The sequence below is a fragment of the Polypterus senegalus genome, chromosome 17 (assembly GCF_016835505.1).
Source record: "Polypterus senegalus isolate Bchr_013 chromosome 17, ASM1683550v1, whole genome shotgun sequence".
NCBI lineage: Eukaryota > Metazoa > Chordata > Cladistia > Polypteriformes > Polypteridae > Polypterus > Polypterus senegalus.
In genome coordinates this window covers 10169802-10382906 of record NC_053170.1, presented here as the reverse complement: position 1 = coordinate 10382906, position 213105 = coordinate 10169802, and the positions used below count along the sequence as shown (strand labels likewise).

General features: G+C 42.4%; 2 protein-coding genes and 1 long non-coding RNA gene across 6 annotated transcripts; 2 read left to right on the top strand and 1 right to left on the bottom strand.

The window, feature by feature from the left end:
- The first annotated feature begins 3412 nt into the window (after positions 1–3412).
- Positions 3413–77680, top strand: atp6v0a1a (ATPase H+ transporting V0 subunit a1a). 4 transcript variants are annotated; one of them, XM_039740115.1, is made up of 22 exons: positions 3413–3514; positions 15355–15515; positions 15623–15701; positions 20049–20146; positions 22450–22578; positions 37437–37519; positions 43397–43523; positions 44989–45071; positions 46472–46565; positions 48763–48975; positions 54041–54191; positions 54796–54935; positions 55320–55486; positions 57360–57450; positions 57585–57703; positions 58546–58762; positions 59607–59714; positions 59832–59939; positions 66828–66845; positions 72627–72744; positions 73989–74160; positions 76391–77680. In XM_039740115.1, exons 2-22 carry the CDS (start codon positions 15399–15401, stop codon positions 76482–76484), a joined length of 2526 nt encoding a protein of 841 aa, XP_039596049.1. In that variant the 5' UTR covers positions 3413–3514; positions 15355–15398; the 3' UTR covers positions 76485–77680. The 4 variants fall into 4 exon arrangements, with proteins under 4 accessions (XP_039596049.1, XP_039596047.1, XP_039596050.1 ...); XM_039740113.1 differs by having other exon boundaries at positions 37413–37519; XM_039740116.1 differs by lacking the exon at positions 66828–66845.
- Positions 77681–83670: 5990 nt separating this feature from the next.
- Positions 83671–96050, top strand: LOC120517678. The gene is made up of 3 exons (XR_005631083.1): positions 83671–84166; positions 84490–84640; positions 96007–96050. It is a non-coding gene; the product is annotated as an uncharacterized LOC120517678 (long non-coding RNA).
- Positions 96051–115052: 19002 nt separating this feature from the next.
- On the bottom strand, positions 115053–137336 carry stk17al (serine/threonine kinase 17a like). The gene is made up of 7 exons (XM_039739919.1): positions 136758–137336; positions 126130–126342; positions 123513–123657; positions 120720–120846; positions 120559–120607; positions 117288–117467; positions 115053–116697 (listed from the first exon to the last, which is right to left on the bottom strand). Exons 1-7 carry the CDS (start codon positions 136868–136870, stop codon positions 116457–116459), a joined length of 1068 nt encoding a protein of 355 aa, XP_039595853.1. The 5' UTR covers positions 136871–137336; the 3' UTR covers positions 115053–116456.
- Between the last annotated feature and the right edge of the window lie 75769 nt (positions 137337–213105).

The window sequence follows — 213105 nt, the reverse complement described above, 5'->3', positions numbered from 1 at the left end:
ACGTCCAGGCAGGGCCAATTTGAAATGGCTAGTTAACCTAATCTGCATGCTTTTGAAGATGTGGGTGGAAAAGGAACACACAGACGCTGAGCAAATGAGCTGACATCACACAGAAAACATCCAGATGAAGGATTCAAACCCAAGGTCCTTGGACTGTGAAGAAACTAATAATAATAATAATAATAATAATGATTATGATATTTGCTTCTTTTTTAAAAATTACACACACACAGACATAATTCCAAAAATGATACTTTTGGACTCAAGGAGGTCAGAAACGTCTCGACTCATCAAAATCTTAACATCGAATCTTCGGACAATTACAATACTTTCCCTATACTTTGTATACGAGGAAGTAAAAAGATATTCTGCTTTGGCCATTTTTGAACTTTAGGAAAGAAATATTTTTTTAGGGAATACCAGTACCTTGCAACTCAAGGAAAGACAACTGACTTGATTTATTGAACAAAATAATGGGCTTCATCTGTGCTAAAGGTTTCTCTAATAACCAATTAGCATTTAAACATGATGATTATGGACAAGCTAAAAGACTTCACCACTACAACACTGGAGTAATGTCTACTGAAAATAGGGCTTTGTAGTTATATGTGAATAATCAGTCATTTCGAGCAGTAATAGCCACTAGAAATATTAGTAAGGTATATATCTTTTAATCAGCTTGATGTTACCTTGATAAAAAGTATCAGTTTCTATCAAAAACATGCAAATTTCTGGGTAGTTTCAAACTTTTGTCCCTCATGTATGTTACTGAATTATGGCTTTCCGAGTATACTAGTGAGTTGTTTTGAAACCCGTGGACTGTGCAGGTATTAAGAGAAAGGAACCCATCACACAGAACATCCCAGTTTAAGAATTTATACTCACCGAAAGCAACGTGCTAGTGCCCAAAATTACAACGATTTTTTGTCAATGGGATAAACGATACCTGAATCGCTGGTTATTCATTTCTGTGTCATACTTCGTATATGCATGTAGTGGCTGAGCTATGGTTTCAATTTTCACAAAATCATTAATTTCTTCAAAAGCGTATTCTAATCGTGCACTAAGTACCTCACTGAATTATAGAAGACGTTAACGTACAGTCATGGCCAAAGGTTTTGAGAATGACACAAGTCTTGGTTTTCACAAAATTTGCTGCATCAGCGTTTTTAGATCTTTTAGTCAGATGTTTCTATGGTGTACTGAAGTATAGAATTACAAGCATTTCAAAGGCTTTTATTGATAATGACATTCAGTTTATGCACAGAGTCAAAATTTGCAGTGTTGGCCCGTCTTTCTTTTTCAAGACCTCTGCAATTCGCCCTGGTAAGCTGTCAATCAACTTCTGGGCACAATCCTGACTGATGGCAGCACATTCTTGCAGAATCAATGCTTAGAGTTTGTCAGAATTGGTGGGTTTTTCTTTGTCCACCCGCCTCTTCACCACAAATTCTCAATGGGATTTAAGGTCCGGGGAGTTTCCTGGCCAAGGACCAAAAATTACGATGTTTTGTTTGCCTTATGGCCCAGTGCTCCAACATGTTGGTCACAAAACTGTTCTTGGATGGTTGGGAGAAGTTGGTCTCGGAGGATATTTTGTTCCCATTCTTTATTCTTGTGTATGTTACGCTATATTATATTCAGGTTCTAAAACTAAGCAAACTAAGGTAAATTTACCATTAACATTAACTCAAAGGATTTAACTCTTACAACATCAATACATGTAATGAGTAATAGCACTGTGTACAGAAACCAGTTCTGAATTGGGCACCAATTATATATCTTATTCTGTGTATGTGTCATATCCATTCATTCTTTAAATCTATTTAATCCATTAAAGGGTCTCAGGGAGCCAGAGCACGTCCCTGTGGGACTGGTTGCAGAAATTAAGCCAACATTGAATGGCACACTAGTTTGTCACAGGGTATGTTCAGACACACCCGCACTTACTCACACCTCGTCTGAGTAATAGCACTGCGTACAAAAACCAGTTCTGAATTGGGCACCAATTACATATCTTATGCTGTGTATGTGTCATATTCATCCATTCTTTGAATCTATTTAATCCATTAAAGGGTCTCAGGGAGCCAGAGCACGTCCCTGTGGGACTGGTTGCAGAAATTAAGCCAACATTGAATGGCACACTAGTTTGTTACAAGGTATGTTCAGACACACTCGCACTTACTCACACCTCGCCAATTCAGAGTCCCCATCTAACTAAACATTCATGTCTTTAAGATGTGGTAGCAAACTAGAACCCTTTTTGACATGAACTGAAAGGTGATCCAAGCCCCAGGTCCTTAGAGTTGTGAGGCAGCAGCACTAACCATCCTGTCACTGCCTATATAGATACATACTGTATAATGTGTGCATGTGAATATAGCATACAGTATACACACCCATCCATCTTCCATCACCACTTATCCAGGGAAGCAGGGACCTATCACAGCAAGCATTAGGCACCAGGCAGACGCAATCCTTGGTCTATCACAGGGTGAACACACACAGACACACCCTTGGGCCAATATAGCATCGCCAATCCACCTATACTGCATGTCTATGGACTGTGAGAAGGAGACATTTTTTGTTCTTAGGCAAAATTGTGAGTGAGGCCACTCCCTTGGCTGAGAAGCAACACCCCATATAAATGGTCTCAGGATGCTTTACTGTTGGTATGACCCAGGACTGATAGTAGCACTCACCTTTTCTTTTTTCTGGATGCCCCAAACAATTGGAAAGAGGATCCATCAGAGAAAATGACTTTCCTCCAGCACTCCTCAGCAGTCCAATCCCTGTACCTTTTGCAGAACATCAGTCTGTCCATGATGTTTTTCTTGGCTTATTTGCTGCCCTTCTTGACACCCACCAGGCCAACCTCCAAAAGGGTTCACCTCACTCCTACCTGCCTGCTGCCATTCCTGAGCAAGCTCTGCACTGGTGGTGTCCCGATCCCGCAGCTGAGTCCTGGCGCTTGCTGGACTTTCTTGGGCGCCCTGAAGCCTTCTTCACAACAATTGAACCCCTCCATTCTAACTCAGTCAGCATGACAGAGTGATCTCCGTCCTTGTCCTCGCCGACACTCTCACCTTTGTTAACGTGAGGATCACTGAAATGACGTCAGTAGGTCCTTTTGTGGCAGGGCTGACATGCAGTGGAAATGGGATTTTTGGGATTAAGTTCATCTTCAAGGCAATTAATTGTAATTCATCTGATCACTCATCAGAACATTCTGGAGTCGATGCAAATTGCCATCATAAAAACGGAGGCAGCAAACATTGTGAAAATTAATATTTGTGTAATTCTGAAATCTTTGGGCCACGTCTGTAATTTGCCCCGTCATCTCATATTGGCCAAACCGGCGCTGAGATTATTTTTTTTTTGCAGGTTTGTAAAGGCGAGAAGGCGGGCAGCCGAACGTCACGAGACCCGGGCTTGTGACTCGCCCTCGCGCCTCCTACGTCACTGAATGGGGTGGAGCGAGCGGCCGATATTTCCTGGAGACTGAGCCGAGCAGGTAGGATGATGGCAGTTTATTTATTATTGTTTTTTTTTTTAATATTGCAAAAAACTGAATGTTATTTTCGATATTGTTGTGATTGTACGAGCTTGAAGGAGGGATGTTGCTTGGAAATGAATGGATAAGTTGTGTGTATGCATTGTAAGGGGGGAAGAGGAACGAAAGGCGGCCCATAGGTCACTCAGTGCTTGATGATAAAACTCATAATAATATTTGCGTAACATGACTATGACTTATTTTGGATAAATTGGGCCTCGTTTTGACGCTAATATCGTCTTGTGATGAAGGCGAGTGCTCTTTGCTCGCCTAAGGCCCTCGTTGGTAATGCGCAGCTGCTGGGCACCCTGGTCAGCGCAAAAGATGTCCGCCAGTCGCTGTCACAAGCCACTGGCTCTGACCGCAGGTCGGTGACTATCTCGGAGATGAAATCTTTCGCCCAGTTTTGCAGATATAAAGCAGTTAGACTTTAATGAAATGAGAGATAAAATTGGAAGTGGGGTCGGCTATCAGTTATATCATACGAGCGGGTGTGTCGACGTAAATGATGCATCTTAATCACATTTCACATATTACTGTGAACTTCCCCTCCTCCTATTTTAATTATATACGTGTGAAATAAATTCGGCCAGCTCCTTTCTAGCCTAATCCGTTGACGGTTACGACAGCAGACGGATCACGATACGAACTCCTCCCAGCACACGAATTTCTGTTTTTATGTTCATGATTGTGTTTTTTTAAGGCTTGAAATTACCTGTGAAACTTTACATCTAAATTTATTCCTAGTCTGTATGGTCAGTTTGAACATGATCCCCGTTTATCAAGTGTTGCCATACACATGACAAGACAAGCTTATAACTAAAACATTACAAATATGTGTACCTTCATTGTCATCCCTCGTTTATGTTTTTGTTTTGCTTTTTGCAGTAGTCTTTTTACATACACAATTAAGTAACAAGCTTCCTGGATTGATGACAAAGTGTCAATTTTTGACATGGTTCAATATGACTTGTACATACAGTAGAACATAAGAAATGTGACAAACAATACATTACAATACAATTTATTTTTGTTTAGCCCAAAATCACACAAGGAGTGTCGCAATGGGCATTGACAGGCCTTGCCTTGTGACAGCCCACCCCCAGCCTTGACTCTCCAAGAAGACAAGGGAAAACTCCTAAAAAAAACCTTTGTAGGCAAAAAATGGAAGAAACCTTGGGAAAGGCAGTTCAAAGAGAGACCCCCTTTCCATGAAGGCTGGGTATGCAGTGGGTGTCAAAAAAAGGGGGGTAAATACAATACACAGAACAGAACACAAGAAATCCTCAATACAGTTGTGAAATAGAAATAGTAGATGATATCACATAATACAATTTGGATTTGTTCAGAGTCCTGGAGACCTCAGCCATCAAGCTGCCTTCCCCTATTGGCCGATCCAAGCTGAGTTGGTTCTGTGCCAGCCAATTGGATGAAATGACCCTTCTACCCGATGATTCCTGCGATCCTCCATCAGAGATGACTTTACCTTAGGCAGGCAAAACAACTTGGCAGGTGGGCAGTGGCACCAAGAGCCACATATAGTACTGAGAAGAGAATCAAGAATAGGTGAGGGCTAGTAACAAATTCAAACTATCATATTACTTATGTTTTAGTGCTAATGACTAACAGCAGAGATGTAGTATAGTATGCACAGTTAATCAGCAGCTTTAGTCAGGGTGTGCTAACCTGAAGTTGTGAGTCTTCAGCCTGGACTTGAAAACTGAGACCGAAGGGGCATCTGTTATATTAGCAGGCAGACCACTCCACAATTTAGGGGTCCTGTCACTAAAGGCACAACCCCCCACTGTTATTTTATGAATGCGTGGGATCATAAGCAGACTGGCATCTTAAGATGTTAATGTTCTTCAGGATCTGTAAGTCATGATAGGTTCAGATAAGTAAGCTGGATCTCGGCCTTTTAAGGCTTTAAATGTTAAAAGGAAGATTTTGAAGTCTGCCCTAAACTTAACTGGTACTCACTGTAAGGATTTAAGAACTGGAGTTACGTGTTTGTATTTTCTTGTTCCTGTAATAATTCTTGCAGCAGCATTTTGGATTAACTGAAGCTGTATAAAGCACAATTTGAACATCCAGTGAACACCACATTTCAGTAGTCAATCCTACTAGAAATAAATGCATACTGTACATTCATTTCTCAGAATCTCGCTTATTTAGAAAATGCTTTAATTTCCCAACATTTTTTTAAATGGAAGAAACATGATTTAGACGAATTTGTAATGTGCACGTTAAATAACATGCTAGAATCAAGGATAACTCCTAGTTTGCGGGCTGATTCATCAAAATGAATGGTAATTACAAGTTAAGAGATGACAATATATTGTAGTGATCTGCGTCATTCCCTCCAATAATTAAGATCTGTGTTTTATCAGTGTTTAAAGACAAGTAGTTCTCATCCATCCAGTCCTTTAATTCATTAACACAACTAATTAAAGACAACATCAGAGAAAGTTCATTTGGTCTAGAAGAAAGGTATAACTGGGTGTCATCTACGTACGAGTGAAAATTAACATGATGTTTGCTAAAGATAGATCCCAGTGGAAGCATGTAAAGCATGGGTGTCGAACTCCAGGCCTGGAGGGTCACAGTGGCTGCGGGTTTTCATTCTAACCATCTTCTTAATTAGTGACCAGTTTTTGCTGCTAATTATCTTCTTTAGCCTTCATTTTAATTAACTTGACTCAGACCCCTTAGTATTTTTTTTTCCTTAATTAGCAGCCAAGTAATAGTGAGACACAAAACAAGCTGCCACATGACCAGCTCAGTTGTGCCCATCACACGATATTTGAAAATAAAGAAAGGTGAAGGTCTTGGTAAGGGTAATCTCTCAGGTTACCAAAACATTTTGATGGTGGTCTTAGAAAAAACAAAAAAATCAACAGTTCTGGAAATGTCTGATGTGGCAGAATGAGAGCAGCAACAGGCCATGGAATTAAATAATGGCTTTAATTAACAGCAAGAATCAGCTTCTCATTAAGAAACTGGTTGGAGTGAAATTGGCTGGAGTTTAAAGCCCCAATTTAGCTGGTCATTTGTTGGCCAGTGTTTCACTTCTCATTTCTATTTGGCTGTCATTTAATGAAGAAAGGAATAAATTCAAAGACCTGAATCCTTAAAAAAGGGCTATTAAAATGAAGGGAAAACAAATTTAATTAGCAGTGGAATCTGGTCACTGATTAGGAAAAGGGTTAGAATGGAAACCTGCAGCCACTGCGGTCCTCCAGGCCCAGAGTTCGACACCCCTGATGTAAAGTGAAAACAGTAAAGGTCCCAATACTGAGCCTTGCAGGACACCAAATTTAATTAACTTCTGTGTATAATGATGGAGTACTGTCAGTATATTTCTGTACATACTGGAATCAATTTGATAAACAAGAACTAAACCAGGCTAGGACACTGCCAGTACGCCCAGTGGAGTTTCCTTCATTAGAGGATATCAGAATGTCGTTTACAACGTGTGTTAGTGCCGTTTCTGTACTATGACCAGTGCGGGAGCCAGACTAGAATTTCTCAAGTAAATTATGATGCATAAGGTGTGACTGAAGTTGGTTGGTGACTTCTTTTTCATGTATTTTAGAGAGAGAGAAAGGGTAAATTTGAAATGGGTCTATAATTATTAAGTACACGTGGGTCAGGGTCTGAGGAGACCAATCAGTCCACCGAGCCTGTTTATTTAGCTCATAGCTAAACTGTCCAAACGTCTTATCCGGGACCTTCTTAAAGGTTGTCAAGGTTTCTGCTTCAACTCCACATCTCGATAGTTTGTTCCTGAGTCCCACAATTCTTTGTGTAAAGAAGTGTTTCCTGGCTTCAGGTTTAAATGCATTTTCCCGTAATTTCCACTGATGTCCTCAAGTACGAAATGAGGTAATGAAAACTCAAAATTCAAAATTAGGGGTGTACACACTTTTGCTGCCAGCGGTTTAGACAGTAATGGCTGTGCGTTGAGTTATTTTGAGGGGACAGCAGATTTACACTGTTACACAAGCTGTACACGGACTACTTTACATTGTGTTAAAGTGTCACATCTTCAGTGTTGTCCCATGAAAAGATATCATAAAATATTTAAAAAAATGGGAGGGGTGTACTCACTTTTGTGAGATACTGTACTGTATATATAATATAAAGTAATAAAAAATGGTGTAATGTATATTTTAGCAAAGAAGTAAACAATAATAGGAAACAGTTTGGTGCACCACAGGTTACTCTGTTTAATGGCCCATGTTGAAAATGCAAAACAAATGCAAAAGAATTTAAAGTGCACCACTTTTCTCATCATTTTGGGTTTAAGAAGCAGAGGAAGTGGAAGGTGCAGAGCTGGTGGTGCTCTGGTAGGAAGTGATGTCAGTAGTCTTCTGATGAGTTCTCCTCCATTATAAAGCTAATGGATCCATAATCTTCCCAGAGTGTGTGACAAGATATATACTCTTTTTTGTAATCATGATTTTTTTCACCAAGTTCTTGTAAATTTGCTATATAAACAAATATTGATGGAATGGTGTGGTGAAAGTGTACTATATGTTGTTATAGATAGATAGATAGTGTCGTAGACGGCTGGGGAGGTGACCCGGCCAGGGCGCCCAGGAGGACCGGAGGAGGGTTTGCGCCTTTTTCAGACCATGTTGGGGTGACCACGGGTTGGAAGCCTGGAAGCTCGACCCTGTAGGGGTCTGTGGTCGCCGCCAGGGGGCGCCCCACTGCCTTCGGAGCCCTGGACCTCAGAACTTCCGCCACAACCGGACGTGGTGGGGGGGAAGAGGAGCGGGGACACCCGGAGTACTTCCAGGTGTGCAGCCGGCTTGGGAGTGTCGGCGGAGGAGTGTCGGGAAGCACCTGGAGCTTGTCCGGGTGTGGATATAAGGGGACGCCTCCCTCCATTCAATGGCTAGAGTCGGGTGGAAGAGGACAGAGCTTGGAGGAGAGGAGAGGAGTGGAGGCGGATCAGAGAGAAAGGCATAGTGAGAAGGTCTGGGCTTAAGGGGGGATTGGTGCTGCGGCACAGGGTTGGTGCACTTTACTCTATTGTAAATTATATTGTAAGTAAACAAGTGTGGTGATCAACATCATGTCTACCTGTCTGTGTCCGGGATGTACCCCAATAGATACTTTATTAATCCCAATCTCCAGCAGACCCCCGTGACCCTGTATTCGGATTCAACGGGTTAGAAAATGGATGGATGGATGGATGGAAATTCCATATATTATATTATATATATAATATAATAGACATTTAATCAACAGTAGCTGGCATCCCTTTAAATTTGACAGTGCTTTCTGTGGAAAGATATGTTTGGTTGTATTTGGACATGATGGATTTGCTACATCTAAGTTCCAGTGCAGTTTATTGTTATGTGCAGACATTATAAAGAGATTCTTACTGGCATGTCTCAAAAACACTAGTGACAGTAGTATAATGCAAACAACAGATGATGAATACAGCAACATGTATTAAGCACAACATCCATCTATTCATCCATCTTCTTAACCTGCTTAACTAGCAATCATCACAACATCAGATGATATATATAAAATACTAGGCTGACCCGCCTTTTAAGGCGACCGACTTTTAAGTTGACCACTTCTTAAGGCAATTCAATATGTAGATCAATTTGATATTTTATTCAAACTCATTAATTTGGTTATATTGCATTTGAGCGGTATTACTTTAATACTCGTAGTTTCTGTTATTTTTGTGATGAAATTTTAAACTTTTTTTCTATATTGAGGTCACCCTTTTGAACCCCCCTGATATTTACTACGCGGTGAGGCATTTGTACTCCATCAACATTAATTATTTCCAGAGACATAATTTTGTCTATTTTTCCAGTGCATCACGCACAAAAGCAAGGGAACAATGGGAGCAGCAGAACTCCGCTCACATCATGTCGCTTTGTACCGCAAGCTGCAAGTAGTAAGTCTGTGATAAGCTGAATACCACTACGCTTTCCACTCACGGGATGGAAGGACAATCCCGACCGCTTTTATATAGTAAGAAAGAAGAAGAAGATATCGCACAGTCTGAAGCAGAAAATCATCTTTTACTTGGAAAACCGAAACTACAAATCCCATCATGCATTGCAAAATGGACGGGGCGTGAGTGAAACTCCACGCCTGCATAGCACTCACGGGACGGAAGGACACCCGACCGCTTTTATATAGAAGGATATATATATATATATATATATATATATATATATATATATATATATATATATATATATATATTGGTGAACGATAGGGGGCGCCCTCGCTCCCTTGAACCCCTGTCCACGACTCCAGACACCAGGTAAAAGTCCTCAAATCGACTTTATTGTTCTCCCCCAGTGTACAAAGCACACTCTCCTCCACAATACTCATAAATCACAATAAACCACAATAATAAACAAATAAACCAATCCTCCAGCTCCCAGACGCGTTGCCACCCTTCCACCCAGCTCAGCTCGTTGTCTGGGAGTTCCCACACTCCTTTTATACCTCCTGACCCGGAAGTGTTTCTGCCCAATAGTCCACAAGTCCTTTTCCCTTCCGGGTCAGGGTAAATAGTCCCTTTCTTCAACCCAGAAGTCCGTCGCTCTTCCTGTGACGAACCTCCGGGTCACAGGGCACGAAGAAGCCCTCGGTCCTCCCTGCAGCTCCCTCCTGTGGCCCCCACGGCATCCAGCAGGGCTTTGCATAAAACTCCAATGTCCATGATGCCCTGCTGGTCTTCTGGGGACCTCCACGCTGCAAGGAGGGCTCCACCTGGCGGCTTGGGGGTATTGGCCGGGATAAATGGCCGGCCATCCATTACAATATATATATATATATTATAGAAACACTCACTAAGTCTGAGCAGACAAACCCTCTCAATGCATTCCCCCTCCTCAAGTAAAAATAATAAAGGAAAATCTTAACATTTGAAGCCAGTAATGTCTCACTGATCTCATTTAGCACACTGACAAGCATGCAGTTTTAAAGCATTGATGGGTGTGGTACAAAAATGGTACAGACAATATACTAAGCTTTGTATTCTGAAATATTCCCAAACAATCTTTTTTTCTATCATATTTGTATGTTCTGTAAAAGTAAAAACACTGTCTAAATGAAATTAAACAGCAAAATCAATATTAGAGAGGCCATGTTTGTCTTGGCCTTATCTTTCTCTGAAAGTTCTGGAAGGTCTTGTTCTGACCTTCAAGTCACACCCTAGGCTTTCAGAAGTATGTCATGGTACAGGCTGATAATAGGTTTACTTTAAAATTACAGATTATAATTAAGCGCAGTGTTTTTGGTTGGCTGAAAGACTAGTAGGACAACAAATTTGTTAGTCCTGGGAGTCTGTGCTACTCCTTTCAGTAAAGCACATCGGACAGATGTGAAGATGAACAAAATTCTGTTTTGTAGTTAGCCACACACATTGTTGCAGAACTTTAGAATGAACAAGTCTGCTGTTCACAAAACTTGAACTCATTTCTTTAAAACTTACACGTGTCAAGCGGTTTAGTGTTAATGTCTCTTGCTAATGTCTAGTTTATTTATTCTAGTTGCTATCCTTTTGAGATGTATAATTAATGTGTATTTTGGTTAGTGTAAAGAGAGCACACAGGTTGGCTGACATTCTGTCTGGGTGGCTGGATGGCTCTGTCACTACCCGATCTGTGGTGCCTGCCCGATCTGCAAACGCTGTTGAAAGCCTAACTGCTGTGAAGTGTTCATGCATGCATTAAACAGGTTTGGCAGCACCATAAATGTGCGTGCGGATTAGGCTGACAATGGGGACCAGGTAGTGACCCACGCTGGGTGCATGAGACAAATCGGATGGAGACTCATATCGCAAAATAAAAAAACAGTGATTGGGCACAGTCGTAATAGTAAAGTTCTGCGCATGTGTGCGCGGCTCGGGTTGTCTTTGTGCACATGCGTGCACAGATTGGGTAGTGACAGGCTCCTTCCCCATCTGGAAAGATGCAACATCCCTCTGTTTGATCTGTCATGTGCACACCAGCGTGGCTGAATGGGAGTTGTAGTCTCAATGGGAGGCTCTGCTGGTTTTATTGGAAGCAGCCAGGGGAAGTGACAGGAAGGAACATTTTAGAGAAGTTCTGCTTGGCAGAGAAGTGCTTTCTGAGTGCATTGTGGTGGCACAGGAAGTACAGGTAGTCCCCGAGTTACAGATATCCGGCATATGACTTACAAAACGGGCCACAGCTTTTCCTTCATCTGTAAGGGAGACGTGACGCAGGCTCCTCAGTAACTGCCGCTCTGTCATCTCCAGCCTGCGGACGTAGCAAGCAGTGGCTGGAGAGGGTGGTTTCGCTGCTCGCGCAGTGTAGTGTCCCTCGGGCGGCTCCGGTTGATGAATGGGCTGGTTGGGGCCGCACCCCATTCATTCTCAGTGGGCGGTTGGGTGCGCGGCAAGCGCTCATGTGCAGGATGGAGGCTTAATGGGGCGGAAGGTGGTGGTTTGCTGCCCGCCCACCACGCCACCGCAGCCTCTGCTCCTGACTGGATGAAGGCTGGATGGGGCAGAGGGGGGCGTTTCACTGCCCGCCCACCACACAGCCTTGCAGTGTCCCTTGAACAGCTGCCCCATTCATTCTCCATGGGTGGCTGTTGATGCTTCAAGCAGAGACCCGGTTGTGGTTGAACGGAGGCCATTGAGGGTGGGGGGGCAGCATTGTAGTGTGCCTCAGGTGGCTGCCTGTTGAATGGGGGCAGTGGTACGCGATTCACTACCCGCCTTTGGCCACACTGTGTTCGCTTTCGGTGGGTTGACGCTGCAAGCAGCATACTGTATGCAAGTGGAGGTGACTATGTGGTGGGCGGGTGGTGAACTGCCCCTCACCCCCTCCATCCATTCTCAATAGCAAGCCTGCTTGTACTGTTACACACATAGCAGGAAGTTGTCTCTCGTTCAGTACATCAGACGTGTTGATGACGGGTGCCTTCCTGCTGTAATAGCATGTACAGTGCTGTGTAGAAGACCTCATCTTAACCTTTTGTTTTCACCCTTCAACAATGTCTCTGAAACACAAATCTGATACAAGTGCTGGTGATACAGTAAAGAACAGAAAAACCATCACCATGTAAAATAAAGTAGAAATAATAAAAAGGTCAGAGAGAGGTGAAACACCATCATTCATTGGCAGAGCACTTGGTTACAGTCGGTCAACAATAGCATTTATTATAATAATGTACCTGTTCTGACTTACATACAAATTCAACTTAAGAACAAACCGACAGTCTCTATCTCATATGTAACCCGGTGACTTCCTTTACTGATCTAACGGAAGCTGCTCTGTTTCTTCTAGACGAGTCGGAGTTGGGTGTGGAGGAAGAACAAAACTCGCTTAGGAGGAATGTAGGAGAAAAGATTTGTGAACCCTATGAAGAAGACTGTTTAAAGGACTTTCTTTGAATAAAAACATTTGTTTGAACCAGGGACTTATGTGGTTTAGTTGTGTCTGGGGTTTAAAGCTCTGATACGCCCCCTACAGTACACATTAGTCATAATTGTAGTTACATTTTTCTTACTGTAAACTAAAGGACTTCAGTGACTTCCATGCAGCTTTCAATTGGAGATATTATTTATTTCATTTTGACAAGCAAATATTTAAAATTCCAATATGTGTAATTGTACCTGCCAGGACAGTTTTTGGCCCCATGACGTAAACAGGTGTGATAATGGTTGGATTTCAAACCGCTTGTAGAATCAAAGTGGAAGGCCAGCTGTATTTTTGATCTTCTCATTGTTCAGTGGTGCGTCGCTTTTGGTCAGTCCAATTGCTTTTTGTGTATGGAGGAGGCTAACATGAATGTGAAATTCATAAGCAGAGGTAGGGCTTTATGTCAGTTGTGTGAGAAGTCCATGTCATCGCTCTGGTGATTACAGTTTCTGATAGAGTGTTCTATTATACTGCTTATTTTAATTTAGTAAATTCCTTTCCCCAAAGTGACTTACAATGCAGTGGTAAGCGCTGCAATTTGAAGTGCCCTGGCCTCTCCTGCAGATTTAGAGCCAAACTGATAGATAGATAGATACTTTATTCATCCCAAGGGGAAATTCACATACTCCAGCCGCAGCATACTGATACAAAAACAATATTAAATTAAAGAGTAATAAAAATGCAGGTAAAAACAGACAATAACCTTGAATACTGTTTACCCGGGTGGAATTGAAGAGTCGCATAGTGTGGGGGAGGAACGATCGCCTCAGTCTGTCAGTGGAACAGGACGGTGACAGCAGTCTGTCACTGAAGCTGCTCCTCTGTCTGGAGATGATCCTGTTCAGTGGATGCAGTGGATTCTCCATTATTGACAGGAGCCTGCTCAGTGCCCGTCGCTGTGCCATGGATGTCAAACTGTCCAGCTCTGTGCCTACAATAGAGCCTGCCTTCCTCACCAGTTTGTCCAGGTGTGAGGCGTCCCTCTTCTTTATGCTGCCTCCCCAGCACACCACCGCGTAGAAGAGGGCGCTCGCCACAACCGTCTGATAGAACATCTGCAGCATCTTATTGCAGATGTTGAAGGACGCCAGTCTTCTAAGGAAGTATAGTCGGCTCTGTCCTCTTTTGCACAGAGCATCAGTATTGACAGTCCAGTCCAGTTTATCATTCAGCTGCACTCCCAGGTATTTATAGGTCTGCACCCTCTGAACAGTCTCCTCTGATAATCACAGGGTCTAGGAGGGGCCAAGCCTCCTAAAATCCACAACCAGCTCCTTGGTCTTGCTGGTGTTCAGGTGTAGGTGGTTTGAGTCGCACCATTTAACAAAATCCTTGATTAGGTTCCTATACTCCTCCTCCTGCCCACTCCTGATGCAGCCCACGATAGCAGTGTCGATAGCATGTACCCTTAACTATATACCTAGATAACACTTATTTTTGTGAGCAGTGGATGAAATTTGAAACTAATTATTAACATAGTTATTATTTATCCTAAAATTAACTGCTGTATTTGTTTAGATGCTTACTAATTAAACACATTAGATGGATTGGAAAATGGTCGTAGTTTGAGGTGATTTTTAATACAAATAAGAGGATGTCACAGCCTGAAAATGTAAATACAGAGGTATTGCAGTTCTTGTGTTAATAAATACTACCAGTAATTCCCATCACCCAGTAGGTGCTTTTGAAAATGTAGAATTTCCATTACTTACATGGAAAGGTGTAAATTGAAAAGATAAGCCACATTTTTTATTATTAGCAACATGCTGACCACCATTTCGAAGCTGTAAAGCAGATGTTGGGAATTGGAAAAAAAAGAACCAGTGATGTAAACCTACGCGTGCCACTCTGTCTGATTCTTCAGTTTTGCTCATTTATAGTGTTATATTTTTCTGCCATGCCAGATTTCTCTTTGTGAAATTGTACAAAATCAAGTCCTTTCAAGTGTGTGAAAATGTTCAGCTATTAATATTTTTGTTTGATCATAGTAAGTCAAAAATGTAAGCTGTTAGTATTTTTTTCTTTTTAAGGTCATGCAGTAAATTGTTTTTATTATAAAACTTATAGATTGTACAACCAGTATGAAAAACCTATTTTGGCAGGGTGTAAATTCTAAGAAAACGAGAATAAGTTGATTTATAAACTACACTTGAAATATTTTGCCAAAATTCAGTTGTCAATATGCTTCAATTACATTCTCTCTGTTAGGATTAGCAAGCTTCATTGACTGAGCTCCTGTAATTACTGCTTATTGTCAATAACCATTTATTTGCAGTAGTAAATATTTTGATGTTTTTCACCTGGTTGATTTTTTTTTTTTTGACTAATGTTACACCTTTGTCATGTTATATATTGCAGTGCTCAGATTTTGGTAGAGGGCAGCACACATCTTTGGCTTCATCATGGGTGAACTATTTAGAAGCGAGGAGATGACACTGGCACAACTCTTTCTGCAGTCCGAGGCTGCTTACTGTTGTGTCAGCGAGCTTGGGGAGCTGGGAATGGTCCAATTCCGAGATGTAAGTAAACAGAGCTTACTAAATTTCCATTAATTGAATTATGTTCCAGATCAGATTTCAATGGTTGGAGGTCTCACACTAATCTGTGCTTTCCATTTCATTGGTAGCTCAATCCAGATGTAAACGTTTTCCAGCGGAAGTTTGTAAATGAAGTGAGGAGGTGTGAGGAGATGGATCGCAAACTAAGTAAGTCCCCTTTATATATGTATGTGTTTATTTAAAAAAATGATCACTGCCAGAATAAATATTCAAGTTTATTTGAAACTGTTATATAAAACAGGTGACACAGTGTTTTCCTATAGGAGTCGCTACCTCCCTGGCAATACATTCGTTTTGTAATTGCAGCATCTTAAGTAAGCTGAAACTATATAGATATAATATTAAAAGGTAATACCCCTCCCTTAGTGATACGGCAGTAAGAAATCACATAGGAGAAATAACTTAGCTCTCTTTAATGACTGTTTGTGTGGCATAACAGACAGGAAGCCATGACAAGACCTCGTGTAGAGTCTGCTATTTTCGTCTCTGCATTGGAAGGATTTTCAGGATCGGATGACGGTATCTCCCATTTGTCCTTCGGCTTCCAAGGTGTGCCGGGCAAGGTTTTATACCCTTTCTTCATGTGCAGGCCCCCACTTAGGTACAGTAAATCATGCCATTCCAAACAAGGAAAAGAAGATCCAATGTCATGCTGACCGTCACACAGAAATAGTATAATGCCCATTCTTATAGTTGTCTCTTTCTTGTCTTCTAATGCTTGCCTAGCAGTTCTAAATGATGAGCCCCTGTGTGCTAAATCTGGCCTTATGTTAGCTGTACATGTGAGTGGATTTATAAAATATTTTTTGCACAGAGCACAGTGACATATTAAACTTATGTACTTATTACACACAGGGACAAAGGACTAATTTTGTTATCCCAATTAGGGCTACATGTAGGGGCCACAACAACAACATTTATTTCCATAGCACATTTTCATACAAACAATGTAGCACAATGTAGTTTTAAAAATGTCAAAAAGAAAGTTACAAGAAAAGAAAAATAAATAAGAGTAGACAGTAATATTAAATAATAAGTAACAAAGAAATAAATCTAAGCAATCTTAAAAAACAGATAAATATGAAGTAAAAGAGTAGCGTCCTTATATACAACTAGCCGTCCCCCACAGCTGTACCCGCGTAGTAGTGAAACAGGACATACTTTAAAAAGCAAAGACAAGGTACACCTTAAAACGCAGAGGTAAACCAACTCAAATGGAGGCTGGCGCGTGAGTGAAGGAGGCCCTGCCCGGCTCCCCACTCCAGATGTGTCATGCTTCCCTCTCCCCTCAGCCTACAGCCTGTGTCTTGGATTATGTGCGAATATTATCGCTCCTGCAAGCAAACTATGATTCTAAGCGCGATAAGAGAAGTCGCAAAATCAACCAGAATGTTCAAGCAAATTCTAGAAAGAAACCCGATCTAAATCCGTTAAGTAGTTCTCTCATTCACTAGCTAAGCGGAAGTAAGGTACACCCCAAGGCTGGCATGTGAGTGAGGAGGGCCTTGCCCTCCTCCACTCAGCCCATAGTCACTCTCTCAGATTCATGCAAATAAATCGGTACTGCAAGCACTATAATACTTAGTGCGATGAGAGAAGTAGCAAAGTCAACCAGAATGTTCAAGCAAATTAGAGAAAAAAAAAACAATCTAAATCCGTTCAGTAGTTCTCTCGTGAAAAGCGGACAGACAGACGTTGGAGAGAGAGAGATGCTGTAAGTCTCTAAAGATGAGTCCAGTGTTAAGATCAAATGGCCAGGAGGACAGAAAAAACAAACAAAAAAAAAAAAACTCCAATTAGGCTGGAGGAAAAAACAACAAAATCAGCAGGGGTTCCAAGGCCAAAAGACTGCCCAGCTCCCACTGGGCACTAGTAGTGAATATCATAATTTTCTCAGTATAGAATCATTATCTGAGATTTTTCAGGTAAGGAAAACAGACGTTTTAAGATAAAATAGTTATTTCAGGTAACAAAGACAGAAGTTCCATGGTAAATTAGTTGTAATCACTAGCCATGGTGCCGGAGAGTGGCAACCTGTTGCATGCTGACTAGCATATAAGTAGCAGTTTTATTGTACTCTATACATCTGACAATACTGTTAATATAAACCTATAAAACTGTAGAAGTTTGCCATACAAGCTCTTTTGTTTCATTGTATGGTGCCACGTAGTATCCTGTTGAGCGTGTAGCATGGGTGGAAGTTGGCATCTCAACAGTAGAAAATCCTAATTCAAAGACGTCATCCGTCTGTTGAACCCCCTGTATGATGGGTCTGACTGAAAAATACTTCAGTAAAACAGTAGACCATAAAAAGTTCAAATTTACTCAAGAAAGAGGTTACACCTTTCACAGCCATCAAGAGTATCCCAAATGGTACAGATATACAGGGAAATGGAAGGCATGGCGGATCAGGATTACTCAAATGACAACAGGCTAGCCTATTACGTAATATTGTATAGTGGTTACAGTAGATTCCTATGACATGCAGTCCTTTTCAAAATGCACCGAATAAACATCAGAGCTAAGTTGCAGTTTGTATGTAGTGGTTCCCTACACAGTGGCATATGCTGTCTTATTCAAGAATGTTGCCTGAATTTTCTTCATATATGAATCAAGTGTTCAACAGAAACATGATAATCACCACTTCAGATGACCTGGTATAATTTGGTACAATTTAAAGCTGTTCAAAATGCTAAACTAGTCCATGTAAGGTTGGTGATAGTCAGTGGTCGTTGTAATGAAAGTTGTGAATAGAGCCCCTCCTCTGGAAGCATTTGAATCAGTTTTGTGAAGTTGCTACACTGCAAGTGGAAGATGACAAATATCTGTACATGATGAAATCATTCACCCTCCTGTGGTGGTGGTGGTCTTCTTCTGAACCTTCTAGTTTTTTGTTTTCTTATAAATGAGAGAGTCTCATTGCCATCCTTTTCTTGTTATCATGTATGTATGTATGTATGTATGTATGTATGTATGTATGTATGTATGTATGTATGTCTGCACCATTCACTGTTAGGCTCACTGCCCAGCCACTCAAGCAGCAGCAGTTCTGCCTTTTTCAGACTTGCCTCAGTAGTTCATTTCACTGACAAAATTTTCATCTGGTCATTTTTGATGTATAATTGTTGTTTTCAAACCATTTTGAGCACAGCCTGTCCAATTGTGAATTTGAAATGGTAACAATGACGGACAGCCCTGTAGTGGTATTTATGGGTGTGTGTGGTGTGTAAATGTCATCATTTGTATACCTGGCCATGCTGGTTTTCTTGCAAATATGTACACTGCTTCTGAGCGTAACATACTGTATACATGTGTACGTTTGGAAATAAATTATGTATACACATACATCTATAATACCGTTTAAAAGTTTGTAAAGCCCTATTGTTATTTTTAAATGTTATCATTTCTATAATGAAATCTTTCAGTAATGAAAACTTTTATTTTTCTATAATGTGTTTAGAGGAACTAATAGAAAGTGAATTTGGTGCATCACAAATAGTAATTAATAAGGAAAAGTATAAACTTTTTTTCAAAAAACAAAGATGGGCACCTCTTACAGCAGCCACAACAGCACATGAACATTTACTATAGTCTGTACTCATTTGTTTATGAACAGAATCACAAATGGGTTCGTCAGTTTAATGTTGAACAATTTTTTTGTTTGATGTTGATTTACGAGGAGTAGGTAAAGGTTTTGATGGCAATTTATTCTCTCCTCCAAAGGAGCATCTATATTAACTATCTAATATGCTAATGTAATATCTAATAATCTAATAGCAATTTGTAACGTATGTTAAGTGATTAACCTTAAGTTGAAAATGTTAAATATAACCTTATGATCTTAAACAAATGAAATCAGAATAAACTATCCATCCATCCATCCATCCATCCATTATCCAACCCGTTATATCCTAACTGCAGGGTCACGGGGGTCTGCTGGAGCCAATCCCAGCCAACACAGGGCGCAAGACAGGACACAAGCCTCAGGCAGGGCACCAGCCCACCGCAGGGCACACAGACACACACACCAAGCACACACTAGGGACAATTTAGGATCACCAATGCACAGAATAAACTAGCTCATTTATTTTCTAGACTGTCTAGAGTAGTTCTGGAAGCAGAATGGTGACACCTTGTTTAGCACTGCTGCCTAGCAGCTTCAAGAGTCTGAGTTTTATTTCCTGTCACTGCCTACTGACATGCTTTATATCATGCGGTTATTTTATTTACATACCAAAGATTTGCTTAATAGATTCACACATTTATAATATGTACTGTGTATAACTTGAAGAAGAAAAGCTCATGAATAGGATCTTAAGAAAATACAAGTATTATAAAATTATAATCTTCCTTTTGTGGTCAAATTTAAACCCATTCTTTCTTTCTTTCTTTCTTTCTTTTTGTGTAATTATTCTTTCATTTAGAAAACCTCAGAAAATGTTCAAGTTTCTTTTTTCTACATATCTCATTCTCTGCTGTCTTTATCCTTTTAAGGGTTTGTAGAAAAAGAAATTAAAAAAGCTAACATACCCATTATGGATACGGGGGAAAATCCTGATGTTCCTTTGCCAAGAGACATGATTGACTTAGAGGTACGTGATTTGAAGTGAGATTTATTACAAGTTTTCAATTTATGTTTGTGGTGTTTAAATCATTTACCTTACATATGCTAGATTAGGATTAATTTGTCAGAGTAAGATCTTTGGGAATCAGCAGGCATCTCTTTCTTTTAACAGAGATAATCAAGTTTGTTAAAATTGTGCCCTATAGTGTTTATTTCAAGAACGGTTTAGATTTAGTTTCTTTTATGTGTTTTACAATTTTTTATATATTTTTATGCTTTAGTACTCTTCATTTTAAGTGCAATTACTTTTTTATTGAAACAATTTATAACTGTTCAGCATTGTCAGTATACTGTATTTAAGCCCTTCGTTTCTGAATTGGCTCCTTTCTTCACACATTATTGTATTTTTCCCCCTCATGTTTTAAACTGATAGAGATCATGACATGACATGACATTTCATGTGATTAGTAAGGATCAGAAGTACAACTGCATCTCTGATTAGTGTTTCTACAGCATTAAACATGTGCTTGTGATGTATGATGGCAAATAAAAAAGCCAGTTTCTTAGTACTTTGTTGCAGGCGTGATATTATTAGTGAATCCACGTTGAATTAGGTGGAGAGGTGGAATAAAAAGATTATAGCAGCATTCATTAAGCCTATACGGCTAGAGCAGTGGTCTAAAGATGGAGCAAAAGAAAGGTCAGAGGATATCTCATTCACTCCCGATTTAAGGCTTGAGCTCTGTCCATGTCTTGGTGCAAGAAGTCTCAGTGATCAGTTCCTGACTGAGTTTCCATGTGTAACTCAATAATGTAAAAAGAGCCAGTAACTGATATGATCTCTGGTGTCTTGTTTCAGTAAACAAAATCCATTCTTTAAATAAATTGTTAATTGTTTTCTTGGTTATTGTCTTTAGTGAGTACAAATAAATTTTTATTGTAATTGGCTAGAAGATCATTGTAATATTGCCTATAGGTGCTTGTTCTTACACAGAAATCGTGTGACATTGTTGTGCGACTAAAGGCTTGTGAATTAACTGACATGCTTTATTGGAACCATTTTCTTATGTTTATTTTGTGTCTTGCATGTTAAGTTATCATACAGTAATGAACTGCAAAATGGGTGTTTCACTATTGACATTGCAAAACTGAGCATATTTAATTTTGTAGACAAATCAAGAATACAATAAGTAATGAAATGATGAATTGTTTTTAAGTTTTTCAATTGTTAATATTGCTGAATATCCTGGCCGGCCTGTACACTGGTACTGTGAGTGCTGTGCAGAGTGGAGGCAGAACCTCTGTGTTTTTCGCAGTTGATTCAGGGGTTTGTCGGAGGTGTGTTCTGTTCTACTCTGTTCAATGCTTGAATGGACTGGGCATTGGGCAGGGTCATGGGGTCCAGTGGCTGTGGGGCATCTGTTGGTGAAGGGAGATCCAATGATGTTGACTTTGCCGACGATGCTGTGATCTTTGCGGAGTCAATGGAGGCTCTGATTGGGGCTCTCGAGAAACTGAGTGAGGAGTCTGAGTGTCTGGGCTTACGAGTGTTCTGATAAAAACCAACATCCAGGCCTTTAATGACCTCTTGGGCATGACCATCAGCAGTGTGTCTGTCTGCAGAGAGATTGTCAACCTCATCGAAAAAGTTAACTTATCTCTGCAGTGACATTCAAGTGTCTGGTGACTCTTCCTATGAAGTCAGTAGATGGATTGGGAGAGCATGGGGGGTCATGAGGTCGATGGAAAGGGGTATGTGGCACTCCCTATATCTCTGCAAAAAGACGAAGGTCCAAGTCTTTAGAGTCCTGGTGCTTCTTGTCTTGCTGTATGGTTGCAAGACATGGGCGGTATCTAGTGACCTGAGAGGAAGACTGGACTGCTTTGGTATTGTGTGTCTTTTCAGGAGCCATTGGTCTGACTTTGTGTTGCTCATGGAGTTCCAAATGAGGCACATGACCTGCATTGTGAAGGAGCGTCAGTTACGGCGCTACGGCCATGTGGCGTGATTCCCCTGAGGGTGATCCGGCTCGCAGGATCCTCATTGTTGAGGACCCGAGTGGCTGAGCCAGGCCAAGGGAACGCCCACGTAACACCTGGCTGCAGCAGATAGAGGGTCATTTCCAGGAGGTAGGACTGGACAGCAGATGCCTGAGGGGTTGCTAACCAAGATTCCAAGCTATTTCATCATGTGGAGGATGCGGCAACGCGCTATACCAGTTCATGCACCTCAACCTTACCTGACTGAATATTGTATATGTGTATGTTCTTAATGTAATCATTGTCATAAATAGGCATATCACTTTCATGTATATTGCAAAACCTTGACAGGCTACATTTGAGAAGCTGGAAAATGAACTCAAAGAGATCAATACAAACCAAGAGGCACTGAAGAAGAACTTCCTTGAACTGACAGAGTTGAAACACATCCTGAGGAGGACGCAGCAGTTTTTCGATGAGGTCAGGATATCGTTTTTGGGTTTCATGATTCTAGTTATCTCAGCTCAGAAATATGCCCTGCTTAGTTTGTATGTGCTGCTGGTCATTTCAGGAAGCCCCCCAGCACCACCTGCCTATTGGTATTCTTTGTATAAAGTGCATACTACTCATACTTCATAAAGTTCTGACCTTTTTACATTACTGGCACTGTGAAATGAGATGAACTCTGTGTTTTTACATTAAATTCAGCTTTGAAATAGCAATTTAATGTACAAGTAACTGTTCTGTTTGAGTTTACAATTCACATTTAAAGTATTCCAGTGCTGCATGCAAAATATTGTAAATACCTTGCAATACAGTATTTAAGTGCTGGTTGCGTTATTTACAAATATTTATAATGTATGCTGTTATGGCTGTTATTAGCCACTTTTAATTGTATTAGAAGTATGTATTTGTCTCTTAGGAGAAACTAATTGAACGTATGCACTTAAGTTGTTCAAAATATTGTATCTCCACAGTTTCCAAATTTCCTCTTTAAGCTTAAACTTCATTTAGAAATATAGTATAGCATATAGTACACTCTGTTATAATGAGTATACACTGCGATCCCTTGTAAGACTGAGCGCTCTCTTATTCACAGTTGCAATGTAATGTTTGGAAAGGCCAAAACACTACCAGCTAATGTTTTTCAATGTTTTAGCATTCAGGTTTCTTGTGCCCTTTCATTTTATTTTATTCCCTGCTGTGATGTGCATGCATTGTTTTTTCCTGTTTTATCAGGAGTTCTCATCATCTGGTGATCTTGTGGTAGGCTTTTTGCATACATTTTCTTTTGCCACTGTTATTTCATGTGTTGTTTATTTAGTATCTCTGGGTAATTTATGGACATTTTGCATGTATAATACTTGCATTGAAAAGTAACTTTTCCTGGTGAGCAGGAGTTGGTCTCTAGAGTTTCTTCTCCAATACATGATCTGGGTTGCATAGGTCAAGGCCACCTGCCAAACACAGTTATTTATGTCTTTAACATTTTAAATTAAATCTGAAAGGCAGATCGGTGTTAATTGCCTTTGACATCCTAATGTACCTTTAAACGCACTGCACTGTGTGATGTTTGTAGCAGCTTTGCCACTATATCCACTTTTATCTGTGATCATCAAATACACATATTAACCCATTGATAAGTTTTTTATTTTTTTAATCAACTTCTGTACTCTCCAACTACAGATTACTGAATTTATCAATGTGTTATTCTGTTCAGAATCAGAAGAAAATGGCAAATACTTTACTGCTGCCTAAAATATCAATAGAATCCAAGCTGCAAGCAGTTTTCTCTGTTTTCCTTATGTGTATGATATGTATGCATAAGTCAGTCAGTCATTCATTATCCAACCCGCTATATCCTAACACAGGGTCACGGGGAGTCTGCTGGAGCCAATCCCAGCCAACACAGGGTGCAAAGCAGGCACAAATCCCAGGCAGGGCGCCAGCCCACTGCATGTATGCATAAGTGATTTATCTAATTATCATATGTTTCTATCAATAGATACATTTTAATTTATCTATTATCATTTTTACTTTTGTTTGATAAGCTCATTTTAAGTAAACAATACTGATTGTTAAGCAAGACCACAGTGGATTTTTTTTTTCTTCAAATTATGCATTGAAGGAGGCATAATTTCTTCACTGTTAGTTCAGTCTTAGCCAAACATCGTTGCAATGTCAGAATTTGGTACTTGAATTGACATTATTTGCTTTACAGAAGAGGGTCACATGGGCAGCCAGGGCCTATTCCAGCAATTATCAGGTGCAAAGCAGGAACATTCCCTGGACAGGGTGCCAGCCCATTATAGAGTGTATATATATATATATATATATATATATATATATATATATATATATATATATATATATATATATATATATATATATATATATATATATATATATACAGTGGGTACGGAAAGTATTCAGACCCGCTTCAATTTTTCACTTTGTTATATTGCAGCCATTTGCTAAAATCATTTAAATAAATTTTTTTCCTCATTAATGTACACACAGCACCCCATATTGACAGACAAAAAAAAGAAAGTTGTTGCAGATTTATTAAAAAAGAAAAACTGAAATATCACCTGGTCCTAAGTATTCAGACCCTTTGCTCAGTTTTTAGTAGAAGCACCCTTTTGAGCTCATACAGCCATGAGTCTTTTTGGCAAAGATGCAACAAGTTTTTCACACCTGGATTTGGGGATCCTCTGCCATTCCTCCTTGCAGATCCTCTCCAGTTCTGTCAGGTTGGATGGTAAACGTTGGTGGACAGCCATTTTTAGGTCTCTCCAGAGATGCTCCATTGGGTTTAAGTCAGGGCTCTGGCTGGGCCATTCAAGAACAGTCACAGAGTTATTGGGAAGCCACTCCTTCGTTATTTTAGCTGTGTGCTTAGGGTCATTGTCTTGTTGGAAGATAAACCTTCGGCCCAGTCTGAGGTCCTTAGCACTCTGGAGAAGGTTTTTGTCCAGGATATCCCTGTACTTGGCCGCATTCATCTTTCCCTCGATTGCAACCAGTCGTCCTGTCCCTGCAGCTGAAAAACACCTCCACAACATGATGCTGCCACCGCCATGCTTCATTGTGGGGACTATATTGGACAAGTGATGAGCAGTGCCTGGTTGTCTCCACACATACCGAGAATTAGAATTAAGGCCAAAAAGTTCTATCTTGGTCTCATCAGACCAGAGAATCTTATTTCTCACCATCTCAGAGTCCTTCAGGTGTCTTTTAGCAAACTCCATGCGGGCTGTCATGTGTCTTGCACCGAGGAGAGGCTTCCGACAGGCCACTCTGCCATAAAGCCCTGACTGGTGGAGGGCTGCAGTGATGTTTGACTTTCTACAACTTTCTCCCATCTCCTGACTGCATCTCTGGAGCTCAGCCATAGTGATCTTTGGGTTCTTCTTTACCTCTCTCACCAAGGCTCTTCTCCCCCGGTAGCTCAGCTTGGCCGGACGGCCAGCTCTAGGAAGGGTTCTGGTCGTCCCAAACGTCTTCCATTTAAGGATTATGGAGGCCACTGTGCTCTTGGGAACCTTAAGTGCAGCAGAAATTTTTTTGTAACCTTGGCCAGATCTGTGCCTTGCCACAATTGTGTCTCTGAGCTCTTCAGGCAGTTCCTTTGACCTCATGATTCTCATTTGCTCTGACATGCATTGTGAGCTGTAAGGTCTTATATAGACAGGTGTGTGGCTTTCCTAATCAAGTCCAATCAGTATAATCAAACACAGCTGGACTGAAATGAAGGTGATCTCAAGGATGATCAGAAGAAATGGAAAGCACCGGAGTTAAATATATGAGTGACACAGCAAAGGGTCTGAATACTTAGGACCATGTGATATTTCAGTTTTTCTTTTTTAATAAATCTGCAACAATTTAAAAAATTCTTTTTTGTCTGTCAATATGGGGTGCTGTGTGTACATTAATGAGGAAAAAAATTAATTTAAATGATTTCAGCAAATGCCTGCAATATAACAAAGAGTGAAAAATTGAAGGGGGTCTGAATACTTTCCATACCCACTGTATGTATATATATATATATATATACACACACGCACACACACGGGCCAATTTAGCAAAGGCAGTTTACCTAACCTGCATGTATTTGGACTCTGGGAGAAAATCAGAGCACCAGGAGGAAAACATGCAAACTCCATACAAAGAACACCCAGGATGTGATTGCCAGTCGATAACGATTTAAGATTAAAGTGGACCTTTGCAAATAGACAGTTAAACAGAATGAGGCGATGCTTCTGTTTTTACTGTAATCTCCAGAATTCTTCAAAAGTACATTTTTCTCAAAGAGCACAGTGACAAATCTAATCATTCCTCGTTTGGCTATTCTATCTACAGGTGGCTTTGACCTATAAAAAGCACACAAGTTTTTTTTTTAATGGGTTGTGCAGAACAGAAACTGTTGTATTTCATTTTAATCACTTTAACATATACTCGCGCCATGTCTTAGAAGAAGTGGCTAGCTGTGATTTAAAAACAATGTGATCAAAACGGCATCTCATTAACCTCTTCAGTCCCAGCAAAATGAAATGGGTTTTTGGACCATATCTAAGTAGACCTTTTTATATTTTACACAATGAATATTTAAAGTAATATAGCTTAAAAAGCTGAAGGGATGCATGAATAACAGCAAGGGGTTTATTCCCCTTCATTTTGTGTGTAATCCCGCAGTATGAACAGTCTTAAAGCATTTCCATCTCTATGGCTTGGAATTGAAAGTATTTTGTTTAATTCAAAATGAAGTCGAATAATATGAGCCAGGATGCATTTTTTTTCTTACCAGCATTATTTTTTTTTTATTGCTGGTTCTTCCACGTTTAATTTGGTGTTAATTGTTGTCATGGTGCTGAAGGGGTTAAAGCTGGTCATCTTGTTGGTAACTTCACCTTTAACATGACTTTGTTGTAGTCACATGCAACTGTTTTTGAAAATCATTTTTTCTTCAGGGTGGTGGATAAATTGCAGAAAATGATTGTGTTCCTTTGGTAAAATGCTTTGTATTTTCCCTTGGATTCATTATAAAGTAAGCCAAAGTGTTGTATGTTTGAAAAAGCTGATTGGAAAAATAAATGTTCAGCTGTATGAGAAAGATAGCATAATTGCTCGTTATTGGCATGCGGCTTTTCTGCTCCTTTTTTTTTTTTTTTTTTTAAACAGAGGCCTTTTTATTTTTTCTAATTTCTTTTGCTTGTCTGCCCAATTTCTTCTTTCTGTTGCCTTTCCTGGTATATGTTTAGTGAAGTACTCATGTTTGTTAAAGCATACATAACTTGTGATGACCCATCTCTTGTATATATTTCTCTTCTGGTTCATCCTGCTTTCACTTCAAAACCGGTCCCGCCCACACGCAGCTGACACGGCATTTCTCAATTCCTATTTGTCCTCTTCCAAACCCTTCCCCGTGCTGCCTGTGGCCTCCCATACACCTTGCTTATTTACACTGCGACGGTTGTTTCCTAAGCCTTTGTTATTAAATGAACAACAGTATCTTCTCTGTCGACGGGTTTTTGTACAACATCATCTCTATTCCGGGATCCAGCAACTGCTGTCTCCAGCAAAACACCTATTCACAACTTTACAGGAAGTCAGTGAAGTTGAGAGAGGGTAGGTGTGATATGTTCAGTGGATTTAGAGCAGCAGGTTATTATCCTGGCAGCAGAATTTTGAAGAAGTTGTAAGCGATGGATACGTTTTTGTGGGATCCCAGATAGAATAGCATTACAGTAATCTATACGTGAGGTGACTCGGGCATTAACGATACTTCAGTACTGTGTTGCATAAGAACAGGATGAAGTCTAGAAATGTTTCGGAGATCGAAGAAGGCAGTCCGAGAAATATTACTTATATGGGAGGAATTATTTAATAATAATAATAATTATTATTATTATTTAATAATTGCCATTATTAGTGTATAAATGGATATAAATAATTGCATGTAAACGATTCGCCAGAATCTGTTTTATGTAAATAATACTGTTTTAAACATTGCCACTCGCAATAGGGTGGACGCGCTGACATATCGTGTTGACTAGGCAACACAGTGAATGCGGTGTCTGTCTATATATGTCTATGCTCTCGACCGTTGGCATTGGTTTCACTCCTTGCTATTTTCATCATACTGCGACGGTTGTTTTCTAAGCCTTTGTTATAAAATGAAAGACAGTATCTTCTCTGTCGACAGGTTTTCAGCTAGTATCAAATTATTTAGCTAATCATTTTTAAAAAAATATATATTAAATGCAATTCCATTACATTCAAATATACTTTTATTCTCCGGTGTAGCCCTGAAATGGTGTTTTCTTATTTCAATTTATATATAAATATTTTGCCGATTCTCTCAGCAAATGTTCTTTTTGTGCTAATGGTAATTAAGTATTTTACGAAGTTAGAAATGTTTATGTTATTATTCATTAGTGCTTTACTTTTTATAGACTTGTAGATACATTGCAAATTGCTATATGTATACAGTGCATGCCAGTGTGAGGAGGTAAATGCAGCTTAAGCTAACTTCCATAAGATCACACGTTAAAGTAGCAGTGGAGTGTGAAGCTACAATCTAACTCCTAAATCACAGTTTTTCTAAATAGCACCCTGCTTAATCTAAAATCCTTATCTTTGATAGCAGACAGGGGACTGGTATGTAACTGCATTCCACCTTTTCTTTTTGTAATTTGATTAGTTATCCCAGTTTGGATGTGGTGTGTTAGCTGTATACATAGTTTAGACAAATTGTATTATTTAGCTACTAGCTGTACCCCCACGGCTCTGACCATGTAGTAGTTCAACAGGACAGTGAGAAGGACTCCGCGTGATTCCCCACTCTTGACGTCACGCTTCCCTCTCCCCTCGTCCCGCAGCCTCTCTCTTGGATAAGCGCGAATATATCACTGATTCTTAGCATGATGAGAGAAGTTGCAAAATGAACCAGAGTGTTCAAGCAAATTCTAGAACAGTGTTTCCCAGCCTCGATCCTGTGGCCCTACGGTGGCCGCAGGTTTTTGTTCTAACCAGATTCCTAATCAGTGACAACACCTGATTTAATTAGCTGGTATTATTTTTCTCTTAGTCTGCATTCAGAAATGCACAGCAGCATGCTTTTTACATTTATAAGACATTTAGAAATATTTCTGCTTTTGCTCTAGATTTAAATGCTTAACTCTCTTTTGTTGATTTCATTCTATTTTGCCCTTTCTCTGTGCAGTTTTTCCCCTTCATTGTATTAACGACAATTAAAAATGAGCAGAGAACACACGCTGGCAAACAACACTGAATAATCAAAGGCTGCTACTTTAGTGTTAGTAAAAAATGTATTATTTATTATTATTCATATATAACTGCTTGGTACATTTTAATATATATATTATATATATATATTTTTTTACCAAACTTAGTTTTCTAATATCTATATTGTTCCCAAAACACAGAACTTGGGAAATAACTCATCACTTAATTAGCCCAGGAGTCCAATTAAAAACAAAAGCTGGTTGGAACAAAAACCTGCAGCCACAGGGGATCCCCAGGACCGAGTTTGGGAAACACTGTTCTAGAATAAAGCCCGCTCTAAATCCGTTAAGTTTCTGTCGTTCGCTGGCTAAGTGGAGGTAAGATATGCCCCAAGACTGTCATGTGAGTAAGGAGGGCCCCGCTCCCCTCCCGTTGGCCTGCTGCATATCTCTTGGATTTGCGTAAATAAATCGGTACCACAAACAGACTATGATACGTAACGCAATAAGAGAAGTTGCAAAATCAACCGGAATGTTCAAGCAAATTACAGAAAAAGAGATCTAAATCCGTTCAGTGGTTCTCTCGTGAAAAGTAGACAGACAGACATTTGATTTTTATTTATATATATATATGTGGAGATTAATGTTTTTTTTTCCATAGATTAGATTTTTTTAGATTAAAAAAAAAAACACCTCTTAATTGAGTAAGTGTACTCTAGGCAGTGTCTTGTGATTTCACTGAATCCACCTTCCCTCTGCCTGATAACCCTAAGTTATGGCTGCACAATCATTGAGTACTCTTGTTTTTATCATTCAAGACCCATTTCCCAGTTGTTACAAGCCCAACATCTATACTAATAAATGGCAAAGCCCTCACTGACTCACTCACTGACTGACTGACTCATCACTAATTCTCCAACTTCCCGTGTAGGTAGAAGGCTGAAATTTGGTAGGGTTATTCCTTACAGCTTCCTTACAAAAGTTGGGCAGGTTTCATTTCGAAATTCTACGCGTAATGGTCATAACTGGAAGCTGTTTTTATCTATTTACTGTAATGGAGATGAGCTTGAAACCCGTGGGGGCGGAGTTTCGTGTGACATCATCATCATGCCTTCCACGTAATCACGCAGTACGTAGAAAACCAGGAAGAGGCCCAAAAAGCGCTGAAGAAAACATGCATTATATAATTGAGAAGGCAGCGAAACAATAAGAAGCGAGCGAGTGACGTATACAGCCATATTCATGAGTTCTGCTACTTCGGAAACAAAGCACGATGCAAACCTAAACTTTAAATTAAGTTCCTAGACAGGCTGTCGCTGGCGTTTGTAATTTAGTGCCTACCCATATAAGGCCGTCCGTCAGCGGCAATCCAATAGCAAACTGCCACGGGTAAATATTCACGGGTGAAGGACTGTCCTTATGCAAAGGAAAATGAGATGGTCAGGGTGGTGTTTGGCACAAACTCAGCGAAACTGTGAGAGAAAGTTTTAAGTGCCGGGACTTGGTAACATTAGATACAGCCATGGACATAGCACGACATGGCACCAGCACAGCTGGGAAACTTCGATGCATGTACACCGAGCGGCTCACGTGAACTGACGCAGTGCACAGACAAAAAGCAACAGTTCCAAAGAGCGCTGAACAAAAAACGAATTACACAATTGAAAGGGCAGCAAAAAAATATGAAGCGTCTGATACATACAAGCATATTCATAAATGCAGCTACTGTGGAAACAAAGCACACGGTGGAAAAAGTCAATGTCCCGCTAAAGGAAGACAGTGTAAAAAAAAAGTGCATGCAGTGTGTCGGGTCTCAGATAAAGAAGAAGACGAGCTGTTTATTGATGCAGTAAGAAACAAATCGATGAATGAAACCTGTCATCTTTACAACGATTGACAAACACGGAATGTAACTTGAACACAACACATCCTACAAATACGAACCTGATTGAAAGAAATAATGATAATCAAATCCTTGATGACAGCAACACTCAGTAAAACTCACAAAACAATTACTGTATATTGACAGTCATGTTACGTTATTTTAAAATGTTCCCTTTTCTTTTTCGTAGCTTCTTTAACACACTACGTCTCTGCTGCGATACGCGGGTATGTTTATATGTATATATATATACCCCGATCTACATACTCGAATAATGGATACTTTATTCGCCATCAATGATTGTTTTGGTAAAGCCATACTCAGTGTATTCATTAGATGAACGGTAAAAAAGTAAGAGCGAGGGAGGATGACTTATTGAGGCATGCAAGCAAAACCACAATAGCACGCTGGCTTGCTGTACGAAAAATATATCTTTTCAAGTTCTATTTACTCCATATGTGTCAAAGTCAAGGCCCGTAGGCAACATCCGGCCCGGCGTGTAATTATATCCGGCCCGAGATCATTTTATATACTGTATTATTGTTATTAATGGCCCGGGGATATGAAGCACTGGTAACACAATAAACTACAGATCCCATAATGCAGCGCTTCAGCTGCCTTGCCGAACACTTACCGCGTCCCCGCCGTCTCTAAAGTCGTTTACTTACTTTGCGAAGGAAGCAGCTTTTTCAGAGCTTCTGCAATGTTTTATAAACGAACGATATATAAGAAAGTCCTTTTTCCTTGCTTCGCCAACGAAGCAGCCTTTTTATTTAATCCACGGGTTCTCCGCTGTTTCATTGTTCATTTATTACGATTTTTATAGTTATTGTGTAGGTTTTATTTAATCCACGGGTTCTCTTCTGTGTTCACTGCGGTGTCTTCTTTCGTTTACGAGCTTTGCCAAGGAAGCAGCTTTCTCACAGCTTCTGCATTGTTTTAAAAACGAACGACATATAAGAAAGTCCTTTTTCCTTGCTTCACCAACGAAGCAACCTTTTTATTTAATTCACGGGTTCTCTTCTATTTTATTGTTCATTTGTTACGATTGTTACAGTTATTGTGTAGGTTTTATTTAATCCACGGGTTCTCTTCTGTGTTCACTGCGGTGTCTTCTTTCGTTTACGACCTTCGCCAAAGAAGCAGAAACTTACAACCACCGAAACTTTGTAACGGCACAAGACTTCAGGTCACATCTCTACAAAACAACCTAATTGAAGCAACTATATTTACTGGCAGTGCCTCAGGTGACACAGTTTTTATTCCTCGCATCCCCGTTATACCATCTAATCTCCCATTTCAATTCAAACGCGTTCAATTTCCAGTAAGGCTCTGCTTCGCAATGACAATTAATAAGTCTCAGGGACAAACACTACAAAAGGTTGGCATTGATTTGAGGCGGGATTGCTTTTCACATGGCCAACTGTATGTTGCATGCTCAAGAGTGAGCTCAGCACACAGCTTAGTCATATTACAACCAGAGGGCTGAACTGACAACGTGGTATACAGAGAGATCCTTAACAATTAATTTTTTACATATTTTCATTCAGTCTAAAAATGTTTACTTTTTTATTAATAAAAATATTCAGACAGTATTTCACCGCTGCGAAGCGCGGGTATTTTGCTATTTTATAATATATGCAAATGATGAATCTTTAAATTGCATTAATAATTGACGTTTATATTTTTAACATTCCACATTAATTGCAGCTGTTGATATACATAACCTCAAAAGCTGTTGCATTGTTATTCTTGCTAAGAACGACTGTCAGAGTCTTAAATTATATCCCATTCTTTACTCATGTAGCTCACAAGCAAAATCTACTGCCAGTAGCAAAACTTTAACATGTGTCTGTTTTACGTTTAAGCGTTATACACACTCTGAAGAAATAACTAATTTATTCACAAAAATGCTTAAACTTCTTGCATATGAAACACACATGTTCACATTTTTTCTGTTAAACAATATTGAGTTTCTGTGGTTTTCATACTGATCAACAGAAAATGACTCTTAATGCTCAAGTAAAAACAGGTCTCTGCAAAGTTGTCTAAATATTTACAAAAGCAAAACACAAAATAGTTGATCACACAAGTGCCCACCTTTTATAATATGATACAAGTTATCTATGATGCGGGCAAATGGTCTTAAAAGCCACATCATTAGTTAAATGGAGATCACCTGCCTGTAGTCAAGGAGTTTCAGCTGATTGTAGTATAAATACACCTCCATCCGGAAGGTCCAAGTTGTGACGAGTCCGTATTGTGGCCTAACATACATAACAAAGACAAAATAACACTTCAAGAAAAGGTTATGGAAAAACACAAGTCAGAGGATGGATAGAAGAAAATATCAAAGTCACTGAATATCCCTTGGAGTACAGTTAAATCTGTCCAGAAGAATTGGAAAGAGTATGGCCTCCCACCCACAAAAAGACTTGACCAAAGAGACCTATGAGAACTCGGAAAGATTTACAAGCTACAGTGGCTCAGAGTGGAGAGATTGTGCAGACGACAACTGCTTCCCAGGTCCTTTACCAGCCACACCTTTATAGGAGACTGGCAAAGAAAACAAAAACCACTCAGGGTGCCTTAGCTGAAGTTTCCCCAAAGTCAGCTGGAAGATGGCTCTGTGGTCTATAGAGACCAACATTGAGCTTTTTGGTTATCAGACTAAATGCCATTTTTGGTATAAGCCAATCACTGAACATTATCAAAAACACACCATCCTCACCATGAATCACAGCAACAGGCTTCTGGAGATGCTTCTCTGCACCAGGCATTGGAGGGCTTATGAGGATAAAACGAATGCAGCAAAATACAAGGACATCCTGGAGGAAAACCTGATGCAGTCTGCAAGTAAACCTGCACCCTGGGAGTAGATTTGTTTTCCAGCAAAACAGCAACCCCAGGCATAAAGCCAAAGTTACACAGGAATGGCTTTAAAATACCAATGATATCCTGGAGTGGCTGAGTCAGAGTCCATATCTCAATCCAATTGAGAATTTGTGGCTGAACTTCAGAAGGGATTTTCAATCACAATCACCATGACACCTGATAGAGCTGGAGCCATTTTGCAGTAACAGAATGTAGAAAAATGGCTTTGTCCAAGTAAAGCTGATAGAGAGCTGGGCACACAGACTGAAGGCTGTCATGGCTGCCATTTTACTAAATTCTGACTTGAAGGGGGTGAATACTTTGATAAATTACGTTGTGTCTTATATTTGTAATTAATTTAGTCCACTGTGATTTGTTTTCACTTTGACATTACAACAACATTTATTTCTATAACACATTTTCATACAAATGATGTTGCTCAAAGTGCTTCACAAAATGAAAAAAGCAAAGAAAGGAAAAATATAAACATAAAATTAGGCAATACTAATTAACAAAGAATAAAGTAAGGTCCTATGGCCATGTAGGACAGAAAAAAACAAAAAAAAAACTCCAGAGAACTGAAGAAAAAAAAAATCTGCAGATGTTCTGAGGCCACGAGACCACCCAGCCCCCACAGGGCATTCTACCTGACATCAAGGGTTCACGTGGAAGAATTAGACGATGATGGTCATGTGGACCTCTGGTCTTCAGTTCATCAATGTAGGGACTGCACGGTAGTTTGATTAGGTGGTGGTGGCACAGATCAGCACCACAGAAAAAGAACAGCAGAGAAAGTAGGGTTTAGTAGGGATTTCTGAGCCATAAAAAAAAAAGATAATTCAATGCATATACAGAATATCAGGGTTACACTGAAATGAAGCGATGAGAAAGCCATGTTAAAGTAATGTGTTGTTAGCAGTTTTTTAAAGTGCTACACCTTAACTCTTTTAGGGCGGATGTCGACTTTTGTCGACAGGAGGGGTTGAGGGCGAATGTCGACTAAAGTCGACATCCAGGGATAGAGGGCGATAATCAGCTGTTAATGGCGACAAATCTCACTGTCACGTCACAGGCATTCCCTCTGTGCTTGGAAGAATGATAGACTCGTTGACTCGGCAACTAATCCTAGCGTGTGCGTGAGTTGCGAAATGTAAACAATGGCAAGATGGTATCGACATGTGACAATGGAGCGAGGCGAGTGCAGAAAAGAAAACACTCGGCAGACAATGACAATGTTTTGCGCATTATCGCGGAGTCGGACTCTGATTTTTCAGAATCGGATTTTATTGACAGTGACCAGGAGATCAAGCAAGAGAGTGAGAAGCCGGCATCAGCTGATCAAACACCAGCCGATGCCGCGCCAGCAGATCTGCTGCCAGCTGAGCGCTTCGCGCAGCCAATGCATCTACAGCAAGGTTCGCGTGGGATAAATACACAGACATTGATCCGTTGAGAGCCGAGCTGGCTACTGGACTTCACAAGACGGCATGGCTTGCTGTTGGACACGACAGATCACCAGCTGCTGTACTTCAGGCTGCTCTCTCCTGATGCTGCTTTTCAGCTACCGTCAGACGAGATAAACAGGTAGGCAGAGAAATTTTTTCAATCGCGGGCTGCGTTTGCATCGCATTCTCATTTTTCAAAGTGTAAACACACAACAAAAGACGAGATGAAGCGTGCTGTGGTATTACAAATAGAGATGGGACAGAACTGGTGATATAACTTCAGGGAGCATTGGTCCAAACGTGCTTTGTCCCCTGGTGGCTTTGGACAGGTTATGTAGCATGGTGATAGGTACGTGCTGCTGCAAAGTTTTATTCACTTCTGTAATAAACAGAAGCAAATCCCATGGGGTGAGCCGGGCTATAATGCCATGCATAAAGTTCATAAAGTTTCAGAAGATGAAAAGAGGTGACAGAGAGGTAGCCTGGGGAAATTCTATCGGTCACCTATTCCAGATTTTAGGTGCAGAACAGCAGAAGGCCGCCTCACCACTTCTTTTAAGTTTAGCTCCTGGAATTTTAAGCAGACACTCATTTGAAGATCTAAGCTTATGATTTGGGTATTCCAAGCTATTGGATGGAACAAGATTATTTAAGGCTTTGTAAACCATAAACAGTATTTTAAAGTCAATTCTAAATGGCAACGCTTAGACTGGTGTGATGTGCTCGGATTTTCTTTTCCTAGTTAAGATTCTGGCAGCTGTGTTCGGCACCAGTTGCAACCGATTGATGTCTATTTCGAGTGGTCCAGAGAGGAGTGCTTTACAGTAATCTAGTCGACTATAAACAAAAGCGTGAACTCATTTTTCCACATCTTATCTTATAAGGGAGCTAACTTTTGCTGTATTTCTTAAGTGAAAAAATGCTGTCCTAGTAATCTGATTAATATGTAATTTAAAATTTAGGTCAGAGTCAATAATTACCCTAAATTCTTTACCTCTATCTTGACTTTTAAGCATAATGGATCAAGTTTATGTATAGCCATTTTTGCCAATCACTAAGATTTCCGATTTCTCCTTAAAAAGTATTTTCTGTTGATTAATGTCCTACAATTTTAAATCAAATCTACTGATTCAATGTTGTATAACAAGAAAATGAGAAAACTTCCAAGAGGCCTGAATGCTTTTTACAAACACTGTATATATTTTACATATTTTAATTAAGTTAGAATTCTCTTAAACTGTGACTATGAGGTCATTTCGGCAGTTTAGTAGGCATTGACATTTGTTGGCTATTCATTTCATATATGCTTTCTTCTCATAGTTCAGCTGCTCCACCCAACAATGCATCTGTTTTGTCCAGTGACTGCGCTGATTATGTATTTAACTGATAGGATTATGAACCAGTAATAATTTCTGCCTGATTAGTTTGGAGGATTTTCTATTCTCAGTTTTCTTTGTACCAATAGCTCACCAACTCTCCTATAGTTGTGATGGCCACTCTGATCATTTTGACAGAAAAAGTTCTCCCTCCCCTGTTTATCTTAAACCTGTCCTAGGGGCTCAAGGTATTTTAATTTTTAAAAACCAGACAGGAAATTGAACATTAATGGGTGACATCAGAACCCCATAATATCATCAAAAAAATACCAAATAAAGTCCTTTGAAAATTTTTCTCCCAATATCAGAATTGTCTTCCTTCTTCCTGACGCCATGTTCTTTCACGATTTTACCCTTTTTTTCTTTTAACCCCATCTTTTCATTTTCATTATTATTTTCCTTATTTTTACGGCCTCATCTTCCTGGTTCCTTACCTCCACCGCATGCCACTAACTTGCTTCATTAGATATTAATTGGTTTGTGAATTCAGGCTGAATTGCATCATCATCAGCAGATGGCGGATCCTGACTTGCTGGAGGAGTCCTCTTCGCTGCTGGACCCAAGTGAGGTGGGGAGAGGGGCACCACTAAGACTTGGGTAAGTGGCAACTGTGCATGTTAATATATGACTTCTCCAGTGAATTTTAGGTTTAAATTGTAGACCATAATGGGCAGAATCACATATTCAAAATTATTCGTTTCTGATTAGTTAGGCTGTAATGCCTACTGTTTGAAATTTGCATGTTCTTGAATTTCTGCTTGGTTTCATGCACATTAAAATGACAATTGTCTTTGGTAAACTTATTCATTTTAGGGCTCAGAAAAAGGGTGGATCTTTGACTGTTTCACAAATAAAGTAGGTTAAAATGGATACATAGAAGTAGAAATCATCAACAGACTGTTAATTGCCTTTCAGTTATTTAGTTAGTTAATCACAGGGTTGTTGCTGTATTACACCTATTTGTTTCTTAATAAATGACTAGGAACCTGCTAAACTTTTTGGGCCGGGCTGTTCCAGATTCCAGCAAAGCTTTATGTACTTTAAATCATTATAATAGTGCAACTGATAGAAATGGAGGAAAGGGAAGACTGGATTAGATACTCCAGATGTTTTAATTACTTCCTGTCCGGGAACTCTGCAGAACTTTTTTTGGTAAAACGCATGTGAGTAGAAGGATATCTTATATATAAAGCAGACTGTAACAATCTTGCGGTCTTGTATGTATGTTGCCATCCAGTTGACTCTCTGAACATTTCTGGTGTGCTCCGTAAAAGCAACTGACAGTTTTATCATGAAAAAGCCGTAGTATTATTTATTTGTCTTTTAATATTTTTTTTTGTTAACTATATTTTCATCTTGTATTATTCTTATTGTAACAGTGTTGTAGTGGTAATAGAATTAAATCAACCTAATAATAATATTAATTTAATTGACTTTTTTCATCTTCAAAAATTCTGCATGTAAAAACTTATTACTACACCACAAAACAAAAATTAATCTTTAAAAAAACCTTGAAAAAGGCTTCGCTTTTCCCATCGTTTTTACACTACCTTGAACCTATTCCAAAATTATATTTAAGATATGTAAGCAATTTTAATTTTTATCTACCATAAACATCCTATATTTATTTTGTAGCTCTCTTTGTGATTTTTGTTTATTCATTAATGAACGAAATGTCATTTGTTTTGTAGCATTGTAGCTAACGTGTTGGTGTTACGTATATAATAAGTCACTTCACTGAAAAATACAGACATAGTAGTGAGTCTTCATTGTTTGTTAATTTATTTTTATTATTAAAGTTGTGTTTTTTTAATTATATTTTTCACAAACAATTTAAAAAAAAAAGTATTTTCTCTTGGGCAATGCCAGGTATTTCAGCTAGTAAGTAACAAAGTTGTCCTCCTTTGGACAGTAGAATTTCCCACATGAGTGCCTTACTGAAAAGAAAATGTTGTAGAAGTTTCATATGCACAAGTTCTGCTTACTCATCCTTTAGAAACACCACATCTCTAGGATTTTTCTGACAGATTCTATAGCTCACCTTTGAAATTTGACATGCTTAGGATGGATGGCAGTCTTCAAAATGACACATATTACTGTGTTAATGTTAAATTCTGGGGTTTCATTGGTGAAGCTGTGGAAATCAGTCTTGGGAGCAGTGGGGACCTGCAGATGTGTGGAGATCAATACATTTGGTTGGAACATCTCTGTATAGTTGGCATTGAGTCGTAGTGATGTTTAAAATGATGTAGCATCATGTTAGTAGATATTAGAAGATGAAATTCACCCTACTTAAATGAAGGACTTTGCATTCAGATCTGTTTCCTGGTTTGTAATTTAACCAGACGCCAGTTTATTTGATAGCATTGGATGTGATTGAACTAAATGATTGGGCGATTATCAGTGCTGTTGCCTTGCGTGTTTGAACTCCTTGTGTCAAAAACACATATAATTTGATTTTCTTTAAACACATACAAAACATACTTCAATGCCCCACAACCAAGCAGTTTTTCAAAATTCTAAATATATGCTTAGAGAATAAGCCTTCAAATTTTCAGACCAGTATGAAATGACCTTTTAAACTGTTAAGCAAATTTCCTTAATTATGTCATGGAAGCAGCAGGAGCAGCTGTGTTTGATTGAAAAGAAAGTACTCTTTTGTACAGAAACAGATTACATTTGCATGTCTAATTCAGCTTTTAAAAAACATATTCTTTGATCGGCCCACAGAAAACATTTTCATGCACCACTAATCCAGGGATCATATTCTCTTTGCATTTGTGTCGTTGACTGACATGAATGAGCAGGAGAAACTTGGGAGTGAAGTGTTACTATATTGCAACACAAATTGACATTATTTAACAGCTAATGGTGTTTAAAATAGATTATGTTTAACCGGCACCTGTCACAAATGGCCTTAAAATCCCACACTTATGCTTATGAGTACAGATGTCCATACCAGGTAAGCCTAAATCCCATGCATTTTGTTAAAATTATCAGCATAGTGATGAGAATCTGAGGCTCTCTATCAGGAGAGGGGAACCCTTTTTTTTTTTTTGGATGGTGGCCCATATTGTCAATAATTGAAGTAACAACTCATTCAGTGGGCCGCACATGTGTGACTGTGAACCCAGTTAATCTACCACACATGTTAATGGCAAACATTAACTCTGAAAATGTTTGTTTGCTCCAAGAATTGGTTTAACTACAACAACAACAACATTTATTTATATAGCACATTTTCATACAAAAAATGTAGCTCAAAGTGCTTTACATAATAAAGAATAGAAGAATAAAAGACACAGTAAGAAAGTAAAATAAGTCAACATTAATTAACATAGAATACGAGTAAGGTCTGATGGCCAGCTATAACACTTTTTATTAAAAGCTGGACTGCAGAAAACCTTTAATTTTCACTAATTGAATTTGGGTAAAGAAAAGCATTTACACACATTATAATTTGGTTATCATTTGCATTCTTTGCATCTCAATCAAGTAAATGTGTTTTAAAAATAATGTTTGAGTATCAGTATAGTTGCACTGTGAAATTTAATATTGAGGAATTGATTTTTTTTGCTTTTTTAGGTTATTTGTATAGAACATGAAATGCTACACAGTAATCCCTCCTCGATCGTGGGGGTTGCGTTCCAGAACCCCCCGCGATAGATGAAAATCCGCGAAGTAGAAACCATATGTTTGTATGGTTATTTTTATATATTTTAAGCCCTTATAAACTCTCCCACACTGTTAACATTATTAGAGCCCTCTAGGCATGAAATAACACCCTTTAGTCAAAAGTTTAAACTGTGCTCCATGACAAGACAGAGATAACCGTTCTTTCTCACAATTAAAAGAATTCAGATATATCTTCTCTTCAAAGGAATGCGTGTCTGGAGCAGAGAATGTCAGAGAGAGAGAGCGAGAGAAAAGCAAACAATCAAAAAAATCAATACGTGCTTTTGGGATTTTAAGTATGCCGAAGCACCGCGATAAAGCGGCATTTTGTAGAGGAGCGTCCATATCCTCTAGGCAAACAGCCTCTGTGCAAACAGCCCCTCCGTCAGGCGCAGAGAATGTCAGAGAAAGTGAGAGAGAGAGAGAAAAGCAAACAATCAAGCACCGCGTGTTAAACATATCGTATATCATTGAGGAGTTTTAGTTAATATGTAATACATGCTCTGATTGGGTAGCTTCTAAGCCATCCGCCAATAGCATCCCTTGTATGAAATCAACTGGGCAAACAAACTGAGGAAGCATGTACCATAAATTAAAAGACCCATTGTCCACAGAAATCCGCGAACCAGCGAAAAATCCGTGATATATATTTAGATATGCTTACATTTAAAATCCACGATGGAGTGAAACCGCAAAAGTTGAAGCGCGATATAGCGAGGGATCACTGTAATATACTGGGGTGTAGACTTGTTAGAAGCTATCACACTGATGAAAACTGCTTGCTTTAGTGCAAAGTCAATAAAAGTAAAGCACCTTGATAAAGTTTACAGGCTCTATTGGCACTGCCAAGAATGACACAGGACATAGTTATGGCCTGGAGAAAACGTTAAGACAAGAGAGAAATAGCAGTGGCCTTGGCAATTGTAGAAACATAGGTTTTGGTGAAGTGTATGCTGTATATCTGTGGTGTACAATGGGAGGGGCTTTAGCACAAGTGTGTGAGAGAGATAGGCCAGGGTGGAAACACAGAGTACTCTTGTAGGATGCTAGTGGTCAGGTGACTCAGCAGTGGGCAAGGATGACTGTACCTCTCCCCAGGAAGGTTGCGAGAGGGGAGACATCAGAGATGATGAGGTCACACTTTTAACATAAAGAAAATGCATGGGACTGTGCAGGCAGCAATAGATCTGGCCCAATTAGAACAATAGCAGCCTTGTTGTTCTTGAGCAAATGAAAATCCAACCCAGACTCTGAAAGTGACTCAGACTCATTGGCCAGAGCTTTGTCAAATGCAAAGCTATTAGATGGTTGAAGCAAAAACTCAACTATTAAGAGGACAAGAGCCCAACGTCTATAGTGAGAGAGAGTTAGAGTTGAAGTTCAACAGGAGATTGGAAGCAGAGTGATTTAATGTGGTGAGCAAGTGTGTGAGCTGCCCAGTTGAACAGAACAGCATTCATCAGCCATTTACGTTTGACTGCATAGGCAATAAGTAAATGTGGAAGGGGTTCTTTTTATTTGCTGAGCTCCCAGTTCTGTGTGACCCTGCCTGGGGTTGCTTTTTGGCTTAATAAAGAAAAATGTACCTTTTGCTTTCCTTGTAGTTTTCAGGGGGCTGAGATCTATCACAATAGCCTCCTTTCATCACAACTTCACAAGTTCCACCTCACTGTATGCATTATGATAAGAAAGGTTTTAAAGTGTAATGGATTATCTCTGTATGTGGGAGGTGCTTATGAAGTGCACTCAGCCGCTCTGGCTGTCACATACATACAGTATTTGTTAACAATGCTGTCCAGTTGAGAAGAGCAGTTTTTGTTAGTTTACAATTAAACGCAAGGCCCTCAGATAACCTTCATTATTATAGATTTTGGCTACCTGTTGTGATGAGGTGCATTTATAAAAAAAAAGATCTGTTGTTAAAGGCACCTTTATAAGGACCCCTTTAATGATGATAGGCATCATGTTCATATGACATTTTTTTGTAAATACAGTACCATATATATTTTATTATCCAACTGCGGGTAAGTATAACTCCAAGGGTACTCCAGTTTTTTGACTGCTAACCTTCAACATTAGGTCAGTAAAATATTTTTCTGTAGTGTCATATATTGTGCTTTTTTTCATGCGTTTTTCTATTTTTTACTTTGTTTTATACTTTATAAGATTAAAATGTGATTTATGTTTTCTTCTAGCTAATTCTGTTGAGAGTGATATGGTGAAACACTGATTAGCATAGCTACCTGGAGGCACCATCTTCAGTTTGTGTCTTTTCATCCTATCTTCCCATGTGAAGTTTGCATATTCTATTTGTGTTTGCATGGGTTTTCCTCCTATGTCCCCAAAGACATGCTGGTTAGGTAAACTGATGGCTCTAAACGTGGCCCAGTGTGAGCGAGTACGGGTGTGGTGTGGGTGTGTGCCCTGCAATGGTGCTCTGTGCAGCGTTACATGCTGCCTTGCTCCTGGTGTTCCTCATGATAAGCTCTGGCTTCCAACCACACCAGAGACTCTGAATGGTGTTATTTGGGTTTGACAGTTTATCTATGCTTGACATTTCTTGAATATTTTTACTGTTAAAGAAAGAACAAATCAAAACAAGAATTAATTGTACTACAAATCTCAAGTAAAGCTACTAGTAGTGAAGTAAGGTACTAAAACACTGTACATTACTCACTAGAAAGTTTATTCCCTGTGCCTATTGTTGAAACTGTAATATATTGAGGTAATTTGAAGTTTTATTAAAATGCATTTTAATTACCTTAATAATAAAGATCTAAACTGAGCTTTTCTATGTAGCTTTGTAGCTGGTGTAATCAATCGTGAGAGGATCCCAACCTTTGAGAGAATGCTGTGGAGAGTGTGTCGAGGCAATGTTTTCCTGCGGCAAGCTGAAATCGAAGACCCTTTGGAAGACCCAGTCACTGTTAGTGTTAAATTGTATAATTATTCTTGACACTGTTTTTTTGATTGTAAATTTGTGAAAATGTTTTGAACACCTTTTATCTTTATTCATTAATTTTAATTTTTTTTTTGTGTTTTGCATTCAAAAGAGAAATAGGCTTTGGCCTGCTTTTGAACGGCACCATAATTCATCCCTTTTGCAGTCCTATTTTAAGAGATAGTATAGAATGTAAAATATGTGTCTGTTGATTTTGTGATTCTGGTGCCAGTTGCTGTCAATTCTGTGTTCAAAAACAACACACTGTAACCACTTACTGCACTTCCCACACATCCAAGTTAAAAGCTCCATTAAAAGAGAACTTGTAAGCCGTTGTTAGGCACGGAAGGGTCACAGTTGTCCTTTGTATATTCTGTTAGCAACAGTACTCTGTTGTCTGCCCTTTCCTTTTTGCCAAAATAGATGTAATTTGACATGAACGTTCAAAAATGCATATAAAAAAACCATTGTAAACTGACAACCCACTACTGTTTTGTGCTCCACTGTTATTAAAAAGTTCTGAAAATTTGTACTGTGAAATTGTCGTTATGCCATGTTATTTTGTGATGTTAGTTAGTGATTTTTAATTATGTAGAAGACCATGAGGGTTTCAGTTCTTATTGTGTAAGCATTCATGGAGGACCACAGTAGCTGCAGGTTTTTTGGCAAAATTATAATTATAAGTTTAATTATGCTTGTGAGTGAAGTCCTTGGCTAAACCAACTGTTTATTTTTCTATTATAGTTATTGCTTCTTTTGTCTTCTAACATATTCTCATAAAGTTGTTTTGTTTAAATCCCACTCTGGGTTTTAGCCAGTTAGACTTTAATTTTTTTTTCTACAATGTTCTTTCTAAAGCAGCTTTTTCTGATAGTCACACACTGGTGTTTAAGATATGTTTTTAGTAGATGTCAATCACACTGGTGAATGCTGCTCATTTCTGTTGTGCCATTTAGCTAAAAATGGCATGGCTGAAAATGAAAAGAGCATGTGAAAAATGTAATATACTAGTGCTGAGATTTCAGAGTAAGTGAGGATTTATTCTGCTGTCTTTCTGTTAGGTCAGAAAGAAGTTCAAAATTTGGTAGAATTGGGTGCTGAGGCTCAGAGAAGAGTCAGATTGTCACTGACTACTGCAAAAAGCAATCATTATTGCGTTCCCTACTTCCCTGGTTATTTGTGATGTTTGTGTGGTTCTGTGGTTTGCTGAGATTTAAACTCCTGGTTTAGATCAAAGTCTAAGTACAAACAGTAGCTGGCACACAGGTGATTGATTCTGAGTACATTTATAGTTACATATATATGTGACTCTATGAAAGAATTGTAAAAGTAGGAAAATTGTTTGATGATTCAGTTGCTATTAGCACCACAATATTTTTTTATACATGATGAACTGTTTTGTTTTCCTTTTTAAATTGTGACAGTCTATTTCACTTTTGTATTATTTTAGGGAGACCAGGTGCACAAATCCGTTTTTATCATCTTCTTTCAAGGCGATCAGCTGAAGAACAGAGTAAAGAAGATTTGTGAAGGGTAATGATTATAAACTGAAAAATGGTTGGGAGGTTTTTAAAATTTACCAAAGGGCAAGTGACTTGCACTCTTAAATGTCACAGTTTAGGTTATTTGGTGTTAAGAGCAGCACATGTTGTTTAAACTTCTTTATAAATACATATATTAGATTCTAGTTAAGAAGTTTACTCTTTTATTGTCAGTTGGTCATACATAGTGTGCAGGCACCCTAGGGATTATGTATTGCATGTTGTATTTTCTTCTCTCTTAGAGTTTTATGTCTAACAAAGCTTTTGAAAGTATACATTTTAAATTCTCCACACAATGTTGTTGGATGTTGTTGGTGGGTGCCAAAAATCCATCCTTTCATTACTGTGCTCAGTTAATGCAATTTAGAGTTGCAATGGTCAGAACTCATCCTGGCAGAGTTAGGTAGCAGTTCTTCACAGGGCACACTGGCTTAAATACTCTCATTCAGTCACAATGAAGTTAACTATAACTTAAACAAATTGCAAACCAAATTAGCAACCACTTGTAAAGGCAGAAGATGATTTATTACTATATGGGGATATTAAATATACTAAGAATTATTAGGAAAACAAGACTATGCTTTGGAGATCTTGCTTAACTTGCTTGGTGCATTTTTTCAGCCTGTTTGTTACAAATTAACAGTTTGTGCATTTTAAAATAACATTGAAGATTATTTTTTTTAAAATGAAAATGTATGCATTTTAAGCATTTTATCTCATGAATGTTAAACTGCCACTGCCCACCTGCCAAGTGGTTTTGCCAGCCTAAGGTAAAGTCACCTCTGATGGAGGATCACAGGAATCATCAGGTCCAGGGGTCCTTTCATCCGAATGGCTGGCCCAGCGCTATCCCAGTTGTGGAATGGCCAGTTGGAGGAGGCAGCTTGATGGCTGAGGTATCCAGGACTCTAAACAAATCCAAATCATATTATGTGATATCATCTACTGTTAAATTCTGCTCTGTACTTGTAATATTTTTATTTTGCTGTTATACTGTATTGAGGATTACTTGTCTTCTGTTCTGTGTATTGTATTGTATTGACCACCTTCTCTTTGACACCCACTGCACACCCAACCTGCCTGGACAGGGGTCTCTCTCTGAATTGCCTTTCTTAAAGTTTCTTCCATTTTTTTTCCCCTTCAAGGGCTTTTTTATGGGAGTTATTTTTCATAACTTCTTAGAGATTTAAGGCTGGGGGAATGTCAAAAGGCAGGGCCTGTTAAATCCCATTGCGGCACTTCTTGTATGATTATACAAAAATAAATTGTATTGTATTTTCAAGAGGGTATTTTTGTGAACATTTTGAAAGTCAGTCATAACAATAGGCATAATTTGAAACTATTTTGCTTGCAGTAATAATTTTTTTTAAGACTCAGTTCACTTTCTTGTAGGTTTCGTGCATCTCTGTATCCCTGTCCTGAAACTCCACAGGAGAGGAAAGAAATGGCAACAGGGGTTAACACTCGAATTGACGACCTTCAGATGGTAATGATCTTCTGAATTAATCAATTTTAGGTTGAAAACAAAACAATTTAACAGTACTTTAGGCCGAAATGAGAAATGCGTTCCCCTTCATAATTTAAATTCTCTTTACGTATTGCTCAAAACCAGAGAGTCATTGTTGCTTTTTTGCCACAAAGAAACAAAAATACAAGTAGAGTTCATATGTTCACCATCCAACATGGATGAAAGAGTGTACTTTATTGATATGTCATAAAGTTCAAATCAGAAATCCAAAAGTTTGCATCCCTTAAAACATATTGAAAAATAAAGCAGAAGTGAAACTCCAATAATTGGTAGACCCAAGGTTTGCTTCACTTTTTGCTGATGAAGCAAAGTCCTTTCATTTAAGGAAGTGAAAGTTAAAACAACTATTAAAATCAGCTGACTTTCTTTCAGAGATGTTGCATGTATAGCCAGACAGACCATGCCGTTCACAGCGCTGTCAGTCAGTGCTTGTTAGGACGGCAATACTATGAGGAATGGCCTGGATTTGAAACATGCATTCCACTTGTGACAGATGTGATAAGACCACAAAAGCTTCTATGAGAATAGGCCAACCTACTTACACATAGCTCTTCATTCTGTATTTAACCTAACATTTGAGGATATGAAAGTTGCCAAAGTACAATTGTATGCTGTACACATTGATAACTTTCTTTGTGTTCTTGTAGTTTTTCATTGTGAAGACAAACACGTTTATCCCATTTGGCTAAAGCTGGAAACTTTAAACCGGCTTGACGCTATTGAATGCTAAAGTCAGGGGTCTGAAGTGGTGGGCAAGCTATTCACTGATTTCAACCTTACTTCTCCATACTGATACATTTATTTCATAATATTTCCTTTGACTTTCATTTTCTGTCAAAATCAAGACTTTATGCTCAGATCAAAAACCTTCAGGCATCTGTTCTGCTGAAACACAAACCAGACTGAATATAAAAAAAAATATTACATTTCAGGTCACTAAAACAAAAAACTCAAAATCTTAACTTTTCTGTAGGTAAATCAATAAATAGTGTCCTGCATAATAATTTGAAAATAAAACACAACAATAACCCAATGTTTTAGAACATACCAGACCTCCTTATCCAGCTCATTTAAACTTAAATAAAGTGATTAGGTAAATTTATTTAATCTGAGTGGAAGCCATGATGAACACAAGGCTTTTTAGCCATTCTTATCTGTTGTGAACACATGAGCAGTGGTGTGAAAAGATGTTCATTTATTTTACTTGCAAGATAAGTGTCAACCATAATGAATAAGCATGGTAAAGTCTGAAATATGGGCTTGGTTAAACACATACCCAGAATATCAGTATCATATTTCTTCCAAAAATCTATCAAAGTTTAAAGGCAGAAAGTTTCCACATTTATACAGCAAAAAAAAAAATTCTGTAAAACATTTAACAGGCGGTGTATTTAAGACTGGGCAACGGCTGTAAATGATGGCAGAGAAAGTGTAAACAAAGGCAGCTGGCTACAGAGAACAAAATTGGGGCTTAATATCTGAACAGTGAATCACTTTCTGAGAAAGGCCAGCGTAGGCGGCCGTGTTAGCTCTCTGTGTCATGCTGGCAGGATGAGGATTTAGTAAACCTCATAGGAATATCTGGGGGCCCTTCAGGACCTCCTGAGATTATTACCATTGCAAATCCTTATAAAGACCTGAAACATAAAGATAGCACGTTTCTGTCTTACAACTGCATTAAATACGGAATGCCAGTTGAATCCTGATACCATGTCAAGCACTGTAAATTAGACGTATTCAGAACATAATATTCTCAGATCTTCTTAGTCCAGTGCAATGTAAGAACCAGGACAGGGCACCAGTTTACTGGAGGGCACAGTTGCACACAGCCAATTTGGAGTTGCAAATTAACATAACTCACACAGACACAGTTAATGACCATGCGTGGGATTTAAACTCAGAATGTCATATCTATGAGACATCAAGACGTGCCAGTTTGCCTCCCTAAATACATTTATATTCATTTAAAAATATGTCCAGAAATTGAATGGATATATTTGGAACCTGTCGTATAAGTGCTTATTGCCACTTTTGATACAGAAGATTTCATTCAAACATTTGTTTTTCTTAAAATAAACCAAACAAAAATACAGATTTTAAATATTAATTTAATTTTCTTGATGTTCTTTACTAATAGAGCTTTGCTGTCTTCCAGGTTCTAAATCAAACTGAGGACCATCGCCAGAGAGTTCTGCAAGCAGCTGCCAAGACCATAAGGGTGTGGTTTATTAAAGTCCGAAAAATGAAGGCCATCTATCACACACTGAACCTTTGTAATATTGATGTTACTCAAAAGTGTCTCATTGCTGAAGTCTGGTGCCCTGTGTCTGATCTGGATTCGATACAGTTTGCTCTGCGGAGAGGAACTGTAAGTATAATAAAAAGACAGTTTAGAAAAGTGCATGTTGAGACATTGTCTATTTATAAATTGTTTCATGAATACATTCCAATACATTGTTCAGCTGTGAGATTAAAACATGAAACCACAAAAGAAACTTTGTGCTAATTTTACATTTTGAAGCGTGCACCCCTTATGCTCAATGCAAATCTGTGGCAGTTCTTAACAAATGTCTCCTGGTCTTTTTTCTCAGGGCTTTTCTTTTATTTATTTGTAAGTTTGGTTGAGCTGCGTCATATTTATAAGGATGCTAAAAAGAAAAGAGAACCCCAAAGTAGACAAAGGTTTATCAGTGTAAAATGTGGCTTTTGTTTAATTTGCATTTAGAAATTTTTTTCTTCCAACTTTACTTTTATCAGTATTCACTTCAGAGAACTCAGTCAGGTGATGGACTTGAGGCTCTGGGACATTGAAGGGAAATGTTTGCAGAGCATTCCTTTTCTGAAATTCATCCAGTGAGGGTTTAAAATTACAGTTTACAAGGATTAGTCTTTCAGTGTACATATACAGGGCATCGTCTAGCTTTTTCTATAATGCACCCCACCCACAAACTGATTTCTTTCAAATAAAATGAAATTATAAAAGCTAACTCTGATAAAGTGGGAAGTAAGGACAAACATTGACGGCTGACTTCTACTTCGGGGATTCACATGAATTGCCACTTATTTCTGAGCTCTGTTTACTTTCATTAGGAAGTTAAATTACTCATCATGATTCAAAATTCCCCTTGCTATAGTAGATTGGCACTAATATTTTATTAAATCAAACTGAAGATTAAAAAGATTGGTCCTACTTTATAAAAACATTTCTTTCATATGAAGTGAATTGCTAAATAACACTACTGTGTAACAGCTGAACCTCAATTATCTTGACTGAAGCCTGCAATTTTTAAGACAAGTGGCATTGGTGTGTTGTCACTGTACGAGAGGTGGGTTGTCTTTATAGTTTTCAATGTCGTTTTTAGTAAAAATTATTAACAATATACATTGTTCAGTTTTTTCAGCCAGAGACACCACATTAGACCTCACCGATGTGAAGTAAATACTGTGGTGAGCTGTGGAATGATAACAAGAATAACTACGCACTCCAGCAAGTAGTGCAGGTGTGCAAATAAATCACACTTAACAGTGTGCCAAGCAAGTGGCAAAAAGAACATTAATTAGCCATACACATATAAGCTTGAAAAAATGTGTGACTTTTTCAACCTGTGCCAACATTCCAGCATTCCCAAGCAGCAGCACCATTCTTGTTTTTGGTGTCTTAAAACACAAAATCTTCAGAGAAATAATTGAGCCCAATACTTTTGTTAGAAATAAAAGTTAAATACTGTAGAATAGAAAACCAAAATGATATGACGACATACATAAAACAACAATATTACAGTTCTTGTTTTGTGTAACTCTACAGTTGTACACTCAACACAAAATTGTTGAATTTCCGGCAAAATCTTAACAAATGCAAAAACAAATCTCTCTATTATAAAAAAAATCTTGGAAGGAGACGAGACGTGATTTTCTCAGAGAGACACTTTCACGTCCTGCGGGACGAGTGTTTGTGCTAAGAGATTTAATCATGCCCGGGGCCGGAAATAAAACAAAGAGTAGATGACAAAGTAGAACATCGTAAAGAATTCAAAAACGTCGGCACGGTACACATGCAGAGCAGGTTAAAGCAGTCTCAATAATAGGGTAGTAAAGATCGCATTAGCGCAAACAAACAGAAGATATTACTCAATAAAATAATGGAACAGCGAAAAGAAATTGAATATATTGTTCAATTTAAATTTTAAGTTGGAAACTTGTACGTCGTCTAAATGTTTCCATCAGGGAAAAAAAAAAGTAGTGTTTCTTCCCAATGAAGAGGCGTATCTGCGAGAATTAAAAGATTTCAAAAATGTTGGCGTGATACATATGCAAAGCAGGTTAGTTGTTAATGAGAGTACAAAAATTCAGAAGTCTCAAAAAAAGGATAGTAAAGATCGAATTAGCGCAAATAAATGGAAATTATTACTCAGTGAAATAACGGAATGGCGAAAGGAGATCGAATATATTGTTTGGATTTAAACTTTAAGTCGAAGACTTGTAGATCGTCTAATTCGTGTTGCCATCAGGGGAAAAAAAAAGCGAGCAGGGGGCAAAGCCCCCTAATAAATAAATAAGACAATGTGATGCTCAGTTTTGGTCAGAGAAGCCACAGTTCTGACCAATGAGTGTTTAAACCCCTGGGGTGTATTCTGCATGATCCCACTGTTTACACACAATGCACTAAACCCACTTTTCTGATCTGCTGTTTGTATATGACTCCATGGATACCAAATGGAAGAATTCTTCATCCTCTGAAGACTATGACAGCATGTACACCCTTTTCTTTTCTTACACTGTTTTGTGCTTCCTTCTCTTTCATATTGAGTAGCTTTTTTAAACTTGGCCCCTAGTTTTTGGTCAGTACAAAGCACTGCGATGTCCTTACATTGATGGATTAAAGGCCAGAAGTCCACATGACCATCATCATCATCAGATTCTTCCATGAGAACCCAGAATACAATGAGGACTGATTGCGGTCATTTATGTTAGGTAGAATGCCTAGAGGGGGCTGGATGGTCTCGTGGCCTCGGAACCCCTGCAGATTTTATTTTTTCTCCAGCCGTCTGGATTTTTTTTTTTTTTTTTTTCCCTCCTGTCATCCCCGGCCATTGGACCTTACTTTTATTCTATGTTAATTAGTGTTCCCTGATTTTAATTATTTATTTTGTCTTTTTTCTCTTTCTTAATCATGTAAAACACTTTGAGCTACATTGTTTGTATGAAAATGTGCTATATAAATAAATGTTGTTGTTGTAGCATACTCTTCAATCAAGTCTGTATGGTCCATCATTTGGTAATGGTGATAAATACTCTTGGATAGAGTTTTGCACTGTGCTCCTGGTAGTGAAAGGGGAGTTTCCTTTGCCATAATAATAGCAATTAGGCAACTGCTGTGGTGCTATATTGTTCCAGTTATTGCCCCGTTCATTGTTAAATATTTTACTGTTAGGCATATAGCCAACTAAAATTGCTCTATGGCTTCTATACTAAGCTACTTGCAGCATCTGGTTAGCATACAGTAATATACGCCAAACTCCTATTCTCAGCGCCTTTATTTTTTTAAAGCTTTTTAAAGCTTCACCTAACACACGGTCTTAATCATGACATCAACTGGCATGTTGCCCCCATCTGTTTCTCTTAATGCGTTTTGTGGCATTGTTAACAGTGCAGTGCCACAAATAATTTTAGAAAACTTTGTAATAACATAGTACCAATGAGACAGCTTGTCCCAACCAGTCTTTTAGCATCTTTCTCTTACTACTAAATGTGTAGTTTGGTATATTAAGACATATTTAGCATCAAAATGTTCTCAATTTTTCTTGAAATAAATCTTATTTTTAAGCTTAATATAATAAAGATTTATGACAAAGTGAGCGGGGTTTTAAACAAAATGCTCTCTTCTCACTGTTTGTACCTTGAACTTTTAAGACAAAAATGGTGACTGATATTTCAAGAAGGTGCACATTTGTTTTTGGTAGACTTTTATGACAGCATCCTATTGTTTAATAGCTGACTGTTGTGGTGACCAATCATATGTGGTCTCCCCTTGTCTACACTTTCTTTCATAACACATTTTCTGATCGAGATGGACTACTACAGTACACAATTTTATTTGCTGAATCTTCAGGTGGTGGTCCTTAGAAACTAAAGAAAATGTTCTGATTTGGCAGTATAGAGGCTAATTGGACCACATCCATGTCAGCTGTTCGTCTGCATACTTTTTTTCTTTTTGAAATCCAGGCTAGAGTGTGGCATGACTATTTTAGGTAGTGTTTTTTTCCTCTCTCCTTCTCTCTGTCTCGCTCTCTCTCTCTGTCTGTGTGTTAGATTGCTTTTTTTAATTCTGCTTTTCATGATTAATGGTTCTGTTGAAACAGAGTATAGTGGTAAAGTAACATTTGACACATTGACTGGATGTCATCCAGTTTTTGTCCCTTACCGCTGATTTATCAGATACACTTGACACCTACTGGCCTTTTTGAGAGCTTGAGAAATCTCTGCTGTAATGTGAAATAGATGTCCACTTTTGTCTGCTTTCCCAAGTCATTTGGAAATAATATGAGAAATGTACACTTGCCTTTGTATAGGATTTGTGTGGTAATGTAATACTTGGGTGCAGTTTTAATTTCATCATGAGTTATCTAATGTAGCCAGTTACATTACAGTTAAAAACGTATTAATGTGTAGGAGTTCAGTTGTCAAATAAGGAATGTACCCTTTAAGATAATTCTCAGAAAGCAGAATATATGTACAGACTTACAAATATTGTAACAATAAAAAAACTTAATGCAGCATATACCACCTGCATGCAAATTGGCCCAAGCAGCAAAATACCAGTTTTTAATAAAAGCATAAAAAATTTACATTTGTACATTAGAGATTCTTTAACAGATTCCAGACATGGGAAAATGAAATCCTGAATGTTGAAACTGACCCAGTTCAACTATCTTGCTGATGTTGCTGATTTTTTTTAAAAGGGCAGCCTGCAAACGACGCAGCCACCTCTGTGTTTACTATTGAAAGCTTCAGGACAATCCTTCCATTAGTACAAACAAGGCTATACATATAGCACTTTGGTGAGGCAGGACTTTGTGAATTTTGGTATGCAGAGTATTTTTTCATAATCTCTGGCTTTCAGAGATGAAATGTTTAAGCAAACTGTAAGGTAATGACTGTTTTGTGTAACTCGTAAATTATTAAATATTTTTTTATACAAAGATGTATCCATTGATGTTTAATTAAGTGTTTTGTCTCTTTTGCCATTGCGTGTGTTTATTGAATGCCTACGGCCTAAGTGACTTCCTCAGAAACAAGTATTTACAAGCATACATTTTGTTTTCCATTTCTCAAGATTGAACATTCCTTTCCATTGTTGTATGAGTATAACTGGAGAGCTTACCTACTCTTTAACCGGCTCTCTTCCCCCCTCCCTGCCCACCTGATTTTCACAGGAACGCAGTGGCTCTACAGTTCCATCAATTCTGAACCGAATGCAAACCAAACAAACCCCACCAACCTATAACAAGACCAACAAATTTACCTCTGGATTTCAGAATATTGTAGATGCTTATGGCATTGGTACCTACAGAGAGATCAACCCAGGTAAATCCTCTCCATTTCCTTACTGGCCTAATTGTTTATATTCATATTTGGTTTCAGGCCCTCTGTAGCTCCTCTTTAATACAGTTAAGTCTGTTGTGGCATGTATTATTGTATATTGTTCACCAGTTTATTACTTGTGGCAAACACATTCTTTAAATTTGTCCCTGACTATGGAAAAGCTAATGTTGTCATTTTGCAAATGAAAAAATCTCAGAAGGAAACTGATAATATGGCATTTTCAGATTTAAATAAGCCAGGTAACTGGTGAATGCACTATATCTTCTAAGAACACAACACAACTTATCAGTGCTGGAAGAATTTCCATGTTAGATAATATAAAGAATATTCCAAGTCTTGGACCTCTTTGGGGAGTCACAAGATCACTGATAACAAGAATGTGTGTCACAATTTTAAAGCAGACTTAATTAAATTTAGAAAGTGCTAACTTTTAGAACCCAGAAGGATAATAAGTAAAGTTTTTGATCCACCTTTATTAATAAATATATGTTTTAGACATTATTCTCTTGAGAAGGTTGAGGATTTTTGGGATTTTTTTTTTATTCATCAAACATACTAACTGATTTACTTTTTTTTCTTTGCCTAGCACCATACACCATTATCACTTTTCCTTTTCTATTTGCTGTCATGTTTGGGGACTTTGGTCATGGAATTTTGATGACCTGCTTTGCTGTCTATCTGGTTGTGAGGGAGAGTCGCATTCTGTCTCAGAAAAGTGAGAACGAGGTAAGAGAACTATTGATGTGTTGAACAGTCCTGAATGAGCTCTTTTTATTTATATAGGAATCATGTCCTCATTACCAAATGACCAAAATGTTGCACTTGAAGCCACAACATTTTTTAGTAAATTGAACAGTTGATACATAATGTCAAGCAAAGAAAGTAATTTACTGTTTTCTAATCATGGGCAAACTTTGCAATTTATATTTATTGATTTCTTTGTTTTGTTCTTGGAGATTGCTGTTAGCCATCATTTATACTATACTAGTACTATACTGTACTATGAAATACAGATTTTAAGTTCTTTATCAAGATGCATGCTGTATGTAGTTTGGTAGCATAATCTACACTTCATAAAATGAACCATGTTCTTGTTTTTTTTCTCCATAGATATTCAATATGATTTTTAGTGGCCGCTACATTATTCTGCTGATGGGTGCATTCTCTATCTATACGGGGCTTATCTACAACGATTGTTTTTCTAAATCTCTTAACATGTTTGGCTCTGGATGGAGTGTAAGACCTATGTTTAACAAAGGAAACTGGTCATACTGGACGTAAGTAGAGAAGCAGTTAAGTTAATTTCAAAGACAACTTTTACTTTATGCCAAATTTTTGCAGCTGATTCAAAGAAGAATAAATAAAAATGAGCCACATCTAGGTGACACATACAAAATGCTTACACAATTTAGTAAAACTTGTCTAATTTTGTGTTTCAAATTTTTTGGTTAAGAATAGAAAATAGATTACTTAATGAGCTTACTGAGCTGCCTAATTAATTAGCAATAGAAGAACTTATCATATCTCTCTCTCTCTCTCTCTCTCTTTCTCTCTCTATATATATATATATATATATATATATATATATATATATAAATAATATAACATCCAACATCGGTCTGTCTGCTTTTCACGAGAGAAGATCGGGTTTTTTTCTAGAATTTGCTTGAACATTCCGGTTGATTTTGCGACTTTTCTCATTGCGCTAAGTATCATAGTTCACTTGTGGTATCGATTTATTTGTGTGCATCCGAGAGACATGTAGCGGGCTGAGGGGAGGGGGAGGGGGCGGGGCCCTCCTCACTCACGTGCCAGCCTCGGGACGTTCCTTACCTCCACTTAGCTAACGAACGAGAGAACTGCTTAGCAGATTTATATCAGGTTTGTTGCTGTAATTTTCTTGAAGATTCTGGCTGATTTTGCGACTTCTCTCATTGCATTAAGAATGGTAGTTTGGTTGCAGGTGTGATATATTTGTGCTAATCCGAGACAGAGGCTGCGGACCAAGGTGTATGGGAGTGATATCAGGAGTAGACAACCAGGCGGGGCCCTCCTCACTGTCCAGTTTCACTACTACCACGGGGGACGGCTTGTTATATGCTAAGTAAAACTTCAAGGCTGTTTGTAGATTATTTCCACTCTAGATATCAATACTTTTGAACCTGGCAGAATTTTTTATCAGTGGTTTTGTTAGGTTTTTGTAAGGTACCTTTTGTAAGGTATCAAGGACATTAAAAATAATCTTAATGCTGTTTCCCAGAAGATGCATCTTTACAGAATCGATATTCCTTTAGGATAGAAAAACATTAACATCATGTAGATTGAGCTTTTGTCTAGTTTAATTTTCTTTATAGGTAATTGGGGTTTTCAATAATGTGGGTGTAGGTTGTTGCGCAACATTGCCTTTGTTGATCTAATGATAAAAATAATATTTTTTGTAAGTTTAAATATGCTTGTTAAGTGATTTTTGCATTGTGTTTTCTAAAAAATAAAGCCAAAGCGAGGGAGCCTGGGGCAGATCTGCACATACAGTGCACAAAATGTATTATTACTCAAAATACAACACATCTAAGGGTCTTGATGGGTCTTTTTAAACTGCCTGAATCAGACCGTGATACATTTTACTGAAAACAACAAGCGCAAATACAAGTAGGGTTAAGATTACACCAAAGCCAGGAACCAGAACAGAATAACAAATTTATAATGTAAAATTCAAAAGCTGAGTATTTCAGAATGACTTCCATAATATTAGCCTTTTTACGCTTCATTGATGCAGTAATTTACAAAGAAAAGTTTTTGATTTTTTGTTCTGGTGACATTTTTAGTTCTCGATTTCAATCATCTGTTAACATTAAGCCTTTTTAAGAGTATAAAGACAGTAACAAATGATAGTATACTATTCTAATAGTTGTATAATTTTTAAAGATTATTTAATTTGCATAGTTAATAAGATATTTATATATGATTAATAGCTGGTTTATAATGGATATGTAAACAAAAGTGTGCTTTTATTTCTTGACTGCCACTGAGGTGTATTGCCTTACTTAGAAGGCGAACTACTGTTAACGGTTAGAACGTAACACTTTTGCAAATGTGGTCAGCATTTTCATTAAATATGGTTTTATAATTAAAATCTTTTCTCTCTCCCAGGGATGATGTGCTTAGGGATAATAGACTGCTGCAATTGAACCCTGCACTCCCAGGAGTTTTTAATGGGCCATACCCAATAGGAATAGATCCAGTAAGTTAAGAGTTGTGTTGTGTTTATTTATTTATTTATTTTTTGCTTCTTTTCAATGACTTGGTCTAAAAATATTTTTAGTCAAGTACTTTCTGCCTGTTTTTATAATTGCTCCTGTTTTATTTATGTTGCAGATATGGAACATTGCCACCAACAAATTGACATTCCTGAACTCCTTCAAGATGAAAATGTCAATTATCATTGGCATCATTCACATGCTGTTTGGTGTTGCACTCAGTCTCCTCAATCATCTGTAAGAAACTGGAAAATGATTAAAAAAGCATATTTCTAATTTTATTCTACATTGAATGTGTTGCCTGTAACTTTTTAATTTGTGGTAACCTTTATATTTCTTTAAAACCAGTTTGGCACGGATACTTAATATTTCTTCTTGCATTTGGTATTACTGGTATCTTTCACCAGTGAAACTTTGTTCTTATGGGAACATCTGTGTTTGTAGTAGCTAAAATTAGTCTCTTTTCTGCTTTGTGTTGATGAATTAACCAAGCAGAGTTGGGTTCATTTTACCATAATTTATTGTACATATAAATAGAATGACAAAAGATTAGCAGAAGGGGTTGGTGACAGTTGGGAACGGAGAGCTTTCAGCATGGAACTGAGCAGTCATAAACAGCTTTTTCAGCACATAATGACTATTTGTTACTTAGTTGTCTGCCACTGTCAGCATTTTCTTGAAATAATAATTAGATCTGTGGTATTCAAGTCTTCTTTGATTAGCTCCTCATGTGTCACACGCTTGGTTGCAAAAACAACACATATCAGGAAGGCTTTCATCTGTAGTGCAATTGTGAGCAGTGTGGCGCAGTGGTTAATGCTTTGGACTTCAAACCCTAAGGTTGTGGGTTCAAATCCTGCCACTTGACACTGTGTGACCCTGAGCAAGTCACTTCACCCGCCTGTGCTCTGATTGGAAAAAACAAAATTGTAACCAGTTATATCTCAAATATTGTAAGTTGCTTTGGATAAAGGCGTCGGCCAAATCAATAAAAGATAAAGATAAGTAAACGGCATTGCATTAAATTCCAGTTCACAATCAACTACTTGATCGTGTCTTAACATGTTTGTGTCTTTCAGCTATTTTAAGAAGCCCCTGAACATTTATCTTGGCTTCATTCCAGAAATCATCTTTATGTCCTCTTTGTTTGGGTATCTTGTAATTCTTATTTTCTATAAATGGGGTGCCTACAATGCAGCAACATCAAGAGATGCTCCCAGTCTCCTCATTCATTTTATCAACATGTTCCTGTTCAATTACAAAGACAAAAGCATTCAATTGCTTTATTCAGGACAGGTAGGCACAAACCAAGTGTCACTCGGTATTAGGTCACTACTAGTTTTTATTATTAGTTTTAAAATATGATTGGAATCCAAAAGAACAGAATTTCTGATTAAAAAGATAATTTTAATTGCTTCTGATTAAAGACACTTCATACTAGTTGAAATCATTATTTCCCAAAATGTGATTTGCTTAGAAACTATTCCACAAGAAGACACAATCAGTTGTAAGGCATGTAATGAAGTTTGGCTGTTTTTAAATTTCCTCTCTTAGTTGCATAGTTTAAATTAATATATACACAATATGACCTGATTTATTTTGACTTGGGGATTAATGTTTCTTTAAAGCATAGTATAATTGTGCTACTTGACTAGCCTTTGTTTTCCGAAATGTCTGATGGATATGAGACACAAATGTAGTCGTAATATGTTATATTGACTGTGTGTTTATCTGTGTTAATAATAATAATGATTAAGATTATGCTTAGTTGAAATCTTTACTCTTCTGTTGAATTCACGCTGAACTATAATGAGAAGAGTTGACTTTGGTCTCAACCCCCTTTGCTTGCCCAACTCATTTTAAGGGGATTCCACTCACTAGTGTCACCGTCTTTCAGATATTGTATGTATTTTCAGTGCTTTCTAGGAACCATTTTTCCATGGAAGACTTTACAGGGTGCAAGAAACTCCCATATTATGCACATATACACTGAGAAGTGTCATATACAAAGTAACACACAATATACGGCATGATTCGGACATTGAAAATATTACATTTGTTTGTTGTTTGACGTTTGTTTTCATCAACATGAGGATAAATTATGGCAAATTTAATTTTTTTTTGTTTTTTTTACTTTAAGGTTGGTCTGCAATGCTTCCTTGTTGTCATTGCAGTGATCTGCGTCCCTTGGATGTTAGTCATTAAGCCTCTTGTTCTTAGGCAGCAGTACTTGAGGAGAAAGCATTTGGTAAGGCATTTTTCTCTTAACACTTTTGGAAGCTGCTTCCATACCTTTTGTTTTTTCATACCTTATAATCAAATTATAACTCTGTTTTCATTAGGTTTTTTGTTTTTTTTTTAATAGGGAACTCACAACTTTGGTGGAATCCGGGTTGGAAATGGGCCCACTGAAGAAGATGCTGAGATCATTCAACATGATCAGCTCTCCATGCACTCTGAAGATGAGAATGAAGTGAGTGAATAACGCCATGCCATCCAGAGCCACTGCTGCTATTCCTTTCACTGTGTTTTGTAATCTGCTTTCGGCTGCAAGGCTTGTAGGATCGCTGCATGTGCTATTGCATGCATGATTTGTTTACACTTTGTTTTGTTTTTATAATGTCAAGAAAAATACTTTAAGCCTCTGGAAGATAAAATCAAGCTACTCATTACAATTTTACTGGAGAGAATATTTTTTTAATACTAGACCAAGTAGATTTTGGCAGTTTCAACATTTCTATGTAGTTAAGTCTACACATATTCTATCCATTCATTTGAAATCTACTTATCCGATTCTGTCCCATGGACGCAAAGCAGAAATCAATCCTGTATAGGACACCACTTCATTACAGGGTACAAATATGCACACGCCCATAAACACTCAAATGGGTTCAGTTTAAAATTGCCAGTTAACCTAACCAGCACATCTTTAATATGAAGGAGTTTGTCGAGTTTGCTTGGAGAAAAGCCTTTTATAAACATAGGGAGAACATGCAAACTTCAAACAGATGGTCTAAGCATGGATTTAGGCTCAGGACACCTGACCAATGGGGCAGCAGTTGCTATCAGTGTGTCGTTTTGCTACTCAACATACATTCAACTGCAAAAAAATTAAGTGGTAGTGTGCAGTCATTTTACTTTTTAGCACTGTTACTTCTCAGTCTTCAGACCTGGAATTGTACCTTTTCAACATTGATCAGTCTACTTTTTTACATTACAATATTTTATCTATTTAATTGCCATAATGATTATGATTATTCTGTCCTTAAGTAGAGTAAATAATAGAATGCAAACTCAGCTTAACTATGCATTTATTTACTGCTCTGTTTTATTGGGAACATGTGGGTTAGGAGCAGAAAACATGGAGCAGATGAACTTCAAATGAAGCCCTTGATTTAATCAAAAATTGGTCTTTTGCTTGTATGTCTGTTGTCAAAACAGCATTAAAATGCAACCATATGTGTTTTGTGGCTTTAGAGGGCATCACCTGGTTGCATCTTGCAAGCTGCACATTGTTGTTGATTCATCAGTGCACCCCTGTCTTCAGGATCTGCCATGTGTCACGTCACACACCCTGTCTTTGCATGTTTACACTTCTTTCATTTGTGTTTTCCAACTTCACAGTCCCTTGTGTTCAATCACAGATGTCTAGATTGGTTTCAAAAAGATTAATGCATGGATGAACTAAAGCTGGCAAGTGGGATGTAACACTTACTGTACATTGTTCTGTGGAGTAGCGGCTCTGAAATGGGGGTCCTGAGAGACAGTCCAGAGACTTTGAAGGCCTCTCTTCTTGGCTTATTGAAAATACACATTTATTTATTTATTTATTTATAATACATTTCACAGCATTTATTTAGCATAGAGTTTTTACTATACTGCCAAGCATTTAAGTAAACTATTCAGTTTTAGATTTTACAAATACTCATACATATGAAACTTTATAAAATATTAATAAGAATATGTTTTGAAAATGCAGACTTGCACATAAGACCAATCAATCTTTTTTTAAAGTACATTGTATTAAAAATGCATAATGTCTTTATATTAGGAAAAATTCTGAAACACTTCATACACAATTAGAAAGTATCAAGACAGAATAAAATGGCAAATTATTAAAGGCACTCATAATATTTTGGGTTAAATGGAAAGAAATTATATTTGCTCCTTAATTTTATGTAACTAACTATAGGAAAAGCTACATTGTGTGGCTTGTTAATAAATGAATATTATTTTGTATGGAAATTTAAACTGGGAGACTAACCCGTCTATAGGTTTGCTAGATGACACCTGTCAGTCCTTTGTTTAACTACATGAGGTGTCCTTTTTGTACTCGGACAATTTTAATTGTGTGGTACTTGGGCGTCAAACTATTGTTTTGAAATAGTTAACAGGATATCCATTCTGATTTAATCATTGAGTGAAGTTCTTTAAAAGAGTTTTTCACAGTAGCTTTCTTTCAGAGCCCTTGGCTACTAGCTTTTGAGTATATCTAGATTATTTTTAATGACTATTTCTGTTGCAGTTTCTTTTAAGTTAAAAGGGTTAATTACAGAAAAAAAGATTGATCTATTGGGCCATTATATCCTTTGTGCTTTGAAAAGCATGCAGCATAGAGGGACTAAAGCAAGAACCATAAACAGCAATGGAATGGCACTAGTGGTTGGTTGTTTGGTCTCTTTACATAGAGGAATGTTGTCAATAGAGGGACCTTTTCAGATTTCTTTAGAGAAGTTGTAACAGTTTCAAAAAAGAACTGTCAATTTCAGTTTAATACTCGGTCAGGAGAAGGTGATGGTTTAACACTTAAACCAAAGAATAAAGCAACACTCTGCAACCCACTAAAACACTAAATCACTACATTCTCGTATACAAAGTATAGGGAAAGTATTGTAACGTCCAAAGATTCGATGTTGAGATTTTGATGAATCTCAACATTTTAGATCTCCCTGACTTTCTTGTATACAAAGTGTATCGAAAGTATTGGAATCCTCCAAAAATTCCATTTTGAGATTTTAATGAATATCAATGTTTTAGACCTCCCTGAGTTCGAAAATACAATTTTTGGAATTATGTCTGGCGTGCGTGCGTGCGTGCGTGTGTGTGTGTATGTATGTATACACGATAACTAGAGTACGCTTTCACTTAGGTCAACCAAATTTTGCATATAAGTATTAGGTACAAAGTGTAGATTTATTTAAACTTTTGGGCTATTTCCGTTAACCGAAAGTGGTATTTTACCTTTTATTCATGCAGCTGCAGAGTCCAATTTATTCAACTTTACTTTTATTACAGTTGTTCAATATATTATCAACTAGCCGTCCCCAACAGCTCCACCCGCGTAGTAGTGAAACAGGACACTGAGGAGGGCCCTGCCGGCTCCCCACTCCTGACGTCATGCTTCCCCCTCCCCTCAGCCTGCAGCCTCTCTCTTGGATTAGCATCAGCATATCACTCCTGCAAGTGAACTATGATTCTGTGATGAGAGAAGTCGCAAAATAAACCGGAATGTTCAAGCAAATCATAGAAAAAAAACCTGATCTAAATCCGTTGAACTAGTTCTCTAGTGAAAAGCGGACAGACATATAGACAGACAGACGATGGATTTTATATAGAGAGAGATTTGATTCGATTTGTTGTTGATGATTCTTTAATGTACATAATATAAAAATATAGCCATTGTCTTGTGGTTTACTCCTCAAATATTCATCCTCATATCTGAGTATATGAGAAATTTGAGGGGGGAGCACTCCCAATTTTTATTTTTGCACATTTTTTTCTTAAATTGTACTTACAATAGGATAATGTTATACTTTTACTGTTTAAGAGTTTTGACACCACCTTCTATATTTGTATACAGGTAAAAGTCTGCATAAACTAATCTGCTTTGTAGTCTAACCAGTTACATTGCATTAGGCTCCCAGTGTCAAAACTCTAGTTTTGTACAGTATATTTTCATTTTTTAGTTAAGGTGACATGCCATCATACTGTTTATGACAGTTAGTGTTTACTTTATATAATGTCTATCACATTAAGCGCTTCTTCTTGTAGTTTTGACATTTTTTCAAGATTTTAACTATCTCTCAAGTCTGTCCCTTTGGTAGTGAAGAGCTCCTATTGAGTTCCCTCAGAAAAATGACTTCTTCCACAACATCTTACATGGTGGCAGTCATGATTGTCAACACACTTTATTACTGGAATTTCAAGACTCCATTACTTTTGGAACGCTGAAGTCGGGATACACCTAGCAACAGTACTCCATTTGGGGGAACCAGTAGCTTAAAGGCTAGTCTTGGGGACCTTCGTTGTGTCCTGGATTTAAATGATGGTGCACTGAGTAATGCTAAAGAATGATATTCAACATTCTCAGTGTTTAAGCGCGTTTTTTTTTTTTGGCATAACATTGCTGTTGCTGATCTGAATTATTTTACTGTAAATATTATTCTTATTTAGGGCTGTTTGAGCAAATGTCAGAATTTAAAAATGATTTGAATGTATTTTTATAAAAGTCTCATTGGTAAGCAAAGTTGACATATGAATGTAAAAAAAAGGTTTGCTTGTTTTACCTCGCACTTGCTGTGCTCTTGGATCAACAGTTGTACTAAAGGTAGATTTTTTTTTTTTTTTAAATACTTTTCCATAATCCTAAAAGTATCATTCTGCTGCTAAACCCACTTCTGTGCACTCTTAAACCTGAGATCCCTGACTTCCTGCTGTTCATGCTAGAACTGAAGAAGAGGCCTGAGCTGCCTCGAGTTAGCCAATTAAAAGTGTCATTTTGCTTGCCTTGTTATTGCATCCATAATGGCTAACATGGTACATCACCCTACTACTTCATCCATCTCAGCAAGTAAAAGCCGAGCTTTCTTTTCATTAATGACAATGGAAAATAAATAACACAATTCTGATTTTACTTTTATTATTGTAACAAAGTTTAAAGAAAAAAATTTTTAAGGAGCTTTCTCAGTGTCAACAATACTTATTTAACTACATCAGCAGTTTCACTTTTAGTCTGCATATTAGTTGGTTGCTGAGTTGTGACATAATAAGGCATATAAAAAAAATAATAAATTCACCCGTATTGTTTTTTTCTGCAACTATGAAGGGTGATAATGAGAGACTTAGTTTAGTTTAGTCATGTTTGGTATTCCTTGACTGCCTATTCCTACCTTCAGCTACTGAACTGCCATACGGAGCTATCAAGTATCAAGTTGGGTCTCCCACACTTCATCTACTGTCCTGCAGCTGTACATGGCTATGCTTCTTTTCTTTTGCTTAAAAGTTTCTTAACCTTTAAGCTCATCTTTACTGATTTTTTTTTTTTACGTTGCTGTGAATAAAGTTGTCTGCTAAATAGATAGATAGATACTTTATTAATCCCAAAGGGAAATTCACATAATCCAGCAGCAGTATACTGATACAAAAAAAAAAAACAATATTGTTTTAAATAGTAATAAAAATGAAAAAAAAATAAAAAAGCAGACAATAACTTTGAGTAATGTTAGCATTTACTCCCCCGGGTGGAATTGAAGAGTCGCATAGTGTGGGGGAGGAACTCAGTCTGTCAGTGGAGCAGGACAGTGGCAAAAGTCTGTCACTGAAGCTACTCCTCTGTCTGGAGATGATCCTGTTCAGTGGATGCAGTGGATTCTTCATGATTGTCAGGAGTTTGCTTAGTGCCCGTCGCTCTGCCACAGATGTTAAACTGCACAACTTTACTCCTACAATAGAGCCTGCCTTCTTAACAAGTTTGTCCAGACGTGAAGCGTCTTTCATCTTCATGCTGCCTCCCCAGCACTCCACCGCATAGAAGAGGGCACTCGCCACAACCGTCTGGTAGAACATCTGCAGCATCTTATTGCAAATGTTGAAGGATGCCAACCTTCTCAGAAAGTATAGTCGGCTCTGTCCTTTCTTACACAGAGCATCAGTATTGGCAGTCCAGTCCAGTTTATCATCCAGCTGCACTCCCAGGTATTTATAGGTCTGCACCCTCTGCACACAGTTAGTCTCCTCTGATGATCACGGGGTCCATGAGGGGCCTAATGCAATGTAATTGGTTAGACTACAAAGCAGATTAGTTTATGCAGACTTTTACCTGTATACAAATATAGAAGGTGGTGTCAAAACTCTTAAACAGTAAAAGTATAACATTATCCTATTGTAAGTACAATTTAAAAAAATAATGCGCAAAAATAAAAATTGTGAGTGCTCCATTATAAATAATACTTGAACACCAGTTCAAAAGAAAAAAAAACACATGAGAGCTGAAGACTGTCATAATAAAAAAGTACACATCTCACACTTGGTCAAATGCCAGGGAGTGCAAGTGTTTGTTTTAAATAAAATTTAAAGACAGCAGGTGAAGGAGCCTGCCTAACGTGCAATGGCAAATCATTCCAGAGTTCTCTTATTTTTAATAGAAATATTCAAGAATTTACTTTTTTGGCAAATGTGATAGCCCCATTCATGTTGATGGCCTGTAGTATTTTTCACTTCAGTACACCAGACAGTGGCTGCATATCACCTAACTGCTTGTCTGGAGAAGAGAGTAACACTAATGAGGAATTGGCAAATGGTGGGCCAATCTGCACAGTACATGTTTGATCAGTTAGTTGGTTTGCAGTAAAATAATTTCAAAAGTCGGTCAGTTACATTTTTTTGGAAAAGAAGTGTCTTTTTTTTTGGTCTGCTAGGTCAGCTCATAGTCCATTGTAACATATTAAATTAATAATAATATATGAATTACGATCCTGAGCTCTAAACATGAAAATGAGCCTCCATGAGTGTCTTCTGTATATTGTGTGTGCCTGTGGTCAGAAGTGAATACAGTTAGCATAGCCTACTGGTTTAAAGCAATGGAATTAAAAAAAAAAAAAAAAAGTTCTTTTGGCTCTTCACCAATTTACTGTATGGAATCATGTTTTGTTATTTTTCAAATTTACACTTCAAAATAATTTCAATGTAATAAAAATGAGAGTCAAAGAGGAGCTGCTGTTCTGCTGCCAAATGTTTGAGAGCCACTGCTTTCAAGTCTGCTTAGCTGAATGTTCTGTGTGCGCTTTCTGTGAACCCTGGACTTGTCACCCAGACTGTCCGTTTGAGACCCGCTGCTCTGCTCTTATGGCGTACTTGTAAGTCATCTCTGTAAGCTGCATTGTGGCTTTCCATTAGGTACCCATATTTCCTCTTCGTGTTTTTCGTAACGTGGTTGTTCCTTGGAGCCTTTTCAGTTTCTGCTTTGTCAGTTTTGTGTTTATGTTTTTATATATACAATGTATAAACTGTATATATATAATTTCATAACTAACTCATTGCTTCTCTGAACCCGACACTAAATTAAACCTGTATTGTTTTCAAGCCTTCCGATGATGACGTGGTAAGACATTGCATGTTTCTTTGTTTCTGCTCTCCTGTGGTTTGTGGGCTGCCAGCCACACTTTCTTAACTTTTCCAATTACCTCATTAGCCTAACAAGAGTGTGCATTTGTGTTTTTGGTTAACCAGGGTGCTGTGATTTTAAGGGCTTCAGCAGTGGTGACTCAAATGTTTGATCTGTTTCACACAAACTCACCAACTACTAATAGTTGTACTAACTTGTTTTTGGTACCAGCACAATCCTGCTGTTTCATTAAGCAGGTCTAAACAAAAAAATAAATCCTTGAAAAGTGGTAAGATGTCATGTGCTATATATAATGAACCAAAAAAAAAAAAAACAGTATTTAAAAAGACTACAATGAAAAGTAGTGATTTTAAACTGTTAAATGTTGGTGAATGTGTACACTTCAGGTTAATTTTTAATTTTGTGGAATTAGTGTAACCAGTATCAGTGTGACTTAGTCTGACACCAGCCTCATATACATATATATATATATATATATATATATATATATATATATATATATATATACATATATATATATATACAGTAATCCCTCCTTGATCGCAGGGGTTGCATTCCAGAACCCCCCGCGATAGATGAAACCAGTAGAAACCATATGTTTGTATGGTTATTTTTATATATTTTAAGCCCTTATAAACTTTCCCACACTGTTAACATTATTAGAGCCCTCTACACATGAAATAACACCCTTTAGTCAAAAGTTTAAACTGTGCTCCATGACAAGACAGAGATGACAGTTCTTTCTCACAATTACAAGAATGCAAACATATCTTCTCTTCAAAGGAGTGTCTGCATCAGGAGCAGAGAATTTCAGAGAAAGAGAGAGTCGCTCGCAAAGAAAAGCAAACAATCAAAAAATCAATACGTGTGCTTTGACGTTTGCCGAAGCACCACAATAAAGCGGCATTTTTTAGAGGAGCGGCAGTATCTTCTAAGCAAACAGCCCCTCTGCTCACATCTCCTCCGTCAGGCGCAGAGAACCGTCAGAGAGAGAGAGAGAGCGCGCGAGATTAAAGCAAACAATCAAAAAATCAATAAGTGTGCTTTTAAGTATGTGGAAGCACCACGATAAAGCGGCATTTCTTAGAGGAGTGTCCGTATCGTCTAGGCAAACAGCACCTCTGCTCACACCCCCTCCGTCAGGGTGAGAGAGAGGCAGAGACAAGCAAACAATCAAGCACCGCGTGGGAAGCATATCTTATAGCATTGAGGAGTTTTAGTTAATATGTAATACATGCTCTGATTGGGTAGCTTCTAAGCCATCCGCCAATAGCGCCCCTTGTATGAAATTAACTGGGCAAACAAACTAAGGAAGCATGTACCATAAATTAAAAGACCCATTGTCCACAGAAATCTGCGAACCAGCGAAAAATCCGTGATATATATTTAGATATGCTTACATTTAAAATCCGCGATAGAGTGAAGCCGCGAAAGTCGAAGCGCGATATAGCGAGGGATTACTGTATAAGGTTCACTTCGTCCACATAGTAGTGAAACAGGACGGTGAGGAGGGCCCCGCACGGCTCCCCACTCCTGATGTCACGCTTCCCCCTCTCCTCGGCCTGCAAACTCTGTGTCGGATTTCAGCAAATAAATTGCTTCTGCATATGAACTATGATTCTTAGTGTGATGAGAGAAGTCGCAAAATCAACCGGAATGTTAAAGCAAATTATAGAAAAAACCCGATCTAAATCCGTAAAGTTCTCTCATGAAAAGCAGACAGACAGACATTGGATTTTATATATACCTGTATATATATAGAGAGATACACTGTATGTACTCCTGACACATCAGTTCAAGTTATTGAGGAGGACGCTTGATCCTCACTTTTCTGATGGCCATTATTAAAGAAGAGCATTTACTTTTTAGTTTGACTGTTGTTTCCTCCTCACTCATAAGCATAGATCTGTAGGTTCTTTTTTGTGATCCAGGTTTAATTATAAATATATACCAATACAGAGTAATTCAAGTCAACATTGAGTATTAAATATATCAGGACACAGTAATACATGCCCTACAGCACTCATCCAACTCATTAAGCAAACCAATTTAGCTATGGTCTTTAATTTAACTAGTATTTTTTTCAGCAGTTGGAAGTGAAGTTTGCTTCACAACATTGGTCATATAATAATAAAAGCAAACATTGCACAATGAGCTTTAGAAAAGTGCCCTTCATTCATTCTATATATTAATTGTTAAGCACTGTGACAGATAGGGAGCGCTGTCGTCCCCTTGAACCCGTTAGGATCACAGAAGACAGTTAAAAGACCCGCGAGACAAAATAGATTGGCCACGGAGCGTCTCACGGGGACCTTAAACATGAGACATTGTGCCAAGAGATTGACCCGGGACCATCCCGCAATGACATTGCAAGACACGTGCTATTTACAACCAATATCAAATAAGACCATGGGCAGCAAAACACTCAGTCGTGTAAAGGCTGCACACACAGATCCAGGGCTCTCAGCGCATATAAAGCATATAAGGACAATATGTTATCAACGAAACATCGACGACTAAGTGAAGAAGAAGGCAGTGCTCAAAAGCGTTGGAGAGAAAAAAAGAGCAAAAAAGAAAAAGATTAATCTAGGTGCAAATTCAGAAAATAAGGAAAGTAATTATCAGCCCGGAACAAGTGGAATTGGAAAAAAAGCAGGTCCAATCGGGCTCAGAATTAAAAGACAAAGTAGAACTTCATAAAGATGTTCACAAACGTTGGCGCTATACACATGCAGAGCCGGTTAGAGATTATGAATTTGAAAGGCTCAAAAAAAGAAAATGGTGCGATACACATGTGGAGAAAGTTAAAGAATATGAAAGTAGGAAAATTATAAAGTATAAAAAAAAAGAAAGTAAAGATCAAAGTAGCACAAACAAACAGAAATTATTACTCGAAAAAGGGAAAATAATCACCACGGACCAGGTGTCATTGAAAAAAAAGCAGGATAAAGCGAGGCCAGAAATAAAAGACAGAGTAGAAAACAAAGTAAAAAATCATAAAGACGTTAAAAAACACAGGGGCCAAACACATGCAGAGCAGGTTAGAGATCATGAAAACAGTGAATTCAAAACATTCAAAAAAAAATGTGGGCGCAAAACACATGCAGAGCAAGATACAGAATATGAAAGCAGAAAAAAATGAGTCAAAAAAAGAAAAGTGAACATCGCATTAGTGCAAGAAAAGAGAATTTATTACTCAGAGAAATAACGATAAGGCGAACAGAGATCGAATATATGGACATATGTGATATGTCAGAAGTATGTAAATATTGTAAGGCTTTGAAGTTTAAGTCGGAGAATTTCAAAAATGTGGTTTACCTCGCGTGCATTTATTGGTTACTTTGCAAAAAAAATGATTAACTGCTGATCATGAAGATCGTTTTGTCTGTGCTGAAATTCCAAACAGAGAAACCTGTCCTGAATTAGGGTACAAAGTCATTAAACACACGTCTCACTGATCTCATTTAAAAGATTTAGCATATTGGGACTTGAAAGATTCCAAGTATTGTTTTTATAGAAGTTCTGAAATAAAAAGTGAAACTAATGAAATAGCAACAATTCAAAGAAAACCAAAATGTTAAAAGTGTGTATCCGGAAAACCAAACACGGGGGTTGGCGCGCGAAGCCCCCTAGTTTGATGATAAATAATGGAAGTGGAATGCAAAAAAAATAAATAAAACATATATAACACAAGATGAAATGCTATTTTTAAATAAAGATAAATTACAAAATCCATGTAAAATGAAAGAGTTCCTATACTGTGCAATTTATTACACCACATTATGTGCAAATAAATCCCTTCCAGTCTCTAAAAGCAGCACCCATCCATATGTCAGTATTAACAGTTGCAGGCAGCAGTTAAGCTGGGCATATCTTAATTTTGATGTAGCAGTGAGCAGTATAGCCATAATACCTTCACATCATATTATTAAAAACTAGGGGGCTTCACCCCCTGCTCGCTTTGCTCGGCAACACCCTCGCCTGTGCTATGCGCCAGCCACTTCGCGTCTCTGCCACTCACGAATGTGGATCCCACTGTCACCAAAAACAAGTCTTTTAATTCTTGCGGATACGCCTCTTCACTGGGAAGAAACACTGCTTTTCCGTGATGGCAACGTGAATTAGACGATCTACAAGTCTCCGACTTAAAGTTTAAATCCGAACAATATATTCAATCTCTTTTCGCTGTTCCGTTATTTCACCGAGTAATAATTTCTGTTTGTTTGTGATAATGCGATCTTTACTATAATTTTTTTGAGACTTTCGAATTTTAGTACTTTCATTATCTCTAACCTGCTCTGCATGTGTTTCACGCCAACGCTTCTGAATCCTTTGCGACGTTCTACTTCGTCATCTACTCTTTGTCTTTTATTTCCGGCCCCGGGCGTGGTTAAATCTCTTGGCACAAAGTCTTGTCTCGCGGGACTTGAAAGTATCTCTCTGAGAAAGTCTTGTCTTGTCTCGTCCCAGGATTTTTTTATTATAATAGAGAGACAAATATTTCATTAGATGCTGGTCAAATTGCCTGCTATCAAACTTACAAACATGATGAAGCAGGCTTAATCCAATTTAGGGTCACAGAGGATGCTAGAGCCGCCATGGACTCGTCAATCAAGTTGAATCACATGTAATATTCCTAAAGGGATAGGGTCACTTATTACACACAGCTCACTTACAAGTCCATATATAGATACAAGTACACTGACATAAAATCAATTACCCATTGCCTTTTGCACAGATTGTCAGGTTTTTTTTTTTTGATTAGGTGAATTTTACGTTTACATGTGTTTGCTAGTTTTCCGATTTTTACTATACTGGTAAAGTGTTTGCTGTTTTTTTCCTCTAAATCAATTGTGCAAAAACGAATTTCATACAGTATACCAGGTTATCAACCACTCTTCTTTGGATACCTCTGGCTCTGGAGGGAAAGTATCAATAAGTACTTTAAAAGTAGTTGACATGCCATCACAAGGCACAACACTTAAAGCTAATAATATTTAAACATGCAAGGTAACCTTTTTGTCATTTTTGTAAATGCCCCCTACATTAAATTTCTTCACTTTTCTCCGTAGTATCAGTCTGACACGGAAAGAGCAACCCACTAGCTGCACACCTTTGTCACTAAGCTGTTTGTTCCGTCAAATTGGACTACCCAGCAATCCAGAATACTGGGAAATAAAATATTTCTTTCCAACCATAATATAATGGATTAGTTTTATTAAAATAAATATTTCTGACCCCATTTTAAACCATATAGACCATTATTGTGACCTTATCCCATTTCACTCCTCCATTTGGAGAGTGTGAAGTTTCCTGTCCTAGTAGGGTCCTGCTGGATTTCGATTCCAGATATTTGCTAAAGGAATTACGTCATTTCTTGTTTTGAGACGCCCATTTGCTCGTGAGTAGTTCAGATATATTTCAAATAGAAAAAAGATGATGTAAAATGTTGCTTATCTTGAAGCTTTTAATGTACAAATCTGATCAGTCATGTGACACAATTTCTATAAGCACTCAAATAACTATTTTCTTAGCAGTTAATATGGCAAAATATGATAAAGAAAATAGAAGATAACATGTAATTAAATTTAAAATTAACTTTTTTCAGCATGCCTGACACAATTATGGTTGAGATATATCTGCATTTTTATAGAAGAAGGGCATTGCTTAATGAAAGACATTACAATGATACAAAGCAGGGCATCAGATGGCATAGAACTGTCACTCACATCCATCATGATTTGTCTGTTTTTCCAGTTTGATTTTGGTGATACTGTGGTCCATCAGGCTATCCACACAATTGAGTACTGCCTGGGTTGCATCTCCAACACTGCTTCCTACCTTCGCCTCTGGGCGCTTAGCCTGGCTCATGCACGTAAGTTCTGCCCAGAAAGGTTAATTCTGGTACTCCTACCTGATTACTTTTTAAAGGAAAAGTAAGAAAAAGATTGAATCATTTATCTATCTATCTTCATTTATAATATGGATTGTGAAAAATGGGCAGGTGCTCTACAGTTTTGTATATAGTGGGCATCCTGCCACAGCCAGTCCACCTTAAAAGTGCTTCGTTAGCTGGCTTGGTAAAATTCTTGGCTTGTCAGACTTCGATTTTTGCTATTATGATTTGCAGGTCTTGCATGGTCTGCATCTCTGCAGTACAATTCAAGGCTCATAATGGTTTTGCCCAGTGTAATACAATACAAGAAACAATATGAAAGTTTGGGGATTCCACCCTGTATACTGTCAGTTTTGCAAAAGGATAACTAAAGCACATAACATAGACTGAAACATAAGAAAAGTGCTCTGTCTTTATAGTTAAGGAAAAGGAAGAGGTGTGTCTTCGGGGCGGAAGTGATGTCAACAGGGTTATGAAATGCTGCCGGAAGTGGGAGGAAATTTAGGCAGGTCTGTCTTCTGGAGATCTGCAGGAGAGGGAGAAGAGGCTTTAGTACAATGAATTAACCCCATACTCTGTGTTTTACTCACACTTAAGCCCTTAGACTGCTTCCCATGCGCATGTGTGTGACACCAGATAATCTGTAATGAAATGGATTTGGGTCTGTAAAGGTTTGGATTAATCTCACATCTCAGCTTTTACAACTGGTAAACCCACGTCATTTGATTTTGTTAGGGCAAATGGAGAGTAATACAATGGACAAAAATGTAAAGTATTAAAGAGTCCATGCCAAGGTTTGTTGTGTGTAATAAACAATGAGAAGAACTCTGAGGGCAAAGGCTTGATTTATTCTTCCTACCAGCAAACCTGAAAAGTAATTGTACAAGGTTCATCTAAACTGAAGGAAACTAATGCAAAAGTCTTTAAACCTTTTTCAGTTTAAAAAACAGACACTGAGCAAAAACTGACAAACCCATGTTGGCATCACTTTGAAAACCTTTTTCATTTTAATGTTGTATCTGCACAATGAAAAACATTGGACAAATGAGCTTCCTTTGAACTCTGACTTATTAGACATTTTTAAACAAGGTTTAGGTTATTAGTAGCATTAGCTTGGATGATGTTTTTTGTTTTAGACTGTCAAAGTTAGGTAATATTTGCATTGTTAAGGAATGAAGAAAATATTATCATGGCAATATTGATCTTGTCCCCTTTTCTTTCAGAGCTGTCTGAGGTACTGTGGTCCATGGTGATGCACACTGGACTCGCCATTAACAATGCGGCTGGCTTTTTCCTACTCTTCTTTGTTTTTGCATTTTTTGCTACACTCACAGTGGCTATCCTTTTAATCATGGAAGGCTTATCTGCATTTCTGCATGCTCTTCGCTTACACTGGTAAGAATAATAATGGTAAAAGTATCATGGTCACATGTACAGAGGATGATCCATTAGGTCACATATACAAGGTCTGGTTTGTCAGGAAAGGAGTTGCTGTTTTCTTTTTTTTTAAAAAATATACGTTCGTGTTTGTCATATTTTAGTTTTATGGGTTTCACTCATGTTAAGTCATTTCTGTATTCCACATATTACACATGTTTTCATGAAAACTAAGCAATTTCCTTCTCTCAGTGAGGCTGCACTTTGTGCCCAACACCCCACCCCCCCTCGTTCCATTCCAGAGATTCATAGTCACTCCTAAGTGCAAGACACATTCCTCAGAGCTGCACCTTAATAGGAGTGTGTGACCCCGCAACCCTTTGTAGGCTGTTTGTCATTTTATCATTATTTTGCCATTTTTCTGTGCTTTGCACTGACTCCTATAGAACTGAAGTCGTTTCTTTAGGTAAGGCCCATTCCCCTTCTTTACTGCTTTAAATAGTTTTCTTTCTTGGTTTAAACTTTTCTGTTCCTTCAAATCATGTAGTAATCCATCTATCCATCATCCAACCCACTATATCCTAACTACAGGGTCACGGGGGTCTGCTGGAGCAAGGCAGGAAACAAACTCCGGGAAGGGTGCCAGCCCACCGCAGGACGCGCACACACACACACACACACACACACCAAGCACACACTAGGGACAATTTAGAATCGCCAATCCACCTAACCTGCAGGTCTTTGGACTGTGGCAGGAAACCGGAGTACCCGGGGGAAACCCACGCAGACACGGGGAGAACATGCAAACTCCACGCAGGGAGGACCCGGGAAGCAATCCTGGATCTCCTAACTGCGAGGCGGCAGCACTACCCGCTGCGACACCATGCCACCCATGTAGTAATCCTTTTAACAATATTTATATTCATTAAGTAGCTTTTGACACATTCTAAGATTTTGCCTAAACAGTTTACAATGTTAGAGTACCCATAGATACATTTAGCTTTATCAAACAAGTGTCAAGGCATTGGTTCTGATGAATTGATAAATGACAGGGAGTGCATTATTTCATAATCAATCAAAATCAATAATGTTTTGAAGACGCTAGAATTTAAGATCAATCAAAGCAAGTGGCAGACTACTTATGAAACTTCTCAATGGCAGGAATTCCATGAAGAGTATTTCACATACAAAAACATGTTAAGGTATAAAGCTTTGGGAACACTGAAACTATTTGATTAAAAAGTAGTGTATGAAGTTCCTCTTGTTGAAGCATCCTGGGGATTTTGGCTGTCATTCTAAATATAGTCACATATGTCTCTGATATGATCCATGTTTCTGCATGTGTACACATATATGGGTGTAACTACACTGTGTTTGAAGAAGTCATGCTGTTGGAATAGGCCATGGCTTCTTCTTATCCTGTACTAGAAAAATGCATTTAGAACATAGATTAGACACCAACAAAATATAAATTTCAGTTTAAATGTTTCTGCTTCATGCAAAAGAGATGCCAGATGATTTATTGTTTCAGGAGATAATTAGTGTAGGCTTTGGCTGTCAATGCCAAATGAATTATCATTTGAAGACCTTTTTTTGATATCTAGATAAGGAAAAATACTCTTAAATATGATAAAAGTTACATTTCCTCTCTACCGTATGATAATTAAAGTAATTGAACACCTTATGTTTAGAACACATTTAGAACACCTACATTTTTCCAGTTTTTCTTCAAACTGAATTAATTGAAATGGAATGAATGACCTAAAGTGGTAAATTGTAAGCAGTAAACTGCTAGAGGTTTAAATTTAAAGTTTTGGTTAGCAAAAACTGAAAAAAAAGAAAATTTCAGAATATTACAAATAGGCCTTCTTCAGGGATCAACTAATAGGTTACAACATACAGATGTTCTGCAGCAATTAAAGTAAATGAAGCCTTGCAAGTTGAAGCAAACAGATTGCACAAGTGTCCCAACTTCTGTTGATTACTTAAAAACCATCTACTGTATGTTTCTTAAAGCAGTGTTGGAACAGACTGTGTTTCTACACACTATTTGGACGATCTTCCAGTGGTAATGGCAAAACAATGATAAATATTACTAGAGAAACTTAAAAGAGTTGAATAAGAAACAACTTCTTTTCCTTCATTGATTTTAAGGATTTGAAAAATGATTTTGTCTCTTTAGATATTTTATTGAGAACATTTGCTCAAGAAACCCAGCAGCAGATTTATTTTCATTCTCTCTTCACAGGGTGGAATTCCAGAACAAGTTCTACGCTGGTCAAGGTTTCAAGTTTGTACCATTTTCTTTCATGAGCATTCTTGAAGGAAAGTCAGATGACTGAACGTTTCAGCTCCTTGTCGTCTTTATTCTTAATTGAATTGTGTTGTAATGTGATTGTGGACTATAAAGTACCTCTTCAATCTGATGGCACACTTGTGTCAGTCTTGTGCAAATCTTCGACCATTATGTGATACTGTTTTGTCTAACCTTGTTTTAATTTTCAATACACATACTGTATTACTGTAGCCTGACTGAGGATAGTCAAATGTAATACTATAGCGAGGGTTGTCAGTGTAATTTTAAATTTATTTTCACACATGCTTTTATATTTAATATAATTCTGGCAGTCTGCTATACTAATGGGCCTCAGGTCTTGCCCTGAATATTCCAGCTGCTGTTGTCAAGCATAGAGGTGAAGAGTCTGCACACCTTCCTCACTCCACTGCAGGTATCACGGTGAGGCTCACTACAGGCTTTCAAATGACTTTTTAGTTTCTTATTGTAAACATAATGGCATTCCAAATGCTTCTGCATATGCATCCCAGTTTTTTTTGTCATCTCCCCCATCAGACATCGGTCTATTAAACCTGTAAAGAAGCTGTAATTGATTAATAAGAGCTTAGTATTCACAGTCACTGTTTATTATGTACTATTCATGTTTAATTCCTTGAGTAATGTTTAAAAATTCCTGCTCCCATCTAGTAAATACTAAAGGTTTTATCTCACATCTATGTGGTGTAGGATTCTAACATTTGTGAGACATATCACAGACCTGCCAGTTGGAGGGCTTTCCCCACTCGACCCACCACTCCAGACTTGTGTAGGTCAACCCTCTGCTTTTTCAGAATACCCTGTAAGCCATCTGTGCTTCTTTACGGCCTTTGTCTCAAGTGTTCTGCTCCCCGTGACTATTTATAGTGTTGTGGTGCTGAGGCTGCGGCCTTTAAAAGCGAGCTTATCTGGCCTGTATTTCCAAGTTTTAAATGGATACCGTGATCTGCTAACCATCTCTTTTTGGACACCTGAAAAAGAAGCATTCTTTGAAGCGAAAATGAACCCATGTGTTGTATTTAGAAACATATCAAATTTCACCTCAAACTTTACTACTGTGAAGCTGTGCAATATGAGTTTCGATTTGTGAAATGTGTGTAATGATCACTTTGTGACAGATCTTGTTGCATGTTGATGGTAAATACAATATGTAAATCCAGCCTCCTTGGGTGCAAGCAAATAAAACTGAAGAGGACTTAAACTGTTTGAACACTGTCTCTCTGAATGCTATGAGCGTGTGAAGCACTCGGTTAAGTGGTCATTCATTTATGGAGCTCATTGGTGGTGCCTGGTGAAATAAGGTCTCGGCATGAGATCTAAGGAATGTTTTCTTCATGTCTAATTTTTGTTGGTCATTCTTTGCCGTTTGAGAGTGGTTATTATATTATTTTTATCTGCAAGAGGTCTAACATTCATATGTGGACATCCTAAAGCTAATCTAATGACAGTACCATCTTAAGTACTAATAGAAAGCACTCTGGTCTTTTGTACTTTTGCTGCCAATTAAATCATCTTGCAGTTTACTAGCATTTCAGTAATGTCCTTGAATGCATTTGTGTAGGCAGGCAGTGTGAGTAACTATTAAAAGTTCAATGCAGAACTATAAGTACTTATACATGTAGGGACTAATTACATGATATCTTTTAAGGTACTTAATACTATGTAGGCTTATTTAGATAAACAGTACAGACGAACAAATTGTACTCATAGTTGCCATTTTAAATGTGCTTATACTATGTGCCTGCCAACAGGAAGATAAGATGTACTTGTAGCATGGAGAGCAAGCATGTTTTTTCTATTTGTATTACCACACTATTGGTGAAGTGGACTAGTATTGTCAAAACATCACTAAGAACTTGCTGTTGCAGGCCCATAGGGACACATAAAGTATGTTTGTTTCAGTTCCCTCGCCAAGGATGCAAACGTTTTCCTTCATTAAAACACATTTGTTTGATGGTCTTGTGGGGTCCCTCAGTAAACAGGGATGTGCTGATCAATGCTCAACATGTCTTTTAAAAGAGTACAGCATCATATGATCATTATAAATGTGTGGTAAATGGCAGAAGATGTATTTGATTATAATACTTTTTTTTCCAAATTCAGTCATTTTGACCTCCAATAACAGGAAAGCATTGGACCTGAGAAGCACCTTAATTGCTCTCAGTGAACACACACACACACACACACACACACACATATATATATATATATATATATATATATACACACACTAGCAAAAGAGAAGTAGTGTGTTAAAGAAGTTATGAAAAAGAAAAGGAAACATTTTAAAAATAACGTAACATGATTGTCAATGTAATTGTTTTGTGACTGTTATGAGTGTTGCTGTCATGAAGGATTTGATTATCATTATTTCTTTCAATCAGGTTTGTATTTGGAGGATGTGTTGTGTTCAAGTTATATTCTGTGTTTGTCAACCATTGTAAAGATAACAGGTTTCATTCATCGAAGTGATCACTACCCAAATCGGTACTCGTGAATCTAAGATGTTTAACAGGCATTATCGGTATTAAGTTGTGGATTTGCCTGCGAATATTTAGCGGCAGCGTGTCTATGAACGTAATTTAAACTTAAGCTTTACACCTTGCTTTCCTATTGATATGTCTACAAAGGCTTGTTCAGCGTCAGAGGGTTGTTCCTTTACTGATTTACTGCATCAATAAGCAGCTCGTCTTCCTCTTTATCTGAGACATCACACACTGCATGCACGGGTTTACCTTTCCCAGTCCTGCACAGTCAGTTCACGTGAGCCGCTCGGAGTACATGCACTGAAGGTTCTCAGCTGTGCTTGTGCTATCTCGTGCGATCTTGCCATGTCCACAGCTTTATTTAATGTTAGGTAAGACCTGGCACTTAAGTTTCTCTCGCACTTTTGAGATTTTTTTTTTTTTTTCGAGATTTGTGCCAAACACTAGTCTATCTTTGATCTTCATCTTCATTTGCATAAGCACAGTCCTTCACCTGCGAATATTTAGCGGCAGCGTGTCTATTGGATTGCTGCTGACGGACGGCCTTATATGGGCAGGCACTCAATTACGTGGGAGGCGTGATGATGAGGGACGCAACTCCGCCTCCCACGGCGACCAAGCTGCAGGCTATGGATGTATATATGTACGTAAGTAGGTTCCAGTTATGACCGTTACGCATAGAATTTCGAAATGAAACCTGCCTAACTTTTGTAAGTAAGCTATAAGGAATGAGCCTGCCAAATTTCAGCCTTCTACCTACACAGGAAGTTGGAGAATTAGTGATTAGTCAGTGAGTGAGTGAGGGCAATATATACAGTATATATATTAGGGCTGGGCAAGTTAACACGTTATTATCATGTTAACGCAATAATTAATTAATGCCAACAATTATTTTATTGCCTGTTAATGCAGTTTTTGTTATTATTATTATTATGATTTTGAAAGTCTCAGTCTGCTAGCAATTGATAGAGATCAGTGATCTTCTTGTTATGACTTTTTTTCGTATTGTCACTGAATCGAACTCTGATTTGTCAGACTCCGATTTTGATACAAGTGATCTGGAAATGGAGATCGAAAATGAAAATGAGGTACCGGGATCAGCTGATCGGTTCCCAGCTGATCGTGGTGCTGAACACGTTCACGTAGCTGATGCACCGATTGCGATGTACACCTGGGAGGGCAGACACTTATGATAACAGGAGGTACAAACCATATTGTGTCTCACTGCAGTTGCCACCCCCACTGACCTGTCTCACAAAGACAGCCAGGCAGCCATTCCATCCACCGTGCATTCCTGCTGGCCGTCGAGCCGCTGCTGCCGCCGCAAACTGCAAACAGGCCCCGACAACAGGCAGCAACAGATGTTTTATGTTGATTTATGTGTGAAACTATTGCTTTGTGCACTTTTCAGAAAACTGAGTTTTTTTGGAAAAAATATCAGGCCTCAAAGAGTTGCTACTGAACATAAATTGTTTATGCTGCTTCCTTCTGGGTGCCCTATAAAAAGCGGCCAGTCCCCACCATTCTTCAACCACAGTCGGGAGAAAGAAAACAAACCCTTAGACGGACTGGTGGCAAGAAGGGACTGTGTTGTGTGATGATTTGTGCACTGTGCTGTGGGGAGTAGGATGAGACGCTTCTCAATGACAAATAAACGTGTGCTGGGTGGAAAATCTGTCTCCTGCCTGTCTGTGCCCGGGTTGGCTTCCACAATATACATATTTATATATTATGTGTGTGTATATACACTCACCTAAAGGATTATTAGGAACACCATACTAATACGGTGTTTGACCCCCTTTCACCTTCAGAACTGCCTTAATTCCACGTGGCATTGATTCAACAAGGTGCTGAAAGCATTCTTTAGAAATGTTGGCCCATATTGATAGGATAGCATCTTGCAGTTGATGGAGATTTGTGGGATGCACATCCAGGGCACGAAGCTCCCGTTCCACCACATCCCAAAGATGCTCTATTGGGTTGAGATCTGGTGACTGTGGGGGCCATTTTAGTACAGTGAACTCATTGTCATGTTCAAGAAACCAATTTGAAATGATTCGAGCTTTGTGACATGGTGCATTATCCTGCTGGAAGTAGACATCAGAGGATGGGTACATGGTGGTCATGAAGGGATGGACATGGTCAGAAACAATGCTCAGGTAGCCCGTGGCATTTAAACGATGCCCAATTAGCACTAAGGGGCCTAAAGTGTGCCAAGAAAACATCCCCCACACCATTACACCACCACCAACAGCCTGCACAGTGACAACAAGGCATGATGGATCCATGTTCTCATTCTGTTTACGCCAAATTCTGACTCTACCATTTGAATGTCTCAACAGAAATCGAGATTCATCAGACCAGGCAACATTTTTCCAGTCTTCAACTGTCCAATTTTGGTGAGCTTGTGCAAATTGTAGCCTCTTTTTCCTATTTGTAGTGGAGATGAGTGGTACCCGGTGGGGTCTTCTGCTGTTGTAGCCCATCTGCCTCAAGGTTGTGCGTGTTGTGGCTTCACAAATGCTTTGCTGCATACCTTGGTTGTAACGAGTGGTTATTTCAGTCAAAGTTGCTCTTCTATGAGCTTGAATCAGTCGGCCCTTTCATTCTCCTCTGACCTCTAGCATCAACAAGGCATTTTCGCCCACAGGACTGCCGCATACTGGATGTTTTTCCCTTTTCACACCATTCTTTGTAAACCCTAGAAATGGTTGTGCGTGAAAATCCCAGTAACTGAGCAGATTGAAATACTCAGACCAGCCCGTCTGGCACCAACAACCATGCCACGCTCAAAATTGCTTAAATCACCTTTCTTTCCCATTCTGACATTCAGTTTGGAGTTCAGGAGATTGTCTTGACCAGGACTACACCCCTAAATGCATTGAAGCAACTGCCATGTTATTGGTTGATTAGATAATTGCATTAATGAGAAATTGAACAGGTGTTCCTAATAATCCTTTAGGTGAGTGTATATATATATATATATATATGTGTGTAAAATATTCTGGCAAATGGCTGGGGCCCTTACCTGGCCAGGATGCTCCTACAAGGAAAGGACTGGGGTAGAGAATATTTTCAGGACGCTTTCTCCTCCCAGACCATTAGAGGGCAGCCCACTTTGCTTACAGCGGGTCCATGGGTTTGGTGCATGGAAGCTCAACCTTGCTGGGGCCCGTGGCCACCGCCAGGGGGTGCCTGGACATTTACAGGGCCCTGTTTAGCAGCATGTCTGCCACACCAGGACGTGCTGCCGGCCAGAAGAAGGTCGTCGGACACCAGGGGTCCTTCTGGGGGAGCCCTATAAAAGGGGCTAGTCGCCACTACTTAATGGGCTGAATCGGGAGGAAGAAGAGCAAAGCCTGTAAGGAGGACTGGAGGCAAAGGGAGTGTGCTGTGCTTTGGGAAGTGGCGAAAGAGCACTCAGCCTCTTCAAATAAAACATGTGGTTTATTGTGAAACTTGTGTCTTGCCTGTCTTTTTGGGTTAGGGTGGCTGGACGCACCCTGGGCTTTTACAATATAGTAATTTATTATAATAATTTAATATTATAATTTTAAAAATTATAGCTGGAAATCCACAAAGGGAGAAAATCGTGTATCTTGAAATTGTTTTTTTGTGCCTAAGATGATGACTCCTACTATTTGTATATGTGAGTATATACGGCAGATGGACATAGACGTGACGTCAGAGATGGAGTTCTGCAGAGGGAAGAAATGAGAAGGCATTTGAATACAGCGCCATCCCCTGGTCGGGCATGTAATTACCACTACCAACGCCCTTTAGCTGTCTCCCAATCGCATGTGCATGACTGTATGTATTTATAGTGTGTGTGTATGTGTAGGACTTTCTTAGTAACTAGTTCATTTTTTTTTTCTCTTTTCTAAATATAGTCAACATTTTCTAGCTATTGTTTACAATGGAATATAAATGATGAAAAATTTAAAGAAATAAAAGAGATCTAGGCAGTATGGGGTAACTGGATAAGGCACTGTGTCAAGGTTGCCAGTTCAGTTCCTGCCCATTTCCCATGTGACGTTGTGCCAGATCATTTAACCAGACCATGCTCCATCTATACAAAAGTAGAGGATGTAATTTATTTAGCTTTTTGGAATCATTATTGACTCTACAGTAAAGATATAAAAAGTTTGGTTTGGATTTTGTGTACAGTAACATAATACCTGAATGTTGTTTGTTGGTTGGTTTTGATGTGACAGCACTCCTGTTTCCTTAAAGGTGCAGTAGGGTTGCTGTTTTTGTTGTGCGCCTAGTTCATCGAGTAATCGCAATTGATTGAAGGAATTTACCAAGGTGACCACTGCAGTAAAATGCTTGGTAAACATGTAACTTAAAACGAAGGATCTTACTGGCGCTTAGCGTACAATTTGATCTGTAGTTTGTGAAACTGCACACCAGATACGATGTGCCATCTGATGCAGAAATGCAGTTTTTGCTTTGAATCATTGATTTGTCATTCATTCAAGTCCTTGAGTCTTCCCCAGTGATGACTGCAGCCTATGTCGGTGTGTTAAGGGTTAACTGTGACTATAAACCTGCACCAAGGCAGACACCAGTAAAGCTGCACCTTGTGTGACCTCTAGTGGCCGAGAGATGAATCTCATCTGTGCTCCAGTTAAATGGCTTTTGAGAAGTCGAGCAAAATGACACCTTGTAGGACTCACAATATGCAAGCTTTCAAGGCAAGTCAGGCCCCTTCGTCAGGTGAGAAAGAAGGGTCCTGAGCTGCCTTGAAAGCCTATGTATTATAATCTTTTTAGTTAGCCAATAAAAAGTGTCATTTTGCTTGACTTCTCATTGCATCCATAATGGCTGACACGGTTACAGCACCCTAGTGCTACTTAAATGGCAGATCAAATGTATAGTGAAGTTGATGGAGACACAGTACCACTGTTACATGATTTAGGCTTTGTCTACAAAAGTTAAGATTCAACATCTGTACCAGTTGTTGGGCTAATGTCCCATTGTATTGGAAAAACTCATTAAGTTAGCTGACTTAAACACCAGCAGTTGTTTGATATTTGGCTTCCTCCTTAGACAGTAACATCCGTGCAGAAGGATTCCTCATGAATTTCAACCCATCGTAGTGCACATTCAGGCCCACATCCAGACTGAAATGGTGCCAATTAGGAGTCGTCGCTTGACACGTACGCCACAGGGACCTGCAAAACACTGACCTGGATGTGATAAGGTGAGCAAACTCCACACGATGTTCTACTGTATTGTTATCTAAAATACCCTTGTGGTTCTGGGCCACACATACTTCTGTCTCCTTTCCTATCATCTTATGTTCATAAACCTCTGTTTGCGTAATGTGATTTTAATCACCAAATAATTTATGTTGCAATCTGAACATAAGCAGAGAGAGTTTATTTTTTTAAAAGTAGACATGTGTACAACATGAAAAAGAAAAAAAACTATTGAGACCTAAGTGCAGAATAGCAGTATCAGAAGTAATTGTGGAGCAAATGTGACACCTACAAATGGATTCTGTCTTTTTTCTGATCTTATCAGCCTCAATCTAATGAAGCAGCGATGGAGAGTTGGCCGCGAGCCACGTATGGCCAAAATAGGATTGTGACTCTTAGTGACAAAGCCAACACACACAGTGCCAACGCCAGACTCAGGGAGGAAATGAGAACTTCAGAGGAAACCCCAGGAAACTGTAAGTGTAACTAACTGTAGCAACTGTAAATTCTATAAAATTCTGAATTCAACCAGGGTCCAAGGGGCTGGCAGTCTGCTTTATCAATCTGCATTACAGCCTAGCACACAGCTACGTGCGCCTCAGAAGGGCACCAACTTATATGTGAGATGGCAGCCAAGCCCTTAATTCATTTTAATACGAGGTGACAATCAGCCCTGGCCAGGACACATGCACTTCTTCACTGAGTGCCTTGTTCTGATTTTCCTTTGTGTTTGTCCTTGGCAGTGCATTGAGCAGATTAACAGAGAAGCTCTTGATCACCACATCATTTTCATTTTTTCCCCTATTAAAAAAAAACGTGTGCTGTGTAATGAAACTTCTGTCCTGCCTGTCTGTGTCGGGTTAGGGTGGCTGGACACCCCCTGGGCTCCACAATATAAATAGTCTGTATATTATATAAAAAAATCCTGCGATGCAACAAGACTTTTTGTAAGATTTCTTCAAGTCCTGCGAGTCGAGACTTTGGCCGCCCTCCTCTCAACCATATTCAACCACACACACACGGTGCTTTCACCTCTCATTCGTGTGAATGCTTTTGACAGACACGGTTCTTACTTTCTCAGCTCTTATAAATTTTAATGTTTTCTTCACTTTAAGTTCCCAATTAAAGAAGATGTACTATATGCAAATCTTATTGAATAATTTCATCACGAAGGGTCATCAGCAGTAAATATGACTACACGGGCAATCCCAGCACCGAGAAAAGATTAAGTCAAACAAATTAATGGCAATAATGTTGATGCGTTACACGGTAAATTGGTTAAATGCATATCAATAGACTAAGCTGAAACAGTTGGTGGTGACGGTGCGGAAGATGAAAACATCACGTTACAATATATCACGAAGAGTATCTACAGGTGTTAACACCGTCAGGTCTTACAACGCATGAATTACTGTAGAAAGAAGGATGTATCCAAGAAAGGTAATGTAGTACATCTTCAGGGGATAACATTAGACACCAAAGGAGATCTTGAGATGCCATTCGTATTAAAACATTTACAGTTTCCCGTTAGAATAGCTTTTGTAAAGACAATTAACAAATCTCAGAGGCAAACATTCGAAAAGTCGTTTTATTTAATAGAGAGAAAGAAACGAAATTCAATCACGGGCAGTTTTTCGTTGCATTGTCACGATGAAAGTCCAAACACAGAATCAAAATTCAATGCGATATTGACGAGAATGTAATTCAAAAAATATTTTTTACTGAAGTTTTACAGTAAAAATGTGAGTTCAAAAGTTTTTGCGTGTTACTATTAAAGCCAAATAGAACGAAATTGTATTACACAATGAATAACTCTAACGCAACATGAAGCATAATTTACTTTCAAATTATTACATTTTACTATTTTTTAATATTGTTAATTACTCCCTGTGATGTAAAATAGTTTGTAAATTGTACATCCGCACCCCCATGCGTGAGCGTCAGAACTGCAAAGAGGCTGGTGCATAGCACAGGCACCGGGGTTGGCGGGCAAAGCGAGCAGGGAGGCAAAGCCCTCTAGTAATTTATTATAATAATTTAATATTATAATTTTAGAATTTGTAGCAGGAAATCCACAAAGGGAGAAAATGAATCGCATATCCTGAAATAGTTTTTTGTTCCCAAGATGATGACTCCTACTGCGTGTATATGTGTGTATATACGACAGATGGACATGGACGTGACGTCAGAGATGGAGTGGCTGTCAGTCTTCTGCTCTGCAGAGGGAGGAAAAGAGAACACATTCGTATACAATGCCAACCCCTGGTCAGGCGTGTAATTACCATCACCAAAGCCCCTAAGCCAGGGGTGTCGAACTCCAGGCCTGGAGGGCCGCTGTGGCTGCAGGTTTTCATTCTCACCCATTTTCCTAATCGGTGCCCAGTTTTCACTGCTAGTTAACTCCTTTTCCCTTCATTTTCATAGCCCTGTTTGTAAGGATTCAGTCCCTTGATTCTTTTCTTCATTTAAGGACAGCCAAACAGAAATGAGACGTGCAAAGAGCCGACAGATGATCATCAAAACTGGGGTGTCAGACTCCAAACCAATTTCACTCTAACCATTTTCTTCATGAGAAGCCAATTCTTGCCGTTAATTAAACCCGTTATTTAATTCCATGCTTTGTTGCTGCTCTCATTCTTCCACAGTAGACATTCGCAAAACTGTCGATTTTGTGTTTTTATGAGAACACCGGCAAAATGTTTTGGTGAGCTGAGAGCCTTACTGAGACCTTCACCTCTCTTTATTTTTAGATATTGTGTGATGGGCACAGGTGAGCTGGTCATGCGGCGGCTTGTTTTGTGTCTCATTGTTTGGCTGCTAATTAAGGTAAAAGAAACAACTGAGTTTGAGTCAAGCTAATTAAAACTAAGGCAAAAGAAGTTAATTAGCAGAAAAAAACTTGTCACTAATTAAGAAGATGGCTAGAATGAAAACCTGCAGCCACAGTGACCCACCAGGACTTGAGTTCGACACCCCTGTCTCCCAAGCGCATGTGCATGACTATATATAAACTGCTCATAAAAATGAAAGGCACACTTTGAAAACACATCAGATCTCAATGGGAAAAAAATCCTGCTGGCTATCTCTACTGATATGGACTGGTATGGTGATGTGTTAGGAACGAAAGGATGGCACATCGCTTGATGGAAATGAAAATGATCAACCTACAGAGGGCTGAATTCAAAGACACCCCGAAAATCAAAAGGTAAAAATGATCCGACAGGCAGGCATGCAGGCGAGTCCATTTGGCCGAAATTTCATTGCAGCAACTCCAAATCGTACTCAGTAGTTTGTATGGCCACCACCCCCTGCCTATACATGCCTGACAATGTCCTTGGGGGGGCTGGCATGCTGCTAATGAGACGACAGATGGTGTCCTGGGGGATCTCTTTCCAGATCTAGACCAGGGCATCTCTGGGCTCCTGGACAGTCTGAAGTGTCAGATGGACCGAAAACATAATGTCCACCCAGAGGTGTTCTATTGGATTGAGGTCAGGCAAGTGAGCGTGGGGGTCAGTCAATGGGATCAATTCCTTCATCCTCCAGGAACTGCCTGCATACTCTTACCATGTGAGGCCGGGCATTGTCGTGCACCAGGAGGAACCCAGGCATGACTGCACCAGCATAGGGTCTGACAATGGGTCCAAGGATGTCATCGCGATACCTAATGGCAGTCAAGATGCCGTTTTCTAGCCTGTAGAGGTCTGTGCGTCTCTCCATGGATTTGCCTGCCCAGATATACCATCACTGACCCACCACCAAACCGGTCATGCTGAACGATGTCACAGGCAGCATAACGTTCTCCACGGCTTCTCCAGACCCTTTCACGTCTGTCACATGTGCTCAGGGTGAACCTGCTCTCATCTGTGAAAAGCACAGGGCGCTCGCCAGTGGTGGACTTGCCAATTCTGGTATTCTATGGCAAATGCCAATTGAGCTCCACGGTGCCCACTAGAGGACGTCGGGCCCTCAGGCCACCCTCCTGAAGTCTGTTTCTGATTGTTTGGTCAGAGACATTCAAAACAGTGTTGTGCCTGCCTGCTGGAGGTCATTTTGTAGACTCTGCCAGTGCTCATCCTGTTCCTCCTTGCCCAAAGTAGCAGATACCGGTCAGTCCTGCTGATGGGTTAAGGACCTTCTACGAGGGGGCCTGTCCAGCTCTCCTATTGTAACTGTCTGTCTGTCTCCTGGAATCTCCTCCATGCCCTTGAGACTGTGCTGGGAGACAGCGCATACCTTCTGGCAATGGCGCGTGGTATTGATGTGCCATCCTGGAGAAGCTGGACTACGTGTGCCATCTCTGTAAGGTCCAGGTATCGCCTCATGCTCACCAGTAGTGACAATGACCGTAGCCAAATGCAAAACGAGTGAAAAAACAGATGAAGAGGGAAAAACTTCAGTGGCCTCCACCTGTCAAACCATTCATTCCTGTTTTGGGGGTCGTCTCATTGTCACTCCTCAAGTGCACCAAAGCAGCTGAAACTGATGAACAAGCCCCTCTGCTACCTAACTGACCAGATCAATAGCCCACAAGTGTCATTGACTTGATGCTATACTCTCATTAAAAAGGGTTCCTTTAATTCTTTGGAGCAGTTTATATTCATAGTGTGTGTGTGTATATGTGTACGACTTCATTAGTAACTAGTTCATTTTTTTTCTCTCTTTTCTAAATATTGTCACGTTTTCTAGAACTGTATACAATGGAATTTAAATGATCAAAAATATAGAGAACAAAAGGAGAGCTAGGCAGTAAGAGGTAATGGTTAATTCACTGTGTTTCATGATAAAATGGCGTTTTGTAGTTTTCTTCATGGCTGCTAATTCCTGATTGCCTTGGTATTTACCTGCCTATTTTTTTAATCCGCAGTTCTTCCTTCATTACTTATGAGAGAGGAAAAAAAAAATGAACTGTGACCGTGACCTCGGTGCACCTCCACCCTTTTCAGAAATGTGAGCTCTGTGCCAGGGCCCATCCTCAAGGGCTTCAGCAGCTGCAACAATGTCCCCCGATCTCACAATGAAACAGGAATTCCTGTGCTGCTGCTTTCAAAACACAAATTCATATTTTCCTTGGTGGAAATCTGATTAGCGGCGCTCCTTTAGAACACACTTGGACAGACTTCCGAGACACTTGAGCGAGTCGTTTACCTTTATTGTCTGCAGCCTGGGCTTCAAGAACAGCATGGGGGTTTGGTGTACAATACATGGTGTGACTGGTGGACAGCAGACACCCTTGTGGTAAAAACCTGATAGTCCCTTGTGGTATTTGGCGCATTATTGGTGCCGACCTGACACCAGAGGCACGTATGAAAGAAAAACAGAAGTTTATTTTCTTCAGCCGTGGGACACGTCTCCCCCGTGCCTCACTGGCCCTACACAGTCCCACAACAAAATAAGCACCCAAAACACCACACTCTTCTTTTCTTCCACTCCTCTTAGAGCAGCTTCATCCTCCTCCTCCTCCTGATTGGCGCCCCGAGTAGTGGCTGCAGGCTCCCTTTATAGCCCACCCGGAATACTTCAGGTGGTAAATAACCTCAATTAGGCTGCACCTCTGGGTGTAGCTGCATTGCCGCCCACATGGGCTCAGGAAGCCTTGCAGCGTCCCATGGCGGTGGCCACGGAGCCCAACCAGGATGAGCTCCAGTGTTCCATATTACCAGCCCCGATGTAGCCAAGTGTTCCAATGGCTGCTCCCCCGGATCCAGTGTCGAAGGGGCGTCCAGGCCAGGCATGGGCCCCAGCTGTCTGCCACACCCTGTTTATAGCGATTAGCATTCACTGTGGTATAACTACGAAGACATCTGACCCAAGCCTCAGTCACATGATTGATCACATGATTTCCGTCTTGACTCCTGGTCGTGAAGCAACCGCCACCTTCCCAGGCCGTCTGGTTTTTTGGCGTTCTGACCACAAGGGGGGGAGTGTTGTTGCGGGGGTGCAACCTTAGTGAGTGAGGGTGTGATGGTCCGGGTTGGCTCCACGCTCCCTGTTCCTCCCAGGAGCCTGTTGATCCCGCAGTGTCCGTTAGTTGTAACTGAGACGAGCCCGGCAAATGAAGACACATACATACATCCAGACAAGCGGTAGGTGCATAAGTGACATTGAGTTTTTATTTAAAACAAATCAAAGTGTCCAAATAGTGCAGTGTATCAAATTCTTGATAAACAAATTACCCCTAAAATTTGTAAAGTTGGAGGTTAAAAGTCATCCCATAAATATTCCATTAAAAATGAGGTTGAAATTCCCAGCAGCAAGCTGTCCTTGGTGCAGCCCTGTAAAATGGGCGCCTTCCCCGTTTGGATCTTGCAACACGGAGAGACGTCAAACCAACAGGCGCAGACAACTGTTCTCCATTCCTTCTCGTATCCCCACCACCCACGAGCCTCCATTCCTTCGACTCCCGCTGCCATCTCCGCTCCTGTGGGGGGTGGGGGGTCCCACCAGAGTATATTGGATGCTCCTGCACTCTGACTGGTCAGTAGGAGCAAAAACCTAAGCCCTCTCTTGAGCGCCGGCCACACGTTTCATCCCTGGGGCTCCATTCCCGTTTGCCTGCTTCCTCTCTGTGGCACTGGCTCTTTCCGTTCCTGCCCTTCTCTCTCTCTCTCTGTCCTTTTCTTTAACCTCCGATTTCTCTTTCTCTCTTTTCGTCTCTGTTTCCCTTCTCTGCCGTGCAGGCTCCTTTTTTTATTGCCTTCCTATTTGGGCACAGGATTGATGAGCCCCATACTCTGTGCCACCATTGAGGGACCTGACTGATCTGCTCATCTCTGTATTGATCGGCCAGCACCTCAGTTAACTGGGGAGCAAAACACACTCATGCACGCCTGCTCCCAATTGTCGCCTGCACCTTTTTGGGGTGAAATTATTTATTTAAAATTTGCCAGACGCCACAGACCTCTTGTCACAGGGTGTCGTCACAGGGGCTGCGGTTGAAAGAGAAGATACCATTAGTGACAGCGCCACCTCTCATCCTGGAGTGGTATCGCTTACCTAGGTCAGGCCAGGAAGATGACCAGCAGTCATACACGTGTGACAATAGCAATAGCCAGCATTATAAAATAATGCGATAAGACGCAGATAAGAAGGGCACTGTGACAAATAATTAATGAAATGGACTCCATAGCAGGGCTGGCGCCCTGCCCGGGGTTTGTTCCTGCCTTGCGCCCTGTGTTGGCTGGGATTGGCTCCAGAAGACCCCCGTGACCCTGTAGTTAGGATATAGCGGGTTGGTCAATGACTGACTTGACTTTATAGCATATTGATATTATGGGATAGTAGAAAAGCAGGTCAGGTTGGGGAGCATGCACTGGTACAGCACGTTGCCACACCCCCCACTTGATGGAACAGGCTGGGATCCAGGCTGGAAACCACATTCCCCCCAAGGCAGTCCCACCACCAGGAAATGACCCTCTGTCTGCAGCCAGTTGTTACTTGGGTGTCCCCTTGGCCTGATCCAGCCACTTGAGGATCCCCCAGCCGGACCACCCTCGTGGAATCGCGCCACATGGCCGTAGTGCCGTACCTGACGCTCCCTCACAATGCAGGTCATGTGCCTCATTCAGGACTCCATGAGCAACACAAAGTCAAACCAGCGGTCCCCAAGGATTCTCCAAAGAGACACCAAAGGAGTCCAGTCTTCGTCTCAGGTCACTGGATAGCGGCCATGTCTCCTAAACAGGGAGCACCAGGACTCTAAAGACTTGGACCTTTGTTCAGAAGATATCAGGAGCACCACACCCCCCTTTCCAGCGACCTCAAGACCTCCTCATGTTGTCCCAATCCGTCTACTGACTTCACAGGAAGAGTCACCAGAGACATGACTGTCACTGCCGAGGTCGACACTCTCTCTGCAGACACACACACGGCTGATGGCTGTGCCCAAGAGGTCATTAAAGGCCTAGATGTTGGGGACACTCAGACCTCAACTCAGTCTCTTGAGGGCCCCAATCAGAGCCTCCATTAAATATGATATAATAATATGATATAACAAGCCATATGAAGAATTAATGTTTAAACTCACAATACTGAACTATGAATTCAAATATATATATATTGTAATGGACAGCACATGTGGACTGGCATCCCGCCTGGGATTGAATGAGGATTCTAACCCAGCTGGGAGGCCAGTATAATGGAAGGACAGGGGGAGCACATAATGACTGAACGTTTTCTTCCCCAGTACTCCACATGGCAGTATCCCTGGGTTGGGATTCCCACACAGACACCTGCAGGACATGCTGGGATCTGAAGCCCCATGGGACAGCCCGCTGGTAAGTGGGGTCTACTGAGATTCATAGTCCCTACTTTCCAGGACTGCCTGTCGACCCAGAAGTGCTTCCAATGACTGTTCCCTAGCAGTGGAAGGACTCCTGGGGTCTTAGATAAAAGAAGTTGCCCAATCTTAGCCAGGAGAGTCCGAGTTGAATGGAAGTGCATGAAGCTCACCAGGGAGGACTGGAAGGAGCAAAGGAAGCAGAGACCGAAGGATTGTCATGTGTTTGCTTAATGCCTTTCTTGAACGTTTCATACAAGGTAGTCGTGAGGTTAAACCTTTTCTTTTAAACCTGGACTTGTGTCTGTGGTTTGGGATGCTACAACGCCCCCTGGTGGACACAATTTAAAATAAAAAATATCAAGAATGACTGCAAACAATTCCAAATCTGAATTGTGCCATGAAATACCAGGGAGACCTAGAATTGATTAAACAGCCAGCAATCTGAACAACTGGAAGTATTCTCAAACAAACCCTAAAGTCAAGAGCGCTAGGCATTCATGCAAACCCTCAACCCCAGCTCCAACAAAGTCTTTCAACTGAGAGTGTATTGATTTAAACTCTTTACTCTTTGAACCTTTTTATCTTTTAGGTGTCATGAACTGGCACAGCTGCAAAAACACCAGTAGAACCCTGTCAGAATACCCTGACTAGAATCGCAAAGGGCTGAGACAAATCAGGACAAAATAAAAAAGTTTATTTTCATGAAAGCCTGTGCCGGCACAAAGAGTAAATACAGAAAACAAAGGCCCAATAAAGTATTAAAAAAACATCGAAGTTGAGAAAATCGGTGACACGGTCCCAATACGAGAATCCAAGAGGCAAAGTGAAAACAAAGCACGGGGTCGAAAAACTAAAAAACACAAAGCGAAGGAAAAGCACAGTGAGACAAACCCCCCAAAATACCCCAAAAACACACTCCACTCCGGCACCTTCAGTGAACCGCCCTTAAATAGGGTGGAGGGGTGATGGACAGGTGGCCCCACCCCTTGTGGACCCACCCACAAAACACAAGGCACATAACTAAAAGGCCTTCCCCTTTTCCAATATGCAGTTAGCATAATAAATGAAATAAACATTAATTCAAATAAAGTGCCTAAAATAATGAAAAACCAACAAGGAATGACACTTTGAACTCCAGCCAGGGGGAGACATGCTGGCAGACACGTGACATTTGATCATTCGTTTAGAATCCTAGAAATCAAATTGCATGACGTGTTTTATGGAATTAAGTAGCTTGGGAGGGAATTAGGATGAGAAAGGACAACAGCCTGGGAAAGAAGAGACGGATGTTATACTAACGTGTCAGTGGCTCTTCATTGATCATTCATGTGATTATTGTTCATTCTGCATGAAATGAGGCCTTAAAAGTCTGGGATGGCATAAAAGAAGAACAAAAAAAAAAAAAGCGTGGCAGGTGTGTGGCGTAGCGGTTGAGGATTTGGACTTCAAACCCTGAGGTTGGGGGTTCAAATCCCACAACTGACACCCCTGAGCGTCAGTGTTAGTAGTTGACGGATTGGGAGGACATTGGGGTGTCATGAGGTTGCTGGAAAGGTCACTTGCCTGGGCTCCAAAAAGACAGAACCGATTGTATCCTAAATGTTGTAAGTCGCTTTGGATGAAGTCAAATAAGGAAAAAGAACAAAGAACAGGAGGTGAGAAATCAACAAGATAAAGAGCTCAGCGGACTGAACAGAAATGTGAAACGGATGGGCACCCAGACTTGAAGAGACTCGTCTGCCATCATCGGTATTTCAGTGTAAGCAGTTTTCACAATGCGTGAATATTTTCCGAAGCGCATCTCCGCAATTCCCTGAGTCTTTTATAAGGTTGGGGATGTAGAACTTTTCTCTTTTAACAATTATTGCTACATCTGCCAGAATTGCTAAAAAAAATCAGCATTATTGTTTTTTTAGCATTACGCTTCTTCATTTTTCCAATCATAATACGTAACAATCGCTTTGTCAACACAGTCCGTTCCGCCGCGTCTCCTTGGATTTTCCTTCACATTCAGACAGGATGGACTGTTGTGGGAGATTATATGGTCTCTGATCTTCTTACCTCATTCTTGATGGGGAAAAAAAAACATCTGTGAAAGATATTAAACTTTTAAACTAATAGGCGGCACAGGGCCGCGGTGGAAGTGCCTCGCAGTTTAGGAGACCTGCGGTTCACGTCACGGGTCCTCCATGCACTTTAAAAAAAAAATAACGGGTTTTTAATGTCATTTTGTGGTTCGTTCCTGGGATTGTGTGCTTCTATTGCTTGACCGAGCGCCATTTCATTCTGGGACGGGTTCTCTGCATTTGAAGTTGGTTCCTCCTGATATGTGGAAAAAAAAACTGAAATCTTTAATGTATGGCAAGCTACCTATTAGGACACGAGCAGATTATAAAACCCGTGGACTGAGCCCGAGTTACTGTATGCAGTCTCAGGACCCACTGGGATTTCACAGATCTGTTCCCATCAAGCCCTGGTTCTTTACTGTATGGAACCTGTTAGGAATCGAAATAAATAAATAAATAAAGGGTCATTCGGGGGCCTTCATGTGGATCAGTCAAAAAACGGTTATCCCTATGACATCGCTCTGAAGACCCCACTTTATTTTTAAGAGTCTGCACGTTTGCATGTTCTCCCCATGTCTTTGTGGGATTCCTCTCACTGTCCAAAGACATGCAGGTTAACTGAATTTATTAAGCTAAATTGGCCCTGTGTGTGTGTGTGTGTGTGTGTGTGTTCTCCCTGCAATGGACTGGTGCCTTGTCCAGGGTTTGTTCCTGCATGGCACCCTATGCTGTCTGGGAGTGCTCCACCCAAACCAAATATCGCTGGTCTGGATTAAGCAGGTTAAAAGTGATGCGACCATAGAATTAACTGGGTAGTCCTTTTAAAGAGGCCGCAAACCTCAGTTGAAAGGTGCTATATATTATTAAGCGGTGTTTACAGGAGCCACTCATGCTGTTTAGACAATCGGTGCTTTTAAGAATCAATGTCTTCAAAATGTTTAGCATCCATCCTTCTAACGCACTTATCCAGGGCAGGGTGATGGTGGGGGCAGCTGGAGCCTCTTCCAGCAATCATAGGGCGCAAGGCAGGAACATCACCTACATTTACATTACATGTGTTTATTTGGCTGACCCTTTTATCCAAAGCGACTTACAACATTTGAGTTACAACTGGTTACATTTTTTTTGTTCTCCCAATTGGAGCACAGGCCGGTAAAGTGACTTGCTGGGAGGGGTTCACACAGTGTCAGAGGTGGGATTTGAAGCCACAACCTCAGGGTTTGAAGTTCAAAGCCTTAATGACTGCGCCACACTATCTGTCTGGCTCCAGTCCCAGATTAAGACCTTTAGAGGCCCTAAGCACTTAAATGATTTTGGTACCCCCAACCTCTATTATTGTTATTTTATTATTATTTTTTTTATTATTGTATGGATTAGGGGGCTCCGCCCCCTGATTGCTTCGCTCGCCAACCCCCGGGTTTGTTTAACCTGATATACAATTTAAAGAGATTGTTATTTTCATTTCATTCATTTTTTATTTCTTGATATTTGCTAGTAATAAGGCTGTAGTGAATGAGTTGTTCCTCCTCATGGACCCCGTGATCATCAGAGGTGACTGTGTGCAGACCTATAAATACCTGGGAGTGCAGCTGGATGATAAACTGGACTGGACTGCCAATACTGATGGACTGTGTAAGAGAGGACAGAGCCGACTATACTTCCTTAGAAGGCTGGCGTCCTTCAACATCTGCTATAAGATGCTGCAGATGTTCTATCAGATGGGTGTGCTGGGGAGGCAGCATAAAGAAGAGGGACGCCTCACGCCTGGACAAACTGGTGAGGAAGGCAGGCTGTATTGTAGACATGGAGCTGGACAGTCTGACATCTGTGGTAGAGCGACGGGCGCTGAGCAGACTCCTGTCAATCATGGAGAATCCACTGCATCCACTGAACAGGATCATCTCCAGACAGAGGAGCATCTTCAGTGACAGACAGACTGCTGTCACCGTCCTGCTCCACTGACAGACTGAGGAGACCCCACACTATGTGACTCTTCAATTCCACCCCCATGGGGTAAACGTTAACATTATACAAAGTTATTGTCTGTTATACCTGCATTGTTATCACTCTGACATTTAATATTGTTCTTTATCAGTATGCTGCTGCTGGAGTATGTGAATTTCCCCTTGGGATTGATAAAGTATCTATCTATCTATCTATCTATTCTATTCTATGTTAATTAATGTTGACTTATGTTTATTTTTTATTGTGTCTTCTATTTTTCTATTCATTTTGTAAAGCACTTTGAGCTACATTTTTTTGTATGAATATGTGCTATATAAATAAATGTTGATTGATCTATCTATCTATCTATCTATAAGCCAGCTGCTGCTTGTGTTGCGCTGCGTGTTGATCATTTATTTATAAGTCTGTATAGCAGCTGCCCTTTTGTCTCACTTCCTTGTCTCGCGGGACATTAAAGTGTCTCCGATAAATTGTTTGTAAGTAGGGCGTGACATTCAAGTGGTCTCGCGGGACTTCAAAGTGTCTTCCAAGAACATCACGTCTCGACCCAAGATTTTTTTTATTATAGTATAAAAGAGACGTGTATGTAATTTTTTCATTTAATGTGGGAGCTCCTTTTTAGGGCACCTGGTTCAGCTGCACCATTTGCACTTTTGCACCATATAGTCCATGGTAAATCCGGCAGTGGGAAATTTCTGTGGTGCCCCCAACTACCCCCTCCTCCCCCGATGCCCTAAAGACGCGCTTGTTTTACTTAATGGTTAATCCAGCCCTGCTTGGACCGGGCGCCAGTCCATCATCGAGCAAAGGTTTGGCAAACATCGGAAAATAAAATATGAGATGAAAGTTCTGCAACACACAAGGGGGAGGAGCTAAATCGGCCAATCACAATCCGCCCACAACGTTTCAACAATACCGTGACAGGCAGAGTGGCTAGCGTTGCCACAGCACAAGCCCAGAGTACCCGGTTCAGTTACCGTCTCCGTCAGTGTGGCGTTTGTACCGTTTGTGCAAGAAGAACTGGCGATTCAGAAATGTGCCGTCCGAGTGGGTGACATTGTGTCTGCACTGGACTGGCATTGCAACCAAGCTTGGCCAAGGCTGTCTGGATAGGCATCGAGTCGTGGCCCACGCCCCCAAACAATTGTATGAGATTTCTGTGGTGGTCGGGCTGTGACCCTATGCACGCCCTGTGGCGATTTACATCTAAGTGTGATTCAGCCGAGATGAGCATCAGCACCTCCAGATTTGTGCTCCTGGATCTCAACTAGAGTCCCCTCTCAGGGTTGGGGATGAGGAGCTCCCCGAAACGTAGCAGTTTAAATATCTCAGGGTCTTGTTCGCGGGCGGGGGTTGAAGGGAGCGGGAGATTGATGGGCAGATCGGAGCAGCGTCTACAGTCAAGCTGACGTTGAACTGGCCAGTCGTGGCGAACAGGATGCTGATCCGAAAAGCAAAGCTATCTCGATTTACGGGCCAATCTACATTCCTACCTTCATATTGGTCACGCGCTGTGGGTAGTGACCGAGAGGATTAAGATCGCGCATACAAGCGGCTGAAATGAGCTTCCGTCGCAAGGTGCCATGGAGTCAATTCCAAATTAGGACTTTAGGGTCCTTTAAAACAAAGAACTGATGATATTTTAGAAGATTTAAATGGACAGGACTGGCGAGCTCTGTCAGACTGAATGGCCTGTTCTCGTCCAGATTGCTCTCGTATTCTAAAGTGTCTGGGCTCAGTCCGAGAGCCGGGGCTACACCTTCGCATCGAAAGACGCCACCTGAGGTGGTTCGGGCATCTGATTTGGATGCCTCCAGGGCACCTGCCTGGGGATGCGTTTTAGTCCTGCCCAACCGAGAGGAGACCTCTGGCAGACCCAGGTCACGCTGGAGGGATCTTTATATAGGAACAGCCAGGAGATGGCAAGGAAAAGGAACGTGTGGGCAACTTTGCTTAACCCGCTGTCCCCTCGACCCATAAGCGGCAGACCAAAAGATGGATGGGTGGATTTCAGAGAACAGAGTCGTATTTTTTTCGTAAGAATTTAATCCAAACTGCTCAGCCCCATTTAAAACACAGAACTGGTGAACTTGAAAGCGCGACTGCAGTGCCACCTAGTGGACATCCGCCCCAACATTCCCCTCTTAATTATCTCAATCCAGCATTAGTGCTTGTTTAACGAAAAACTTAACGGAGCAGTGACATTTTTTGCAAAAAATGATACTTTTATCTCCACGAATAACTTACTGATATGCCAAACCTGTGGAAGTAGATATTCTTTCTTCTGCAGGAGGACAGAGAGGTATTACACATACAAATTATCTGAAAGACGCTGAAAAGTGAATGTGTTCCGGGTAGGTAAGCACTTCAAGCAGACAAGATTCCTGCCAGTTAAATACGATCTGAGTGGCTGTGTGAGGCTTTCTAATTCAGTTGAGTTGTCGTATGTGGGAGTAACGTCAAAGTGGCTGTAAGTTAGCATTGTGATATAGCAATTCGCCCCCAGCGAGTGCATAAGGTGTCGTTTAAAGTACAAAAGTAGTAAAGTGCCTTCTTATGGGAGCGGCTTTGAAGCCTGGATTGGTTTGATTTTATTCTTTAGAGCCGTCGTAAACGTGTTTGAATACTGTGCAGCATTGTAATCTGCGACAACCATCAGTACCCACACCAAATAACCTCCCGCTTCTCTGGAGGTGGTCGTGCCGTAGTCCTTCAGGGAGAATCTGATCGCACTAACTCTGCCTCACAATAACTGGTATTTTAGTAACATTTTAATTACCCGACAATTTTAAATCCTGCAGCTGACATCAATATTTAAACCCAATTTATGCAGCAAAAGGCCACCGTGAAGTTCAAGGAGTGACCTGCCCTGTCGTGGGCGCCGGTGCGTCAGAGACAACCACACCCAGGTAAGGAGCTGACCAATCAGCGTTCAGGACTGTGGGCTGGCACTATATGGGTGGGTGGAGGTGTGTGTAGTTGTGGCGAGTGCCTGGGGCTGCTACCCAGCCGGGACGCCCCGGAGGAGGGCTTGCGCCTCCTTCAGACCATGATTGGATGACCACCCTGGCTGCTTTGGGGACCACGGGCAGAGAGCTTGGAAGCGCAACCCTGGAGGGGCCCGTGGTCACCGCTAGGGGACACCCCAATGCCTAGAGAGCCCTGGAACTCAGCACTTCCGCCACACCCGGAAGTGCTGGGGAAGAGGAATGGGGACACCCGGAGTGCTTCTGGGTACGCAGACGGCACTTCCGCCACACAGGGGAGTGCCGGCGGAAGAGTGTCGGGAAGCACCTGGAGCTCATCTGGGTGTGGTAAAAAGGGGCCGCCTCCCTCCATTCGATGGCTGGAGTCGGGAGAGGAGAGAGACAGAGGAGTGGAGTGGAGGCCAGGACTTAAAGGGGTGAATGGTGCTGCGGCACTGGGTTTGTGCACGCTGTTGTAAATATTAATTGTAAATAAACGTGTGTGGTGCTAAAAACATCATGTCTACCTGTCTGTGTCCGGGCTGTACCCCACAGTGTGTAGTTGGGGGTTGGCACCAAAATCCAAACACCAGAAAATAACGACAGGAATCACTTGACACATATGAGCATCTCCGTACATACAGTGCCTTCAGAAAGTGTTGAGACCCCTTCACTCTCTGCACACTTTGTGTTGTAAATTTCATTTTTAATGGAGACATTTATCATCAGTCCCCATTCAATTTCCCATAATGACAAAGTGAAAACCTCCATCCAACCCGCTATATCCTAACTACAGGGTCACGGGGGTCTGCTGGAGCCAATCCCAGCCAACACAGGGCGCAAGGCAGGAAATAAACCCTGGGCAGGGCGCACACACACACACACACACACACACACACACATTAGGGACAATGTAGGATCGCCCATCCACCTAACCTGCATGTCTTTGGACTGTGGGAGGAAACCCGCGCAGACACGGGGGAACCCGGGAAGCAAACCCAGGTCTCCTTACTGTGAGGCAGCAGCGCTACCCACTGCGCCACCGTGCCGCCTATGTGAAGACATGTTTCCACAAATGTTTGCAAGTGTATTAAAATTCAAAACGGAAACCTCACAGTCATATCAGTCTGTGGACCCTTAATTCAGTCCTTTGTAAAAGTCCCGTTGGCAGCAATTCCAGCTTCAAATCTCTCCTGGATATGTGGGCAGCTTATCTCCTCCTTTCTGGCAGAGACTTGTCACCTGAGGCCACACCAGCGTTGTCTTGGCTGTATGCTTTGGGTCACTGTTGTGATAAAAAAAAGGGTGAACCATTGCCCCAATCTGAACTGGCGTGCACTCCGGGGCAGGTTTCCTTCGAGGACCTCTCGGTATTTGGCTGGAAATTTTCATTCCCTCAATTCTGACCAGTCCTGCTGTCCTTGAGTAGCCGACTGCAATCTGTCTTTCTCTGCGTTGTATCGAAGACAGTCAAGTCAGAGGCACGCAGGGGCGAAAATAGAAGTTTTTTTTTATTGTTCTTTCCTGAAACAAAAGAGGAAGAAAAGAACACAAACGGCTTCTCCCCAACGCCCCCAACAGCATCCACCGTGCTTTGTCGTGGCGAAAAATTCATCATCAGAAGGCTTTTTACCTAAAAATAAAGGCTATTAGGACTCGAGATAGACAGACAGAGTTTTAAGGCTTTATTGCAATAAATCAACCACACGGACTCAACCCAATTCGGCCGAATGAGATTGAGCCCCGAACATTACAGCAATTGAAGTTTTTATAACAATTTCTTATCATTTTGGCTGCGTTCGATTAGCTCATTCTGCACCTGGCTTCACTGTCCATTATTCCTCTTGGTGTCGGCTCGGCTTATTCTGATTGGTCTAAGACGGGGTGGAAGGCTTCCTCTTCACCATTTTTGGGCTTTACTATGTAATTTCCTATCTTTTCTGACTTCGCTCTAATGAGCTTGTTTGCCCACCTCCTCTGATTCCCTTTTTTCTCCTTACGTTTCCTATTACTGACCCCTTATGGAATGTGTTATCTTTCTATTCTGTTCCCATTTTTCTCTAACTGGCCAAGGCTTCACTTCCATATATGGGTTTTCCTCTCATCGTTTCCTCTCTTAAGCCTTCCAAACTTTTTACAATGGTGACCTGAAGCTTAAGCTTTAATTAAAAAGAAGTATAGCATGTGCTTTCATTTGATCATTGCTTGGCATGCTTGATTTGTCTTAATTTCTACACTAAAGTTAATTGCTAATATATTCTTTTAATATTTTTGCTAATGCCTGCATTTACTAAGATTTTCTCTTCATGCATTAGGTCAGCGTGACCCTGCTTATAGCAAAAGGCTTTCTGCTGATTCAGCAACCCAGCTGCTTTCAGAGGCCTCTTCTCTATCTTCTCCTAGCCTTGAATCACAGGTGTCCTCAAACTCTTATCCTGTCCAAAACTGGTCTCGGTGTATCAATTAGCTGTTCTTTTCTTTACTTTGGAAATTTTAATATAAGCCTATAAAATAATGCAATATACAGTGGTGTGAAAAACTATTTGCCCCCTTCCTGATTTCTTATTCTTTTGCATGTTTGTCACACAAAATGTTTCTGATCATCAAACACATTTAACCGTTAGTCAAATATAACACAAAATGCAGTTTTTAAATGATGGTTTTTATTATTTAGGGAAAAAAAAAATCCCTGTGTGAAAAAGTAATTGCCCCCTGAACCTAATAACTGGTTGGGCCACCCTTAGCAGCAATAACTGCAATCAAGCGTTTGCGATAACTTGCAGTGAGTCTTTACAGCTCTGGAGGAATTTTGGCCCACTCATCTTTGCAGAATTGTTGTAATTCAGCTTTATTTGAGGGTTTTCTAGCATGAACCGCCTTTTTAAGGTCATGCCATAGCATCTCAATTGGATTCAGGTCAGGACTTTGACTAGGCCACTCCAAAGTCTTCATTTTGTTTTTCTTCAGCCATTCAGAGGTGGATTTACTGGTGTGTTTTGGGTCATTGTCCTGTTGCAGCACCCAAGATCGCTTCAGCTTGAGTTGACGAACAGATGGCCGGACATTCTCCTTCAGGACTTTTTGTTAGACAGTAGAATTCATGGTTCCATCTATCACAGCAAGCCTTCCAGGTCCTAAAGCAGCAAAACAACCCCAGACCATCACACTACCACCACCATATTTTACTGTTGGTATGATGTTCTTTTTCTGAAATGCTATGTTCCTTTTACGCCAGATGTAACGGGACATTTGCCTTCCAAAGAGTTCAACTTTTGTCTCATCAGTCCACAAGGTATTTTCCCAAAAGTCTTGGCAATCATTGAGATGTTTCTTAGCAAAATTGAGACGAGCCCTAATGTTCTTTTGCTTAACAGTGGTTTGCGTCTTGGAAATCTGCCATGCAGGCCGTTTTGCCCAGTCTCTTTCTTATGGTGGAGTCGTGAACACTGACCTTAATTGAGGCAAGTGAGGCCTGCAGTTCTTTAGACGTTGTCCTGGGGTCTTTTGTGACCTCTCGGATGAGTCGTCTCTGCGCTCTTGGGGTAATTTTGGTTGGCGGCCACTCCTGGGAAGGTTCACCACTGTTCCATGTTTTTGCCATTTGTGGATAATGGCTCTCACTGTGGTTCGCTGGAGTCCCAAAGCTTTAGAAATGGCTTTATAACCTTTACCAGACTGATAGATCTCAATTACTTCTGTTCTCATTTGTTCCTGAATTTCTTTGGCTCTTGGCATGATGTCTAGCTTTTGAGGTGCTTTTGGTCTACTTCTCTGTGTCAGGCAGCTCCTATTGAAGGGATTTCTTGATTGAAACAGGTGTGGCAGTAATCAGGCCTGGGGGTGGCTACGGAAATTGAACTCAGGTGTGATACACCACAGTTAGGTGATTTTTTAACAAGGGGGCAATTACTTTTTCACTCAGGGCCATGTAGGTTTGGATTTTTTCTCCTAAATAATAAAACCATCATTTAAAACTGCATTTTGTGTTTACTTGTGTTATATTTGACTAATGGTTAAATGTGTTTGATGATCAGAAACATTTTGTGTGACAAACATGCAAAAGAATAAGAAATCAGGAAGGGGGCAAATAGTTTTTCACACCACTGTAACTGATTTTTAGTTAACTGTTTGCTAGACCTATCGTATTTGCTTCAATGTTCTAATTTATGCTTAATCTAATGTTTTATCCATCCATCCATTTTCCAACCCGCTAAATCTGAACACAGGGTTACGTGGGTCTGCTGGAGCCAATCCCAGCCAACACAGGGCACAAGGCAGGAACCAATCCTGAGCAGGGTGCCAACCCACCGCAGGACACACACAAACACACCCACACACCAAGCACACACTAGGGCCAAATGTAATATTTTAGAAGCTTTTAAATTACTTTTTATGACTTTATATGCTAATTTGCTATTCTCTTATGCTAATAAAAAATTTTCCTTCTACAGCTTCTCCTTTCTTTAATAACACAATAAACACATTACATATAACTCTATTTACAAAATATTGTTCAGATTTTCTAGAGAAAACTTTTTACAATATACGTAGCCTCACACAATAAAAAAAATATTTGAACTTTATAATGATATTAGGTGGCTTTGCCCTCTGCTCACTTCGCTCGCCAGCCCTCGTGCCTACAGGCGCCAGCCTCGCTGTGATTCTGCCGCTCGCGTATGTGGATACAGATGTGCAATTTAAACAGATTTTTATTTTTATGGGAATTGTTACCAATGCATCAACGCAACGTAGAACTGCCCGAGATTGAATTTCGTTTCTTTCTCTGTATTAAATAAAACGACTTTTTCGAATGTTTGTCCCTGATTTGTTAATTGTCTTTGCAAAAGCTCTTCTAACGGGAAACTGTAAGCGTTTTAATACGACTGATATATCAAGATCGCCTTTGGGGTGTAATGTTATCCCCTGAAGACGGACCACATTACCTTTCTTGGATACATCCTTCTTTCAACGGTAATTCGTGCGGAGGAAGACCGGACGGTGTTAACAGTTGTAGATATTCAAAGTCTGCCTCACAATAACTGGTATTTTAGTAACATTTTTATTACCGGTTAATTTTAAATCCTGCAGCTGACATCAATATTTAAACCCAATTTATGCAGCAAAAGGCCACCGTGAAGTTCAAGGAGTGACCTGCCCTGTCGTGGGCGCCGGTGCGTCAGAGACAACCACACCCAGGTAAGGAGCTGACCAATCAGCGTTCAGGACTGTGGGCTGGCACTATATGGGCGGGTGGAGGTGTGTGTGTGTGTGTGTGTAGTTGGGGATTGGCACCAAAATCCAATTGTAAGTTAAGATATTGTAAGTTCATGTTTTCATCTTCCGCGCCGCCACCACCAACTGTTTCTACATAATCTATCGATACGCATTTAACCAATTTGCAGTGTAACCGATTGACATTTTTGGAGTAAATTAGTTTGACTTCATCGTTTCTCGGTGCTAGGATTGCCCGTGTACTCATTTCTTCTGTTGCTAACCCTTCGTGATGAAACTCTTCAATAAGATTTGGACATAATATGTCTTCTTTAATTGGGAACTTAAAGTGAGGGAAACATTAAAATGTACAAGAGCTGAGAGTGCAGGAAGTGTGTCCGACAAAAGCATTCACATGAATGAGAGGTGAGAGGGCCGCGGGTGTGGGCCATTGAGAGGAGGGCGGGCCTTGAAAAAAATCTCTCTTCTAAAAACCTTGTGTTGCAGGATTTGTTTTATAGAATAGAGAGATATTCTTAACAAAAAATAAAGCGCAATACTTTTCCAGAAAACAAAAGGGGAAAAAAAGAGAACAGGGCGTCACAGAAAAGGGCTTCTCCCCTATGCCTATCAAATAACAAATCACAATTACAAATGATTGTAAACCTAGTAATACAAAATAAATAAAATAAGATGTAGAATAAACGTTAAAACTCAAAATATATAGTCAACTGAACACAGCACCCAATTACATTTACATGCTTTTAAATATACAAAAACTAAATGTACGAGCTCCGGAAAGATATATGTAACTAAATACACACTCGAACATTTCCAAATAATATACACAAGAAATAAAATCTCTCTATTATAATTTTTAAAAAATCCTAGGATGAGACACGACTTTTTCAGAGAGATGCTTCCATGTCCTGCGAGACGAGACTTTGTGCCAAGAGATTTTACCGGGCCCAGAAATAAAAGACAAAGAGTAGACGACAAAGTAGAACGTCGTGAAGAATTCAAAACGTTTGGTGCGGTACACATGAACAAACAGCAAATTAGAGATAATGGAAGTACTAAAATTGGAAAGTCTCAAAAAAAAAAATGATAGTAAAGATAGCATTAGCACAAACAAACGGAAATTATTACCCGGTGAAATAACGGAACAGCAAAAAGAGATCAAATATATTGTTCGGATTTAAACTTTAAGTTGGAAGCGTGTAGATCGTCTAATTCGTGTTGCCATCATGGAAAAGCAGTGTTTCACTTTGCCTGATAGATAGATAGATAGATAGATAGATAGATAGATAGATAGGAAAGGCACTATATAATACATAGATAGATAGATGTGAAAGGCGATAGATAGATAGATAGATAGATAGATAGATAGATAGGAAAGGCACTATATAATAGATAGATAGATAGATAGATAGAGTTAAAGGCACTATATGATAGACAGACAGATAGATAGATAGATAGATAGATAGATAGATACTTTATTAATCCCAAGGGGAAATTCACATAATCCAGCAGCAGGTATACTGATACAAAAAACTATATTAAATTAAATAGTAATAAAATTGAAAAAAGAAAAACAATTGAAAAAAATTAAAATAAAATTAATGTTCGCATTTACTCCCCCGGGTGGAATTGAAGAGTCGCATAGTGTGAGGGAGGAACGATCTCTTTAGTCTGTCACTGAAGCTACTCCTCTGCCTGGAGATGACGAGGCCTTAGCTGCTTCGAAAGCTTGCATTTGTTATCTATTTAGTTAGCCAATAAAAGTTGTCTTTTCACCCTACTTTCTCCTGTATCAATCTATGGCTAACACGGTACGACACTCTACTGCTACGTTTCTTCCCAATGAAGAGGCGTATCCGCGTGAATGGTGAAAGTGAAATCCAGAGACTCGAAGTGGCTGGCGCCAAGCACTGGCAGGGGTTGGCGAGCAAAGCGAATAGGGGGCTTCGCCCCCAAGTACAATATGATAAAAAATCAGAAGAGGCTTGGGGAGCGCTGGAAACACAACCGACCCCGACAGCATCCACCGGGCTTCTGGCGGCAGAGTAGTGATAGGTCGTTCTTGAAAGATTCGTTCATTTTGAACGAATCTTTAATGTGACTCGGGAAGAACGAGTCGTCTCGTGGGAGTGATTCGTTCAGTCGCGCATGTGCATTTGCACAACTTCCTATAGTTTCTGTATTAGAATTATTGATTCACCTGTTTCGAGTCGTTCGTTCATCACGTGACAGCCCCATAAGCTTAACCTAGTATGCAGTCTGAGCCGGAAAGAGAATTGAACGAAATGACTCGAAAAAAGATTTGTTAATTTTGCTGAACAAGACTCAAAGGTCCGAGTCGGTAAAATGATCTGAACTTCCCATCACTACGGCAGAGGCAAGTCACGTGATGTGTAACACTAATTAACGCCCGTACTGTAACACATTATACGATCGGTATACTACTATTTACAAGAATAATTGATTTTGGGGGAGTTCATTACTAAAACAAAACAAAATTACAAGTGACAGATTACACTTTGCTACACCGGCACCTCCATAACATAATGCTGCCTCCAGCGTGTCTCACTGTACAATCGGTACTAACAGTTGATGAGCCGTCCCCGGTCTTTACCAGACAGTCTGCCCAAAGATTTCAATTTTTTTCTCATCAGACCAAAGATTCTTTCTCTTTATGCTCTCAGAGTCTTTTATTACTCGGAAGTGGCTTTCAGTTTATCCTCTCTACCTTTAAACACCTGATCGAATGAGTGCTGCTAAGACGGTCGTCCTTCTGACAGGTACTCTAATCTCAGCAGATAACTTCTACAGGCTCCGTAGGACAAGCCAACTCCCTGACCATGCCCCCACCAAATCCCTATTTCCCGGTTACTCAGTTTGGGTGGGTGTCCACCTCTAAAAAAGAGCCCTAGTGGTTCCAGACTCGTTCCATTTCACAGTTCTTGAGGTCACTGTGGAGACATAGTACTACAAATTGTTTGATCCCCTTGCCCTGATCCGTGCCCCACTACCATTTGATGGCAGAGAACTACAGACAGTTCCTTGGACCTCTCGATGATCAAGCGGCTGGACGCCGTAAACCGTGAGATCGCAGCCCGCCCCTGATTTTGACGACGAACCCACCTGCGTGCTCTCGTGCGCTCGGCTGAGTTGTCGTTCTCGTCGACTCTTCATAACGCCACTAGATGTCCTCTTTGCTCATTGCGCCGTGTCGCTTCACTGACTCAGGTTATTGTCGTTCCACATAAAGGACCTCAGAGTAAAATGATATTTATTATCTGCTGGGCCACCTGAAATGGCCAGTTAATGGCCGTATTGTTGTGGCATTTAGCGGCTGTTCTGTCAGTGAAGAGCCCGTCTGTCTCTGACCTGTGACTGCCGTTACAATTATCCGGTTCCGTTTGTTCACGTTTGCCACATTTTGTCTTTACTTTTCCGGCTGTTCTCGAACCATGTTCTCTTTTTATGACAGCTGCCCGTCATGCGGTCGCCGACTGTTCTTCCTCTTTGGTTCTTCTCTCTTAGTTGCCTCCTGCTGTTTTGAAGTCTCTCATAGCCGACACACTCTCTTAATAATCCTGGCTGTTTAAAGGCACTTTGTGTTTCTTCCTGCGTTGTGCGGTTCAGTTGCTTGACGAAGCCCCTTTCATTCTATGGAGGGTCCTTTTCATATGAAGTTGCTCCTTTGTGCTTTGAAAACGTCCTAATATGTAGAAAAAGCTCAAGTCTTTCATTTATGTTAGACTCTCTAGCAGGACACCAACAGACTGAGAAAACCTGAACGTAGCAGCCTGTGTGATCGTATGTAGCAGGAGTCCTTTACAAATCCGGCATTTCACAAATCTCTTAACATCTTTTCGTGGTTATTTACTGCGTGGAGTCTGTAAAAGATCTAAAGAAGTATTTTTTCTGGAGCCTTTATAGTGGTTCACAAATCAAAAAATGGCTCCGACATCGCTCTGCAGAGCCACTTTGGACGAGAGCAGGCTGATGTTTGTAAATTCGATTTGGTGGACAGACTCCGTAGTCACGTGCTGTTTCCGTTATTTGGGCCACTCGCTATATTAGGGGGTCCCCAACTCTGGTCCTGGAGGACCACCGTGGCTGTTGGTTTTCATTCTAACGCCTTTTCTTAAGGAGTGACCTGTTTTTGCTGCTAATTAACTTCTTTTCAAGTAATGTTAACGGACTTGCTCTTGAAGACTCCTTAATTGTTTCTTTTTCCGTAATTAGCAGCCAAACAATAATGAGATACAAAATGAGCCAAAATGTGACCAGCAAACTGTGGCCATCACACAATATCTGAAAATAAATAAAGGTGAGGGTCTCAGGAATGTTGATCTGCTCAGAACCCCCAAACATTTTTGCTGCGTTCTTAGAAAAGAGAAAATCAACACTTTTGGAAATGTCTGCTATTGCACAATGAGGGCAGAAACAAGCCACGAAATTAAAGAACGGGTTTAATTACCGTATATACTCGAGGATAAGTTCTCCGCGGATAAGTCGGGCCTTGATTTTACTGTGTACTTTCTGGTGTTTTATAAGTCGAATGTGGAAAACTCACGCTATTGGTCCAAGAGATTATGATATGCTAACGCCCTCCTGAGAGAGTCACCACGGAGCACACGGCCTTTTGTTTCTATGTGGGGGAGGCAATGCGCTGTATCAGCGTGTGCTTCTAACGTCTCTGTCTCTCTCTGTCTCTCTGTCTCTCTCTCTCTCTCTCTCTCTCTGTCTCTCTGTCTCTCTCTTTCTCTCTCTCTCTCTCTCTGTTTCTATCTCTCTCTCTCTCTATTTCTATCTCTCTTTCTCTCTCTGTCTCTCTCTCTCTATTTCTATCTCTCTCTCTCTCTATCTCTCTCTCTCTCTATTTCTCTCTCTCTCTCTCTTTCTATCTCTCTATCTCTCTCTCTCTCTCTCTATTGTGCCACGTGACCACACGGTGATACCCACATTATTCCAAAGTGACGTTTGCACTGATTTGTGTTTTTTGTATCTCACACCCTCATACACCTTTATCGTAAGAACATCCCTTATCTACAATGGAGCGTTCGATCAGAAGGAAATATGAAGCTGGTTTTAAATTAAGAGTCGTTGAAGTAGTTGGGTATGTGAATTTCCCCTTGGGATTAATAAAGTATCTATCTATCTATCTATCTGGTGAAAGAACTTGGAAACTGTGCTGCTGCTGCAACAAAATTCAATGTGTCTGAGAAACTGGTCTGAGATTGAAGGAGGCAAGAAGATGTTAAAAAAAATAATAAGTGTCGCATTTTTGAACAGGCGTATAAGTTGGGGTCTGATTTTATGATCGGTTTTTCAGGTTTTAAGACCCGACTTATACGCGAGTATAAAAGGTAACAACAAGACTCGGCGCCTCATTAAGCAGCTGGTTGGAGTGAAAATGGTTGGAGTTTGAGGCCCTGACTTCGCTGGTCTTCTGTCGGCTCCCTCACTTCACATGTCACTTCTGTTTGGGTGCCATTTAAGGAATGAAACGAAGCAACTCAGAGGAACAAATCTTGAAAAACAAATTAATTAAAATTGATTCAGAAGAAGTTAATTAGCAGCAAAAACAGGTCACTCATTAAGAAAAGGGTGAGAATGAAAACCTGCAGCCCCATAAAAAACCGCACCGTCATATTTCTGGGTTGTATCACCTACAGTACGTTTGGCGGCCGACGGTCCGCGCGAGTTTCATTCATTCCAAGAATCAGAGAAGAGCCGCTTGTGTCGAGGTGGAGGGGCGAACTAGAGAAGGGGCTGCGAACAGACAGCCAGACAGACCAACAGACAGACCGACAGACAGACAGACAGACAGACAGACAGACAGACAGACAGCCAGACAGACAGACAGACAGACAGACAGACAGACCGACCGACCCAAACTCATTTATTATTATTACTCGGTGTTGTATACCGTGTTAGCTGCTATGGATGTCATGAGAAGTCAAGCAAAAGATTACAAAATGCAAGCTTTCAAGGTAATCTTTTTAGTTAGCCAGTTCAAGGTGTTATTTTGCTTGACTTCTCGTTATTATTATTATTATTATTATTGCTGCAATGCGCTTCTTCTTGGAATGAGCCAGGCCTCCATTGCTCGCCTACAGCTGGTGCAAAATGCCGCTGCTCGATTTTTAACTGGCACAAGAAAACAAGAGCACGACACCCCAATCTTGGCTTCCCTTCACTGGCTTCCAGTTCATTTTAGAATCCATTTTAAGATCCTTGTATTTGTTTTTAAAATCCTTTAATGGTTGTGCCCCATTTTATTTGTCGGAACTGCTGCCCCCTTATGTCTCATCTCGCCCGCTCAGGTCAGCAGATCAGATACTTTTATGTGTTCCTAAGACACGATGCAAACTCCGAGGTGATCAGCTTCTTCAGTTGCACATCCAAACCGATTTGCCGTTGTACGTTAGGCAGGCTCCTTCACTCGCTGTCTTTAAATCTTATTTTAAAACGCACACTTTTACTCTCTGGCCTTTAACCCAGTATGGTATGTTGACTATCTGTGTACTTTTTATTATGAATTTCTTCCGCTTTTATTGTTTATGTGTTTCTGTTTCTTTTACCCTTTGGTTTTTGTGTGTCTGATATGTTGGGTTTTATTGTACAGCACTTCGGTCAGCCTTGATGGGGTTTTTAAAGTGCTAAATAAATAAATTATTATTATTAGAAATTTCCCAAGGCGCGCCAGCAGATGGAGACAGCGGGCCTCCAAATTGTGAAGTTGCGCTTATGAAGCCCAGCCGGGGGCGCTGTGCCCCTACTTTTGACTCGACGTCACATGACCCCCGCTTTTCGCTTTGTCTGCCTGCCCAGTGGTGGCGGACATGTGGATGTGGATTTTGGTTGGTACGTCGGGGTCTCGAGTTGCGCCCTTCGTGTTCTCACACCCGCTGGATGCTTTAACTTGTTTTTCCAAATTCAGTTTCCCTGAGCAGGTCATTTCACATTATACGCATACATAAATAGTGCTGATTTTTTAAAGAATACATTGGGATATAACGCTCATAATTGAAAGGCGCTATATAAGTAAATCCACACGGTCACTGGCAGGGTACGCAGTGTGGAAAAATGGAGCCGACTGGACTGGAGCTGACTTACAGGAAGGGAAAAGCGAAACTTGTAAAGCACCCTGCGCTGCGAAAGGCACTGCATATGGAAAAATATAAAGTGAAAGACAAACATTAGAACGTTTTTCTTCACACAGATAACCACAGACACTTGGAATAAGCGACCACGTAGGGTGGTGGACAGTAGGACTTCAGGAACTTTCAAAACTCGACTTGGTAGAGAGGACTGATGAGCTTTGTTGGACTGAATGGCCTGTTGCTCGTCCAGATTGTTCTAATGTTCTAAAAACAGTACGTATATAACATGGATGGTCAGAGTCGGCTTTCAGTGCCGAGTGATTCTTCTCAACTGACCACCACACACTGACTTCCTGTTAGCGAACCTCTGCGGCCCGAGCTGCTGCTGCCGCTCAGCGCTTTCTATGTTGCCTTTCATTGCGTCACTAATCACGTGTTAATCCGAGCTGAGCACTCATTGGCTGTCGGCACGCGCGCGCGCACACACACAGAAACAGAGCCCGCCCCTCTCCAACTAAAGCGGTCTCATTTAGTTTGTGGTGAGTGGCGGACAAGTTGGACGGAATCGTTGGTGTCGCCAAACGACACGACCGCCCAGGATCACGTAAACCCTTGGGATTAATAAAGTATCTATCTATCTATCTATCTAAACGAAATCTCTGACTGAAAGCCGCAGGAACAGTCGCGTGATGTGAGCGGACTCGACCCTGACACGATCAGATCAGCAGTCGTCTCAATTGGTTTAGCCATATTTTAGTAAAACTGCATGCGCTTTGTACATTGTGAGCAGACCACCGGATGACGACATGACATGACATTTACTAGGAGGATTTTTTTCATGAACGCTTTGTGTTTATAAAAATGACTTATGAACACATTTTCTTTGTTTGTCCAGCAGCTCCTAACTCACCAGGATGAGAAGACCCCTAACATGTGATATGCTGTTTGATGTGCCCTGGGGTCGAGTTCTGCAAGACATCATACCTTTGGGGGTCCCCTCGAATTGCAGCCCCCTAGACTTGAAAAATCCCTCTTTTTTATTTTTATACCATATTTTGTTCAAGAAATGACACCCTTATGATAAAGAGTAAACCAACAGGAAACGAGCAGAAGGACCTGAAGTTGGGCAAAGCACAACCAATGACATTGGGGGGGTCCCATTCCCTCCCTCCTCAATGGGATATGAGGGCTTCGGGGGAAAGAAAAACTTGGAAAAAATGGGAATCATTAACACAGGTGTGTGGAGTGTCATTTTATGCTGTTTTGAGGTTGCTGATCCAATTCTTTACTGGGGGTCCTAGCCCCCCTAAGAGCCACTCACAGTGGTTAAAAATGACATATTTCAACCCCGGGCATGTGAGGTATCATTTTGAACAACTTCAAGTCACGGATTATGAATGGGAGGTTAGTTTTGATGCTTTATGGACCCCCATCAGAGGGTGACAAATGACAGATTACTGTGACAGTTAAGAATATTGAGACTTGACACTTGAACTGAAGCGCACACTTTAAGATTTCAAATAACTGACGCAGCTCTTCATGAACTCCCCCATTTAGGGCGCCTTATGCTAATTCAGACTTTTTTAGTATTTCATTTTCATATACTGTAGGTATTCTTATTATATAGTAGCATGCAAAAGTCTGGGACCCCCTGGTTAAAATGGCTGTCACTGCGAATAGGGCATCAAGTTTGAGATGACACATTCCTTTAAGATTTTAATCAAGATAACACTGACGGGTATAAAAATAAATGAAAAGGGTACCCCGATGTGGTCAATACTTAGTAAGACCCCCTTTGGCGAGTATCACATCCTGGAAACACTTTTTGTAGCCAGCTAAGCTTACTTGGGGTCTATTTGTCCTTATAAGAGGCTTCTACTTCTGTGAGATTCTTGGGCCGTCTTGCCTCCTCTGCTCCTTTTTGAGACCACCACTGATTTTCCATGACGTTCAGGTCTGGGGTCTTTGATGGTCGTGGCAGGACCTTCAGCTTGCACCTGTTGAGGTGTCCCATTGTAGATTTTGGAGTGTGTTTTAGGTCATCATCTTGGTGTCGGACCCCCATCATCTTTTTAACTTGGTGGTTTGATGCTTGTCCACCAGAATTTGCTGCCATTTCTTGGACTCCATTCTTTCCTCCACCAAAGACATGTCCCCCTGTGCCACTGGCTGCCACACAAGCCCCCCAAGCACCGCCATGTTTAATCGTCAGAGACGTGTTCTTTTACTGGAATTCGGCCCCCCTTTTATCTCCAAGCCCACCTTTGTACGTTGGGCCCAGTAAGTTCTACTTTGACTCCGTCAGCCCACAGGACTCGTTGCCCAGAACGCGTCAGGCTTGTTGAGATGTCCATTTGCAGAGATCAGGCGCTGAATTTTGTGGCGATGACACAGCAAAGGTTTTCTCCTGCCGACTCCGCCATTAAGGTCTGATTTGTGGAGGTGTCGCTGCACAGTAGAACAGTGGACCACCACTCCAGAGTCGGCTCAGTCTTCCTGAAGGTCTTCTACTGTCAGACGGGGGTCTTTATTTGCCTTTCTAGCAATCCGACGAGCAGTTCTCCCAAAAAGTTTTCTTGGTGTTCCAGACATTCGCTTGACCTCCGCCATCACGACCTGAGGAGACCGCGAGCTGACAACGCTTGGCTCTCTTGTCACCTTCCCCTGTTTGGTGGACGTCAGTTCTTTAATTTGTCAGAGTGCTAGGCAGCTGCTTAGAGGGGCCCCAAAAGTTTGAGGGGTCCGAGAATTTAGACTGCTTTGATATTTGCATCACCAGGGGTCTCCTAATAATGACTGTGAACAAGCCATAATGCTAATGAAGGTCTGAGCCCACCTTGGGAAAAGTCATCTGAGACCTCAAATATCTTGGGGTGCCCAGACTTTTACATGGCACTCCTTTCCTTTGTTCACTGAACAATTGGGCAAAAAAAAAAAAAAAAAAAAGAAAAACGCTAATCTGGCATGAAATGCTGACAAGAAACGCGTCATCTTGAACCCGTGGTGGTCCGGTCATCTTCTGCTCACTTCACAGTAGCAGGCATCTTCAGCAGGGGTGCCCAAACTTTTGCATGTCACTGTAACTAAAACTGACAACTTAATGTCACGGCTCTGTTGTGTTTGCTGTTGTCCACTTTGTCACATTTCTCACCTCCATTCTCCACGTAGACACAAGATTACAAAAACAAACATGGAGTGCCCTTTAAGGTGGTCTCAGAGCTGCAGAGAGTCTGGCACCCAGCCTGCCAACGCAAAACAAGAGATTGGCACAAAATGACAACTCCAGAATAAAAATAAAATTTTATTAACCTTCAGAAACACAGACCAATACAACGGGAGAAGCCCACAACTGCGGCCCTAAAAAGGGGGTCTTTGATTTACATGTCCCTCCCACCAAATGGAGGCAGGATTTTCCATTAGTTCATTACCCCACCCCCCAATTCTAAGCCACTTGCAGCCAGGTGGGCCATTAAAGACTGCAAAAGAGATGGTTAAGACCACCCCAGCATAAGAGGGGACTTTAACCTGGTGGGCCATTAAAGATGGTTAGATACCCTCCTACCAAAAGAGATGATTAAAGACCCCCCCCAGAATAAGAGATGGTTAAAAGAGCCCCCCCAGAATAAGAGATGGTTAAAGAGCCCCCCAGCATAAGAAGGGTTTTTAACGGCCCATCTGGTTAAGGAGCCCCCCCCCACACATAAGAGGGGTCTTTAACCCGGTGGGCCATTAAAGATGGCTAAGGACACCACCCTCCCCTCCACCAAGCATAAAAGGGATGCAAGGGGGGGGGTTGGGACAGCAGACCCCCAAAAGTCCACTCCAGGCCTAATGCCCCCCATCTCTCACACAGAGACTTAATATTTAATTTACAACATGAATATATAAAACATAAAATAGAAAAATAATTCATTTCTTTATTATTATTATTATTATTATTAATAAACAGAATAATTAAAATACATTTGCATAAAACACAATCAGACCTTTGACGTTTTTTCTCCTTTTTCAGTACAAGGTGCTCAGAGTTTGCAGTTGCAGTGCTTCAACGCTTCTGATTTTGCTCCCCCAAACCTCAGCTGTTCGCAAAGCATGAGCAGCAGCAAAAACAGAGGACCCCCCAAACCCCCCCCCCAAAAAAGAAAGAAACAACAAGTCAATCCCCACGAGTCTCTGGTGGCAAGCAAAGTGAGCTGGTACCACAGCAGAGGGGCACAGTGGCACCGGCGTGTCACCACATGACCATGTCAGTCCAAACCGCTTGCGTGCCCTTTTGAAATGTGTGTCACACACCCAAACTGTCATGTGACTCACCGTCCCTGGCATGACTGCCACTTCTTGTGATCATTAAAGTGCACAATAAAAACAAGGAGAGGAACCTAAAAAAAAAGAAAAAAAAGAAAAAAAGAACGGGGGGGGCACCTGGCGGGCATCGGGCGGCTCACAAATTCGCACATCTGAGGATCTGCAGGCTGGGCAGTCCAAAGCCGTCCTCTTCTTGAAAACTGCCGTCCCAAAATTTGACCCCCCCCCATTATGTCCCCAGCTTTAAAAAAATCAAAATGACCGTGCTGACACCAGGGGGAGGCAGTCTCAAGTCCCGGTGGAAATTGTCACCTCGCTGTCACACGACAGAAAATCCCAAGCCAAGTGCAGGCGGGTGGGCGAGGGGGGGCCGCACCGGGTCAGCAGACGAGCTCCTGCTGGATCTCCGGCCGGGCGCTGAATGGCTCCTCAAACGTAAAGCTCTTGCGCACCACCTCAAGGTCGCTCTGGCAGATGGTGTAGGACAGGACGAGCTCCTCAGCCGAGTCGGGGCTCTCGGGGTCCGACTGCCCGGCGTCAGACTCGCTCAGGGGCGTCAGGGCATCGGGGTGGGGGGTCAGCCAGGGGTGCTGTAGGCAGTCTTCAGCTGTGGCCCTTGCCCTGGAAAAGGAAAAGTGGCACAGAATTAGGATAAGCAAGTGGTGTTTGGGGTCTGACAAGATTAACTGTTCGCTAAAAGCAAGCAAGCTTGATGGAGTGCGTGGTGGTCTCCGTTTGCCTGCCAACTTTCTTCTGTCCCGAGTGCAAAGAGGCGAGTCGACATCCTGGCAGAGCCATTGGGCACCAGTTGGCACTTCAGTGACACCACAGAGCAAGAGGGCGACTTTCATCGAGTCAGCATTAGTTAACTGGCACCAGCCATAGAAGGCCCCCCTGTTATGGAAATCAAATGCAAATCCACGAGGAGCAGACAGGCGGAGAACCGGTTTGGCATCGCGTGGAGAGCTCGGCCCGTTTGCATAGCCTTTAAAATTTGGCTGGCGGGGAGCACAATGCAAATCGGAAAGGAAGAGCCCTCACGGCACACAACGACAGAACCGCCCACCGTTCTCCTTGGGATGCATCTGGGAATTCAAGATCACAGACAGACAAAGCCCCCCACATGGGGATAAGCCAGCGGGCTCAGGGGGCGGAGCCAAATTCGCCAGGAAAGCAAAAAAAAAAAAAAAGAAGTGCGAAGAGAGACGTACCTGGGGCTTTTAACCAGGAGAGACTTGATGAAGTCCACGGCCAAGTTGGAGACCCCCTCAAAGACATCCTGCGAGTAGCTGACATTCACCTGGGAAATGTTCAGATACGTCTCCTGCTTGTCGTCTCCGAGAAATGGCGACTCTCCGGTCAGCATGACGTACGTCAGGACCCCGATACTCCTGGCAAAGGACCAAGCAAAAAGAAGAAAAAAAAAAAAAAGTCAACATGGACATGGAGACCACCCTATTGCCCAGAGAGGATAGTGAATCAGGAAGTGCAACAGATTAGCAAGGAGGAAGTGAGGACAGCGATGAAGAGGATGAAGAGGCCGTTGGTCCAGATGAAAAACCTGTGGAGGTGTTGAGGAGAGATGGCAGTGGAGTTTCTAACCTGATGGTTTAATGGGATCTTGGAAAGTGAGAAGATGATGAGGAGTGGAGAAGAAGTGTACTAGTGGGCCGATATTTAAGAATAAGGGGGATGTGCAGGACTGTAGTAACTACAGGGGGATAAAATTGATGAGCCACAGCATGAAGTTATGAGAAAGAGTAGTGGAAGCTCGGCTAAGAAGTGAGGTGATGATTAGTTAGCAGCAGAATGGTTTCATGCCAAGAAAGAGCACCACAGATGTGATGTTAGCACTGAGGGTGTTGATGGAGAAGTAGAGAGAAGGACAGAAGGAGTTGCATCGTGTCTTTGTGGACCTGGAGAAAGAATACGACAGGGGGCCTCGAGAGGAGCTGTGGTATTGTATGAGGAAGTTGGGATTGGCAGAGAAGTATATGAGAGTGGTACAGGATATGAACGAGGGGAGTGTGACCTTGGTGAGGTCTGCGGTAGGAGTGACGGAGGTGGGATTACATCAGGGGTCAGCTTTGTGCCCTTTCTTATTTGCAATGGTGATGGACAGGTTGACAGACGAGATTAGACAGGAGTCCCCATGGACTGTGATGTTTGCTGATGACATTGTGATCTGAAGCGAGAGTAGGGAGCAGGTTGAGGAGACCCTGGAGAGGTGGAGATCTGCTCTAGAGAGGAGAGGAATGAAGGTCAGTAGGAACAGACGTGTGTGAATGAGAGGGAGGTCAGAGGATTGGTGAGGATGTAAAGAGTAGAGTTGGCAAAGGTGGATGAGTTTAAATATTTGAGATCAACAGTACAGAGTAATGGGAGTGTGGAAGAGAAGTGAAGAAGAGTGCAGGCAGGGTGGAGAGGAGTGTCAGGATGGGTATCAGCAAGAGTGAAAGGGAAGTTCTACAGGACGGTAGTGAGACCAGCTGTGTTATATGGGCTGGAGACGGTGGCACAGGAGACAGAGCTGGAGGTGGCAGAGTTAAAGATGTGAAGATTTGCACTGGATGTGACGAGGATGGACAGGATTAGAAATGAGGACATTAGAGGGTCAGCTCAGGTTGCACGGTTGGAAGACAAAGTCAGAGAGGCGAGACTGCGTTAGTTTGGACATGTGCAGAGGAGAGATGTGGAGTATATTGGGAGAAGGATGCTAAGGATAGAGCTGCCAGGTAAGGGGAACAGAGGATGGCCTAAGAGAAGGTTTATGGATGCAGTAAGAGAGGACATGCAGGTGATAGGGGTGACAGAACAAGATGACGAGGACAGGAACATTTGGAAGAAGATAATCTGCTGTGGCGACACCTAATGGGAGCAGCCAAAAGAAGAAGACCACCAGGAGAGTGCTGTAGTAAAAGGAGGAGAAGAAGAGTGGAGACAGTATGTGGTTTGTGATGTTGTGAAAGTAGACTGACATCTAGAGGAGGGAGTTATCTGGGTAACCTTAGAAAGTGACAGAATATTAAAACCACAAATTGGGGGGTCACATTTAAACATGGGCAATGATGTAGTAAAAGAGGTGGACACATGAAGAGGGCATAGCTTTAGTAAAAGTGGTGAAAGAAAGACATGAAGTACCTTAGTTAAACATGGAGGTGACATTCAGAAGCCTTCAGTAGAAGGTGAGGGTGACAATTATACATGGGCTTTGGTTTAGTAAAAGGCGGCAGCAGTGACAGTAGAGGGCAGGGCAGGAATAAAAAAAGGTGGAGACACCAAGAGGGTGGTGCTTAGTAAAATTAGACAGTGACATTTTATAAGATGGTGGCACTTTATTGAACAAGAGGGTGACATCATTAGTAAAAGGAAACACAATGCCAAGTAGTAGTAGTGGCAACAATGGCGGAGCCAAAAAGAGGGTGGCGTTTTAGAAAAAAGGAGGAGACATTTATAAGAGAAGAAACTTAGTAAAACATAGAGGTGACATTTAAACACAGGTTTTGATTTTTAGCAAAAGGTGGCAGCAGTGACTCTAAGAGGGTGGGGCCGAGGTAAAAGTAGGCGGGGACAGTAGAGGGTGGGGGTGGAGTAAACAGACAGTAGAGGGTGGAGCTAGCGTACAATGAGGTGGAGACAGTAGAGGGTGGGGCCAGAGTAAAAGGAGGCCGATACCTAGAGGGCGGGGCTGGAGTAAAATTAGGCGGAGACAGTTGGGCAGTACTTTAGTAAAACCAGGCAGTGACATTTAGAAGTACACACAGTACCTCAGTAATAACACAGGAGTGATATTCATTAGTGTGGTGCTTTAGATAAAGTAGTAGTGATATTATAATTTGGGTTGTAGTTTAATAAAATAAGGCAGTAGCAGTGCCACAAATAGGGTGGAGCTTTAGTAAAAGAGGGTGGTGACAATTAGAAGAGAGTGGCACTTTAGCAAACGAGTGACATTAAGATGGTGGCGCTTCATCAAAATAAGTGAGTTTCTGAGGCTGGTGGTGAATTTCAGAGGACTGAGGTTCCATGTGACCATTAAGAGGGTCTAAGGTTTAGAAGAGGCAGGACCTTAGTAAAAGGGGGGTGCAGCACAGTTACAGTATGGGGGGATTAAAAAAAAAAACAAAAAAAAAAAAAAGACTGGGTAATGTCTTCGAGCAAAAGAAAGTAATGACTTTTAAAAGGTGGTGATGGAGTTGCTAAAGTATCCAAACGTACAAGATGATGATGACGACATCTTAGAGAATTCTGTTTCTGTTCTTTTAATAATAATAAAAAAAAGGTTGTGATGTGTCAAGAGGGACTTTTTAGAGGAGTGGGTGACAACAGAGTGCAGACGAGTGTCTTACTTGATGGTGAAAACTGAAGAGGGAATATCCTAATAAAAACGGTGGTACTGGTAGCAATGATTCAGATTCAGTGGAGTCCAGAGGGGACACTAAAGGGACAGAAGTGACAGAACAGCAATTTGAAGGTGTCACTTACCACATGTCTGTGGCTGTGCTGATCGGATCGTAACTCAGGATTTCAGGAGCTGGAAAGGAGAGATCATCACAACACAACATGAGACCAAGCAGCTGCTGCACTACAGACCACTGAAGCCAAACTGAAGAAGGGGCGGTCAACAGTGGGGGGGCTTTACTCACCTACATATTCTGGCGTTCCCAGAATCTCCCGCACTTCCTTCACATTGTCCACTTGTCTAGACAGGCCAAAGTCCACTATTCGGATATCCCCCAAGGGTCTGCTGCTTGTCAGAAGAATGTTCTGGGGCTATAAGGAGACGAATAAAGAGGAACCCTGATCAGATGGTTCACGCAGAAATAAGACTGGACCACTGAGGGTCAGGCAGATCTGGGTTGGCGCACGATGGTGATGGCAGGTCGAGCTTCACAGGCTAAAAAGGCCCACCGAGTACTCGCGCCAAGTCCAGGGTCAGCGCACAGAGAAACTGCAGACCAACGCTGGCCCATTAAAAGCTTGTGGAGCAGAACAGGCGAGTAGGGGGTCATCGCTAAGGGCCCTGCTGTGAGGCCCAACTCAGCTTTCACAGCACAGCCACGCTTGGCCAAGTCCAGTTCATGAATTGCAAATAGCGTTCAGGGCATCTTGTGACCGTTTATACATTTAAAAAAAAAACAAAAAAGGCAGCTCAACAAATAACAGTGGACCCCTGGAACAAACCAGAACTAAACCAAATTCAGAACCCCCCCCATTCATGGTCATCGGTTGAGGGGGGAGATGAACTGGCCTGGAACTATTAAGAGCAAGGCAGGAATGAGTAGGGGACAGGGCATCAGTCCATTAGGTGGCCACCATCCAAATGACACCATTTAAGAACGTTTAGGGACACGGCATCAATATCTGGTAGGCACTCTTTAAAGTGAGCGATTTAGGCACAATGGAGAGAACATTTGTGCTACTGACTTTGCGGTGAAAAAGAATAAATAAATATAAAAATAAAATCCCATAAGAACAAGAACACCACACAAAGAGTGACCAGCTGGGAGATCTGAAACTGATGTCCTCATGCAGAAGAAAACCTGCAGCCACAGGAGCTCCCTAAAGACTGAAACTAAAGCAATCAGAGCTTTTTCTTTTAGTCCACCAGGGGTCGCTGTCACTATTAGTTATTTGTGAGAAGTTGGGCAGCCTCAGTTTAGGGAGTCAGCGCCTCCTGTGAAGGAGCGGAGGACTAAGACAGAGCACCCCCTGCTGGCTGATAACTCTGTTGTTTTGGATTTCCCACATCTATTGAGACACCCTTTGCACACCCAACCTACCTGGAAGGTGGTTTTTTGGTGTGTGGGGGAAGGGGGTCTCTCTGAATTGCCTCTCTCAAGATTTCGATTTTATTTTTTTCTCCCATCCCCGTATGAGCGGAGTGGTGGCTCTGAGGCTAGGGATCTGCACTGGCAATCGGAAGGTTGCCGGCTCGAATCCCGTAAATGCCAAAAGGGACTCTGCTCTGTTGGGCATTGAGTAAGGCCCTTAACCTCCAATTGCATCCATCCCTGCATGTAGGCCCTCCAACCTGCAGGGAAAAACTTGGGGGTCGTTGGCAGAATTGGTACTCCAGCCACCATAAAAAAAAAACCTCCCAGTGTTCCTCTCCATCTGAACTAGTGTGGTGCTGAGGTGTCACCCGGGGCCTAATTTGGATCCCGAGTTGGTTGGTCATGCGGTGGGTGCGGCCATGCACTGTATCAGTGCCTGCTCCTAACCTCTCTCTTTCTCCAACAAGGGATTTTGTTTTTCCTTGTTAATTCAGGGAGTCAAGGCTGGCTTTGGTGGGGGCCTACTAAAGCCCCCTTGAGACATTCCATCTGTCATTTTTGACTCCACAGTTTATTTATTGTAAACATCCTGTGGGTTTGGCAGGGGATAGGGTTTTAAGTGGTTACCTGACTAAGGCTTGGGGGTCTCACCAAATCGGATTGCCAAGGTACTATTTAAAAAAAAAGGGGTCAGTGAGCTGCTCTCCAGATACTTTAGATCATGGGTCTTCAACTCTGGTCCTGGAGGACCACTGTGGCTGCAGGTTTTCATTCTAACCCTTTTCTTAATCAGTGACCCGTTTTTGCTGCTAATTATCCATCCACCCATCCATTATCCAACCTGCTGTTATCTTCACTACAGGGTCACGGGGTGCTGCTAATTAACTTTTTTATTTATTTGAAGTGATTTGTTCTTGAAGTCTGGCAACCCTTAAATTGTTTCTTTTTCCTTAATTAGCAGCCAAACAATCATGAGACAGCAAAACAGCAAACTATGTCCATCATACAATATCTGAAAATAAAAAAAAAGAGGGTCTCAGGAATGCTGATCTGCTCAGGACCACCAAAACATTTTATCAATGCTCTTGGAAAACAGAAATTCAATAATTTCAGAAATGTCTGCTATTCTATTGCACTATTGAGAGCAGCAACAAGCCATGGAATTAAAAGAAAGAGTTTATTTAACAACAAGACTCGGCGCCTGATTGAGCAATTGGTTGGAGTTTGAGGCCCTGACTTAGGTGGTCTTCTGTTGGCTCACTCACTTCACATTTCATTTCTGTTCGGGTGCCATTGAAGGAAAAAAATGAAGCAATTCAGGGGAACAAATCTTAAGAGAAGTCAATTAAAATGAATTCACAGTAAGTTAATGAGCAGCAAAAACAGGTCACTAATTAAGTAAAGGCGTTAGAATGAAAACCTGCAGCCACTGCTGCCCTCCAGCACCAGAGTTGGGGACCCCCCGCTTTAAAATTCCTTCTGACCAAGAAGTGACCACCACTTCACCTTTTAGGAAAGGCCACTGCCCACCACAGAGTCATAACACCACCAAGAAGGGTGCAGCACCCCCATAAGTAATGAACTCAAGCTGAACTGATCGGACAATCAAAAATAAGCAGCTCAGTGCAACTGAGAGCCTCCGCCTCCATCATCAGCACCCACCTTGAGGTCCAGGTGAACCACGTTGCTCCGGTGCAGGAATGCCACCCCGCTGAGGATCTGCCTGACCAATCGGATGACATCCTTCTCTGTGAAGGCCTCGTCGTTGTCTGCAACGCACTGATTGAAAATCTCACCACCAGCGGCGCTAGAGAGAGAAAAAAAAAAAAAAAGACCACCATGTTTGTTTGTCCTGGTGTATGTTATGAAGTATCGATGCATCAAGCATTCCAAAGGCGCCATATAAAGGCGCACACAATTTCCTCTTTGTGGACCATTACAGCAGTTAGCCTGGACAATTCTAGGGGCTTTTGAACGACTTCGTCCAGGTTTGGACATTCTGGGGTGGGCGTTTGCAGGGGTTTCTTCTTCTTCTTCTTCTCCCACCCTCCCCATCAAGTCGACTGACCACCAGGGGTTAAGCTTACAAGACAATGGCTTGGCATGAAGAGACAAAGTCTAACAGCTCCACCTTGATCCGTACCCTAAAGCCCCCCGACTTGCTCCAACGTCCCCTCTGGAGGTCCCAGTCTGTAACGAGTCCGAGTTGTAATCCTAGTTAAGAGTCCCCAGAGAGTATCTCTACCATACAGGAGCACTAAAAGGATGTCACTGACATAGCCCTGCAGCGGTGACACTGTAAGAAGGTGGCCCCTCCTGGGAGTCACCCCCCCATTTTTTTTTTTTTAATTTTTAAATCCTTCACACTTGCTTGTCCTCCATGCCCACTGTAACTTCAACGTTCCTAACGCAGACTGTATAAAGTTGTCCTCACAACACAAATGACATCGACCTGACGGGTGACGACAGAAGCACATCTTAAATATCAGGAGAAAGGAAGGAAGGAAGAAAAGCACCTGTGCCATCCCCGGAACAGCCACTAGGTGCCCCTATGGGCCACTCCCGGCAATCCCACATACTCAAAAAGTCACCAAGGAGGCCTGGCATCTCCTGTGCTGCATGAAGGACGCCCTTTGGGTCACCAGGAACCAATCCAGGACTCCCAGAGCCTTCTCAGAAGTGACAAGGGACGGGAGTGGGGCCATTAAGAGCAAGAATGCAAGCTGGTGGACAGACCCCACCACAACAGTAAGGCACTCACTCTGCCCCCTTAAAATGGCTGACTAAAACACAACTTACTGGAAAGAGCCAAAACCTGGTAACTTATAGACACCATTTGTCACTGGCACCCATCATGCTCAGTGATGCCCAGACAACTCAGGACATGGCATCTTATAGACAGAGGTGGATGCCACCATTTGTCAGTGGCACCCATCACGCTCAGGGATGCCCAGACAACTCAGGATGTGGCATCTTACAAAGAGCTGGTATGCTCTGCTGATGAATGAGCACAAGACTTTCCTCGATCAAAAACATTATATAAAAAAAAGGCAGTGATGCCCTTCGCCAATGGGCAAGCGGCTGCCTGCCCAGGTGTTTACCTTCAGTTTGTTTTAGTGGCGCAGATGTCACCCCCTGTGCACAGCATGGAGGTTGGTGGACATGCCATACAGACGAGGCCCAGCAGGCTGGGATTGAGAGTCAGCCACGCTAAACCCTGTGCCACCGTGCTAGTGATCAGACAAACGAAGGAGCCTCAGGCGGACCAAAGGCTGCTCCGAAAGTCTCAGACGCGGGTGGAGGACCACAAGGGGAACGTTTTCCCCCAAAGGCGTTTGACCAACACCAACGAGGACGTCATTAAGCATGTCTGGGTAGCCAGTGTGCCATCACATCTCCCCCAAATTGTTTTTTTTTAAATATTTACGGATTCTGCGTCAACCACACGACTCACCGTATGTCACCCAGTGCTCCTCTAAGCCCAGCAGCACACCACCACCTTAGCCCATGAAATTTCACAAAGCCACGAAAACGCACACGAAGGAAGAGGAAACCGTCACTTGAAAAGTCAAAAAATAAATGACAAGGGACAGGGTGGCACTGTCACAGGTGAGCACAGAGACACTTTTTCCTTTTTAAATCCCCTAGATGGTGACACGAGCCGCTCCGCTCGTCAAGATCTCCTTATAAGGTAATGCTGCTGCCGACGCTGTGCAGAGGTGTAAACCGGAAGTCGCGGTGACACAGATGACGCTGTCAGCCTCTGGGGTCTGTGGCCGAGGAGAAGGAAATCAAACCCGGCATCGGTGACACCAGACGTGTTCTCATGCAGCCCGACGAGGAGCAGAGAAAGCCACGCATCCTGCCCAAACTGTGGCACTGGGGTCGTGAAAGGCTCATCAATGGGGGGGGGTCAGAGGGGGCACAGGACAGATGTTTGGTGCTCCTTCCCCACTAAGCAGTAAGAGACCCCCAAAAATCCCACAGAAATGTGTGGTCACAGCTGCCCGAGTAGCCATCGACGAGCACCACACCAACTAACCCGCTGCCTCGGCCCAAAACTTTCTGGTTCCAACTTCAATGTAACCTCAGCCTCAAATGGCTAACTGGTAGAGGTAAAGGGGGGGGGGGGGGCTCTTTAACCCCTTCCAGTGGTCCCTATGCCAATGTGCCACATAGTCCTTTGACAGCTGGCTCAAATCAGGTCAGAGGGATGGCGATGGGGGCCATGGACGGGCAGCAGTTTCAACATCGTACCCTAATCCCACAGGACACTTACTACTCCAACACCAGGATGATTTCAGAGGTGGTCTCGAAGACCTCGTGCAGGGCCACCACATACGGGTTGGACTTGGTCATTTCCAGGATGGCCACCTCATTGATGATGTCCATGCGGCAGTCGACACCCTTGCGCCGTTTGCGCAGAAACTTGGCCGCATGTTCATTCCCGGTGGTCTTGTCCACGCACTTCTTCACCACGGCGAACTTCCCCCTTTAAGAAAGAAGAGAAAAAAAGAAAAAACAATCAAGGAGACTGTCATCACTTGGGCACAAGGGGGCACACAGCATAAAATGGCTTTTGAGCCCTACCAGCACATGGCGATGTTCAAAGGGTACAGTGTAGAAAGGTGGACAACACATGGCACCGTTTATGAGGGTATGGCCAAGGCTGGCGAAACACAGTAGACCATGATGAGGTCAGCAGGTCACGCAATGCCAACCAAATGCCCGGTTACACTATGGCGAAGCTTAGAGTTGTGGGACTCGTGAATGACGTTGCAGGCGTCATGTGACCTAACGACATATTGATTGCGGCCCTCAGTTAGGACCACCTCAGGGCTGGCATCACATTACCCATCTTCATGTCAAACTAATGATGGTGTCCACTGGATCTCGTCATGATGATGATGATGATGATGAAGGACAAGTCAGACTCATATGAACAAATGGAACAAATTTAGAATAGCACCAGGAAACATACGGACCCCCAGTCCTCCAATAAAGGAGGGTCATACGGAACAAAATGAACGTCTCCACTTTGCCAAGACAGGGATTGTTTTTTCCACGTGACCTCCTTCTGCCTTCCTCTTCATCACAGGCGATGATCAACACTCCCACAACCTTTATGAATCTGGAAGACTTACGGCGTGTCCCGGGTGTATGCTTGGTTATCAAGAGAGGGGCTTATGAGGATGGAGCTTTTATTGCCCACCAGTAAGACGTTCGGGAGATAGCTCCACTTTGTCTCTCGCTTTACTCTTCCAAGGATCCGCTCAAAATGGTTCAACTTTCCAGAACATTACAAGGGAGATTTCGATGAAGTCCAACGGTGAGGTAGAGACCCCGGTAGCCAGCGAGGTAACCATGGCACAAGTGCCCAATGGTCAGCGGATGCCACAGCGGTAGGTGGTTGTTCTTCTCATCACATAAATCAGCCTTTGCAATTTGCTCAACACTCAGCAGATGTGGCTGCTCCTCTTTTTCTTTCTGCAATCTCACCTTCTCAACACCTGCAACCCAAGGTTGGTGCCACCCAATTTTTTTTTTTGCTTTGCCAGTGTGTATCCCCTGTGGTGGGCTGGCCCTCTGCCCTGGGTTTGTTCTTGCCTTGCGCCCTGTGCTGGCTGCAGCAGACCCCCATGACCCTGTGTTAGGATATAGCAGGTTGGATAATCACTGACTGACTGTGCGTATCCCACCATAAGATTTCAGTTAAGACGAAGATCAAAGTCCTCACCCCAGTAGCTCGTGAGTCATCACATGACAGGCTGACACAACCCCCTAGTATTGATGTACTTTATTAATCCCAGAGGGGGAAGTGGTCTTTTCGCAGGACTATTCGGAGGTTGGAGTGCAGGGGCAGCCATTGTACAGTACTACCACCCCACCCCCAGCAATTTTCAGGGCTCAACAGATCCCATCTGGTAGTAACGGGATTTGAACCGGAAACCTTCCAGATACCTTGAACATGTATACATGCTAATGAGAAAGGCACTATATAATTAAAATGTATTATTATTCATAAAGACATAAATGCAGAGTATTGATGGCATTTACACAACAAAACCAGATCTGAATCAGATAATAGTATAAAAGCTCAGGACCCACATGAAAGGCTCTTTTTCGAGGAGCTGGGGAGTACCGGTGGGAAGGATTACACTACTGACCCAAATCCTACCTTCGGATACTCCACAATCTCAACGGCCAATCCAAGCCGGCCGCTCTTCTCTTTCACATTGCTGCACCACTTCACAGCAGTCACCTGGAAAGCCGTCAAGATCGCTGGCTTTGGGTTAGGCGGTAGAGCTCACCAAAGGTGAGTGGGACATCAGGCGCATTTGGTGTAACGGGCGTTTCATCCACACTGTAACAGCCTGTGTAGTGGTGGGACAATGCAACACACGGGTCAGTGGGTGGTTCGATGCTTGTACCGGCATCTTCGGAGGACCCTCCTCTAGGTAGACGTTTTGACTGACGGTAGTTTGAAAGCAGTGATGACCCCGATTGTAATGGAATCCAAGGAGGTCTCTTATTTGGACTGTAGGCAGGCTGATGCTGGCTATTCCTGCAAAGCGCCGTTTCTGAACTGCCGAAAGCTGGTTGGTCGCCAGTTGCTGCTGTTCAAAATGAAAGTGGGCTGTGAAGTCATTCGCCGCTCCAACAAGTGGCACTCGAATCATGAAAGGGGACCCTATCCCCCCCAAATGGGAGCGAGTTGGTCACAACACCAAAAGGATCGAGAAACACTGAATGGTCGGCCAGCACAGGGGGCTCCAAGTCCAAACTCTGTAGGGGTCACTTCCAGACAGCGTTACGTGGACAGGGTGGGCAGGTTGTGCTGTACCTGTACACACAGGCACCTGGCATCATTTACACATATTATTGTTTGATAGCTGTGAAAATTAAGAAAGACGACCCTTTTATGGTATGAAACCCCCTCTTTAATGTACATTTGTGGTCTTGAAGGGTCCCGTTTCCAACACGTACCATATGGCGATTCTCGAGGTCAACGCAGTACATGCTGGGTAAAAAAAAAACTGAAAATCCTGTTCCACAGAAGTGGCACTTTAGAAACAGCCACACTTGTCACCAGCATACCCTTTAAAATGGCAATGCCCCCAATTACCTCCCCAACAGGCTGTGGTTATGTCAAGTTCAGTTAAACATAAGCCTGGCACAGAATTTGGGGAGTTTAGAAAGAAAAGGTGGAGTCAGAGGATCAAATACCAGTGCTTGTCCAGGAAGCGTTTTGATTGGTCACCCCACCCCTTTAAATACCAGAAGCCAAAGTTAACAAATGAAAAAAACCAAAACACTTGAAGGGTGAGCTGTCAGATCTGACGAGTATCACAGGGTGTCGCTCGCGTGCACACACACATCTACTCACACATGCGCAGACGCAGGAGAGAGCGCGCACACACACACATACTCACACACGCGCAGACGCAGGAGAGAGCGCGCGCGCGCGCACACACACATACTCACACACGCAGGAGAGAGCGCGCACACACACATACACAGCGGATCAGCTGCTGCACACCACAAGCCACAATGGAAACTGCAGAGCAGATGGCAGGCGCTGGATCGAGTTTAAGTAAAAGTGTGGTGGCAACTCGAGCCGAGTAAACAGCCGTCTGCAGCACTTCCAGTGCGCCAAAAACAGTCAAACCAACCCAAATGTCGGCATGCGGTTCTGGGGGGATTTAAAGGTTGCCGTTAAAAAAGGCACTCCGCTCGCCAGGTACAACACACAGGACACTCGTTTTCAGAGAATTCCTGCCATGCCAAGTTAAGCCGAGCCAGGCCAAGCCGTCTCGGCACATGCTGGGGATCATGCAGGACGTCTGCTTGCCGGACCCGGGGGGCCCAGACACTTTCTGTTAGACTCTTTAGGCGTTTGGATAGGGGTACACACATGTCCACTGGGGGGCACTGGTGATGGAGCTCTAGCACACTGATAACCATCAGGCGAATATCACAGCTGCTTTACCTGCCTACACAACTCACAAAAAAAAAAGAGAAAAAGGGTACCTATCACACAAAATAGAGGCATAAGACCACCTTAAAACATCTGGTGCACACACACAGAGCCACACGCTCCACGATTGACAACCAAAGCCAGGATGTGGCTTGTCTATATATAAAGACACACGCACACACATTAACATTCATGCAAAACGCACCTTGTGACCCGTACAGGACACCCCAGGACCCCAGACAGTCACAGGGTTCAAATGAACCATTTGTAGTAAACAACCCCACCTCAGATTTCCACTGCAATCCCCCACAAACTCAAATCTTCTCCTTTCTTTCCCTCTCTTCTTCGTCCCCTCCACCCAGGTGACCCCTCCAAACCCAGACCCCCACACCAGCCATCTAATCTCACGTAACAGTTTGCCCAATTAGGACAGGATAGCAATGTGTATGTCAGCCCTGGAGCACAACTGGCACCAGAAGAACCCAAACAGAGCTATCCCCCATAATTAAGGTCCCTTACAGCCATCACAAAGTGGAGCCACACTAGCGGAGTACTGTCAGTGATCGGATATTGGGAGAGATAAATAAATCTCTTCATGGATGGCTGTCTCCCTCTGTCCAACCATTAAGGGTTTCTCCTAAATAGGAAAGGGAACAGGAACAACGCCAGACAGCATAGGCAGTCTGCCTGAGCAGCCAGTCAGTAATGGCCTCCCAACCAGGTAAGGGAATGCAACATATACCAGTCACGGCAATGGTCCAGGTAAGGAGTTGCCACCCCATGCCAGCGTCAGTTCAGGTAAGGAGACGCCACCCCATGCCAGCGTCAGTCCATCTATTAAGTCCATCACAGCTTTCATACACACACAGATATACACAGGCATGTGTAGAAATGCAAACCCATCTATCTATCGGTATGTCTCTGTCACACACCATAAGCACTAAGGCCAGCAAACAGACACACACACGTACATAAAGCTTTACAAATACCCAGCTAGATGTGCCCCATTGTGGGTGGGCAGACAGACACCCCCTATACACACACTCATGCATAAAGCTTTACAAATGGGCGGTGATTTGCCCCATTGCGCACGCACACACATTTTTACACAAGTGCACTCGCACAGCATCACAAATTCCATAAATCCACCAGTTTTTGTTTTTTCTCATTCCGCAGTGATGGGACGTCCGGACAAGTCAAGTCCCAGTCAGCCCCAAGGGGAAGGCAGCAGCCATTGAAGACCACAAAGACCTCGGCTGGGTGTCTGCGGAGCTTAAGCAAAGCGACATTTCATTTCATTTCATTCCATTCAGATGAGTGGAGTGGATCTGCGTGTGGAGCTCCTCGCCGAGCGTTGGCACAGCTAGACACAAACGTAACAAACGGCGAATTCCACAAGGAGAACACGCCGAGGACTGGAGGAGGGTCGACAGACAGGAACACAAAGCGACTTGCTGCGCCCGTTCAGTGCCAAGGTGAATGCCAGGTGCCCCACACAGAGGACGGGCACTGAAATGGGTTGGGAGTTCAGAAGGCAGGCAGGGAGACTTTGGGTTAATTAGAATGGTTGGCCTCTGAGGAGGCACATTAGCTTGTGATACTGCGAGACCACCACAGCCAGTTTATGTGAGCTCATGCCAATGGAAACCGTGGAGTTAGGGTGGCGTGGCTCCTGACCATATCTGAGATATGAAGACCAAATAGAATTCCTTGGCCTAGCGAAAAAAAAAAAAAAAAAAAAGAAAAGAAAAAAAGACCACTGAGGGGAGATGTGGATGCGTGTTGTTAAAACTTCTGATTATCATCACCTGAAAACTTGCGAACAGAATGGAGCCCCCCTTTTAAAAGTCTACAACAAGGGAGTGCCCTGTGACGAGAGATTCGAGGGGTCCTTGGCCAACCAGCAGTGGCTTAAGGAGGCACTTGAGGCTTATGAGACGTCACGGCATCCTGAGATGTGACGCCAATCAAAAGAGGGCAACACATCATCAGATGGAAAATTGGGGGGGGTTGTGCTAGTGAAGCTACTTGAATCTGCTTGGCTGTGCCTTACTCTTGCGGAGGTCAAAAAAGACAAGCAGTTCAGACCCCCATCACAACTCATTGTCCAAACTTCAGCCCCCTGACAGTCACACAATGGGCACTTCTAGCCTGCCATAAATCTTTACAAAAAAACGCTCCGGACCACCCAAATCTAACAGTGTGCCACCAACTTCCCCCAGTTCCTCGGATTGATGGCACCCCTCCACACTTCAAATTCTGCTTTGTGCCAAGTAGACATGTTTTTTTTGGGGGAAGAGATTGTGCTCCTGGCACCCACACCAGCACCACAGCATCAGTCCAAAGTGGAGCTCAGCTCATGGCAGCTGCCCTCATGTGGACGATTAGCCCCCCGTTAATACGTTACTTATTACGCCTATGTGACAAATGTCATGCGGCCCTTCAAGAATTCCCATATTTTCAATGGCCACCCCTGCCCCCATCCTGCTGCATGCAGTGTAAACAAAACAAAAGCCCCGACATAATGAGTCCAAATCAAGGAAATGGAGGGCTTGGGCACAAATGGGAACCAGAGGAGCCTGCGGCATTGCGACTGGGCTCGGGGTTATGTGACAGGACCCTCCATCTGCTGCCCTAAGTGGTTTTCTAATACCGGCAGCTGACAGACCCGGTTATGTGGGACAGTAGCGACTGAGGCGCAGTTTCAAACCGATGACCCGATATGAACTGGACATTCGCTGTTTATAACAGGGCATGACAGGCTTATGACGCTCGAGGACTTGTCGGGCTAAGGGGCTCCACCGCAATGTCACATCCCACCCAACCTCCAACTGGCACACCGTTACAAGTATAGCTTCTACTGCCCACAGTACGGTGACAGCAAAGGGGCGCTTCACGTGACAGGCAGATGCACCCATCACCACCCATTAAACCACAAAATCTCCTCCCCGCCCGGGGCCGTCTGGCAGCATTGGCAGCAGACAGTGTGACTCACGTCTTGAGGATCTGGTGGTACAAGATCAGCAGTTTGGATCGGAGGGTGCAGCAGTGGGAGAAGCCGGTGGGATGCCACGTGAGCAGAACAAGCGAGGGTAGACGGGGAAGCGCAAGAAGCAACAGGGAGAAGGGGGGGTATTTGACACGGAGTGCCCAAGAAGAAGAACAAGAAAAATAAAGGGCACAGCCACTCTGGCATACCCGTTACACGACAGACCAGAGGGCAAAGTGGGATGATCAGCCTCGAAGGACGGTCATGGGGTGGACCATGAGCAGAACACGGCAAACTTCAAAACGCATCCCAGGGTACAAAGGCGCTATATATAAAAGTTAGAAGGCAACACAATGCTTCGATGAAACAAATGCAAGGAGGCATTTGTGCACAAGTGGGGGTGTGGAAAAAAGTGGCACCAGGCAAGCGTGACTTTGACACTCGGGCACAGAGTTGACGCCCGGTTCCGCCAGTTGCACCAATGGCTGGCTGCCAGGATTTGGCGAAACAGACAAAGTTAAGCGCCCCCTAGTGGGTGTTTGCCCTTTGCTGAAATACCAGAGTAATCCTTACCGGCTTCAAAAACCTGGAATTACTATAAATCGCCACCCTCGGGCACCATCATTAAACAAGTACCACCTAACGTACCTCAAAATGCAGGAGGAACTCTGGGGAGCAGCGGCAAGAGGATCGGGCATGTAGTGGGAATACAAGGGATGGACTGGTGATGGCCGACACCATGGCACACTGGCGTGCCCAGCTGGTTCAAAACCGCAGAACAGAATCAGCTGCGGTACACTCAAGTCAAGCACTTTGGGCACACGTGTACATTTGTTATGCCATTTGAACTGTGACAATGTTAAATCTGGGCGACTTTCATCAGCATCAAGGGAAATGTAAATATTTTTCTTGGTGGATAGCGAAATCCTCACAAGCGCGTCTCCAGCACAGGAGGGAATGAAACTCTGGAAATGTTAAACTTACTCAACATCGGCACCTCGGAGAGGAAACAGTCGTTGGCTCTGGATTGGTTTCTTCTGTAAAAAGTTATTTTGGTATTTAGTTAAGTTGTGGCGTGCCAATGTTTATATTTTACACTGAGCGACTGGCACAGCAGAATTGATACCAGACCCCAGCCTGAAAGGCCAGGCACACAGTACAAGACCAGCTACCATCCCAGATGTGCACGGACACATGCCAACACCAGTGAATTACAGAAAAATCTGAAAAACAGATTTTTTGAAGTCTGCTCTGGAGGTGGGCATCGACTTTGGGACATCATGCCAGTCTACTACAAAACACACAAATGGCTTCATAAAGCCACTTTATGGCAGTGTTCTTGGGCACCCAGGAGGAGGACTTCCTGAACACACTGTAAGGAACTGAAAGGCAAACATGGATGGCACACTCTTTGTATAGGCACATGCGCCCAGGGCAGATCTCTCCACATGCCACCTTCAAAATTAAACATATACTCACACACACACACAAATGCATTCATCCTCCTTAATAAAAGAACAAGTGTCTGTTTGATTGCAGTGTCTTTGTGATTCCAACAGATGGCATATCACAAACATCCTCTTTAATAAAAAGGACAACTGTCTGTTCAGGTGCAGTGCCTCTGCGATTCCAGCAGATGGCATATCAAACATTAACACTGTTTTTAACGAATCCCATTCCAAACAACTCCAACAGATGGCACATCACAAACGTTAACACTGCTTTTACGTATTCCATACCAAATGGCACAGAGACATATGCATTATATTTGACATTCTAACAGATGGTACATATCCATTTATTTATGTGTTTAGACATTTATTTAGTTAAATAGCTTCTGCAAAAAGCCAAAAATTACCACCTGGGGACAAATAAAATTCTCTCTATGTATCACAAACATCAACACTGCTTTGATGACCCCCATACCATAACAACAAATACTTGTATTACTACGAAGGTTAATGATGCACCATCTGTTGGAATGACAAAAGAAATGTATTTTATTATATTATAAAATGTATTCCAATAGATGGTGAGCTGCACATGTTAACATGGAGGTCTACGTTGATTAGTTAGATTTCAACCCGGATAGCAGATCTAGTGTACTATATAGACAATGCGAACATCTGTTGGTCGGTCACACAATTACACTCGCAAACTAACGGGACCAGAACATTGAACCTTATGACCCAATATGTTCTGCAAATTAAAAACAAAGAAAATGAGATAGCAGAAACCTGGTGGGATCTTTACTGGTGAACAAAATCGTTTTCAAGAGCAATTTGAAGCACAGTCCCCACAAGGCCATCTACGGAAAATCCCCAAGGACACACGCATATTCAGAATTCATTTGTCAACAACGGGCAGAGAGAGAGTTTATGGCCGTTTATTTCTGGACGTCTGTAGCATCTTATTTTGGGACCGTAGGTCTGCGTCTTGTGACCATCCACTCCGCTCCGCGAGTATTTTATTATTTGTTTTGTACATGCAAATTGACCTGGGACAGCGCCAGAATGCCAAGAGTGAGTAAATGGCACACACAACTCTCCCAATTCGGGCCACTACATTAAACTCCACATCTACAATTCCTCCATATTATTTGGGTGTATAATGACATTTCTAAAAAGCCGTGGTACTAATCTGTATGTTTTCATGTCCATGATGAATGGTGATATAGCCAGTAATGGCTTGTACAATAAAAACACATCCAATGCTACCCCAGGACCACCGTAAGGCCACAGAGTGCCCTCCTGAGATCTATGGGTACCACAGATAAACAGAGAGAGAGAGTCGAGTGCAACTTATTGAGGAAGTGGAGGCAAAGGAGAGGAAGATGGCATTGTGAGAAATACAAAGAAATGCGGTTTCCTGCTAGCAACTCTCAAAGCTACCTCAAGAAAATGCACCTTGTGCGTGTCACACTGCCAGTCCTTTTAACAAATAAACTTAGCCATTTAAAAAAGAAAACAAATTGTCTATTAAATAAGCAAATGGCAGCTAACTTGTGCCATCAACACTGGGAAATCAAGAGCTGGTCCCATGCCTGGATAGCACTCTGCACCCATGAGAACTTTGATCATGCTCACGGATCACCAATTTTTTAAAAATGATTTATTTATTTTACCCAAATCAGTAGGAAGCCATTTGTAAAGCACACCTCCAAATGAAAGGCAGCTGGATGCACAACAATCTGTCCAAACGTAGCCCTTTAAACCTCCCAACAATGTAACTGGAGCCCCTCCTTGTGCACGGCAGCTCAGACTGTGAAGGTTGGAGGCTTGTACAGTAAAGACATGGAGAAGGTGGAGGACTTCACTTTCCAGCATAACCGCCAGCCAGATGATCTCATGGACATGTGCCTCACAAGAACGTTCATGCCAAGTTCCCATGACATTAAAAAAAAAAAAAACACACAGCATACCAATTGTCAAGCTGTCATCAGTAAACCCACGGATTGTGTGTTAACATTTACACCACAACACCAGTTAGTGATGGATCTCCAGCAGGCAAGGGTTGATTCCTGCCTTGCACCTGTTGCCGTTAGAACTGGACCCCTTCTACTAGAAACTCTCGAGTGCATAAAAATGTAGCTCAGGAGGCAATTAAAATTACACATAAAAGATATAATGCACATTTTACAACTTTTGTTTGTGCCAGAATGCTAATAACAACAAAATGACAAATCTCTACATTGAACTCCCGTTATATCGATGCATGCCGACATTTCCGAAAGCCACGGCACAACTCGGTTCATGTCCTGCATAAAGGGTGACAGATACGGTAATTGTGTACTTTTTATATAAAGCAAGACTCGAGCGCCTCACAAACCCGGACTAGATTTTTGGGGATCCCCACCACTTACTTCCCAACCCGGCGCATGCGTGTTTCTGCATGCACGACCCGATTCGGCGAAACGGTTCGACATTCCACTTCCACGTACCTGCCCAATTCTTTGCCTGCGACTTCGTAACTGCCGTTAAGGGGTTCCGTTCGGATTCGAGTTTGGATGTCTGACAGCATCCCGTTACGGTGCATCACTGCGGATTCTGGCATTCGAGCTCTTTCACTTTGTAAGCCTTTTAACCAGTGAACCAGCTGAGCTTTGCCGGATTCTCTCCGAAATTTAAAGCGCTCTGGAGTGCGCTATTGGTAGGATTGGAGATGTGAGGATGGCGTTCAAAAAAAAAATGCCAGGTGGTTTGAAGGAAAAGTCCAGCAACTTGACAAAGATGTTGTCCTCTTTGAAACTGATTCGGACGCCTTCCGCCGCGCGCAGACTTCCACGAAGACGCTTCTCGTCGCCGTGCTCGTTTAGCAAAGTTGGTGAAAAATACCCGTTCACTTCGACTACCCAAATGCAACCACGCTTATTGTGTATTTCCAGCACAGGTCCATAAGAAGTAGATAGAATAAAAAAATATATACTAAGTAATTAATAAAACGGAGACGCCGGTGTCCGGTCCACACCGCTGGAGCCGCAGCACTCTCCACCCCACTACACCAACTTCAGCACTCGAAGCCAAATGTGAAGCACGACGGTAAACGTCTACGCTACCTTTAAAGACGTACCGCCTCCTGCGTGACGTCACACGGAAGGATCCAATCGGACAAAGCAAGGGGCTGGTGCTTACTGCGAGGCTGCGGGCGCGCTTGTTTGGCGCTGTTATTGCGCTCCTCCGCAAGACGGACCGTCAAACCTGACTCTTTCTGCCTGGCTATCGTTTTACTGCCGTCTGTCATTGTGAGACGAGTTTGCGGGGTAGGCTCTGCTTCGGTATTGTCACCCGCCCCAAACAACCCCAAATCGCAGCCACCACCAGCAGTTTACAGCGTCGACCTCAACAGGAAAGCGCCAGAAGCGAATCGTTGATTGCTATCCCGCAAGTCAGTTTCTCAAGTAAGGGTAACACAAATGGCGGGGTACGCTGGAAAATTAATTTAAAAAAAGACGCACATCATCACTGCAGAAAACAAACTCTTCAGTCCACCCAGGATGTGTGTCGCCATTTATAGGCCAGCTTTACCAGTATATCGAGAAAACATCCGTCAGGGACACTTGTGCGCAACACGCGTCTCCATTCCAACAACATTTAAAAGATAGATCGATATGATGAGGAAAAATACCATCGAAGAAGACGAGCAGTTTCGTTACCTGCCAGGGTTTAGACAGTTCAAACAGAAGCGTCAAGAAAGCTCAGAAAGGTCTGATTGATTTGGAGAAGATCATGTCAAGAGGTACTGTATAGGTGCATGCGAGAGAAAGAAGCACCAGAGAAGTATGTGAGGGTTGTCCATTACAGGTATATGCATGAAGGACTGAGGACTCGGGGATAAAAGCAGGGTTGGGGTAACAGACTATAGAATTTTGAACCAGGGATCTTCTTTAAGCCCTTATCTCTGTGATCTCCTTATGGATGTGTTGACTTGTGAGATAAAAGACCAATCCCCCTGCTGCAGGCCATTTACTGATGACATTGTGTTGTTTAACACCAGAAAGCAGGAAGTGGAGATGAAGTTGGAAAGATGGAGAAGGGCCTTGGAAGACAGAGGACTGAAGACAGAATATATGAGTTCCAGTGTGGATCAGGAGTCAGAAGTTAGCCTCCACCAAGAGTTATTGAAAAGAGTCAGGTCAGCTTAGGTTGGGGGTGGCATGCCCTGGTACAGCTCGTTGCTGTACCCACCACACAACAAAAAAAGCTTGGGATCCTGGTTGGCAACCCCCAGGCAGACACATGGTCCAGTCCCACCCTCTGGAAATGACCACCTATCTACTGCAGCCAAGTGTTATGTGGACGTCACCTTGGCCTGGTCCAGCCACTTGAGTACTCAATAATGAGGATCCTGTGAGCCTGAAAAGAGTGGGAAAGCTTAAAGACTGAGGATCAGTGGTAGACCAAGATCTCAGATTATTGGATGGAGAAATAACCCACAGAGCACAGTGTGGGTGGAACAAGTGAAAGAAGGTATCAGGAGTGTCATGTGAAGGTTAAATGATGTATGGGACTGAAATATGACCAGTAAAAAGGGTGAAAGAGCAGAAATTGGATGTGGCAGAAATGAGGATGTTTAGATGGATGTGCAGAGTTACAAGAAAGGACAGAAAAAGAAACCAGACAATCAGAGGTACAACAAAAGATGGAGTGATACCTAAGAAAGTACAGGAAAGTAGGTTGAAGTGGTATGGACATGTGATGGGGAGAGACAATAAATATGTGGGCAAAACAGACCATAGTGTCAGACCTTTCTGACCTCTCATGTCTATCTATCTATCTATCTATCTATCTATCTATCTATCTATCTATCTATCTATCTATCTATCTATCTATCTATCTATCTATCATCATGTAGTGCCTTTCACATCTATCTATCTATCTATCTATCTATCTATCTATCTATCTATCTATCTATCATGTGTTTCATGCTATCTATCTGTCATATAGTGCCTTTCAGGCTATCTATCTATCTATCTATCTATCTATCTATCTATCTATTATATAGTGCCTTTCACATCTATCTATCTATCTATCTATCTATCTATCTATCTATCTATCTATCTATCATCATGTAGTGCCTTTCACATCTATCTATCTATCTATCTATCTATCTATCTATCTATCTATCTATCTATCTATCTATCTATCATATCCAAAAGAGTGATGGGAATGAAAGTATAGATGAAGTGACAGTGTGGAAGGCCAAAGTAGAAAAAGTAAATATGTGAAGTCACATCTTTAAGTAAAAGTGCCTGCTCTGCCCTTTTTTCTATTGTTCCCCTGTGTTCTGAGATCATTCCATCCTGTCATTGATGTGGACCCCCAAGTACTTGTAAGAATGGACTCCCTCTGCATCCTCTCCCTGAATAGTGATTGGGCATGGAGGCTTTTTGGTGTGGTGAAAGTAAATAAACATCTCTTTGGTTTTGCTGATGTTGAGTTGCAGACAACTCTCAAAGTTCTCCCCGACTCCTTTCCAATCCCCCTTATCAATACACCCCCATAACTGCAGAATCATCTGAGAATTTCTGCAAGTGACCTGATCTGCGGTTACATTTCTAGTCAGAGGTGTACAGAGTGAAGAGAGAAGGTGACAGGCCTGTTCCTTATGGTGCTCCAGTGTTGCTCACACAGTCCTGGGGTCTCGCGACCTGCAGTCTGATGGTTATATGGTCCATCATCAGGACCCAACAGGCTCATCTTCCTGTGTATCCTTCATCTTACTCCTTAACAGGAATGGCTAGATGGTATTGAAGGCACTGGAGAAGTCAAAGCACATCATCCTCACGGTGCTGCCAGCTTTGTCCAGCCGTGTGGAGCAGACAGATCATTGCATGTACCACTTTTAAAGCCCATGGCTTTCAAACAGTTGAGCTCAAAAAATATTCCTAAAACAAATCCACTAGACACTGCCACTTTCTCATTTTTCTTCACCCACTTTTAACATTACAGGTGAGATGGGAGCCAGTCCTGGATGGGATTCCAGCCCATCTCAGGGCCAGTTCTTAGTCGGCAATTAAGCTAACGCCATGTGTTGGAAAATATGAGGATATCAACATGAACAGGAAGACAGATCTGGAATAGTAAGACAGAAATCTGTCCACAGATTGTTCCCGCCTGATGCTTGCTGGGATAGGCTGAAGGTTTCTGGACGACTCTGCACTGAATAAGCATTTGAGTGAAAAATAATGCAGTTTGTTAAATAAAACAGTGAATGTGGTGTACTAGTAAAGGAATAAAGATTGACTTAGGTAAGATTCAGCCTTTAAGTGAACAAAACGTAATATGTCAGGCAGTGTGGTGAAGAGGATAATGCTTTGGACTTCAGACCCGAACTTGTAGGTTTAAATACCGCTACTGACAGTAGGCAATTCATGAGCAACTCACATCAGGTGCCAGGGGTCCAACTGGATAAACAAAAGAAATGGAAACAATTTCATGTGAAATGTTATGTCACCTATAATGAATAAATAATAAAGAGGAATGTGTAGCTCGTAAGAAATTATACACGTTGTGCTTCTAATAATAATAATAATCATAATAATAATCATAATATATAATACTATATTAAAAAAAAGTTTTCCGTCGTGTTATTATTCAGCCTTGACCACGCCCCTCCACACCGCTCGTCCAATCATTACTCCTGCTGCGCACATCTTCTCTCCGCCCCACCACGTGACACTCTCAGTGCCGCTAAACTCGCCCTTGAACTCCAAGGTAGAGATGCAAATCATCAACTCAAGAACGTCGAAATTGAGATCGGAATAGAAAAAGAGCGGCAAGAGCTGACAAAGAACGTTTAAAAAAAGAAAATGGACAAAAAAGAGCTGCATATAATAAAAGTGAAAAACAAAGAGAATCGTCTAATAAATGAGAAAATGAAAAAAATATCTCGAACAAATACTAAAACAGAAATGCAAAAATGCAACGTTTATGAAATGTAAGTTTGAGGATAAAGAGACGTTAATGTCATTTTATTTTTATTTTCTTTTTATTACGTTTTAAGTTTTTACTTCTACTTTTATTCTTTTTACTGTGTTTTATTATTCATTGGTATTTGAGATAGACAGTTGTTGTGAAATGTTCAAGCAACTGATTTTCTGTCTATAATAACTAAGGACCAAACCGTCTTCTAAACGCGCCCCGTAGTGTTCTACATACCATGTCTTTAAATACAGTACAATCGCTTTCCCAAACGAGTGGGCGCCCGCCCCGGAGGCGGTGCCCCACAGTAATAATAATAATAATAGTAATAATTCTTTACATGTATATAATGCTTTTCTCACTACTCAAAGCAGTTTACATAATTCGTGTGGAGCAACTTAAACGACCACTAATGTGCACCCACCCGGTTGATGCGTCGGCAGCCATTTTTGCACCACACATTAGCTGTTAGGTGGTGAGAGAGGTAACCACTTAGAGACAGGGGATGAGTAGGGGGCCCAATTAGAGACAGGGGGTGACTAGGGGGCCCAATTAGAGACAGGGGTGACTAGGGGGCCCAAATAACCAGGTATAGTGGACAATTTAACCTAGTCATTAGGGTACACCCTACACTTTATGGGGGATGCCCATAGGGAGCCAGGACCTCGGTTTTACGTCTCATCCGAAGGACGGTGCCATCTTTAGGATAATTAACATGGCTGGGTTGGCAAGCGACTCGGACGGCCTTGTTGTCATCACTCTTATTGCTTATGAATCACTTACAGTATATTTGGAAAATTTATGGATGGACAATTCTGACGAGAACATTTCATCAGCCCACAATTGTGCTCGTGCAGCGTTTACGCGATGGGCACTCAAGCAGTCGGCACAAATAAAATCCTACCACTCAGAGAGGGCGGAGCAAAACAAAAAAAATAATCAAACGGACGACATTCCCGGCCTCTCTAAACTCCGTGAACACTTTGTGAACTGCACCCGTCTTTTATTCGATGTCACTTCTAGAGCTCCGATCACCAAGCGCGTCTCTGCTGATATTCCCGCGGATGATTATTTTGATGTGGTGGCTGACATTCGACGTAAAAAGGAAACGCTTCGGTCAGAGGCCTCCAGTTTACCGTAATGTGTCAGCGAGGACGCTAAGAAGTCAGAGTGGAAACCGCAGGTCACTTCAGTCTTGAAAAATAAAAGGTAAAAATAGTCAAGTCTGCTTTTTAAAAGGTGTTTGTTTTTGAAAGTATTCTAAAAATATATACTAATCTGAACTTAATGAGTTGTCCGTCTTGGTTTTAATTGCTGTTTATACAATATAGCGCCTTTTACAGTATGCGTACTCCAAAATGGTTGCTCTGTCTTGACGGCGTGACCTCTGATTTAAAGAGTGGCTTGACTTGACACTGAGCAGGTGAAGAAGAAGAGAAAATGGGACAGAATTATTCCATCTGCACATTCTCCCCGATGTTTAACGTCATACAGCGCCATGCCTATATATACACGTCATATAGCGCCATGCCTATATACACGTCATATAGCGCCATGCCTATATACACGTCATAAAGCGCCATGCCTATATACGTCATATAGCGCCATGCCTATATATACACGTCATATAGCGCCATGCCTATATATACACGTCATATAGCGCCATGCCTATATATACACGTCATATAGCGCCATGCCTATATATACACGTCATATAGCGCCATGCCTATATATACACGTCATACAGCGCCATGCCCATATATAAGTCATACAGCGCCATGCCTATATATACACATCATACAGCGCCATGCCTATATATACACGTCATATAGCGCCATGCCTATATACACGTCATATAGCGCCATGCCTATATACGTCATATAGCGCCATGCCTATATATACAAGTCATACAGCGCCATGCCTATAGCAGAGTGCTTTTATAAAGAACCCTGGGACCGCATTTCCTGTGGAAGGCGCTATATGTATTTAAGGTCAACTGAAAGGCTGATCAATTAGTCACTAAGGGTGCATGCAGATTCTGTCTTAAACAAAACGTTTTACTTAAAGTATGATACAGCGTTGAGACCCCCTCACTCTCTGCACACCTCTTTGTGTTGTAGATTTCATTTTAGATGGATACACTTTTGTGACCATCAGTCTACACTCAATAACCTAGAATGACAAAGTGCACTCAGGATTTCAGAAAGGTTTGCAAATTGATAAAAAAAACTCCATTCTGAAACGTGGACTTTGCATGTTCTCCCCATGTCTGCGTGGGTTTCCTCCCACAGTCCAAAGACATGCAGGTTAGGTGGGTTGGACGTCCTGAATTGGACCGAGTGTGTGATTGGTGTGTGTTCACCATCCCAGCTGGGATGGGCTTCAGCAGACCCCTGCAACCCTGTTCAGTACTTAGCAGGTTAGAAAATGACAGACTAACTGAAACCTCACAATTCCTATAAGTTTTGGCCCTTTAATGCAGTGCTTTATGGAAGCCCCTTTAGCAGTTTTCAGAAAAGTTTGCAAATTTATTAAAAATCAAAAACTATAACATTATCCATTGAGGTATTCAGACCCTTCATTCAGTACTTTGCAGGAGACCCCCTAGCAGCTTTGAGTCTTCTTGCTAAGTCTCTACAAGCTTTGCACCCCTGGATTTGGGCAGTTGATCCCATTTCTTTCTGGCAGATCCTCTCAAGCTTTTGTTAAGACTTAATGGGAGGCGTCTGTGAACTGCCATCTTCAGGGCACTCCAGGCCAGGCTCCAGTGGGTCATTTAGCCAAGAGAAGCCCCAGCTCCTTTATACTTATGCTGTTAGGTATACGGTTACTTGTTGGATTTTTAGGACTTTGTCATATCATGCCCAACTTAGTATTTTAGACAACCAACTCCCCAACCATCCACCCCTGACCACTCTCATCATTTGCACATCAGTCTCCAATGTTTTCAAAATAGTTTGCAAATTTATTAAAAATCAAAAACTGAAATCTTCCATCCTAGAAGTATTCAGATATTCGGACCCTTCAATGAAGTACTTTGCAGGAGCCCCACTAGGAGCTGTGAGTCTTCTTGTTGAGTCTCTCCAAGCTTTGCACACCTGGGTTTGTCTTCCTGGCAGACACTCTCAAGCTCTGTTAGGCTGGATGGGAAGCGTCTGTGATCTGCCATCTTCAGGACACACCATGCCAGGCTCCACAGGGTCATTTAGCCAGGCTTAACCCACCCACCCCACCCCAAATATCCCGTCAAGCTCCTTTATTTATGCTGTTATGGTTACTTGTTGGATTTTTAGGACTTTCATCATACTGAGCCCAGCCTAGTATTTCAGAGACCCCCCAATTTATCAATTGCCCATCAGTCTACAATGTATTTGCAAATTTATTAAAAATCAAAAACTAAAATCATCCATTCCTAGAAGAATTCAGACCCTTCATTCAGTACTTTGCAGGAGCCCCCCTAGCAGCTTGGAATCTTCTTGTTAAGTCTTTACAAGTTTTGCACTCCTTCGATTTGGGCAGTTGATCCCCTTCTTCCTGTTTTTTTTTTTTTTCTATTCCAGGTTTCTCCAGTTTTTTCTTTTGGATTCTTGTCTGGGCCACTCAGGGACCCTCTGAGACTTGTCTTGAAGCCCCTCCAGCGTTGTCTTGGCTGTATGCTTCAGGTCATGTTAGTATTCAGGCACTGTGCTGTGGCACTCCAAAGTGTGCTCACGTGCCTCCTGTTTGCTTTAATTCCCCTTAACACATGTGTAGAACTTGACCGGAGTCCACCAGAGGGAATTGCAATTGCTTGGACATCATGTGGAAAGGCACTCCCCTCTTAGAATGTCCCACAATGCACAATACACGTCAGGAGAAAAACCAAGCCATGCAGTCCAAGAAACTCTCCGTTATGGTTAGGCGTACATCAGAGCAAGAGGACCAAGTCATTTCTAAAGCTCTGAGTGTCTGCAGTGGCCTCAATGGTTTGGAACCACTGAGACTCTTCTTAGAGTTGGCCATCCTGACAAACCTGAGTAACCAGACAAGATGGGTCCGTCTGAGAGGTGACCCAGAGACCACTGGTCTCTCGAACAAAGTGCTGAGATGGGAGGACCTGTGAAGAGGATATGTCACGTCACTCCTGAGAAAAGGCATGTGAGACAAAACCGGGCAGAACTCTAAGCACGGTGATTGGTGAAGACCTGGCACTGCCCACCACCTGCCCAATCCCATCACTGTGGTGAAGTGTGGTGGTGGCAGCATCACATTATGGGGCTGCAGGGACAGCAAGACTGGTCACAATTTCAGGGAAAGATGAATGCAGCCAAATGCAGAAAGGTCCTGGAAGAAAACCTGTACCAGGGTGCCCACCTCCTCAAACTGGGGCAATGGGTTCACTTTTATGCACAACAATGACCTGAAACATACAGCCAAGACGAGGTTGGAGGAGCTTTGGGTACAATCTCGGGGTGTCCTTGAGTGGCCCATCCAAAGTCCACACATTAACCCAGTGGTTCTCAAATTGTGGGGCGGGCCCCCCTAGGGGGGCACAAAGTAACAAAAAGGGGGGTGCGAAGATGTGAAAAAAAGAAAACAAGAATCGAAAATATGAAAACTACATCTATTGAAACCAAAACAAATTAACTTAAACTACATTCTGATACTAGAAAAATCAACCTAGAGTTAGATAAATGTCGATAAAAGTTAAGTAGGTACTGTATAATAAAATATGCATCTATGATATATCCATCCATCTATTATCCAACCCGCTATATCCTAACTACAGGGTCTCGGGGGGTCTGCTTGAGCCAATCCCAGCCAACACAGGGCACAAGATGGGAAATAAACCCTGGGCAGGGCGACAAGCCCACCGCAGGGCACACACATACAAACACACACCAGGGCCAATTTAGGATCGCCAATGCACCTAACCTGCATGTCTTTGGACTGTGGGAGGAAACTGGAGTACCCACAGGAAACCCACGCAGACAAATTGGTATTAGTGGGCTCCTTTTAAAAAACCTTAGGGAGGCACGATTAAAACTGTTATGAAAACTCGGGTCACAAATACTTAAAGGTTGAAAAATGCTGCATTACCACATGTGAAGACACCTGAAGATGGCAGTTTACGGATGTTTCTTATCCAATTTAGTGGGCATTGAGAGGACCTGCCAAGCAGAATGGGATAAACTGACCAAATCCAGGAGTGCAAAGCTTGTAGAGACTAAGCTAAGGAGACTCAAAGCTGGAATTGCTGCCAAAGAGGCTTCTACAAAGTACTGGATTAAGGGTCTTCATGCTTTAAAAATCCACTATATTGTCCTCTTTACATTATATAACAAAACCTCAACAAACTTTAGATGAGCTCTCTAGTCCAAATTTTGGAGGTTTGTCTTTTTAGTAAAAGAAATGCACTCAGGGTCACACAGCATGACAGACATGAGATTTCATCATGGTGCTATGTGGGTTCAAAGGCAGCCCCTTAGCCACAATTCTGCACTGTTTACACAACCATAATCTTCCTTTCAATCTTAATTGGAGTGGGATGGACTAAAGGGATGTGGGGGTCTTATAATCAATGACTTGCATGAAAGGACAGGAAGGAGAGGGGACCACATCTGAGCAAAATCAAGGGGGTTGGAGTGTGTAGCGACCATCTTTCAAAGAGGAAAGCATGGCGTGCAATCTTGAGATGGAAGGATGGGTGGGTGACTGCAGTAAATTGTGGGTATTTTTAATTCTCCACTGATAATAAAGGTGGGGGGGGGTCAGACATTGAGAGTCAACTGGAGTGACAAAAGCGGGCAGAGGTGAGCAGACCAGCGGAGAAAGAGCAGGAGATGCCAGCATTCTGCTTACACAGCCTGCTGTACTTTAATAGGTGCAGCGGGCAATGTGAAGGTGAATGAGCTGGGAAAGTAAAAGGACCATCCACGTCACGTCTGTGCCCCCCGCACGCCTGTAAAGTTTAATGGTTTGTAACAAACTGCGGGATGTTGCTTAATTTAAAAAAGTGTGAAGCAAATAAAGACGCCTGACTGACTTACAAGGTCAACCAGACTGCCAGCCCAGTGTTTTAACATGTGTGGTGGGAGAAGACCCCTGAATTATTCTTTTATTTATACTGGTTATACAAAAACCCAATATCTATCATATAGTGCCTTTCACATCTATCTATCTATCTACTTTATCTAGTGCCTTTCATATCTATCTATCTATCTATCTATCTATCTATCTATCTATCTATCTATTATCTAGTGCCTTTCATATCTATCTATCTATCTATCTATCTATCTATCTATCTATCTATCTATCTATCATATAGTGCCTTTCATATCTATCTATCTATCTATCTATCTATCTATCTATATCTATCTATCTATCTATCTATCTACTTCTATCTAGTGCTTATCTAGTCTATCTATCTATCTATCTATCTATCTATCTATCTATCTATCTATCTATCTATCTATCTATCATATAGTGCCTTTCACATCTATCTATCTATCTATCTATCTATCTATCTATCTATCTATTATATAGCATCTTTCACATCTATCTGTCCATCTGTTATGTAGTGCCTTTCATATCTCTAAATTAATTAGTGCATTTCCTATATATACTGCTTTTCATGTCTATCGCTGTGCCTTTCATTTTTATCTGCCTATTATATAGTGCCTATATTATCCCTCAGCTATGTCGTATCTTTCATGCCTCTCTCCTTATCCATTGTATAGTACCTTTCACATGTCTCTTGTATAGTTTCTTTCATATTAATCTGTCTTTTGCCTTTCATATCTCTCTTTTATGTACTGCCTTGTATGTCTACCTATTATATAGCACCAGTCATATCTTTCTATTACATATTGGCTTTCATTTTTATCCTCCTATCTATTATATAGTGCCTATCATATCGCAGTCGTACTGCGGCTACATTGCACTAAGGAGATTGTGGGATCACTTCCCGGGTTTGAGTAGTGAGAAAGGTGCTATATAAATATAGTTATTATTTTTCCTGTGTGTCGTGCCTTTCATATCTATTACATTGTGCCCTTGAGTTTTTCCTTGTCTTCTCAGAGAGTCAAGGCTGGGGGGCTGTCAAAAGGCAGGGCCTGTTAAAGCCCATTGCGGCACTTCCTGTGTGATTTTGGGCTATACAAAAATAAACTGTATTGTATTGTATTGTATTGTATTCCTGTTATGCAGTGCCTTTCATGTCTATCTGACAATGTACTACGTAGTGTCTTTCAAAGGTCTCTATCATTAAGTGCAAATTGTGCCTTTGTGTTATATAGTGCCTTTAACGTCGATGTCGTGCTGTTTTCTTTCTTCATCTCTTCTTCTCTCTTCTGTTGCCCTTCGACCCTACAATGTCACAATGGCTCCGGTTTGCCCTCCCAGCAGTTCCAGCTTCTCTAATCCCCAAGTGGTTCTTCTCTCTGGTGCTTTTCCCTCCAGGGGACGTTTGATTTGATAATTTGACTCCTCTGTTTGTACCTTTCACTACTTCCAGGCACGCAAGCCCCTGCCCAAGCCCCCCCATTGTGACGCGTCCCTGTGATATTTGACTCGACACCTTGCGAGCTCCTCACTGAAGCCCAGCATGGAGGCGGCAGGAGATGTCGCTCAGGACAGGTCTGGGCGGCGTGGCTCGTAGATTTGTACAAGATGGTGGCGTGACACCTGGGCTTGTGTGCACAAGTGCGCCTGCGAAGGTGAAGCTCCCCCGTTACATGAAGAATTTCCCTCGTAAGCCCCCCTGCTGTGTTCCATGCAAGCCTGAGCGGCGGCCCCCAGAGCGCTCGTATCCTCCGTGCTCTCCAAACTCGCGTTGTTTCCGTCCCAGGTGAAGTCGAGGAGCTGCCCTTTAATTTTGTATTCCCTAATTACGGTAATTTAGGGGTCTTTCTGGGAACAGTCGAGTTATGGAAGATGTGGCACGGAAAAGTGTGAAATACAACGAAAAGAAATGAGCCGCCGTGCACCCGTCCCAGTCGGGTCACAGCAACAGCCTGCCAACTTCATTATAATGACAGTCAGCTGACCTTGAATGGCGAGACTCTGGACCTCATTCTTTTCATTGGCATAGTGACTTGGTGCAGGGGCATCAAAAGGGGCGGCACCACCGGAATTTCTGGAACCACGAAAGTCATGTCACTCGGTGAGCAGGACGAACAACTTAAAAAAGAAACCAAAACGGCAGGACTACCACATCTGGGCGCTGGGTCATGGTGCGTGTCCCAAAGGATCCCGTCTGACGATGAGCCGCCGGCACCGCTGATCGGGCTTTTCGGTTCGGTGAGTCACATGGCGCCCACCGTTATCAGGTCCGGAGACCGCGTCGATGGCACACACTCGTATACCGGAAAACAGACACGAACAGGTGTCCCTGAAGAATAAACCTGTCACCACATAAACCAGAATCACACTGGCCCTTCTACTTACACACAGAAATGGGGCGTCCTGCTCACATCCGGGTATCCACGTTCTCGCTGAGTCACACGCGTGTTCACTTTCATATTGTACTGTTTGGACACGCAAAGTAAACGTGCGTGTGCGAAGAAACACACAGGAGTCCACATAAACACGCAATCGACTTCATACAGCAGTTGTGTGGACATGTGTGTGTTCAACACACCACGACATTCACACACATATACACCTTTGTGTGGACCTACAAGTTAAAAAGTGACGCAATCAGACACCTATACAAGCTTGCTAAGACAAACACCTCAGGACCTATCCATCTATCTATGATATAGTGCCTTTCATATCCATCTATCTATGATATAGTGCCTTTCATATCAATCTATCTATTATATAGTGGCTTTCATATCTATCTATCTATCTATCTATCTATCTATCTATCTATCTATCTATCTATCTATCTCCCTATCTATCTATCTATCTATCTATCTATCTATCTATCTATCTATCTATCTATCTATCTATCTATCTATCTATCTATCTATCATATAGTGCCTTTCACATCTGGCTCTCTATGTATCCATCTATCTATCTCTCTATCTGTCATATAGTGCCTTTCACATCCATCTATCTATCTACCAGAGCACTCTGATGATGATGTACGCAGGTGACATGTCACCACACAGGCTGATCTCCACGTCTCAGTCCATTCTGAGGGGACCCTGGCTGCAGTGTGGAATTCAGAAGGCCGCTTTGCTCAGTCTCACACCCTGCCGTCAAGGCCCCCTCTGACCCACCCTGACCAGAGGTCACTTGTCACCTCAGTGCTAGTCTGATCGATGGCAGGCCTGCAAACAACTGACCAGGTCAACTCGCTTATAGGGATGGAGTAAAGGGGCCATGACTGGACACTCGAGAGAGGACACTCATCTGTGTGTGTGTGTGTGTGTGTGAGTGAGTGAGACAGTTCATCACTAACCTCAGCTTGAGTCCTCGTGGAAGCAGCAAATTGAAAATCCTCTCTCTATAAAGAGGTGACTCCTGGATGGGCCTCACACTCTATGACACTTTGGGGTGCACTGCCCATGTAAAGCGACTGGCACTCATTTGACTTTACAGGTGGCACCTGACTGCTTGGTGTCACACAGATATCCCCTGATCCTCGACTCTCTCTTCTCCCTTCCCCAATGGCTGCCAGGTGCTCATTTGTTTCAGATAGTGGGGGGTTGGGGGCGCATTTGGGGATGATTGTGGGGGTTTCCGAGCCGGCCGTTATATATCACTCTGCTAATCACGCAGTCGTTGCCGCCTTCTGTCCGTCACGCCCGCCGAGCCGCCTTGGCACACAATGAGCCGGAGCACTTGAATGTGCAGTTGACCTCGAGCGACCTCCTCAGCAGATGCGGACAATGGACTGAGGCGGCAGACAGGCAGCTGTTCTCCAGGACGAGGTGGCCGCGTGTGTGTGGCTGGACGCGTGTGCGTGTGTCACTATGTCAGCGCTCCGTCTGTGGTTACCCCACTCGGCTTGATTTGCTTCTCATTCCGGTGGAGTGGCTCAGTGGCTCTCGAATCCCATCTTGGGCCTTTTTTAAATAAACGGGAGCCATCTGTTTTGGGAAGGGTCTCAAAACTGTACAGCAATTCAACATTTGAAGCAGTGCTGTCTGTGGTTAAGGCTTTGGACCTCCAACCCTGAGGTTGTGGGTTCAAATCCCACTACTGACACCATTGTGAGACCTCTGAGCAGGTCACTTCAGCTGCCTGTGCTCCGATTGGAAAAAGAAATGGAACCAATCGTAGCTCAGGTGTGGTCAGTTGCTTTGGATCAAAATGTCAGCCATGTAATAATAAGGAGTGTCCAGTGAAATTCTTACATCCGTGTCTGACCAACATGCAACACGTCACCACCGGCGCCATGACAAGCAAGGACGAGTTAAAATACCGAGCCTCGTTTTAAGGAGGTTGATGTTTATTATGTAAGGCGCTATATAAAATTGATGCCCTGAAGCAAACAGTGTGGTGCCAGTTTGTGTTTGTTTGGGGGTGTGGGGGGGTTATGGGGGTAAGAATGCCATTGATGTGAAAGGGCACTTCCTCCAGAATGGCTTCTTGTCTTGTGCTCCTAACAATTAGAAGTTCCTTGCAATCCCATTCTAAGCCCCCCCCCATACATGGGTGGTCCCGTGTGGTGACACACAAGACATGTTGAGGGTCATTGTGAGCGCCACCATCTTCATCTTCATTTCCCCCCACACTGCATGAATGCCATCACAGCCTCTTCTGTGTGGAGTCTCATATAAGTGTATGTGTGGGGGGGCAGTGTAGTGTGTGATGGACACCAGGAACTCGAATGTGGTGCCTTGTGGTCATCGGACCACCTCCACTTCAGATCAGATCACCCACCCGAGGCTCAGCATGTTCAGGACCAGCCAGGGCATGGATGGGAGATCAACCAGGAAAAAGCTGGGGTTGCTGCCTGAAGAGATGTTGGTGAGACCACCTGGGGGCCCTTACCCTGTGGTCTGTGCACGGCTCCCAAAGCCCCAGTGCAGTGACGGGGACACTGTGCTGTAAATGTGGTGCCTTCCTCTCTGTGGTCATTAAAGATCTTTCCTAAAGAGTAGGGTGTCCCACCTCTTGATGTCCACCACAGTTTGCTCATTCTGGCCCCCAAATCATCCCCTGTCTGTCCCTCTCACTGCTGCACCAGCTATTAGCTAACGTGTGGTGAGCGGACTGGCGCAGTAAAGGCTACTGTCACATCATCTAGGTGGGTGGACCACATCGGGGGTGTTTGAAGGGGCTCCACACTCTCTATGTAAAGCCCCATATAAATGAAATTATTTGAAACTTAATTATTGTATAGGACACTGGCTTCCATATTCAGAGGGGACTAAATCGGGTGGCCTGTAGTCACTGGCCAGTGTAAGTGAGGACCACTATGGTGGGTCTGAGTCTTCTGGCCAGACTGGAGAACTGGAGCTTCTTTACTTTCAGTGGCCCACCAGGAAGAAGTGTGAATAACCCCAAGTTTCAGGCACTTGTCACAGAGTGCCACAGGTGACATCACCATGTCATCGAGAACAGAAGGCAGCGATTAAAGGAGCAGGGCGGCGGGTGAGGCCTGCCATTTTTGGAGGCAGTAACCGCGAGCGAGTAGTGAGTGACCGCTAATCAGTTCGCCTTCCAGTTGTCGGCTCTGTAACGGTCACAGAGGGGAGTCGGTGGGCACAGCACACGCATGTACATCCCCCTGTCGGTGGAGACAGCAGAAAAGCATAAATCTGTCCAAGCAGGGTGTCATCAGCATGTGGTTGGGGTTTGGGCAGCTCAGCTGTCCTGAGATGGCACCACTTTCTGTCACAGATGAGCCCAGATCTGCTCAGGCTGCTTCTCTCTCTCTCTCTGTCCCACCCTCGTCCTTCTCGACCTGTCATCAGCTTTCAATGTCATTAAGCCCTCCTTGCTCATCTCTTCCCTCAAAAAACTCGGAATCCGTGGTTCAGCTCTGGACTGGTTCAAGTCCTACCTTTGCGACCAACTGGTCCAACTCCCGGTCTTCTCCACAGAAATGCTCCACCGGGGTGCCTCAAGTGGTCGGTGATGGGGGTCCACTTCTCCTTTCTCTCTCTAACAGTCGCAATGTTATTTCTTCTCATGGCTTCTCATACCACCTCTGTGCTGAGGATGCACAGATCTCTTTATTTCCTTCTCACAACCCACAGGGGTCTCTTTGCTGCCATCTCATCATGGAGGGAATGGTCATCACCTTAGGTTTAGCCTTTCAGACTTTCAGCGTTGTTCTTGTCACTAAGCATTGATCTTGAAGTTGTCACCCTTTTTCACCATCCGTCATTCTCGGGGGGTCTTGGTGTGACTCTGAACTCCTTAATCCTGTCATTTTTTTTTTCTCCATAAGGTTCAGAGGATCCGACCCTTCCTCCTCACTCCCGGGTCAGACTCTTGGCTGGACAATTTGCAACTCTCTCCCTGGTGGGGGCTTCAACTGTTCTCAGATCTCTCCAGAATCCCAGATGTTCTTTGTTCCTCATTTCACTCCCAACTCCTCTTCACCGGACCCCCGTTGCTGTTTCCGTTCACAGTTCTCGTCTTGACTTGAAGTTCTCTGAATGGTTTGGCTCCTCGGTATCTCAGGTCTTTGGCCTTGCCCACCATCCCTTCAGGAAGTCCCCCGCTCTGCCTCTGCCTATCTGCTGACCGTTCCCACGTCCCTCCTCTGGCCAGCCGTGCCAAGGCTGTGGACTCTGCTTCTCCATTCCTGCCCTGAAGCTCTGGGATGATCCCCCTTTCCCAATGTCCTCCTGTCCAGGCTTCATTTCATTAAATATTCTCACACTGCTTGGTGTCAGCTTCCTCAGGACGGCTACAAAAGTAAGTGTCTTAGCCCACTGCGGGTATCACCATATTAAGGGTGGGACGAGACCCTCTTGCAACAATAGTGTAGGGGTATAATAATAAAAACACAAAAAACAAATAAAATCAATAAAGACTTTTGTTGGGCTGTGCTCGGTCCTTCGGAGAGGCAAATTAGCAAGTGCGTGACGGACGCCACCTGGCCGACTTGGCTACATGGTGGCCAAGGTTGTCAGATTTCCAAAATCACAGATCGGGACTGCGAACAACAAAAAAAAAAATGTTAAGGAATAAAGGAGGACAAAAAAATGAGATCATTCTAGTTATAGATGTATATAATCTGAACATATACAGTAAGTATGTGTAAATAAGTGCATATACAGTACACACACCGGCCACTTTATTAGGTACGCCTTGCCAGTCCCTGGTTGAACCCCATTTTGCCTTCAGAACTGCTGTAATTCTTCATGGCCTCAATTCAACATGGTGCTGGAGACATTCCTCAGGGATTTTGGTCCACGTTGACATGATAGCATCACGCAGTTGCTGCAGATTTGTGAGCGGCACATCCATGATGAGAATCTCCCATTCCACCACATCCCAAAGGTGCTCTACTGGACTGAGATCTGCTGACTGTGGAGGCCATTTGAGTCCAGTGAGCTCCTTGTCATGTTGGAGATGATCTGAGCTTTGTGACATGGCACATTATCCTGCTGGAAGTGGCCATCAGAAGATGGGGACACGTAAAGGGATGGACATGGTCAGCAACAAGACTCAGGTGGGCTGTGGCATTTAAGCGATGCGCCGTCGTGACTTAAGGGACACAAAGTTTGCCAAGAAAATATCTCAGACACCATCACACCACCAGCCTGACTGAACCGTTGATACAAGGCAGGATGGATGCATACTTTTCATGATATAAACGTCGAGACGAGCACACCCATTCAAACACCCGGATTCAGCTGACAGTTACAAATTTTATTCCTGAAAGGTGCCAGGCCAGGCTGTCTACAAACTTTAGTGAGCCTCTTTAACTAGCTATTCAATATAACAATTGAATTAAGCGTTTTTTCCTCATACAATTTTTGTTCAATCGGGATTTTCAAAGTCAATGCGGGACTGGGGATTTTTCTTCTCAAATAGGGACGTCTGGCAACCACGGCGGCGGCTGTGTATCCAAAACGGTGAATTTCAAGCAAACCCCCGTTACGTGGGTGCCGGAATGATGAATATGGCGCAGCAGCTCACTAAAACAAGAGGAAGACGTGCAAAAACGTTTCAAACGCTGAGCTCAAAGTGCAGGTCTACCCACTCACGAGAATTTTACACTCGCTCTTCCTTCACTGCTTTTCGCCAATAAGCTTCTATACTTTTCTCCCTCTTAATCGTCATCTCTTCTTCCATCAGCAGAGTCTTCCGTCCTCTGCTTTGACATTATTAGCTATGCGACACTATCACTGACCAAACACTGTCTCTTATTGACTACGAGAATATCAACGCGCGGCAACAACACTCAGTTAAGGGGTCTCGGTCTGCGCGCCGCGGCTTCACGCGAGAAGTACAAGAAGCGCGCGACCCGGTGGTGTACGCAGCATGTGGACTTTTAATCATAGACACCCGCGGGTAACAGCGCCCCCTTAGTATCATCAGAATTGGACGACCGGCTAATGGAAGGTTGGGTGGACGCGTGCCCCCTTAACTTTCATAAATGGTGCGTCTCAGGTGACGACCTATGTTGCCTACTGGATTGACCTACTCAGGTGTTCAGCAACTTGTGGCGCAGTATTAGGACGCTTTGAGTGCAACAGTGCGAACCCCTTTCTTTCTTAAAATTGCATTTTTTTTAATAAAACAATGATGTACAAAAATGCAATCTGTAAAATTGTTAATTAGAATTGTTTTTTTCCTATTGTAACTTTATTGCTCTATGAAACAATGCTATCCATGTGAATGGTGGTTTTTATTATAATGATTGTTGGTGATTAATAAAAGCTATTTAAAACTCAAAAATGTCTTTCTTTCTTTCTTTCTTTCTTTCTTTCTTTCTTTCTTTCTTTCTTTGATTTTACCCCACCAGTGGCACAGCGCGGTGTCCCCCTGCAATGAACGCGCGTCACGTTTGCTGTTTGACTTGGTTGGCGGCCCACTTGTGTCAATCGCGGCCCCCACGTGAGCTACGTGATGATGTCAAGTCTGCGCCCCCGGCCATTCATGGTGTCACCTCAGCTCGAGGCCCAAAAAATCGATCAAGTCAAGTGTGAAAACGCGTCCCAAATCTTCATCAGCAGGCAGACGTCAACCCGGCTCGGCTCCATTCAGGCTTTGTTCTCATTTTAGAATAAAGGCGGAGGGACCTTCGCCCCACATTAGTTTAATCTCCTGGAATCTCGGGACGGCCGCGTTGTTGTTTTTTATTAAAAAATTGAACTAATGCTAATGATGCAATTTCTCATACATTTATAAAAATGAACTAACGGGGTTGTTCACGTTACTTTGCTAATGTAAACTAATATCACTTAAAATGCTCACGTTTGTTTATATTGCGTTGCCATTTCCAGTTATGCTAACATAATTCTCGATATCACATTAGCACAATTAAATTATATTGAAACAATACCTTAGAATACTACTATATTTTAACAGAACTGTAATCAGCTGCTGTCTTTGCTCACCTTATTATGTTAATCTTACTCAAAATGAATAATTTTTAATACTCAAAACATAGTGCGGCCATTTTTTTTTTTCAAATAACCAGCAAGGTCTCAAAAAAATAAAAAACTACAAGGAGAAGTAAAGGTGTATATGAACTGGAAAAGACTTGAGAAGAATGAAACGTGAATCTACCAGAAACTCATTAGCGTCCAGTGCCACCATATGCCAGAACTGCATTAACCTGGAGTGCCCAGAAGTACAAAGTGTCACAAGGTGTCACGTGCTCAGGTGACCACCACTGAATAAGACTTAGGATTGGGCCCAGAGACACCTGATGTTATATATGGACAGATGAAATGATAATGGACCAGACAGGTGAGCCCATGGCTGGATCACTAATGGGCACAGGGCACCAGCTTGAGACAGGTGCCAGCAAGGTGGGTGGAGGGGTGGGGTACTGGTGTAGGCTGCTATCATTAAGGATGAGCTAAGGATAGAAGACGCAGTGAAAATCATTCTCTCTATACAGGACAAAGGCACCCACATACTCTACTTGGTTAGCCAGCAATGGCCTCAAAGATGATCAAGTAATGACCGGGCCCCCTTCTTCAATCAACGGAAGACTTATTGAGAACTTGTGGGCCCTTCTCGAATTTTGCGAATAAATTTGCAAAAGTCTCAAGTAAACTTTTTTCACGTTGTCATTATGGGGTGTTGTGTGTAGAATTCTGAGGAAAAAAATGAATTTAATCCATTTTGGAATAAGGCTGTACCATAACAAAATGTGGAAAAAGTGATGCGCTGTGAATACTTTCCGGATGCACTGCAGATATTGAAAGTCCTCACTGTTGGTGTCAGAGAGAGGATGTGCAGCATTGTTCATAATGACACTCGGTTTTATTTTCATTCTCTCCACTTTACTATTACCTCCAGGGGTCCAGAGTGTGTCCCATAACTGAGCCTGCCCTTTAAATGAGTTTGTTCATTCAGCGGGCCTCTGTTACCAGTTCAGCCCACCACCGTGGCCATCACAGAGTTGTAGAAGATGTGAAAGATGTCACTTCCCATATTACAGGATGATGCTCTGCCCTCTCTTATATAGCTCCTTGGTGTTATAAGACCGGTCCAACCTGTCATTGTTGTGGACCCCTTTGTCAGTGCATATGAATCCTATACCAAATGGCATATACCAGAGAAATACAGTATGCAATGTATTTGTAATTCCAACAGATGGTACTTCACCAACATTTGAAATAACAAAATGTATTTATAAAATGTGTTGTTTTTGTATTTCCAACAGATGGTGCACCACAGCCATTAACACTGCTTTTACAAGTCTCATAGCAAATGGAATACACCAGAGACATGCAGTATGCATTGCATTTGTCATTCCAACAGATAGCACACCACATACATTAAAACTGATTTTACAAATCCCATAAGAATTGACATATGCCAGAGAAATTCAGTATGCATTGCATGTGTCATTCCAACAGATGGTATATCACAAACATTAACACTGCTTTTATGAATCCCATATCAAATGGCATATACCCAAGACATACAGTATGCTTTGCATTTGTCTTTCCAACAGAAGGTACATCACAAACATTTGTAGTAATGCATTTTATTACGTCATTGTGATGCACCATCTGTTGGAATGACAAATGCAATGCATTTTCTTATTACATTAATTCCAAAATACATTTCAATAGATGATGCATTGTAAACATTAACACTGAGGTCTATGTTGGTTACTTCAATTACAACCCATCTTAAGATAGCAGATCAAAGTCTCCAGCTCCAGTCCTGGAGGGCTACTGTAGCTGTAGGTTTTCATTTCAACCCTTCCCCTAATCAGTGACCAATTTTTTCTGCTAATAAACTTCTTTTCCTTTCATTTTATTGGCCTCGATTTTTAAGACTCAGTTCTCTAAATTGCTTCATTTTTTCCTCCTTTATCAGCGTCCAAATACAAATGAGACGTGAAGTTAGTGAGCCAACAGACAACCAGCTCAGTCAGGGCCTCAAACGCCAAACAATTTCACTCCAACCGGTTCCTTAATGAGAAGCTGATTCTTGTTAATTAAACCCGTTATTTAATTGCATGGCTTGTTGCTGCTCTCATTCTGCCACAGCACACATTTCCAAAAAGATGGATTTATTTTCTTACTAAGACCACCATTAAAATAGTTTGTGGTCCTGAGCAGATCAGATAGATAGATAGATAGATAGATAGATAGATAGATAGATAGATAGATAGATAGATAGATAGATAGATAGATACTTTATTAATCCCAATGGGAAATTCACATATTCCAGCAGCAGCATACTGATAAAAATAATATTAAGTAAAAAGCAATAAATCTTGTGTAGTGTTAACATTTACCCCCCAAGGGTGGAATTGAAGAGTCACATAGTGTGGAGTCTGTCGCTGAAGCTGCTCCTCTGTCTGGAGATGATCCTGTTCAGTGGATGCAGTGGATTCTCCATGATTGACAGGAGTCTGCTCAGCGCCCGTCGCTCTGCCACAGATGTCAGACTGTCCAGCTCCATGTCTACAATACAGCCTGCCGTCCTCACCAGTTTGTCCAGGCGTGAGGCGTCCCTCTTCTTTATGCTGCCTCCCCAGCACACCACCACGTAGAAGAGGGCGCCACAACCGTCTGATAGAACATCTGCAGCATCTTATTGCAGATGTTGAAGGACGCCAGCCTTCTAAGGAAGTATAGTCGGCTCTGTCCTCTCTTACACAGAGCATCAGTGTTGGCAGTCCAGTCCAGTTTATCATCCAGCTGCACTCCCAGGTATTTATAGGTCTGCACCCTCTGCACAGTCACCTCTGATGATCACAGGGTCTATGAGGGGCCTGGGCCTCCTAAAATCCACCACCAGTTACTTGGTTTTGCTGGTGTTCAGGCGTAGGTGGTTTCAGTCACACCATTTAACAAAGATCAATACCGGGACCTTCATCTTTCTTTACTTTCATATGTTGCATGATGGATGCTGGTCAGCTGCTCATGTGTTGGCTCGTTTCTCAGTATTGTTTTGCTAATAATTAATGAAAAAAATAAATTAAGAAGTCTGAGTCTTAAATAGCAAAAAATGGTCACTAATTAAGAAAGGGTTCGAATGAAAACCTGCAGCCACTGTGCAGTTGGAGACTCCCGGTCTGCATCTGAATGACGCTGTATGTGTTGGTTCAAAGTAAGAGCTGCAGTTCTAAAAGATCAGGAGCCCCTGCTGGATGCAATCAAGTATACATGACAAGAACGACCTATGTATATAGCGCTTTTTCTTGATGAGTCCCCACCTGAAGCGCTCCACACCTCATATCGAGAACTTAAAACAATTCAAGATACAGTGCAGGGTAACGGCAATGCCGCCATCCACGATCTGAAATTAGACGTCTGCCCTGCGCTACTGCCTCACACATGTCCTCTCCGGGGTCTCGGCTCCCAAATAACTTGACAGATTTTTTTTTTTCTCTCCCAGCCGCAATTCCGCTGAAGATTCCCAGAGGCCTTTATGCGCCGGCCGCATTCCTCGGCGCTCCCACGTGTTGCCGCTGCAACCCTCACGTGCTGGCAAAGCGGAACCGGGCGGTTAGGAAACAATCGATCCTTCAGAGCGGCGGAGAGCGCAGACACTTCCAGAGCCCCAAAATTTAATTGCTTTCATTTTTTTTTTCTCCGAGAGGAATTACATTAGGATGCAAATTGCCACAAACTGCCTGCACTCCAACACACAAAGTGGCAGCCTGTGTGAGCTTCGCTTTCCGATCCTTTCAGCCAGCCAGGCGCTTTCAGACTTCTCGTTCAGCTCAGGGGCTGATGTGAGCAGAAACAGGGGGGAAAAAAAACAAACCCCGACGGGGCACTAGTCGATCGGAGGGCACTAACCGAACACTCCAGCACGACTTTAGGAATGGGGGATGAAGATCGAGTGGCTAAAAAGACGAGATACCCATTAGGTATACTCAGACACGCTAACTGCTGAGCCACCACTTTTACATTCACTGGCGGAAAGTGGTGGGCTTTGTGAAAAAAACGGCTAATTTGGAAACCTTCAAAAAGTCTGAGATAGTGTAAGCCACCCTGATTCTGGGCGGTTCATAAGAAATGCAGTGATTTACCTCATGGGGTAGAAGTGCATAATATACAAGCTGTTTATTATGGAAGCCCATATGGAGTCACTTCTATGTCCTCCAAGATGTATTTGGGGATGGAATAGGAAGGTCTGGAGTACGTGCCTTGATGTCCATAGCACTTTCAGTATTCTTAGATTTTGAAGGCCCTTGGGTCCCCCTCACTGTCTGGAGCATGTACTCCTTAACTTCCATAAACTACACCTCTCGGGGGTCGATGCCCTAGGTGGTCGCCTAATGGACTGACCAGCTTCGTATACAAGAGTAGCAGTGTCAGATATTTGAAATATTTAAATGTTTAAAGTCTAAAGACTCTTGATTGTACTAAACATTTGTCACATAGGTCTATTTCAACAGATGGTGCATCACAAATGTTTGTAGTAACACAATGCATTGTATTTATCATTCCAACAGATGACACACCACAAAAGTTTGTAGTAACAAAATGCATTGCCTTAATCATTCCAACAGATGGTGCATCACAAATATTTGTAGAAACAAAATACATTGCATCTAATATTCCAACATATAGCACATCACAAGTGTTTGTAGTAACAAAATGCATTGCCTTATTAATCATTCCAACAGATGGTGCATCACAAACATTTGTAGTAACAAAATGTATTGCATTTATCATTCCAACAGATGGCACATCACAAAAATGTAGTCTTGTTTTACGAATCCCGTACTAAATGCCATATAAAAGAGGCATACATTATGCATTGCATTTATCATTCCAACAGATGACATAGATTAAGCATAGCATTTATCATTTCTCAGTTCTTCTGTTTTCTCATACTTGTGAGTCAGTAAACACTGGACAAAAAAAAAAAAAAAACTGAGGGGAGTTCTAAGCATTCAGAAGTCATTTTGACAAGAACACAAAAGGGAGAGGACACTGGCAGAACTGTGACAGCTCTTTTTTTAGTCAGCGAGACACTGCGGTCCCCTTTGAGGGACATTGCAGAGTAAATCAGAGCGGACGCACAGAGGTGGTGCCATCTGCAGTCATATTCACGGAAGCCCCCTTGCCATGTCCTGCATGTTCCTCATGTGTGGGCAGGGGCTATAGAAGTGTGGCGTGGACCTCCACCTGGTGTCAGACTCATTAGTAGAACAGTTTCAGGGCCTAAGGAACAAACTTCAACAGTGGAACATGGGGCCTATTTGGACCTCACTAAAAAAATATAATGAAAAGACCCCTTGAAACCATGCATGCCCAAAGCGTGCCATAAAATGTATTATAATTATTATTAGTATTATTATTATTATTATTATTAAGCTCAATGCTGCAGTTAAGTAATCTTCCCAAATGTAATTCAAAGAAAAGGAATGAGTGCCAAATTTCTCTTACATAAACCCACCACTTGAACCCTCATCAGCCGGTGTGCTCAGCCCTGACCTCTGAATGACCTTTAGTCTGTCAACTAAAATGCTTCCTACTGGCTCAAAAATGAAAAAGCGAGAGAGAAAGAGAGAGAGAGAGAGAGAAATTCCCCGTCAGAAAGCTGCAAGGCACCCAGCGCTGGCTCTTCCGCTGCTGTGGTGTACCGTGTGGCACTCCTGAAATAGCACATGATGATTTAATGCGTTTATGATTTCCCAGACTTCCGATGCTCCCGCGTTCTCCTTTTGTTCTTTGCCATTTTTTGCAATGCCTTACTGCATCTGAATTATGAGATACAGATGTTCAGATGTTTTAGTGGAATGCATGGCCTTTTTTTTTTTTTTTTTCGCTCGCTCGCCTGTTGGAAAGCAAAAATAAAATTCTGCCATAAGACGTTAGAGACTTGCATTATGGGTCTGTACTTTAAAAGGGATCACGTTGGCTGAGGAAAGGCGCTATATATAAAAACTATGGCAGCTAACTGGGCATTAGGACACCACTGTGTCGAATGAGGGTCTTGCCTTAAAGCATTCCACTTTGTCATGGAGCTTACTGTGAGAAGTCTTTATTTGTATAAAGTGACCGCTGCCACCAAGGTTGGCAGGGAGGCAGCGGTGGGATTTAATTCTTTAAAGCCACACTGTATGCCCTGGGATGAGGTTTGCTACAGAAAGGCACCTTATCAAAACTGTGGCAGCTGACATGGCATTGCAGAACTGCCATGTTTAATGATGGCTGCCTTCAGCAGTCTTTATTTGTAAAGCTCCTTTTACAAAGACCACTGCACCAAAGGTTTAAAGGTTGGCAGGGAGCCAGTGGTGGGATGTCATTCTATGAAACCACAGTTGGTCTTGCAATGTTTGCTCATGAGAGGCACTACATACAAATGATGGCAGCTTTGGTGTTGGCTTTGAGCAGTATATGGCATTTGTATGGCATCTTTTATAATGACCACTGCTCCCAAGCTCTCAAGGCTGGCAGGGAGGCAGCGGTGGGATTTAATTCTATAAAACTACACTGTTTGCCCTGGGATGAGGTACCATATTAAAATTATGGTAGCTGACTGGGCATTAGAACACCACTGTGTTAAATTGGGTCGGATTTGAGCAGTCTTTCTTTGTATAGCGCCTTTTACCGGAGGGTTGGCAGGGAGCCAGTGGTGGGATTTAAATTTATGAAACTACACTGTGTGTCTTGGGATGATGTTTGCCTAGGAAAGGCGCTATATAAAGATGATGTTGTCTCAGCAGACCTTAAAGCATCCCCCTGTGTAATGTAGCTCAAATTAAAGCACCCTTTATTCCTGTAGCGCCTTTTATAATGACCGCTGTTCCCAAGGTTTCGAAGATGGCAGGGAGTCAGTGGTGGGATGTTACTCTCTATAACCACACTGTGTGCCTTGGCATGAGGTTTGCTCAGGGAAGGCACTATATGAAAAACATGGCATTTTTGGAATCAAATTTGAGTGGTGTGTATTTGTATGCCATCTTTTAGCGAGGCAGCGGTGGGACTTAATTTTATGAAACCACACTGTGTGCCTTGGGATGACATTTGCCAAGGAAAGGCACTATATACAAAGGTTGGCATCTCAGCTGGCCTTAAAGCATAAGAGTGGTTGCCTCATGCAATCCTTATTTGCATAGCACACTTAATAATGCCCACCGTTTTAAGGGTTTCAAAGTTGGCAGGGAGTCAGCGGAGGAATTTCATTCCATGAAACCATCCTGTGAGCCTTGGGCTGCTGTTGGCCATAGGAAGGGCGCTATATAAAACCAGCGATTACTCAACTGGCATTAACATACTGCCCTGCATAATGGTACTCGCTCTGAGAGGCATTTACTTGAATAGCACCTTTAACATGACCGCTGTTCTAAGGGTTTCAAGGTTGGCAAGGAGTCAGCAGTGGGATTTCATTCTATTAAACCATCCTGGTTGCTTAGGGATGATGTTTTCTCAGGAAAGGCACTATATAAATCTAATAATTACTCACCTGGCATAAAAACATTGCCCTGTATAACAGTAATTGCTTTGAACAGCCCTTATTTGCATAGCATCTTTTACAATGACCGCTGTTCCCAAGCTTTCAAGGTTGTCAGGGAGGCAGCGGTGGGATTTTATTTTATGAAACCATCCTGTGCATACATTTACCTAGGAAAGGCACTATATACAAATGATGGCATCTCAGCTCCCCTTGAGGCATTCCCTTGCCTAAAAGTGGTGGTAGCTTTGAGCCGTGCTTATTTGTAAAGCGGCTACCATACTGACCACCATTCCAAAGGTTTCAAGGTTGTCAGGGAGGCAGCGGTGGGATTTCATTCTATAAAACTGCACTATGTGCCTTTGGATGATGTTGGCCACAGAAGGGCGCTATGTTAAACCAGCGATTGCTCAGCTGGCATTAACATACTGCCCTGCGTAATGACGCTTGCTTTGTGTGGCATTTACTTTAATAACACCTTTAACATGGTCGCTGTTCCAGGAGTTTCAAGGTTGGCAGGGAGGCAGCGATGGGATTTTATTTTATGTTGCTGCACTGTGCATCTTGGGATGACATCTCCTAGGAAAGGCACTATATACAAAGGATGGCATCTCAGCTATACTTAAGGGATTCCCTTGCCCAAGAGTGGTTGCCTTGTGCCATCCTTATTTATAAAGCACACTTAATAATGCCCACCGTTGTAAGGGTTTCAAGGTTGGCAGGAATCAGTGGTGGCATTCCCTTGCCTAAGAGTGGTGGTAGCTTTGAGCCGTGCTTATTTGTGAAGCATCTACCATACTGACCACCATTCCCAAGGTTTCAAGATTGTCAGGGTGGCAGCGGTGGGATTTCATTCTATAAAACTGCACTATGTGCCTTAGGATGATGTTGGCCACTGAACACTGAAGGGCGCTATATTAAACCAGCGATTGCTCAGCTGGCATTTACTTGAATAGCATCTTTAACATGGCCGCTGTTCCAAGGGTTTCAAGGATGTCAGAGAGGCAGCGGTGGGATTTTATTTTATGAAACTGCACTGTGCATCTTGGAATGACATTTACCTAGAAAAGGCACTATACACAAAGGATGGCATCTCAGTTCCCCTTAAGGCATTCCCTTGCCTAAGAGAGGTTGCTTTGAGCAGTGCTTATTTGTAAAGCATTTGCCATGCTGGCCATTCCAAAGATTTCAAGGTTGGCAGGGAGTCAGAGGTGGGATGTTGGCCACAGAAAGGCACTATAAAAAAACAGTGATTGCTAAATTGGCATTAACATACTGCCCTGCGTAATGGCATTTCCATTGAGTGGAATTTTCTTCAATAGCACCTTTAAGATGACTGCTGTTCCAAGGGTTTCAAGGTTAACAGGGAGTCAGAGGTGGGATTTCATTCTGTAAGACCCCACTGCATGCCCAGGACGCAGCTCTATGAGCCGAGCCAGAAAGGCGCCACTTGCCAGTTTATAAGTCAGAAGGAATTCCACGCCACGCGGCACACAGCAGGCCCCCAGGAAGCGGAAACGGCACAGCCTGCCAACACGGAGCGGATACGAGACGTTTAAGGGTCTGGCATCGTGCTGCCCTACAGCTGAGTCTGCTGGGGATCTCGTGTGTGACCAAGTGCCAAGAACAGCGTCGCCGCTGGCAGTCTGGCTGAATGAACCTGAGTCTTACCTCACAGGACCCCCATACAGCCGTGAGCGCAGTCTGGGCTGACCCTAGAGAGCTCATTTATTGTAAGCATCTTGTGTGGTGGTCCACCTCTTTAAAAGAGACACCACTCCTATTTTCTTTTTTTTTTTTCTCTCAGCCTGCTTTTTCCATTATGTGGCTCTGGGCGGCTTGGCAGCCTTTGCCCTGAATATGGAGTGAAAATATTGGGTGGTGGCGGGGCAGTCACTCCAGTCAATCCTGAATGTCACTGCTAAGTGAAAGCAAATCAGAGGACGTGGTGAAGGGCTCACCCCAACACCTCCAAAGTCCACACAGATGGAGACCCCCTGGAGCTGAGCATGAGCAGCGCTAAACACTGTGCCACCATACCACCTTTCCGGAAAAAGCCATCCTCACACAACAGCAACAGGCGTCCCCCCAGGCCCCTCCTCTGCTGTGAGAATGGTGGCCCATTCACGTTTCAGGAAGACATTGTGTACTTTCTCAGGGGAAAAATGGCAGTGGCGGGGACTCGAGCCGCTCACGTCATCGCCACAAGGACAGTTTATTTAAGCCTGCGTCCCCACGGCACCATTTTCTTACATAACAATCAAAGGAATCGTCCTCGAGGAACCTTTTCTTTTTTTAGTCAAATTGCACTCTGTGGCAGATGGGCCAAGCAGAGCTGCAGCTGAAGACTGCGACTTCATCTCCTGGATGACAGACCACCATACTCGGCTCAGACTGAACCTCCTTGTTATCCCAGCACATTCACCCATTCAGCACCCTACCTCTGCTCTGCTCTTTAGCTCGGCTTGTTACCGCTAACACCCACCAAGCTCTGGGTGGTGACTGATAACCAGGGGTCCTCTTCTCTGACCACATCACAGTAGACCCCCAGTCTTCCAGATTCACTTGATTGTGTGTGACATCCACAAGATCAGAGCACAGCTGACAGAGTATGTGGCACAACTCCTGGTCCAGGCCTCGGCCTTCTAACACCCGGACTACTGGCACGTGCCACCCGGCCACTGCAGATGGCTCAAAATGCGGTGGCACATGGGCTTCACAAGCGGCCGAGGTGGGCACATGTCACCACATTGTCTCCCTCGACTTCAAATCCTTCATGCTGGCCTACAGAGTAGACAACAGGTGAGCAGCCAAATACACTCACCGGCCACTTTATTAGGTACGCCTTGCCAGTCCCTGGTTGGACCCCCTTTTGCCTTCAGAACTGACACATCCTAAAGGTGCTCTACTGGACTGAGATCTGCTGAATGTGGAGGCCATTTGAGTCCAGTGAACTCCTTGTCATGTTCAAGAAAACAGGTGGAGATGATCTGAGCTTTTTGACATGGCACATTATCCTGCAGGAAGTGGCCATCAGAAGATGGGGACACTGTGGTCGTAAAGAGATGGACATGATCAGCAACAAGACTCAGGTAGGTTGTGGCATTTAAATGACATTCAGTTGGTACTAAGGGGCTCAAAGTGGGGCAGTAAAATATCACAGATGCCACCACACCACCACCACCACCACCAGCAGACTGAACTGTTGATACAAGGCAGGATGGATCGCTGCTTTCATGTTGTTGTCACCATGTTCTGACCATGCCATCCAAATGGCACAGCAGAAATTGAGACTCGTCAGACCAGGCGACATTTTCCAATCTTCTTTTGTCCAATTTTGGAGAGCACCTGTGACTTGTAGAGAGCACTCAGTCGAGGACATCAGGGTGCAGCGTTAAGGAAAACGAACATGTTGTGTATGACGGGTGACATCGGTTTGTTGTTGGCCGAGATAATTTCACTACACTGATGAGATCTGATTCTGATTTTGATTTCGACTTCTGGACTTTTTTTTTAATCTAAAAGCCTATGCCCTACTTTTTAGGCCTTTGCAGACCATAAGCCTGCTACTAGAGTTTGGGACTGGGCTGAATGGGAGAGGTGAGGCCTACACTTTGGATTCGGATCAGTGTGGGAGTGCAGGATGGGCATTTAGTTTTGTGTCTGTTACTCTACTCTGTGAACTATAAAATCATACAGATAAGGCACAATGAAGATAAAATTAAATATTAGATAAAAATGAAAGGCACTATATAATGGATAGCTTTGAAATGTACTAGATAGATAGATAGATAGATAGATAGATAGATAGATAGATAGATAGATAGATAGATAGATAGATAGATAGATAGATAGATAGATAGCGATGACACGGTGGCACAGTGGGTAGCACTGCTGCCTCGCAGATATGAGACATATGTTCGCATCCCAGGTCCTCCCTGCGTGGAGTTTCCAAAGACATGCAGGTTAGGTGGATTGGCGATCCTAAATTGTCCCTAGTGTGTGCTTGGTGTGTGTGTGTGTGTGCCCTGTGGTGGGCTGGCACCCTGCCCAGGGTTTGTTTACTGCCTTGTGCCTTGTGTTGGCTGGGATTGGGTCCAGCAGATCCCTGTGGCCCTGTGGTTGGGATATTGGCGGGTTGGATAATGGATGGATGGATAGATAGATAGATAGATAGATAGATAGATAGATAGATAGATAGATAGATAGATAGATAGATAGATAGATAGATAGATAGATCAGACATTATATTATTATACATGATATAATGACATGTTAGATGGAGAGATAAATGTGAAGGACACTCTATGGTAGATGGATATGAAAGGCGCTATATAATAGACAGACAGACATCTTGTTAAACTGTTGTTTTCCACTTCAGTAGGTGTGGGTGCCCATTATGCCAGCCTGGCGCCAGGAGGCACTTGTCCGACTTCCTAAATCTGGAGGGTGTGCCGTGGTGTGTCTTTGTGCTTTTTCTCATTGTTTATGGCACAGAGAAGATTCTGCTTGGCCATCAGCCAGATGTTTTGCTCTTCGCTGCCATCAGGTGCCCACTTCAAGGACATTGAATTAGCTGACAAGGCGTACAGTTGATGCCGTCTGGCTTCTGACTTCGGGCCCCCTCGTGTTCATCATTTTCTCTGCTGTGTCCCTCCACTGGCCCATTCCTACTTGGGCCTTCATGACACAGACCACCTGGGCCAACAAGACCAGGGTGAGAGTGAATTTCCCAGTTGGCCACAGGAACAAACTGTTCAAATATTCCAGAGGAAACCAAAGGCCCCCTCACACACACACACATACACACCCCTCCCCCCACCACCCCACCAAAAAAAGAAAAAATAAAAAAGAAAGACAAACTGTCCAAATGGGCTCCAAATTCCCCAAATGATTCTCAGGCATTTCCTGAATGCAGAGGGCCTGAACTTGTGTCTCGAGCCGCGTCCCCCGACGCTGTGCTGACGTGCCTAGGAGGGCGAGGGGGGTGCCGATTCACATGCATGTGGAAGGGGGAATTAATTAGGGCTGAAGATTGACAGCAATTGGGTTGGCCACACTGAGGTTAACAGGTTGGCACCCCCCTGAGCCCACACGACCCCCAACCCTCAAGAGCAGGTTTAAAGCCCGTCTGACTCTCGGCCTGCAGACGTCGCCCCTCCCCCTCTTCTTTTGACTACCTTTTCTGCCATGTTCTGCTGCTTGTTGTGAAAGGCAGCGAGTGAAACAAATCTTACTGATCAGTGTGGTGCTTTGTGGTTGCTCAACCATGAAAGACGCTATATAGATGAGTTGAGACTTTGATTTTTTCATCATGAAAGGCTCTGTATGAAACAAACGGTTTATTTGGAATGCAGTGTCAGGCTGTCATCCATATGAAAGGTGCTATATGAAGTCCGGATTGTACTGCAAAACTGCCCTTCTTATGCAAGGCACTATATTAAGCGAAGCTGGACTCTTAAGGAATGCACTTAATGACAGAACTTTTCATGAAAGGTGCCATATGAAGGAAAGTTTAATTTGCGTAGATCATGCCGAGTGATTGTCCTTCCTGTGAAAGGCGCTATACGAAGTTCAGATTGTACTGAGAAGCTGCCCTTCCTGTGCAAGGCACTATATACTGTAAAGCCAAGTTTGACTTTTCCGGAATGTGCCTAATGAGAGCACTCTTATTGAACATTCCCATATGAAAGCAAGTTGGATTTTCACCACGGATTGTGCTGTGAGACTGTGCTATCTAAGAAAGGCGCTATATTAAACCAAGTTTGACTGTCTAGGAATGTGCCTAATGACAGAAAGGCGCTATATTAAACCAAGCTTGACACTTTCGGAACTCTTCATGACAGGCTCGATTTGCCAAGAGACTGTCCTTCCTATGAATGGCGCTATATGAAGCCAAGTTTGACTTTCAAGAAATGTTCCTAATAACAGAAAGGCGCTATATGAAATATGGCTTTACATGTTAGGCCCTCCGGTTTGACCTCACAGCTGAAGGGCACTGCGGGTCGCCTGTCAAAGGATTAAAGGGTGAGCTGCCAGGGTGGCTTCTTAGGGGAGGGGGGCACCATGAATAATCCCCTTTTTGTTAAATGGCGATTTTGAGAAATGATTATTACACTGCATGCCATTCCGGCGTACTGTTTTATTGACATGTGCCTGAAGGAATCGTTCAGTTTTATTTTTCCTGTTCTGGCTGCGATCCATGAGCTGGAGAACTGGCAGGCCGGCAGAGCACAGCTGATGTGTTTAGCAGACCCCAGGTTGGGTGCACCATGTGGTCAATCCCGCCATTTGTAGTCCCGTCTATCAAATGCATGCAGCTTGGCACATCTGGGGCACATAAGAATAATGGAGGGTGGATGTGGGGATGGGGGGAAGGGTCCAAAAGAAACTGAGAGATAAGTGATCAGGGAGCAAAACTGGCATCTGAGTCGGTGGCACTAGGAGGGCAATGTGAGAACTAGCTCTGAAATTGGGGGGTTAGGAGACCTCATAGTACCATCATCAGGTGGTGCTCAATGTTGGAGCAACTACCTCAAATGGCCTGTGACATCCTGTGTCCCAAAAACCTGAACTAAACCAAAGAACTAAACCAAAGCTGGGCCAGGGCACTTTAAACTCGATTAATAATTAATAATAATAAACAATATCTTAAAAAAAAATCACAGAGAAATGGACTCGGCCTCCTTATGCCAGACCACTGGTGTGGCCTTATGATGGAGCTTTGGCTTGTCTGATGGACACACAATCCCCACTGTCCCCTGATCCACACACCCCTCCTGGTCAAACTCCACCTCACCTGGGGCAGAGACAACCTGACTGCAGTAAATTTACAAAACTCTCCAAAAAGATATACCACTTTCGAATTGTGGGTTACTAAGTGCAGAATGATGGGCACAAATAGAAAGCATGATCCATTTAAAATGAAATCTACAACACAATAAAGTGTGCAGCAAGTGGAGATAAAGAGATATGAAAGGCACTATATAATAGATAGATAGATAGATTTGAAAGGCAATATTAGATAGATAGATAGATAGATAGATAGATAGATAGATAGATAGATAGATAGATAGATAGATATGATAGATAGATAGATAGATAGATATGAAAGGCACTATAAGATAGATAGATAGATAGATAGATAGATAGATAGATAGATAGATAGATAGATAGATAGATATGATAAGATAGACTATAATATAGATAGATAGATAGATAGATAGATAGATAGATAGATAGATAGATAGATTAGGTAGATAGATAGATATGAAAGGCACTATAAGATAAATAGATAGATAGATGGATAGATAGATAGATAGATAGATAGATAGATAGATAGATAGATAGATAGATATGAAAGGCACTTAGATAGATAGATAGATAGATAGATAGATAGATAGATAGATAGATAGATAGATAGATAGATAGATAGATAGATATGAAAGGCACTATATACCCATTCCTAGTCTCATGTAAGGCACTATACAGGCATATTTCTTTTGATGTAAAGGACCCCCAGTCGCGTTTGTTCATAATGGCACTCAGTTTTGTTTTGATTCTCCCCTTATCTCAGGGGGTCTGGAAAGCATTGTATTACTGAATCTTCCTTCTTAATCAGCCTGTTGATTCGGTGGGTTTCTCCTTTGAGATATTACCAGCCCAGCACCCTACACTTGCTATCAAAGAGTTATAGAACATATAAAATTGTGTCACTGCCCACCACCAGCATTGAGGGGTGCATCACTTGGGGGGGGGGGTGTTTAGAGGTTTAAGTCTCTGGTCTATTCATCCTTTAATTATTAACCCCACCACCCAGGGGCCCCTCCTGTGTTCAACATGTATTTTCATGTGCTCAGTACCCCAGTGGGGCCATTCTTCCCTGCTGCTCCTCGATGTTATAAGTGAATATCATTGTCTTTTGAACCCCAAGGGGGTCTGTAGCCCTTCATGTACACAAAGACATCTCTAAAGAGGAATAAAAACATTGAAAGGACCAAACATTCGAAATGCCTCTGCTCCCGACTTTAACAGAGTGCAGTCTCCTGGTCTTTGCCCTTTTTTTTCTGCAGTTCCTCTGTGTTACTGATGTGCACCCCCAAGTCTGTGCAGTGTAGGAAGGAAAGAGAATTTTAACTTTGGTTCATTAAATGTTCATTTTGCTTTTGGCGATGCCATGACTAATTCAGTGATTCAGTAAGACCTCAGTTTATTTTCCTTACCTGTCTCTGTTGTAAGGGGGGAGTGGGGGTCTATAGCCATTACACTTATATGAAGGTAGCTGAAGCCCACTTATTTTTAACGAACACGATAATACAAATGATAGATAAACACAAGGATTATAGAAATACGATAATCACATGTGGACACAGAAGATGTCACAGCAGGCAGACAAACAAGTAGCACAGAAAAGGCCGGCTGTTTGCTGCCCATTCCCAGTTCTAATTTCACTTTCAGGCTGCTGTCCTGTGTTGTGTCTGGTTGTTGCTGCTCCGGGTTTGAGTGGACAGTTGTCCTTGCGTCACCTTGCGCTCTTTCTCTTTGTTTGGGATGTGTTGTGCTTTTCTCAGTTAGGCTCTTTGCCCAACTTCATAAGGGAAAGCGTTCCTCTTTCTGCCACTAGTCGTAAGAGGTTCCCTTCTTGGAGATCATGGCACATACTTCTCGGTCATTGTCATAGTGCTTTTTGGTTTGAGAGATGATTGCAGGTCATTTTAAGGGACGTTGTAACCTTTCGAGATGACATCGAGATCACTTCCAGTTGCAGAACCAGTGCCTGCTCATAGTTTGTCCATCAAAGTTGCCAACTCTGTGTTTGAAGTTAGATGTCCATCTGGGTGTCTTCAAGACTGAAGGAGTAGATCTCGGACTAGCCTTTGTTATCAGATGAGGCTCGGGGCTGACCAAGAATGTTACGAGCTGCAGACTTCCAAGGAGGTGTCGTTGTTGCAGTTAATTTTTTAATACTACAATAAGCATTGTGTGTCACTAAAAAGCGTAGCAAAATGGCCAATGTCTACGTTGAACTCCAGCAGCAGTGCTCACCACAGCATCAGCTCCTAGAATTAAACAAATGCACGGAGAACTGGCGCGTACGCGCTTGCGTGGGCGAGATAGCTTGAAGGAAACCGCGGACTTCTCACTCTTACGCTCGGCGTGTGTGAAAAATATCTGAGCGGCATGTTTGTGTGCTTTTGAGCCACGAAGAATTAGTCATTCAAATACAAAAAACGGGTTCGACTTTACATGCCTTCTGTGTTAATTCTTCAGAACGATCTCGAAAAACGAGAATGTCGCGCGTAGGTGTGTATGGGAAAGAGAAATTATGTAAAGCACTCCCGCTGCTTGCACAGTCTGCATATTTATTTATATGTGTGTGTCTGTATTCTTTATCGGGGTGTAAGTGTGTGCGACTCCAAGAGAAGGTCGTCATCATTAAAAAATGCCCACCACTCCTTGCTTCACAGGAAAAGTTCCACCAAATTCCAAAAAAGAATGCGATTTTGTGGGTGTGCGCGCCACTTTCGGTGTGTTTATGTGTCTCACTCTCTGCGACAAAAAAACAACGCACTGCAAGTTGCAGAGTAAAAGCAAAAAAATGTGTTTGTGAGGCTCGGCAGCTGCCGTCCCGCACCAACAGTGTATGGCAATGGCACAGCGGAAAAGCCCGCGCGTGGGTGTGTAGCTCTTGCCCGCCTGTGTCTCGTGCCCAGGAACGTGTAGCGCGTGCCCGCCTGTGTCTGGTGCCCAGTAGCTGTCAGCGCGCTGCAAGCCGAGAGGAATCAGTGGGTAAAGAGCGGCGGGCGACTCGCGTGAGAAACGAGCGCAGCTTCACAAACCGCAAGGTCTACAGGTCGCTTTCGCTTCCTCCTCCCTCCTCCTCTTCCTCCTTTGTGTCGCTTTGCTACGGCAGACACCTGCTGCCTGAATGGCTGTTCACGTCCACCCCGACGCAGTGGTTGCCTCCGATTACGTGAACTTGTTTTTGTGGCAGTGCCATGTATGGGACTGTTCGGGCAGGACTGGTTTTACACCGGGGGGGTGCATGGGGCAAAGGAATTCTTACCGGAGGACATTTGTGATTTTAGTTGTGACTGAATCGCTTATGTTAGTAAATCGTTTACGGACTGCTGCATATAGCTTTTATATAGTGTCTTTCATATCTATCATAAAGTGCCTTTCCATCTGTTTATCTAACAATTCATTTTAGTGCCTTATCTATCTATCTATCTATCTATCTATCTATCTATCTATCTATCTATCTATCTATCTATCTATCTATCTATTATTTACATTTATATAGCGCTTTTCTCACTACTCAAAGCGTCTCTACACTGGGACGACCCGGGACATGAACCCATGATCTACTTACTGCAAGGCAGCAACGCTAGTGCTATAAAGTGCCTTTAATATCTATCTAAATATCTCCTCATCTGTTATATGGTGCCTTCAAAATATATCTATCTTTTATATAGTGCCTTTAAAATTTATCTAAATATATATTTATCTATCTGCGGTGGGCTAGCTCCCTGCCCGGAGTTTGTTTCCTGCCTTGCGCCCTGTGTTGGCTGGGATTGGCTCCAGCAGAAACCCGTGACCCTGTAGTTAGGATATAGCGGGTTGGATAATGGATGGATGGATATTTATCTATTATTTAGTGCCTTTCATATTTATCTAAATATCTACTATAAAGTGCCTATCATGTCTATTTAAATATCTATCTATTATAAAGTGCCTTTCATCTATCTATCTATCTATCTATCTATCTATCTATCTATCTATCTATCTATCTATCTATCTATATATCTATCTATCATATAGTGCATTTAATGATAATAATAATTCTTTATATTTATATAGCGCTTTTCTCACTACTCAAAGCGCTCGCCACACAGGGAGGACCCGGCACATGAACCCATGATCTACTTACTGTGAGGCAGCAGCATTACCAGTGCTATAGTCCTTTTAATATCTATCTAAATATCTATCCACCTATTAAATAGTGCCTTCAAAATCTATCCATCTGTTATATAGTGCCTTTAAATTTTTTCTAAATATATATTTATCTACTATTCTGTGCCTTTCATGCCTATTTAAATATCTGTCTATTATATAGTTCCTTTCATATCTATCTATCTATCTATCTATCTATCTATCTATCTATCTATCTATCTATCTATCTATCTATCTATCTATCTATCTAGCTGAACCCATGTCAGTCTCTATCTAGCGTGTGATGTTTGGCTCTGCACATTCAGTTTAACACAATTCACATTAACAGTCAGATGACTTCCTTTGTGGTGCTGGCAGGTGAAACCACTGAGATCGATTTCCGGCTCATCTTTAGTTCTGCTGAACTGATTTCCGAAGTGAGCAGAAACTCGGCTGCGGCAGACGTGACGTTGTGCTGAATGGCTCAACACTTTTGTAGGTCACGTCGGTTTGAAAGGCCTGTGGTTTGACTGCCTGGATGTTTGAGCCTGTCGGGCTGCCCCATCTCTATTGTGATTGCTAACTAGAGTCGGACCCTGTGTGTAACTTTACTCCAGCAGATGGCGCTTTAACAGCTGTCATCCGGTCCGGTCAGGTGAGGTGAGGTGAAGTGAAGTTTATTGTCACAAGCCTTCAATACAATGAAATTCTTATATGTGTTTCTCCTCAGAACAGTGTAGAATAATATGAAACACCCAAAAAGTATACAGTTAGGTCCATAAATATTTGGACAGAGACAACTTTTTTCTCATTTTGGTTCTGTACATGACCACAATGAATTTTAAATGAAACGACTCAGATGCAGTTGAAGTGCAGACTTTCAGCTTTAATTCAGTGGGTTGAACAAAACGATTGCATAAAAATGTGAGGCAACTAAAGCATTTTTTAACACAATCCCTTCATTTCAGGGGCTCAAAAGTAATTGGACAAATTAAATAACTGGAAATCAAATGTTCATTTCTAATACTTGGTTGAAAACCCTTTGCTGGCAATGCCAGCCTGAAGTCTTGAACTCATGGACATCACCAGATGCTGGGTTTCCTCCTTTTTAATGCTCTGCCAGGCCTTTACTTTCAGTTGCTGTTTGTTTGTGGGCCTTTCTGTCCGAAGTTTAGTCTTCAACAAGTGAAATGCTCGCTCAGTTGGGTTAAGATCAGGTGACTGACTTGGCCATTCAAGAATTTTCCACTTCTTTGCTTTAATAAACTCCTGGGTTGCTTTGGCTGTATGTTTTGGGTCATTGTCCATCTGTATCATGAAAGCGCCCCCATCAATTTGACTCATTTAGCTGGATTTGAGCAGACAGTATGTCTCTGAACACCTCAGAATTCATTCGGCTGCTTCTGTCCTGTGTCACATCATCAATAAACACGAGTGTCCCAGTGCCACTGGCAGCCATGCACGCCCAAGCCATCACACTGCCTGACTCCACCGTGTTTTACAGATGATGTGCTATGCTTTGGATAATGAGCTGTTCCACGCCTTCTCCATACTTTTTCTTGCCATCATTCTGGTAGAGGTTGATCTTGGTTTCATCTGTCCAAAGAATGTTTGTCCAGAACTGTGCTGGCTTTTTGAGATGTTCTTTAGCAAAGTCCAATCTAGCCTTTCTATTCTTGAGGCTTATGAGTGGCTTGCACCTTGCAGTGCACCCTCTGTATTTACTTTCATGCAGTCTTCTCTTTATGGTAGACTTGGATATCGATCACGACCAAGCCCTGGAGAGTGTTGGTCACCTGGTTGGCTGTCTTGAAGGGGTTTCTCTTCAGCATGGAAATGATTCGGCGATCATCCACCACTGTTGTCTTCCGTGGACGTCCAGGTCTTTTTGCGTTGCTGAGTTCACCAGTGCTTGCTACTTTCTCAGGATGTACCAAACTGTAGATTTTGCCACTCGTGATATTGTAGCAATTTCTCGGATGGGTTTTTTCTGTTTTCACAGCTTAAGGACGGCTTGTTTCACCTGCATGGAGAGCTCCTTTGACCGCATGTTGTCTGTTCACAGCAAAATCTTCCACATGCAAGCACCACACCTCAAATCAACTGTAGGCCTTTTATCTGCTTAATTGATAAGACATAACGACGGACTTGAACACACCTGCCCATGAAATAGCCTTGAAGTCGATTGTCCAAATACTTTTGAGCCCCTGAAATGAAGGGATTGTGTTCAAAAATGCTTTAGTTGCCTCACATTTTATGCAATCTTTTTGTTCACCCCACTGAATTAAAGCTGAAAGTCTGCACTTCAACTGCATCTGAGTTGTTTCATTTAAAATTCATTGTGGTCATGTACAGAACCAAAATGAGAAAAAAAAGTTGTCTGTCCAAATATTTATGGACCTGACTGTAAGTAGAGTTTATGTCATACTGTATACAGAGCTGAACGTCCACCTTAGGACAATAAATCTCTCTCTGTTATATAGTGCCTTTCACATCTATTTATTTGCAATACTAGACATTAAGCTCGTTACAATAACGGGCGCTAGAACACTAGTGCATAAACATTATTAGGAACAGTCTGTATTAAATGGCAAGGGACCTTGACCTCATTCTGTTTGTTGTCTTAATTGTTTTGTTAAAAATATTTTTGCAAGAAGCCTAAAGTAAAATAAGTAATAATAAAAATAAAATAGAAATGTATATGACAATACAGTAAGTATAATTAATATTGCCTTAGTGTAAAACTTTGTAATAATCTGTAATACACAATATCTGAAGAAGATATTTAGGAAAAAGTTTTTATTTTTTTATCTCATGAAATTTTTCTATAAAATTTCATTATAGACTACATTTTCTGTAAATATTCTGTCTGAGTTTGGCAACAGTTTGCCTTGTTCAGGACCATCTACAACGTTGACAGCAACATCTGGAAAACTTCTAACTCTTGATAATGCGATATATAACTGACCGAGGCTGAATGCTGCTTCTGGCAAGTAAATGGCAACTTTTTCTAAGGTTTGCCCTTGAGCTTTATTATTTGTTATGGCAAAGGCTAATGTAACTGGAAATTGTCGCCTTCTTATGGTAAAGGGTAAATTAGTAGAGGATGGGGCCAAATCAATACGGGGAATATTCTGACGCTCATTTTCTTTTTTACAATCGATCTATTTGCTCGTATTTTTCTTTGTCTTTCAGCCTTTCTTTTGTCGATGTTTCCTTGCTGAGCTGGCTGTTCTTCCAGGAGATGTTGCTTATATAGGATTTGAGTGTCTGCGTCTTTTGTCTTACTTGACGTGTCCTTTTTTTTTGGCTGGCATGTTGTTAGTAGATATATGTTTTTACTTAATATTTCTTCTTTCTTTTCCAGATGGCTTGACAGGAATTAAGATGATGGTCAGATTGTACGAGAATTAGTGCCATCTGGAGATGCTCAGATGCTTAAAAGTAAGCACTTATAAACTAATTTTAAAATATTACTGATTAGATCCTGCCATGTTTTTATTAAGTTAGTTAGTAAACATGTGTGGGGCAGTATGTGTGGCGTCTCCCCAGCAATGTGATTTTATGTGCGCGGCCGCAACTACCCAATCAGCACTCTCCCCAGCAATGCTGTCCTTTATTTGCTTATCATGCGCGGCTGCGGCTACGCCATTCACTGTGTGCCCAACTTCCAGTGTGTGTGCGTCCACGGTGCCATGCGCATCACACCGTGCCCCACACATGCGCACTTCACCAGAAGACACGCACACATACGGACACCTGGACGCTGTGATGCTCCCTTGAACCTCTGTCTAATACTCCAGACACCAGGAAAAAGTCCAAAAGTTGACTTTATTTTTATGCAACAGTGCACACTATACTCATCAAATGAACCAATAATAACTACAACAACACAATCCTCCACTCCCAGACGCGTTGCCACCCTTCCACCCAGCTCAGCTCGCCGTCTGGGAGCTCCCACAGTCCTTTTATATTCCCTGACCTGGAAGTGTTCCCAATCCCCAGTCCACGTGATTCTTTATCACTTCCGGGTCAGGTACAAGTCCTTTTCTTCACGTCACTTCTGCCGTCGCTCTGCCTATGACGCACTTCCGGGTTATAGGGCACATATGACTCCTCCCTGCAGCTCCCTCTTGCGGCCCCTGTGGTATCCAGCAGGGCTGTGGATAAAAACTCCATTGTCCAGGATTCCCTGCTGGTCTTCGGGGCACCTCCATACTGCAGGGAGGGCTCTTTCTGGCGGCCTGCGGGTATTGGCCGGGATGACAAGCCGGCCATAGACCACAACGCACACAGGGGTTTTATTAAAGAGGATTTATTTGCAAGTGCAGTGGATTCAGAGAGTCTTCAGACCCCTTCACTTCCTGCCCACTTTATCATGTTGTAGATTTCGGTGGATATGTTTGCCATTGTTGCCCATCAATCTGTACTCAGAAGTGATCACCTGCTTTCAGAGAGGTTTGCAAATGTATTTAAAATCCAAACCTGAAATCTCTCATTCCTAGAAGTCCTGAGAATCTTTACTGGGCTCCTCCAGTCTCGGGTGCACCCTGTTTGCTTTAATTCTCCTTGAGATGTGTCAAACTGAATGGATTGGGCCCCTGTGTATACAGAAGGTCCCACAATTTACACTGCACGTCAGGACAAAAATCAAGCCAAGGGGGTCCTAGGAACTCCCTGTAGACCTCCACAAAGATCAGGACGAGGGGGTCAAACCGTTTGTAAAGCTTTGTGTCTTCCCCGGACCACAGCGGCCTTAATGATTGTGAAACGGAAGAAGTTTGGAACCAGCAGGACCCTTCCTAGAGTTGGCCAGCCAGCCAAAATGTCTAACCAAGAAACTTTTATTTCTCTACACTTGTGGGGCACGTCTTCCCCGTGACCCACAGGCACAACACAGTCCCAAGCACACCAAACAAACCCACACAGTATTTCTTTCTCCACCACTCCTCTCAGCAAGTGTTGTCCTCCTCCTCCTGACTCAGGCTCCTCGAGTGGTGGCTGCTGGCCCCTTTTATAGTCCTCCCGGAAGTGCTCCAGGTGGTTGATTGCCGAGTTCTTGCAGCACTTCCAGGTGTGGTGAAAACACTGCCCATAAGGGCTCAGGAGTCCCAGCTGCAGCACCCCCTGGCGGCGCCTGCAGGACCCAACCCGACTCCAATTCCCAAGGAGCCCTGCGGGAAACCGAGGCACCGCTCCAACCCAGGGGGGTTGCCATCTAGCGTCCAGGGGGAGGTATTGCACAGTCCATGGCGGCTCCCTCTGAACATATACCAAAGAGGCGCTCCGGCCAGGCATGGACCCCAGCCGTGCGCCACACATCAAAATCCAACAACTCAGAGTCCGATCATAACACAAAATGTCATCCACAGTGTATTTTGCTTTGCACATTCACAGACATTGATGCCATTTTAGAGGTTGTTCGCTCTTCGCTACTCATACACACAAACGGAAATCTCAGTCAAATCAATGAAGCTAACTCTCCTTCTAGCAAAGAGAGATCAGTTTACAACTGATGACTGTCCTCTACCAATAGATTTCGACAAAAGTCATCATCTGCTCCGAAAGAGTTAAAGGACTCTCTGGTCTGATGAGACAAAAATTGGTCTCTTTGGGTTGGAGCACCAAGGAGTGTGACTGGTGAAGACCTGGCACTGCTCATCAGCTGCTTAATGCCATCCCTACAGTGAAGCATGGTGGTGGTGGCATCAAGCTGTGGAGGGGCAGGGACATTGAGACTGGTCAGAATTGTGGGAAGGATGAATACGGCCAAATACAGAGGGGTCCTTGATGAAAACCACCTCCATAGGTCAATGACCCAAAGCATATCATCCAAAACAACTCTGGAGTGGCTTTGGGACAAAGTGGCACAGCCACAGCCCAGATTTCAATGTCACAGGCAGTCTGTGTGTGATGCCAGGTTTGCGGACACTTCCCATCCAATCTAACGGGGCTTGAGAGGATCAGCCATTAAGGATGGGGTCAGCTGCCCAAATCCAGGTGTGCAAAGCCCACTACCCCAAGAAGACTTTGTGTTGATATCGCTGTTAGGGGGGCTTCTCCAAAGTACTGAATTAAAGGAGGGCAGACCTCTATCCCTTGGTATTTATTGTGATCATCTGTCATGGGGCACGAGCCACTCCGCCGTATCTTCACCCCAAGATGTACAATTCTTTCAACTTCACCTCCGACATACTGAAGCCCTTCTGTCACAATGATTGATGACACAACTGTGCCCAGAAGCAGACTGGCATCCTGTCCTGGGCTGATTCATGCATTTGGCATTTTGAAACCCTGTAGTGGATAAAGTAGGGGGTCTGATGATGAATGGGTGTGATTGCTCAGCAGTGGCTGTGCCCTAGGCGAGATCACACAAGGCGCCCTGTACCACCAGCACCCGTGAACCCCCCTCCCATGGACACAAGCTCATGAATGTGCCATCAGAATCCGGCTTATTTGACAACAAAGCCAACTGCAAAGTCCAGCAATGCCACTAAATGGCTAGATAGTGGTCTCTGTATTCAGGGGTCAGGGTGGGAGTTTCCACATATTGAAGAACTGCATCTGATTTATTAGAAAAACATGTGCTGCCATAGTCGTCGCTGCAGGCAATTAGGTTATTCCAAAATGTCAGCATGGAAGTAAGATGAATAAGGAAGCACATGGAATTAGAGCAGAAACAGCAGACCTTAAAGTGGACGCCCAGGGGTCTTCTGCTGAATCAATGCAATGGAAATGGCTGCAAGTCCTCTCGCTCTCTGTATCTGTATGTCTGTAATTTACAGAAATGAAACCACAAGTTGCTTTACATTTGTTTGCTTAGCGGACTCTTTTATCCAAAGCGACTTACAAAAGAGTTCAACACAACTGAGTAAACACCAGTCTTGGGGTAGTTTCGGAACAGATGTGACAGGACAAGGTGACAAAACTGATCTTCCACAAGTGAAGAGCTCAGAACAAAGCCATTCCCACATTTAGAAATCCTAACATCACCAAAATGAGGGTCTTCAAACACTTCTTGGACGTCCTGAGGGAGTCTGGCTGGTGGGCAGCTCATTCCACCAGCCAGGAGCAACACTTGAAAAGAATGTCTGTTGCTGATATCTGATGCCAGGCAAAGGTGGCATCACCAGACACCATACATCAGCAGACTTGAGAGGGCAAGATGAAGCCCAGGACCCCACCAGTGCCTCCATATATTGTATGTAGGTGTAGACCCACCGATGCCTCTGTAGACAAGTGTTAAGGATTTCAGCTGAATGTGTGCCTCTTCAGGAAGCCAGTGCGGAGATCTGTAGAGGGGATGGACTTGTGCCCACTTCAGCTGATTGAGCACCAGATGTGCGACTCTGTTATGAATTATCTGCAGTGGGTTGGTGACACCTGCTGGTGCACCTGCCAGATGAGAGTTGCTGTAGTTTAGATGTGATGAGACCAAAGCCTGGACCAGCTGAGTTGCAACAGAACAAAAGGCTTCACTGCCACAACTCCTGGCAATATTGGAAAATAAGGTTAAAGCTTTCATGTGTAATAATGTACAACCTTAATTTAAGATTATAAAACGACAACAAAAGCTCAGAAGCAATGTCTCTATCACCAAACAGTGAAGTTTGTGAACTGGAATGTCAAAGGTCTCAATCATGAATTAAAGAAGAAGTAAGTATTCTCTAACCTAACAGAGAAAACTGGAGGAGTGGGAATCTTAATACATGGAACAGTCTCATTTGTCGCATCAGATGTAGTATCTGATCCTGAAGGGCGATAGGTGGTGGTGATGGGTCATTGATTTAATTGTAAAGTGATTTTGATTAATATCTACGTACCCAATGTGGATAACAGAGACTCCATCCAAAACGCATTTGCACTTCCATTCCTAACTTGAACACTCACAAAATTTTAACTTCAATTGTGTTTTAAATCCAGACCTGGATAGACAGTGCAGAAATAAGCACACAGTTTGTAATTGATCATAACTTGCCAGACCCATGGAGATTTCTACATCCACACTGAAGAGCACACTCCTCCTTCTCACCAGTACACCACTGTTGATTATTTCTTTATAGATAACAATTTCTTGCCCACGATCAAACCTTGCAAGTACGACGCTATTGTTATCTCCGACCATGCCCTCTGATCATGGAGCTCACATCACTATGTCCCACATACTCACCTCACAGCTGGCATCTTAAACCCCATACCATTAGTTGAGGAGAACTGCACAGAACTTATATCCAAGCAAGTACGTTTCTGCAGGAATAATCAGGGTAACTCTGACGGTATTTTTAAGAGGACAGATGATCTCATGTCTCTCCCACAAAAATACACCATATTGCCAAAAGTTTTGGGATGCCCGCCTTTACCCACACATGAACTTTAATGACATCTCCTTCTTCATACATAGGCTTTAATGTGGAGTTGGCCCACCCTTTACAGCTCTAACAGCTTCAACTCTTCTGGGAAGGCTTTCCACAAGGTGTACGAGTGAGTGTGACCACGAGAGCATTTGTGAGGTCAGGCATTGATGCTGGACGAGAAGGCCTGGCTCGCTCACCGTCTCCGCTCGAATTCATCCCAAAGGTGTTCTATCAGGTTGAGGTCAGGGCTCTGTGCAGGCCACACCAAACTCACTCCCGGGTCCAAAATAAAAGAGACCACTCAAACTCATCCAGGCGAATTGGAGTCAGGTGTGGAAGACAGACAAAGAGAGAGAAGAGAATTGGGATTGGTGTTGGTGTTTATTAAAAGAAGCCTTTTTGTAAGATCATTTATAATAATAAATGTTAGGATTTGTGCCCATGTGGTTGTGTCTGGGATTTCGGCTGCTGTAACGCCCCTTATTGGTCACTATATATATATACTGTATGTATAGACTATGTCTCGGATTAGCATTAATAAATCCCTCTCTGACGGGGACTCACGATCACTTCAGAGTAATTAGGTGCGGGTTAAATGGGGACTTCCCAGTTGGTTGTCCTTGGCTTCCTGGGGTCCACTCGGTTAGGTTTTATAGGATGGGTCACAGACTGGTCCTACTTAGTCATTACTGCTACATGCCCCCCCATGACATGTTAGGGGGCAGCATCCCTGGGCAGCGCTACCAGTATGAACACCCACAAGGCATGCCCACCGGGGGACTCATTTTCAGGTGTGGCTTAAATGGCGTTGTGGTGGCACGTGCATGAGTGCTCCATACAGGATATTATGTTGTGCCACCCCAGTGAATTATGTTGCTTTTCTGATATCTTCATCTTAGCCCACCACTGAACAAATCATCTCCTGTATGATTAGTTTATTGGATCAGGTGGACTTTATTAATCCCAGGGGGTAATTTAGACACATAAAACTACATAAACATGAAAAACACAATCAATCCGTCAAGAGATAGATTAATAAATATATAATAAATATTGTGATGGATGGCATGCATGGGCAGGTGTCCCAACTGGGATTGGGCAAAGACCCTCATCTGACTGGGAGCCCAGCACTTTGGAGGGCCAAGATTGTCATACCTTGAGCAGGAAACAAGCAGAAGATGCCAGTGCAGCAGTGGGTACACTGGCATCCCAGCAAGGTTGGACCGAAGAATAATGCGCATCCAGGAGTCCAATGTGATTGAAGGACAGGAGACCACCAGTCAGGGCTACATGCCCCCCCTTGGGTAGCGCTACCAGTAGAAACATCCACAAGGCATGCTGGGAACTGTGCTCCCCTGTGAACTCATGATCACCACACTTGGCACCGCATTACTTTTAATACCCGCCCTCCTGGTGTGCCACACAATGCACCTCATTGAAGAAATGATCTCCCCAGTGAGGTCAAGCCCACATGGAAGCAATAAGGTGCTGGGGGTCCCTTGTGAACTCCCGATTGTGCCTCACGTTACACCTCATCTCTCTTCCTTGCACGCCCACTTATTCTACCTAAAGGTCACAGCTGTTGTTGTGCGGACCACAAGTGACCCGGGGTCTACACCATACACAAACTCATTGGTTCCTGTAAATGAAGGTCCTGCGATGGGAAAGCGCTCAAGGCCGACAGGAGCCGATTCTCATTTTGCACCGTGTGCACTTTATCCTTGCGCCAGTTAAACGGGGGTCTTACCAGTTAGTGCACCTTGGATTCCTGGGGTTTTTCCACCCATTCAGATTTGTGAATGCAGTATTGGGTCTGGTTAAGTCGGGATGTCAAAGACTTGTCCTACTGAGTCATTGGGGGTGTCAGACTACACGACTGGTGGTCATGAGAGTGCACCAGGACTGCCCCCCAACTCACTCTTACTAATATAACAAAATGAAGTCTGCACCACTGGGAAAAAAAATCACGTAGTGTGATGGCATCGGATTTTCTGGGATCTATGATGGTCAGCAAACTAAACATGGGGGTGGGGACTCAAGCGAGAAGTCGTAGGAGACCACCATGTGCCGAACGGGTTCTTTAGCTACAGCAGGCCCTCTCCAGTCTGCAACATTTGGACAATTTCTGCTTGAAGAGAACAAAGCTGGCCCACATGTCATCCAGCTGGCTGTTCACATGTGTCACCCAGGACAAAGCCCCACTGTGTGCCTTCAGTTCCAGAAGCAGCTCACGCTCGAGGACATTAACTGTCATACAGTATTGGCGTTCAGACTAAAGTGGCCACGTGCTTGCCCCTCTAAAGCTAGAAAACAAACAGAATGGCAGAAGTGTGGCTCGACGTTTGCCCGGCGCTGTGCAAAAGGCCTGCTACTCCGGGCCCGTCTGTCACCAAGAAGTGGTGTAAATGGCGTAGCACAAAGGTCTAAGATAAAGGGTGGCACTCAACCTCATCCAGCTGAGTTGGAGTCGGGTGGAACGATGGGCAATACTCACCTGGGAGGAGTGAAGGTGGAAGACAGAAAGAGAGAGGAGGAGGATTTATTTATATATGACAGAGAAATGCCTGAATTAGGATTTCATTCTTATAATACATCATTTGGAAGTGTTGGAGGGTTAGGGTGCTGCAATGCCCCCTGCTGGTCACAACGTATATTTGTTCAGAAACAGCAAAATGAACTTGAAGAGCCTAAGCAGGAAGTCTGGGATGTCAGGAGGAAGCATTAAAGTGCCTGATAGCAGTGGGGCGCAAAGACCCCCACAGTCGCTTCCAGGCACACCAGTTGGAGGGATGAGCCTGTGGCTACAAATGGTCCACCTTGAGGGGATTCTTCATGATGGCATCCAGTCTTGCCACCATCCTCTTTTCCAGGTGGGTCCAGGGTTTTCTCTTTGATGAAGCAGGCTGTCCTGATATGTGTGTGTCGTTTAAACTTAAGTTGCTTTCCTAGGAGAGCACAGTGGCCTCAGACAATCACGTATTTGCATCTTGGACCTTAATTAATTTACACCACAGACCATGACTCATTTCCACCTTAGACAATCACCCTCCTGCAAATTAGACCACCACTATTTGCACCTTGGACCATCACCTCTTTTGCACATTAGAATATCACACATATTGCATCTTAGACCTTAATTAATTAACACATTAGACCATTGCCCATTTGCACCACCAAATATCATCCATTTGCACCAGCACTCCTTTCTGCCTTGGATCATCACCCACTTGCACCTTGGAATATCATCCATTTGCATCTTGCACCATAACTCATTTACACCTCACACCATCACCTGTTTGCACCTTGGGCCATCACTCGTTGACACCTTGGAATTTCACCCATTTGTACCTCTGACTATCACTCAGCTTCATGTCTTGCCCTCACTGATGCACATTTCAGCTCGTCACCTCTTTTCATTTCACACCTTCACTCCTCTTGCCCCCTGTTGTTCACACACTTGTCTGCCATCTGTGTTTCAGGTTGTCATTGTGGCTAATTCTGTAATTCAGTGTATTGTGCATTTGAATCTTATTTAGAGTTGCCCACCACACTTTAGATGAATTCCCCCTTCTTCAGGCCGTCCCCTGTGAGTATCTCACTCCATTACGTGTCTAATGTCACACTGTCACTTACCTGCCCCTCCTCTGCAGTCCTGACCATCACCCCTTGGTGTCTGCACTCAATGGCTTTGTGCCCAATGTGGATGTATTGTATTGACGTCATGTTAGCCTCTTGACAGTTTGGATGTGAGTGACAGAGCAGAGGAGACCAGCCAGGTGCATCCCAGGACTTGAGGACATGTTCTACTGTGACAGACTCTGGGAATTAAACCTGCTTAGTATGAGCAGAGGAGACTCATGGAGGTGTTTAGGAGAGATGGTAGTGGAGTTTATAACCTGATTATTTAATAGAATCTTGGAAAATAGAGGATGATGAGGAGTGGAGCTGATTTTTAAGAATAAGGGGGATGTGCAGGACTGCAGTAACTACAGGAGGATAAAAATGATGAGCCACAGCATGAAGTTATGGGAAAGAATAGTAGAAGCTCGATTAAGAAGTGAGGTGACAATTGATGAGCAGCAGGATGGTTTCATGCCAGGAAAGAGTGCAACAGATATGATGTTTGTTCTGAGGGTGTTGATGGAGAAGTAGAGAGAAGGCCAGAAGGAGTTGCATTGTGTCTGTGGTCCCGGAGAAAGCAAATGACAGGGGGCCTCGAGAGGAATTCTGGTATTGAATAAGGAAGTCGGGAGTGACAGAGAAGTATGTAAGAGTGGTACAGCATATGTACGAGGGAAGTGTGACAGTGGTGAGGTCTGTGGTAGGAGTGACGGAGGTGGGATTACATCAGGGATCGGCTTTGAGCCCTTTCTTATCTCCAATGGTGATGGACAGGCTGACAGACGAGATTAGACAGGAGTCCTTGTGGACTGTGATGTTTGCTGATGACATTGTGATCTGAAGCGATAGTAGGGCGCAGGTTGAGGAGACTCTGGAGAGGTGGAGATATGAGAGGAAAGGAGAAGAATGAAGGTCAGTAAGACCACCAAGACAGAATAAATGTGTGTGAATGAGAGGGAGGTCAGAGGAATGGTGAGGATACAGGGAGCAGAGTTGGTGAAGGTGGAGGAGTTTAAATACTTGGGATCAACAGTACAGAGTAACAGGGAGTGTGGAAGAGAAGTGAAGAAGAGAGTGCAGGCAGGGTGGAGAGGAGTGTCAGGAGTGATTTGTGACAGACGGATATCAGCAAGAGTGAAAGGGAAGTTCTACAGGACGGTAGTGAGACCAACTGTGTTATATGGGCTGGAGACGCTGGCACAGGAGACAGACCTGGAGGTGGCAGAGTTAAAGATGCTAAGATTTGCATTGGGTGTGACGAAGATGGACAGGATTAGAAATGAGGACATTAGAGGGTTAACTCAAGTTGGATGGTTGGGAGACAAAGTCAGAGAGGCGAGACTGAGTTGGTTTGGACATGAGCAGAGGAGAGATGAGAGGTATATTGGGAGAAGAATGCAAAGGATAGAGCTGCCAGGCAAGAGGAAAAGAGGAAGGCCTAAGAGAAGGCTTAAGGATTTGCCGAGAGAGGACATGCAGGTGATGGGGGTGACAGAGCAAGATTACGAGGACAGGAAGATATGAGATGATCCGCTGTGGCGACCTCTAATGGGAGCAGCCGAAAGAAGAAGAAGAAGAAGTCTGAGCAGAGAAGACTGTGTGGAGACTTCATCCAGGTATTTAAAATCCTTCAAGGCATTGATAATTTAGGTCCAGCAGAATCTTTCAATGTAACTATGAATGACGTCGTTGAGGACATCAGTGGAAATTAAGAACTGAAGCCAGTAGGCACTTCTGAAGAGTGGTGGGCATCTGAGACAAACCACCGAGACATGGAGTTGAAGCAACAACAGCAACAATTTATTTCTTGTAGATCCCCAAATCACACAAAGAATGCCTCGATGGGCTTTAACAGGCCATGTTTAACTGACAGCCTGGGGGGGGGCCCAGCCTCAGTTCTTTAAGACCCATTTTGGGTCACATGTTGCTGGCTTTTCAGTCATGCAGAGTGGTGACTCACCATTGCATTCGATGGGAAAGTGTCACGTACGGTTTGCGAAGGGTCTCGCGATGGGTCACCGCAGGCATTTGAAGCAATTGACATCGCTCTGCTACGACTGTCGATGGCAAATCTCTAAGTGGGAGCCCACCCCTGGGATGACCGGTGATATGGACACGGTCTCACAGACACTAAGAAGGGTGAGATTGGGAGACGAGAAAAAAAAAGTTTAAGAGACAAGAAAAAATCCATGAAGGGGAAGAAAATGAAGACATCTTGGGAATGGCACTGAAAGAGAGACCCCCTTCCAGGTAGATTGGGCGTGCAATATGGTAAATACAAGTCATCTTCTTCTCAGAGTTAGATGGCCAATCTGTCATGGCCACCACAATAACTCAATACAGGTTGGGATAAAAGTATACAGTATTTATTAATTATTTCATTTTATTTGACAGGTATTGAGTAGTTATATAGTGCTGATCAGGTCACATTTAGTTGCTTAGGTCTTCGAAATGTCCTCCAAAAATGTTTGTCCCCATCACTGTGAAACACAGCAACTCACAAATTCCATCAGTTTTGTAACAGTCCAGGAGCACTGTCCCCAAGACTGTGACACACAGTGACGCACACATTCCGGTTAGCATGTCCTCCATCAATATTTCAACATTCCCAGAACACTGTCCCCAATACTGTGACACATAGGTGTAAAAGTAACAACAGGAGAAGGTTAGATTTAGGGGGCACCTTGCAGTCAACTCCATATAATTCTCAACAATTGAAGTAAGAGAACACACGTTATAATGCCAAATTGAGTCGTCCCGCTCTCCGTCTAAGGTAAACTAATTAGCATTGCTCCGTATTTAAGGCATTCTGGGAGGAACAAACTCCCAAGGTGACGTCAGACTCAACAGTGTCAATCAACCTTTCTGCAGAGAAGGAAGAAGAGCGGTCGTTAGTGCACAGTGCCACCTCCTGTCTTGGCATAGAATTGCCGTCCTCCATGTCCTCCATCAATGCTACAGCATTCCCGGAGCACTGTCCCCAACACCGTGACACACAGTGTAAAAGTAACAACAGGACAAGGTTTAGATTTATGGAGCACCTTGTGACCAACCTCATATAACTCTCAACAATAAATATTATAACGCCAAATCGAGTCGTCCCGATCTCTGTCTAAGGTAGTCTAATTAGCATAGTCGCTCTTCCTGCTTACAGAAGAATCGAAGCATTACGGACATCTGAATCTGTTCCTCGGAGAGTCACAGTCAGGGCAGCTGATGGAACGGTCCTTACAGATGACACTGCAATTGTGACCCGCCAGGCTGGCTACTTTGAGCAGTTCTTCAAAGCTGCTCCTACGGCTAGGACATTGGATATCTCTGGGATCCACGGTTCTTGAGGCTGATCCTCCAATTAGCTGTGAACCACCCAGTCTCACTGAGATTGCACAGGTGGTGAACCAGGGGGGGGATCTGTGGTATCTGGGGTGAACTTCTCCAGGCTGGTGGTAAGGCTGTCCACCTGGCATTGCAAGCAGTCTTTGCTTCCATTTGGGAGACTGGCAACAGACTGGAAAACAGGACTTGTCATCCCTATCTGGAAAGGGAAGGGTGACCGCCTGGATTGCAGCAACTATAAGGGGATCACACTGATCTCAGTGCCGGGTAAGGTCCTTGCTAGGGTTGTTCTCAATAGGATCCATGATCACTTGTTCACCTACCAGCGACCAGAACAGTCTGGTTTTAGACCTAAGAAGTCTACCATCGACCGCATCCTGGCACTGAGGGTTCTCATGGAGCACAAACGCGAATATCGGCAGAGTTTCTTTGCAGCCTTTGTCGATTTTTGCAAAGCGTTCGACTCAGTTGATCGAGCTGCCCTGTGGGACATCCTGAGGGTTCGCGGGATCCCCTTGAGGTTGATGGATATCATGGCCGGCCTGTTCACTGGTACTGTGAGTGCTGTGCAGAGTGGAGGCAGGACTGTGTTTTCCCAGTTGATTCTGGGGTTTGTCAGGGGTGTGCTCTGCTCCCACTCTGTTCAATGCTTGTATGGACTGGTTATTGGGCAAGGTCGTGGGGTCCAGCGGCTGTGGGGCATCTGTTGGTGAAGAAAGATTCACAGATCTTGACTTTGCTGACGATGCTGTGATCTTCGCAGAGTTAATGGAGGCTCTGATTGGGGCACTCGAGAGACTGAGTGAGGAGTCTGAGTGTCTGGTCTTGCCAGTGTCCTGGATAAAAACCAAGATGCAGGCCTTTAATGACCTCTTGGGCACGGCCATCAGCAGTGCGTCTGTTTGTGGAGAGAGTGTTGACCTTGTTGAGAGGTTTACTTACCTTGGCAGTGACATTCATGTCTCTGGTGACTCTTCCTATAACGTCAATAGATGGATTGGGAGAGCATGGAGGGTCATGAGGTCGCTGGAAAGGGGTGTGCGGTGCTCCCGATATCTATGCAAAAGGACGAGGGTCCAAGTCTTTAGAGTCCTAGTGCTTCCTGTCTTGCTATATGGTGGTGAGACATGGATGCTATCCAGTGATCTGAGACGAAGACTGGACTCCTTCGGTACTGTATCTCTCCGGAAAATCCTTGGGCACTGTTGGTTTGACTTTGTGTCGAATGAGCGGTTGGTCATGGAGTCCCGAATGAGGCACATTACCTGCATTGTAAGGGAGTGTCAGTTACAGTACTACAGCCATGTGGCGCGTTTCCCTGAGGGTGATCCAGCTCGTAAGATCCTCATTGTTGGGGACCCGAGTGGCTGGACCAGGCCAAGGGGTCTCCCACATAACACCTGGCTGCTGCAGATCGATGGTCATTTCCGGAGGGTAGGACTGGGCCGCGTGTCTGCCTGGGAGGTTGTCAACTGGGATCCTGAGCTGTTTCAATGTGTAGTGGGTGCGGCAACGCACCGTACCAGTGCATGCACCCCAACTTGACTTGACTTGCTCTTCCGTATTTAATACGTTCCGGGAGGAAGAGGCGGGTCCAGGCGGATGAGCTCAGGAGGTGACATCAGACGCAACGGTGTCAATCATCCTTTCTGCAGAAGGGGAAGAAGAGCGGTTGTTAGTGCACAGTGCCACCTCCTGTCTCGTGGTGAATTGCCATCACACAAGCCTTCAAGCTGTTTTCCTTCACACACATTAACACACACATCAGAATCAGAATCAGTTTTATTGGCCAAGTATATATACACATACAAGGAATTGGACTCCGGTTTTACCTTGCTCTCAGTGCATGTGTATGCGTGTATACATTATATACACATGGGGACCAGTTCAGTATAATGGATGATAGTTATTGACTGGTTTATTCTGGTTAGCAAGTCTGCCATGTTTTCCATCGAAGTTGTAACATGCCTGGAACACCATCTTCGACGCTGTGAGCCACAGTAACACACACTTGTCCCCGGTACTGTGACACACAGTAAAACACAGCCATTCCGGCTGGCATCAACGTCCATAAATGCTTGTGAGATGAACTCCTTTAATTCATCCACCACGTGGGGCTTCCTCTCGAAAACCATCTAGTTTACTATGCCCCAAGAAAGATGTCCGTAGGTGGGCATGAATCAATACCGTATACCTACTTTTGGCCCACCCTGTATAATCTGTTCTTGCACTGTGGTCCTCACCCGGAAATCCTTTAAGACGGATCTGGAGGAAACACAGCTAAACAAACGAGCTCGGCGGACTGAATGGTCTCGCCTCTCATCCGTTAGATTTCTTGCATTTCTAACAAGTCTTTCCAGGAGAGCATCGTGTCCCAGTGCCCATACTGCATGCAAATGAGTCGCCACTGCTCCACGCCTACACGCCAGTTGTCTGCCAGCCTGGCCTCAGCTGAACTCTCCCATGTTTTGCCCTTTTTTTTCTTTGCCATTTTTGTTTTGTTGTTTTTTTTTTTTTTTGCATCTTTGTTTTATTTTTTTTTTTTTTTCTTTTAGACTTAATGACTTAAACAGTCTCTTGGTCCCTTGCCCAGTTTCACTGTTTCCCAAGGAATTTGGAAAGAAAATAAAAATGCCAAAAATGCTTAGGCTTCCAATGGCAGGAAATTCCTTACTGGAAAGAGTCGGCCGACTTGCGGCATTCCATGTGAGGCAGTGGTTGAGTGGACAGGGCCAGACTGGGCAGAAAGGTCACAGCTATTCAGGAAACAAAAATGCAAAACTTAAAGGGACTGGCGGGCACAAGGGGCACACATATAAAGTTCTCTTGGTACACATTGTTTTTAAAAAAGGACTGCTCTCATTGCAATTAAGTAAAAGCTGAACAGAGTTGAGTAGGCTGTAAGCTTCCTGCCGAGCAGGGGTGGGCATGTGTGTCGGGGGGTCCGTGACTCCATCTGCCACTGAGCTGGGATGTTGTACTGGAAAACTCAGCAGGGCTCATGTGGCCTCACCTCATAAGACAGGAGAATACGTTGTTGTGAATTTGAGCATCGACGGCGAGGAAATGACACGTGATCAACAATCAAGGGGTTTTCAAGGAATTGGAGAACCCCCCCTCCGTGAAACAACCGGATATGCCCAGGGATGTGCGGTCAGGGGAGGCACAATATGAAAAGTAAAAAAGCTAATAATGATAACATAAAATACATTTGTCCACTGGTCTGTGCTGTAAATTTGTTTTCTGTATTATTCCAATAACTTTGATAATTTTTATAGTCAAAATTGCTGAAGTGGCGCATTTCCTGTTAAAACAGTGACGAGCCTCCCCTCACCTCAGACTGTGCTCTCCTCACACACGGGGTTGATGCATGCAGTTGGCGCGTGCCTGTGGCTGTCTCTCTGATGTCGCAAATACAAGGTTTGCAGACACGTTTATTATACACCCTGACTTTCTAATATCTTTAAGGAATGTGTGTGACATATTTAGTCTTGCTGATCGAACATAAAACAGCAGCGAAAAGGCACAAAGTGAGGCAGACAGCACCGTGCCGCCCTGAAGGGGTCGCATGTGAGCCAAATAGGTGATGTTTGCTGACGATCGGCGCCAATAAGTCAGCGATATCAGAAAGTCAAGTGCACTGCAGCGGTCCATTTATTTTTATTTTTTTATTCGGACTGACTGGTAAAATGGAAGATTAAGATTTTTTTAAACTAAAGGAAAATAAGGAGGACTTTTATAAGACATTGACAGAGATTTTCGTGGAGGATAGGCACATGGACTTCATTTACAATTAAAGGTAAAACCATAAACGGCTTTCAATTTTATAAAAATTATAAAAAACAATCCAATATTTAAAAACTAAATTTTGACCTTAAATATAATATTCTCTTGATTTTCTTGTTATCCTTTTGTTGAACAGTGTGTATTAAAATTGATTAAAGCATCAGAATTAAAATCTATTAAAAAAACTAAATATTTCAATTACGGTGAAAATTGAAATCCGTTTTTTTATACACCACTTGATACTTTCATTTGTCCTGAATGAGTTTGAATTGTGGAATTGCAACGGCAAATTTAGACCACGTGGAGGGTGAGGAGCAAATGCGCTCTCTCCGCTCTCTCTCGCCGCTAGAAATGTCACGTTCTTTTTTATCCAAATATGCGCCTTACCTATGAGTGTGTAAAGCATGCTGATGAGATATGAAACATAACCAGTAGTCAATGTGCATACTACCTGCCAGTTGATTAGTGAATAAGCAACTCTTTTGGGTTTATATATTTGTAAATCTGACTGTGAATGAGTCCGTGCCTCACCAGCCATGAACCTCACCACACGTCACTGGTTACGCCTCACTAAGCAAGGAAACACAGTCGATGCCCATAAAATGTTTAGGAGCCCCACAGGACCACCAGCAGGAGAGACGAGCAAATCTTAATCTTAATGAGACTCTTGACTAGTTTGCCGAATTTCTCCAACACTAAGGGACAAGCCCTTCAGTCTCATTATTAATATTTCATTATTTTCTCAATATCAAGATGAAGCGAACAAAAGAGAGTGGTGCTGCCTTTTGATGAAAGGAAAAGGCGAGATGAGAAGTATTAAAAGACTGAAGGGGCATTATTGAAATACCTCAATTGTAATTAATAATTAAAAACACTGTACGAGTAGATGGTCTTTCATAATCAGAAGCTTGCTGTCTGTTGGACGAGGTAAACGAGAGCCCCTCTGATCATTGCAGTTTGAAATCCCCACCCCATCTTCATGGGAGCATCGGATTGGTTTAGAAATGCGACACTCAATGAGACATCTACTTGTTCCCGCCCAGTTTTAAGCACAACTTACTCCTGCTTGTTTCCAGACTTTTATCTATCTCTCTATATATATGAAATCCAACGTCTGTCTGTCTGTATGTCTGTCCGCTTTGCACAAGAGAACTACCTGATGGATTTAGATCGTTTTTTTTTTTTATATAATTTGCTTGAACATCCCGGTTGATTTTGCGATTTCTCTCATCGCACTAAGTATCATAGTTCGCTTGCAATACCGATTAATCTGTGCGAATCCGAGAGAGAGGCTGCAGGCCAAGGGGAGGGGGAAGCATCACGTCAGGAGTGGGGAGCCAGGTGGGGCCCTTCCTTACTCACGTGCCAGCCTCCATTGGAATCGATCTACTTCTGGCCACATTTGGAAAGTACTCTGCCCTGCCTCCGCTTAGCTAGCAATACCTGTTTGTTCAGCAGATATTATCATCTAGAGATTGTTAAGGAGTAATGTCAAAGTTTGTCCTGTTTTACTGCTAGTATATATATATACTAGGGGGCTTGGTCCCCTGCTCGCTTTGCTTGCCAACCCCTCCCAAACCCCTCTCCCCCCAGCGCTACCCACTGTTGTGAAGAGGGAGACGTGGTCGCTCCTCCAAAACCCCTCTTAAGCGGTGATGCAATGGGAAACAAATATAGTTTTTTTTTTTACCTCCTCTTTGCTCGATCAGCTGCTGGCTTGCTGCGTGATCTGCATCTCGTGCGGCGCTCTGAACGTTTAAAAGCCTGTACAGCAGCTGTCCTTTTGTCTCACTGCCTTGTCTCTCTTCTCCCCCAGACATCCTCAAACACTATTCGCTGTTCTGTTATTTCACCGAGTAATATTTTCTGTTTGTTTGCGCTAATGCGATCTTTACTCTCATTTTTTTAAGACTTTCGAATTTTCCTACTTCCATTATCTCTAACCTGCTCTGCATGTGTATCGCATCAACATTTTTGAATACTTTACTACCTTCTACTTTGTCTTTTTCCGGCCCCAGGCGTGGTTAAATCTCTTGGCACAAAGTCTAGTCTTCATGGGACGGGTTGATTATTACTTTCCTTATTTTCAGAATTTGCACATAGATTATTTTTGTTCTTTTTTGCATTCTTTTCTCTCAAACGTTTTTGTGTCTCTTTTCGATGCACTGCTCTTTCTTCTTCGCTTCGTCGTTGACGTGTCATCTAGAACGTGTAAAATTGTTAAGAGCTGAGAGCGCAGGACGTGTGTCTGCCAAAAGCATTCCAAACAACTGAGACGTTAGATGACTGTGGTCTTGTTTGAAAATGGCTATAAGTAGGGCTTGACTTGACTGTCTTGTGGGACGTGAAAGTGTCTCTCTTCAAAAGATGACGTCTCGTTGCAGGGAAAAAAGTCTCCTCTCCTCCCAAGATTCTTTTTATTATATATATATATATATATACATACATACATACACATAGCATTTGAAGACTGAATCATAATCTGAATGTATGGGCGATTACCTACCAGGTAACGCTTGTGGTTGGTCTACAAGTCGGCAAACATCCGCCAAGGGTGCCCTCTCAGTTGCGAGAAGCAGATCATAGAATGTTACATAGTTTACTGTCAAATAATGCAAAGAGTACAAAACACGTGTTTCGCCCTTATTTTGGGCTCATCAGGCGTACACACTCCACTGCACCGCCCACCAAGGATCGAACCTCGGACGTGAGCGTTAGAGGCAAAGGCTCCATACAATCAGATTGTGATTCACGCTTCAAATGCTTTGTATGTAATTACCCTGATCATCAGGCTGTCAAGTAAACGAACCACACGCCGTGGCGCAGCGTAAAGAGTCTTTGCCGCTGACATCCGAAGTTTGATCCCCGGCGAGGGGTGCAGTGAAGTGTGTACGCCTGATGAGCCCAAAATAAGGGCGAAACACGTGTCGCGTACTCTTTGCATTATTTGACAGTTAACTATGTTTTTATATATATATATACTGTGTATATATATATATATATATTGTGTATATATATTTATATATATATATATATATATATATATTGTGGTTCCAGGAGGACCAGAGGAGGGCTTGTGCCTCCTCCAGACCACGAGGAGGCGTCCGTCTTGGTTATGTTGGGGGCCTCGGGTACAGGGCTTGGAAGTCCAGCCCTGTAGGGACCCGTGGCCAGCGCCCCGGTGCCGGAATATCCCGTTTGCCGGGACGCCCAGGAGGACCAGAGGAGGGCTTGTGCCTCCTCCAGATCGAGAGGGGGCGATCGCCCTGGTTGTATTGGGGGCCACAGGTAGATGGCTTGGAAGCCCAACCCTGTAGGGGCCCGTGGCCACCGCCAGGCAGCGCCCAGGTGCCTGAGGAACCCTGGAGCCCAGCACTTCCGCCACACCAGGAAGTGCTGGGGGGAAGACAGGTGCACAGCCGGCACTTCCGCCACACTGGGGCGTAGCTAGGATTGATTGCCGGGAAGCAGCTGGAGCCCATCCGGGTTCCCATTTAAGGGGCCGCCTCCCTAAAGTCAGAGACAAGAGTCGGGTGGAAGAGTGGCAATGTCTGGAGAAGGGAGGAGGCAGTAAGAAGAAAAGAAAGAAAGAGAGAGAGAGAAAAAAGAGAAGAAGAAAAGAGAAGGCATTGGAGTGGCCTGGACTGAGGGGTATTGGGGATTAGTGAGCTGAATTGTAAAAAGAGATGAAGAATAAACGTGTGTTTTTTTGGGGGGACATTAACGTGTCTGCCTGTCTGTGTCCGGGGCAAGGTTCACAATATATATATATGTATATATTGTAAAAGAAAGCAAACAGACAGTATAAAGTTTTGGGGTTTTTCCGGCCCCGTATATTGCGGACACTCCACAATAATCAAAATAAACAGGTCAAAGATATAAACAAAATAGTTCATATGCGTGACGCCGTTCAGAGGCGTCGGCGGCCATTTTATAGGGGAGGAGCCGGAAGTGGAGGAATGCTGGGAAGGAACCGTGAGGGAGGATGGGACTGCTGACGTCAAGGAAGATGGCGGAGGAAGGGCGGAAGTGGATGTACTGCGGGAAGGTTACAATGGCGGAGCGTCTTTTTTCCTGGAAGACAAAGGAGAAAGGTTAGTACCCGCCACTCCCTACCGGCGAACGTCTTTTGAAGCGGTGCAAGGTCCGTCCGCAGCCCCGGCCGGGGACCACAATATATATATATATATATATATATATATATATATAAAATCCAGCATCTATCTGTTTCTATGTCTGTCTGTCCACTACTTAACAGATTTAGAGCAGGCTGCTTTTCTATAATTTGCTAGAACATTCCGGTTGGTTTCTTCGGTTGCGGCATCTATTTATTCGCGCAACTTTGAAACAGAGGCTGCAAGCTGAGGTGAAGGGGAAGTGGGCGGACCCTACTGACACACACGCCCCCCTCATTCGAATCGCGCTACCTCGCCTCCGCTTAGCTAGTGATATCCGTTTGTCCAGCAGACATTATCATCTAGAGATTGTTAAGGAGTAACGTTTGACGTTTTTGAGAGAGCGAAAGATCAGAGCTCCATGTGTTTTCGAGGGTACCTGCTGATTACCAGAGGTATCACGGCCATGTGCTTTTCTCCAGACATGGGGAACGCTCTCCCATCACAGCTGAACACGATCAGATACAGTACTGAAGTCTATTGTTTTCTAAAGTTTGTCCTGTTTCATTACTGTGTTGGCGCAGCCATGGGGTACAGCTAATATAAAATAATGTAATATCTCTCTATTTTAAAAAAAAAACTTGGGACAAGACTTTTTGACGAGAAGATGTGATCTTTTGAAGAGAGACGGATTTGAAGAGAGACAGAGAGACACTTTCACGTCCCGCAACACGGTCAAGTTACGTCATACTGACATCCTTTGGAAGCAAATCCCATGAGACGGTGACCTTTGCAAGTCGCGCTCTACTTAACAACCATTTTCAGACAAGATCACGGTCATCTCACCTCTCAGTTATTGGATACAACTTCAAAAAACGACTAAGTGAAGAAGAAAGAGTAGCGCGTTGAAAAGAGACCCAAAAGCGCTGGAGAGAAAAGAATACCCCAAAAAATGGCAAAAAGAACAACAGTAATCTGATAATAAGGAAACTAAGCAACGACTAAGCGAAGAAGAAAGGTTGGCGCGATACACACGCAGAGCAAGTTAAAGCTTATGAAATTAGTAAAATTTGAAAAGTATCAAGAAAAGGATTAGTGCTAACAAATGGAAATTATTACTCGTTGAAATAACGGAACAGCGAAAAGAGATCGAATATATGGGCATAGGTGGTATGTGGACTGGCACCCTTACATTCAGTGCTCCTGATCCTAATAATGGAAGGATGGATGGATTTGTTTGAAAATGCTGATAAAGTATATACGGGACTCTTCTCTCTTCAGAATCGCACTATATAAAGAGTTGTGCTACCAAACCTTAACCAGCGATCAGTTGCCCCACTTTGATTCCGGGGGTGTTTTTACACTCATACTAAAACCGCAATGTGGTAACAGCCAACCTTGATGACAGGCTGACAGAAGGAAGCTGCCATAACGTTTCCCAGAAATCGCTGAAGTGCATCATTGCTTGTGGCCGCATGTTGCAATACTCTGTACTCAGAAAGGTCTTGGTCTGAAATTTCCTGCAAACTTAGCTAGAAAAATCCCAGCTCCCCAGCTCAGTTGGGCTTCCTGCGTGTAGTGGTGGTGCTGAGCCGGGGCTCACTGAGGTGCGGGTGCCATGACACAAAACGAAGCGGCCTCATTAGGTAATTACTTCATGTCAGCAGAACTAATTGTCGTAAAGTTTCCCCTTGCGTGTCATGAACGATCGCGTGGGAGGATGGGTGTGTTGAGGTGATCTAATGTGCCGGTAGCTTTTGAGAAAGGAGACTTTTTTTTTTTTTAAAGAAAGAAAGAAATAACAGGAGATGAGCACAAGAAGAAGAGCCTGTCCCTTTGTGTCACCTTTCCCTTTGAGACGGGACACACCCGCCACACGACGGAAATGGAGAAGCCTCGTCTCACACCTCAGGGGGACTCCTGTCACACTATCCAGGTCATTTGCAGCTCTTGAGGTTTTGTTGGTTTACAGAAAACATTTTTAAGAGGAATCGATACTTCAATCAGCACATTTCACAGCAAACACCACGGAGAACTAAGGGGGGCGCTCTCGAGCCACCTATCTAGCTAAATAATGAGCCAGGAGGCCACAGTAGTAACAAACGTCTGCATTAACTAATCTGTATGGAGAATTTCTCAGCAAACACTATGAGAACAGAGCGGGGCGCTCATGAGTCGTCACTTAGCACAAATAATAATCATGGAGACCAAAATTAGAACAACTGGCTTTTATTAACTAAAATAATACAATGAAAAATAAAAAAAATACAATGCACGTCACTGTTATATGTCATATGGTATGGAAGTCATAAAAGAAGAGTTAATATTTGTGATGCGCCATCTGTTGGAATGACATATTCAATGTAAATGTCACTGTTGTAAGCCTTTTGGTATGGGATTCATAAAAGCAGTGTTAATGTTTGTGATGTGCCATCTGTTTACCTGACAAATGCAAAACATTTTATTACTACAAATGTTTGTGATGCACCATCAGTTGGAATGATTAATGCACTGTATATGTCACTGTTTTGAGCCATTTGGTATAGGATTCATAAAAGAAGAGATAATATTTGTGATGCGCCATCTGTTGGAATGATTAATGCACTGTATATGTCACTGTTTTGAGCCATTTGGTATAAGATTCATAAAAGCAGTATTAGTGTTTTTGATGTGCCATCTGTTCAATTGACAAATGCAAAGCATTTTATTACGACAAATGTTTGTGATGCGTCATCAGTTGGAATGCCAAATGCAATGTACAGTCAAAGTAAAAGGTAAGTGAACCCTAAGCTAACGACTTTTTAAAAAGCTCATTATAGTCTGAATTTCGCACACCTGGAGTTCATTTAATGAAACGAGTTCAGAGGTGTGGTGGCCCTGAATGACTTTGAATGATCACAAACACGATAAAGTTTGAGTTTCTGACAAGAAGCATATCCAGATGGGAATCACACCTCGCACAAAAGAGCTGTCTGAAGAGCTACGATGGAGAATTGTTCATCTACATGAGGCTGCAAAGGGTTACAAAGTCATCTCTGAGATTTGAGATCTTCATCGGTTTACTGTCAGGCAAGTTGTCTATAAATGGAGACAATCTGGTATTGTGGCTACTCGGCCTAGAAGTGGGCGCCGTGCCAAGATGACTCCAACAGCACAAAGTCAGCAATGAGGTAAAGAAGAACCCTAGAGTGACAGCAAAGGACTTGAAGAAGTCATCAGAACTAGCTGACATCTCTGTTCACGAGTCAACTATACGCAAAACATTGAAGAAGAAAAGGAGTCCATGGCAGGACACCAAGAAGGAAGCCACTGCTATCAAAAAAGAACATTACTGATTTTCTGAAGTTTGTGAAAGAGCACTTGGACACTCCACAACGGTACTGGGAAAATGTTTTGTGGAGTGAAGAAACCAAAATTGAACTCTTTGGGAGGAACAAGCAGAACTTCATTTGGCATAAAAAGGGCACCGCATATCAACATCAAAACATCATCCCTACAGTAAAGTATGGTGGAGGGAACATCATGACATGGGCCTGCTTTGCTGCATCAGGGCCTGGACAGCTTGCCATCATTGAGGGGAAAACGAATTCACAAGTTCATCAACAAATTCTCCAGGATAATGTGAGGATGTCTGTCCGTCAACTTCAGCTCAGAAGAGGCTGGGTGATGCAACAGGACAACGAGCCCAAACATCGCAGCCAATCCACAGCACAATGGCTGCCTTTTGGAGCGGCCCAGTCAGAGCCCAGATCTCAGGCCTATTGAGCCACACACAGAAGACAACCAAAGAACATGGAAGAGTGAAGGCAGCTCTGCAGGGAAGAATGGGCTCAATAAGCCAGGATGTGCAGGTCTGATCTGCAGTTACAGGAAGCGCCTGGTTGAGGTCATTGCTGCCAAAGGAGAGTCAGTCGGGTAATTAAATCCTAAGGTTCACTTACTTTTTCCAATACGACTGTGAACGTTGAATGTGTTTGTAAAATAAAGACATGAAAGAGTAGAATTGTTTGTGAGTCGTTGGCTTGAGCTCATTGTGTAGATCAGGACCTGTGACTCAGATGAAGATCACATCACATTTTATGACCAATTCATGCAGTAAACCAGATCATCCCAAAGGGTTCACATAATTTTTACTTTGACTGTATATGTCACTGTTTTGAGCCATTTGGTATGGGATTCATAAAAGCAGTGTTAATGTTTGTGATGTGTGATCTGTTCAATTTGACAAATGTAATGCATTTTATTACTACAAATGTTTGTGAGGCACCATCAGTTGGAATGACAGATACACAGACACATCTGTTTATTATTTTTATTTTATTTTTTTTTTAAATTTTATTAATTTTATTGCAATCATTCCATACAAATCAATCAGTTTTTATAAAAGTAGGATTGAGAACAAGTCGACCCCCAACCCTGAGAGAAAGAGAAAGGCCAGCGAAGTAAAATTTAAGGCTTGTAAACATACCTAAATTAATTAGTTTCATAAGCCAATAGAGATGAATGGAGAAGAAAAAGAAATGCAAAAATAATTGCTTCCTCTGTGCTTTAAGAGCTTATTCTAAAATATTACTGATTAGATCCTGCCATGTTTTGAAAAAAAATCTGTACAGATCCTCTAACTGAGAATTTGATTTTTTCCAATTTCAAATAGTATAAAACATCGGTTTCCCACTGCCTTAAAAGAGGAGGATCCGTTTATTAAGGTGGCTAATCTACAGCAAACACTATCTGAACAGAACGGGCTCGTGAGCCAAACTCAAATTATAATCCAGGATGCCAAACTAGTAACAAAAGGTTTTATGAACTACATTGATCCCTCGCTACATCGCGCTTCGACTTTCGCGGCTTCACTCTATCGCGGATTTTAAATGTAAGCATATCTAAATATATATCACGGATTTTTCGTTGGTTCGCGGATTTCTGCGGACAATGGGTCTTTTAATTTATGCTACACGCTTCCTCAGTTTGTTTGCCCAGTTGATTTCATACAAGGGACGCTATTGGCGGATGGCTAAGAAGCTACCCAATCAGAGCATGTATTACATATTAACTAAAACTCCTCAATGATATACGATTTGCTTCCCGAGCGGATTGTTTGCTTTTCTCTGACATTCTCTGCGCCTGACGGAGGGGGTGTGAGCAGAGGGGCTGTTTGCCTAGAGGATATGGACGCTCCTCTAAGCTTTATCACGGTGGCCCAAAAGCACGTACAGTATTGATTTTTTGATTGTTTGCTTTAATCTCGCGCGCGCGCGCTCTCTCTCTCTGACGTTCTCTGCTCCTGACGGTGGGGGTGTGAGCAGAGGGGCTGTTTGTTTATAAGATACGAAGGCTACTCTAAAAAATGCTGAAAGACTACCTTCACATTGCTCCTTTCTTTGCGGCTGCTTTAACGCGGTGCTCATACTTAAAAGCCCAACAGCAAGTATTGATTTTTTGATTGTTTGTTTTTCTGTCACGCTCTCTCTATCTCTCTGACATTCTCCGCTCCTGACGGCGCTCGTTTGAAGAGAAGATATGTTTTCATTCTTTTAATTGTGAGAAAGAACTGTCATCTCTGTCTTGTCATGGAGCACAGTTTAAACTTTCGACTAAAGGGTGTTATTTACTTATTATTGTTATTTATTTATTGTTACCCAACGATGATGGATGGATTAAAAGGAAGAAGTCTACGTGACCATCATCATCATCAAGCCCTTCCGTGAGAACCCTAAATCCAAAGAGGACTGTCTCATTTATTTTAGGTAGAATGCCCAGAGGGGACTGGGCGGTCTTTTGGTCTGGAATCCCTACAGATTTTATTTTTTCTCCAGCCGTCTGGAGTTTTTTTGTTTTTTCTGTCCCCCCTGGCCATTGAACCTTACTCTTATTCGATGTTAATGTTGATTTATTTTGTTTTATAATTGTGTCTTTCATTTTTCTATTCTTTAATATGTAAAGCACTTTGAGCTACTGTTTGTATGAAAATGTGCTATATAAATAAATGTTGTTGTTGTTATTTCATGTCTAGAGGGCTCTAATACTGTTAACAATGTGGGAGAGTGTTTTTATAAGGGCTTAAAATATATAAAAATAACCATACAAACATATGGTTTCTACTTCGCGGATTTTCACCTATCGCGGGGGGTTTTGGAACGCAACCCCCGCGATCGAGGACGGATTACTGTAATGGAAAATTATGGCGTTATTTCAGTGCCACTATTCTGAGCACACGTAAAAAAATATTGAGCGCACGTAAAAAAAGATTGCAAGTGTTGCATTTTGAAGAGAAATTTATTTTGAGCGTACAAAAGCTGAATTTGAGTGAACAAAATTCATTGCTGCGTGCAAAAAATGTATTTCAGTGTTTGCGCTTATCCATATACACACACACAATAGCACCCCCTCTCGCTCAGTTTTTTCATTTGCGCTTGCTCGCAATGTGTTGCTTGCGCTCACAACATTCTCTGCTGCGAGCGCTCAACTCTCTGTACACCGTTATAAGTGTGCCACAAAACCAACCAATCACAGACTTGGTTTCAAAAATTCTGATTGGCTCTTACGGTCTCCAATCAGCTCGCTAGCTGCTGCATTCCGGACACCGGAAACACTGTCCACTCAGCCTCGCTTCTTGCAGATAGAGGGAGTTTTGATTTACTCTGCAGCCAAAGAAGAGATGGCAGAATCAAATAATGGCTCCAATAATACTACACCACAGTATGCAACTACATTATACTACACCAACGATAGTCTTAACAAATAATATATTTTAAAATAAAATAATTAAAGATATTATCCGCAAATTGGGGTTTAATTGAGTTTAGCTGGATTTAGCTACATTTCGGACTGTTTCCGGAATGCAGCAGCTAGCGAGCTGATTGGAGACCGTAAGAGCCAATCAGAATTTTTGAAACCAAGTCTGTGATTGGTTGGTTTTGTGGCACACTTATAACGGTGTACAGAGAGTTGAGCGCTTGCAGCAGAGAATGTTGTGAGCGCAAGCAACATTGCGAGCAAGCGCAAATGAAAAACTGAGCGAGAGGGGGTGCTATTGTGTGTGTGTATATGGATAAGTGCAAACACTGAAATACATTTTTTGCACGCAGCAATGAATTTTGTTCACTCAAATTCAGCTTTTGTACGCTCAAAATAAATTTCTCCTCAAAATGCAACACTTGCACTTGCAATATTTTTTTACGTGCGCTCAGAATAGTGGCACTGAAATAACGCCATAGAAAATGGATGGATGGATGGATGTATTGTGTACATTTAACAGAAAACACTGTGTGTCCAGAGAGGGCGCTCATGTGCCATTCCTAAGTAGAAATAATACTTCCGGAGCTCAAAGTAGAAAGAAACGGTTTTATGCATTCATTTATATACTACTAGGCTGACCCGCCTTTTAAGGCGACCGACTTTAAAGTTGACCACTTCTTAAGGCAATTCAATATGTAGATCAATTTTATATTTTATACAAACTCATTAATTTGGTTATATTGCATTTGAGCGGTATTACTTTAATACTCGTAGTTTCTGTTATTTTTGTGATGAAATTTAAACTTTTTTCTATATTGAGGTCGCCCTTTTGAACCCCCCTGATATTTACTACGCGGTGAGGCATTTGTACTCCATCAACATTAATTATTTCCAGAGACATAATTTTGTCTATTTTTCCAGCGCATCGCACACAAAAGCAAGGGAACGATGGGAGCAGCAGAACTCTGCTCACATCATGTCGCTTCGTACCGCAAGCTGCAAGTAGTAAGTCTGTGATAAGCGGAATACCGCTCCGCTTTCCACTCACGGGATGGAAGGACAATCCCGACCGCTTTTATATAGTAAGAAAGAAGAAGAAGAAGATATCGCACAGTCTGGAGTAGAAAATCAACTTTTACCTGGAAAAACGAAACTACAAATTCCATCGTGCATTTCAAAATGGACGGGGCGTGTGTGAAACTCCGCGCCTGCGTAGCACTCACGGGAGGATACTTCATAACAAGCACAGTGTGACCAGAAGGGGCGCTCCTATGCCATCCATAAACCAAAACAATCATCTAGAAGGCCCATTTAAATAAAAAATTATATATATATATATATATATATATATATATATATATATATATATATATATATATATATATATATATATATATATAATGTTGGCAAATAGCGTTATGAACAGATTTATAAATCTCACTAGCTGAAATACCCGGCGTTGCCCAGGAAGAAAATAAAGTGTTTTTTTTCTTGTTTGAGAAAAATATATTAAAAAATCACAACTTTAACAATAAAAATAAATTAACGAACAATGAAGACTCACTAATGTGCTTGTCTTGCGCTCTTGTGTGTATGTTATCATCCAGGTGACGCTCAGAACCGGCCAACTCTATTAAATTATAAAAGCAACGGGCGGGCGCGGTGGAGCTCAAACATAAAGAATGCTGGCAGTCACCTCAAGTTCGCCCTCTGGTGGTTGTTCCGAGTGTCAACTGGATGATAACATGCATACAAGACCGAAAGCTCAAGGGGGTGGGATAGGGTTGATTTCACCCTACAGTATTTTTAGTCGACCATTAATTTAAATACTATACTCCATAACAAGCACAGTGTGAACAGAAGGGGCGCTCATATGCCATCTATAAAACAAATCAATCATCCAGAAGGTTCATTTAATTAAAGAAAAAAATATAATAAATTAATAGCAAATAGCTTTATGAGCTGATTTATACATCTCATTTCACAGCAAAACGTGGTGTGTCAAGATAGGGCGCTCATGAGCCATTCCTAAGTAGAAATAATATTCTAGGAGTCCAAAGTAGGAAGAAACGGCTTTATGCATTAATTAATAGATTAATAGCAAATAGCTTTATGAACTGATGTATAGATCTCGTCTCACAGCAAAAGCACTGCGTGTCCAGAGGGGGCGCTCAAGAGCCATTACCAAACACAAATTACCCAGGGGTCCAAAATAAGAACTCAAATGATTACCCAGAAGGCAAAAATAATAACAATTGACTTTATTAAATGATTTATATAGCGCATTTCATAGCAGACACATCCCAAGTGACCAAAGGAGGACACTCACCAGCTGGCTCCAAACATAAATAATAATCCAGGAGTCTAAGATGAGAAAAAATAGCTTTGTTAACTAATTTACTGTGCATACCACATTTCACAGCAAACACTATGTGAACACAGGGGGCGCTCATGAGCCGTCACCAGACTCAAACAATGGATGCCAAAGTTAATAAAAACCTAAATGAACTAATTTAACAGTACGCAGTACACCCCATTTTACAGAAAGCACTGTGTGTTCAGAGGGGGCGCTTATGACTCACCCCTAAACCGCAATGAACATGCAGAAAGTCCGAGTAATTAATAAACGGTATTATTAACTGATTCTTTATAAAGCACATTTCACAGAAGACACGCCTTGTGGACGAAGGAGGACGCTCATGGGCCACCCCGAAACCCAAGAGAACATCCAATAGTACAAAGTGATAAGAAATGGTTTTATCAAAAAGGGATTTAAATAATCAGGACAATGGAGCAACACAGAAAAATAATGAAGACCTAAGCTGTTTGAAATCGACATGGAAGCGTTTGGACTTATAAACTGCCGCAGGAACCAACAGAGATTTAAAAAATATATAAATGAGATACACGCTTTGAGCGTGGGAAAGGCCCTATATAAATAAAATGTATTATTACTATTATTATTATTATCGGGACGGCCTTAGAAGTAGCATCTGAACGAGCTGGGTGAACATCGGGAAGCCTTTTAACAATCCAGTTTCTTATATAGATCACTATCGCCACCTAGCGGTTATGTTCAGCACGCCGTCTTTCTCCGTTGTATGTGATTGGCTCAAAAAGAAAGAAGTTTTCTCCATAGTCCGTGTCTCACGGGAAACACCCTCTGAAGTCGTGCATTGATTGGATAGTCACAATCCAATTATCTGTATTCTCGAAATTACACTAAATCTGTCTGTTCGTTACCAAATGATGACCTTCATATTGGAATTATACTGCTTAAAAAAATTAAAGGAACATTTTTTAATCCGAGTATCAAGTCAATGAAACATCTGGGCTATTGATCTGGTCAGTTAAGTAGCAGAGGGGGTTGTTAATTAGTTTCAGCAGCTTTGGTGTACTAGAGGCGTAATAATGAGATGACCCCCAAAACAGGAACATTTTTCCCTCCTCATCTGCTTTTTCACTCATTTTGCATTTGGCTACGGTCACTGTCACTACTGGTAGCATGAGGCAGTACCTGGACCCTACAGAGCTGGGACAGGTAGTCCAACTTCTCCAGAATGGCACATCAATACCACGCGCCATTGCCAGAAGATATGCAGTGTCGCCCAGCACAGTCTCAAGGACATGGAGGAGATTCCAGGAGACAGAGAGGCAGTTACTCTACCTCGTAGAAGGTCCTTAACCCATCAGCAGGACCCACCAGTATCTGCTCCTTTGGGCAAAGAGGAACAGGATGAGTACTGCCAGAGCCTACAAAATGACCTCCAGCAGGCAGGCCACTGGTGTGAATGTCTCTGACCAAACAATCAGAAACAGACTTCATGACGGTGGCCTGAGGGCCCGACGTCATCTAGTAGGATCTGTGGAGCTCGATTGGCATTTGCCATAGAATACCAGAATTGGCAGGTCCACCACTGGTGGCCTGTGCTTTTTAAAGATGAGAGCAGGTTCACCCTGAGCACATGTGACAGACGTGAAAGGGTCTGGAGAAGCAGTGGAGAACGTTATTCTGCTTGTAACATCATTCAGCCTGACTGGTTTGGTGGTGGGTCAGTGATGGTATATCTGGGGAGGCAAATCCATGGAGGGACGCACAGACCTCTACAGGCTAGACAACAGCACCTAGACTGCCATTAGGTTTCGGGATGAAATCCTTGGACCCATTGTCAGACCCCATGTTGGTACGGTGGCTCCTGGGTTCCTCCTGGTGCATTACAATGCCCGGCCTCAAGTGGCGAGAGTATGCAGGCAGTTCCTGGAGGATGAAGGAATTGATCCCATTGACTGGCTCCCACACTCACTTGCCTGACCTCAATCCAATAGAACACCTCTGGGTGAGACTTTATGTTTCGGTCCATCTGACGCTGCCAGGTTGCACCTCAGACTGTCCAGGAGCTCAGTGATGCCCTGGTCCAGATCTGGGAGGAGATCCCCCAGGACACCATCCATCGTCTCATTGGGACATTGCCCGGCATGCATACAAACACATGGGGGCCATACAAACTACTGAGTGTGATTTGGAGTTGCTGCAATGAAATTTCGGCCAAATGGACTCGCCTGCCTACCTGCCTACTGCATCATTTTTTCACTTTGATTTTCAGGGTGTCTTTGAATTCAGCCCTCTGTTGGTTGATCATTTTCATTTCCATCCTTTCGTTCCTAACACATCACCATATCAGTCCATATCAGTAGAGACATCCAACCGGATTTTTTTTTCCCCATTGAGATCTGATGTATTTTCAAAGTGTTCTTTTAATTTAATAGAGCAGTTTCTAAAGCTAATCATTATAGTTCAGTTTCAATTAATTTTGTGATTACATTACGTTTGTCAGCTTGTTTACTTACTTTAAATGAAATGTATATCCATCCATCTATTATCCAACCCACTATATCCTAACTACAGGGTCATGGGGGTCCGCCGAAGCCAATCCCAGCCAACACAGGACGCGAGGCAGGAAACAAACCCTGGGCAGGGCACCAGCCCACCACAGGGCGCGCACACACACACACACACACACCAAGGCACACGCACCTGTGGGAGGAAACCAGAGAACCCTGAGGAAACCCACGCAGACACAGGGAGAACATGCAAACTCCATGGAGGGAGGACCCGGGAAGCGAACCCGGGTCTCCTAACTGCAAGGCAGCAACGCCACCACTGCATCCCCATGCCACCCTGAAACGTATATGTTTATGGAATATTGTCAAAATTCTTATAAGGTTTCAAGCTTTCAATAGCTTAGTAAATGTTTTTTCTTCAAGAAAATGATAAATAAGGGCGGCGCAGTGGGTAGTGATGCTGCCTCGGAGTTAGGAGACCTGAGTTTGCTTCCTGGGTCTTCCCTGCATGGAGTTTGCATGTTCTCCCTGTGTCTGCGTGGGTAATGGATGGATGGATGGAAATGATAAATAAATCAAGCCTGCTAATACAGCCTACCTGTTTTCCAAAATGTCCCTCCTCACGCATACTGGATTTTTTGTAAACAGACATTGGTATAAGTAATCAAACACCCTTCAACGTTCTCATATTGCAAATTCACTGTTTTGTATCCAAACCCTTAATATTTCGCTCTCACCAGCCCTGGCTCCCACTTTGTGTCTCCAGGTTTTAATGTACAGGTCTGGCAGTGATGACTCCAATTGTAGCAAAAAAAGGTGGCAGGGTGCCATTTGCAGCTTTGCCAGTAGCCATACCTGTTAACCTGTTGTTAAATGGTGCGACTCAAACCACTTACACCTGAACACCAGCAAGACCAAGGAGCTGGTGGTGGATTTTAGGAGGCCCAGGCCCCTCATGGACCCTGTGATCATCAGAGGTGACTGTGCAGAGGGTACAGACCTATAAATATCTGGGAGTGCAGCTGGATGACAAATTGGACTGGACTGCCAATACTGATGCTCTATGTAAGAAAGGTCAGAGCAGACTATACTTTCTGAGAAGGTTGGCATCCTTCAACATCTGCAGTAAGATGCTGCAGATGTTCTACCAGACGGTTGTGGCGAGTGCCCTCTTCTATGCGGTGGTGTGCTGGGGTGGCAGCATAAAGATGAAAGATGCCTCACGCCTGGACAAACTTGTTAAGAAGGCAGGCTCCATTGTAGGATTAAAGTTGGACAGTTTAACATCTGTGGCAGAGCGACGGGCACTAAGCAAACTCCTGTCAATCATGAATAATCCACTGCATCCACTGAACAGTGTCATCTCCAGACAGAGGAGTAGCTTCAGTGACAGACTTTTGTCACTGTCCTGCTCCACTGACAGACTGAGGAGATCGTTCCTCCCCCACACTATGCGACTCTTCAATTCCACCCGGGGGAGTAAATGCGAACATTAATTTTATTTTAATTCTTTTCATTTTTATTACTATTTAATTTAATATTGTTTCTTTGTATCAGTATACTGCGGCTGGATTATGTGAATTTCCCCTTGGGATTAATAAAGTATCTATCTATCTACCTACCTACCTACCTACCACCTGCCCTGGAAGCTCAGCAGGTTTGGGCCTGGCCTGTACTTGGATGGGAGACAATCTAGGAAAAGCTTGGGTTACTGTTGGAAGAGGTGTTGGTGAGGCCAGCAGGGGTCGCTTACCCAGTGGTCTGAGGGTGGATCCCAATGCCCCAGTGTAGTGACGTGGACTCTGTGGTGTACAAATGGTGCTGTCCTATATCTCGGAATGCCGGTCACCTTACACTCCAAATCGTAACCTTAGATCTTCAAATGAGGGTCTGCTTAGAATTCCAAGAGCTAAACTTTAAAGAAGTGGTGAGGCGTCCTTCTGCTGTTATGCACCTAAAATCTGGAATAGCAGGCCGATAAAAATTCGCCAGGCTAATATGGTGAAGCTCTTTAAAAAACTGCTAACAACATGGCTTTCTCATCGCTTCATTTTAGTTTAATCCTGATATTCTGTATATGCATTGTCACACACGTGCGCATGGGAGGCAGCTAAAGGGCTTGAGTAAGGGCAGTTCCGAAGCATGCCGGGATGTGGCAGAGTGCACTGACTCTTTTTATCCCTTTCCTGTAGACCAGTGTTTCCCAAACTCGGTCCTGGGGACCCCCTGTGGCTGCAGGTTTTTGTTCCAACCAGATTCTTAATCAGTGACAACACCTGATAGCACTGAGCTCATTTAATTAGCTGGTATTTTTTTTCTTTTTATTCGACATTCAGAAAAGCATAGCAGCGTGATTTTCACATTTATGTGACATTTATAAATATTTCTGCTTTTGTTATAAATGCTTAACTCTCTTTTGTTGATTTCAGTATATGTTGCCCTTTCTCTGTTTTCCCCCTTCGTTGTATCTTAATAATGACAATTTCAGATGAGCAGATGAGACACGCTGGCAAACAACACACTGAATATTCAAAGGCTGCAACTACTTTAGAGTCAGACCCACTAATTAGTAAATAATTAAACAATTAGAACACCTAGAAAAGTAGAATGAAAATCAAAATAAGGATTTTGTTAAAATGAAAAAAAATACATTATTCCTAACTGCTTGGTACATTTTAAGATATATATTTTTTAGCAAACTTAGTTTTCAAATTTCTATAATCCTCCCTAAACACAGAACTTGGGAAATATCAGTTCACTTAATTAGCCCAGGAGTTCAATTAGAAACAGAAGCTGGTTGGAACAAAAACCTGCAGCCACAGGGGGTCCCCAGGACCGAGTTTGGGAAACACTGCTGTAGACCATTCACGGGAGATCCCACCTGGCTCTTCTGACGTCACTTCCGAAACCGAGCCTATGGAGGAAGACCTTGCCGGCCCCGGCCCCTGTGATGTCATCTCCAGACTCGAACCAATGGCTGAAGACCATGAGCCCGATCCATATGATCTCACTTCCTGTCTTCCCCTTTAAAAACCTGCACCTCAGTTCTGTTTTGGACTCGGTTTTGTGCACATCATTGCTGTATTTGCTGATCATTACTTTTGCAGCCAGGATACCAGATTATACAGGTGGCTGCCCCAAACCTTTATATGACTCTGTCTCGTATTTATGACAGCATTTAAATATCATTATCA

Excerpts from the sequence above, each read along its gene's own strand:
- atp6v0a1a (XM_039740113.1), top strand. The coding sequence starts at position 15,399 with ATGGGTGAACTATTTAGAAGCGAGGAGATGACACTGGCACAACTCTTT. Across the intron at positions 45,072-46,471 it reads GTAAAGAAGATTTGTGAAGG|GTTTCGTGCATCTCTGTATC; the intron begins GTAATGATTATA and ends ACTTTCTTGTAG. Across the intron at positions 57,704-58,545 it reads CTCAGTCTCCTCAATCATCT|CTATTTTAAGAAGCCCCTGA; the intron begins GTAAGAAACTGG and ends TGTGTCTTTCAG.
- stk17al (XM_039739919.1), bottom strand. The coding sequence starts at position 136,870 with ATGCCAGAATCCGCAGTGATGCACCGTAACGGGATGCTGTCAGACATC. Across the intron at positions 123,658-126,129 it reads ATCATCCTGGTGTTGGAGTA|CGCCGCTGGTGGTGAGATTT; the intron begins GTAAGTGTCCTG and ends TTCTCTCTCTAG. Across the intron at positions 120,608-120,719 it reads GGGAACGCCAGAATATGTAG|CTCCTGAAATCCTGAGTTAC; the intron begins GTGAGTAAAGCC and ends TCTCCTTTCCAG.